The sequence below is a fragment of the Lepidochelys olivacea genome, assembly GCF_965140295.1.
Source record: "Lepidochelys olivacea isolate rLepOli2 genome assembly, chromosome: 2".
NCBI classification, from domain to species: Eukaryota; Metazoa; Chordata; order Testudines; family Cheloniidae; genus Lepidochelys; species Lepidochelys olivacea.
The window spans coordinates 204,843,174-205,131,531 of NC_140412.1; the positions used below are offsets into that span (position 1 = coordinate 204,843,174).

A 288,358-nucleotide genomic window follows, 5' to 3' on the forward strand; every position below is an offset into this window, starting at 1 on the left:
TCGGGGGAAGTCCCAGACAACTGGAAAAAGGCTAATGTAGTGCCCATCTTTTAAAAAGGGAAGAAGGAGGATCCTGGGAACTACAGGCCAGTCAGCCTCATCTCAGTCCCTGGAAAAATCATGAATCAGGTCCTCAAGGAATCAATTCTGAAGCACTTAGAGGAGAGGAATGTGATCAGGAACAATCAGCATGGATTCACCAAGGGCAAGTCATGCCTGACTAATCTAATTGCCTTCTATGATGAGATAACTGGCTCTGTGGATGAGGGGAAAGCAGTAGATATGTTGTTCCTTGACTTTAGCAAAGCTTTTGGCACAATCTCCCACAGGATTCTTGCCAGCAAGTTAAAGAAGTATGGGCTGGATGAATGGACTATAAGGTGGATAGAAAGTTGGCTAGATTGTCGGGCTCAACGGCTAGTGATGAATGGCTCCATGTCTAGTTGGCAGCCGGTATCAAGTGGAGTGCCCCAAGCATCAGTCCTCGGGCCGGTTGTTCAATATCTTCATAAATGATCTCGAGGATGGTGTGGATTGCACCCTCAGCAAGTTTGCAGATGACACTAAACTGGGAGGAGAGGTAGATACGCTGGAGGGGAGGGATAGGATACAGAGGGACCTAGACAAATTGGAGGATTGGGCCAAAAGAAATCTGATGAGGTTCAACAAGGACAAGTGCAGAGTCCTGCACTTAGGACGGAAGAATCCCATGCACCGCTACAGACTAGGGACCAAATGGCTCGGTAGCAGTTCTATAGAAAAGGACCTAGGGGTTACAGTGGACGAGAAGCTGGATATGAGTCAACAGTGTGCCCTTGTTGCCAAGAAGTCCAATGGCATTTTGGGCTGTATATGTAGGGGCATTGCCAGCAGATGGAGGGACGTGATCATTCCCCTCTATTCGACATTGGTGAGGCCTCATCTGGAGTACTGTGTCCAGTTTTGGGCCCCACACTACAAGAAGGATGTGGAAAAATTGGAAAGAGTCCAGTAGAGGACAACAAAAATGATTAGGAGACTGGAACACATGACCTATGAGGAGAGGCTGAGGGAACTGGGATTGTTTAGTCTGCGGAAGAGAAGAATGAGGGGGGATTTGATAGCTGCTTTCACCTACCTGAAAGGGGGTTCCAAAGAGAATGGAGCTAGACTGTTCTCAGTGGTAGCTGATGACAGAACAAGGAGTAATGGTCTCAAGTTGCAGTGAGGGAGATTTATGCTGGATATTAGGAAAATCTTTTTCACTAGGAGGGTGGTGAAACACTGGAATGCGTTACCTAGGGAGGTGGTAGAATCTCCTTCCTTAGATATTTTTAAGATCAGGCTTGACAAAGCCCTGGCTGGGATGATTTAATTGGGGATTGGCCCTGTTTTGGGCAGGGGGTTGGACTAGATGACCTCCTGAGGTCCCTTCCATCCCTGATATTCTATGATTCTATGAATGTAAATAAACATAATATTGACCAAAGCTGACTAAGGCTCTGGAGAATGGGAATCATTTAATAGGTTTGATGAAGACATTAGAAGTGAACTAAAGCTAAACTTCACATTTTCTGGCAATAAGTACCATCCTGCATGGGATTTGTTCATTAACACAAGGTGAGTCTTGATCTGTATTTGGTCTTCTTCAGATGATTAACCTGAGATACACACTGAAAACAATGGAATGTCAGTTGTTTTCGCTTCTGTTTAATGTGGTGGTCTTGTTTCAGGCTATATCTACACTACAGTTTTGTCGACAAAATTTATGTCGACAACCAAAAAGCACTATAATTACATCGCTATTGCATGTTCACACTGCGCTCCCTCTGTCAGCAGAGCGCATCCACACTTGGTGCTCTAGCAGCGACAGTAAGAGCAATGCACTGTGAGTATCTATCCCACACTGCTACTCACCACCTTATGCCGCAATGACTTCTGGGTTGGCAGAATAGATTGCAGCACATCATGGGTGCAGGCTCAACATCCCATGATGCATTGGTTTTTGTTCCAGCATTCCATGGTCTTCTGGCTTCGGTTTGCGTCATTTTTCAATGGCCCTTGTTCGCTGCCCACCCACCATCTGTATGTGAAAGAATGGATCCCACACTGCTCTCCAATGCTCTTCTGTCATTAATACATCACAAATGGAAGACTTGCCTGACCTGCTGGGTGACATGGATAGGAGTAACACACAATTACTTTTGGCGTTCACGGATCAGCTGCACATGGTGATCTGTTGCTTTTGGGCTCAGGAAACAAGAACTGAGTGGTGGGATCGCATCATTATGCAGGCCTGGGCTGACAAGCAGTGGCTACAGAATTTTCAGATGAGGAAAGCCACCTTGGAACTGTGTGTGGCTCTCGCCCCAGCACTGCCATGCAAGTACACCAAAATGAGAGCTGCCCTCTTGGTGGAGAAGTGCATGGCGGGTGCAGTGTGGAAGGCAGCGACTTGCTCCTGGTCGGTCACTAATCGCCTTGGAGTGGGGAAGTCAACTGTTAGGGCCTCGTTAATGCAAGTGTGCAGGGCCATTAATCGCATCCTGCTGCGAAGGACCATGACTCTTGGCAATCTGTGGGAAATAGTGTATGGCTTTGTGCAAATGGGTTTCCCTAACTGCAGAGAGGCAATAGATGGCCCATGTTTCCCGATTTTGGCACCAGCCCACCTTGCGATGGAACACATCAATAGAAAGGGGGACTTCTTCATGGTGTTGCACTGACATAAATGTTGGCTGCTCCGGGAAGGTGCATGATGCACATATTTCAGGAACACCAGCGTGAACAGAAAGCTGAAGATGGGGACTTTCTTTCCAAACTAGAAGATTCCGATGAAGGACATTGATCCCATAGTGATCCTGGGAGACCCAGTGTACTCTCATGGCTTATGAAGCTGTACACGGGAAACCTGGATAGCAGTAAGAAGCGCTTCAGCAATAAGCTCAGTAGATGCAGGATGACCGTGGAATGTGCGTTTGGCGGATTAAAGGTGCAATGACAAATGCCTTTGTGGCAGGTTAGACCTCAATGAGGAGAATATTCCCATGGTCATAGCTGCCTATGTGGCATATATGTATGTATGTGGCATAGTATTTGTGAAGCTAATGGTGAAAGATTTGTTCAGGGGTGGACTGCTGAGGCACAGTGCCTGGCAGCTGATTTTGAGCAGCCTGATAGCAGGGCTATTAGAGGGGCACAATGGGGGGCAATTCGAATAGAGGGAAGCCTTGAGGCAACACTTTGAGAATGAGAACCAGTAATGTGTATTTCTAGTCTGCAAACTGCAATACTTCATTAAATCGAACTTTCCTAGGAAGCATTTGTGATGATTCATGGTCTTGGATTTCAATAAGCAAAAGATTAAACTGCTTGTGTATGTCTTCCTGCTGCCTGCTCTTTCATTTTGTAGGGCATAAATAAAGATCAATTATCTTTCAGATTCTCTTTTTTTTATTAAACAAGCAATCAGCACACACACAAACGCTTGGTGGGACAAGAATGAAGCAGGGGCAGACTGTCAGAGCTGGGCATAGGTCCAGCTATCATTTTGAAAGCTGTCTGAGGGGATGGAGTGAACGGGGAACCAAGAATTTCTGGAAAGTGTCAGGGAATGTATGGCTAGGAGGTAGAGGGGGGCCTTGAAAACAGTTCTGAATTTGTTGCAGGGGAAGGTGGGCATGCATCTGTTCTGACTGCAGCGTTATGAGGAACTTGAGCATCTCTGCTGCGCCATTACTTTTATCATTTCCTCGGTGGCATCCTTAATGAAGTCCTGATTTTCTTTTCTGTCCCACCTTTCAATTTCTCTCCACTCCCTGTGTTCCCTTTTTTCTGCATCAAAGTATTCTTGGACCTCCCAGAACATGTCCTCCTTGCTCTGTCTTGGCCACTTTCTTATCTGGCAGGGGTGTGTGTGTAGGCGGTTCCCCTGAAGGCCATGTCTGCAGAAGCACAGGAAACAACAAATAGAAGTATGATTGTTAGTTCATGTATAGCCTTGAATTGTTACAGTTTAGCACACTTCTTGTAAGATACCAAGCACTTTCCCAGAGTCTCTTGGCAAGCACACATCTCAGCAAACACCCTAGGCATGGTGAGTTTAGCGCAGGGGGCAAAGGGGCTTGTACCTGGGGTAAACAGCAGTGGTGTTTATGAAAGGGTGGCGGTGCAGGCGACTAGGGACAAAGTTGTAAATTCTTGAACCCTTTTCCACAGGTGAGTGTCATTGAAGCAGATATCTCACTCCTGAGGGTAACCAGGGAAGCAAGGTTGCATTTGCTGATTGCAGAAAGGTGCAGGAAAGCTTAATTCAATGCGGGAAGGAACAAAGCAGCTCTGCCAAGGAACCTCTGGCAGAGGATTGCCGAGTACCTCCAGGAATGTTTCCTAGAGACCTCTCTGAAGGATTCCCATGAAATCTCATTGTGCATCAACACACTCTTCCGCTGTACTGCTTCGCTGCACATGGAAATGTCCAACACACAGAAACACAGCCAGCCTTGTCTATTTCTATCCCATCTCCCATCATGTAACCAGGCACCATCGACTCAAAAAAAAACTCCAACAGCACTTACCGGGATCTCCTCTCCTGCTTCGTGTTTGCCGGAGTGGGAGTGCTGGGACTGGCTAGACCATTCCGGAGTGGAAGACAGTTCTTGACTGGCCTGACAACCGGGCGGAACCCACAGCAGGCTCCACAACATCCTCTAACTCCACCTCCTCATCCACAATCTCGTCTTCTGGGTTAGGCCCACCTTCCACCACCTCAAGCCATGCTGAAGTGTGGAGGTGGAGGAGGTGTTGCCGCCAAACATAGTGACCAACTCCTTATAGAACTGGCCGGCTTTCGGCGCAGCATGGGAGCGACAGTTTACCTCCCTTGCTTTCTAGTACACCTGCCTCAGCTCCTTTATCTTCACTTGGCACTGCACTGTGTCTCGATTGTACCTCTTTTCACACAGGCTGCGAGAAATCTGCCCGTATGTATCAAAATTCCGATGGGCGGCGCGCAGCTGGGACTGTACAGCCTCCGCTCCCCATAGACTCAGCAGATCCAACTGCTCCACAGTGGTCCAAGTGGGAGAGCATTTGCTGCATGGAGCTGCCATGGTCAGCTGGGAAGAAGTGATGTGAGCTCTCCATGGCAAGCAACCAGGAAGTGGAATTTCAAAAATTCATGGGGCTTTAAAGCGGGAGGGGCGGAAAGTTGTTAATCTGGCTACGGGGCAGTGGAGTTCAAACTGCTGATCAGAGCCATCAGGATGGGTATTGTGGGACCTCCTGGAGGCCATTTACAGCAGCAAAACCAAGCACGGTGTATACACTGGTATTTTTCCGCTAAAACTTTGGTGCAAAAAACCCTATGTCTCTGATCGAGGTGGTTTTATTTTGTCGCCAAAACAGGGCAGTTTTATGACCAAAAGTGGCATTGCAGTGTGTACATCTCCACTGTTTTGCTGCCCAAAGCTGCCTTTTGCTGACAAAACTCTGTAGTGTAGACAGGGCCTTAGTGTCACTTCAGCTTAGCACTTTCAGGTAAGATGCTGATGCCCCAAAGAGCATGGACAGTTGGATGCATCTTTCCAGGCAAGAATATTAAAAGAATTGACCACGAAGCTCTCTGAACCATTACTGTTGATTTTTACCATGATCTTGGGACACTGGGGAAGTTCTAGAAGACCGGGAAAAAAGTAATCTGCAAATATTTAAAAGGAACATTGGGATGACCTGCAGCATTACAGACCAGTTAGCCTGAAATTGATCCTGGGCAAAAGCATAGTAAATGCATATGGGATGCAATCAGCCACATGGCCCCACTCCAACACTCCAGCCAGGGAGCAAGATCAGGGCCGCTCCACACAGCTCCCAGAAGCAGTGGGATGGTCTCCCTTCGTCTCCTATGCCCACCAATGGCCCCACTCCAATGGCCCCCGCCAGCGCACCAATGGGAGCTTCAGGGGCGGTGCCTGTGGACGGGGCAGCATGCAAAGCCACCTGGACACTCCTCTGCATAGGAGCCAGAGAGGGACATGCCACTGCTTCCCGGAGCCTGCACCCCTGAGCCTCTTTCCATGCCCAAACCCTCTACCCCAGCCCTGATCCCCCTCCCGCCCCCTCCTGCACCCCAAACTCCTCATCCCCAGCCCCACCCCAGAGCCCACACCTCCAGCTGGAGCCTGCACCCCAATCCCCTGCCCCACCCTGATCACACTCCTTCCCTCCGAACCCCTTGGTCCCAGCACCCTCCTACACCCCAAACTCCTCATCCCCAGCCCCATCTCAGAGCCCGCATCCCCCAGCCGGAGCTTTCACTCCCCCGCCCCAGCCTGGAGCCCCCTCCCACACCCTGAACTGGTCATTTCTGGCCCCACCCTGGAGCCCACACCCCCAACCAGAGCCCTCACCCCCTCTCACACCTCAACCCCAATTTTGTGAGCGTTCATGCCCCGCTATACAATTTCCATTCCCATATGTGGCCCTAAGCCAAAGAGTTTGCCCACGCCTGGTCTATGACCTGTGTCATGCAGGCGGCCAGATTAGGTTATCATAACTGGTCCCTTCTGGCCTTAAAAACCGTACATGCTGCTCTCTGTCAGGTGTCCAGGGGAAGCAGAAGAGATGCAAGTTGCTAGTAACTTGCAGTAGACTGGATAAAACTTAAATGTTGTTCCTACACAGTGACAATTCCCATGCCAAAGAAAAGGTTTGACTGGAGTTTCCTTTGTTTTTTTCCTTAGCTTCAGACTAAATAGGAGCTACAAGGATTGAAAATTGGGCTGTATGCCCCAAGTTTCACATCGGAAAAGGTAGGAGCAGCTGCAACATAACACACAGGCCCCCACCGTGGTGGTGGTGGTTGGTTCAGAGCCAGGCCTATTGTGGGTCCCCAAGACAGAGCTTTCTGGGACCAGTGGCGAAGTGTTCTTAGCAATAATAAAAACAACGAGGAGTCCTTGTGGCACCTGAGAGACGAACAAGTTTATTTGTGAATTAGTTTATTGAGTTCTAGCCCACGAAAACTTATGCCCAAATAAATGTGTTCGTCTCTAAGGTGCCCCAAGGACTCCTCGTTGTTTTTGCTGATACAGACTAACACGGCTGCTACTCTGAAACCTGTCACCATGCAAGGTAGTAATAATAGTAATCGATGCAATGTTTTGACATTGATGCAGTGTTTCAGAATGAAAAATCAAACATTCAGATGAGGAAACTTTGAGTTAACGTTTCTGCCACAGTTAACCCACTGTAGCCTAGAATTGTGTATTTTATGGTGCAGATGAACTACTTAAGAAGGAAATGATTATAGAAAACACTATGAGCCAGATTGACCCTGGCACCATCCCAAGGGTAACGGGCATATGGAACCTTATTCCCAACTCCAGCACACCATCACTACACCCTCAGCCCGGCACATCACACCTTCCCTTAGCCCAGGCTGACGGTCATGCAGTCAACTGGGCTCTGAAAGCAGGAGGGTAGTAGCTATACTTAATCCTCGTGGTGGCCAGGGGTTGCTGAGATACCTGCTGAACAAGTAGCCAGTTCCAACTCTGAAAGGGAAGAAGGCAGTGGCTGGCGAGTGCGACAGGCAGGGGATGTGGTGGGCTAAGGTGGGGATAGGTGGGAGAAGTACGGAGGGAACAGATGCTTTTGAGAGGACATGAACTGTTGGGGAATCAGGACCTGTTGTGGGGGTCAGGAGCTAATGGGGAGAGCAGTTTCTGATGTTAAGCAGATAGGCAGTGTGCAGGGGTTGGACAGCGTGGAAGTGACTCCAAACTCTCCTTCCCCTTCAATCCCCACCCAACCTAGCTCATGGGAGGAGAATATAACTTCCCCTAATGGCATAGTCCCATCCCAGCTGCTGGGACACTGCCTGACTGCACCCCATTGCTCTTTGTAGGAGTCCTCGAGATATTTTCCAATCAGGAAGTCAAAGTTGATTGTAGGAATTGGGAAATACAATGTCCAGATTAAAGGTGAGCTGCAGAAAACAAAGTGTGTGTCCTTTAATCACAGACTGAAAGTTAGTTAGGTTTTTAAAAAAGATTTTTATTTTAATGTTTTTTGAACAATCACACCCTGAGTTCCTGCTTTTTAATGGAGTACTTTAGGAAGAACTTTGGAGCATCTGGAGGGAGACATCACAGGTTGATTGAAACCTGTTCTGCTCTGCAAGCCTTTTAACTGCGGGGGAGAGGAGCGAGTGGCCTGTTACCAAATAAGCCCTCCAGCATAAAGGAGGAAGTAAGAATCTGATGTTGCAAATATAAACTATAAAGCAGAAACATTTTAAAGAAAAAACACCCCTTTGTCAGCACAGGGAACAAATACAGCTTTTTATTTTGCAATGTGTTTTTTAGAGCTTAGACAAAAATAAACAAAAGAATGATGTTTTACAATAGAAACCCCCTTCAGATGTTAAATGTCTTGGATAACTGACCTTTAAAGTTCACTTTCTTGTGGCTTGAAGCTGATTCTCTGCCTACAGTAGGCTGGATATGGAATGAGCAAGTGCTGCGAAGTAAGTTCTAGAAACTATGGTACGTGTTAAATAGCAAGTGTCAAGACGATATATATTATTACATACACAAATAAAAATAGTTTCCTTGTCTGTATTACTAAAAATACTCTACATTATCAACATGGGAAAAGTTTGAAGCATCAAACATTTTTTTCAGCATTTCTGCTGTTTACTCTGTTTCACCTCGAGTGGGCAGTGAAACGAAGCTGTTTAATTTATGGCCAGTTTCACTTGCTGTTTGTTGTCACTGCCGCTTTCTGATGCTCACCCTCAAGCCCAGTGCTGTTATCTTTGGACTTTCAGCATTGCAGGGAACTAGGTTTTTGTTCATGGTGGTGGTTGTTACAATTTCTTGAAACCACGCCTGTTTGTCCCACGTTTCAGTTTACACAGCCTAGACGTTGTGCCTAAAACCAGTTGTTACTGTTAAGCTTTTGAGAACTGTATCAAAACAGATTGTACAGAATGTGGTAATCTCTCTTTTTGTGGGACACTAGTCTAGTGTTACAGTGTCTCTCTTGAAACTTCCAGTTGAGGTTGAATTAAACCTAGTTTACCACAGCCCCTCCCACCACCTCTTAGTTCCTGATAAGATTCATATCAGTAGAAACCACTGGAAATGTCTCAGCTTTCAGCTAGTGTTTACAGCCTCGCTGTGCAACATCATTTACATCAGAAAGAACTGGCAACGCAGCCAATGGCCTCTAATCATTCTGCCACTTCTCTGTTTCTTCTGCCTCAGTGTTCAAGGGACAGTGCGAGGGAACAAAATCCCACAGCAAGCCATTAAAATCTCACACCACCAGCTAAAATGAGGATTAAAGAGAGAGAGAGAGGTGGAGTTGATTGGCAAATGATATGCAGTTAATAGCCCTTTGCATGCGTTGGCTTTGCACAATGTTTCTATGTAGTTTTAAATGGCTTCTAAGTGTATAAATTCCATGCAAATGTAACCTTTATTATGAGAGCATAAGTAATAGGAAAATCTAATTAAAGGGTAAAAGGCTCGCTAGAAATGGAAGCTTCTTTTCATATGGAATCAGTAATGAATGAAATGACATCCGTCAAGGATATTATTGGAGATGACTACTGACAAGTACAAAGAAAAGCCTGCCTATCGCAACATGATTTAATTAATGGCTTTCCCCCTTGCACACACCCATCCCCTCCAGTCCCTATCCTCAGTGGCTCGCAAACTTTTTTTTTACTGGTGACCCTTTTGACATAGCAAGTGTCTGAGTGCGACCCCCTCCCAATATAAATTAAAAGCACTTCTTTATATATTTAACACCATTATAAATGCTGCAGGCAAAGCAGGGTTTGGGGTGGAGGTTGACAGCTCACGACCCAACCATGTAATAACCTCGTGACCCCCTGAGGGGGTCCGAAACCCCAGTTTGAGAACCCTTGCCCTATGTGGTCCTGGGTGAATTATTATTCCATGTGCCTGCATCAGAATAGATGAAAACAGCATCGGGACTGTCAAAAGCCTCTCCATTTTGCTTAACCCAAATCATTAACATCAGGACACTTGCCACATTGCCACAGTCTATTACACCCAAGACCACGGCTGATGAATTACATCTCTGTCAGTTGACCTGTCTAGCAAATTACCAGCATATGAAGAGGAACCCAATATCATTATCAGCATTACTGACCGCGATGGACAAAGTAATAGCAGGCTATGTTTCACTTGTTCGGTGCTTCCCCACTGAAACCAGACCATGGTGTCCTTCAAGCCATAATGAGAAACACTATTGAGAAGATTGTCAATCCAAATAACAGAAGAAATGAGGCGTGACAGTTCAGAAAATTGGGGATAAGTACAGCAACAGAACCAATTACTGGCAAAGGGGTTCTTTTTCTCCATGTTCAGTCTAAAATGACTAGAATGACCCAGTCAAGGCTGTTATCTAATTTTCACGTGTATCATGATTTTTCCTTTGTCTGCTTCTATATGCCTGCTGAGGCTGGGAGTTCTTTGAACACCTACAGTTTCATTTAGAGCCGCTTTCTTTCCTTAAATATATATGAGTCCAAGCCATGAAAAGGAATGTGTGGACATGACATATTGCCCTGTAAATGGATAGTAAGAATAGTCCTATTCCCTGTCTGTCTCCTATATTATATGCATATAGATGGGTTGTGAGCATTCTTTAAGCTTTTCCACTTACTTGCTCACTTCATTTTTCTTCCATAACAACATTAAAAGTGTGTGCTATTAAATCTTCTGCCAAACTATTTAAGGATATGATCCCTTACAGGCCATTTGACTTACACTGCACTCTACTATGAGAGCACCAGGGAGAATTCATTCTCTAGAAAACAATGTACAAAATAAAGATGTGAAAGTTAAATAAGAGAGCAAGAATTTTAGGGCTATGAGAATCTTGTAAGTGGGAAAAGTCCTTCAGAATTTACCTATGCCGTAGAGCTGGGGAAATAATGAATTTTTCAGTTCTGTGGCAATTTTGAAAAGTTGAAAAAATTATCTTGGATTGGAGCGAAAATGAACATTTTTTTGAAAATTTTGGTGAATTAAAAACTAAAAAGGAAAAAATTTGTTTCAAGTCAACCAAAGGTTTTGATTTCAAGCGTTTTTAGACATTTTGAAATGTTTAAAAATAAAATGAAAAAATGTCAAAATTAAATGTTTCTGATTTTTGAAAAAAAAATAGGGTTTATTTTTAAACAAACAATTTAGTGAAATGAACATGAAGTTGTGAAACAGTCTGGTGTAATTAAATCTGCATTTTTTTTTTGGGCTGAAAAAATAGTTTCTGTTGAAAAATTTCACCAAGCTCTACTATCTAGTGCTTCCGTCAAATCCTGGCTGTAAAAGACCTCCCCCTCCCGCCCACCCCCACTTAAAAGTGATCAAATGGTCCAGAGCACAGGGGCAAGTCCCTTGGGAGCTCTCGTCAGATGCTAAAATATTTCCATACTTTTTAATGTCTCCTTCCCTATTGGAGGCAAGGACTTCCCTACTCTGAAAGTGTGTCCGACCCCATTAGCACTTTGCTAATTAGAGTAAACTTTTTTACAGACGTGTTGAGAGCATTCTACACAGGATATGATAACTGATGGGTGATCCCTGGAGTTTGCTTCAGTCTTGTTCACAACCAGTTTCTCCCATTGTTTGCCCAGTTCTCAGGAAAAGGAAAGGAGTAGCCACAACCTTAACTGTCTACAAATTGAGCACATTGTATCAGTTCCTGCTGGTCTGGAGACGACTTGAAAGAAACCTCTCCAATGGGTTCCATCTCATCCTGGATTTGAAGCATTTAAACAAGAAAGTTGTGTCAGAACAGGGCATTGAGAGTAGGAGGATAAATAAGAGAAATAGAGGGAACTTGTACTCTTGGCATGAAATCCTTGTCCTCTTGGGGACAGGATTTCAGCTGTAGAACTCAATCCTGAACTTCATTTTGGACCCTTTGTGAAACGGGGGTGGCAAGAAAGAACTTAAAATTGAGAGTTTTCCCCCAGGTAAATCTTCCATTTGTTAGGGGATTTCTAGGATGGTGTGAAGTTGAACTAGTTTGCTCCTATACCAGCCCAGCATCTGGAGGAGAGGGCATGGCCAGAGCATACTGTACACCAGGGAAACGTGAGGCTGCTTTAAACTATGCTGGAATGACTGAAATGGCCCGGGGAAGGCTCCAGGATCAGGCGGCCACCCATGTCCTCCTCACCTGCACTCAGTGCTTTCTGAGTGCAACTGAAGTTGGAAGTTCCAGTTTAGATTGGTACCTTTCCTGGGCAGGGACTGTTCCATCCTTTGTCTTGTGTACAGAGCAGAGCACAGGGTCAATAGTTAAATGACAAATAATTCATATGTGAATTTTTTCCTCCGTGCAGCAGCATTTTCTTTCAAATGGCACTCTGCTCTCTGTCAGTATCTTAACATTGACTATTTCTTACCAAAGGCAAAAAAAGGCAATTTGATGAAAAACCATATCCATTTTTGGGGAACATTTATCACAATTCAAACGTGTACAGAATGTATAAGGAAAATCAATGAAAACAAAGGATATAAAGTTAAAACCAGCCGTGGTTGGTTTTGTTTTGAATGGAATACCTAGAAAACAACCAGCAAACGTCTTCATTTATAACCTGAAAATAAACTGTTAAAAATGGAGTAGCAAATAAAATAAGTTGCATTAAGGATACAAGGACTCCTTATTAAGGAAACATAATTGAAGAAACCTCATTGACAACTTTGGTCCTGAATTTACAATGCCTGAATTACCACAAGCATCATTTCAAGTGTAAACACTTAGTTCTTCTAAAGTGCAAGATGCATACGCCTTCTGGATATCCAAGTCCATCTCATTGTTGATGTGTCTTATAAGCTCATTTTAAGACATATTAGATACAGCTCTGGGCCATGCACGAATGGTTTCCATTCAAAGCAACTGAAAGCAATACTAGAATGTAAAATGTTGCTGTTTTGGGTGGTGGGGTTTTTTTAGGTTGAATGAATACATTTTATTTTTAGTTGTGCTTTTCTGCATTACCTAAGCACATGATTTAAGCATGCACGTGATAAAGGCATCACAATGGAATCATTTTTGGAAATACTAGTTTTCTTTGTGTTGGGTAACTGTACATTTAGTAAGGATGGAGTCATGATTAGTTGCAGTCCCATGTACTTTTGGTTTCAAAGTTTAATCCCTAATTTAAAATTACTCATAGGTCATATGTAAGTCGTGCAGTATACTGCCTTTTTTTTTCCTTTCTCTTTTAGTTTGCTTGCCTTTTGAACAATAAAACAAATAATATCTTAGGCAAATCTTAATCCCTGAGCTGCTTCAAGGAGATGTGCCTTAAAGAAACGTGTAAATGGAATGAGTACCTGAGATGGCAGAATTCTGATTATGTGTAGTTAAAGAAACAGTCTCATTTATGGTGTGTTATAATGGGCCATACTGTGGGTGGTGCAAAGTGATGCTGGCCAGGATTCCTATTGGAGCTTTGTTGACTTGTGGTCATATTTAAGGGTGATACACATTATAGTGATGTTTCCTAAAGCTACTAGCTTTCTGCTTGAATCAAAAGTTGTCAGTAAACACGCACTGCAAGTAGGTTATTGAAGTTTCTGCTAAATATTTGTTTACAGTGAAATTGCCCTTGTACATTTGTAGCCCAGTTCATTCCTCATTCCCACTTAGTTTGTGAAAAATACATCAGGGATGCATTTGGCCCATGCAGACTAATTTGGTATTAACTACAACTAAGAACTGGAATCAGAGATCTCACAGTTGACAGCCTTGGGAAAGATCACTTAAAGAGCAATGAGGACTATGGGCCATATTCTTACATCTTTATATGGCAGTCAATGGAAGTTTTGCCTAAGTAGGAGCACAATATTTTGGGCTTGCAGTATATGATCTGCTCACTGGGAGTTGAGTGAGCAGCAATCAGCGTCTAATCTGTACAGAATGTCATTTAGAAAAGCAACTTCAAAGGGTACTACATGGAGTGCATTCAACTTTTTTAATTACTAAAGATTATCGTGTAATCAGATCCAGGCAGGCGAATTGCTATCTGTAGGGAGAGCTCCATTAAAGTCAACAAGATTCTGTGTAAATGCAGAGGTCCACTCACACAGCTTTCATTGCAGAATCAGGGCCTTGGTTTGGTATAAGTGAAACCTCAGTGTGGTGTAAAGTGCCACTCAAGGATTCAATAAAATCCCCCCTGCTGAACAGAAACTGCATTTTAATCTTATTTTTCTTTGAAAATAGTGCACTGTGTGATGATACACTGCACTTTATTGTTAAATCAGAAGCCCAAATAGATGACTCTAATGTACTCATAAAATTGTTAGACAAACCTAGTTACTGTACCTTTATCTAAAATAAATAACAGAAACAGGTTTCTGACAAACCTCATAACTGAGATATCACCTACTATGTATAGAAGAAAATATTTTTAAACTGAAAAATAAAGTTAAAGTTTAGTTAAAAGCTTTACTTGCATGGGAGTGATATCACAAAACTTGCTTTTAATGTGAACACTTCACTTCACAGAATGAAAAATTATTTACAACACTTTACTTGCAGTTTGGTCACTTCTACATTAGCTATACACATTTGCTGAAGTTCATAGGTATGTATCTTCTTCAGACCTAGGCTATATCAGACTGATTGCACATTTTCCTTTCACACAATGGCTGTCCTATAGTGCACTGAAGAGTCAGTGAGCACTGTCTAGTTACATTCTCCTTTTTATTTATGGCTCAACAAGAAAAAAAAATTCCCCTTCAAACCCAAATACCCTCAAGTGTCTAAAATAAAATCCACATTTTTTAGGGAATGTGTAATTCATTTTATTGACCTGATTTTCATAAGTTAGGTGCACAATTGCATACCTATGTATTACAAACAATTACTGAATTTTGCACAAAAATCAAGGAATTGCACACCTAATTATTTTGAAAATCAAGCACAGTCACAGTCTAACCTAGGAATCCACCTCCCCTTTTCAGCACACGTTACTGAATTATGATATATTTTACAAATATACATTTTGGCCAGCAAGATAATTTCCATGTTAAACAATCTCATTGCCGTCACACGCAGAATTGCAACGTACATTCACAGTTTTAATAGATTGTAATTAGCTTTTCCAGTTGTGCTTTAAAAACTCCAAATATAGTTTTCAATATTAAGTGCAAAGCAAATGTCCTGTGCAGCTACAATTGGTTGCAGAGTTATAAACTCCAGAATTATGAGCAGAAAGTTCCCTCATTCTCCAGTTTCATCACTTGACTTTTCAGGTATGGCCTCCAGGCTTCGACGGGGCTTTGAGACATCTGCATTTTCAGTGCCTGGTTTATTGAGTCCACATGAAAGAGCGGCATAATGGATTTGTTTCAGATTCTCCAATGTCTCATTTTTAGCATATTTTAGAAGATCAGCTTGTCCCTGTAAGAACAAATACAATTAGAACACACAATCAATAATAGGATTCTTTTCAGATTTATTGTACAGTTGCCCTGCTCATGAAGATCAAAACCAGATTACTGTGCGTTAGTAAGAAGCCATGCTGCTTGCTTTCTCTGGAGCCAACTGGATGTATAAACAAAAGAACAGAAACCCTCGCTACCCAACAGCTTTCAGTAACGGAATCTGCTACAGTTTTAACACAGGCTGTTTATTAATGCAGACAGATGTGAAGATTCATTTGTACACCTCACAGGGCAATTACGTGCTTTTGTTTTTTGTTTACCAGCAACTCTCTTCACTCAACATTACCCTGGTGATAAACCTAAATAAGGGCTAGCGTCAGAGAAAGCCCTTGTGAGAGGGGCAGAGAGGACTGAAAACTCAGCGGGGTTACATCTATGATGCTTCCAAGGAATTGTATTTCTCCTGCTGTACTAGGAGGAGCTTAAGGAGCTGCTCAGAGAAAGGGCAGGCCTAGAACTTCGACAGCAGGACCTGTCCTACAGAAATTGCTATGCCTCCCTTCCCTTGGTGGAGTTATGCGATCATTATCTAGGCTCTCCCTACTTGCAGCTGTGCTCAGGAAGAGCCAAAGAGGTGAACCACCATGAGTCAATGCTGCTACAAACAGCAACTCCTCCATATGCTATTTACATGCAGGAATCCATGGGCTGACCATGCTACAGAGAACAGCCTCTTCCCTGAGTCACCACTGCACATAGAAGACTTCACAGTACCCATGTAGAGAGACTCTTGGGGCAAAGGAGACTACATTTGCACTCTCTGGAGGGCCGCCCTTTGCTCGCAGAAGTAAAACAGGATAAGCCAGGTCTGAATAAGCATATGAGATCGGTATAGAACTTGCTAAAGAATGTTACGGTACTGACACCTACAACTGATGAAAAATATTTTCATATGGAATCAGAATGTACCAAATTATTTCTGTTCGAGCCACACAAATGCAAAACATTGCTGTATACAACAAATAAATAAATAAACAAACAAAAATCCTCCTTGGAATTGCAATTGGCAATGCATGTTCCACCTATGGGGAGACAAGTAACAGAAAGTTCAGCTACTGGTTTCAATAACGTTTTGATTCTTTCATCTGTTAAAGGAAACCAGGACTTTTTTTTCCCCCCCTAAACATGACAACCAAGAAAGTTAATTTAAAACATTCCGGTCGAATAAGTGAGTCATAGCGAGAATGCATCTGTCTCTAGCACAAGTTGTTATGTGGATTAGTTAGAATGCACTTTTAGAACTTTACAGAACTTTAACCAGGCTGTTTATTATAGGTTGTGCTGGTAGCTCGGCCTACAATTAAGCTTGCCTGACACTCCCCATTATGAGACTTTGCTGCTTACAACTATGTGAACCTTTAACTGTTTGCGCTGAAATTTTCCAAACTGCGTGTCAGCCTCAAGCTGATTTTTCTTCTGAAAAATTTCAGCCAAACAGTTCAGCCATTTCCAAGAACAAGATTACAGAAAAATGTGGGGTTTTTTGTCCATGTTAAAAAATTCTTGAGACCTTTTCTTTGAATGGCTCTCATGTTCAATATTTTAAAGCAAGGACTTGTAATTTGGCAGGGGGGTGGCCTTTGTATCAGGGATGTGCCTTTTGCTGTGAAAATATGCTCAAGTTTGGCCAAGTTATGAGCCTTTGAAAACTGAAGTTTGCCCATACTCAGTAGAGATTTCAGCAGCTAAATTTCCAAAGAGTCTGTCATAGAATCATAGAATCATAGAATCTCAGGGTTGGAAGGGACCCCAGAAGGTCATCTAGTCCAACCCCCTGCTCAAAGCAGGACCAATTCCCAGTTAGATCATCCCAGCCAGGGCTTTGTCAAGCCTGACCTTAAAAACCTCTAAGGAAGGAGATTCTACCACCTCCCTAGGTAACGCATTCCAGTGTTTCACCACCCTCTTAGTGAAAAAGTTTTTCCTAATATCCAATCTAAACCTCCCCCACTGCAACTTGAGACCATTACTCCTCGTTCTGTCATCTGCTACCATTGAGAACAGTCTAGAGCCATCCTCTTTGGAACCCCCTTTCAGGAAGGTGAAAGCAGCAATCAAATCCCCCCTCATTCTTCTCTTCTGCAGGCTAAACAATCCCAGCTCCCTCAGCCTCTCCTCATAACTCATGTGTTCCAGACCCCTAATCATTTTTGTTGCCCTTCGCTGGACTCTCTCCAATTTATCCACATCCTTCTTGAAGTGTGGGGCCCAAAACTGGACACAGTACTCCAGATGAGGCCTCACCAATATCGAATAGAGGGGAACGATCACGTCCCTCGATCTGCTCGCTATGCCCCTACTTATACATCCCGAAATGCCATTGGCCTTCTTGGCAACAAGGGCACACTGCTGACTCATATCCAGCTTCTCGTCCACTGTCACCCCTAGGTCCTTTTCCGCAGAACTGCTGCCTAGCCATTCGGTCCCTAGTCTGTAGCGGTGCATTGGGTTCTTCCGTCCTAAGTGCAGGACCCTGCACTTATCCTTATTGAACCTCATCAGATTTCTTTTGGCCCAATCCTCCAATTTGTCTAGGTCCTTCTGTATCCTATCCCTCCCCTCCAGCATATCTACCACTCCTCCCAGTTTAGTATCATCCGCAAATTTGCTGAGAGTGCAATCCACACCATCCTCCAGATCATTTATGAAGATATTGAACAAAACCGGCCCCAGGATCGACCCTTGGGGCACTCCACTTGATACCGGCTGCCAACTAGACATGGAGCCATTGATCACTACCCGTTGAGCCGGACAATCTAGCCAGCTTTCTACCCACCTTATAGTGCATTCATCCAGCCCATACTTCCTTAACTTGCTGACAAGAATACTGTGGGAGACCGTGTCAAAAGCTTTGCTAAAGTCAAGAAACAATACATCCACTGCTTTCCCTTCATCCACAGAACCATCCACCTGTCCTCAGGGAGCATGCGCCTGCATATGGCTGTGCATGTTCTATCCAGCCCAGGGCTACAAGTGTGAAGCATGACTTTCTCTGTAATGGCTGCTCCCAGTTACTCTGGGCAGGGGTGGGGTGGGCCCTAGAACTACGAGCAGGGAGATGGTCTCTCCTGTGCTATTGTAAGCAGAGACAGGGTGGGCTCCACCCTGACATCTGGTGGTGAGGTGTGGCAAGTTGTGGAAAAGAACTTCAGGGGCTGATCTCATTTGCATAGGCACACCCACCCTGCCTAGAATGAGGCCATAACTGCCCAAATTGTCACTTTGGCTGCTGTGGGATCCCCAGTGTCTCTGTTATTGGGGCGGGAAGAATAAATTGTTAGTACCCTGATTATGGGAACTGTGCTTGGAACTGTACTTGGCCTTTTTGTTATGATGGAGGACTCACCATCAACTGAGTAGCACTCACTAGGCAAGGGACATGGGTTCCAAAACTCTGTGAATTGAGAGAGACTTGAGACAGGTATTAGTGCCTGGTGGTGTAGGCCCCTTTTGTGAGGGCCTGAAGCACCAATTGCACCTCTGTCTCTCTCCACTGTGGAATGTCAGAGCTAATTTTGGGTCTATTAAGAGTTTTGTTACAGGTATTGTGCTGAATTCACTTCAGCCTTATAGTGCACCAGCACTAAGGCTCCCACTACTATGAGCTGAAATCACTGAGAGCTGAAATCACTGAGCACTGTGTCAAGTAGGGGGGAGCCGGAAGTTCTAGTGTGCAGTGGAGCCGGTCGTGAGACAGCAGTGTGTTCGTGAGACGGCGAGCTGAGCGGAGCCGGTCGTGAGACAGCGGTGTGTTCGTGAGACGGCGAGCTGTCCGGAGCCAGTCGTGAGACAGCGGTGTGTTCGTGAGACGGCGAGCTGTCTGGAGCCGGTCGTGAGACAGCGGTGTGTTCGTGAGACGGCGAGCTGAGCGGAGCCGGTCGTGAGACGGTGAGCTGTGCAGAGCGGAGCCGGTCGTGGTGGAGCGGAGCAGAGCCCTGTGGGGCAGTCAGCTTCAGGACACGTAAGGTGCCCCTTACCTCTTTCCCCCACACCCAGGCACATTTTAGCCAGATTGGGGAGTAACACTCTGCAGGTGAACTTTTGAACTCCGGGGCTGGACTTTTTTTGGACTTTGGGCGATTAGTGGATTGCTGGACTCAAGAGACGTTTGGGTTCTGGGACTCAAGAGCCTGAGGGAAAGGATGTGGCCCAAATTTTCTGGGGTGGGTCAGTGTTCATGGTTTGGTTAATGAACACTAGTTGTGGTGTTTCCCCAATTTAATGCTGATGTTGTTTGCCTCATGTTATTAAAGATTCTCTACTACACCAAGACTCTGTGCTTGCGAGAGGGGAAGTATTGCCTCCTTGAGGCGCCCAGGGGGTGTGTAAGATTTTCCCAGGTCACTGGGTGGGGGCTCGAGCCAGTTTTGCATTTGCTTTAATGAGAGGGAACCCCTGTGTATTGAACCCGGCCCTTGCTGCTATCAACTTGGCCTGGCAGAAGGGTTACATTTGTGGGGGCTCGTCCGGGATCGAGACTGGGTCAGTACCCCTCGCAAGCACATCTTAGGTGAGTCATTAAATTGGGAGAACCCAGAATCTGGTTGTTGTTGTTTTGATCTGTTATATTTGGGAAAGAAATTACAGTTTGTATAATGGCCCTACATTTGCTAGAGGATTGGTGCAAGGGGATGAATATTAACCCTAGGAACTGTGTCCTGGTGACCGGGGTGCCGGAGGCATTCGATGAAGGCTCAATAGAGCCTACCTTAAGGGCATCCACTGAGTACCTGAGTAAGTGTAAAATGCGTGGGCGCATATTTGTGAGGGAGGATGGAGATTTTGCTGTACTGTGTGAGCTGCCGTCGGCTGTGGACCCTCTACAGGTTCCAGGCACGATAGCAGTGGAAGATGGTGAGTGGAAGGTAATAACTACTGGGAGCCAGCCCTCACCGGCTCCTGCATCTGAAGTGGAGTTTTTAAAGAAAATGTCAGCCTTTTTGGGGAGAGAGGGGAAGACCTTGGCTGATATGCCGGGTCTGTTGGGCCTTGACCCAGGAGTCCCAACCCGGGAGGCTGCTCCATCACCTGATGAGTGGGTGAAGGCTTTGGGGCAAGCATTAGAGAAGGTCGTGCCACCCCACCCTGAGTTAAGCCCCTATCGTAAACTGAGGCTGTTTTCTGGGGGTCCCACCCCAATACCCGGGGAGGAAGCATTTGAACCCTGGCTGGAACACACCACTGAAATGCTGCAGGAGTGGGCAGTACCTGATGCTGAAAAGAGAAGGCGACTAGTAGAGTGCCTCAGGGGGCCAGCCCTAGATGTGATTCGCACCCTGAAGCTCAGTAACCCTGGGGTCAAGGTAAAGGACTGCCTAGAGGCCCTTGATCATGCCTTCGGGAGAACCGAGGGCTCAGAGGATGTTTATTGCAAGTTCCTCAATGCCAGGCAACAAAAGGGAGAGAAAGTTTCTGCCTACATACAGAGGTTGGAGAAATTATTACAGAGAGCCATCATGAGGGGAGCAGTAGCGGTTGAGCAAATGGACCGGACTAGATTGGCTCAGATTGTGAGGGGAATTCAATATCAGAACCCAATCCTTCTCCACCTTCGATTAAGGGAGCGCCAAGACAATCCACCGGGTTACTCTCGACTGATAAAAGAGGTCCGAGAGGAGGAAGAGAGGCAGGCAGCTGGTGAGGTTTGGGAGGTTCAGCCACCCCAGGCAACTGCCACAACATCCATACGAGCGCCCAAGGCGCTGATGGTGAATCCTCAAGAGGAACTTACCCAACGAGTGCAGGTCCTGACACAGAAAGTGGCTGAACTAGAGAATACCATCGATTCAGCAAAGACTTCAGCGTACAAGGAACCCCCTGTTACCACGGTCCAGAAGACTACATTTAGAACCTCTGCCCCACCCCGGCAACACGGGAAAGGGCAATCCTTCTTCTGCTACCGGTGTGGCCAGGATGGGCACATTGCTGCCAGGTGTCAGAATGCAGAGAATCCCCCGCTAGTATACCAAAAGCTGAGGACCACCTGGGGAAAGTCGGGAAACGGCCCCAGGGCCTGGGAAGGGAGCCGCCTAGGCCTGCAGGGTTTGGAGGCTCCCCTGCGAAGAACCATGCCACCCGAATCCCACCAGGATTGATAGGACCTCGAGCTGAGGTCACTGTAAAGGTTGAAGGGACAGAATGTAGAGCAGTGCTTGACACGGGATCCCAAGTGACTATCATATTCCAGTCTTTCTACCAGCAGATGCTTATGCATCTGCCTATACAGCCCTTGACAGGGCTTGGCCTGTGTGGTCTCAGCATGGATGAATACCCGTATCAGGGGTATGTCATTGTACACCTGGAATTCCCAGAAGAGATCGCTGGGGTAAGACAGGAGGTGGACACTGCAGCTTTAATATGCCCTGACCCTAAAGGTGTCTCTGATGTGTCCGTGCTGATAGGGACCAACTCCAGCCTCTTTAAGGTACTTGCAGATTACTGCAGACAGCGAGCAGGGGACCAATACCTGAATACCTTGGTGATACACACACATTGTGCTGCAGCCTACAGAAAAATTGAGGACGCAAAAAGAGTGATGCCTGATTTGCCGGTGGGAGCACTGAGGTACGCAGGCCCGGTCCCCTTAGTGGTGCCTGCAATGACAGAAAAGGAGGTGATTGTCATGAGTACCTGCCTGAAAGGCAATAAGAGAACATTAGCAGTGGTGGAGCAGCCAACTGAGGGAGGGCTCCCTGAAGGAGTGCTGGTTCTTAGTGGAGTCATAACCCTACCTGCTGAAGCCCAGGAAGAGGTGACTATACTGATTGCTAATGGGACAAGTCGTGATATTTTTGTGAGGCGAGGACAAAAGATAGCAGACCTCTTTGAACCCGAGTCAATTGTAACCCCCCAGTGTGAAACGCAAGTTCCGACGATAGACCCAGCAAAGTTTGACTTTGGAGATTCACCAGTGTCCGAGGAGTGGAAAGATCGCCTGAGGAAGAAACTTTGTGAAAGATCCAAGGTGTTCTCACTGCATGAGTGGGATGTGGGATGTGCAAAAGGAGTAGAACACAATATCAGACTACATGACTCTCGACCTTTTAGGGAGAGATCTAGGAAGATTGCTCTCTCTGAGATGGAAGATGTGCGACATCATCTTCAGGAGCTGGCTGCGAATGGCATCATTACAGAGTCCCGCAGCCCATACGCCTCGCCCATTGTGGTAGTCCGTAAAAAGAATGGGAAAATCCGGATGTGTATTGACTACCGCACCCTAAACAGCCGTACTGTGGTCGACCAGTACACTATGCCTCGAGTGCAAGATGCCTTAGACTGTCTGCTGGGAAGCCAGTGGTTCTCTGTGTTGGATCTTCGAAGTGGGTACTACCAGATCCCTCTGGGAGAAGAAGATAAGGAGAAGACCGCCTTCATCTGCCCATTAGGGTTTTATCAGTTCGAACGCATGCCCCAAGGGATTTCTGGAGCACCTGCCACCTTTCAACGTCTCATGGAGAGAGTTGTGGGAGACATGAATTTACTGCAAGTGTTAGTTTATTTGGATGACCTGATTGTGTTTGGAAGAACCTTAGAGGAGCATGAAGAAAGACTTCTTAAAGTGCTTGATAGGTTGGAGGATTATGGTCTGAAGCTTTCAATTGACAAATGCCAGTTCTGCAGAACCTCAGTGAAGTATGTGGGTCACATCGTATCCCAAGAGGGTGTGAGTACTGATCCTGATAAAATAGAAGCACTCACTACATGGCCACGTCCAAGTAACTATAGAGAACTCAAGACCTTTCTTGGATTTAGTGGCTACTACCGCAGGTTTGTGAAAAACTATGCTACGATTGTAAAGCCTCTGAATGATCTTACCAGGGGACATCAGTCCAGCAAGAACAAATCTAAGACCAGGAATAAGGGGAGGTTCCCAAAGCCTCCTGTGCAGAGAAACTATGGCCCCTTTGCACCATTTGGGCCACGGTGGGATGAGAGATGTGAAAGGGCTTTTCGAGAACTCATTACTTGCCTAACTCATGCTCCAGTCCTAGTTTTTGCTGACCCAAGCAAACCATTTATCCTGCATACTGATGCCAGTTTGGAGGGTCTGGGAGCAGTCCTGTACCAGGAAGTGGAAGGCAAACATAAACCTGTAGCCTTTGCCAGCCGAGGATTGTCTGATAGTGAAACTCGTTATCCCACCCACAAGCTGGAATTCTTGGCCTTGAAATGGGCCATCACTGAGAAATTTCGAGACTACTTGTATGGTGCTCAGTTCCAGGTGTGGACAGACAACAATCCACTGACTTATGTGTTAACAAGTGCTAAGCTGGATGCTACAGGGCAGAGATGGGTGGCCGCCTTGGCTAGCTATGAGTTTAGCATTCAGTACCGATCAGGGAGAAGCAATGTAGATGCAGATGCATTGTCCAGGCGTCCGCAGGCTCCAGAAGTTGCTGTGATACCTACAGATGGAGTGAGAGCTATTTGCAGTGTGAGTCGTCGAGAGCCAGAGGCCTGTGAGAGCCTTCAGGGATGTATTGCAGAAGCTTTGGGCCTGCCCCCTGAATGCATGCCTTCTGCCTCAGTGAACTATATTGCATTGGACCAATCTCCTTTGCCCATGCTCAATGCGGCTGACTGGCAAGAAGCCCAGCGGCAAGATATTGACATTCGTGATACACTACTTGCCAAAAGGGAGGGGCGAAGCCCAGCTGCAGTTGTCCCACCTAACCCGGAGGGTAAACTACTATTGAGAGAATGGACCAAATTAAAACTGATTCAGGGAGTGCTACACCGAATGACCACCGACTCTTTACAAAAGCAACGAGCACAACTAGTACTGCCAAAAAGGTACAGAGCCCTGGCCATGAGGGCCCTGCATGATGACTTTGGGCATTTAGGGATGGAGAGGACTCTGGAACTTATTCGTAGTAGGTTCTATTGGCCCCGAATGGCTGAAGATGTTCGCAGGAAATGTGAGACTTGTGCTCGATGTGTTCAAAGGAAAACTCTGCCCACGAGGGCTGCATATCTGAAGAACATCACCAGCAACAAACCTTTGGAGTTGGTATGCATTGATTTCTTGTCTGTAGAGGTAGACAAGAGGAATGTTGGGAACATTCTAGTAGTGACTGACCATTTTACACGGTATGCACAGGCATATCCCACACGTGATCAGAGGGCCACCACCGTCGCTCGAGTATTGTGGGACAAATATTTCTCAGTCTATGGATTCCCGGCTCGGATACACTCTGATCAGGGGCGGGATTTTGAGAGTCACCTTCTGAAGGAGGTGCTGAAGATAGCAGGAATTAAAAAGTCTAGGACAACGCCTTATCACCCCCAAGGTGATCCCCAGCCAGAGAGGTTCAACCGAACCCTATTAGATATGTTGGGAACTTTGCGACCAGAGCAGAAGGCAACCTGGAGCCAGCATGTCGCATTTCTGGTGCGCATGCCTACAATGCCACAAAGAACGATGCTACGGGAGTCACCCCATATCTTTTGATGTTTGGGCGAGAACCAAGATTACCCATAGACTTGTGCTTTGGTGTATCAGAGGATGGAGATAGCTATGAAACTCATCAGCAATACGTATCCCGACTAAGAGAGAGGCTGCAGGATGCTTATCGCTTGGCTACCGCTGCGGCTCGGAAGAACGCAGACCGCAACAAACATCGATATGATGCTAGAGTGCGTTCGCAGGAGCTCCAGCCGGGGGACAGAGTCCTGCTGCGAAATTTGGGTATCGCTGGCAAACACAAGATAGCTGACAGATGGAAGGCAATACCTTACCTGGTGATGGAAAAGCTGGGAGATCTGCCGGTCTACAAGATCAAACCTGAAGACAGTCCAGGGCAAATAAAGATGGTGCATAGAAACCTTTTGCTCCCTGTGGGGGAATTGGTAAGCACCCCTTATGAGATGGACCATGACAGGGCAGCCGGGCAGAACAGAAGTGCTAGACCAAAGCTGCCATCCAACACAGACAGTGAGCCTCCTGCAGCTAACTTACCCCTATTCTGCACATCTGAGAGTGAGTCTGAGGAGGAAGACACAACCCTGGTGTATCCTGGGATGGAGACAAGATTTCAGTCTCGACCAGCTGAACCGAATGAGAGTTCTCCCTTTTCCACCCTAAACCCTATGGCGGAATTATTTAGGCCCCTTTCTGACACCCCTGTGCCGCTGATGAGACCCCCGTGTGATGACACACACAGGTTATTGGCCAGTGAAGACACTCAGGTAGAGGATGTCCTGGGCACCTTGGACCCTCCCGCGTTAGAACTAGGAGTGCAGGGGCCTACGCCAGTAGCCAAGAGACCCTCAAAGGAAGCCTCTCCATCCATCAATCAAGAGGACGTTCCCCTTACCTCAGCAACAGAGATTCTCAATAGACGAGACAGGGTGATAAGACCAGTAAAACGGTTAACTTATGATGCACCTGGGGTGACTAGTGAGGAGCCAATACATTTAGCACACAGGATTGTGGAAGCCAAAGTGGGCTTTCTGAGGCCTTTTGGAGGAAATCAATGAGTTGGTATAAAGGGAGTATGATTTGTCGGGACGCCAAATTCTCGGCTGGGGGGAGGATGTAAGCAGAGACAGGGTGGGCTCCACCCTGACATCTGGTGGTGAGGTGTGGCAAGTTGTGGAAAAGAACTTCAGGGGCTGATCTCATTTGCATAGGCACACCCACCCTGCCTAGAATGAGGCCATAACTGCCCAAATCGTCACTTTGGCTGCTGTGGGATCCCCAGTGTCTCTGTTATTGGGGCGGGAAGAATAAATTGTTAGTACCCTGATTATGGGAACTGTGCTTGGAACTGTACTTGGCCTTTTTGTTATGATGGAGGACTCACCATCAACTGAGTAGCACTCACTAGGCAAGGGACATGGGTTCCAAAACTCTGTGAATTGAGAGAGACTTGAGACAGGTATTAGTGCCTGGTGGTGTAGGCCCCTTTTGTGAGGGCCTGAAGCACCAATTGCACCTCTGTCTCTCTCCACTGTGGAATGTCAGAGCTAATTTTGGGTCTATTAAGAGTTTTGTTACAGGTATTGTGCTGAATTCACTTCAGCCTTATAGTGCACCAGCACTAAGGCTCCCACTACTATGAGCTGAAATCACTGAGAGCTGAAATCACTGAGCACTGTGTCAAGTAGGGGGGAGCCGGAAGTTCTAGTGTGCAGTGGAGCCGGTCGTGAGACAGCAGTGTGTTCGTGAGACGGCGAGCTGAGCGGAGCCGGTCGTGAGACAGCGGTGTGTTCGTGAGACGGCGAGCTGTCCGGAGCCGGTCGTGAGACAGCGGTGTGTTCGTGAGACGGCGAGCTGTCTGGAGCCGGTCGTGAGACAGCGGTGTGTTCGTGAGACGGCGAGCTGAGCGGAGCCGGTCGTGAGACGGTGAGCTGTGCAGAGCGGAGCCGGTCGTGGTGGAGCGGAGCAGAGCCCTGTGGGGCAGTCAGCTTCAGGACACGTAAGGTGCCCCTTACCTCTTTCCCCCACACCCAGGCACATTTTAGCCAGATTGGGGAGTAACACTCTGCAGGTGAACTTTTGAACTCCGGGGCTGGACTTTTTTTGGACTTTGGGCGATTAGTGGATTGCTGGACTCAAGAGACGTTTGGGTTCTGGGACTCAAGAGCCTGAGGGAAAGGATGTGGCCCAAATTTTCTGGGGTGGGTCAGTGTTCATGGTTTGGTTAATGAACACTAGTTGTGGTGTTTCCCCAATTTAATGCTGATGTTGTTTGCCTCATGTTATTAAAGATTCTCTACTACACCAAGACTCTGTGCTTGCGAGAGGGGAAGTATTGCCTCCTTGAGGCGCCCAGGGGGTGTGTAAGATTTTCCCAGGTCACTGGGTGGGGGCTCGAGCCAGTTTTGCATTTGCTTTAATGAGAGGGAACCCCTGTGTATTGAACCCGGCCCTTGCTGCTATCAACTTGGCCTGGCAGAAGGGTTACACTATTAATTACCATGCTTCTGCCCATGCCTCGTGGAGAAGGAAGCTGTCTGATTCAAATGTAGAGGGGACAAGAGCTGGACCAGGGGGAGAAAAGGAGTGGATTGGGACAAGGAGGCTGGCAGTGGGGGAAAGAGAATCTGGGACTGGGAGCCGGTGTGGTTGGGCAAGGAGACTGGGTGGGACTCTTTGGGAGAGGACACTGGGAGATGATGGAAGAAATGCAGTGGGGCTGGGAGATAGTTGGCTTATGGGGTGAACATTGAAATCAGACAAGGGGCTGGGGAGCAGAGGGACAACTGGGACTGACTGGACATAAAAACCAGGACTAAGACCTACTGGGGAGAGCTGAGAAAGCTGGGGTGCTGGGAGAGAGCAGGGGCTGGCTGGGAAAGAAGACTGGGGGCTGGGGTGGACAGGGTGACTGAGACAGGATGACAAGCCTGCAGAAGACGACTAGAACTGGGAGCGAGTGAGTGGGGTAGATGGGATGAGGACTCAAGAGAAGAGACCTGGGAGTGGCTGGGCAAGAAGCCTGGGACTGGAAGTGATGGGGGAGAAGAGGAGAGATTGGGGTCTCAGACAGCGAGCCTGGCCAGGGAGATTAGCAGTGGTTAGGCAAGGAGACTGGGCCGGTAAGTTAAGAAGAACAGTACTGGGGCAGGGAACCAGGGATGGGGAAGAGACAGGACTGGGACAAGTTGAAGGGAATGGTGCAGAATGGGTCAAGTTATTGGGGGGGGGGAGCAGTGGAATAGGCAGAAGAGTCTCTGCCCACTAGAGCACACTCCCATCCAGAGCCTGAAATGGAACCCAAGATTGCTGAGTCTCACTATTCCTTTGCTGTCAGCAAATATCTATGAAACCCATTGGGAAAAGCGTGCCTCTCTCCCTGCACCCCACTGCTAGTCCACACAGAGAATGACACCCTGCTATTGCTATCTGTTACTCCATTAACTCAAGTGGGAAAGGTCAATGCAGTGGATCTAAAGATTCTATCCCTGCTGATGAACCATGTGGTTGTCAATATGATGCCACAGGATGGAATTCCCCCCCCACCCAGTTTGCTTGTTTAAAAACCTAGGAAATTACACACAAACTCTGTTAAAAGTCCACTACTGAGATTAAAAAGTAAAGCACTTAAATGTTAAGAAATGCCAGAATTAGGATTAATTCTGCACCCTTAATTTCCCCACTGGTGCACAGGCAGTGTGACACAGTCTTTAATTACATGATCACTTACTGTTTTTCCACAGGACCAATTTTCAAAGCTTCATAATTCTTTCAAACGAATTCACCCCAGAACAATACAAGGCAATGTTCCTTGGTAAGGGCTATTACAATGACATATTTCCTTTCTTTGAGCCCTTCCATTTTGGCTTTGGGGATATTCAAGAAAAGGAAGCAAGACTTTTAAAAAAAATTCATAGATTAATTGATTCCAAAGCCAGAGAAGACCATTGTGACCATCTAATCTGACTTCTTGTAATAACACAGGGCTCCATTGAACTCCTTCCGTCCCCCCAAAAATGTTTGATAGTTGGCAAGTCCAAATAAGCCAAATAATAGCCTTTTCTGACAAATAAATCTAGCCTCTTCAGCTTCTTTTCCTTTAGCACTGCTCTCTTCTGTCTTGCCTTCTTGTTGGCCACCATGATAACCAGAGTGGTTGTAAAATATTCCATATCTCCAGATGGAACTTGATATTTTCTGTCCACCTTCCTGGATGTGGCAGCAATTGTAGCTGGGGTCTGCTATAGTGATTGGGCTGAATCCATTATTGCTTCATTTATAGGCCAGGATGCCATCCCAGAGCAGTAGATTGCAAAATATTCACTAGTTTGTGGGTGGGCTCCTGCACCTCCTCCAATGGTAGCTGGAGTGCCGTTGTTGTTTTTTCCCAGAGGTCTTGGAACTCCTTAAAGTCATCTAATTGTGGGGCCCTGTGGAGAAACACTGCTTCACCCAGAGATGGTAAAGCAACTGGTCTTGAGGAATCTATTGAGGAAGGGCTTGTTTCCTCTTGTTCCTCCTTATGACTACAAGAGACTTGAGTTGGTGGAGGTTCGGGTGCTGCTTGAGTTACTAAAAAAAATGAATGAAGGAGCTGTAAGCACTTATGGTTGCTCTGAGTAGTCTTGCTTCTCGTGAGATGACCAAGGTGCCCAACAGGGCCACAGGGGCATAGAAGTACAGTCCTTGAGGTCCTGGGGTGAGGAACCAGGTTCCTGGGAGTGTTGAGGGCCCCTGGAACTCCTAAGGTAAAGGGTGGTGGTGATGCTCTCACTGAGTACACATGGCTGTTCATGCTTGTGATCATCACCTGAGGTAACTGAGGATGCTGAGGAGAATGAATACTCTAGATCCATCACAGATGCTGTGGATCTGGGTGTTGCTGGCAATCGCACTGAAGTACTTGATGCCATATTCAAGAGTCTCAGCACAGTCAGGGTGAGTTAGGTTGAAAGGAGTGAAAGTTCTTGTGGGATTGGAAGGTCTCGATAAATCTGGCTGGTGCTGGTACATGCATCCCAGGGTGGCTGGTCTAATCAGTGCTGGAGTTCAACCCTTGACCATGCCTAGCCTCATGACAGCGCTGACTTTGCTACCAGTGCTTGGGTAAAGTGTATTTTTCCGCACTGGTATTTCATTCATATAGGCCAGGGGCTCTCAAACTTTTTTTGCTGGGCCCCCCTTTGAAAATATTTGTGACAACACCCCCCCCCACATACACACAAAAAAGGTGATAGCAAATTACTGTACATAATCATAGGAGCATACGTGTGGTACTGCCACCCTTACTTCTGAGCTACTGCTGGCGTTGGTGCTGCCTTCAGACCTGGGTGGCCGGAGTGCGGTACTGCTCTACCCACCCCTACCTCTCACAACCCCCTGACAATAGCCTTGCAACCTCCTTTTGGATTGAGATCCCCAGTTTGAGAAACACTGATATAGACAGAACTATTCCGAAAACTTTCCGAACAATCTGTAATCAGGAAGTGGCAAAGCTTCAAAAAATGTCTCCCAAAAGGTAGAAGTTTCAAAAAATTCTTAATGACTGGAAGATAGGGGAGTAGTGTGACAGAATGGAAAGAGTCATGCAATCTCACCTACAACACTTACTGAAGTAACAGCAAAACGCAGTAATAAGGACCTTAATAAAATTAAACTAAAAAGCTCCTTTGTATGGATTCAAAGATTTGTCTTCTCAATCTAGAACTCAACAGTTGGCCTAATACAGTAATTCATTTGTTACAGGTTAAATGTCTCAACGACTAGACAAAAGCCCAATCCTATAAGCCCTCTAAGTGAGGAACTACTAGGAAATGCAGGACTGATCCTCCACTCCTTATATGTTGTTACAGAAGACCCCAATTTCTTAACACACTATTTGATCCTGATTCACAAAGTGAAGTACTATTATATACAATTGATTGCCAGCTAGAATATATGTATGCTCTGAAAATCTATGCTGCAAAACCAAGATGGATGCAAAACCCATGCATTCCAAAATTAATGCAAACCTAACCGATGGCTCAAACAAGAATGAGATGCACACACCATAATCCAGAATGAGTTAAAGGAAAACAACATTCAAGGAAACAAAGCAATCAGCTACGCCAACAGTAACCTGATCTTTAAAGGCAACTCAATCCTGGAGCCTGAAGCAATTCCAAAACTAAACCCAGATGCTGTTTGTTGGCTGTATGGTGATGTCAGTTCTACCAGCCTTTCACCTCTGAAGAGTTGCCTTCAAATCTGGGTTAGGTCAAAACTAAATGAGCTTAATTCTCTGAATCTACTCTCCACTGGAAAACTGTCCACATAACCAAGATTTACTACCACCAAATCTGACATGATTGGGAACCAGTCTGGGGATGGGAACAGTAATGGGTTTGCATGTCACAATTAAGGCGAATTGCGAGGAAGCTGCCATCCTGGACTGTAACCACTGCTGTCCACTAAAGAAAGGAACAACAGAATAAAGCACAGTATTCTATTTCATATGCAGAATACTGCTGCTAATCCAAAACCCTGTTATCTGAACCTCCACATTATCAAAAAGGAGTACTAGTGGCACCTTAGAGACTAACACATTTATTTGAGCATAAGCTTTCGTGAGCTACAGCTCTCCTCATCGGATGCTTACGCTCAAATAAATGTGTTAGTCTCTAAGGTGCCACTAGTACTCCTTTTCTTTTTTGCAAATACAGACTAACACAACTGCTACTCTGAATCCACATTATCAGAATCCCTTAGCATGAGATAGATGAGATATCTGCCTCTACAGCATGTATCTCATGCTGGGGAACAAGGAAGAGATTTGGATAATGCAGAGATTTGGTTAAAAGAGCAACCTGCCCAACCCAGCTAGGACAGTGAGGAGGAGGAGCCCTTGGCCAGGGGGAGGTCACCCTGATGCTGAATGGGTCCTGTGGCAGTGCAGGGAGTCCTTTTGCAGGCCACACTGTCAAAGGGAGTAAGTGCGTGGGGCTGTGACAGAGGAGCTGCAGAGGGCTCCCTGCACTTCTGCAGGGCTGTGGACACTCAATCCCTGCAGACGCTAGCCGGGGGTCTCTGCTCTGCCTTGTCAGGACCGCAACCTCACCCTCGCACCATGTACCTGCAGGCATTGGCTGTCACCTGCTCTGCGGCAGCACATGGAGCCCTTTGCAGCTCTGCTGTCACAGGAGTGAGTGAGAAGGGACAGCAAAGATCCCCAACCAGGACTGTGAGGAGGACAATGACGAACTCCCAGCTGTTGGTGAAGCCACTCCCAATTATCCGAATAAAATGCATGTTACGAGCATAACTGGGAGTATATTGTACAGTAGACATTCATTCGTAGCAACATATCGGTGCCCTTTCGCTATGTTGCTCCTATGTGGCTGTAGCTGTTACGGGGCATGTCGACAATTCACAGTAGGGACAGTGTTCCTGTAGGAAATGTAAGAGCAACCACGACTTATGAGCAACAAGGTGTTGCTGCAAACGAGCATCTACTGTATTAACATTTGTTCATATGTCACAAAATGAATTTAGTACAGTATTGCTTTGTGGCCCATCATGTAGTACTTGCTTTAAAGGACATCAAACTCCAACAATGATATTCATTTATAAACTGTTAAAAAAAGAGGACATGAGTTAATATGCAATATCAATTACATTTCTTTAACGAATTTAAATTCTCATTTGCCTGTATTCTACCCTAGAAGAGCAACTTCATCAGCATGGAAAAGCTTGTGCTTTGCTTTGATATTTTCAGGTATGAGCTGTAATGTCAGATCTGAATAGAAACTGAAAGGTAATTAAAAAAGAAAAGGGTTTTGCGTTTATCATCTCCCTACATCTGTGAAATGAGATGTTGGCTTTGATCCAATGTGACAACAACAAGTAGAATGTCTCAACAGTTTTACATTTGCTTTACTCTGTATCTTCTCCTGAAGCTTGACTTTTTTTGTCACAGATTCTACAGTACCACGTGACTGTCACTATTATTACTGTATATTTTACTTTTAAAATGACTTGTTGGCCAGAAACTAAAAAGGAAGCAGGAATGTAAAGAAATGGAAGGGCAGACACCACAATGTGGAACAGCACTGAGCCACCAGACTGGCTGGCTCAATAGGGGTGCTCCGATGTATGTAGTCTGTCTAAAGGGCAGCAGTATTTGAATAAGAAAAGGGTTGGCACTGGCATCTTGATAAAATGCAGTTCATCTTGACTTGTGTGTGTGTATATGCATTGGTTACATTGTGCATCTTTTCTCTAGTGCAGGTATTTGTGCTGCTTCTAGTACATGGTTGTGCAGGTTCTTACACGTCCTCCTTTCCAACAGAACAGTAAATTTTAGGCCACTTAGGGGCCATCTCCAAATAATCACCATTGTTGATTGTAGGTTGGGATGATTATGAGGTGTAGGGCATGGAATTGATGGTAAACTCCACAGTTTTTGGCCATCTGAGAGAAAAAGCATCAAATCATCAGTCACCTGTGCTGATGTGACTTAGTCTGAGGACAGCCCCTTCCTCTGAATGAGAAATGGTTGGTGTAGGTGCCACAAGGTAGGTCTTGGAACTGGTGCTACCACGTATTCTGTCTTTGACCATCTGGGGGAGACCAGCTATGTGTCCTTTTTCCAGGTCAAAGAGTTCAGAAGGAGTGGTCATCACGAGCAATTCTTGTGTTTAGGTACGTTTTGTTGCATCATATTTTAAAACGTTGCAGTCTTGGAGCCATTTTGAATAAACAAGGAGTTCATGCTGGCATTTGGGTGGGGTCTCAACAATTGACAAAGGGTAATTTTGTAAGTATATTTATAAATAGTATTTAGGTACAGTACCTGCCTTATTGTTTCATTGATTACAAATGCTTTGCACTGTATGGTCTCACATTCATTAAGTGAAATTTGTACCCATTGTGCTCAAATTAGCAATAATGAAGAGAAGCACTCTTCACCACACACACATACTCCAGGATTGTCTGCACCACAAAAAAACTGCAAGTTTGAACACAGTTTGTCAATACCTGGGAGCTAACCCACGTTCAGTACCAGTTAAACTACTCCTAGTGCTGCTGCTCATTGTCAAGATTTTTTTTTGTAGTGTAGACAAGCTCCATGTGAAGAACATCTGAGATATATTTGACAAACAGAAACTCTAAATTTATGGGTGAAATCATTCTGTGGTTTAGAAAATTGTTGACATTCTGTGATAATGGGTTGTGAACCCAAGTAATGGTGACTGAAACCAGTTTCCATCCTACTTGTACTTTAACAGTAGCTTAACATCAGAAGAACTTTCGTGTTTAATATTTTAAAAGGATGTTTAATATTGACATTACAAAGTTCTTCTGGTTATTAAATTTTCATGTTTAATCCCTTTAAGGCTTTCCTGGACTTTGACTGGGGACTATTTATGAAACCATCTGGGACAACCTTTAAATACATCCAGACTTTCCATTTTGTGCCTCAGTAAAGCCAAAGAACACTTGCCAAGGCCATGCGAGCAGTCTGCAGGAGCTGAGGGCTGTGGAAGCAATGTTCTGAGCTGGACAAGAACGAGTCCACTTCTATCAGTAACTCCTTGGTATACCATGGATGAATTTGGCCATATAATTACAGATTAGGAAGCCTTGGGTATAGTGGTTATAATATGTATTCAATTCAAAGGCTGACTGTTTAATAGAGAAATTATCAATTTATTTTATTATTTTATCCAATTTTCCACTATGTCAGCTGGAGTTCAATTGTACCAATTAAAGAGAATCAATATCTATAACTTGAGGGTGAAATACAGCTTAATTTGTTTAAAAATTACATCAGCTGTGTCCTACGGTCCTGATCTTTCCCTATGAAGGAGCTAAGATTGACGCTTGGTTTTCAGCATGAGGATATTTTTGTAGAGTTGTTCAGATTAACTTGACTTTGCTTTATTATAAGAGGTTATGCTTTTTGCTTAAAAGAAGCAGGCTGATTTCGAATAGCCATGGGGAAATACAGAGCAAATAAAATGAACCTGTATTGTTTATTTTTCCTTCCTGATGCATAAAGATAGCCTCAAAAGGTATGTCAATACTTCAGGGGCTGGAGGGACAGTCCACAGCAACGGTTCTTAATATATAAAAAGTGCTTTCCCCACAGGGTAATGATCATACCTGTCATAAATATAAAGGGAAGGGTAAACACCTTTAAAATCCCTCCTGGCCAGAGGAAAAACCCTTTCACCTGTAAAGGGTTAAAAAGCTAGGAAAACCTCGCTGGCACCTGACCAAAATGACCAATGAGGAGACAAGATACTTTCAAAAGCTGGGGGGAGGGAGAAACAAAGGGTCTTGGTCTCTGTCTGTCTGATGCTTTTGCCGGGGACAGAACAGGAATGGAGTCTTAGAATTTAAGTAATCTAGCTAGATATGCGTTAGATTATGATTTCTTTAAATGGCTGAGAAAATAAGCTGTGCTGAAAGGAATGGATATTCCTGTCTTTGTGTGTTTTTGTAACTTAAGGTTTTGCCTAGATGGATTCTCTGTGTTTTGACTCTAATTACCCTGTAAGGTATTTACCATCCTGATTTTACAGAGGTGATTCTTTTTGCTTCTATTAAAATTCTTCTTTTCAGAAACTGAATGCTTTTTCATTGTTCTTAAGATCCAAGGGTTTGGGTCTGTGGTCACCTATGCAAATTGGTGAGGATTTTTACCAAACCTTCCCCAGGAAGTGGGGTGCAAGGGTTAGGAGGATTTTTGGGGGGGAAAGACGTTTCCAAACAACTGTTTCCCAGTAACCGGTTAAACGTTTGGTGGTGGCAGCGAAAGTCCAAGGGCAAAGGGTAAAATAGTTTGTACCTTGGGGAAGTTTTAACCTAAGCTGGTAAAAGTAAGCTTAGGAGGTTTTCATGCAGGTCCCCACATCTGTACCCTAGAGTTCAGAGTGGGGAAGGAACCTTGACATACCACACACACATTATGGGGTATGGACACTGCAATTAGTGGGTGTACTGAAAGGAACTCCCTGCATCCTCTCCAGTATCAGTTGTTCCTATTGGACCCTAAATTTATGATTTAGTACTTTGACCATTACACTCAAAACCTTGAACTACATGTAGTTCCTTCCTAATATAAAGTCACAATATACACCTTCATGACCACAGCTCACACTACATGCACTACAGTCATTATTGAACCTCCATTTAGTATGGAATTAGAGCACTTCTAAGAGTGAATTAAAATCATATTACCTAATTGATCCTGCCCTTAGAGGTGAAGAAAACAATATCAAACTTCAGTGGCATTAAACTAGTTAAAATATCTACATTATAAATATAATATACAAATAGAAAGGTCAATCTTTTTTTTTCCAAAAAAGAGACACCTCACAGAAAGATTGTAAGTGTAAAGTAATAATGGCAAAGAACTTTAATATCCTCTGATAAAAGGTGGTTTATACACATGATTATTATTATTGTATATGAAGTTTCTGAAGTTAGTAAGAATATCTATTGGTTTTAAAGTTCATAAGAATGTCACTTGTTTTTCAAACTTCTCATTAGGATGAATAATTAGAAAATGCCCTTTTTAGTATATGGTAGTGGTGGAAGGGGCAGATTTTGCAATGTTCCTGTGAGTACACAATAAATATAAATGAAACTAGAAACCAACCCATCACTGAAGGAGAAAGAAACCCACACAAACGTTTGCTTGCCAGCAATATGCAAAACAAGAATAGTAGATTTAAAATTAATTATGAGGTCAATGCCGATCTTAGAGTAACTTTAGAATTAACTGCTAGTGTCCAAAACAAAGTATCTGGACCTTTATTATTTGCAGGTCACTTTTACGAACGTGAACTTGTCTTTTCCTTTACCACCATATGAAAACCAAAGACATACTATACAGTGTCTTGCTGCACCTCCACAGTCAGTGAGCACCTGGGTCTCTTCACCTTTAAAGATGTACAGTGGATTTTTCACAAAGATACCCACATGCATTATTTTTAAATTATTTTGAGGAGCTCCACAATATTGTACCCTTCACAACACAAGCTCATTACGCTCATATAACAAAAATATATTTAGAGGAAGAAATAATTACCCACAGTCTATCCCGTTTTCCAGTTTTGGCAAAAGAATTGACATTTGTACCTGACATGTCTAGAGAGTTAGAAAAGAAAACGCTAATATCTGAACTGTGATGGTTCTTAAAAGTTTTTCTTTGGAGCGGGGTGGGAGCAGGTTGAAGCTAGTAAACAGTGAATGCACTCAGAAGTTTAAAATCTCTAACTTCCTTTTTTTTTTTTTTGCTTTTTAATTTAAACACCAAAACTTTTCAAATAATAAAAATATATAACCACATTTCACAAGACTGCCTCGAGATTTAGAATACTAATTATTTCACTGTTCTTCAATTAAGTATTATAGATAGATCTATATCAAATTCCAAGCAGCTCTGTTCTCACCACAAAACTGTAATTCATGGATCAATGGGAAAAGGAGCTGAATGAATATGTACATGCTGGAGGCCTGGGAATCAGTTGTGCTAGAAGCCAAAAATGCTTCCCTGTGTCATTAACAGAAGTGCAATACAAACTACCTATCAGGATATATTTTACACCAGCATGAATAATCCCTATATATCCCAGTACACCAGATTTATACTGGATAAACTGTGCACAAAATGGGCTAGTATTCTAAAAGAATGAGTTTTTCAAGGAAATGCATGCACATAAATCCAAATCCTGCATCCGATGTGACACCCAAGTAATTAAATGCTGTCCCCAGTAAGTCAATGGAAACTTTGCCATTGACTTTAATTGGGTCAGGATGACACCCAGCACACTTAATGCAAAGGAAACTGGCTGGGCTGAATCCTTGTGTGAAGTTGAATCAACAGATCATAATTGCTGGAACCTTGGAAAAATGACCCCGGTTTCTGGCTGCTCAGACAACCAGTCTGGTTGTGCCTGAACGTGCTGTATCTCAGCCCCACAACTTTTTTAGGCAGAACAAACACACTTTATATCGTTTTTGTTCAGCTATTCAAAATTTGGCATGTGCTGACCAAATCCTAGCTGTAAATGTGCCTAACAATTTAGGTCTAATTTTTCAGAAGTGTCTAGAGATTCTGGGTGTTCATTTTGAAACAATTTAAATTTAACTATGTTCTGAGCACCTCTCTGAAAATTAAACCCCTACCTCTAAAATGTTTCCACCTGGGCACCCAAAAATGGAATCACTAGTCACTTTTGACAGTCTTGGCCCTGGTTCGCACTGTTGTGAGGTGTACAACTTGCAACTAAAATAACCAAGACCTAGAATAACAGTTGTCTACACTGCTATTAGCTTAGAGACTCCTCATCCTTTTGATGGAGACAGGTGAAAAGGACTAATCTATGTACGGAAAACACTGAGGTCACTAAATTAGTCTGTTCCTAAACAGATGAAGTATTTAAATTTGAAAAATCCTAGAACTTTCTTTAATATTATGAAAACACTATAAACAGTTGTAGTCAGCCACATGTTGGCCATATCTGGGTCCCCAGCATACTGAGCCCTACTTATCTGTATCTTTTTACTCTAGTATTTTTCTATTTTGATATTTCTCTTCTGATCACTGTAATATTGAATGATGTGCTGGACTCCTCTGCTATAAGGTAAAGTATTTTCATTTATTTCTGTAACCAACGGTGTTTCTGTGATTTGAGAGCTATTTTTTCGTCTTTTATTTTTTGTTCTCTTCTCTGTAGAAGCCTCCTATTTATGTGTAGAGACACCAACAGATCTTTTGGGTAAGAGAAGTCTGGAATGAGGGCAATATCTTGACTTCCATGAGAATTAACTCAATGACATATTAATATATTTTCTATCTCTAACTACTAGGAACTGATAGCACTTTGCTATTGTTTGAAAAGATGTACTCACTAAAAATGAGCAAATCAGAGTTCCCATATAAATACAGACTATAATCCAAGGTATCACTTAAGCTTTCTTCTGTTATGGCCTATTATTGGATTGGATTTAACATATACGTTTATTTCTTTTTTTCTGAATAAAAATGTGCTGCTGAATAAAAGAAAATGCTGCGTAAATTTAATTTTACTTTGCATGTGTGCTCTCATCTAAGCCTCTCTATTCAGAGAACAACAACAACCTGGGTTGAAACAACCTCTACTATTTAAGATGTTATGTACTTCAGTCAATTGACCTATTGATCATAGTTTTTCCAAGCCATATAAAGTTGGCTTTAATTTTTAAGCCTCTCTCATAGAGCACCCTCTCAAGTGGCATGGTACTGTATCATGACAGTACCACATTTAGGGGCATCAGATTTTTTTTACGCCTTACTCTGAAGTATCTGAGACTGGTTCAAGTGTATGACTGAGACCTGGATTACCAGAGTGCAAGATGAGAAAGACCTATCTGTCTTTCATCTTCCCCATCTGCAAAATGGGGAGGGATAATAATAATTAAAGGGCTGCTGTGATTGTCTAATATTTGTAAAGCACTTTTCAATAATGTTTTACATCTTCAGTGTGGTATATCTCCATCATCATTTGCCACACACAGAGACAAGATATTGACGGGATGGCTCATTGGTCTGTTTTGCCATAGCATTTTCTATGGCACAAGTGGTACCCTTCTGCAGATGGGAGTTCAGTGTGGGAGGAACATTAAAGAGTTTTGTCCCCTGAGAAGGAAGAGCCTGCCACCTCCCAACCTTGTTGGTCCCAAGGGAATGGCATGTGAGGGTGACAGGCCTTCAGTACCGTGAGTGGTCAGGTCTACCATACTGCTCCTCTGCCTCCCACCCCCAACCCTAACATCATGGCTCCTGCGGACATTGGGATGCCATTGACCAGACGCTGCAATTACAGAAAACTCCCTATACTCTGAATAGGATGCAGACATGAAGTCTAAGTTATTGTTGCTTCAGGCAGTATTAAATTAGGTAGGAATTGCTAGCTGATCTCTGATGCTCAGGAAAGAAAAGTGCAGCAAATAACAACTCCTTCCCCTCATGCCCCCCACAATGTTGGACCATGATCCCCCAATGCATCCAGAGTCCTAAGACATAGGGGAATGATGCTTCAGTTCCTCCTTCACCCAAGATCCACCAGATCTAGCAGAAGCTGCAGGACAATCTGGCCTCTTTAGCTTTAAACAGAACTTGGAATCTTACCGACAGAATTTATTAGCTGTGAATGCTCTAATGAATCTAACCTATTTTTGTTTCTCCCTAGAGTTGGGCTCAAAGAGGACTTTTGCCATCTTAAATACTCTGAAAAGCACAGCCCAGCATCTGTCAGCTGAAATGGATAGCAAGTGTGGGAGAACAACCTGTTGGTGATGGTTTTGTATGTAATGTTTTTTCTATAATGGGTATAACAACATGAGTGTGGGGAGAAGAACTAAGCTGAGAAGGGGGTAGAAGGAAAATTTATTTTCAACAATTAAGAGGGTTTAAAAACTATGCATTAGAGGGAGAAAGAAATGAAACAATTTTTGTAATTAAAATAGATTTTACAGTTTAATGTAGGGATGAGGTACTCAGCTGGACAGGGGACTGGGAATCTATTAAATTTAAATAGAAAACTATTTAAATTGAGGCTGGAAGGACTGAATTGGAGAAATTAAGGGAGACAGCTGTGATAACTATCAAACTATTTTACTCTACTGTGCAGAAAGATTGTAGATGACAAATATGAAAACCATTCTGCATTTTAACTATTTGAGGTGTCCATTTGAAAACTGTTTATACTATATCACTTCATGTTCAGTCAAAATTTAAGCAATAGGTGCGTAAGAAAAAGCAGAGGGAATTTCTAAATCAAACATACTCAGTTACTCAAATCAGAAGTATTAATACATTTATGTATACATCATTAAGCACTATTCATTATAGATTATGAAAGATCAACACTTGTATTTACTTCCTTTCTTGATCTGCATTTATCTCGATACTGCTTCTCCTTTTCAAATCATTGAATAGATTTTAAACAACTGCATAGCCTCTTCAGAGCCCTATTTATTCCATAGAAATCAATAATCATTGTCCTATATGGATATTCAGGACCACAGGGGACCCTGTTAACATTAAAAGGTTTTACAAAGAACATATCAAAAACTAAACCAAACAAAAAACCCCAAAGAAATTACAATGGTAAAATTCAGTGTATTTGTCTAAATTCATGTTGACAGCCTGCTACTCTTTCAGGATACTTGAGCTAATTTATAATGATAGTAAAAAATGAAATCACATCACACAGTGACCACTAATTAGCTACACAAGACAATATAGTTATAAGACCAAGTGTGAATGGAATAAATAACATAATTGCCAGCACCAGAGACATTACCTTTAAAATTGTAATATTCCAGGTAAAACTCTCTACTGCTTTTTGTAGTTTCCTTTCTTTTAAGCCTTCCTTTGCTCCTATATTGTGCAGGTTTTCATGGAACTCCATTGCTGTGGAGGGTGAAAAAGATGAATTTAATATCTTTGTATTTACTCTGAATTTTCATGATGGTAGAGTTAGATTTCTAGAAACATTTCATATAAATAGCTTCCTGGAACTGCTGTCAAAAGCTTTGATAAATCTGAACTGGAATAAGGCAAAGATGAGAGACTGAAAAGAAAGTCATAATGAAAAAACAAATTGAAGGACGAGTGAAAAATCTGCACATTTTTATTCTATACTGGCAAATGTTCATGTTTTGAGTCATACAGACGTAACCAACATGTCAATGTACATTTATTCTCTAAGAAAAAGGTAGCATGTTGTAAGTTATTATTAGGTTATATAAAAACATTACCATCTTTACTATACAAAAAGCCACAGTACCTGCAATCAAATTCATTGTACTATATACAAAGGTCTTTTTGTGAGTTGCTGTAATATGGAAACAGTAACGTCATGAAATGTTATCCTCTGACAAATGTACTTTGCACCTTGGTCTTTTTTGTATTAAATCTAGATAATGGATAATTTGACAAAACCACAGCATTGTTTATACCAATGGACAGATGGAACTTTGCTTTAAGAAACGTAACTTACGTCCTACATCGCTGTTGTTTCAAGTCATATATGGTAAATTTAGAATAAAAACACTGATACCTTCTTCATACAAGGACAGAATTGACTCCCTCATGTGCCCAGGCAGTGCAGCTAGTATGGTTCTGCTGCACAAAGGAAGGCAGGATGCAGGGTGGCACTCCATCTATGGCTATGTCTACACCATGAGCTAGGGTTTGATTCCTCTGCTTGTGTACACATACTTGCACTAGTTTGATGTCAAGTAATTGTCTCATTGCCACACTGTAGCCCTAGGTTGGGGATTGAGGTCCATACCTCTAAATTCCCTGACTCAGAAGATGTGGTCCATAATGTACAATACTGTAGTAATGTCTTGCAATAACATACAGATATGAACAAGACACACATTTTTCCTTAATCCCATACCCCCTCGTGTCTCTACATGTCAGATTTATGGTTTTTGTGTTTAGATTTCTTTTTCTGTCTTGGGAAAACTAAGCATTTTACCTGTTCATAACAGTCACATGTCAAACCCAGGTACATTAAAAAAGTTGAATCCCAAAGCCAACATCTTTTTTTAAATTTTTTTTAAAAGCTTCACAAATTGATTAAAAATATAATAAATGCAAAAATGACCACTTTGTCATTTGAAACTGACTGCAAGGAAAACTGAAATAGTGAATTCCTTACCTGAATTAAACTAATGTATCATTTTTATTTAAAAACATTAACTTCCTCATAACTCCTACTCAGTCTCTAGAGTGCAGCCTCAATTAAACCATTCATTACACATTTGCCCAGCACAGATTATCAACCAGGTGAAAAATTAAAATTCATTCATCCATAGTATTTATTTCCTGTCCAAATAATCAGTTTAACAATATGACTAGGGATAGATTTGTAGACCCACAGCTACAATGTCCAAGTCCTACTACAGCCATGAAAATATAACTTTTCTTATGTGCAGTTGGAGACCTCTGAATATATTTTCCCAGATCCACAGTTTTTGATACACAGTGCTGCATTCAGCATCTTAGCAGGAACGCAGGCCAATTCTACAGGAGATAGGTATACAGGCCCTGCCCCTTCATTTCATAACCATCTTCCCACCGGTAATAAATTCAAAGACAAGCAGGGAGGAAGGAATGCAAGTGCGGATGCAATACATTCAGGATGATGGGGTTCAGAGCATACACAAGTTTACTCAAGGTTGGATTGATGTTTGGGGATCAGGAAGGTAGCTTTAGGGCCAATTCTGCACTATGACTGAGGTGTGCTTGGATGTTTTGACCAGTGGCTGCTGCAGGGAACTGGTTGCAGGTCTCTAATCCTCAGCTGCCCACCCCACAATGGACTCTGTGGCAGTGGAGAGTCATGCATAGTGAGGCTCTGATTCGTCCTTCTCTCCCCACCATGTGTGCATGCTCACACCCAGAAAATCTTCGACAAGTACCCTCATTCCCCTACTCTTGGGATGGGAGTGGGCTGACCTAGGAGATGGCAGAGCCAGTGGAAAATTTCCCCAGGGAATTCTCCACTAATTATTTTCAGCTATTTTAATTGGCATTTTGTGTCATGTCAGCTTTGCAAAGTGGCTTCAGCAGCACAGAGACTATGGCCTTGAATTTTTACAATAAATTTGATTATAAACAAAGTTTGCTTTCCACTAGCTCAGGAAAAGACATGTTAGCTGCCAAGTAAACCTAGATTAAGACCAGGTGATGTGTCTCACCTTCATGAGCACCACCCTCCCCCCAAAACATTTTCAGAGGCAAAACAAAAATACCCAATCTTAAACCACTAATCTTAATTGAAATAGGATAACAAGTTTTAAAATAATTTAGTAAAATTAAATAATTTAATTTTCAATTAATTACTGGCAACTCTTTCTTTTAACATGTGTAGTCTTTGAGAAGCTCTAACACACTAGGAAAGGAGTATGGTGTAACTAATCTCACACTGTGACAATCAGTCCTCTGTATTGCTTTCATCCTATTACAGGATCAACAAGAACTAACATTAGCATTATTTTTATATCTTCAAACCATGGCTTTATCTGTTACAGCTTCATTTTGGTTCAGGTCTGAATCAGTCCTTGAAACTTTTGCAAAAATGTTTTGCTCTTGGGAAAAATGTATATTTCAAAATGTTAGGAACTTTGCAACAAACAGATATTTCTGACTGAACGTACATAATAGATGCTGGTTTTTCCACAGGATTAATTGTGGCAGAATATTTTAAGGTCATTTACATAAAATCTGCTGTAACTCACACTGGATTATCAGCAGTACTACTCTGTTATATTAGTATTGAAAGTACTGGGCACTGACATTGCTATTGCCTGGAACACACTTTACCATTTGTATGGCCTCAAGCTGTTTGAAGGGAGAAAGATGAGTCCATGAATTGCCTCCATTTCCAGTTCTGTTGTTGTATAGTGAGGGGTGTGAAAGATGGTGTGGTGTTGCCTCTCCCTCCAGTCCCACAGCTGGAGAGAGAACTAAACTCAGTATAGGCATGGTTTTGCAAGGTACTAAGCATTATGGCCCAGATTCAGCAAACCATAGTCTCGTTGAGGTCAGTGTGCCTCTTCAAATGTTTAAAGTTGAGAGTGTGGTCAAGTACTTTTCTGGATCAAGACCAGAGAGTTCAGCACCTGGCCAGACTGAGCTCTATGTGAGTTGCAGAAGCCCCTAGTAAACAGGGCACCAAATGGCTGCTTGTTTTGCTTGTGCTTCTGTCTGGCCATTTCTTGCATTACTACTAGCTAACAACTGATAACAAAAAGAGTAACAGATAAATGACTTTAAATTGATGTGGGGAAGACAGAGAAGGGAACTAAGGAGAAAAGAGATGGTTTCTCATCAAGAATTAAATGAAATGGGAAACATATTTGCACAAAATCATGTAAAAATCCCTTAAACTAATATATACTTGTAGTGAAAACTTATCTATAAAATTAAATACAGAATATATTAATTGGAGACACAGAAAACATTGTTTTTGCAGGATATAATTTCTTATTTTTTTACAAGTGCACGTTCAATTTTAGCTCTCATTAAGATGTATGAAATGAATCTAGTACTCAAGCAAGTTTAATTACTTTATTATTCTAAGATCATTAATATTTTGGACTGTCTGATTGATAACAGACACTAGACTACATTAAACCTGAATTATTAGATTTTTTCAGAGCTGTATTCCTGTATATACCATCTGTCTAATCCACAAAGCACAAGTTACCCATCTTTTCTAGCTTTGCTGACAGCTGTCAAAAATGGACAACAAGCTAATGTTTCTGAGAGATTATGAGGATTACATATGATACCCAAGAATGCTAAGGCAACTTTCAGCTGTTAATGATTCACTATGTTTGTGCAAGGAAAACCCCCAGCAAAATCTATAAACACACTGTTACTCTCAGAGAGTAAGAATATCTGGTTTTCTTCTTTGCTAGGACCAAACTTTTAGCTATGAGAAAATGCCACACTTAATTCAAGCTATACTACTTCTAAGAAGGAGGTTTTTTTTTCTTGATTTAGGCTATAACTCATTCCACGCTACAACTCTAATTCAGCACGATCAATGTAATTAGGGTCAAACTGAAACATTTAGACACTGGCCTGAATAGGAATAGGGAATAATGTGGAGCAAAACTGTCACACATGGAGCGATGATGTTTCAGCGTAGTACAATTTCACCCTGAGCAGCCAAGTGCATTTGGAATGATGCAATCTGCTTCGTTCAGTGCAGCTGGCTCATTGTGCGTGCTGGTAGGCCACTGCATCATTGCCTCCCTTGAGTCAATGGGCACCTCTGGAGGCACACATAAATAAGCAGTAAAACCATGACAGGCCTTTGCGTGGGCCATCCAAGGTTGGGTGAGAGGCTCCTTGCATTCCCCCCAATATCTTCAGCTGGGTTTGTGACGATTTATCTCTGAATGACTTTTTATAAACCTATTGTCATAGTATCTGGGCTTAACTGGTAAATTAAACACCACAATCCATTAATTAAAATGACTCACAATACAGTATAACACTTCCCAGAATGAAAGATAGCTATCATTATTAATAATTAAAAACAGCAATATAGCACTTCTGCAGAGCCAATCAGGTGCTGGACCAAGTGATATCTTAATTAAATACTTGACTGAAATGATGCATCTGAAGGTGCAAACTCTGGCTCCGGCAGACCACCAGAGGGAACTAGCACTCCAGGGATCCCAGTCATTACGATAGCACATAAAACGACATACAGGCCATAAAACAGCTAGATCCCAAACCATAGCAAACCTCATAAATTAAAACCAGAGGAGGTGAGAAACCAGGGCAGTTCCTGGAGCAGAGATGTAATATGCTCACATGGACCCACTACATTATTAGTGAACTTACTGCATTCAGTGATAACTGAAAGCTCTTTAGTGGTTCCTTATTATATTAACTATTTTAACAGCACCAAGAATAAACAGACTAATTTGAGCATGTTCAAACTTTTCTCGAAAGAGAATTATTTATCAAAAGAAATTATTATGAAAATGAGATCCTGCTGAACAGAATAGGTAGGGCCCTACCAAATTCACGGTCCATTTTGGTCAATTTTGCAGTCATAGGATTTTAAAAATTGTAAATTTCATTATTTCAGCTATTTAAATCTGAAATGTCAGGTTTTGTAATTGTAGGGGTCCTGACCCTAAGAGGAGTTGTAGGTGGGTAGCAAGGCTATTGTAGGGGGGGCTGTTACCCTTACTTCTGTGCAGCTGTTGGTGGCGCTGCCTTCAGAGCTGGGCAGCTGGAGAGCAGCGGCTGCTGGCCAGGAGCTCAGCTCTGAAGCCAGAGCTGCTGTCAGCAGTTGTGCGGAAGTAAGAATGGCATGGTATAGAATTGCCACCCTTACTTCTGCGCTGCTGCTGGTGGGGCGTAGCCTGCAAAGGTGGGTGGCCACCAGCTTCTGCTCTCCGGCCACCCAGCCCTGAAGGCAGTGCAGAAGTAAGGGTGGCAATACTGCGATCCCCCTAAAATAACCTTGCGGCCCCCCCCCGCAACTCTCTTTTGGGTCAGGACCCCCAATTTGAGAAATGCTGGTCTCCCCTGTGAAACCTGTATAGTCTAGGGTAAAAGCACACAAAAGACCAGATTTCATGGTGGGAGACCAGATTTCACGGTCCGTGACGCATTTTTCATAGCTGTGAATTTGATAAGGCCCTAAGAATAGGTAATCTGAGGGTTTAAAAATATAACTTCTGATTCTCTTCTGGATTTTTGCTTGAAGAACCATGGCTATGGGTCTTCCGTGGCAGAAAGTCAGTCTGTGGGAGCTGCAGTAGTTTAAGTATCAGATAACCCCCTATTCCATCAAGGAATTAAGGGCTGGCCAACACAGCCCAAAAATGGTGACAGGTTTCAGAGTGGTAGCTGTGTTAGTCTGTATCAGCACAAAGAACAAGGAGTACTTGTGGCACCTTAGAGACTAACAAATGTATTTGGGCATAAGCTTTTGTGGGCTGAAACCCACTTCATCGGATGCATTCAGTAGAAAATACAGTAGGAAAATATATATACACAGAGAACATGAAAAAATGGGTGTTGCCATACCAACTGTAACAAGATCAATCAATTAAGGTGGGTGATCATCAGCAGGAGAAAAAAAACTTTTGTAGTGATAATCAGGATGGCCCATTTCCAACAGTTAACAAGAAGGTATGAGTAACAGTAGGGGAAAAAAATTAGCATGGGGAAATAGTTTTTACTTTGTTTAATGACCCATCCACTCCCAGTCTTATTCAAGCCTAATTTAATGGTGCCCAGTTTGCAAATTAATTCCAATTCCAAAACTGTATTTTTAAATGATAAAACATAAAAGGCAAACTGAATGATACAACTGGCTGGTAGGAATTTTGAGCCATCAGTTGTCAGAATAATTCATGGTTTAGAATTTAGGTTCACTTTCTGAAGTCTAAGCTGTAATAATTACAGTAACGGCTAACAATTCTCATCAGCTAGAAACAACTTATCAGGCAGGCAGATATAGAAGCCTGTAGAGTTATTAATTTGCAAATGAGACACCACACATTATTTATCATTATGCTGTTGCTTAATGTACCTAGAGCAGCAGACAAAATAAATTTCTTGTGCTGTCCAGTATATTAGGTATGTCAGCTGTGAAGTGCCAGTGTTCCATCCTCAGAATAACCAGTTCCATTTTGGGATATTTGTACCAGGCATAATAATTTACACCAGTGATGAGCATCAACTGAGGGTGCGTGTGCTGCCCCAATGGGTATCACTAAGGGAAAAATTTCCAGTGAATACGTGCCAGGCACGTGCACACAAAGAGCAGGCTTCACATGTGCAATCATCCAGAGAAGAAGTTTGGCTAGTATTTGATTTTAGACATGACAAATTTAACACTACAAACATTTAGACTGAGATTTTTCAAAGCTGCCTAAGAGATTTGGATACCCAATTTCCACTGAAAATAATAGGAACTGAGCATCAAAATCCTTTCAGTGGGGGCTTTGAAAGTTTCAGCCTTAAAGTTTAATGCAGCAGTACAGCATTGTTTGCAGTGAATTAAAATAATAATAATTGTATGAAATAAAACTTACAGTTCTCAGTCTTACTTACATGGAAAGCAAAACTCAAAGTTGGCAGTGAATCAAATAAAAAAATTATGTTTGGAATGATGGCTTTCTTTTCCACTTCAGAATCAACAGTATTGATTAATATAGTGATAGAGTTTTCTGCTCCAGTTGGTGATTCATGACCTTTTCTCTCTCCTCAAATCTCTAGCATGAACACAGCAAAACTCTTCCTCTAAACAGATTATTTTGTATGGTCAAAAGAACTTGAAACTGGATTTTCTTTAAGCAACCAACTCCAGCAAAATGCCAAGCACCAGTAATAGAGACGGCTAAGTGAAATTTTTATTCATGTGACAAACAACTTGGAGGGATTCTACTGGAAAAAGCATCACTTATTTATAGAAGAGGCTTTTCAGATTACATCATTCCCATCACTGTAAACTCACTTCTCATAGTTTAAAAGCTTTTTCCACGGGTATGTGAACTAAATAGGAAGCTATCAAATCACCTATAGTTTTATAAATTAAAAAATTAGTTTGATCATCATTAATTTTAAAAATTGTCTAAATCACATAACTAATAGGATGAAATTTTAAAAGCAAATGAATGTTAACTGGCCCACAAACTGCTTCAGATAAAACTGCACTCTAATGAAATGTACAACATAAAGATTAAAGTCATAAAGGTACAAAAAATTAATTGCCTCAGGGCTTCCTGTTTCTCACAACAGACAGATGGATGCCTAGAGATCAAACACCACAAGACTTTATTAAAATGTCATACTTTATTAATAACAAATATTATTCATTAATGATACAGAGAAGGCAGAAATGCTCAATAAATCTCTCTTCTTTGCATTTGGAAAGAAGCTGGATAATGTAGTCACATCTTACAGTGGCAGTGAAATATTCCTATTCCAACAGTAGCTAAGGAGGATGTTAAACATCAACTAAACATTAAACAGGAACTAAAATTAAATATTTTTAATCTGCAGAATCAGATAACCTGCACCCAAGAATTTTTAAAAGAATTGCAAAGGAGCTCTCTAAATCATTGATGTTGCTATTTAACAAATCTTCAGACTCTAAGGAGGTTCCAGAGGATTGGAAGAAAGCTAATGATGTGCCAATATTTTTAAAAGTTAAATGGGACACTCTGGGTAACTGCAGGCTGGATAGGTGACATTGATCCAGGCCAAAATAATGGAAAAACTGATACAGGAAGAAATCAATAATGAAGTAACAGACATTGGCATAATTAATGCCAATCAATATAGTTTTATGGAAAACAGGTCTTGTCAAACAAACTTGACACATTTTTTTAATGAGATTACCAGTTTGGTTGATAAAGGTAACTGTGTTGCCATAACATCCTTAGATTTCTGTAACACACTGGATTTAGCACCACAAAACATTCACATTAAAAAATAAGCACTCTATATAAAATCAATGTAGCAGAAATTAAATAGAATAAAAACTGATAGATCTCAAAAAGTAATATTAAATGGGGAATCATCATCCATTAGGGGTTTTTCTAATATGGTACCACAGGTATTTGTTTTTAGCTCAGTGCTATTCAATATCTTTATCAATCATCGAGAAGAAAATATAAAATCACTGTTGGTAAAGTATGCAGGTGACACAAAAGTTGGTGAAGTGGTAAATAACGATATGGACACATGTGTTATACAGATCTTAAGTGATTTTAAGCGGGGATCATTTCAACAACATGTATTTTAATACAGCCAAATATATGATCATACATCTAGAAACTAAGAACACAAGTCATACATAATTGTGGGCTGTGTCCTGGAAAACTGACTCTAAAAAGGACTTAGAGGTCAGGCGGATAACCATTTGAACATGAGCTTCCAGTGTGATGTTAAGGCTAATGGAATGCTTGGATGTATAAGGAAAGGAATATTGAGTAGGTGCAAGGAAGTGGAATTAATTTGGCATACAGCATTAATGACATCATCATTGGAATACTATGCCCAGCTCTAATGTCCATACTTCAAAAAGGGTTTTGAGAAATTGGCAAGGGTTCAGAAAGAGCTACAAGAATGATCCAAGCTCAGGAAAACCTCCCTTATGGTGAGACGCTTATGAAGCTCAATCTGTTAAATTTATCCAAGAACAGGTTAGGTGGTGATGTGATCACCATCTGGAAGTACCTACAAGGCAGGAACGTTTCTGAGAATAGAGGTTCGTTAATTTAGCAGACAAGGCCATAAAAAGTTCCAACAGCTGGAAGCTGAGCTTGACAAATTACCACTAGAAAAAACAGGAGTACTTGTGGCACCTTAGAGACTAACAAATTTATTTGAGCACAAGCTTTCGTGGGCGAAAACCCACTTTATCCGATGAAGTGGGTTTTAGCCCACGAAAGCTTGTGCTCAAATAAATTTGTGAGGTTTAGCCCATGAAAGTTTATGCTCAAATAAATTTGTTAATCTCTAAGGTGCCACAAGTACTCCTGTTCTTTTTGCGGATACAGATTAATATGGCCGCGACTCTGAAATCTGTCACTAGAACTAAGCAACACATTTTTCAAAATGAGGATAATCAATCACTGGAACAATTTACCTGCATCACTTTAAGACTTTAAATCAAGATTAAATATCTTTCTAAAATATTTGCTATAGCTCAAACTGAAGTTATGGGTGTCATAAATATAAAGGGAAGGGTAAACCCCTTTGAAATCCCTCCTGGCCAGGGGAAAGCTCCTCTCACCTGTAAAGGATTAAGAAGCTAAAGGTAACCTCGCTGGCACCTGACCAAAATGACCAATGAGGAGACAAGATACTTTCAAAAGCTGGGAGGAGGGAGAGAAACAAAGGGTCTGTGTCTGTCTGTAGTCGTCTTGGCCAGGGATAGACCAGGAATGGAGTCTTAGAACTTTTAGTAAGTAATCTAGCTAGGTATGTGTTAGATTATGATTTCTTTAAATGGCTGAGAAAAGAATTGTGCTGAATAGAATAACTATTTCTGTCTGTGTATCTTTTTTGTAACTTAAGGTTTTGCCTAGAGGGGTTCTCTATGTTTTTGAATCTAATTACCCTGTAAGATATCTACCATCCTGATTTTACAGGGGGGATTTCTTTATTTCTATTTACTTCTATTTTTTATTAAAAGTCTTCTTGTAAAAAACTGAATGCTTTTTCATTGTTCTCAGATCCAAGGGTTTGGGTCTGTGGTCACCTATGCAAATTGGTGAGGCTTTTTATCCAACATTTCCCAGGAAAGGGGAGGGTGCAAGTGTTGGGAGGATTGTTCATTGTTCTTAAGATCCAAGGGTCTGGGTCTGTAGTCACCTAGGCAAATTGGTGAGGCTTTTTACCAAACCTTGTCCAGGAAGTGGGGTGCAAGGTTTTGGGAAGTATTTTGGGGGGGAAGGACGCGTCCAAATAGCTCTTCCCCAGTAACCAGTATTAGTTTGGTGGTGGTAGCGGCCAGTCCAAGGACAACGGGTGTAATATTTTGTACCTTGGGGAAGTTTTGACCTAAGCTGGTAAAGATAAGCTTAGGAGGTTTTTCATGCAGGTCCCCACATCTGTACCCTAGAGTTCAGAGTGGGGGAGGAACCTTGACAATGGGCTTGATGCAGGAATTATTGGAGAGGTTCTATGGCCTATGTTAAGTAGGAGATTAAACTAAATAATCAATAATGGGTCTATTTTGGTATTAAAATCTATGGGTGAGCTCCAGCCTCTGTATGCCAGATGAACAGAGCCGGAGCTGTGTAAATAAGCTCTAAAAGCCTGAGTTCTGGCTGGGAGAAAATTCTGCTGTTTCAGCCTGTCTTTGGAGGACCCCTTTCCTACCCCTGAAATAGGGATATCGGGGGTTGGGAGAAGCATGTAGGGGCAGAGCCACAGCACATGGTACTGTGGAGACTGTGGGTGCTACTGCAGTCCATATGGAAGATCCAGGAGGTTACTGTAAATTGGACAAACATCGGGCGGCCTGTCTAAATCACGCTTGGTCCCTATTCAGCCACAACATGGATTGGGAGGGTGCAAAAGTGGCTTAAAGTCACTTTAGCCCATCTTACCCCGTGCTACAATTTTTACAGGTGCAGCACAGAATCTCACCCTATGAAACTACAAAATGTAAGGATCAATCCTGCACTATCAGGGAGATGAATAAAATGAATTAACTAGTTTTTAAACCTTTTTTCACCTCTGCAAGTTGAAACTTAACAACCGAATAACAGAAAATAAATGTAAACCCTTTTGTGGTACAAGACCATCCATGATTCACATTACTTCATACTCCACCTGAAAGGTAGTGTGTGGTACATAAAAATCTTGTTTACCCTATCTCACTGTGAGCAATCCCCTAGTAAATCTGGTGTTGGCACGCAACACCAATCTGTGCTAAAATAAGCAAGGAGGCACATTTTGATACTAGTGTGCTGGGAAAGATCCATGGACTGGGCAAGAGGGTAGCAGAAAACTGAAGAAACTACATGCCCCTTTCCGGCTCTTATAACTGCACCTCCTTATTTAAATTACAGACTTGAGAGCTATGCCTGGTGGGACTGCTGTGGAAACTAGATTTACACTATTCCTCTCTAACAAGCCTGATGGACAATCAACAATTTCACCTTTAAGCATCTTTAAGGTGTTTTTTCAATCTGTCTTCACTATAGATACACGCGCGCGCACATCCACAAATCAATTTGAATCTTCTAAACTTGGGAAGCTGGAGTAAACAAATACCTCAAAATCAAAAGTATTCTCTCAATTAGTCAAAACCTGTATCATTTAATTGAATTCTAAAATCTAAATAAAAAGAGTTATCTAGTTACCCTTTCTCTTCCACAAAGATTATCTCAAAGTTTTTATGTATAAGCGATCTATATAAATGCTGCATATTATATCATTGGAAATGAATATATAAAAACTGATTAGGGGTGAGATCCTCAGTGGCTGTAAGTCAGTATAGCTCTGCCAAAGTAAATGGATCTGTGCTGATTTAAAGTAGCTGACGATCTGTGTCAAGAATTTTAAACTTTCAAAGAATAATAAAAGATAATGGATATGGAATGGGAACCAAAGCAATATTGCCTTACAGTATAACCTCAGGGTTACAAGCATCTTGGGGATGGAGATTGTTTGTAACTCTGAAATGTTCGTAACACTGAATCAAAACAATATGGTGGTTCTTTCAAAAGTTTCCAACTGAACATTGACTTAATACAGTTTTGAAACTTTACTATGCAGAAGAAAAATGCTGCTATTCCTTTTTTTTTTAAAGCAGTTTACATTTAACACAGTGCTGTACTGTAGTTGTCTTTTTTTTTTTTTTGGTGCCTCTGCTGCTGCCTTATTGTGTACTTCTGCTTTCAAATGAGGTGTGTGGTTGACTGGTCAGTTTGTAACTCTGATGTTTGTAACTCTGAGGTTCTACTGTACTATATGTCTTCATTACTTAGCACAGATAAAATTCCTAAAAAAAGAAAAGGAGTACTTGTGGCACCTTAGAGACTAACAAATTTATTTGAGCATAAGCTTTCGTGAGCTACATAAAATTCCTGTAATGATGCAGATATTTTATTCAGAAAAATACAACTATGTTCAGCTGAAAGCAATGTGTTGACTTTTAGAAAACCAACAGAGCCATCTGGATTTTGTTGAAACTTGAAAATAATAAGGAAAACATCCAGCTTACCAAAAAGTTTATACCTTTCAATTTTTGCTTTCATAAAGTATAAGACAGGTACAAAAACACCACTATGGGATAAATTAGACCAAGAGCAAAACTCTAGCTTACTCAATGCATTGTTAACCAAAATGAGTGAAATTATTGTACTTACTTCAGAATTAGTTTTGAATTTTAAGAGATACACAAGAATCTTATTACTGACTTAAACCAGGAATTGGTTTAATTAAGAGAACAAGTCCAGTTAAAAGATTTTCCTACTGAGCTTGTTAATGACAATATAAATTTACTGTATGTTCGCAGCTTGTGAGGATGAGGATTTATTCTTATTTTAGCAACTCTCTTCTTGTTCTTCAAGCCATAGAACAAAAGAGCATAGCATGATAATAGTGCAATTTCCTTTTACTTATAAAGACACTAATTATAAAAGTGTATAAGCTTTTACTCAGAGTTAATATGCTATTCCATGAAGCAATTCATTCTCAACAAAAATCCAAAAAGCTGACAGCTCCAGAATCCAGAAAATGGGAAAAAACCCTGATGCAACAAGCATCTGCTGAAACAAGGAAATTAATACAGTTGTAGACAAAATCTTTGGACATCCCCACTATGTAAAGATTTGGATCAGCTCATCTATTTTAAGACGTACGTCAGTGGGACTCTGCAGGGGTGAAGCTGTCCAAGATAGCAGATCCTATTTCCTAATCAGGAATTAAGCCTATTGTGTTGTACTGTAGGATACTTATTTAAATAACACCAAAGTCTCACTTCAATATTTATAGAATCATAGAAATGTAGGGCTGGAAGAGACTTTGAGAGGTCATCAAGTCCAGCCCCTTGCGCTGTAAATCAAGACCATCTTTGACAGGTATTTGTCCAACTTGTTCTTAAAAAGTCCAAAAATGGGGATTCTACAGTTTCCCTTGGATGCCTATTCCAGTTCTTCACTAGCTGTATAGTTAGGAAGTTTTTCTTAATATCTCATCTAAATCTCCCTTGCTGCCGATTAAGCCCATTACTACTTCTCCTACCATCAGTGGACACTGAGAACAACCGATCACCATTCTCTTTATAACAGCCTTTAACATATTTGCAATTGTTATCAGGTCCTCCTCAGACTTCCTTTCTCAAGACTAAATGTGCAGTTTTTTTAATCTTTCCTCATAGGTCTGGTTTTCTAAATATTTTATCATTTTTGTTGCTCTTCTCTGGACGCTCTCCAATTTGTCCACACCTTTCTGGCTATGTCTATGCTACACACCGGCAGCAGTGTATGTGGGTATGTGTAGCTACAGGTCACAGTGAAAAGCAGGCTGTGTCCACACTGCCGTGCGTAGCAATGTCGGTGAAAGGCTTGGCAGTGGGGAGGCAGCGAGGAAAGAACTGACAGCCGGGAGCTGCCACAGACTGTCCCCATTGCTTCCCTGCCAGAGTCTTTCACTGTGGTGGGGAAAAGCTCTGGCAGCTCCCAGCTGTCAAGCCTTTCCTCACTGCCAAGCTGGGAGCTGCTGGAGCCTTGCCCCACTGCTGGAGCCTTTCGCTGTGGCGAGGAAAGATCTCAGCAATGGGGAAGCAGTGGGACACTACGCTGCTAAAAAGGCACTGCTTGGGTTAGTAGAGAGCTGTGTACGGTACATACCCCCAGGGCTCAGGCACGTCCTTGCTCTACTCGCCTCTAAGCATTGCCTTACAGTCTCCCCTTCTATTTATACCTATGCTACGGAAGCATGTAATGTACTCTACACATCGACGAAAGCAGTGTACAGTGTAGTCATACTCAAAGTGTTGCACCCAGAACTGGGGACAGTACTCCAGCTGAGGCCTTACCAGTGCCAAGTACAGCAGGACAATTACCGCCTGTGTTTTATTTATGACTCCTGTTAATACACCCCAGAATATTAGTCTTTTTTACAACTGCAGTGCACTGTTGACTCATGTTCGATTTGTGATCCACTATGACCCCCAGATCTCTTTCAACACTACGCCAGTTATTCCCCATTTTGTAGTTGTACATTTGATTTTTCCTTCCTATATGAAGTACTTTGCACTTGTTTTTATTGAATTTCATCTTGTTGCTTTTAGATTTTTCTAATCTGTCAAGGTTGTTTTGAATTCTAATCCTGTCTTCCTAAATGCTTGCAACCTCTCCCTGTTTGGTGTCATCCACAAATTTTATAAGCACACTCTCCACTCCACTATCCAAGTCATTACTGAAAATACTGAATAGTTCTGTACCCAGGATTGCTTCTTTTCAGGATCCACTGTATATGTCCTCAGTTTGACAGCAAACCATTGGTAACCACTCTTTGAGTAGGGTCTTTCAACCAGTTGTGCACCCACCTTATAGTAATTTCATCAAGACTACATTTTACTAGTTTGCTTATGAGAATGCATGTGGGACTGTATCAAGAGTGTTACTAAAAACAAGATATATCATGACTACTGCTTCCCCCATCCACTAGACCAGGGGTTCTCAAACTTCACTGCACTGCGACCCCCTCCTGAAAACACAAATTACTACAGGACCCCAGGAGGGAGACCAAAGCCTAAGCCTGCCCAAGCCCCGCCACCCCGGGTGCAGGGAGGCCAAAGCCAAAGTCCGAGTCCCTCCACCCCAGGCAGGAGGGGGCCAAAGCTGACACCCAATAGCTTCAGCCCCAGTCAAGGGGCCTGTAACCTGAGCCCTGGTGTCCAGGGCGGAAGCCCTTGGGCTGTGGATTCAGTCCTGGGCCCCAACAAGTCTAAGGCAGCACCGGTGACCCCATTAAAATGGGGTTGCGACCCACTTTGGGGTCCTGACCCACAGTTTGAGAACTGCTGCACTAGACCGTTAAGCCTGTCAAAGAAGGAAATTCAGGAGGTTTGGTATGATTTGTTCTTGACAAATCCATGCTAGCTATTCCTTACAACCTTATTATCCTCTAGGTGTTTACAAATGAATCGTCTAATAATTGTTCCAGTATCTTTCCAGGTATCAAAGTTGGGCTGACTGATCTACAATTTCTTGGGTCCTTTTTGTTCCCCTTTTAAAAGTGGGTATGTTTGACCTTCTCCAATCCTCTGGGACCTCAACCATCCTCTATCAGGTCTCAAAGATAATTGCTAATGTTTCCTCGATTGCTTCACCTAGTTCCTTAACACCCTAAAATGAATTTCATTAGGTCCTGATGACTTGAAGACAGCTAACTCATAAAAATAATCTTTAACCTATTCTTTCCTTATTTTGGCTTGTGTTCCTTCCCCCTTGTTATTAATATTAATTGTGTTGAGTATCTGGTCACCCTTAACCAATTTAATGCCTCAGATTACTGCGATTCCTCAGCAACAAGGGAGTCTTGGACCTAATTAAATTTTATGAATAGTTGCCTGTTTTATTGAGGATGGCTAGATACAGATTGATCTGTAGGGCAATTACTCTAACAATGTGGTCAGTAGTGAACTATTTAGTTACATGAACCTTGTTTCAAGCTGCTAAAAGACAGCTAAAATGCATTAAATACTTTCCTAAGAAACTGCTGTAGTTATCACAGACATACTATTGGATCACCAAGGGAATGGGAAGTCATGGGTACATGAGATGATAAATGGGAGGGGAGGTAGTATACAAGGAATTCTCTCTGTTAAGATGTGGTCCATGCTTTGCAATGGTTTGGGAACGCCCACTGTAGGGAAATGAATGGGTTTCTCACATAGAGAAACACAAGAATATGCTTTTGCAATAATTATAGTTTTAAAAAATAAAATACATGATTATTCCCAAATTGAAGACTTCCATCCTGAATTACTTTTCTGCTCATTAAAAAGGCTTTTCCATAGGACAGCACTTTTTCTATAGGAGTGTCACTTTTTTTCCCTGCTAAACTGCCAGGTATAGCTAATAGAAAATCCTGTATCTTCTGAAATGATGTCTCTGTTAAGTGATTACTAAAAGGAAGAAAGAAAATGATCCATCTGTTCTGAAGGCATAGTGAATCCTCTTTGCACACTATTTCTTTGTACCTATTAAATAAAAATATTTAGATTATTTAGTCAGTTAGGTTGCAAAATTTAGTGTATTTACTACCAGCTCAACTTTTTAATAAAGAGTTATTTCACCTTTTTCCATCTAAAGAAAAAGTTGCCCACAGAGGCACATGTTAATTATTGCTTGTAATAAAATACTGCTGCATTTTGGTTTCCCAGTTTTCCCCATCCAGAGGAGAAATGAATCGGAGAGGTGCAAGGTTCCTCTCAAAGTTTCCAGTGCTTGTTCAAAACATCTTGCCCCACACAGAACCAGCAGGAGGTTCAGTTCCTGCAGCCTAATACCCATGGAAACTGAGGGATCCACTGTAGGCCACATCCCATGTAGAGGCTCTGAAGGGGGGTACCTGGCATGAGTAGGCTCTACTGCAAAATTAGTGCCTTAAATCATGTACTTAAAGTACATCTTTGTGCCCAGTAACTCTAGAAAAATATACAGCCTATGTGAAATCATCAGTCTACTGCTCCCAAGTCTGTTCCTCTGACTTTGATATTTTAGGGTAAATAGTGCACATTAATTTTATCAAAAAGTGTTTTTTAAAAATAATAATTAAAAGTGACGGGGCAAACAGCATATTATCTCATGGGGTCATAGGACTACTCCTTCAGACAACATACACCATGTGTTCCAATGTGATAAAGCAGAAAATATTTCTTCTGTACAAAGCATACAAGATCAATGACCACCATTTTTTGAATACTGGGACCCTTGGCGAGTCAAAGATCCTTGTAGTACATTTTGTATTTTTACATCACATAAGTAGTTTGAGTCCTGGTGACTGGTATGCAGGACTTAATTCCCAAGAGTTTACTTTCCGTATCACTGGCTTCTTCAGAGGATGGAGAGAAATAATCACTCCTTTTCAGAACAAAGTGTGGAAACAGAAAAACTGCAGTAAGCCAGTCATCTGCAGAAAAGTTAATACATTACTTAATAAATGTGTATATTGATTGTTTATACAGTATTAGGACAGATTATAGTAAATCTACAGTCAGGGTGAGCAGTAAATTTGTAAGATATGAAAAATGCCTGTTTCACGAAAATTTGAAATTCCAAGATTTTAACTATGTGCACATCTGATACCATAAGAATTTTAGTATTAACTTACTTTATTTAAAAAAAGAGTAAATCACGAGGTTTTCTATAAAACTCTTGGCTCAACTATTATTAAAGTCTGAAAACAGGTCTGGGCATAATTAACATGAATTTAAAAACATACATGGACTGTGCATGGCATCTATTTTTATTTACCAAGAGAGTCCTATACGTTCACAGAAAACAGCAATTCCATTGGGAAAAAACACTACATCCTTATATAAATGCCAAAGATTGACTACTGTAGTTGTATGCTTTTTGAAATGCTCAGCATTAACAATCTTACACTACGGCAGCACAATCACACCTGCAGTTAACAGCCTGTCAGTATTCTCTTACTAAACTCAGTGAATGAAGTAACAATGTATTATGACCAAGGCACTGAACCAATGGGTTTGTTATCTCCTCCTGCACTCATTGTGCACTTATTTCCACAGGGAAGTATTAGGGACGCTTTGATTAAAAAGATAAAAGGAAACTTCCCCAATTCTTCTCTTTTTTACAATTAAAAATCCCCCAAACAACCGAACACCAGATTCCTCCTGTAATTTGGAGTCAGGACTATATTTTGTGTGTACAATATAGATTGTCTTATGGAATCTATATTGTATACCTAGTTATACAGACTAATCCCCATTTGTATTTGATAACTTACCTCTAACAACCACAGCAAATAATTACACAGAAGAGTAATATTAAGACAGCATGTATTTTTTAGCAACTTTTAATGGAGTTTAGTAACTGGAAACACGCCGGAGAGCTGCACCTAGTGATCCACCACCTTTCTGTGAACCACCCCTGGTCCACAGACCATAATTTGAGAACCTGTGCAGGAGCTTCAGCAAAAAGTATATAATACTTTTAGTGCCTGTCATCATTGTTTTGGATCATGCAAGGCCATTGTTTTCCCCAAATAAGCGATACTAATGTGGGTAACACTGTTTAAGATTTCCATTTTACTGTTCTTAAAAGTTCTGAAGGAATAAGTAAACCAAAACTGAAAAAAATGTGAATTGTAAAAGATGCTAGCAGAATGGATAATGAAAAATACAGCTTACCCATAGATGCTACAACAGAAGAAACTGCTAAGCTTGTATAATGAATTGATTATACTGAACCTAAAAATAATCTTCCTCTTGCTGAATTCAGAGACTAATATTGTTACATTTGACTTTGGAGGATTATAGCTCTATGGCAAGAAACACTATTATCTTTTGTAAGGAAAAAAATGCTTATGTCCTTTTGGTCATACTTAGAGGGGTTTTATAGTGCTCCATCTTGCCTACAGATGCAGTCAATGGGAAGTATTCAATAATTTGCACTTCCTTGACTAATTTTTCTTATGCTAACTGTAAATATAAAACACAAAAGATAAAGACACTTGACCCTTAGTACTTGGATAAGTTGGAAAGGCTGCATAGGAATGTGACACTACTTATGGAATGGGAAGACTGTCTTTACAGGCATCTGTAACAGGTGCTTATACTTTGGGTAGTATGAACTCCATTGACTACGCTGTCATTCTAAAGCAAATAAACTATTCTGATACCTATGACAGTTTCTGAAAAAAATCAGTGGGACAGATTCTGTGTTTTACCTCATGGGTGGCTTCAAACCACCTTTATACTGCCCAGATCCTGGGTCAGGTGGCAGCTGGTGTAGTACTAGCATAAATTAGATCAAGCCCTTTGACCCCCTTCTTTGCAGGCCACAATTTCATAGTTTTCATCAGTACAGAGATTCCCCCTCCCAGCCCTGGCCCTACTCTCTATGCCAGGGATTGCAAGGGAATAAGCATAGGGAATTCTCCCCCACCTAGTTGCAGCACCTTCATGGACGCTATATGGTGCCAGAGTAGCATATGAGGGCAGGGGCCAGGATTATTTTAAGTAGGATTAATTAAGCATAAAATGCATAGTAACAGTATCAGTGGAAAAGAACATTATTGGAAGTATGTCTTTTGCTTGTACATAACGCCAAGGTGAAGTTAAGATACATGCAAAGCAGGAGAAATTCCATTTTTTTTTGTTAGTACAGATTGGAGTAAATTATTTCTTCTATTGATGAATTCTGGTGTTGATTGATCATTCTTGAAATAGAGACGATACAGCTTGTGTTCTACAGCCAGAGATCTGCTTATCCACTGAGCTTTGGCACCCGCTGATCCAGGAAGGCCTGAACAGTTCTCATTTTCTTTACTTCATGTTTAGTAAGCAATCCACCAAATCACAGGTGACTGGTAACTGCTGATAGTAGGGGGACACAGTGGTAGTCCCCATCCCTGCCACCACAGCAACAGTCAACTTCCTCGTGACTGTCAAGGCACGCTGCAGCAACATCCTCTTGGCCCCCCACCCACAGTGCCCTGGCTGGCTTTAGAAAAAACGGGGCCTTAGGCAAACTTGTATTTTGGCATCCTGTCCTCCCCGCATCCCTTCCCATTGGCCCTGGGCCCCACTGCCTCCCCAGGCTCTCCACCCATCCCCTCAGGCCCCTGCTTCCTCTCCCAGCCCACCACAGATCCCCGCCATTACCTGCTGCCTCTCTGCTGCCCCCAATCCCTTCAGGCCCCTGTTGCCTCCCCTGGCCCCCATATCCCCTGTTGCCTCCCCCACCCATCCCCCCAGGCCCCTACTGCCTCCCCCAAACCCTCACTGCTTTCCCCCACACCCCCATCCATTGCCCCAGGCCCACACTGACTCCTTGGGCTCCCCACCCCACCTGTAGCACCCCCAGTACCCACTGTCCCCCCACCCATTGCCCCGACTCCCCAAGCTCCCTTCTGCATACCCCAGGCAGGCTAGTCCAGATATGTACTCGAGCAGGTAACTGTGGTGGCCGGCAAAGAAGGGATGGGACTCAACAGGCTTCCCCGCGCCCCCTCTGGCAGACAGCTGTGCTGCCAGCCTGGTCTCGCTTCCCTGCTCTGGGTGCCTTTCCCAGGCATGTCCCTTCAGCTGCGCTCAGCCCAACTCCCACCCTGGCAGAAATCTCGGAGGGCATGTAACCCTGCATCACCTATGCATCAACCTTCTCAACAAAGCTTATTTCAAGGCATCATCACCACTGGCAAAGCTGCCTACGTCCCTAACCTTCTTCTCCTTCTTCTCAATTTCCCAGCAATTTACTTTGGAACAAATTGTGGTTGATCCTGTAAACATATGGAATATGGTGGGAGGGAGAAGACGAAACAAGGAGCATTCCCCAGGCCTGTGATTTTGCACAGTGGCCAACTATGCTGTGTCTCAGAGTAAAGCCACTATTCCATATTAGTCCTGTCAGCAGCACTAGCTTCCTCACCAGGTGTGAGGTGAAGGTGGGGCAATGGTCCTGACCCTGCCCTGTCTCCTGCACTCATCAGCAGAGGTAGTTAGGTGCAGAAAAGAGTACACACTGTACCTCTCCAAAGCGTAGTGCTGATGCAGGGCATTATTCTCTTTAATGTTCAGCTTTCCCATTAATGTGTCTGTTTTTCCTCCCTTTTTAACTAACATTTAAGGGACTGACTTTGAAAAGATTTTCTTCAGGATCTCCCTCATTTTATTTTCTCTAGATAGATTTACACTACATACTACTGGCAGTGGTGCAGAGTGTACGAATAGCTACAATCCGTAGCAAAAAGCAGGCTGAGTCCACACTGCTGTGCGTAGTTACAGGTGAAATGCTCTGGCAGAAGTGAGGCAGTAGGGAAAGGCATCAGCAGCTTCCCACTCTAGCTTGCTATGCTTTAACTCACCACATAGACCAGGCCTAAGTTCTCTCCAGCTGTTCTTCATATCAAACAATCGCAGGGCTTATTTACACTGGACACGATCATATCAACTTTTCAGACCAGCCATTTGCTACATTTACATGAACTGTCACACTAATACAGTACAGTACATGATTCAAACATCAAGGATTTTTTCTTTATTTAGTACTTCTACCTCTTCTGTCAATACAGATTCATCACATTAGTGCAACAGCACAACATAATTTCCATAGATATGCCCTACACATGTATACCCAGGTGTATGTACCCCAGACTTCCCAGATGACATGACTGTTAAAAATATTAACATTTCTGGAAGGTAAGTATTATTATTCTCAGTTTGCAGATGTGGAAACTGTCCAAGGTCACTGAGGAAATAACTGTCAGATCTGGGATTGGAATTAAAGCTTCTTACCATGTGGTCCTAAGCGGAACATAGAACCTCCTCCTATTACCAATACAAATGTAATGCTTTCAAACTGTCAAGGACCAGCTATGGCATAATTCCAACAACAGCAAAATACAGAGCACACTGGAGCAATTTGTCTATTTGGAAGTAAAATAAAAGATGGAAACAATGCAATGAGAATATATAACCTGCAGTTTATGTGATTATATATATGTAAAATTTAAAACTCCATTAAACTTTCATTTTCTAGTGGAATCTATTCACTTTAATTCTTTACTCAGTCAACATATTCTAGGTGTTTCTTTTCAGAAGGATGCAGGATGCTAACTGATCAAATGACCAGAAGCCAAGAGAGCCTGGGTTCTTATCCCAGCTAAACTAATTTATGGCATTTTGTGGCAATTCACTTGATGTTCCTGGGCTTCATCTAACCCAAATGAACCATATGATATCTGAGTAACACTGCAAATTGAAAATGATGAGACATGAATCCCTGATACAGGTTTTATTGTAAAAAATATGCCTCCCTAATCTCTCATATATCCTCAACACACAAAAGTCTAGTGATGCATATTTTATATTTTCCACAGTCTAATGAACAATTAAGAAAACACAATGTTTTAACCACTTTGGCATTAAAGTACGTTCTAGAAAGTAGCATCTGTTTAGACCCACAGTGTGCACATTGTGCCCTGCCCCTACATCAGCATGTTGAGCAATACCTCTGGCATAGACTTAAAAAGCATGGCCTTGAATGTGTAATAATACATAGGAATAGCGCAGTATCTCTCATTCATAAATATATCAACGTGTATTTTCTAAACTTTATCTTTGCTTTATTAAAATAGAATATGTCCAATCATAAAATTTAAAAGGATTAAAAAGAATGATTTCCAAAATTCAGTTGGAACGCCACAGACCCCACTGTCCATTATGAAATCAATATTAGGAAGGTCCATTTTTACTGCTTTCGTGCCTGCATGAATTCAAATAATTTTGTTTTGTGCATTCGTAGAATAAATGAACCCAATCCAAGTTTTGTAAAAAAATGAAAATATAGGAGAAATGCCTTACTGTATTTTAATTTTTCAAAAAGAGAGCCTGCACTTACCAGCCTTCTGACACTGTACTATCTTCTCATATACACTATTTGCATTTTCAATCAGAGTCTTGATGGTCTGAATCATCTGCAGAGAAAATATCAGATTAAACTGTTCAAACATATATTTATAAAATTGTCTTAAAATATTAATAATTATTGGTACAGCTGTATCTTTGAAAGATATGTGCTTAAACTCTGGACTATTTAGTTTTGAAGCCACAAATATTATTTCAACATCTATTATTAGTTTTTGCACATCTTTGTTTTCCTTGTTGGTACAAGGCAGAGGGATGCTCCAAATTTAACATGAAGGAAGGAGGAATGTGGTGCTGGTGGTTTGGGATTTGTGAAGAGGTTAACAAAACACATTGTGGTTTACCATTAGCCCACTGTTTGTCAAAGGAAAGGGGAAATATATTCCTATTTACCAGCTAATTCACATTCTATAGTTTGGTCAAGACAACGTGGATGCTGTTTCCTCCTCCTCACCCAGACATTCAGGATGACAATCAATCACCATCCCATATTTTCTGTTCTCTGTGTACTCTCCCTCTGCTTTTCCAGATTGGTTCCTTATAATTACCTTTTTGTGGTTTGATCTGTAGAGAGTAAACATCCTATAGAGGAAGAACAAGAGACTCAAGGCCAAACTAGAAGAGGGAGTTGGAACGTGAAGGAGCAGAAAGAAAGGAAACCACTGACTTCTTCACCAGCTCGTTCCAGACAGAGTTTCTTATGGAAGCCCTGCTCTAAGCAATCAGGGCCAGATTTGTAAAGGTATGTAAGCGCCTAACTCCCACAGAAATCAATGGGAGTTAGGCACCTAAATACTTTAACAAATTTGGTGCTCTGTAATCAGGGGTGCATCCATAGTTGCCTGCACTTCGAATCAATAGTGCCTGGTGAAGGGTATAAGGAATGCTAGGCAGCAGCTTTGCGGCAAAGCTTGTTCACTGCTGTCTCTGCCAGATAGAAATTGTTTTAGTGATTCAGGTTCTACATTTTACCTGCTGCTAATGCATATTTAGATGGAATTTTCTTTTTCCTGAGAGAACGTGTTCCCTGTGCTCAACAGGCATCTGCATGAGCTCTACAGCAAAAAAAAAAAAAAACCTTAAGGTAACCCACCCGGGAGAGAGTTACTTCAACAGGCACAATTGAGGAGGGGTTCCTTCACCCATTTTTATTTTAAAGTGTTCTCAGTTTGAGAGAAGCTGAGGCCTCCTTTTGCATGTTGCTTTGAGCAAGGGATGAATCAAACTGGAGAAAAAGAGGAGAAAGCCTTAGATTCTGGGTCACAACAGGTGATCTTCTTGCCTTTCACAGTGAGTGAGGAGGAAGAACCTGATGTCCGCATTGACATAGACCATACCACAGAAATTTAACTGTAACTTTTACTTCCAGCGAAACAGAAAGCTGGGCTAGACAAACTAAAGATTATTATTTGAAAGTAATTCTGGCCCTTCTTCTAGGACTACAAGGTTATAAGGTACATATGTTAAAATACAAAGAAATATGCAGCAGCTCAGATCTCATGTTTAAGGCAGAACTAAACAGAACATGAACCACAACCGTAGAGTTCTGTTCTAGAGTCTGGAACCCATTATTTCAGACTGTGTTATTCATTTTATACAACTAATTCTTCCATTCCTCTACTTAATTTTGAAAAATCAAATTGTCTTGATTTCTGATTAGATTCCAGAAGTCCATATCACAACACTAAATAAGGATGAAAAAATTCACATCTACCTTAACTAAGCTGCATTTGAAATATTAGTGCTGATCTATTCCCCTGTTGGACTATTTATTGCACATAAACTTACATTTGGCACCCATGGAGGCAAAAGTTGCTGGATAAATAAAATTAAACTGATTACTAGATAATTAAGTACTGTATACTGAAGATGCTAACATTTTAAAGAGAGAGTCATACTTTAACTAAGAGAAAGCTGTAACACCCCAAATATTGTATGTCATCCCAAACAGCCTTTCTGAGAATCACTGCAAGCTGTTTATTCCCAATTTGTCCTGAGAAAGCTGTGAGAGTATTTTGTTTCATGGTGTTCATCACTAGTGATATGTTTTCAGCAACAGTTAGAAATTACAATTTATCTGCTCTATAGATGTCCTTGAAAGACAAGGAATTTGCCAGTTGTTTCAACATGCATGTCATGAAGTGTGTGTTTGTTTGCTTCTGTAATGGGCTTGAACACTAGGAACCAAGACAGAGCTGATTTAAATCACAAATAGCCTTGCAATACCAGAACATGTTATTTTACTAACTAGCTGAAACAAGACTGCACCGCTCCCTATGAGGAGAATCCTGTCGATTTGAAAAATGAAAATTACCTTGGAAATGATTCCCTGAGAATGTGTGGATACTGTTTTAATCAGAATGCCAATATACAACAACAAGTGACAATCTAATTTACAGCTGTACAGTCCAATTAAAAGCACATATGGGGTTTTTCCTAAAGAGCATTTTAATGTGAACGGAATAGGGCAAGTGTTCTGTTAGGAGCAGTTTGAGTTAATAAGATGATTACTCATAAAAACCTACCAGTTGCCTTAGATAATGGTTTAAATAACTTACATACATATTTACTGAATTCCAGGTATTCTGTGTAGTATGTAAGAGGAAGTAAAAGGGAATACTGCAGATACGAAAGTAACCATATATACTTATGTAAGGCAAAATTGGTAAGTTTTTAAGTTTAAGTTTTTAAGACAAGAGATGTCATGTAACTAAAAATCCATTCATCTCTTTGAAAATCTACCTCAATGTAAGACAAGCAACATCTTAGTTTTGTACCAACAACAAATCCTACATTCTAAACTTCTCAGCCATCAGTGTTCAGTATCAAATGGTTTTTAACTCCTCATTATGGTCATAAGTTCATTTCCTCCTCATTTCCCATCTTTATCAATGTACGCCACCCAAATGCCCATATGACTCCCGCTCCAGACATTACAAAACTCACCCACTAATGACTATCTTCTTTGCTTAATTTTTTATCCATGTCACCCTGTCTTTGAATCCCGACACTATCTCCCACTGCATCAAGGTCAAGTTTCTTGTCACTGTCTTCTATATAACTCCATAACGCTACCCTTATTTTGTTCCCCTTTCCTCCCTCTATACAACGTTTGTCTGCTTCTCCCACAACTGTCTCTATACTGTCTTCATACCAGATCCAATGCAGAGAACCCCTTCCTGAGCTCATCAGCAACACCACTACCTTGCAATGTTCAAATCCCTCTGAAGAGACACGTCTGCCCTGATGCTTATAGGAAACTTGTTGACTGGCAACAACAAGCTTAAGGAGAAAAACAGCATCATTTTAATGTAGCATTGTATTACCAAGACATGGCCAATCACTATCTCATCACTCTACTTTGATATGGCACCTTTTGTCTATTTTTAGACTGAGTGTCTTTGGAACAAGGATTGAGCCCAATTTTGCTCCCATTTATTTTAGTAGGCGTTATGGCCCCCAATACTGTTCTCACTGATAACAATGGAAAATGCCAAAGCTCGCTGTGGGTAATAACTAGTAAAAAGATTCCTTCTTAACAAATTAAAAAGAAAAATCAATCTACAATTGTATCTGTTGCTGCCTATAATACTGGTACAGCAAAGATAGCTAAAATGTGGACTTGTCTTGCATGGATGGCTTTCAAACTTTTAAGCTCTCTCTCCTGTTATCAACAATTCTTTCACTCTAGAATCCCTTCTGTGACAGAGCTCAAACATGCAACAGACTGTAATTATGTCACAACAGAGAGAAATTGTGTTGCCCATTCAAAATGTTTTGTTCTGGAACAGCTTTGAGAAATATTGGTGTTATAATATATTAGCTTACTGCCATATGTTTATATTTAAGCAACATTACTCTCATAATACCTACATCATTTTAATTCTGGCCCAAACTCAGCTATGTCTTACACTCAGAAAATCTGTCTGTGTTCTGCTTCCCTTCAAGAACAAATTTATATATGCAGATCAGACTCACTAATATTTAGAAACAGCTTAATAATCTCTTTCAAGAGAACTGGGGAACAAGCCTCAGAAGCATGATAAAACTGCTCCTTAGACTTTGAGGCAATGCAATGATGTCAAGGAGTCAAAGAAAGGAGGCAAGTCAAAGATAAATAGAAATTCTTAAATCAATATGCTCTTTTTATTTATATACTGTATCAGCAAAGTAGATGAGGTAAATTAGTTTAATTTCATAGCTGGAAAGGAATTTAACAAAATAGTTGCATAAGTACTCATGTAACACGGAGAGGTAAAAGTTGCAATCAGATTCTACTACAAAGCCCTATTTAAAGTACTTAGTAACTTTGACTTGAAAAATTAGATTGGCCTGAAAACTGCCAGATCTTTCAGTAAATGTATTCACAAAGCGTGAAGAAAACTTGTGAAACTGCTTTTGTAGGTCATTAAAAATTATTCTGATATGAAACTGACTTTAGTCAAAAATATCTCCTTCGAGGGCGATAATGGCTTGTTTCTAGTCTTCAGCCTTCTTTGAAAACACATGCACTGGCTATATTTAAAGAAAACCTAATGTAATTAAGCAAAGTTGTTAATTTTTGCTATGGATAGGTTAAGGGTCAATTCTGCTCCCATTTATTTCAGTGGGAGTTATAGGACCAATCCTGCTCTCACTGACATCAACAGAAGTTTTTAACTGAGCTCAGTGGGGGCAGGTTCAGGCACAAAATTGTGTGCAAATATGTTGCTCCCTTTTATTTGCCTACATTTTAGAAAGAACATAGGTTCAGTTCACTAGGTGAGTTCAGACAACAGCTAATTTAATGAGCTGAGGACCAACAATACCGTCTCTTGCTTGAGCAGACAGAAGTGGAAAAAGTGGGTAGATGTAGAAATGACACATGAGCTACAGTCTGGCCAACCGTTTCATATTGGAAGGTTGAGTCTGCTATGAGACTCAGACATTCCAAAACAACAATTTTTTTGTAGCTTCTGTTCTGAGTCAAACCTTGGTCATAACATTCTCTAACAATTGTTTGACTGACTGGTTCTGGTTAACATGCTACAGAAGTAGCAAAGGTAATACATGTCTAGGAGAAAACCTGGGTATACCAAAACTAACAATTATTTCCAAACGTTGCTAGGGTACAAGACGGGAAGCAAGCACTGAGGCACAGAGGCAGTCTTCCTTCCCGCCCCAAACAGAGAGCTGAACATTCCAATCATTTTCCACTCCTACCATCTTCTTCCATCAGAGTATATTGCAACAGAAATCTCACATAGACAAAAATTAGATAGAACATTTTTCAGAATGAATAAGCACTGCATCACAGGATCATTATGAAAGGGACATTACTGCAAAGTTCTTGCACACATCAAGTTTCACTCAGTGTTCCCAGAAGATGCTGGATCTTAATGTGATAGGTCCAGTCTGAGAAGCAATTATGGGATGGTTGTGTGGCAGTGCTGACATTCTCAACATGGATTTCAGCTGCTATGAAACAATGGCCACATAGATATGTTAACAGAATAAAAATATAGGGGCCAGTCCTTCAACCTTCAATAGGAGTAGGATCAAGCCCCTAACAAGGATTTTGGGAATAGTACATAACACTTCCAGAATAAGATATCTTAAGAAAGGCTCATGTCATCTTTTTTTTTACTTACTACTCCCCTGCACTCCTCAGAGTATACACACTCATCCCTTCAGTAAAATGCAGTACATGTATATGGTTGCTGAACTGTTCATCTTCCAGACTGATCTGATGTACCAAATTCTTTTGTATCCAAGCCAAAATGATGACTTCATGAAAATATAAGGTCAGGACTGCGCAATATTATTTATCTCAAGTAAGTTTTAACGAAGAATGTCACAGACCTCCCTATGCAAGGTGGATAAAAATAAATGATTTTACAGGGAGAAATGCTGATTTTTTATTTAAATAGATTGTTTTATTTTGTTCTTTAAATTACAAGAAGTTTTTCTTTTTAAAAATAGACCAGTTTAAAATGAAATCCAATTTTAATACAAACTATGTTAAGGGATGGCCCTAAACTTATCACAATCTCTTAAGCAGTTAAATAAAACAAATATGTTGAAGACTGCTTTTCTATATAAAGAAAGTTAAAGGCTGCTTTTCTACATGAAGAAAGAATAAGGAGAAAAACATGTAACTTTTGAGATCAAGCATAATAGGTCACGTACTGTATTAAGGGCTTATCATGTGGGGGAACCAGGGGCTGTGCTACTAGGTGCAAAAGTCATCAAAGGCGTTGAGATTTCGCCTCTGACTCCAGGAGACATTATCATTTATCATTAGGATCATCCACTGAGCCCACCTGGGTGATCTCATACTCCTATTTTATAGGTTCTCCCGACCTGAACTCTGATTAGTTCAGTTCTCAAATTATTAATATTTATGACTCCATCCACAAGGAAAAACTCTCTAGCTCATACAAAAACACTGATAGGCCCAGTAACTATCAGCCCTTGCTTCTGGGTGATTCTGGGCACTTCATGAATGGCCTTGCTCAGTCTCCTTGCATGTTTACACAGACTGAGATACAAACAAACAGAAATCCATTAGTTTCTCCAATACCTCCCTCTCTCTCTCTAAACAAATAAAAGACTGCAGTGCAAAGGTACATGAGTTACAAAAGCAAAAGTCTTGGATTGTTGTTAGTTCTTTTGTTTTTCTGGGGGTAGGGTGGGGATGGGGCAGAGGAGTTATGTAACAAGGGAGAAGGACCTGTGTGTGCAACCAGCAAGGAGCAACACTGATGTCCAAGCAGCACACTCTGGGAAGAAGGGGGAATATTCTTCAGAGTGCAGCCTCTAGTATTCTCAACGACTGGGAACTGGAGGAAATAACTGCCTTAGGTGCAGGTCACAAATACCACCCTATCTGGGAATATTTTCAAGAAAGTCCTGTACTTCTAGGTAAAAAAGAAACGTGCACCAAATGTGAAGAATGGAACAAATGTGAATAATAAAGAGATACAAGGCCTGGCTATCAGAATGAAACAACATTATGAAAAATGCTTATCAGAAAGCAATGACTTTGAAGATGACAACATGGACATTTCTGAATTATCTGGGTCAACCAGTTAGTAAATGTATTATGAACCAATCTTAAGGACTGCTTACCATGTATTGCCATGCTAGTAAATGATAACTTCAATTATTGTCATAAATTTGTGTTTGGGGTGGATTACTCCTACTTATGAATTTCAAAATATTTCTGTTCAAAATATAATTGGTATGTTAGTTTGTTGTGGGAGGCTTTATGAATTAATTTTTTTTCTGTTACTTCTGGATTTCTGAAATGATTTTTTAATTGCTCAATATAATCAAAATATCTTAAGTGAAGATTTCCTGTTTAAAGAAATTTAATTTGGCATTTATGAATTTTAACATAAAAAAATCAAACTCTTTACCATGTTGTTAGAGATAAGGATTTAAAAAGATTTAGATAATTCTAATAATAATAATCTTCCCTATAAAACTGGGTTTGAAATAAATTACCAGTATATCATTTTGTAACTCTCCTCACTCAGGCGATGGTCGGGAAGTGTGACTTAGTGGTTAGGGCTATGGCCCATGACTGTCAGGGAGGTGTTGGTAGAGGAGCCTGGGTGCTCCCACTCCACCAGGCTCCAACCCACGGCCCTTTGGGGCTACCAGTGATCTGGAAACCAAGGCTGTCCTCCCTGGCCCACTTCCTATTTTTCTCCCGGCCCTGCGCCAGCTCAGTCCAAGGCTTTCCCGGGCTGGCATAGTCCATACCAAGAAAGTAAAAAGGGATTACCAATGTCCAAGGTCCATATGAGGGGGAGAGGGGAATGCTCCTCTCTCTAATTGTTTCTGGGGTGGGTTCTCCCTTTCTCTCAGGGAGGGCCCTTTGGGGCAGTTATCCTAGAGATTTCGGCCTTCCCTCTGCTCTGTGCTGCTGGAGCCACAGGTTTCAAGTCTGCTCTCTTCCAGATCTGCTACCTAATGAGCTATTTCTGTGTCTTTTAATTCCTCTACCAGAAGGAGCATTTGTTGCAGATGTGGTGGGGCGGTGCTGGCTGGGCCCAAAATAATTCTTTAACCCCTTGTTGCCCCGTATGTACACCCTATCACACACACTCCCCCTCAAAATGGAGCCAGGGGACCTGAGGCCATCAGATTGTTCCACCCATTCTGGTGGGCTTTGCTCGTCTGATGCTGAATTTGGAATGCACAGGGATGGAGGGACAGATACCAACACATAAGTCAGAGGTTTGTGTTCTTCATGGTATTTAACCATCCTAAAGGTGTATAGTCAGTGATAAGCTTGAATGGGTTTCCCAGGAGATAATATTGGAGTGACTCCATGGCTCATTTTACTGCCAGGTCCTCCTTCTCTATGACAGAGTTGGCCCATTCTCGTGGAAACAGTCCATGGCTCAAATAGAGCTCGGTGTGTTCCTCCCCCTTTATTTCTTGAGATAAGACGGTGCTCAGTCCCACATCCCACATCGACTTTCTGGTCTGCAAAATGAATTATTTGGAGAAGTTCGGACTGAATAGGACCAGTTCTTTACGTAGGAGTTCTTTCAATTCTTGAAAGGTATTTTCACAGGCCTCGTTCCAGTGTATCTTTTGGAACTGTTGTTTATGACCAGATCTGTGAGAGGTGTGCTATTACTGAAAACCTCGAAACAAACTGGCTGTAGTAGTAGTAGTAGTAGTCGTCCCAAAAAATTCCAAATCTGTTTCTTTGTGGCTGTTTGGGAGGCTGCTTTGATGGCCTGGACTTTATCTATAAAAGTCCAGACCTGGCCTTTCCTAAAAGGGTATCCGAGGTAGGTGGCTTCTTTCCCTATCTTACACTTTTCGGGGTTCGCTGTTAGTTGAGCCTGTCATAGAGACCGAAGCATGGTAGCAATTTGTGCCAGATATTCTTCCCAGGTTCAGCTGTAGAAGATGACATCATCTAAATAGGCTGCTGCATACAAGTTATGTGGCTGCAGAACCTGGTATGTGAGGTGTTGGAATGTCACGGGTGCCCCGTGGAATCCGAAGGGCATAGTTCATAGAATCATAGAATCATAGAATATCAGGGTTGGAAGGGACCCCAGGTCATCTAGTCCAACCCCCTGCTCGAAGCAGGACCAATTCCCAGTTAAATCATCCCAGCCAGGGCTTTGTCAAGCCTGACCTTAAAAACCTCTAAGGAAAGAGATTCTACCACCTCCCTAGGTAACGCATTCCAGTGTTTCACCACCCTCTTAGTGAAAAAGTTTTTCCTAATATCCAATCTAAACCTCCCCCACTGCAACTTGAGACCATTACTCCTCGTTCTGTCATCTGCTACCATTGAGAACAGTCTAGAGCCATCCTCTTTGGAACCCCCTTTCAGGTAGTTGAAAGCAGCTATCAAATCCCCCCTCATTCTTCTCTTCTGCAGGCTAAACAATCCCAGCTCCCTCAGCCTCTCCTCATAACTCATGTGTTCCAGTCCCCTAATCATTTTTGTTGCCCTTCGCTGGACTCTCTGAAATTTATCCACATCCTTCTTGAAGTGTGGGGCCCAAAACTGGACACAGTACTCCAGATGAGGCCTCACCAATGTCGAATAGAGGGTAACGATCACGTCCCTCGATCTGCTCGCTATGCCCCTACTTATACATCCCAAAATGCCATTGGCCTTCTTGGCAACAAGGGCACACTGCTGACTCATATCCAGCTTCTCGTCCACTGTCACCCCTAGGTCCTTTTCCGCAGAACTGCTGCCTAGCCATTCGGTCCCTAGTCTGTAGTTGTGCATTGGGTTCTTCCGTCCTAAGTGCAGGACCCTGCACTTATCCTTATTGAACCTCATCAGATTTCTTTTGGCCCAATCCTCCAATTTGTCTAGGTCCTTCTGTATCCTATCCCTCCCCTCCAGCGTATCTACCACTCCTCCCAGTTTAGTATCATCCGCAAATTTGCTGAGAGTGCAATCCACACCATCCTCCAGATCATTTATGAAGATATTGAACAAAACCGGCCCCAGGACCGACCCTTGGGGCACTCCACTTGATACCGGCTGCCAACTAGACATGGAGCCATTGATCACTACCCGTTGAGCCCGACAATCTAGCCAGCTTTCTACCCACCTTATAGTGCATTCATCCAGCCCATACTTCCTTAACTTGCTGACAAGAATACTGTGGGAGACCGTGTCAAAAGCTTTGCTAAAGTCTAGAAACAATACATCCACTGCTTTACCTTCATCCACAGAACCAGTAATCTCATCATAAAAGGCGATTAGATTAGTCAGGCATGACCTTCCCTTGGTGAATCCATGCTGGCTGTTCCTGATCACTTTCCTCTCATGCAAGTGCTTCAGGATTGATTCTTTGAGGACCTGCTCCATGATTTTTCCAGGGACTGAGGTGAGGCTGACTGGCCTGTAGTTCCCAGGATCCTCCTTCTTCCCTTTTTTAAAGATTGGCACTACATTAGCCTTTTTCCAGTCATCCGGGATTTCCCCGGTTCGCCACGAGTTTTCAAAGATAATGGCCAATGGCTCTGCAATCACAGCCGCCAATTCCTTCAGCACTCTCGGATGCAACTCGTCCGGCCCCATGGACTTGTGCACGTCCAGCTTTTCTAAATAGTCCCTAACCACCTCTATCTCCACAGAGGGCTGGCCATCTCTTCCCCATTTTGTGATGCCCAGCGCAGTAGTCTGGGAGCTGACCTTTTTAGTGAAAACAGAGGCAAAAAAAGCATTGAGTACATTAGCTTTTTCCACATCCTCTGTCACTAGGTTGCCTCCCTCATTCAGTAAGGGGCCCACACATTCCTTGGCTTTCTTCTTGTTGCCAACATACCATTCAGAATTGATAGAGGCCAAAGCGAGTGGCAAAGGTGTTTTTTTCTCATGAGTAAGGAGTGAGTGGGATTTGTCAGTACCCCTTCGTTAAGTCTAATGTGGTGATATACTGAGACTCGCATAGTCTACTAGTTTATCCATGTGGGATGTGGGGTAAGTGTCCTATCTGGAGATAGCATTGAAGTCGATGCAAAACCAGACAGTGCCATCCAGCTTTGGGACTAAAATGATGGGGCTTCGCCACTTGCTTCGGGATTCTTCAATGACCCCAATCTCCAAAATGGTCTGGATTTCTTCACATATATGTTCCTGGGAAGTGGCCGGGGATTCTCCCAGAGGAATAGTCCTGGTTCTGTCTGGATGTGGCGGTACGTGTGATAGGTCCTTCTGGGTTGGGAGTAGAACACTGTCGGGAACGCTTTCATGAGGCTTGTAACACGGTGCACTCATTTCTCGTGAGCACCCCCTTGGCCTAGGGCATGCACCTGCACACTCTCTCTCAGATGTCGCTGCTCTGGCATAAAGCAGGTGCCCCAGGGCTCCCTCCCTGGAGACAATGTCTTCGCCCTCTTGAGACTTCCTGGCTACAGATCTCCAGTTGTGCCACTATAGTTCAGTTCCCCCTTTGGGGTGCTTCAATGTCCAGGCCACTTCCCCCAGGTGGCTAATAGAGGGTGGGGGGAACCTGGGCCCACCTACTACTCCGGGTTCCAGCCCAAAGACCCTGTAGATCGCAGCTGTCTGCTGTGTCCCTTTAACTATGTCACACATCTTCTCTAATTCCCTGGGCCACTTCCCTGTGGCCCCGCTCCATTTTCACCCTTACCTTGGGGCCTTGTCCTAATGGAGTACCAGCAACCAGCTCGGGGCTCCTTCTCACTTTGCTCAGCTTCTGGCAGCACTGCCCTGTCCAGGGTTCTGTGGCTCTGCCAGCCAGCACATACCACCCACACTCCTTCACCTCCAGCAAGGAACTGAAATCCCTCTGGCCCTGCAGCTCTTCTTAATCTAGTCTGCTAGGCCCTGATTGGCTGTGTCCCACAGCCAAGCTAGGCAGCTTGGAGGACCCTCTCCACTGCCCCTTTTTCGTGTGGGGTGTGGCAGTGCCATGAGGTCTCCAGCAGGGGGCAAACTGATGCACAAGAATGAGTTCAGTCACCTCACCTCTACTCCGGTCCCAGTTTCTGGCTTTAGCCACCTCCAACACAGGTCTCAGTTTCTGGGCGAGGACATGGAGTCAGGCTCCCAGAGGGTACCTCTTCCCTTGGAACCTCTGGCAGGTCTCCACCATGATGTCAAAGTAGTCTCAGATGGCTGCTCTCACCTGGGTGTAGTCCTGGGCAGACTCAGCATCCAAGCCCCGATATGTGGCCTGCACCAGCACCATTAGATATGGTGCCAGTAGGTATGGCCCATTGTTGCTGTTCCTGTTGTTGGGCGCCTAAATCTTGAACCAGCTACTGCTGCTGAGTAGCCATTTGTTGCAGAAGCTGTTGCTGCTGCTGGTTCTCCATTACCCATTTCAGCAAACATTCTAAATCCAACATGGCCAACCTACCAATCCACGTTGTTTTAAATAGGGGCAACCAAGGCTGCCCTCCCTGGGTCACTTCTTATCTTCCTCCCGGCCCTGGGGGGAATGACTTTTTTACCATTTTGTTTCAGGGTCCATCATGAGAGGTCCATTATCTGCAATGTCTACAACTTCAGAGTTATCTGCTGATACTGCCAGTAGTGCTGGAACTTAACGTATGTCCGACAGTAAATTACCTGTATCAACCCCCCTCCCCGCCTCAAAAAAACGACTTTCTTCATCATCCAGTAAAACCAAGGATGAGTTCAAAATCAGAACCAGCAAATTCCAGCAACACTCCAGAGATTAAAAGATTCCTCAGTTTATTTAGGCAACAAATTCTCCCTTTCGTCTTGTTCAGAACAAACATCACATTGACATGGTTCAATTGTTACGACCAGGCTACATTGCACCTGGCAAAGCAGACTTTTCTGGAAGTTTGCTGAACATAGTGTCTGAGAAGAAAGCTGAACAGTATACAACAAACACTGACAGGAAATTTGTTAATCTGAGTCTTGACAGATGGAGTGATGTGCACAATCCAGTAACGCGTGCTGGTGTGACGACAGAAGCTGGGCTTGTTTATTTTACAGAAACTATTAACACATCAGGAAGTGCCCACACAGCAGCATACTTGTAGCAGCAGTAAAAGCTCTAACTGAACAAAATTGAAGTGTCAAGTGCACAGCTCTGACACAGAAATGTTGCAAATGTAGTAAAGATGAGAAGAAATCTAGAAGAAGTTAATTAAAGGAACCTGAAACTTATAACATGTGGATGCAGTTCTGATTTCATGCATCTTTTAGCCAAAGACTTAAGTACAACTCAGGAATAAAGGAAAAATATTGTTGAAATTGCCAGAAACTTCAGCTTCACTGAATCAAGCAGGAGGATCCACACCATTCTCCAAGATGTATGACAGAATTTCTTGGTTGACTCTTTTGAGCTATTTATTAAGAACTAGCCTATTCTGAGGACAATTTATGAAAAAAATTGTGACTGTGACAGAATGCTGGGAATCAAGAGCTGAGCCAGCACTCTGATCACTTAAACACCAATTAAGTCCCCCAATGTGGCCCTGACTGTGCTTAATTAGTGGATTAGAATGGGCTGGGGAGGACTAACAGCTTAGTCCATTAATGCAGAGGGTGGAAGGCAGCACAGGAAGGAAGTTCTGGGGGAGAAAGGCAGGTTAGTAGAGCCAGAACCAAGAAGAATCTCTGGGTGGAGAGATCTCATCCCTTTCCTCTTCATTCCTTTCGTCAGAGGAACTGACTTTGTAAGTGGTGTGGTATATGGATCAATAAAGACTGGTGGAAAGACCAATGCAAATAAACTACATGTTGGTGATTAACAACTGAAGCTCTGCTAATAGGCTGTGTAGACTGAGGAGAAGATAGGAGTGGGACCCCACCCTGCACAGTGACAAAAATCGATGGAACTATCACAGACAAACTAGTCAACATCGGACTAAAGAGAAATGCAGAAGATAAGCTGAATATACTGAAACTTATTTCCATAGCCCTGGACAAATTGCAGAAAGATTGCTGCTGTATTGCTTGATGCTGCTGATATTTGGAAAGAACTTCAAGAGACACTACTGGCACTGATAGAGTACACAATGCAAGAGCAACAGTGGGAGAATTTCAGAAAATCCTTAGTTTAGTAAGGCAATGGAGGTGAGCAGCCAAGAACCATAGGTTTGCAACCAGTGGTATAAGAGCTTTGAGCTCCTCATCATACAGCTGGGAGATGGAACACCCACCTCTGCCAAGTTCAAGTATTGTGCTCTTCTGCCACTTTCCTTAAATAGCAAGGTTTTATAACATCTGCAAGTTAGACACTCCAGTTTTCAGCTGACAAATATATCGGAAATACAATTGCAAAAGAGACTTAGCTAGTGAACCAGTAAACAGCTTTCACCAGGAGTAAAGTTTTCCAAAGACTACTCCTGGATTAGCTATCAGAGAGGAAAAATATCAGTCAGGAGCAAGTCTCCAGTAAAGCATAATTACAGTAGCTTTCTTCCCCTCTCCCCCCGCTTTTTACTTTTCTTCTTCTATCCCTTTAATTTCATATGAAATTTTTCAATATTCTTTGGCACTGGTTATGCTGACAAAACAATATTTATTCTAATTCTAGACAGCTATTTCAGATAATTAGCTGAGAGACTGCACACCTGACCCAACTGTCTTTGGGTCATTCTTTTGGCATTAATGGGTAATATATATAAATAATTATCAACATATAAATAACTGAGTAATATATATCAATAATTTTATCAAACTCAGCTACATGCATGTAAATAAAAATGTATTTTTACTATGGCTACTGTGGTTGGTGCAATAAACACCTCCAATTAAAAAAAGCTTTTAATGTCAAGCTTTGTGGCAGCACATTGATAAAAGAAACTGCAAACAAGACAGCAATCAATAATAACCTCATAATAGATCAGCTGGGATTTGGCCCAGACAGTCAAAGTTGATTTATAATGAAGTGTAATTGATCTTTCTACTGCTGCAAGTGCTGTCCCAAACTGCCAGTGTAAGAAACAAAGCTTCTGCATGTTCCTTATGTGTACAACAAGTACTTGTCACCAATACTTCTTCTTGGAAAAGACAAAGATCAGACTAAATTTGTCTGATGCCAGTGATTCATTCGGAAAGCTTGTTTTCAGTATCTCACTAAAAAGAGTAAAGAGTAGAAACCATACTTACAAGCCAGGAAAAATTCCTATTCTCCCCAGAAAACAAGTTTACATTAAACATTCTGTGCCCCATAGTGCCTCTGAGGTACCACCCTGCAGTGGGAGTGGTGCAGAGGGTATCTTCAGAAGAAAATTCCTTACTGAACTCAGTAGCATACTATGGAACACATCTGCTGCTACACCACACTGGTGTTTGCAGCATACTCCTTCTGTGTGAGGGAAACAAGGCCATGACCCCTCCTTCTCGATGTCTCTTCTTACCCCTGTTGGGGGGGATGTCTTATTCCAAAGGAGAGTTATGAAAGGAGCATACCCTTCTTTCTGAGGAGTAGGGGGGGACTTCAGTTGTGCCCCCGTGCTGTGAAGGAGCATAAAGGAATTGGCCTCTTTGCACTGATTCACCCTTAAACCCGATGGAGAAATAGGACACGATATGGTCCTATATGTGCAGTGTCGCAAAAATGAAAGAAGAAAAAAGTAAAAACAATCAGTAGTACCAGATAATAATAATCCACAAATTCTCCACTAACAAGTTTGCGCATCTCTCAGTTCATTATGAACAGAACATTTAGGAAAGACTAAGGATGGAAAACGGAGCCAAGCAGATGCTGATTCCACATCTCAAACCAGACATTCTCTACATACAAAGACATTAAACTCCTTTTAAAACTCGATACCCATTTCTCCTTACTTCACAAATTCCTTCACTGACACCAAACACTTGGCTTCTCAGGGAAAGCATGATAAATGAACACCAGCCTATTCTATGATATCATATTGTGAGTTGAAGTTGATGGAAGAAAACTGTGGAGTAAAAGGTAGCGATTAAAGAAGCGGGACATAAACTGGGGGATGGGAAGGAAAATATCCCAGGTCTACACACAGAAGCAGAGAGAATGGCCTTTCTTAGAAAAAATTAATAGGCCCATCACAGTGTCACCTTTCAGGCTGATGATGACAGACAGCAGTGCAAGTAGGCCAGTATGCCGTACCTATTTATGGCTATTTATAGCCATTACGGCATACCGGAGGAGAGGGGTGAGGGGCGAGGCTGGGAGTTCTACTCCTTTCCCTACTGGGAGGGGTGGCAGGGAAAGGAGCAGAACACCAGTGGCTGTACCGCCTGCCCCTAGCCTCACTCCCCTCCCCCCCGCACCAGCCCTGTCTCTGGTGCAACAGGAGGACAGAGCCCCCACCCAGGTAACATGGGATGGATATGGGGAGGGAACAGGGAGAGCATGGGGGCCCTGGCCTGGGTGGTGAGGAGTCACATGGAGGGTCACGTGGGGAAGTCACATGCTCCCCTGAGCTGGTGCCCTTCCCCCCTCCTACCCCACTACCGATAAGACATGGATTTTACTTGCACCACTGATGACAGAGCAGGTTCAAGTTAACCATTTGATTCAACCATCAGCTGTAAATCGGACTAATGGAAGGAAGAGAGGAGAACCCTGTGATGTACATTCAAGGGCATAAAAAAGGGGAGAAACTCTGACTTCACAGAAGTCACCGCAGAGTTCCCATTCAGGACAGAGCAACTTGCACTCTGCATCATTTGACACTGAACATTAAACAACGTGCAAGCCTTTGAACCTGCCCCTGGTAGACAAAGTCCTCCCATGAACCAGGTGCCCCTTGTGACTGCAGGTTTGGCAGAAAAACCTGAACCTGCCTTGGATGACAATTTGACTGAAATGCTACAAATCTAGTGGGGAGTGACACCTGATGAAAATTTAAATCTTCCTCAAGGAGCTGTCCACTGTAGTTTCCATAAATATTCTGATCTTATTTCTCTTGCTATAACAGATTATTTAACTACTTTTTAAAACCAAAATGTGTAGGTATTAAATAAAAATGGTATAAAACGATGCCAGGGCTATTTATAATACTAAATTACAGTTAGTGATCTGAGTTTTCCCTTAAATCTTCACCACTGAAGTGTATCCAGTTATTATCTGAATAAAGATGGTTCTAAGTCCACATAGAATTGATAGTGAAAATGAACATACTGTACACAAAGCCAGAGGAGGGGAAACCCTACAATTCCTATTTTTAATTTAAATACTGCACACTATACATGGAAAATTCTGTACCTTAAAACATGTTATTTTGCCTGATCAGCTTGATATTGTAAATGAAATCTAAAGGAAAAATGGAAGATATAAAATGGCAAAACCCTTGAATTTTCATACAGTGGCATAAAATTTAGTCAAACAGGTCCTACTAAAATCAGTGAGAACTGTGTGGCGAAAAACGGTGTGCAATGCTGTTAAAATTTAAGGAAATGTGTGATTTCTATCAAAGTTTATTTCAGATTTAGATTTTTTATTTTTATTTTTATTATCTACCTCTCAAATATGACCCACTGAAAAATATATTGTGCGTGTATCGAAACTTTTAAAGGAGATTGTTCATATAATATTTTCCAACAGAAGGGAAAATTATCCTTAAAGCTAAAAGGCAAAAATGCCTGTCTATAATTTTTCTTTCGAGCATAGGTGTAGTGCAATTGATACTATCAAAGTCAGCGGACAGAGCTAAAAATAGTCCATGGACACCTGATCCACATCCACTCCTAAGAAAGACTGTCTACCAAAGCCAGTCACAGGCACTGGTTTCCTCCGGGCCCTGGGGGTGCTCAACCACTCCTCTGCCCCAGGCCCCGCCCCCACCTGACCCCTTCCCCTAAACCCCTACCCCCGCCTCTTCCCGCCCTTGCTCTGCCCCAGGCCCTGTCCCCACCCCATCCCTTCTCCCAAGCAGCCACCCCTGCTCCACCCCTGTCCCGTCTCTTTGTGGCCAGTTCCGCACCCTCCCCTGAGCATGCCCCATCCCTGCTCCTCCCCCTAGCCCCCCCAGCACCTCCTGCATGCTGCAGAACAGCTGATTGTGTTAACAATGATTGTCTTAACAATGGTGTTGCCACAGAGTTCCCAGGGTAAAGTAAACTGGTTTTCTCAGTAGGACTCCAGAGGATCTGGGACTTTAACCATCTGGCTGAAGTTGATCAGTTGGTCACATGACAGAGGGGACACAAAACATATTTAAGACCAGGATCTATCCAGGCTCTTCCTCTTTCTCACTGACCAAACACTGACAGACAACAGAAGGGCTCTAGTTGCCTGACATACAGAGTGAACCTAAAGACTCACAAGAAAAGGTGAGCACACACTTCGGAGAGAGCATGTAGATTTTTGGAGTTTTACCTAAAGAGCTTCCATAATGCTTTTATGCTTTGAGAGTAAAAGTTACTGTGGTTTTAGAAACTCCTGTGCAAATCTCATGTTCTTTACATTACCTGCCCTGTGGCTCTGAAGAGTTAAACTATAAACCAGAGCACCCATAACAAAGTAGGACTCTGGAAGAGAGCATGCATAAGCAAAAAACAGTTACCTACCTTTCATATTTGTTGTTCTTTGAGATGTATTGCTTATGTCCATTCCATTCTTGGTGTACACGCATCCACGTGTGTGGCCGTTGGGAGATTTTTGCCTTCGCAGTATCTCTAGGGCCGGCTGTGGCACCCTCAAGAGTGCCGTGCTCATGTCGCAGTACATCAGGTGCCACCAGCCCTACGCCTTCTCTGTTCTTTTTTGCCGACAGCTCCGACAGAGGGGCAGGACGGCAGGTAATGGAATGGACATGTGCAACATATCTCGAAGAACAACAGTTATGAAAGGAAGGTAACCGTTTTTCCTTCTTCAAGTGCTTACTCATGTCAATTTTATTCTAGGTGACTTACAAGCAGAATCAATGGAGGTGGGCTTAGAGTTCACAGTCTTGCAGCTTGCAGCACCGCTCTGCCAAAGCCAGCATCGTCTCAAGCCTGTTGGGTCAGCATGTAGTGTGACGCGAACGTGTGGATGGACAACTAGGTTGCAGCTCGACAGATCTCCTGGATCAGTACCTGCACCAGGAAGGCTGCTGATGACACCTACCCCCTAGTCGAATGAGCCGTCATGATCGCCAGCGGGGTCACCTTTGCCAGCTCATAACGAAAGCAGATGCAGGCCGTCATCCAAGACGAGATTCTCTGGGCTGACATTGGGCAACCTCTTATCCTGTCAGCGACAGCAACGAAGAAATGGTTTGACTTACGGAACAGCTTTGTTCTATCAATGTAGAAGACCAGCACCCATCTGACGTCCAGGGTATGCAGCCAGTGCTCCTCATCCGTCGCATGAGGCTTTGGACAAAGGAGTGGTAAGTAAATGTCTTGACCAGTATGGAACTGGGAGATGACCTCGGGCAGAAAGGCTGGGTGCAGACGCAGCTGGACCATGTCTTTATAGAAGACCATATAGGGCGGCTTCATGGGGGTCATAGGCCTGCTGCAGTCTGAGCAGGGCTTAAACCCGGGAGACAGGGGCATCAGTCCTAACGGGACCCTACCTACTAACTAACTAACACTTAATAATTACTTAACAACTACTTAACACTATCAAATGCAAACCATGTACAACAGTCCTAAGAGGCGAAGTTCAGAATGGTAGAAACCACTAGCTTGTGCTCAGTAAGAAAGGCACTTTGACTGACCACCACGGGTGGTAAGAAGGAACTGAGAGGGCGTAGAGCTGGCGGCACCTGATAGACAACAGCATGAGCGTGGCACTCCGGAGAGCCCCACAGCCGGCCCTACGGGTACTACTAAGGCAAAAATCTCCAACAGCTGCGCACGTGGGCGCACACACACACCTAGAATGGAATTGACATGAGCAAGCACTCAAAGAAGAACTGGGGAGATCAGGGCATTCCATTCAGGACCCAGGGCAGTTGGACTGCAAAGTCCACATCTACAGGAAGGTGCCAGACAGGGAACGTCTACACTGCACACTAAAACTGGGCTCTGACTACGCCCCCCTTCTGTCCACGCACAAATCAGTCAGCAAGCACTGAGGTGCCAGGTTCTAGGACCCTGCTGGGGGGATGGGTCAAAGACCAAGTCCTGCTGTGACTCGGGTCCAAGCCTCACCATTTTGTAGTTTGGACGCTCAAGCTGCAGATCCAACTCAGAAGGTCTGCATAGTTCCATGCGGATGTTCGCCTGACTATGAGACCAGGGTCCAGCATCTGTAAACCCAGCTTTACAATGCAGTGTGGACACTCAAGTGTGGGCTTGGAAACAATGAATCCACAGACACAGGTTTACAATGCAATGTACACATACTCACTGAGGCCCAGAATTAGAAAACAGTGACAGGACACTGCCCTGCCCCAGCAGGCTTTGAAGCACATGGAATACAAAACTGGGTCCAATTACAAACAAATTGGTGACCACCCATAAGGGGTAGTTAGACTTGTCCTTAACAATTTTAATCAGAAACTGAAGATTTGATACTAGATATTAACCTGATTTTCAATGTCATGGGTTGCTCTCTAGAATGGAAGTCGCATAAAAGCTTCCTTATGGAACACCTGCACTATGCCCTTTGTAAGTGAGACACTGATAATCACCAACAATGGACCCAGTTCTTCCCTCTCTAGCTTTCATCAGCCAGGAAAGGCATGGGCCCAAAGAATAATTTGTGGGACAAAGAGTTCCCAATAGCTCTAGTAACTCTAATGAACCTTCGTGGCCTAAACTCAAGCAGAGAAGTCTTAACCTTTGTACCCTCAAGACGCCACTCTGTCTGTACAGAAGCAGACAGCTCAGTTTGAATCTGCTCTATTTTAACCACAATGTAATCAGAATCAGAGACTCAAATCAGCCAGCAAGAAAATCAAATCAGTGTATGTCTATACTTCAAGACAGAGGTGAAAATTCCAACTTGAAGAGACATAGCAATGCTAGCCCTGACTGAGCTAGAGTACTAAAAATGGAGTGTAGCTATGGCCCTGCAAGCACCAGGCGAGACTAGCTGCCATTATTCATTAGGGTGGATGGTCATAACAACATAAGAATGGCCATACAACTCTGGGGGTGAATGCCATCTGGTCTTGGTGACTTATTACTGTTTAATTTATCAAAACCTCCTCTATTGACACCTCAGTCTGGGTCCTCAGATTTGTCACCTAAAAAGAATGGCTCAGGTGTGTGAATCTCCCTCAGATCCTTTGCAGTGAAGACTAATGTAAGAATTAATTTAGCTTCTCTGCAATGGTCTTGTTTTCCTTGAATGTAACTAGAACTAATGGTCCATCTGGCCCAGTATGCTATCTTCTGACAGTGACCAATGCCAGAGGGAATGAACAGAACATGGCAACTGAGTAATTCTCTGTCTTCCAACCCAGTGTGACATAGGGCCAGAAAGGGTTAGGCAACTTGCAGGCTAATTGATCTAAATTCAACCTTTAAAGACACATTAGAGAAGTATATAAATTGTAATTAGGGCTATTCCTTATAAATAGCTAATATAGCCATGTAAGATAGACTAGAGCTTTGAAATGCAAATTTGTATTGTTAAAGAATTAGAGGTAATGTTAATTGTATGTGTTTACTTGTATCTTGGTAGATGTTAACCATGTAAACAGATAGTTCCTGTCTGTTACTATATCTGTTAATTCAAAGATCAAACGGGAACGTTAACATTTAGATGAAACTTGGGTGTGAACTCACTGTCTATATTTCACTTTGAAGTTCCTAGTAAACGGTCTTTGGACTGCTTAATGAATAAGGCTGCGTATCTATCACAAGGTCATGGATTCAGTGACTTTCCTTGACCTCCATGACTTCTGCAGTGGCCCGTGTGGCTAGCTCCAGGGCTGCCCAAGCAGATCAGGCAGCCCCTGGGCCAGCAGCACCAGCTGGTGCTGGGGCAATTTGGGTGATTACGTCACATGATGAAATCTCCAGGAATTCGTCCAACCAAAGTTGGCAATCCTATCTTTGACTTGGCTGTCTGGGAGGACGCCCATAGGCTGGGTTGTTTTAAGGAAACTGTGTTTTGGCTTCTGTGTAACCAGTAAGGTATTGTAAAAGCTGTTTTGTTGCTGGCTTGGTGAATGTAAGTATTAGAATACCCACCAGTTTTGGGGATCATCTATCCCATTCTTTGTCATTTGTCCTAACTGAGCATCTCACTGTGGCCCCCTGGAGCCCCAGTAACAACCAGTTTCTGGCAGTCAGAGGTTTAGGGACACCCAAGCATGGGGTTGCATCTCTGATCATCTTGGCCAATAGCCACTGATGGACCTATCCTCCATGAACTTATCTAATTCTTTTTTTGAACCCACTTATACTTTTCATCTTCGCAACATCCCATTAACAAATTCCACAGGTTGAATTTGTAATACAGGTGTTAGTCTGTATTCGCAAAAAGAAAAGGAGTACTTGTGGCACCTTAGAGACTAACCAATTTATTTGAGCATGAGCTTTTGTGAGCTACAGCTCACTTCATCGGATGCATACTGTGGAAACTGCAGCAGATATTATATACACACAGAGATCATGAAACAATACCTCCTCCCACCCAACTGTCCTGCTGGTAATAGCTTATCTAAAGTGATCATCAAGTTGGGCCATTTCCAGCACAAATCCAGGTTTTCTCACCCTCCACCACCCTCCACACAAACTCACTCTCCTGCTGGTAATAGCCCATCCAAAGTGACAACTCTCTTCACAATGTGCATGATAATCAAGGTGGGCCATTTCCAGCACAAATCCAGGCTCTCTCACCCGCCCCCTTCCCCCCCCCCCGGGACACACACACACACACACAAACTCACTCTCCTGCTGGCAATAGCTCATCCAAACTGACCACTCTCCAAGTTTAAATCCAAGTTTAACCAGAACGTCTGGGGGGGGGGTAGGAAAAAACAAGGGGAAATAGGCCTATTTCCCCTTGTTTTTTCCTACCCCCCCCCCCCCAGACGTTCTGGTTAAACTTGGATTTAAACTTGGAGAGTGGTCAGTTTGGATGAGCTATTGCCAGCAGGAGAGTGTGTGTGTCCGTCCCCCGGGGGGGGGGGGGGGAGGGGGCGGGTGAGAAAGTCTGGATTTGTGCTGGACATGGCCCACCTTGATTACCATGCACATTGTAGGGAGAGTGGTCACTTTGGATGAGCTATTACCAGCAGGAGAGTGAGTTTGTGTGTGTATGGGGGTGAGAGAACCTGGATTTGTGCAGGAAATGGCCCACCTTGATTATCATGCACATTGTGAAATGAGTTGTCACTTTGGATGGGCTATTACCAGCAGGAGAGTGAGTTTGTGTGTAGGGGGGTGGAGGGTGAGAAAACCTGGATTTGTGCTGGAAATGGCCCAACTTGATGATCACTTTAGATAAGCTATTACCAGCAGGACAGTGGGGTGGGAGGAGGTATTGTTTCATAATCTCTGTGTGTATATAATATCTGCTGCAGTTTCCACGGTATGCATCCGATGAAGTGAGCTGTAGCTCACGAAAGCTCATGCTCAAATAAATTGGTTAGTCTCTAAGGTGCCACAAGTACTCCTTTTCTTTTTGCACAGGTTGAATGTTCGTTGTGTGAAGAAATACTTCCTTATGATAACTGGTTCTGTGGATGAAGGGAAGGCAGTGGACGTGTTGTTCCTTCACTTTAGCAAAGCTTTTGACACAGTCTCCCACAGGATTCTTGCCAGCAAGTTAAAGAAGTATGGGCTGGATGAATGCACTATAAAGTGGATTGAAAGCGGGCTAGATTGTCGGGCTCAACGGGTAGTGATCAATGGCTCTGTGTCTAGTTGGCAGCTGGTATCAAGTAGAGTGCCCCAAGGGTCGGTCCTGGGGCCGGTTTTGTTCAATACCTTCATAAATGATCTGGAGGATGGTGTGGATTGCACCCTCAGCAAGTTTGCAGATGACACTAAACTGGGAGGAGAGGTAGATACGCTGGAGGGTAGGGATAGGATACAGAGGAACCTAGACAAATTGGAGGATTGGGCCAAAAGAAATCTGATGAGGTTCAACAAGGACAAGTGCAGAGTCCTGCACTTAGGACAGAAGAATCCAATGCACCGCTACAGACTAGGGACTGAATGGCTCGGCAGCAGTTCTGCAGAAAAGGACCTAGGGGTTACAGTGGACGAGAAGCTGAATATGAGTCAACAGTGTGCCCTTGTTGCCAAGAAGGCCAATAGCATTTTGGGATGTATAAGAAGGGGCCAGCAGATCGAGGGACGTGATCGTTCCCCTCTACTCAACACTGGTGAGGCCTCATCTGGAGTACTGTGTCCAGTTTTGGGCCCCACACTACAAGAAGGATGTGGAGAAATTGGAAAGAGTCCAGCGGAGGGCAACAAAGATGATTAGGGGACTGGAACACATGACTTATGAGGAGAGGCTGAGGGAACTGGGGATGTTTAGTCTATGGAAGAGAAGAATGAGGGGGGATTTGATAGCTGCTTTCAACTACCTGAAAGGGGGTTCCAAAGACGATGACTCTAGCCTGTTCTCAGTGGTAGCAGATGACAGAACAAGGAGTAATGGTCTCAAGTTGCAGGGGAGGAGATTTAAGTTGGATATTAGGAAAAACTTTTTTACTAGGAGGGTGGTGAAACACTGGAATGAGTTACCTAGGGGGGTGGTGGAATCTCCTTCCTTAGAAGTTTTTAACGTCAGGCTTGACAAAGCCCTGGGTGGATGATTTAATTGGGGATCGGTCCTGCTTTGAGCAGGGGGTTGGACTAGATGACCTCCTGAGGTCCCTTCCAACCCTGATATTCTATGATTCTATGATCCTTTTAAACCTGCTGCCTATTAATTTCTGGTTCTTGTGTTATGTGAAGGGGTAAATAACACTTCTTTATTTACTTTTTCCACACCATTCATGATTTTATCGACCTCTAAATCATATTCTCCATTAGTTGTCTCTTCTCTAAGCTGAACAGTCCCAGTCTTTTGAATCTCTCCTCATATGGAAGCTATTCCATACGCCTAACATTTTTGTTGCCCTTCTTTGTACTTTTTCCATTTCTAATAACGCTTTTTTCAGATGAGGTGACCAGAACTGCCAGCATTCAAGGTGTGGACGTACCATGGATTTATATAGTGTCATTATTATATTTACTGTCTTATTATCTGTCCCTTTACTAATGGTTCCTTAAATTCTGTTAGCTTCTTTGACTGCCATTGAACATTGAGTGGATGTTTTCAGAGAAATATCCATGATGACTTCAAGATCTCTTTCTTGAGAAACAGCTAGTTTAGACTCCATCATTTTGTAGGTATCGCAGGAATTGTTTTCTCCAATGTGCATTACTTCGCATTTATCAACACTGAACTTCATCTGCCATTTTGTTGCCTGGTCAGCTAGTTTTGTGAGATCTGTTTGTAACTCTTTACAATTAGCTTTGGACTTCACTATCTTGAGTAATTTTGTATCACCTGCAAACTTCGCCACCTCACTCTTTACCCTTTCTCAAGATCATTTGTGAATATGTTTAACAGCACTGCTCCCAGTACAGATCACTATGGGACACTGCTATTTACCATCCTCTACATTCTGAAAACTGACCATTTAGTCCTAACCTTTGTTTCCTGTCTTTTCACCAGTTACTGATCTATGAGAGGACTTTCCCTCTTATCCTTTGACAGGCCAAAAGCTTTCTGAAATTCCAAGTACACTATATCCACTGGATCAACTTTGTCCACATTTACTGACACCATCAAAGAATTCTAATAGACTGGTGAAGCATGATTTCCCTTTAGAAAAGCCATGTCGCCGCTTCCCCAACAATTGTGTTCATCGATGTGTCTGATAATTCTGTTCTTTACTATAGTTTCAATCAATTTGCCTGGTACTGAAGTTAGGCTTACTGACGTGTAATTTCCAGGATTGCCTCTGCAGCGTTTTTTAAAAATTGGCATCATGTTATTCCCCAGTCATCCAGTAGAAAAGCTGATTTAAGTGACAGGTTACATAACACAGCTTGTAGTTCTGAAATTTCATATTTGATTTCCTTCAGAACTCTTGGGATGAATGCCATCTGGTCTTGGTGACTTATTACTGTTTAATTTATCAAAACCTCCTCTATTGATACCTCAGTCTGGGTCCTCAGATTTGTCACCTAAAAAGAATGGCCCAGGTGTGTGAATCTCCCTCACATCCTTTGCAGTGAAGAAGACCAATGAAAGAATTAATTTAGCTTCTCTGCAATGGTCTTGTTTTCCTTGAATTTAACTAGCTCCCTCATTTCTGCCTACCTCCCCTTTTTGAAGTTAAATGCTACTGTGGTGGGCTTCTTTGTTGTTCCCCCCTGAAAAGGTTACTAAACGTAATTACATTATAGTCATTACTACTGACTCAAGGTCAAACACTTGATCAAGTATGTGACCAGCTACATGAACTGAGCTTTGATAACCCCATAGTCACCCTGGTAGCCATAAAGCCCTGAACTGATGCTAAGGATTCATCATCCACATGTTTCAGAGTAACAGCCGTGTTAGTCTGTATTCGCAAAAAGAAAAGGAGTACTTGTGGCACCTTAGAGACTAACCAATTTATTAGAGCATAAGCTTTCGTGAGCTACAGCTCACTTCCTCAGATGCATATCGTGGAAACTGCAGCAGGCTTTATATATACACACAGAATATGAAACAATACCTATTCCCACCCCACTGTCCTGCTGGTAATAGCTTATCTAAAGTGATCATCAGGTGGGCCATTTCCAGCACAAATCCAGGTTTTCTCACCCTCCACCCCCCCACACAAATTCACTCTCCTGCTGGTGATAGCCCATCCAAAGTGACAACTCTTTACACAATGTGCATGACAATCAAGTTGGGCTATTTCCTGCACAAATCCAGGTTTTCTCACATGCCCCCCACCCCCATACACACACAAACTCACTCTCCTGCTGGTAATAGCTCATCCAAACTGACCACTCTTCAAGTTAAAATCCAAGTTAAACCAGAACATCTGGGGGGGGAAGGGGGGTAGGAAAAAACAAGAAGAAACAGGCTACCTTGCATAATGACTTAGCCACTCCAAGTCTCTATTTAAGCCTAAATTAATAGTATCCAATTTGCAAATGAATTCCAATTCAGCAGTTTCTCGCTGGAGTCTGGATTTGAAGTTTTTTTGTTTTAAGATAGCGACCTTCATGTCTGTGATCGCGTGACCAGAGAGATTGAAGTGTTCTCCGACTGGTTTATGAATGTTATAATTCTTGACATCTGATTTGTGTCCATTTATTCTTTTACGTAGAGACTGTCCAGTTTGACCAATGTACATGGCAGAGGGGCATTGCTGGCACATGATGGCATATATCACATTGGTGGATGTGCAGGTGAACGAGCCTCTGATAGTGTGGCTGATGTTATTAGGCCCTGTGATGGTGTCCCCTGAATAGATATGTGGGCACAATTGGCAACGGGCTTTGTTGCAAGGATAAGTTCCTGGGTTAGTGGTTCTGTTGTGTGGTATGTGGTTGTTGGTGAGTATTTGCTTCAGGTTGCGGGGCTGTCTGTAGGCAAGGACTGGCCTGTCTCCCAAGATTTGTGAGAGTGTTGGGTCATCCTTTAGGATAGGTTGTAGATCCTTAATAATGCGTTGGAGGGGTTTTAGTTGGGGGCTGAAGGTGACGGCTAGTGGCGTTCTGTTATTTTCTTTGTTAGGCCTGTCCTGTAGTAGGTAACTTCTGGGAACTCTTCTGGCTCTATCAATCTGTTTCTTTACTTCTGCAGGTGGGTATTGTAGTTGTAAGAAAGCTTGACAGAGATCTTGTAGGTGTTTGTCTCTGTCTGAGGGGTTGGAGCAAATGCGGTTGTATCGCAGAGCTTGGCTGTAGACGATGGATCGTGTGGTGTGGTCAGGGTGAAAGCTGGAGGCATGCAGGTAGGAATAGCGGTCAGTAGGTTTCCGGTATAGGGTGGTGTTTATGTGACCATTGTTTATTAGCACGTAAAAGAATAAATGGACACAAATCAGATGTCAAGAATTATAACATTCATAAACCAGTCGGAGAACACTTCAATCTCTCTGGTCACGCGATCACAGACATGAAGGTCGCTATCTTAAAACAAAAAAACTTCAAATCCAGACTCCAGCGAGAAACTGCTGAATTGGAATTCATTTGCAAATTGGATACTATTAATTTAGGCTTAAATAGAGACTTGGAGTGGCTAAGTCATTATGCAAGGTAGCCTGTTTCCTCTTGTTTTTTCCTACCCGCCTTCCCCCCTCAGATGTTCTGGTTTAACTTGGATTTTAACTTGAAGAGTGGTCAGTTTGGATGAGCTATTACCAGCAGGAGAGTGAGTTTGTGTGTGTATGGGGGTGGGGGGCATGTGAGAAAACCTGGATTTGTGCAGGAAATAGCCCAACTTGATTGTCATGCACATTGTGTAAAGAGTTGTCACTTTGGATGGGCTATCACCAGCAGGAGAGTGAATTTGTGTGGGGGGGTGGAGGGTGAGAAAACCTGGATTTGTGCTGGAAATGGCCCACCTGATGATCACTTTAGATAAGCTATTACCAGCAGGACAGTGGGGTGGGAATAGGTATTGTTTCATATTCTGTGTGTATATATAAAGCCTGCTGCAGTTTCCACGATATGCATCTGAGGAAGTGAGCTGTAGCTCACGAAAGCTTATGCTCTAATAAATTGGTTAGTCTCTAAGGTGCCACAAGTACTCCTTTTCATCATCCACATGGATGCTGAAGTCACTGAGCACCATCAGTTATAGTGTCTTCAACACCTTTTCTCTAATGTCAACTGACAAAGATTTGGGTTTGGAGAAAGATAATTAATAAACCAAGACTAGCCCAGCTTGACCCTACCCTAGGACTCTCATACAAAATGAATAAACTATGGTTACATCTATACATGAAGCTGGGTGTATGATTCCCAGCTCGAGTAGACATACTTATGTGAGGTTTTATTGAGGTCACATCCTAAAAATAATAGTGTGGCTGCAGTAGCACAGGCAGTAGCAAGCAGTAGCATGGGCTAGCCATCCCAACTACAAAGTTGCCCAGACTCTCTGGATACATATCCAGGGCAGCTAGCCTATACTGCCGCTCGCAGCAGCACGTGGGCATCAGCCCATGCTACTATGGCTACATTTCTATTTTCTGTGAGCTATCTGGGTGACAGCTAGCATGCATATGTCTACTTGATCTGGAACTCACACCCCCAGCTCCAACTGATCCAGTTTTAGGCTAGGAGACCACCTACATGGTACAGAAACACCACCCCTTCTCCAATCCCCTTAGGCTCATACTGTACCAAAAACTTGACTGATACCAACTGTGTCAAAACAGGTCAAGCATATTATCTAACCAGGTTTCAGTAATACTTGTTAGATTAGGGTCTTCATCCAGACAGACAGGTTCTCTGTAATAGGTGGCTTCCTTTGTATGATGCCCCAGCATGCACTTTGCTGATATCATCGCTCTCATCACATTGCTGCAGACTGGGGACAAAATCAGTATTCTTTTCCTTGCCATTGCACAGTTTTAAATTTTTTTCACTATTCCTATTGTTTATCCTGTAGGGTATATGATATTAAGAAAAAAATGCAATGGTGTGGAAGAACCACTTGCCGTATCTCCAGGCTTCAGTCTGCAACACTGTTCAGTGATGGGTGTGATGACACCAGCCGAGTGCATGATGAAGTATCACATAGAGGAAGCTGCACTTCATGAACCTGAGGGGGAAAAAAACCCCACATTGTTAAATGGTGAAAAAATACTATGAAATGTCCCCTTTACCAGTCCCTAACCAAAATATCCTGATGCTTTTATAAAGTGTACAGATTACAATCAGGAGTCTTTCGCAGAGTCATCAACCTAGGAAAATAAGCATCTCAGTATTCTGGGAAACAGACTTAGGTTATTCTCATTACTTTTTAAATTAATATTCTGAAAACATGCCCTGACTCACTATAGTGTAGACAAATATGGAACATCCTCCTTTTTAAAATTCCTGGGTAAAATTCTGGTCCCAATGAAGTCAATGGCAAAATCTCCACTGTCTTCTATGGAACCAGTATTTTAGCTCCTGTGTTTATCATTTCTATTTCCTTACTAAATGTCCACTTTACCCACAATACACATTAAGCATCCAATTCAACTACCACTAAAGATAACAGATGTCTTTCCACTGACTTCAAATGCCTAGTAAAACATACCCAAAATTTCAATGACACTGTAGTGAATGCTGACTGACTAGAATAAGCTTTTTTATGCATTGTATCTTTTTGTTAAGAATATGTATAATAACAAGGGTCCTGGGATGTTCTAATTAAGTCATGCTTACTTGACGGTGTTTCTTTAATAACTATACTGTTCCTGTATTGTACTAAAGACTTTTCACCAGTTTTATCCCTGTAGTACTGTACTCTTTAGTAATTACTTTATTGCAGACTAACTCTTTCATTGAAGAAGACTTGCATCCTATCATAGTTTATTGAGCAAATATACAGAGCCCTCTAGTCACTCACTGTGCAAACAAATTCTACTGAATAACTGTTGGTCACTTTGCTAGGGTAAATGTTTACTGTAGTTTTTACAGCCGAGAAAATATTTCTGTCAAAGAACTATTAAATATTAAATTACTGTATCTATCTGAGATAGACTGACCCTGAAACAGTGGGTGCTTTGAAATTTCCATATTAACCACATGCCACTTCCAGAATGAAAAAACAATGTAAACCAAAGATAGCCTATGCACTTACCATGGTAACCAAGGTTTGTTTGAAAAACATTCACAAGGTAATATTTGCTATCATCCTGATTTCACATTGATAGTAAATGACAAATTGGAGCAACTCTGTTAATACATAATTCTGAACAGACTGTGAGGCACATGCTAGCACAAAGTAAAAAAAGTAAGAAATTATTATTATGGAGAGTGATAGTCTCTCTCTAAGTTAAGACTGAATTTGTCTTCGCATTATATACCTAATTTTCACAACTACCTCCTAACTTAACAGTTTTCAGAGTAACAGCCGTGTTAGTCTGTATTCGCAAAAAGAAAAGGAGTACTTGTGGCACCTTAGAGACTAACCAATTTATTGGTTAAATAAATAAATAAATTGGTTAGTCTCTAAGGTGCCACAAGTACTCCTTTTCTTAACTTAACAGTAGCAGGCCAAAAAACAAAAAAAAGAATGTCCTTGGAATTTGTGAACAGAAAGTGTCCTTGCCTGAGCATCTTAATTTCAACTTGCCCCAAAATGTAAGAAAATGTATCTAGTGTCAAAGTCAGTTTCAGACTCTCCTCTGAGGTGTCCACCCCATTAAATAATTATAAAGCACAGGCTGGATCCCCTTCATGTCTCTCCTCCATCTAGTGAAAAGGCTAATGTTTATATAGTCCCCTTTATTTCCCATTACACCCTGCCAGAAACTAGGATACTAATATGGCTGCCAACAAAAATGGTTACCCACCTTTTTATAACTGTTGTTCTTCAAGATGGGTTGTTCGTGTCAATTCTATTCTAGGTGTGCACACGCTCACGTGCGCAGTCATTGGAGATGTTTGACTTAGCGGTATCCCTAGGGCCAGCTGTGTTGCCCCGTTGAGTGTCACGCTCATGCCCTGGTATATCAGGCGCTGCCGGCCCTACGCCCTCTCAGTTCCCTCTTGCTGACAACTCCAACAGAGGGGCAGGAAGGCAGGTAATGAAATGGGCATGAACAACACATCTCGAAGAACAAGAGTTACGAAAAGGTGGGTAACCGTTTTTAATTCTTCAAATGCTTGCTCATGTACCATTGTAGGTGACTCCCAAGCAGAATCCTTGGAGGTGGGCTCAGAGTTCAAGGCATTGCAGATTGTAGCACTGCTCTGCTGAAGCCAGCATCTTCTCGAACTAGCTGGGACATGACCTTGATCAGAAATGCCAGGTGCGGGCACAGCTGACCTTTGTCCTTGAAGACAGTATAGGACAGTTCTAAAGTGAGCCCTGATCTCCGACACCTTATGGGTCAATGTTATAGCGACCAAGAAAGAAACCCTCCAGGAGAGAAGCAGGAGGGACCAGGAAGCCCAGGGTTCGAAGAGATGACCCGTGAGCCTGGACAGCACAAGATTCAGGTCCCAAGGGGGGACCAGTTCCTGGACGTGTGGGTAGAAACGCTCCAGCTCTTTCAAGAATCACGCTGTCATGGGATGGGCAAAGAGAAACCTGTCCTGGACCAGGGGATATAGCAAAGAGATAGCCACCAGGTGGACTTTGATGGAAGAGAGGGACAACTGTTGAAGCTTCGGATGCAGCATTTAATCCAGGATGTCCTGAAGCGAGGCCAGTGAGGCCCAAAGGCGCTGCTCCCAGGCCCAATATTGGAATCTTTTCCATTTTGTCAGGTAAGTTGTCCTGGTTGAAGGATTTCCTACTGTCGAGTAAAACTTACTGAACATGGGCCAAACATGCCCTTTTGTCCATGCTCAGCCAAGCTGTCAGGTGCAGTGCCGCCAGGTTCAGATGCAGCAGGTTGTCGGGGTACTGCAACAACAGATCTGGTTAAAGAAACAGCTGAAGAGGGGCGGCTGTCGACACGTACAACAGCATGCTGAACCAGTACTGATGGGGTCACAGGGATGATTCTTGCTCTGTCCTGCTTGACTTTCACTAGGACCCTGTGGATCAATGGCACCGGCAGAAAGGCATACATGAGCGCCCCTGACCAAAGGATGAGGTCCGAAAGGGAACCTTTGTCCAGACCCTGGATGGAGCAAAACTGGTGTCTCTTCCTGCTCTGCCTGGACATGAACGGGTTCACCTGGGGAGTTCCCCACCTTTGGAAGATTACATTGACCACCTCCAGATGGAGAGACCACTCCTGGCGAGACGAGAAGGTCTTGTTGAGGTGATCTGCTAGGACATTCTTGGAGCTGGGTAAATGGGCGGTGATTAGACGAATGGCATGCTGCACACAGAAGTCCCAAAGGCTGAGCGCCTCCTGACAAAGGGCCCCCTCCTGCCTGTTGATGTAATACATCGTGGCGGTATTGTCTGTCAGGACCTGCACTGCCTTGCCTTTCAGGTGAGGCAAAAACACCTGGCAGGCCAGGCATTGATAAGGAGGGCTAGATTGTCCCATAGCCAACAGCCCTGAGTGCTGAGCTCACCCAGCTGGGTTCCCCAGCCCGGATTCAAGGCGTTGGAGACCAGGGTAAGCAATGGGGACGGTATTGCAAAGGGAACCCCCTGCAGCACCAACTAGCCACCAATTCAGGGACAAAATGACATGGCTCATCACCATAACCATTTGGTCCAGGGAGTGCCTATTGGGGATATAGACAGAGTCCAGGCACACCTGCAGAGGCCGCAGATGGAGTTGAGCATGGCTGACACGTACGTGCATGTGGCCATGTGCCCCATCAGATGTAGGCAGGTGTGGGCTGTAGTGAGCAGGTGGTTCCTTAAATGGCAGATTAGATCCACCATGACCCAAAAACATTCTTCTGGAAGGAAGGCCCTGGCCCGCGTGGAATCAAGAATGTCCCAGATGACCTCTATGCATTGGACTGGTGTTAATGTGGACTTTTCTGTGTTTATCAACAGTCCCAGGTCACAGCAAGTGGAGTGCACCAGGTCGAGGCTCCTCTGCACCTGATCCAGAGACTTGCCCTTGATTAGCTAGTTGTTGAGGTACGGAAACAGGTGGACCCCCCCGGATGTCTGAGGTGCACTTTGTGAACATCCTCAGAGCCAAAGAGAGTGCCGTGAACTGGAAATGGTGTCCTCCCACCATAAAATGGAGTAAGCACCTGTGGCCTGGGAATATAGAAATACGGAAGTAAGCGTCTTTCAAGTTGAGAGCGATGTACCCGTGTTCCGTATCCAGGGATGGGATGATGGCGGTCAGGGAGACCATGAGAAACTTCAACTTCTTGAGAGACTTGTTGAGGTGATGCAGGTCCATGATGGCTCTGAGGCCCCCTTTTGCTTTCGGGATTAGGAAATAGTAGGAGTAGAACCCCTTTCCTTTCATGCCCCTCCATGGCCCCCAAATGCAGCAGGTTCTTGACCTCCTAAATGAGGAGTTGCTTGTGAGAAGGGTCCCTGAAGAGGGACGAGGAAGTGGGGAGGGGGGGGCTAAAAATTGCAGGGTATAGACACGAGCTATTATGACCAGGACCCCATGGCCTGATGTAACCCACAACCAGGCAGAGTGATGGGGAAAAGGTGGTTGAGGAAATGTAGCAGTGGATCTGGGGAATTAGCTGGAGTGTCACTCTCAAACATGCCATCAAAACAAATGCTTCTGCCCTGCAGAATGGTTGGCCTGGGCAGGCTGCACAGTGGGAGACAGAAGGGCAGTGACAACTAAATGCAGTGTCCCTGTCCCTTCTTCTAGCAAGCCCAGAACAAGGCTGCTATGACCTTGGTGGTGGGGGTGGCCAGAAATGCTTACGTGCTGACTGTGGCGTGTGAATGCCCAGTGAACAGAGGTTGGCTTTGGTGTCCTTCATTCCATGAAGCCTTGCATCCATATGATCACAGAACAGACTGTTCCAATCGAAAGGGAGGTCTTGAATGGAGTTCTGCATCTCCGGGGAGAGTCCAGTGGTTTGAAGCCAGAAGCTCATCGCCATCGTGGACACCACCATCCTGGCTGCCAAGACTGCCATATCCACGCCATCTGAAGGGCACACCAGGTTGCCATGGTACCCTCCTGCACCAGAGTGACAAATTCTTGGACCCAGTCTTGTGGGAGGGACTCCTCAAACTTATGGAGAGTGTCCCATAAATTGAAGTTATAATGGCCCAAGAGGTTCGCCACCCGAAACTGTAGACTTAGAGTGGAATAAATTTTTCTTCTAAACAAGTCCAGTCGCCTGGTCTCCTTATTTCTTGAGGTGGAACTAGAGTGCCCCTGTCTCTCCTTTTCATTGGCTGTGGAGATCACCAACAAGCTGGGAGGAAGCTGGGTATAATAATACTCAAAATTTTGGCTGGGACAAAGTACTTTTTCTCAGCATGGTTTGAGGTGGGAGGGATGGAGGAGGGCATCTGCCAAATGGCCCTGGCAATTTTGAAGACCCTTTCATGCCGGTAGTGCGACATGGGTAGGGGTCGAGGCTGACAGGACGTTGAACAGGGTGTCCTCCTGTTCAGCCATCAACTCCACTTCCAGGCCCAAGTTTTCAGACAATCACTGAAATAAGGCCTGGTGGTTTTTAACATCATCAGGCAGGCCGGCTCTGGAGCATCCCACGATCGCCTTGTAGGAGGACTGCAACGGTGGACGGGGAGACTGGTCTTCCTCCTCCGCTGGGGAGGATAGCTTGGGGGTAGGCACAGCCTCCTGAGACTCAGCCACCGGGTGTGCTTCTGGTACTGGGCCTGCTGCCGATGGCTGCTGTTCCGTGGCAGTGGCCAACGAGTGGACCGAAGGGGGCATCACCATGAGCAGAACCCCCCAGGCATTCCAACATGGCCACTGCGCTGGCCACTTGCCTGGCTGCCATTGTCCCGGTATCACCAATGTTGGCTTGGACATCCAATCTTGTCACTGGGTATGAGGCGATGGGCTGAAGCGGCCCTGAGATCCAGAGGAGTCCCCTTCTGGAGACCATGGAGGGACCGTAGAGGCCACTGACACCAGGGACTGGTGCCCCGCCTGAGGGGACTGGTACCGACGGTGCGGTGACCGGGGACAGTGCCGAGGAGCTTGGAGGCGGGAAGGAGATGGGATTAGTGATAGGACAACTTCCAGGATGGTGACCGGCACCAGTAATAGGGGGATTGATGCCTCTCTCTCGGCAAGCCGCGTTGAGATGACGGCGACCATGACTGTGGGGACGGTGACCGACGGTGAGTCTGTGCCAATCTCGACAATGGCACTGGTGTCAAGCAGTGCAAAGGTGAAGAGCACGCCATCGTCTCAAGGGATCGGCGGTGCTCCACCACTCCCTGGGGAGCTACATCGGCTGGCTTGCCCTCTTGGGGAGCCTTAGCCAAAGCCTGCAGCACTAGATTCACTGGCAGCACAGGCGGCTTCTGCTCTTTCATTGCCTGAGCTCTCAAAGGCATTGGTGCCAGTGGGGAAGTTGGTCCAGTCTCAACTTGCAGGAATTGGAGGAGGACCTTTTACTGCGCTAACGGTCCCAACTAGAGAGGGCCGACTGCAGGGCTCTGGGGTGGACAGGTGATCTGGGGCAGGTTCTTTGCTTACTGTCAACTGGCCCTTCTCTGACGGCGGTGGGGAGCTGTGCTTCTTTGCCCTCTTCTTTGGTACCAGCGACATAAAGTGGTGCCGGGTGGGCCCCGGTGGCGTACTTCATACCGATGCTGAGCAGACTCCATAAGGAAAGCTCTGAGCCGGATGTCCCACTCCTTCTGCGTGCGAGGCTGAAAGTTTTTACAAATCCAGCACCTCTCTTTAATGTGCACTTCCCTCTAGCACTTGAGACAGCTGCCATGGGGTCGCTAACAGGCATAGACCAGTTACAGGATTTGCAGGGCTTAAAACCCGAAGACCGGGACATGCCCCATCGGAGTCAGAATCCCCACTGGGACCTAACTACTAACAAACTACTACAATAAACAGGTACTTAACACAAATAATAACTATATACAAAGCCTTAAGGCACACAGTTTGAGATAAGAAAAACCGCTAGCCCTTGATGAGCAAGCAAAGGCACTCTGACTGACCACCACGGGCGGTGAAAATGAACTGAGAGGGTGTAGGGCCGGCAGCACCTGATCTATGAGTGCATGAGTGCAGCACTCAAGGGGGTGACACAGCTGGCCCTACGGAGACTGCTAAGGCAAAAACCCCCGACGACTGTGCTCATGGGCGTGCGCACACCGACAACGGAATCAACATGAGCAAGCACTCGAAGAAGGAGGAATCTGCTTATGAACCTTAAAAGGGCCTGTGTATCCCATGACATCCATTAGAATCAAATGTAACCATGTGAAATTTTACCATTAGTTCTCAGCCCACAATAAAAAATTTTCTGAAATGTTTCTGTCAAATTAGACAAGGGATTTCCAAGATAAAGAGGTTCCAAAAAATGAAGTGTATCTCATTTTTTATCATATCTTCAAAATCGCTTTGCTCTAGAAATTCCACTTTTTTCCCTGCTGATCCTGGCATGTGTTGTTGCCTTTATCTTTTTTTGGGGAAGGAGATGATTTGTGTGTACAACTTTGCAGATATGATCGCCTTTTATATGTACATAATGAATTCTTTATTTCTGCTGGTTTTCTATAAAGCATGCATCAAGTCAAAGCACACTTTATATTCCAACAATGCACAGACTAAAAGAGGAAAGGAAAAGCCACATGAAAGACAAAGCCTCATGGTAAGAGGAATATGAGAAAGAAAGAAAGTGGAGGTATGAAACTCTCTGGGAAGGAAAGGTCTATCTTGGTGCAACTTGCAAAGTTTTCTGGGAGTTTTGTCACTGAGAAATCCTTTTTTTTTTTTTTTTTTGGAACAGTTGAAATGCCCAGGCAAATAATTTCACCACCCTGGAGTTAAGGTTGAATAGACATAACAATGACCCTTTTTTGAAAATTCTTTAAGAGAATTACCATTTAAAAAAATCCTAATTCTAAAAATCCAGATATTCCAAATTTATGGATAGTATAGAAATGCCCAGAAAGGAGCAACTGTGCTCCCATTGTCACCAACCTCAGAACAACCAGACATTTAGACACATTTTCCATGGACAACAACAGAGGTTCATTTTATCTGTAATCCCAACAATTAAGAACACTTTGTACTATAATATCCTAATCTTACAGTAATTACACAGTATGGTATCGTTTAAACCAAACTGCACCTGTGTTTACATCACTGAGCCGTGCACCGATCCCATAGTTCTACCTGAACTCCTAGTTAACTAATTTTTCTTTCTACAAACAGTAATACCATGTGAGCTCCTGTAAGTATGAAGGGTCTGGTATGGTTACTATTCCAAAGCTATTTGTGCCAGGAAATTAGCTCTAAAATGTAACTCCATATACATATTTTCAGATCCTAGGTTAATGGTTTTATTTTCTAATTTTTTTAAAAAGGGAAACAGTTGCGCTGTTTTGTTTGAAAACACAACACTAATAGAAAAATCCTGGAAGAGAATATCTACATATCATCATATTCCAATTTTAGAGGAGTTCATTTAAAAAAATCAAAAGCTCTAACCCTATGTGACAGATTGTCTCTTCCCCATGTCATATTTCTGCAACTGAAATCAGGTGGAGGTTTTAAACTGTTGGATTTTCCTCCTTATATATACATAATGTAAACTACATAATTCATCACTCTGCTACAGCATTCATATCCTTTAGTCTTTTTTTACACAGTTCTTTCTTTCCCCATGCAGTATACTTTTGATATTTTTATGTATTTCTGAATATTTCTAGTTTCTAAAGACACCATCTACAGATTTGCTAAAGTTTAGAACAGCTAAAGTGAAAATTAGAGCTGATTATAGAATGTACAACTGCCAAAATAAATGAGACGTACAGGACAGATGCAACATATATATATATATGAAAAAAAATGAGGATTTCAACAGTATCACGCTGCTCATAAAATCACAGTTCCTAAAAACATTAACATTTTCTACTCTTTGAATCAACGGTGAAAAGAACTACAGCTCTATAAATTCAAAAATGTAATGTAACAAATCACTATGCACCCGTGAAAAAGCTATCAATATGCAAAAAGTTACAAGTTAATGCGTAAACAGTTAAATTTCATATTTACATACACTAATACAAAGTCTTGTGAATTTGCATGAGGTGAGAGGTATTAATTTTTACATTCACCGCACATAAAAACAGTGTCAGATGCTGAATGTTCATGGGAATAAATTTTCAAGCACAAGTAATGAAGTATGAAATAGGAAGTCATAGATTAGAATGACCTTTCAAAACAGGCATGGTACAGTATATTATAAAAAGAAAGTCTTTCAAGCAGCATACATAAACCACAAAGGACTACTCACTATGTCATACGCAGTTACAATCTTTTTCAAGACCTCTGGAACAGTCCCTTGTATCTCCATAGTGGGATACTGATCACTGAGATTCAGTAGTACCAGTGGTGTACTCTCAGGTCCAACCAAGCGGGTAGACACTGCCAGAATACACTGCATAAGATTTGCTACAGGAGAAAGGCCACATAATTCTTTGAATGAAACGACTGCATTCTGTTAAAAAGAAAATAAAGAAGTTACTTTACAGTTAAACATGCTTTTTAATCTCTCATTCATTCAGTTTAATAGACTTATATTTCATTGGATAATAGTTATAACCCAGCGATGGTGTAGAATTATCAATGGTTTCGTCCTGGAAAAATTGCAGTTTTCCAAAGTACCATAGATATTTGCAATATTTTATTTATCAGAGATATTAAAAATTCAAATAGACTTAAAATCCTGCTACAGAAAATAAATGTTACTTAGAATAAAGAGGTTGTAATATGCTACTATTAACTTCAATTTGTCAATAAATATAAAAACAATGAACTACTAATCCATGTTGATTGAACAAGCTTTTGAAAAGTTTCAGAAAGTATTTAAAATGTTTTTAAATCCAACTGCTTAAATGTTATGTGCTGAATGTCTCAAATAAACTTAGTAAGGTGGAGGGGGCAAGTCAGTCCATTTGTAACTTTAAACATACCTATTGTATGTCAGCATTCTCCAGACATGCTGAGGATCTGCTGGCTCCCACTTGGTGTGATGCCAGAACGCTGCACTCCACTAGTGATGTCACACTATCACTTAGATGACCTTCTAAGAGTACTTGTTAAACCCAATATTGTACATATTCCAAGAGTTTATAGTATTTTTATTTTGTATTTTGTAGGCTAGAATATAAAATATATATGTTTAAACTTAAGAAACATTGAAATATTGTAAACATCAGCCATTTATCTTAATCCTATAAAATGATTCCAGCCTCCTGTCAACTCCCATGATGGGAGTGCTCTCCACCATAGTGAATTTAGGGTTGTTGCACCAAGTGGGAGGTGGCGATCTGTGGCAAGTCTGGAGTTTGTGGACCTGTAAGAGAAAAATAAGTAAGTTTAAGTATCAAATGTTCCAAGTGCTCCTCTTATCTTGGTCATTTGGGATATTCTGCACATATTTTAAAGCATATGACATATAGCATATAGGTCTTGAGTGACATTTTTACTTTCTGAAAGACCCTTTATACTGCCAGAAGGGTGTAAAGTTTTAGTGTAAATGGGAATCAGGGCTTAAATACGTAGGCCACTTTTAACAGACAATCCACATCAAGTTGACCTCAACCTATTTTTAAAAAGAACCTATTATGTATGAATTTGTATACATAAGTTATTTCCAGTGCAGTGACTGGTACATCACACAACTATTAACATCAATTTTTAATTGTGATAGTAATTAGCCATTGGAACAATTTAACCTAGGGGTTGTGATCGATTATCCAATACTGACAATTTTTAACTCAAGATTGGATATTTTTCTAAGAAAATATGTTCTAGGAATTATTTTGTGGAAGTTCTATGGCCTGTGTTACACAGGAGGTCAAACTAGATGATCACAATGGTTCCTTCTGGCCTTGGAATCTATTAATTTTGCCTTTCAAATAATTTGTTTTCACTGTTTAGTAAACCAAGGCTATTTGTAATAATTAGATTGGAATTTAATAAAACAACAGGACATCTGAAAAGACAGGCCTTATACTGATCTTCATTCATAGATCTCAAACTTTACAAATGTGGATAAACATTACAAACAGCAATTTTACAGAAAAGAAAACTAAGACCCAGAGAAGTTAAGTGGCTTGTCTAAGGGTACATAGCAAGTCAGTGGCAGGACAGTGAGCAGAATTCAGGTCTTCTGGCTCCCAGTTTGATGTCTTACCCACTAGGCCATGCTGACTTTCATGATTTTCTGCACTGCCAAGCAAAGTGGATGTTCTATACCCTATCCAGTATAATCACTGACATCATACACTCAGCTGTGATAGTGATACAAGCTTTTGTATTACTAACACGATGCATATTGCTGACTACAGAAAAAAGGCCTAGTATGGATAAAAGGATTCTAATGATTACTCAAACAAAATCTTGGTGTAGTTCACTATACTCCTATGTGTACTTTATTCCATGAAATACTTTTCTATTTCATATTTAGAATTCCTAGATACCCGAAGTTGTCTGTCTTTCTAGTTGCTATATCATGGCAATTATAGTAGTAAATGAATATGTAATTAAGAAATTAAACTATTTCAAATTCCCTGACATACATTTTGCAATTGTCTGTATTTTAATGGGATTTTTTCATTTATTTTTAGGACAGTTTATACAGGTGTAGTATAAACACCTGTGTAGCAGAGATTATATTTATATTACAATTTAAATTTTTATAGACACATTATGCAAATCTGTCAGTTAAAATAATCAAAATTAGCATTCTATCATTCACCTAAACTATATCCCTCTTGGGGACATTTCCAGGTATGCTACTGATAAATTGGGAAGATGTAAGTACATCTTTCAAAGTAACAGAATGAAATGCATACAAGGAAATTCCTTCCCATGCACTGACCCTAAAAAACCCTACTAAATTACGTTTTTCAAAAACACACCAATCTGAAAAATAAAATAGCATACTAGTTACGAGCACACCTTCTTATTGTACATTCAAGTCTTAGGATCCAGGTTTCTCCTTAAGGCACTTTAAAAAAATCTCCTAGCCTATACACAAAATGGAATTAGAGCCTCTCGTTAATTACAGATTAAATTCATATCTAGTCTGCAATCTGAATCTCATTTACCAGTCATAATCATTCCTCCACATTTTGCTAATAATCTTTGCTTATGGAATGGAATGGGGAAGGTGTAGGAGACTGGACACAATTCATAAGAACAAGTGTGCAACACATCATGCAAATCTGTCAGCTCAAATAATCAAAATTATTCTATCATCCACCTAAACTATATTTGTCTTGGGGACATTTCCAGCTATGCTAGTAATAAGATGGGAAGATGTAAGTGCATCTTTCAAAGTAACAGAATGAAATGCATAAAAGAAAACTCCTTCCCTAGCACTCCTAAAAACCCTAATAAAATTACATTTTTCAAAAACACACCAATTCTGAAAAATAAAATAGCATGCTAGTTACGAGCACACCTTCTTTTTGTATATTCAAGTCTTAGATCCAGGCTATCCTTGATTAAGACACCTTAAAAGAAATCTCCTAGACAGTACACAACGGAATAACAGACCTTCCTTAATTACAGATTAGATTCACATCCAGTCTGCAACCTGAATCTCATTTACCAGTCATAATCATGCCTCCAAATTTTGTTTGTGATCTTTGCATATAATAATGTCTTTGGCATAAATCATACTGAATGGAATGGGGAAGCTGCTGGATACAATTCAGAAGAACAAGTATAATCTTTAAAGTTTGCAATACTGTTAAAATCTTTCATTTATTACAACTTTCAACATAACTTTATTCATAAACAAAAGTTATCTGCACTGATATACAGTACAAACACACACCCTTTTAAAATCTGGAATTGAGCCTCAAGCACGTTTCTCTGAACGAGTTTTTCCTTAAAGTCATATAAAATAAGAAGATTTAATAGGTAACTTTTTTGATACGGTTATACTTAATTTTATTTTTTAGTGCTAGGACTTTTACTGTAGTTTTTATATAGTTAAAAGCTTCATCAAACAGAATATTAATCTTTACATTTTTCTCTACTTCTGTCCTAGATCAGTTCTTGTACCAGGAATCTTTATCAACACCCAAAAGATGCAATCCAACAGTGGGATCCATAACCCAGCATCTTAGCCTACACTACTTCCTATCATTCTGTGATACTGAATTTATTTGATATTGCAGTCTTTGAAACACGCCCTTTAGGGGAGAAGGAGTAACTCCATCCCCATTTAAAGTGTTTGTAAAATACTAGTTCTCTTTTGGATCCTGGGAAGGGAAAGATCTCTTTGAAAGATCTGCTAGTGATGTGAGGAAAATTTTCACCTCATAAAGAGATGAGGAAGCCATTATGCTATGTTCCATTTACAGGGTCCTTGAGAATTCTTTCAGATATGAGGGGTCTTTGAATATACAGTAAACTGTTCACAAGTTTTGTTATTGTTAGTAATGTTTTCTCCCTGCACTTCTTTTTTACTTAAGTTCTTGAAGCTGAAAAGTAGCCTCTACCTTTTTCTCCAGTATATTCCTTCTCAAGAAATAGGGCCAATTAATAGGCTTGAATTGTAGCACAAACCATGTGTTTGTACCAGGAGTTATCTTAATATCATCCAGCTGCTGTTCAAATAGAGTCTGTTTTTAAATTCGTTCAGCATAAAAACGTGATAAATCAATACTATTATAAAATGCAGTTAACATTTACATATCTATGTAACACACACTGCAGACACACCATAATGCAAAAGTACAACTGTGGCAAAAACATTGATAATTTCATCGTAAAAACTGTACCTGCATATTTTCTCTCAAATCCGTAGCATCCCGTATAGGCTGGAGAGCATTCTTGAATACTTCATCTATGGTCTTAATCCATAATGTTCTCATAGAGGCATATTCCCTGGATTTCTTTCCTTTCCTCACTGAGAGGCCCCGTTTATGAGGTTTTCCACCACCCCTTCGATTAGTAATGGCAACATGTACAAACAAGAAAGCATGTGCTAAAATTTCTCCAGTTAAAGATTGCAGTGGAACATGCCTATAGCCTGTCTGTAAACACTCAAAGGGAATAGTGTACTGCCCAATAAATTCATCCCCAATGTAATCATCATCTAGTACTACAAAACGCATGACGGCTAGTTCAGGAAGATTAATTTGAAATTCAAAACTTTCATCAAAAATTGGATTGTCTCCATTCTGATGCACAGTTTTTGTCCTTTTTTCTGCACAGTCTGCTGGGATTCCATGAATTTCTACATATACATAAGGATCTACAACATCACCTTTGGCACCTGACCCTTTGGGTTTAGGAAAGTTTTGCCCACTAATAATTTTAACATGAAGAAGTTGAGGTGAAACTCCAGGCACAGTATCTTTTGTATTTGCACTGAAGAAGGATACTTCCTCTCGCATGATGGCAGGACGAAGGACATAGCCACAATTCCCGTTTTGTCGAAACCAACCAATGTTAAGGTCCATCATTAGGCCAGGTGTCTGAAAGTTCATGGCTACTATCTGACAGCCACACTTCCAAAAATCCTGGGGATTCATATTACTAGAGTCAATCCTCATAGGACTAGGAAAAACCCTGGCAAGAAAACGTTTGTTGTAATTTACAAAATCTCCTGGATATTCATTGGCATATTTGCTAGCAAGCACTTCATTAAATGAACAAACTTCCCAGTATTTCTGAAGCTGAAATGAGACTTGAAACTCTTTGAACTGAACTGATTTACATATGCTTACCAATTCGGAAAGCTCTTTGCAAAGCTGAAATCGTTTCACTATCACAGTGTTCTGTTGTTCTGCTCCCTCTTTCCCTACTCTTTGTGACATTTCTGCTCCTTCATCTTCATCTGTAACATCTCCCTCTTGCCCAGAGCAATTAGAGGAAAGCTTCTTTGCTTTAATTAGTATTTTCCCTTTAAGTGAGTCAGGTGAGGGAAGATAAGACTCTTCTATGCTTGGAGACTGTGTGTGTAGCTTGTCCCCCAAAATTTTCATGTGTTGAACCATTACTTTCTGCTGCTTAATAGAACAATGATTTTCTAAACACAGAATAAGAGGGTATTCTGAAGCAAAAAATGCGTACTTGTTAATAATGTCAATTACACTGCGGAAGACTATCTGTGATGTCATTGTATGTCCTGTATAAATTACAGGCTCATTATCTGGACCATCCCATACATCCAATTCAACACTTCGGCAACCCATTTTAAGAGCACGAATATATCCTGTGATATCAGATGGACCTCGGAACTGGTCCTCTATCAAGTATGTATTGTGAGATGAGTTTATGAAATAATGGGATAAAGGTTGTTTCATATCCTGACAAACTTTTTTATGCTCTGGATCAAATATATGACAGTCAGGTGAAGTAAGATAATTAGTAAAACCATCTATAGAGAGCCAGCCCTTTTCCTGGCCCTCATTTGATGGTTCATATTTGTGAATAATTTCAAGGCTTATTTCTTCTGTGACATGTGCCATTCCCTGTTCTGCTTCTAAAAACATCATAAGGTCCTTGGTATCTAGGAATTCTTTATTGCTGGAAAACTGAACCAATAAGAAGTAGATCTCAGGTCGGGTACAAAGCTCATGGAAAACTTCAATAAATTCTTCCTTTGTGATTTCAGTACCAGTTTTGTCCTTGGATCGATGTAACTCTTTGAACTTCAGCTCAATTTTACTTGTTTTTAAACCCGGATTTAATTTTTTTATAAACTGCACAGCTTTATACAGGGCTATATGTCCAAAATTATCTGCATCAGTTTCACTGAACATTTGTGAAACCCATGAAGTCCGCATATTATCTTGGCTACTTTCTATCATATCTAGTGTATGTTTTCCATAAGAAATTAGGTATCTTAGCCCAGTAACCCAAATGTTTGCAACATCTGCTGAGTTAGCAACGAGATCTAGAGACTCATAATTATCTCCATAAATAATGGAAAATGCACAGTCTTCTGATATCTGGTCATAAATTCCATTGCTGCGGAATATATCTGTATTTTTTCCTGTTCTCACTTCTTTGATTGATTTAATATCAATCTTTGCTTTTTCTGAATCCTTCTTTGAAGGTTCCCAACGCAGGGACTGCATATCTGCATCTAAAAGAAAGTACCGGTGATATACTCTAGAGTTGGACCGAAACTTTTTGAGCTCAGAGCCTTCAACCATTGCATTAATACAGTCACTTGCACTACTGATCTTCTTCTCAGTCGGCATGCTGCTAAATGACACAGTCTTCTTCCGTTCTCTCTTTTGTTTTGTACCATCCTGTGGATAAAAAAAAAAAGTCAATATGAGCTTGTTTATATGACATGCAAGATCTTTATGATCAAAGTTCAAAAATTAATTGAGGAAAATCTAAAGAAGGTATGTTGGACAACAAATCTTTTGTTCTGACACCACAAATGCAAAATCTGACATATTAACAACTGCTAATAATTGTGTTTGCATACCTATGTATCTGGCATTTTTAAAAAATGTTTTTTTCTGTATCACAAAGCTTAGGTTTTGTATGCCTACAAAATTTTTGGTTTTAAAAGTAAAAAATGCATAGTATTTTGTTAGTAGCAGCATGATGAAGTAGGTATCTCACATTCTACTAACAAGATGGTGGGAAATAATCTGTTCCCCTGAGCCCTCATGCAGTCCTTGTAATTATTTGTAGATCCCTGACACCTTATTAAATAGAGTGCTTAGATATCATGGTGATAGGATCCTTAGAAATACCAGAGCCAGACTGATACACAATTAAAGAGACAGGTCACGTCCTCACAGAACTTACAATCTAAGTACTGACAGGCAAAACAACACACACATAGCTCTTCCTCGCTCCTTATCCTGCCCACTGACCATCCCCGATACACATTCTTCCCAACCTGAACTGGAGAAATTCTCCACTAGCCATATCTAGCTGCTTTACGGCAGCTTAATAATTTTAGCAGACAGGATAGTCTGATGGGGAATATTGGGATGTACAGTAGTGATTTGGGGGACAGTCTTTGCTGAGATTATTGGGATGTAGAAGGTGTCACATAAGAGTATCTTAAGGAAGAAGAATTTAAAGCCTCAACCTTAGAACAAAAAGAAAAGGAGTACTTGTGGCACCTTAGAGACTAACCAATTTATTTGAGCATAAGCTTTCGTGAGCTACAGCTCACTTCATCGGATGCATACTGTGGAAACTGCAGAAGACATTATAGACACAGAGACCATGAAACAATACCTCCTCCCACCCCACTCTCCTGCTCACTTTAGATAAGCTATTACCAGCAGGAGAGTGAGGTGGGAGGAGGTATTGTTTCATGGTCTCTGTGTCTATAATGTCTTCTGCAGTTTCCACAGTATGCATCCGATGAAGTGAGCTGTAGCTCACGAAAGCGTATGCTCAAATAAATTGGTTAGTCTCTAAGGAGCCACAAGTACTCCTTTTCTTTTTGCAAATACAGACTAACACGGCTGTTACTCTGAAACCTTAGAACAATGATTTACCCACCATTTCTGTTTTGTTTTGACCCTAAAGTTTCCTTATACATTAACTACTGCAAGAAATGACTTTTTAAAGATAAACAATACCACTTAGCCAGCTCCCCTCAACTTCATATCCAGTTTAAGGTCACCTGAATGACAATAACTAGCGCAATATATAATGAGTTTCAAAAGAGAAACAACTACATATGTTCATTATCTTGCACCATTCAGACAGAAATCAGCCTGAGAAAATTTCTAGGAGTGTTTGAAAAATGGCCATGTCTTGCAAAGGGACTCAACTTCTCACCCAATGAAGTGAGCTGTAGCTCACGAAAGCTTATGCTCAAATAAATTTGCTAGTCTCTAAGGTGCCACAAGTACTCCTTTTCTTTTGGCAAATACAGACTAATACGGCTGCTACTCTGAAACTTCTCATCTGTAAGGTCTAACACAATCGTTCCCATGGAAGAACCTCTTTGATATCAGATCTCAAGAACAGCAATTTTTCTATTTGTATCCTCCTGCAAGGTTCAAATAATTACTTTTCCAGATTTGTATAGAAAAGTTTTGGTGGGGTGTTTTGTTTTCTTTTGTTTCTGAGGGAGAATTTTCTCGCTAGTACTTTACCTCTGGAAATCTGTTTAATTTTCATTCCAGTGCTAGCAAAGATTGCTAATATGGGCAGCGGCAGGGGTACTTTTACTAGATTGTTGTAGGTCCATTCAAATAGAATATTTGATATACAGATACATTTCCACAGAATAAATTTCCTGAAACATTTTCACATGTAATCAAAGGACACTCATAAAAAATATGCATTTCACAACACTACTTATGTTGTACCCTTTATATAGCACCTAATCTAATAGAGAAAAGGCAAAATGCCTCTCCCATTATTGCATTTGGAAAATATTCATTTGGATGTGAAAATGGAGAATTCTGTTTTCATGATTTAATATGTGAAGCCACCTTGCCAAGTGTTTAATATTTGGTACTTGTAGTGCCACATAAAAATATAAATTTATCAGACATGAATATTGCATCTTTAACGACAGCAAAATCAGTTTTAAAAGACTAACCATGAGACCAGCAAAAACTGGTTGCCTTCTACATGTGTTTTTTAACTACAGATCAAACTAAACTGCACTGCAATCATTGGATTGCTTCTTGGAGTTGGTCCTTAATTATAAATTGTTCTTTAAGTATTTTTGATTTCCAGCAACAATTTGATTAGAGTTATTTTCTGAGTTTCAATAAAATTCAGTGACAAATTTGATTATTATTTACATGGAGCGGTCTTTTATTTTTATATTCTTGTAGTACTAGGATACCAATTCTTATTCTCCAACAGACAAGCTCAACAGCACACTTACATTGTCTCTCTCAAAACAAACATGTCTAGTAAGTGGATGGCATGGGAAATCTGAATTGTTTTGTGCATTTTTGAAAACTTTTTAAGACAGAACAAATAAAATACTACTTCAGATTAATACTAGGGTGGATAAAAATCAATGATTAAAAAAATAATAAAAAATCAGATTTTTTTAATTTAAATCTTTTTTTTTAATAAAATGCTTTTTGAGGGAAAAACCTATCTCAAGATAGTTTTAATTAAGATACATTATAGCTCAAAGATATCTCATCATGAAATAGGGATTATAAATTCTAATTCTATAGTATGAGAATATATTCAAGTAATGTTTAAGAAAAGTTTTGTAAATGAGTTTTGCAGTTCTCAAACTGTGGATTTGTGTCTCCAGAGATAACATGCTTGTTAACGGAAAAAATGTTTTAAAAGAAATAAATAATATATAGAGGTGAGAAATAACAGACCTCAACCCTATTGTCCCTCTGCAAATTTGTGTACACAGAGTCAATCCCTGACCACTCTCTAAAAGTGCAAAGTTTCAAAAAGTTCAATGAATAGAAGATTGTTGCGGGTGGAATAGATCTGGACAAGTAGAAGACGTCTGGAGATTTATGCGAGAAGGGGGGGACAGGCAGTAGAAACAAAAGTGAAACTGTTTGAGCAGCATATTCCAGACGTTTTGAGGTCTTTCTGAGTGTATCTTCATTGATTTGAGATCTGCCATACCATTCTCTCACTTGAAGGGAAAACCTATAATGGCAGCAGGCCATAAAAGAGACCCAGTGTGGGACTATTTCCCCTACCTGTGGATATGACAGGTATGCATGCAAAATGCAAACAGTGCAACAAAGAAATGCAAGGCCTGGTTGGCCAAATGAAACAACATCATGAGAAGCGTTCCTTCTCAGGAGGAAGCTGCGTTGAAGATGATGAAAGGAACATGTCTGAACACGCAGGATCTTCAGGTTGGTAAACTTTTTTATTTCATACTTCTTTCTTAAGGACTGCCTGTCTTCCTTCTGGACTATTCTTGAATTCTCATATTTGAGCAAAAAATATAGCTGTTACTCTATGGTACTATCACTTTAGATGCAGTTGTGATAAAAAATAAATAGCTGAAATAGACAGATCTTCCTTTTACAATTTCACCTTTAAAGTAGTACTGAGTGTCAGTGAATACAATGAGTAATACTAAATGAGAAGGATAGTAATAATAATTAAATAACGGCATTGACTTATTTTGTTTAGGAGAATCCATCCTCAACATACTGGATTCTGAAGACTATCCACTTTCAAGGTCACCGTCATTTTCTATAGTTTTAGAGTTATCTGCCAATGATAGTGTTTCAGTCACATCATGTATGTCACATTGCCACAGTATATCATCTGTAGCAAAAAGAAAAAAAAATCTCCATCATCCAGAAACAACCATAGATAACTTTGTGATAAGAACCAGCAGCTTACAAAAAGAGGTAATTGATGAAAAAATTACCTGGTGGGTCAGTCCACCCAGCAGAGCACATGTCGCAGGCTAATTACTGGATAAAGTGTATGAAAGAGAAACTGAGCAGTGTGCGAAAGGTCTAGAGCGTGAAATTGTTAACCTGAGTCTTGATGGGTGGAGCAATGTCCACAGGTATCCTGTTGTATGTGCTTGTGTGACAACAGAAGAAGGGAATGTCTTCCTTACAGAAACAATTGATACATCAGGAAATACACACACAGCAGAATACTTACAAGAAATAGCAGTAAAAGCTATAACAAACTGTGAAAAAAATTCAAATGTCTAGTATGCAGCTTGGTCACAGACAATGCTGCAAATGAATCCAAGATGAGAAGAAATTATTTAGAAGCGAGTGAAGAGAGTCCCAAGCTAATAACATATGGTTGCAGTGCTCATTTGATGCACCTCCTAGCCAAAGACTTCTAATAAAGGCTAATGTTGTTGAAATTGGAAAATACTTCCATAACAACCACTCAGCAGTAGCTGCTCTGAAAAAAAATGGGAGGAACCAAGCTAACTCTCCCACAAGACGTGCGATGAAACTCAGTAGTGAACAGTTTTGAGCACTATACCAAGAACTTGCCTAATCTGATGATAGTTTGTGAACAAAATCGTGAAAAAATAGATGGCACTGTCACAACCAAAGTTCTCAACATTGGGCTTATGAGAAATGTTGAACTCATGCTGAGTACCCTGAAGCCTATTTCTGTAGCCTTGAACAAAATGCAGGGAAATAAATAGCTGTTTTATTGCTGACGCTGCTGAAATTTGGAAGGAACTGAGTGAGATCTTAAAAAGAGAAATATGCAATGACAGAGTTAAATTACAAGCATTAAAAAAAGGAATGGGACAAGCACTATCTCCAGCTCATTTTCTTGCAAATATTCTCAATACTTGGTACCAGGGTCAAACCTTAACTGCTGAAGAAGAGGAGTTGACTATGACATGGACATCCAGCAATCATCCCTCCATAATGGCAAATATAATAAAGTTCAGAGCTAAGGGTGAACCATTCAAGAAATATATGTTTGCTGATGATGGTTTATAGAAAGTCACACAAGTGAACTGGTGGAAGTCACTTAAGCACTTGGATTCAGAGACTGTTGAAGTGATAATCTCACTTTTAACAGCAGTAGCTTCTTCAGCCGGTGTAGAAAGAATATTTTCTTCCTTTGGACTAATTCATTCCAAATTGAGAAACTGCTTGGAACCTGAAAAAGCAGGAAAGCTTGTTTTTCTTTTTCAGATTATGAACAAAAAGGAAAATGAAGGTGAAAACAACTGAGTTAGCTGCAGAAGCCAATATTTTAAGTTTCTCATGTTGACTTGGCTGACACAGTCAATTTAATTTTTGTTTTTTTAAAAACATATTTCATTTAACTGTTTTAATTAAAAACAATTTTAACAAAAACAAACCTGATTTTAAAAAACTTGAATGTTTAACTAAATTCAAAAATTCATATGCTTGTTTTGTTAAAATATTATATGTTTGCTGTTGAAGAAAGAAATCCAGAATAAATAACATTGCTGTTTTAGTTAAATAAAAAAATGTAAATGTCTGTTTGGTGATGTTCTCCTCCTAATACAGTTGGCAAGAAAATCCTCTACATATTAATTATTAACCTGTTGAATTGGAGATAGTTCACCTCCCAATGACTTCATATATACCTGCCTCAATTACCTTTGGTAAATGAAATAACCAAACAATCATTCATTTTCTATATAGCTGTAATACTAATCTGAAAAGTTTTTAAAATAAATCACTTTAAAAATGTATAGTGTGTACCTTCTAAAAATGAAACCTACATCTATCGCTGAGTTGTGAAGAATATGTATGTGACATTGCACTCCGCAGGCTTTATAAAAATATGTTTATAAATGTGAATATGATGTAACTGGAATATGCTTTATGCAAAGGGTCTCTTGTAAGGTATCATTACAAAGCCTATGATCTACAGAGTGTGTTCATCCCATATGTTTGCATGTATTATTTCTATGTCTGGAGTTAGGAGATTCAGATAAAAACTTGTACTACTGATGTAAACATGTTAAGTGGAAGCCATTAGGGGTGCTTCACAACCAATGACCTGTAAATGGCTGTTTACTTGCAAACCTTCCGGGGTACTTGCCGGCCAGCCTTGGAAGAATGTAGGCTAGGGTTCTCACAGGACATGTGACCATGTCACATGATACTGAAATCCATCTTAAACCTGGTGCTTTTCCATTTAGAAGGGGGGGTGGGAACACAGAGAAAGACAAAGGATTCCCGCCTTGTGCCAAAGCTATAAAAAGGGGTGGAACAGAACAAAGGGGCGGCCAGTCATGAGAAATCCCTAAGTTACCACCTGAGCTGGAACTAACAAGGTCTGTACCAGGGGAAAGGATTGGGTCCAGACTAGGAAGGAGTCTAGTCTATGAAAGAAGCTTATTGGAACATCTCAGAGATTGAGATTTACCTGTATTCAGTTTCTTAACGTATTAGGCTTAGACTTGCGTGTTTTGTTTTATTTTGCTTGGTAACTTACTTTGTTCTGTCTGTTATTACTTGAAACCACTTAAATCCTACTTTTTATACATAATAAAATCACTTTTGTTTATTAATCAAGCCAGAGTAAGTGATTAATACCTGAAGGAGCAAACAGTTGTGCATATCTCTCTATCAGTGTTATAGAGAGCGGACAATTTATGAGTTTATCCTGTATACGCTTTATACAGAGTAAAACAGGATTTATTTGGGGTTTGTATCCCATTGGAAACTGGGTGTCTGGGTGCTGGAGACAGGAGTACTTGATGAGCCATTTTCAGTTAAGTCTGCAACTTTGGGGGTGTGGTTCAGACCCAGGGTCTGTATTGCAGCAGGCTAGCATGTCTGGCTCAACAAGACACGGTTCTGGAGTCCGAAGCTGGCAAAGGAAATGGGCTCAGAGGTAGTTTCAGCACATCAGGTGACAGTCCCAAGGGGATCTCTGTGACCGAACCCGTCACAATGTATTGAAGTTATAACAACCAACAAGAATACACTTTTATGTACGTATTGAAATCCATGATTAAATCGAGTCTTCCTGACTAGTGATTTAAATCAAATCCATCCTGCTGCCCTACATCCTCCCCGTCCGTTCTGGGATAGATAATGCTCCTAGCAGTGCTAGCTCTATGCAGTCCTCGGTACTTACACTCATCTGAACATAAGGATTGTGATTGTGATGGAAAGGTGCACAAAGAGGTTAGGCTTTTTGCATCGTCAATCCATTCCTAGTGTCTTTAACGTGTTTCTTTTAGTGCACTACTTAGCAATTTTATCAGCTTCTCAAAAATATATAGGTTCTTCCTCTTCTTTACATGTAATGTTTTGTGTTGTTAACAAGTGACATGCTATAAAAGTAAATATGTACATAGTTGAGATATAAACTCTAAAATACCTTTCAAAACTCTGTAAAAATAACTTACCATTGAAGGTTCTCTCATACAAATACAGAAGTACCATCCTGGGTCATTAACTCTTAGTACCACCTACTACAACAACAACAAAAAGGATAATTTTTGGAGGTTTTGAGCTTCCCCAGCTCCCATTGAAATAAATGGGAACTATGAGTGCTTGGCACCTTTGAATATCAGCCTGCTTATATAGGTGTCTATTGTTAGGCACCCAGGTTTGAAACTGTTGGCTTAAGAGACTTACCCAAGTCAGTAGCAGAGCCAGAAATAGGACCTAAGTCTCCTAGTCCTGTGCCCTATGAATCAAAAGAGACCAGAACATCTTGCCTAAATATTAAAGCAGCCTGAGAGAAGAACTGCACACATCATTAACTTTGAAATGAAATGAAATGAAATGAAAGACTATTAGCTACTAAGTTAACTGATATGCTTGCTCCCCTCACACAACAGGAATCACATATCTCCCAAGAGCCTGAGAATACTGTTTTCACATTCTTCTAAAAGTTACAGATGGAAACAACACTGAACTCCAGGACAAACCTCTGTCTAGACTGCATACCTTGCAAAACCTACTTTCACTTAAGGGTCTAGCTCTGAAAAATCTTGCAGCAACAGAGTTTCTAAGAGCAATGACCCAAATGGTCTTTTCTACTTTCACTGATGTTATTCATTTAAAAGAGCAGTCTCAGTTGGCAGTGACGTAGGAAGGGGAAAGCCAAACATGAGTTAATAATAAGCAGCAACATTGGATCTTATTTCTTCCCATACTTTTCCTACCCAGAAGACATTATTCATAGCTTGGCACTATGTCCGTCTGCCATTAGAGCATCTAATGAGCACTTAATAGTCTGACAACTTTCTCCTGTTGATAGATCCATTCTGACTAGCTCCTGATCTGAAACATAAACATAATTGTTCATTCTCTGGATGATGCTCTCATTTTAAAAGTCAAGCTAATAAGGCTGAATATAAAGGAGCCGATCATCAGTTAGTATGTTATGACAATTAACACCAGATGAGGATCTGACCCAAATAATCTTAGCCAACAGGACCACCCGGAACCCTGGGAATATCTCAAGTCAGAATGGTGTAAACGATAGGTCCAAAAATGAAGACTCTCATCTCCCCATGGGTAAACTTTAAATCTTACCTGTCACGGACAAAAAAGTGTGGTTTTGCAGGTTTTTACTTCTTTGCAATGTATAATATTTGTGGGTTTTTTGTTCTTTTAGAGGATTTTTTTCCAACTTATTTTTACTTTATGACTATCAGGCTTTGTCCACTTTGTTTGCTGGAGGACTCCTTGGACTATTTGAGAACTCATGGGATTAGGATATCATAAGAGACTGAAAATGACCACTCGGTGTCAGGGATTTTTAATCAGACTATTCAAAATTCTTGGTTTTGTTTGTTTTTGTTAACACACATGCAAGAAAAGTTCTCTGTTAATGATTCCAACACTCTTGTCCCTCCCTTTGCTGATCTCCAGTCTTCCTTAGAACCATTCTACCAAAATATAGTAGTTAAAATCTGATATTCCTAATGTAAAAGGAAGTAAAGAAATAAAACTTCAAAAACAAATAAAATTCAGTTCTGGCTATGAAAGAATAACATATTGAATACAAAATAAATTTGGTTCATCTGATGACCTATACAAACGTTATGTTAATTACTAAGACAATGAGGAGTTCTTTCATGATTTTGGTATAGTTCTGGGTGCTCAAATTGAAACATCCTAAAAGGGCCTGATTTTCAGAGGTTGACAGCTCAGTATTAGTTCAGTTCAATATGTCAGCCATGTTCTAGATGGTTAGCAGATGGTTGTCCACCCTAAGCAATTAAAAACCATGAGTCAGGTTGCAAAAATCATGATATTGTCTTAAAAATCAAGAGTTTTTTAAATAATAAATTTTGCATTATTTTTATTTGCCTTCTGATTTTTGAGTGTTTAGGACATTGGTTTTCAACTTTTTTTTTAATTTGGGGATCCTAAAACATTTCAAATGAAATTGTGGACCCCTTTGGAAATCTTAGACATTGTCTGCGGACCCCCAGCGGTCCACAGACCACAGGTTCAAAACCCATGTTTTATGGTATTGACAACATTTCATGGACCCCCACATTAGACATAGTCTGCAACCAGAGGTTGAAAACACTGCTAGAAAATGTGTATAAATATTAATAATATATATTTCAAAAACAAATGAACAAACCCCCCAAAGACCGCATTCTACATGCATCTTTGTGAGGAAGGACTACAGTTTTCAATATGCGTTGAAATAAACTTCTCATTTAGGGGCAAAAATATACTCCTTTCTCCCCAGTAAATACTGAACAGCACACTTCACACGTGCATCTTCTCACAAATTACTGGAATGATTCTGTAGCAACGAAGCATTAACAGTTGCCATAAGTTAATACGGACCAATATATATAAGAGGTCCAGTAAACAACAAAAATAGAGTTTTTCATATCAAGAGCAATATAAAGATTGGCAGGTTGAGATATAATAGACATATGTATCGATCTGAACAATTATAATGCATTGACAAGCAGCTGGGAGTTGCAGCCCAAAGCCTCTATTTACAGCCACTTTCCAGCCCACATGTTCAAAATTTTGGAGACTTCTGCCACGGGATCTCATAGCTGCCCTTCTTGAGACATGCATCATATGTCCTTGTAGACCGAAGTATTGTGGGAAAAATCAAGCACTGAGCTTTAACCTTTCAGAAAAAATATGCAACATCTGTATTTTGAGTTAATATTGCTTTGTGTATTATCAACTCAGCATATAAAAGTATAATTATTTCCCAAGAAAGAAAGCAGTAAAACCACTTAATGCTAGTCTGAAGCCAAATTGCAGTCCATCAGAAAAGCTTTGACGAACTTTAAATCTATTTGATTGCAATCTTTTAAAACATAAAACTGTGAAACCTTATGATTTGAGTAACCAATGCATGCAGTTAGCTTAAAATACTAATAATGCTAATGTACTTTTAAAGCCTCAAAACAAGACCTAAAGGTAAAGTTCTCAACTAAGCAAGCTGACAAAACTCAGCAAAATAAAAGGTGGTGTTCATATTCAAACTGCAAAGCTGGCAATGTTTATGTGGACATTCTCCATGTCTCAAAAATTTATGTAATATACTTGTAACTGGCTACTGTAAGTGTTCTCGAACACATACACTGAAAAGATACATACATGTAAAGCTTAAAGGAGATTTACATGAGTTACTTTTTAAATACCTGAACTGGAAAGTGTTGAAATTAAACAACAGAATTTCAATTTCTTTGCTGTTGCAAGGGACGTTAAAATAATTAATTTTTAGGTCTCTTGCTGTTCTCATATTTTTAAAATTAATTTAGAACTGGGGACAATGAAGTGCAACCTGGACACTGTATGCAGCCCTCCACAGTCTGTAAGTCTGCAACTGAAGTTTATACGTGACCCTTTTGCCAGCAGCTAAACCACAGCATAACAGAAAAAGCATGCAATCAGCTACTTCCGTTTGCTCTTATTGTTATCATGAATTAACAAAGATAAAGGCAGGAGATATGCCTACCAGAACAGGAAATAAAGGAATATGGAAAATGGCAGAGGAGCAACACTGGCTAGGCAAGTGGATTCATCAGCAACTGGCTTCAGGGAGCATGATGCGTTGACAAGTGAGAGGAGCTGATTTGGAACAGTTGCAGCCCAGAGCCTCCATCTGTAATCATGATGCAACCCACATGTCAAAACAGTTTAGTAAGCTGTTTTTAAGGGCGTATATTCTATGGTAAAAGGTGCACTTGATCATTTACCCTTCTAAAAAAGGGTACACATTTCACTACACATTTGTAACAACCAAGACTACACTAGTCCACTAAATGTGTTTTTCTAAAATAGAAAATTAACTAGTTTGAAATACATTACAGTATATACTGCTTGCACTACTGATACAAAAGGTGTTGCACCCACTTCCACCATGTCTGAATTCGACCCTTGATATTTCTAAAATTTGAAAACTAACTACAGCAGTGGTCCCCAACCTTTCTTGTGGGAATAGCATATTCCCTTCTTGGCAGCATTTCGGCAGCGGGGTGTCCTGCGGGCGCACAAAAATGTCCTGGTGATCGCCATGGCACCCGCGGGCACCGCGTTGGGAACCCCTGAACTACAGTAACCAGCCTTTCTGTATTCTGTGGTTTGATGAAGAAATCTGAAGTAACGCTAAGAGTCATCTGTGGCAAGAGTTATTGTAACCGATAGAAATGTGGCTATGTTTATTTAGCAATAATGCAGGAGTAGTGAACTTGATAATAGTATCCAATAATAAAAGGATGGTGACAATAATTAAATAGTCAAGCACACTTAAAAACAATCTTTAAAAAAAACCAAGGAGTTAAAGGTGGTCAGCACCTCATGGGATGGGGCCTTTTGTGTCTTCACTGAAAAAATTAAGTAAGTAGTATCTCAGGCAACTGCTTATACTGCCGTAGATTATTGCAAATGCAATGAGTGAGTGAAGTACAGATTAGAAGTCTAAACTCTGAATTTTCTTTAGTTGATTACAATTCATCCTTCAGGGAAGAACTTCTAAAGGATCCTAAGCAAATTAGGTGCCCAGACCCCATCAAAATTCAATAGGAGTTGGGGGCCTAACTCACTTGGGCCCTTTTGAAAATCCCAGATCCAGTAATTAACCTTTTAAAAAATTCATATAGTTATATTGCAATAATGATTTGTGTAAAGCTAGTAAACAGGAAATAGCACAAAACTTTCCATACTAAATTGTGATATTCAGAATACATGGTGATTAAAAGTAGTCAAAATAAAAACTGCCTGGAGCTGAAAGGTTATCAACCCCATATGGATACTTGAAGGATATGTCAGTCTCCCTAAATTCTTATCTACTGTGAAATGAAAAGATTTATGGCCACAGAAGTGGCACAGATTACTCCTAAAACATACAAGAATCTGACTTTATAGCTTCTTTCTAATGTATATTGATCTTTACTATTTGGCTCAAAACTTAGCTAAAAAAAGGGTCCTTGTCATTTCCATAGGCGATTATAATACTGTGACAGGAGTACAATATGCATATTGAACTTCTAACATTAGTACTCACTATATATTCATTACATTTTTGCACGATGCATTACATGCCAAAAATTTAAAGTAAACACACAAAAAAGATTCACTTACATCAACACAATCAAAGAGAAGTCAACAACAGTTATACAAATCAGAACAGAGACCTGCAATGAGCTGGAATAACTTTCTCCATATAAAATAAAATCTTGGATCGCAGAACAAAAATCTAAATTGATTTATTAGGTAATCATTTCAGAAAATGACATTTTATTTATTTGTTTGAACATTATAAAAATTCTTGCACTCGTACTAGTAAAAATTATATAAGTGTAAGTGAAATCTGGCTTTGGTCAAGTAGTACATATATTAACTTGTTCAATCAAGCAATCACTTCAGTATAATCTAGAATGGCCTGAAATATGTAGAATTACCACTTTTCCAAATCTATGACATTAATAGATCATTACATAGTAGGTCCAAAAAGGGCATACAAACACATAAAATTATTTCTATTACTAAAAAGGGTAAATACAAAATTAAGCGAATTAGTTATTCAGTTAACTGAATGCTATTAAAAATCAATAACTAAACTAGGATTAAACCTTGTTGAGCTGCCTGTTTTCTTTCCCCAAAATAACTTCATCACTAGAGCCCTACTTGAATTGTGGGATGATTGTAAAAAAATGCGGCAGAGTTGCGGACAAGCGATGAAAAATTGCAGAAAAGTAATAATGGACTTTATTATTTGCAATAATAAAGTCCATTATTATTTTTCCACAATTTTCTGCTGTTGGCAACCTGAGATTGAGAGCAGGGGCCCGGGGCTGAGAGCAGGGGCTCCAGCTGTCGGCTGCCTGGCGCTGAGAGCAGAGGCCCAGGGCTGACAGGATAGAGCTCCCACTGTCAGCTCCACAGCTCCCGTTGTCAAAACTATGGTGGAAGCCAAAAATTGCGGAATCCGCAATTTCTGCAATATCGCAAGTTAAGTAGGGCTTATTCCTCACCTAAATGAAGTAGCATTCCGAGAGACAGAGAGAGAGAATTAACTAGGAACACCCTGAGATCTGTTACCATAACTAATTAAGAGATAAAGAAAATGCCAGGTTCTGATACAGGGGACAAAATAGTGAAATCTGGCAACAAGATGAAACAGGGGTAAGGGTCACATGGACAGGTCTATTGAGAGAAAGAGAAGACATTTATCTTCCAAACTCATAATTCAAAGAATAGTCCAAGTAAAATGGGACTACTCAAATGCATAAGTGTATGCAGCACAATAAAAAAATCATACACAGCATACCATGCAACATACAGAATATGCAAAAAGCTGTGCCAGTGTTCCTTATGGAATAGTAATTTTTGTATTTTCTGGCCTTTTAGTTGTAAACTTTATTAGTGCCTTAACACATTTTTTCTTTTTGCATTTCAAATATACAAATTATTTTGCATAATATTGCAATTTTTGTAATATTACTAATATGCAGAATTGAGATTTATTACCAATATTATTTTTCAGCAATAATTAAAATAGGAATAAAAGTTAGGCCAGCTTTTAACTTCAATTAAAGTCAATAAATAAAACTGATACTACGGAGTATGTGTCATTCCATGGCTAACTGGGTGTGTATTTTTATCTTCTCTGGTATCAGTTTTAGAAACAAAGTACTGAGGACAGCACAACTTTCTGTTTTCTCGTCTGTTGACCTTCATAGCATATAGTTACAGTACAAGTGCAATACAAGTTAATAGATCTGCCTTTTGAGTAGCACTCAAATGTATAGGACCAATAAAGAAATTAACAAAAAATATCTCAAAAGAAAATTTTCCATGCAGGCAAGTGATCCCCAACCAATCACAAAGGGTTGAAGTTTAGGAAAATGTTTTTTAAGGTGAAATGTCCTAAGGCAACCTGGACCTCAAACAAATGTATGGTAAGAAAATACAAATTGTCTCAATTTTTTTGAGAGCCAATATTGTGGGAATTTAAAAAATAAGCTATTGTTTATTTATTTTACTTTATATTTATGAGTATATCGCACGCAGCATTTGGATATATTTTTATTGCTTAGTTCAATTTAGTCAAGTTATTGTCTTGTCCCTTATTCCATGTCACTTTCCATGACATAATTAACCTTGTATTACTCTTCCTGAAGCACAAATGCATAGGCAACAACTACGTGGGTGCTCCAGGGCTCAAGCACCCACAGAAAAAAAAAATAGGAGGTGCTCAGCACTCTCAAAATGTGACCTCGCCTGCACTCCACCCCAAGGTCCTGCCCTCACTCAGCCTCTTCCCCCATAGCCCGCCCATGCTGCGCCTTCTCCCACCCCCATTCTGCTGCTTCCCCTGAGGCCTCTGCCACTCACTCCTCTCCACCCCCTCCCTGTCACACACCCTTAAGGCAGGAGGGGGCAAAAAGGAGCGAGTGGCAGGCAGGAGGCACTCAGGGAGGGGGCAGAGAGGAGTGAGCGGTGGGCGGGGGAGGGTTGGGGAGGGAGTAGAGAGGAGCAGACAGCAGGTGCTTGGGGGAGGGGCAGAGAGGAACGAGCGGTGGGAGCCTCAGGAAGGGGACAGAGAGGAGCAAACAGGAGGTGCCTGGGGGAAAGGGTGGAGAGGAGCGAGCGGCGGTTGGGCAGGGAGGCCTCAGGGCAGGAGATGGAGAGTGGGGGGAGGAGAGCCTCAGGGGAGAGGATTGAGCAGCGGGTGGGGGGGCCTTGGAAAGAAGTGAGTAGTGCGCAGGGGAAGGGGTGGAGAGGAGTAAGTGGCGGGCAGAGGGACCTCGGGGGAAGAGGCGGAGCAGGGGCGGGAAGAGGCAGAGCAGGGGCCGGGCTTCAGGGGAAGATGCAAAGTGGGAGCGTGGCCTTGGAGTGGAGCAGTGGCGGAGCACCCACCAGCAAAAACAAAAAAGTCAGCACCTGTAAACAAATGAATGAGTGGAACCAAATGATGAATTTAGCAAACCAGTGGGCTGAACACTTATTCTGTTATTAAGTGTTGATTATAAGGAAACCAAGGTAAAACCATAGGCATGGGAAGTAGGGAGGCAGGGGGTGCTACAGCACCCCCAGGTTTTATGCCGGCTGCGCACCCGGAGTCCCAGGTGCCGGCCCCGCTCTGGGCTGTGGGTGGAGTCCCGGCTGCTGGCCCCGGGGCTGGCTGTGCATGCGGGGGTCCTGGCTGCTGGTCCTGTGTCCGTACTCAACTTGGGGGGAATGGGGGGACATGAGCTAAAAAGTTTGGGGATAGTTTTTGCTGGCTTTCAGCACCCCCACTATAAAAAGCGTTCCAGCAGCACTGGGTAAAAGTAAGTGTTCATTTTCAGCCTCAAATGGAAAATGCTGGTCAATCAATACACCCAGGATTTTTAAATGCAAACTAGCAGCTTCTACAGCTGGCTGCAAGTAATTAAATTTCACTTACTGTGCTGGCCAGCTGGACATCAGGATTTTTCTTACCCTAGCGGGATGGCAAAACTATGTAAGATGCATTTTATTCCTTATGGTCAAGTCATTGAGGATTTGGAGAGACTTTTAAGGCTTCAAATGAAAATTTCTGTTTGGCATAACAAGATGTAGAAAACTCTGTGGCTGAAGAAGGTTCTGAGTGTTTGCTTTCATCCTTCAAAATAGAACAAAAGCCTCACTTTTGCACACACAAAACCAAAATTCAAGCATCTCAATATCCATCCCCATCTTCCCCTCAGAATAGTGCAATTACTTCATTATCATCACAGATTGTTTAATTTAACCCTGTTAACCAGTCCCTGTGTCTTTAACATTATTCCAATCCAGAGCAATAATAACAGAGAGGTCTACAATGGTCTCCAGGTCTTAGTCCGAAGAAGAGACGACTGAGAGGGGACATAATAACAGTTTTCAAGTACATAAAAAGGGTGTTACAAGGAGGAGGGAGGAAAATTATTTTCATTATTAATTATTATTATTTCAAATTATTTACATTAGGAAAATCTTCCCAACTGTCAGAGTGGTTAAGCCCTGGAATAAATTGCTTACGGAGGTGGCAGAATCTCCATCATTGGGAATTTTTAAGAGCAGGTTGGACAAACACCTGTCAGGGATGGTCTAGATAATACTTAGTCCTGCCTTGAGTGCAGGGAACTGGACTAGATGACCTCTTGAGGTCCCTTCCAGTTCTATGATTCTATGAATGAGCAAATGGAGAGGAAACGTGCTCCTTGGGAACCTGCAGTTCATGCTGAAACAGTGCTTGTGACATGTTATTTCCATTCACAGTATTTAGCATTTTCATTTCCACTTCAATAGCATCAAAACGGTTTTCAAAAATGAATTAGTATTGCAGTTAAACAAGACACCTTTTCTTCTGAAAACCGTAATCAACACATATCAATGAGACTTATTATTCAGAATGTTGAAATACATAAGCAGAAGTTGCAAAGAGGAAATTTTTAAAATACTTTTTAAAGTATTCATAGATGTAACCTGGATTTCAGTGATAGAGAGCATGGAATTATCTCGTTTCTTGTTTCTTATGTAAACAACAATTTGTCTAAATTGGTGAAATATCTTCCATAATACAGCTGTGTGCCTTCAAAGTTTAAAACAAAAATGTGGAGAGATGACCTACAAAGATAACTAGATAATTATGGTTGAACGTTGCAATATAGAAAGTGTTTTGTGAAGCTTCGAAGAGATTCTGCATTATTTCTAATACATCTTAGATCTTTAACAACTCTAAGTAAATGTACATTATTTACAAATGGAAAATGCTTTCTGTTGAACAAGGACAAATGTTAATATATCAAGACAAAGAGGCAAGATACTATAGCACTACTGATATTGTAACAGCTAGTGCACACAGCCAGAAGTTGGATAACCTAGGTTCTATTCCTGGCTCTAACACTGATTCACAGTGAAGCCAATGGGCAAGACCCTAAACCTGTGTGTGTGTTAGGCCCAGATCCTGCAAGAAGATATGAATGTGCTTAACTTTACTACTGTGAGTAGTCACATTGAATTCAGTAAAGTTAAGTACTTGCATAGATGCCTGAAGGTTTGGAGCCTTAGTATAGAGGACTGGGGCTTTAATTTCCTCATCTGTAAAATGAGATAATATTTCTTTATCTTTGTAAACCATTTTGAAGTCTTCAGGCAAAATGATATTTTTCTTAAAACAAAACAAATTAAGTCTCCTTAATTGTTTGTAGATATATTGTACGCCAGTAAACAAAACAAAACCTTTAAAACTGTTTCGGGAGAACAGGACTGCCAAGTGTCATGCACTGCACCTGACACACACATCTGGCAGCCCTGACTGCATTCCTACAGTCCAGCTGTGGCACAGGCTCAGTGGGCAGCCACTTTGCCTCCTCTCTTACTGCTCCCCGGGCTAGATCCAAGAAGGGAAGGAGCAGCCAGCAACGGTGACAACAGCAGCTGCAGAGACAGAGGATTAGAGAGTGTAGTGCCAGCCCTGTCCCCAACTTCCCCGCTAAACCTCTTCTCAAGCTTCCCCTTCGACCATCCCCAACAGTTCCATGCTTTCCTCAGATACCCTCTGCCAACCCTCCTATCCCAGCACCCACAGACACCTTGACCTTGGGGAATCATCTCAAGAAAGTAGTTCAGTCTTCACACTCATTCTGTCCTTCTCTTACTGCAGAGAGGACAAATACCACAATGCACAGGTGCCTTCAAAACAAAGATAAAAGCATTGATTACTAATATATAGTCTTGCAAAATTTTACTCACCCACAGGGAGCAGTAACTTTTCTGGGACAAGTATAACCAACATCAACAATTTCTGCAGAATCTAAGCTTTTATTGTTTAAAAAAAATTGTGTGTGTGTGTTTCTGTATTATATACACAAATTTGTAATTTAGTAAGTTGAAATACCAGAAATCTTGAGAAACATAAAAAGTTAATCACTTACGATGAGATTTCAGAGGCACAAAGTGGAGTTATTTTTCATTCAGAGTGGCTACCTAACTCCCATTTACAAATTTAAAAATCTTCCCTTTTACTTCTAAAGATGTAGTGAACATTCTTCAGTTTCCACCATACACTAAATTATAGTGAAAACAAATCAAGGGGAAAATACCAGCTGCACAGAACAAATTACTTTATATGATTTCTTTAATACGATCCATTTTCTGGATAGGAAACAGTAAGAATGATTTATTTGTTTACTTTAGGCAGAGGAAAAATCATAGAATCATCTGAGCGATTGGCTGGACAAGAAGTAGGACTGAGAGAACTGGTAGGCTCTAAAGTTTTAAATTATTTCATTTTTGAGTGCAGTTATTTTTTTTTACATAATTCCACATTTATCTCTAAGTTCAACTTTCATGATAAAGAGATTGTACTACAGTACTTGTATTAGGTGAACTGAAAAATATTATTACTTTTGTTTTTAGCGCTAATATTTGTAATAAAAAATAAATATAAAGTAAGCACTGTACACTTTGCATTCTGTGTTGTAACTGAAATCAATATATTTGAAAATGTAGAAAATATCCTAAACTATTTAAATAAATGGTATTCTATTATTGTTTAACAGTGCGATTAATCACAATTAATTATTTTAAATCACTTGACAACCCTACAAAAAACTTACATAACCACAAAGCAGGAAAGGAGCCTTTCCACTTCGATGGCCTGCGTAAACAGAATGGAAATGCCTTCATTCAGGTGAACTGCAGGGCCTTCTACAAAGGGATGAGGAGCAGTCAGTACAGCTGACTCACCAACACACTAGTCAGTGGAGCCGACCGTCCATGCAGAGACCGTCCATGTGTTTTCCTTTTGATCCAAGTGGCTAGTCAAATTTTAGGGCCCTGGAGATGTTCTAGTTGGAAGCAGAAACTGATAGAGTCTGGCATTTTCTTTGATGCAATTTTGTTTATGTACAAAGACTGTACAATTTCCTGTGTCTATGAATGCAGAAGGAACCAAGAACAAAAAGGAGCAATTTCTTAGCTTACAGCCCCAAGCTATTTTATCCAACAGACCCAAAAGCTCACTCTCTAACTTTTTTGCAGGGCCACACTGTCTTCACAGGCTACTACACCTAGGCTTTCTTGTATTTTTCTCCCTTTGTTTCTCTCTCTGTGTTCTTGACTGTGTCCATTTTTGTGTGTTTTCTCTCACACTTACCAAAACAATACTCAGCCCAAAAGCTCCTGGGTAGATTCACGCACACATTTTGTCTTAAGTGATATTTATCTTTACATTTATGTTAACTGCAAGGTGAGTTCACATCCAGCCTCAATAGGTTTTTAACCCAACTCATAACAAGCTTTCTCCTTTAAAGGGCTGTAACATTTCGCGTGTCCCCCTGCAGGAGCCCTCAGCACAAGGCTATTGCTAAATGCTACAATCTAGCCCTTTGAGTATGTCTACACTGAGATAAAAGAGCCATGGAATTTCAGAATCCAGGTCAGCAGACTTGGGCTTGCAGGACTTGGGCTGTGGGGCTAAAAATAGCCATGTAGATGTTCAGGCTCAGGCTGCCGCCTGGGCTCTGAGCTCCTTCTCTCTTATGGTGTCTCAAAGCCTGGGCTCCAGCCCAAGACAGAAGTCTATATTGCACTTTTATAGCCCCACAGCCTGAGCCCTGCAACCCCCAGTCAGTTGACCCTGATCAGTTGTGGCCATGCTGAAGGTCTTTGATGGCAGTGGTTTGGCAAAACTTTCAACTGTGGCTTCACTGCCAGGAGTACTTCATCTGTGACACTAATACATACATGGTAACTTTCCAGAAAGGGCTCAATTATTCATACCGCTACTACTATACTGATTTTGTTGCATTAATAAATTTAGCACCCTGCGTCAGGCCACTTTTAGGTTAAAGTAAGTAAACACAAACACATACACACACACTAAATAGGCTGAATTAATAACACCTCCTATTAAGGTTACCTAACACTCCCCCCCACCCCCCACCGTTCCTCAGACGTTCTTGTCAACTGCTGGAATTGGCTCACCTTGATTATCACTACAAAAGGTCCCCGTCCGTTCCGCTCCCCCCCCCCGTTCTCCTGCTGGTAATAGCTCACCTTTAGTGATCACTCTGGTTACAGTGTGTATGGTAACACCCATTGTTTCATGTTCTCTATGTATATAAATCTCCCCACTGTATTTTCCACTGAATGCATCCAATGAAGTGAGCTCACGAAAGCTTATGCTCAAATAAATTTGTAAGTCTCTAAGGTGCCACAAGTACTCCTTTTCTTTTTGCGAATACAGACTAACACGGCTGCTACTCTGAAACCTTTATAAGATTCTGTTTTGATTTGATAATAAATTTGTGAGATTTCAACCATTTGGGCCGAACTTTTCCATGTTGGGTATCTGACTCAGGCTGAATTCTCTTTGGAAAATTTCAATCAAAATCATTCAACTGTTTCTGACAACAAGACCCGGGGGTGGGGGGGCGGAGGGGGGAGAGGAGGAGGAGGAGGAGATGTTTTGCACTACTTAAAAAAAATTCTTGAGACCTTTTCTTTGAGTAGCTCTACAGTCCCCAGGCTTTTGAACAGGGATTTGTAATTTGGAAGTGGTGTGGCCTTTGTTTCAGGACAGTTCCTTTTGCTGTCCCTGTGAAAATCTGCCCAAATTTGTCCAGGTTATAAACCTTTGAAAAATCATAAGTTCATACATGCCCAGTAGAGACTTTTTAGAATTTAGCAGCTAAAATTGCTAAATTGTCCTCACTGAACATGCTCAAATCTCTCACAGTTCCTAGTATTGACCAGACTCTGCATACACCATCTCCTCACAGAGTAACAGAGCACGGTCCATCCCTTCGCAGCTCCTAGGTATGACCAATTGTGTATGTGCCAGTCCCAGAGAGCAATTAGGGAAGCATTAATGCAATTTTACAAGCAACTGTAAGACCCTATCTGGAATACTGTGTATAATATTGGCCACCCATGTTCAAGAAAGTTTAATTCAAATTGGAACAGAAATAGAGAAGGGCTACTAGGATGATTATTAAAAGAGATTGGCTACTTTAGCCTACCAAAATGAAGGCTGAAAGGGGATATGATTATTCTCTGTAAATACATCAGAGGATAAACACTAGGGAGTGAGAAGAGCTATTTAAGTGAAAGGACAATCTAGCACAAGAACAAATGGGTACAAATTGACCATGAATAAAGTTAGATTGAAGGTAAAAAGAAGATTTCTCACCATCAGAGTAGTAAGATTCTAGAAGAGCCTTCCACTAGCAGTATTGGGCACAGGCGCTGACTTTTGTTTTTGCCAGTGGGTGCTTTTGAAGAGGCGTGTGTGTTTAGGGGGAGGGAGTCTGCCAGTTTTGGGGGGAAGGAGACCAAACAGGCAAAGTTAGGAAATTCCAGAATAAAGGTTGCCTGTGCAACTTCAATTTGGCCCTCTTGTGCATATGTATTAGGATATTGTTTTTAATTACATAATCTTGAACTATTATTTTTCCTTTTCTATATTTTGAAGGGAATTTTCTTTTACATAAAAATGAGGTTGAAGATAAGTTTGTCAGCTATTCAGCTTTTGATCAAATAGCTTATGTTTGGATACTGTCCCACTCTTGATAGCATGTAATGCCACCTATACAATACCATTTAAAACACTACTTAGATATATCACTAAACCATCCATACCTCTGGACTGCCCTATGCATCCTGCCTTCTATTATTATTTATATTATAGTAGTGCCTGGATACCCACAGAGACAGCCTTGTGGTAGGCACTGTATAAACCAATGATTAGAGACAGTCTATGCCTCAAAGTGTTTAACACCAGATGCAACAATTGGGTAAAGCAAACAAGTAGGAGAGTGAAGGAGAGGATGGGCAGGGAAACAGTAATATGAATGTGGTTAGCAAAGAGGCTTAAAGAAGTTCTCTCTGACACACTATACAAAACTTAAAACTTTGAAACACGTACAACTTCAATGCCATACAGAAAAGAGAAAACTTGTCTCATAACTTCTTGTATAAGAAATAACTCTAGCCTAAGGCCAGGTGTACCCTAAAAAGTTAGGTCAACCCAGTTATGTCACTCAGGGGTGTGAAAAATCCACAGTCCTGAAGGCATTTCTACACTTACCTCCGGAGCGATCAATCCAGCAGGGGTAAATCGACCGCTGAGCACTGAGTGAAGGCACCGCGGTAAGTAGATCTAAGTACGTCGACTTCAGCTACCTGAATAACATAGCTGAAGTTGCGTAACTTAGATCAATTCCCCCCTTCCCCCCGCAGTGTAGACCAGGCCTGAGAGATGTAGTTAAGCCAACCTAACCCCCAGTGTAGACAGCACTCTGCTACCTCTTGGGGAGGTGGATTAATTACAGCAACAGGAAAACCCCTCCCATTACTGTAGTGAGTGTCTATACTGAAGTGCTACAGGTGTGCAACCACAGCTTTTCTAGTGAAGACCTAGCGTCACACTACCTAGATCTCTTGATAGTCTATTACTTGTAATATTTACAACTATGACAGAAACAATATAATCTTCTGTTTTTGAAAGGGAGAGGATCTTTACAGATATTTATTTTCCTGATTCATAGGGTCACCATCCAATCAGTCATGTAGATAGAAAATATATTCCCCCTGCCCAAAATGTAATAAACCAGTTTTCAAAGAAAAACAAGTAACAACCTAAGATATCACTATTTTTGACATTCATTCCTTGTTGGTATTTAGAAAATGCATTTAATTTATGCTTAAAACATAATCACAGGGAAAGAAGTTAATTGCTCATTCTGAACACTGTATCAAATGTACTTTTGTTCTTTAATTCTGTTCACTAATTATTTACTGTAGTGAGAAATGGTTAAAAAGGAACTGTGGTCTATGAATATTTAATAGAGGAGACCTGTAAAAACAGAGGTTAAAGAGACATGAAAGAAGCTAGAAAATCAGATATCGTAAAGGACTTGCTCACCTTCTGTGAGCCCACAAATACTGTATATCCTACTGGAAAACATATTTTAAAAGTAAATCACAATCTAAACAAGTATATCTTTATATCAAAATATCTTTATCAAGCACAGACACACTAGATAATGCATGTTTTACCAGCCAATTACAAATCAATAGACAAAACAATTACTAATATATTTCCAAACAATATTTTCCCAAGTTCCTTTTACTACTTTTATAAGCTTTCTTTTGCATGCCTTGCCACAGCAATTTTAATTAGCTTTGATGCTTGTCCTGAAAAGATCACTGGCAAACCATCACTTAATACAATCCGAATCCAAGCAGTTAATGGGTATCAGAGTTAAAGTGAAAAGAAAAGGAGTACTTGTGGCACCTTAGAGACTAACTAATTTATTTGAGCATAAGCTTTCGTGAACTACAGCTCACTTCATCGGATGCAAAGCTCACTTCATCGGATGCAACTAAAGTGCATTAAAGTGATTAGCACTACATATGGAGAAAAAGCTCATGTGAAAATACACAACACAACATCAAAGCCAATGATTCTTGACATCATGTCTGCAGAAGTACAGTGTTACCTACTCTTGCAGTTTTATCTCAAATATCGGGATAAATCCATTTCCTTAAATCCATTTTTTTCAGCTGCTGCAGTCAGGTGAATATGTAAGAATCTCAATCTTTATGTAAAAAACTTTGCTAGCCCTCATGGTTCTATAAAAAAGTATAAAGATGTGAACTCTGTAAACCCAAAGCTTAAAAAACCAAAATGCAAGTAAATAGAACCCAAAATGTAATTTTAACATTTCATGATTTTTTTAATGTTTGGGACAGACAATGATGGAATTATACTAATGTAATAGCTGTGTCTTGAAAGAAAAGATAACTAGTGAAAAAATAAGTATTAGATATGATAACTATATACCAATTTTTAATGGATAAGGAGTGTTAGGACTATGCCACCTGTCTTCCATAAAAATATCCACTGGTTTAAGAGCTGAAATATTTTAAATGCATAAACTTGCTTCAAACAATCTGTACTGAAAATTCTGCACCTCTGTCACAAGCAGTAAAAAGTGTCAGATTATGGAGCACAAAATCATTCCACTGATACTTGAATATTGAAACAAACAATCCAAACAAAACAGTTTTTCCAGTGATTGAAACTTTGCCTTATTGTTTTTAGGTTGTTCCAAATTAAATTAATGTGTCTGCCCCAAAGACCCTCACTGACATGCCAAGTACAGGGAAGGAGGTTCTTGACATGTGAAAATAGGTCAGCATGTCTTCCAGTGATGACACAATGGCCAAAACCAGCAGAAGTAAGAGATGAGCAGGTCCAGATGGGAAAAAAGTGGAGGACAGGGGAAAAAAATATCACACAATAGTTACATTCATTTTCCTCACCCCAACCTTAAAACCACAAGATGCCCTCCAAAACTGATTATTTAGTGATGATGTCTAGCAGTTTGGTCTATCAAATGGGCCTAACATACAGAATGTAGGATTCTCTCCATTCCAATAATGACCCTTTTGCTATAAATTACTTGCCGACTGTAAATCAATTGGCTATATTTCTACTCTGATGTAAGTACTGAAGGAATGCTGTCTTGTAATATTTGACAGGGACCTTCTCTAAGCATTTATCTTCACTATTGTCTGTTCACAACACAGATTTAAAATGCTTTCACTATTTTCTTGATCCTACTTCTTCACTGCTGGGAGGTGAAAACTATTAATCAGAATAAATTACAGAATTTACTTGAGATTCAAAAGGGATATTCAGGCCCACTGTACATAAATCACTGTGCTGTGCAAGACATATTTAAGAGTACTCCCCCGGACTTAATTCCCTCAAGTATCACCCTTAAAAAGGAAGCCAGCCTGGAAGTAAAAAACAAGCACTTGAGCTTGATAATAAAAAGTCTCAAGAACTGTACATGTACCTATCAACTCTCCAAATACTTTAATTAACATACAAACTAAAATTTAAAAATTAGAGCCTTCTCATTTCTCACAAACCTGAACAGATTATTAGACAGTAATTCCAATATATGCATTCAAAGAGAACTTCTTTAAGCCTCTTGCCTTCCAGTTTAAAAGTACAGGGTATGTTTAAGAAAATTCTCTTATTACACATTAGATGTGGCCCCTAAGAAAGATATAATGAAAAAATAATCAATTCCTTAAACAATCTCTATGCATTTCTGTATTTTTACACCACAGTATGTCTTGCCTAAGGCTAAAGAAAACTGGAAACATTCTCTTAATAGTCTAAGGACTAGAAAAAAATTAAAAGGTGCTAGTAAACTATGCCGGGGCTGGAGGAGGGACACTGATAAAACAGGGGAGAATGCTGAGATGCCACTGGTTTGGTGCTTTAGAAATACAAGATTTACATATTAGAAACAGTAATCCATATCCGATTAGATAGACGATGCCTATGGGGAAATGGTATGCTGAATTTGATCCCATACTTTTATTAATAACTTTGTTAACTTTTCAATGAAGTGTTTAAATACTTGATCTTAAATAAATGTTTTCCTTTACTCTTTATTTTAATCTTGGAAGAAAAAACATGAACAGTCAAAAACTACCATTGTCAACAGTTTCATGTTTTACATATTTTATTGTCACCCTGACATGGAAAATGCAATTCCAAATCCAAAACCGTATCCCACCTACTCAAAGGTCTTCCCAGCATGGCTGTTCGATTCTTGCTACATAGGCTTTGTCAGTTACAGAAATTAAGTATCAATATTAGAAAAACATTCTAAATCAAAAAGATCTGGATGCTGAAGAAATATTATATCAAATAGGAATGTTTCTATAAAATCCCAGATATGGTTCAAATTTGGTTAAATTTTTACAAAATATATCAAGTATACTTGGTTTCAATTAGAACCTAGGTGTCAACAAATGATCTGCTTTCTCTCCTTTTCAGCATTAACATGGAAGAAGATGAATTATCCCTTTATTATTTGCATTAACTATAGAACTTATTGTAGCAAATATTAGACAACTGCTTGATATTATATTTCACATCCATGACTCAATGAAAAATCTCCCTTCACACTGCTTATATCTTACTTCGTAATGATACAAAAAAATCTCCAAGGATTTTAATTAAAAAATTTCATGCAGTAAGTTAATTTACTATAAATCATCAATCCTTTGCGGTCTGAAATGTAAACACAATTGAGAAAAGAATTCTTGTTAAACTATCAGGTGCCAATTTTTGGTACCTATGTATCTTGGTGTTTATTGCAACATTTACATGGTCTGAAACAAAGTCTGTATACATGATACAACCAGAACTGATAGAGTAACTACAGACAATATGGGAATATTCCCACACTGTTCCAAGTTTAAAACAAAATGAACCAATTCCACACAAAGATAAGCAAAGATTTTCAGTGTATTCTGATTAGACACAACCCATTTTTCTTAACTGTCATAATGATCTAAGTTCTAGCAATAGCTCAAATTTACATCTCCCATTTATCCACAAATGGCATTTTTATGGCTTTCCCAAACAAAATTTTAATAAATATTTACAAGTAGGGGGGAGGGATAGCTCAGTGGTTTGAGCATTGGCCTGCTAAACACAGGGTTGTGAGTTCAATCCTTGAGGGGGCCATTTAGGGACCCGGGGCAAAAATTGGGGATTGGCCCTGCTTTGAGCAGGGGGTTGGACTAGATCACAGAATCATAGAATATCAGGGTTGGAAGGGACCTCAGGAGGTCATTTAGTCCAACCCCCTGCTCAACGCAGGACCAATCCCCAACTAAATCATCCTCCTGCCCCTTCCAACCCTGATATTCTATCATCTTAATTATTAGATTATAAAATAGGTTAACTAGATCCTGGCATTGCTCTCTGTACTAGACTACATATTGGGTTTCTCAAAAAGAAAATAAAAAATGTCAGATTTATTTTTTCTTTACTCAGAAAGCTCCAGATCCGCATATGTGTTCAAACATTAAAATGGCTTTATAATTAAAGAAAAGGAAAACCAGAAACTCCCGCATTTCCAGACGTTTTAAGCACTTCTGCGTACAGCTTGTAATACACAGCCTTCACTAAATGCTACCAAGTAGGATACATGGAAGTTACTATATATGACTGATGAAAACAGTGCTGCAGATACAAATTATCCCCAGGTAATTTACAGAATGATACTGGGATTGTCCTTTGCCAGCCATCTGGTATCCTGTAAACTAGGCATATCACAAAGTCTCAGCTATTAAAAAGCGTCTTCCTCTGGATGCAACTTTTCTTGCCTTTCGACTGGAAATTTTCAATATTTTTACAGATATATTTTGTAAGTCAATATTGAAGTCAAGAATGTTTCTTTTTTTAAAAGAAACCAATTTGTTGGTGCCCATCAAATCTGGAATATAGAAAGCTAGTCTCTTAAACTTCTCAAAAGCCAATATAATATTGTATGGTGCTTTAATATGAGGTGGTTTTGGAAATACGAAGCCTCTAGTGATATTATATGAGGGCTCTTAATTATGCCGATTGTCTTACTAGCCAGACTGTTATTTATATATAAATACAGTACATAAGAGTTGTCCGAGCAAAAGAACATGGAGGCCCTGGGTCAAATCATCTTACTCTCCTCATTCACTCATTTGTATTGTACCACTATATCTGGCACTAATTCTTGAATTAATTTAAACTTCATATTTCCTGCACTATTACAGAACAATTGGGCAAAATGAAGATAACATGAAAGCCTCAACTCTGAAGTTCCTTGCTTTCTTAAAGTTAATCAGCATTTGGAAATCCTTTTAACAATTTTCATGAGAAAAATATATATAGGGGAGAAAGAACAGATGGGGCAATTTAAAAAGCACAATAAAGACAAACATGCAACTATAAAAACCTCAGATCTCCTGTCATATCTCACACGCTAAACAGTGTCAGTCCAGGCTGTGTTAGATCAGGAAACCTCACTTCTTACTTTTCATAAGACCAGGGGTATCAGCCCTGTTAACCAACAAATTAAAGTAAAGGTATTCTGCTTCCTTAAATATTGAGTGAATTTTCCATTGGTATTCTTAGAATCATAGAATATCAGGGTTGGAAGAGACCTCAGGAGGTCATCTAGTCCAACCCCCTGCTCAAAGCAGGACCAATCCCCAACTAAATCATCCCCAGACAGAGCTTTGTCAAGCCTGACCTTACCCATGGGTAATTCTAACATATTCATTGTTGTTTCCTCCCTTTTTGTTTCACAAACCTTGTGAAAAGTTCCTGGTAAGTGTAATTTGTTTTCTTACATATGTGTTAAAAAGTTCTTTCCTTTTAAGCTTAACCACCTTTGAGAAATTTAATATAGAAATTATACACAAAACAGCTCTCATTTATGCTCCTTTTAGCACTATATTGCTACTAACTTTAGGAGTCACAATGCCTGAGTAGTTTCAAGATTTTTCCGAAAAGAGAATGGCAATTACTTTCATTTTCAATTCCTTTCTTATTGTTTTAATCTCAAAATGTGTTCCTTCTTTTTAGCTGTTATGTACTTAAAAGAAATGGAAACAAAACTTTGAACTAATTCTACAATGGCAAAGCAAAGTGCGCAATTTTAAGAATGTGAAAATCAATAACAAATATGTTACACCAACCTGAGCACATTATTTACTTGGGCATTTGAAAAGTGATACTTGTAGTTTACTTTTAAGTGAAAAATGGCTAAAGATTAGTTATTGAGGTGAATAACAAACAGGTTTTCATCTCCTGTAGGACCCATGCAGCAAAATATTATTTCCAGAATTTCAAGTAACATAAGTTTCAAAAGTCTCTATACCAGGGAAAGGTTAGTCTGCCATGAAAGACTATACAAAAATGACTCCTCAGGAGCAAACTGGAGAACAATTGAGGAGATGGTGGCAGGGAACAGGGAGGAGGGAATCATGGAGAGTAACTTTCATGAGAACCCGTGTGGGTGAGGAGGGAGAAAAATGCCTTCTGAGTGACCAGTAATCCATATATTCTATTTTTGTAACTCACTCCAGAGAAGAGAGAGGTGCCCTGCTATCTTCCTCCCTGGGGTTAGTATTTTCCTCTTAAAAATCAGGGAAACGTTAACCAACACTTCCCCCTCACTTTTTCCACCTCTCATGGCTAAAAGAAATAGATTCAATCAGTCAGAGACAGTCCTATACATCTGGACTACTCCCTCCTTAAAACGTTTTCCCAGCTGATAAACACATCCGATCATAGAATCATAGAATATCAGGGTTGGAAGGGATCTCAGGAGGTCATCTAGTCCAACCCCCTGCTCAAAGCAGGACCAATCCCCAGCTAAATCATCCCAGCCAGGGATTTGTCAAGCCTGACCTTAAAAACCTCTAAGGAAGGAGATTCCACCACCTCCCTAGGTAACACATTCCAGTGCTTCACCACCCTCCTAGTGAAAAAGTTTTTCCTAATATCCAACCTAAACCTCCCCCACTGCAATTTGACACCATTGCTCCTCGTTCTGTCATCTGCTACGACTGAGAACAGTCTAGATCCATCCACTTTGGAACCCCCTTTCAGGTAGTTGAAAGCAGATATCAAATCCCCCCTTCTCTTTACACTGAGGATACTGTAGTTTATGCCTAGGGACAAAAAATCCCCCGGTCAGCCCCAGGATCCACCCCAGCAGGATCAGGGATAGAACAGTGTCATAAAACTGCTTTCTCTCTCCACTCCCAACCTCAATTAGGGAAAGCACTGCTTTGGCTCGCCTGAGATTTGAGCCCTTGGATTTCAGGAGCAAGTTATTCTTTATTAATATGTGAACACAACACAGGATAGTCCTTCCTAATCTATATTTTATTCAGAGATTACCAAATGTTTTCTTAGTATGGACCACATCTTGAGAGAAAGAGTAGGACACTTCCCCTCCAACTAACAATCACACCAACTGTCTGCCTTTTCATTCCCAAACAAATATCATGCCTATACTTAGGAAAACACTGATTGTATTTTAACAGAGTTTAACACATGAACACTGGGAGGGGAGCTGCAACATTTGGCTAGGTAACTCTTTGTAACTTCTCCTGAAACATACTAAAAAACACTTGTTAGGAACATGATGGTTAAGAAGTTAATAACAGGCCAACTTCAGGAACACCTAATTGCTTTCAGTATTTTCAGATCCTATCCACTAAGGTTTCAGCACAGAAATGGTGCTCACACTTCAGAACAAAGGACAGAAATCAATTAGCCACACTAACACTGCTAGATTACTGACTGCCTTCAACACCCTTAACAATGAAGTAATGCCAACCTGCTATATGGAATCACGCTCAACTGGTTCCACTCACTCCTCCTGGATAGGTCCCCAAAGGATGGAAATCAGCACCTGGTCCTCTTCTACCAGGTCCTCACCTAAAGAGACCATCAGGCTCAGTCCTGTCCTCTCTATCCAATTCAACAATCCAGCCACTGAAAGAGACTTAGATACTGTGGACTCCAATATCTTCAATATGCAGAAGATACTCAATCTTTACTTCTCCATAAAAAATGAAGACCTTTCCTTAAGAACTCAAATGCCTGACAGGGAAACTGGATGAATAGCAAAAGGCTCAAACGAGCCCAGATATAAAACAATCCAGATGCAGCTGATCTTTACCACTTTAAACTATACTAATCTTCAGTGCCCAGCCTTTGATTCTTGTTTATATTATGCTTGTCTGCTTTTAAGAGGATTCGTTCCCAACTTTGTCTTCACTTTTTCCTGCTATAAATCAAATATGCTCAGTGAAATGGAAAAAAATGATCTGTGAAGGCAATTATTTCTAACAGACTAATGAGGGACCATAATCCGTAATGCTTCATGTTAGCTCTAATCGAATCTGTAATATTTTCCCTTTGTATTAGCCTGTGTGTGTGTGTGCTCCTCTCATACTATTTAGACCAAAAATCTCTATTTCCAATGCCTTAATTGTTGTCACATTTTTTATGAAGCTGACTCAGATTCTCCCCACAATGCACCAATACTTCATAAGTAATAAGGCAACAATTTCTAATACATCCTACTCTCCACATAAAACACAACAAATCTAGTAGCGTGAATGTGAACTTGAATCACAGAAATTAGAGGCAGAAATCTATTAGAATATCAAGTCCATACACTTGCTAGTGGAAAAGGCAATGCTGATTAATAAAATCAGTATTTGAAAAACTATCTACATGGTATTATATATATTGTGGCATATTCATTAAGCTATATTATTAGTGATTCTTTACTTTTTGAAAACAGTGTAATAAAACTCTTTTGTGAATATGTCTACAATATAAACATGAAGTTCAAGAAGTCCATGGATATAGTAATCACACTGGCCCAAATTTTCTAACATGTCTAATGATTTGCGGTGCTTCAAAATTTTAGGTGCCTAATTCAAGACAGTTGAAGTGACCTGATTTCTGGAAATTGCTGAGCATCCACCCCCTGAAAATCAAACTCCTTTAAAAAGTGGAGCAAGATGGGCACTCAAAAATTGAGCCACCCAAAATCACTAGTAAATTTTCAAAATGTTCTTGAATTCATGGCTGTCCTTCGGATACTAAATACTTGTCTTCAAAAAGAAAAGGAGTACTTGTGGCACCTTAGAGATGAACAAATTTATTTGAGCATAAGCTTTCATGAGCTACAGCTCACTTCATCGGATGCATGTAGTGGAAAATACAGTGGGGAGAATTTATATACACAGAGAACATGAAACAATGGGTGTTATCATACACATTGTAACAAGAGTGATCAGGTAAGGTGAGCGATTACCAGCAGGAGAGCGGGGGGGGTTCGGGGGGCGGCGGCGGGTGGAACCTTTCCTAGTGATAATCTAGGTGGGCCATTTCCAGCAGTTGACAAGAACGTGTGAGGAACAGTGGGGGGCAGGGGGAATAAACATGGGGAAATAGTTTTACTTTGTGTAATGACACATCCACTCCCAGTCTTTATTCAAGCCTAAGTTAATTGTATCCAGTTTGCAAATTAATTCCAATTCAGCAGTCTCTCGTTGGAGTCTGGTTTTGAATTCTTTTTGTCCTTGAGGAATTCCACCATGATTTCAACAATTTCCACCCCACCATCAACCTCAGCCTGGACCAGTCCACACAAAAGATCCACTGGACACTACAGTGCTAATAAGCGATGGTCACATAAACACCACCCTATACCGGAAAACTACTGACCGCTATGCCTCCAGCTTTCATCCAGACCACACCACACGATCCATTGTCTACAGCCAAGCTCTACGATACAACCGCATTTGCTCCAACCCCTCAGACAGAGACAAACACCTACAAGATCTCTATCAAGCGTTCTTACAACTACAATACCCACCTGCTGAAGTGAAGAAACAGATTGACAGAACCAGAAGAGTACCCAGAAGTTACCTACTACCGGACAGGCCCAACAAAGAAAATAACAGAATGCTAGTAGCCATCACCTTCAGCCCCCAACTAAAACCTCTCCAACGCATCATCAAGGATCTATAGCCTATCCTGAAGGATGACCCAACACTCTCGCAGATCTTGGGAGACAGCCCAGTCCTTGCTTACAGACAGCCCCCGAACCTGAAGCAAATACTCACCAGCAACCACACACCACACAACAAAAACACTAACCCAGGAACCCTATCCTTGCAACAAAGCCCGTTGCCAACTGTGTCCACATGTCTATTCAGGGGACACCATCATAGGGCCTAATCACATCAGCCACACTATCAGAGGCTCGTTCACCTGCACATCTACCAATGCGATATATGCCATCGTGTGCCAGCAATGCCCCTCTGCCATATATATTGGCCAAACTGGACAGTCTCTATGTAAAAGAATAAATGGACACAAATCAGATGTCACGAATCATAGCATTCAAAAGCCAGTCGGCGAACACTTCAATCTCTTTGGTCACTCGATTACAGACCTAAAAGTGACAATTCTTCAACAAAAAAACTTCAAAAACAGACTCCAAAGAGAGACTGCTGAATTGGAATTAATTTGCAAACTGGATACAATTAACTTAGGCTTGAATAAAGACTGGGAGTGGATGTTTCATTACACAAAGTAAAACTATTTCCCCATGTTTATTCCCCCACCCCCGCACTGTTCCTCACATGTTCTTATCAACCGCTGGAAATTTTCACTGAACTGTGCACAGTGATGTCTGCATCTGTAACTTTCACTCCATGGATCTGAAGAAGTGAGGTTTTTACCCACGAAAGCTTATGCTCAAATAAAGCCATTAGTCTTTATGGTGCCACCGTACTCCTTGTTGTTTTTGTGGATACAGACTAACATGGCTACGCCCTGGTATTTATCAGGATAGTGGGAGAAGGCACGTGGGCAGGAGTTTAGTAGGCAGTAACAACTGCTAGGTTTCGGAGTTACTATCAGGGTCAGCAATCAGGCCCACGGTCAGACTGAAGGGCAAAGCCGGAGAGAGGCTGGGGATCAGGCCAAGTGTCAATACCAGGTATCAGGGTCTGGGTGGATGTTCCAGGGTTCGAGAAGGAATTCAAGGTCCATCTCAGAGGCAAGGTCAATACCAGGAATTCAGCAACAGAGAAATCATGGTGGTCATGACAGTTAGCTAATATTCCACACTGTTGCTTAGGCACTTCCTGGAACATCCCTGGGGTTTATGTAGGGCGGGGAGCCAATCAGGCTGCATGAGACTGCTGTCTGTTGAACCCCTTGAAGGGAGACTTCCTGTTATCTGAGACCCAGCAGATCACATGTAGGGAAGCGCAAGCTAGTTATAACTACCATGTAGTAGTAGTATGCAGGTATGCACTACCTGGCAACTCTGCATCCATCTTTACAAGCAAGCTACTGCAGACAGCTAAGAAAAACAGAGAAGAGTCTAGAACAAACAAACCCAAAATAAACCTCCCCAAAACTTCAACATGGATTGGTGAGAGGAAGTTAACTAAGACATTGCCAAGAGATTACATTTAAACTCTCATAATGATTTTATTGGGATAAGGGAATGGTGTTGCAACTTAAAATATTATCAGTTTCTCCTGTTAATCACCAAGTAGTTAAGACCGTGTATTCCTGGAGAGGCGACAGGGACTAAATTCTGGTAAAGAGAGAGAGAGTGGGATTAAATTCATTTAAGATTCTTAATATTGGTTAACTGACCTGTCTCAAGACAGCTGCTTAAATGGCTTCTTCTAAGCAACTGATTTAAAAATTGTCTTCAACTTCATAGGACATAGTTAAGAGTGCTTACTTTGCCCAGTCATAAGAAAGCTGGCTATTTACCAACACACAACAGATCCACCTGCCCTGAAACAAAATTATTTTGCCCATCTATAAACGTTCTTATTTATTTAAGGATATACTAAAGAATAGATTTAAAATAATTTGAGTAATTTTGATCTGATGTAAAGTAGAGCTGCCATCAGACTCTTCTAATTTATGCTGGAGACTCACCCACTGAGTCAAACTACCCCAGTACAAAGATGGCTTGAAGCCAACTTTGCATTGCACACCCGTACAAACACACCATTGAGCTACAGTAAGCATACCTCAACCACAGCCCTTGTGGATCAACAGGAACCAAAACACGTTTGCAAAACTGCCAGCGAGAAAATAGCAATCACAATTCAGAGCACTGTTGTACAATCAAAACAGGATCTTCTTTGTGGTACTCTGATCTGACTTTTATGAATCCTAAACTGGAATCTCTGGACTTCATACTGATCTCAAAGGGTATGTCTACGCTGGGATAAAAGACCAGCGGCACAGCCTCAACTGGCCCTGGTCAGCTGATTCAGGCTCTCAGGGCTTGAGCTCTCAGGTCTAAACATTGCTTGGGGTCCCAGAAGTCAGGCTTCAGTACAAGCCCAAATGTCTACACGGCAATTTTATAGGCTTGCAGCCCCAGGCCAGTCATGGGTGTTTAACTGGTGTGCAGACATACCCAAATTAATCACTTGGTCAAGTTCCTCATTTATTCCAGAATGATTTTTCTTTTCAGTATAAGTCTGGAGATATGAGTTCCTACCCACTTTCCAGATCCCAAAAACATTACAGAGAAAAATCTATTATCTTGATTACAAGAGGCCCCTAAGACTTTACTTGAAACACATCCTAGAATCTTGGAAATGTAATGAATTAACTTATTTTGTTTGAGAGTTCCAGAAATGTCCACGAGGACAATTTCCCATTGACTGCATAAAAGCACATGACATGATAAGAGAATCCTACATAGGTGAGGAAAAGTCACCCATGCTCTGAGTGAAAGGAGTAAGCAGAAGAAGGATGTTTCTTACCTGCCAAGTACCTACCAAATAGAAAAGGAGTACTTGTGGCACCTTAGAGACTAACCAATTTGAGCATAAGCTTTCGTGAGCTACAGCTCACTTCATCGGATGCATACTGTGGAAAATACAAAAGATGTTTGTTTTTATACACACACATCATGAAAAAATGGGTGTTTATCACTACAAAAGGTTTTCTCTCCCCCCACCCCACTCTCCTGCTGGTAATAGCTATTAGTGATAAACACCCATTTTTTCATGATGTGTGTGTATAAAAACAAACCTCTTCTGTATTTTCCACAGTATGCATCCGATGAAGTGAGCTGTAGCTCACGAAAGCTTATGCTCAAATAAATTGGCTCTAAGGTGCCACAAGTACTCCTTTTCTTTTTGCAAATACAGACTAACACGGCTGTTACTCTGAAATCTACCAAATAAAGTTCTTTAAATACACCTATATCGCTGCACACTGTCCCACAGTTTGTTCATTCCTATGTCACTACAGTTAATGATAGTCTATTAAACTGGAGCATAGCAGCCAGCAGGTCACTAAGAATGGAAGCCCTGGATGTGGGCTGTCACTACCTGCTAGAACACAGGTAGAAAACCCATTATCTAAGCTGCCAAAAAAATACATTAGGAAACCCAATTAACAAGAAAGCATAGTCATTTTTCTCAGCCTTTAAGAGATTAACTTGCACTAATTTTCCTACTAGAGTCATCCTTTTATTTCAATCAATTGTGTTTATTGGAATTAATGTTAAAATATGCAGAATTTTTTAAAAATTGTTTTTATTTCAGACTCAGAATGTTTTCTTGTTGATGCTTTCTAGCAGTTAAGATGCTACATTTTTATACTGCCTTCATTTATTCCTGTGTCTCTCCATTATTTGCCCATCTAATTGCCTATAAAATTCAAGATTAAGTTTTAAAGTGTATTCTTCGTGTTGAAGCATCTTTGGATTATTGCTTTTAGCTATAGGAAGTGATCCATATTTATGTTCACCCTATCTTAAAGCTATAGTCATTATTTGTTAATGATTTCTTCTTTTGCATTTTCTAGATAATCAGACCTTCACCTACTTGATATCTTTATTGTAAAAGTCTTGACCACAGAGTACTTTGGAAGATTTTGATTGTTATTTTAAAAATAAGATGAAGACTTATTTAATCATGCATTAAATTCTCCTTAGTTATTATTACTTTAATTATACATTAGGCTAATGTTTACCTTTTGAAAAGCACTGTGATAAATTAATAAATAATGACACTATCTGCATTGCAATCAAAGAATTCAGAAACAAATCATTTAGTTTTAATACAAATGTTCATGTTTTGCCTCAGTACAGTTTCAAACATCTGCACTACAGCCTCCAGTATATAACCCTTTTATTTGAGCCACTATAACCCAATTCATATAATATAACTTGGTCCTGCTTTGAGCAGGGGGTTGGACTAGATGACCTTCTGGGGTCCCTTCCAACCCTGATATTCTATGAACTTACATACAACTGACATGCAGGAACATATGTATGATTGAGGCCTTAAATGATATAATGATTTTATTTAACAGAATTATGTTTTTAAAAAATAAATATATATAAATAGGTAACATCTTCAATAATTTATGCCCCAAATACTTGACTCATTGCCTATTGCTTTATGTTCAACAAAAGCATCTGACACTGGCAGAGCTCATCTTCCTTTTTGCCTCAAGAATCCAGTGTGACAGGGCTGAAGTCCAAGCCTTCCTAATTCAGAAATCCCATCTGTAGAACTCCCTCCCTAAGGATTCTGGTACAATCTAACTGGGTTGCTCTTAGAGCCTCTGTGATAAATATTCAAGTCAGCACATTCTTGACCATTTTAGCCTCTCCTCTTCAGGAGAGCTTCCTAGAGGTAACGTTTCCTTTTTACCTACTTAGTGCTGATTGTAAGAATGTCATGTATCTCTGGGGATTTTAGACTGAAATTATTTTGTTTGCATATTACAATCAGATATTTTGATAATGGGAATTTAAAAATTGAAATAAAAATAAACCATGCTTAAGATCTGCTTACATGTACAGTAACTCCTCACTTAAAGTGGTCCTGGTTAACGTTGTTTTGTTGTTACGTTGCTGATCAATTAGGAAACATGCTCGTTTAAAGTTGTGCAATGCTCCCTTATAACGTCGTTTGGCAGCCGCCTGCTTCGTCCATTGCTTGCAGAAAGAGCAGCCCATTGCAGCTAGCTGGTGGGGGCTTGGAACCAGGGTGGACTGGCAGCCCTCCCATCAGCTCCCCATTCCCCTAAGTTCCCTGTGCGGCAGCCACCCAGCAGGCTATCAATAGCCAGCAGTTCAGCTGTCTCTCCCCCCACTGCCATGTGCTGCTCCTGCCCTTTGCTTTGGAGCTGCTCTCCAGAGCCTCCTGCTTGCTGTGTGTGTGGGGGGGGACGCCGACAAAGGGGGGGCTAATTTCAAGGTGTCCCCCTCCCTCCTGCACCCCACTTACCCCATCTTCCATAGAGCAGGGGGGGGTCACACGACAGGACTCAGGTCGGAGGGAGCTTCCTAGCAGCAGCTGTCTCAGCTTGCTGATTAACTTAAAAAGGCAGTGTATATAAGAGTGGGGTCAGCGTACTAAAGGAGCAATGCGCTTCTTTCTCTCTCACACACGCTGTGTGTCTCTGTCTGCCATGCTGTCTCCCCTCCCTCCATTTGTGCTGCCTTGTAGAGTGTGACACTACCTTAACAACGAGTTAACCCTTGAGGGCTCAGCCAATTGCTAGTTCATCATTTAGCAGTAAGGCATCCTCTGAGAAATATCCCACCCTCTGACTGCACCCACCTCAACCAAGCTTCACACTCAGCATTGCTGTGTAACAGTATTAAATTGTTTGTTTAAAACTTATACTCTGTGTGTGTGTATATACACACACACACACACGCTATATATATAGTCTTTTGTCCGATGAAAAAAATTTCCCTGGACTCTAACCCCCCCCACACCCTATTTACATTAATACTTATGGGGAAATTAGATTCTCTTAACATCATTTCGCTTAAAGTCACATTTTTCAGGAACATAACTACAACGTCAAGTGAGGAGTTACTGTATGTAATTAAACACCAGTGTTCAAGGGCAGTACGGAGCTTTTTCTAATCTATTAGATTATATGACAGTTTTAGTATTCTTTTGCAGCTTTAGACCTTCCAGCTCTCAAATGTCCCATCCACCAAGACACAAGATGGGCGAGGTAATATCTTTTATTGGACCAGCTTCCGTTGGCGGAAAGTACAAGCTTTCAAGCTACCGGAGATCTTCAGCTGTGGGGAAGATAACCAGAGTGTCTAAGATAAATACAAGTTGGGATAGATTGTTAAGCATAAGGTTCACACTTGCTGCAGGAAACCATCTAAAATGAAGTCGGCATTTAAGGGTTAGCAGGCAATAGGATGTGTTGCAAATTGTTCTCATGAGCCATAAAACCAGTGTCTCTGTTGAGTCCCTGGTTCTTAATGTCTAGCAGGGTTATGAATTTAAGTTCCCAGATTCACCTTTTAAAGGTTTTGTGCAGGTTTCCTTTGAGGACAAATACAGAGTCAACACTTCGTGAAAAGTGTTTGCCCATTGGTGATGTGGTGTTTTTGTCCTTTATCATTTTTCTGTGTGAGTTCATTTGTGAGTGTCGTGACTGTCTGGCTTTCACGCACATAGTAGTTGTTGGGGCATTTGATGCACTGGATAAGGTACAACACATGCTTGTAACAGGACCCATGAATTTTGAATGGTGCATTCTGGGGCATATTGATCATCGTGGCAATGGGGATACGTTTGCAAGTTTTGCATCTCTTGTTCTGGCAGGATCTAGTGCCACTTTGAATTGGTGTGTCCTGGCCTGTGGGGAGCTTGCTTCTGATGATGAGCTTGGAGAGGTTGGGGAGGGTTGTTTGAAGGCCAGAAGAGGGGATAAAAAACAACATAACTCATGGACAAACATTTTTCTCAAAGCGATCACTCCATATTTGACCTCTCAGTCCTCATCCTCAGAGCAAATTCCCAAAACACCTTCAAAAGGCAAGCTTGGGAACTTAAATTCAAAACTCTGCCAAATAGTATGGACTCAACACAGATACTGGTTTTATGACTACTTACAATAATTTGCAACACACCCCATTGCCTTCTCACCTTACTTTAAGTGGTTTCCTATAGCATGTGTGAAGCTCTTATAACTAGGGCCCTACCAAATTCACAGTCCATTTTGGTCAATTTCACAGTTATAGGATTTTTAAAATACTCAATTTCATGGTTTCAGATGTTTACATCTGAAATTTCAGGGTGTTGTAGCTGGGGGCGGGGGGTAGGGGGGTCCCAACCTAAAAGGGGGTCATGTGGGGTCATGGGATTGCCACCCTTATTTCTGCATTGCTGCTGGCAGGGGCGCTGCCTTCAGAGCTGGGCAGCAGGAAAGCAGCAGCTGCTGGCTGGGTGCCCATCTCTAAAACCAGTGCCGCCTCCAGCAGCAGCGCAGAAGTGAGGGTCTCAGGACATGGAGGAGTACATTTTGGGTTAGGGTTACGGGTGGGCAACCACCCCCCCGACCCAGCCCAATTCCTCTTTAACCCCTAAGCACTGGATCTGAAGCCAGGGAGGGGCAGAGATGGGGGTGCCCCAGCCAGAGGCTCCTACCATGCACCGGGCTCCAGTTGCTAGTGCCAGCAGGGCTGGGGAGGGATGGAACTTCCTCTTCCCCTGCAGGGGCCAATCCCATAGCTGGATCAGTCTCACCTCCAGGAACTTCCCCCAGCTGCAGAAAGCTCTGTAGCTGTGCTGCCTTCAGAGCCCAGTGTGCCACCCTGACTTCTGTGCTGCCTTCAGAGGTGGGCTCCCAGCAAGCAGCTGCAGAGCTTCTTGCAGCCAGGGGAGTTTCCCAGAGGTGAGTCTCACCCTCGGAGCAGCCCCTGCCAGGGAAGAGGAAGTCCTGTCCCTCACCAGCCCATGGTAGGAGCCGCCCTCCCATACAATAGCTGGATTTCACAGTCCATGACATGTTTTTCATACCTGTGAATTTGGTAGGGCCCTGCTTATAACTTAACAATCTATCCCAACTTGTGTTTATCTTAGACAATCTGGTTATCTTTCCCAGACCTGAAGAAAAGCTGTGTAAAGCTTGCACATTCCAACAACAAAAGTTAGTCTAATAAAAGATATTACCTCGCCTCCTTATCTCTCGTATACCTTGAGACCAACACAGCTACAACAATACTGCAACCATCTACCAAGAGCCAAGGAGGAAATCATAGCCTGAGAATCTAATATTTACTTCTGGCCCACTGGTATGAACATTCCCTGCCTTTGCTAGCAACAGAGCATGGGGGGAGGTGAGAAACAATCACTTGGAATTTAGCTTACATGCAGTGGTTCAGCACCACCACTTTATCAGGAAATGTTTGGACAGGGGTAATATTGTACTGGTATGGCATGAACTTCACAGCTGTCTTGGAATTAGTGTTCAGTGAAGTATTCAAGACCCATGCCTTTAACTTCATTCTTATTTTAAAAAGTGAGGAAAGGAGTTTTTCCACCCCTTTCCTTGCCAAATAATTTGGTGTACCCATACAGCATTTGAAAGGGTGCAAGTTGCTGGTCTGTTTTTCCAGCCTAGGAAGTACTCACTGCCATGCCCAAGTCTCTTTCAGGTCACAATTTTATTCTTCAACATAAAACTTAAGCAAAAACAAAAACAAATCAAAACTGTGACCTACAACTCTCAGAGGCTTTTCCCTCTTGTCTCTCTCACTGCTGAAAGGAGAGCATGTCCTTCTCTTTAATCTCCTGGCTTCAGGGCCTACTGCAGTAGCCTATCTCCCAGATGAAGCTCCTTCTGAGCAGAGCCACTTGCTAGCTTTTATAATCACTTTCTCCCTTCCCAGCTGGGTCTGATAATCAGAGTTGCCTGGCTCAGGCCTCTGGCCCAGTTACAAATGTATACAAACAAACACACACCAGCCCAGTATACAAACACACACACACCAGCCCAGTGCACAGTACAACAAGACCCAGATCTTCAAAAGCTATTTAGGCACTTAACTCACATTGAGCTCAATGGGAGGTAGGCACCTAAATATCTTTGAGAATCCAGACCTTACTGCATAGGCCAGTGAATATTCTGCAAGACATCTGCCAACACAATCAACATACTGGTCTCTTAATACACATTGTATGTTAGCCCTCCAGGGATTATTTTATGAAATGAGACAATACAGAAGTTAGAGACCCCAGAAATTTTCTTAATGATGAAGGACTCAAGAGAGCATGAGAGCAAAGTATCCCATTGCATAGGAAAGATAGGAAGCATGGCAAGAGACTACCCAGGCTTAACCAGGAGATCTTCAATCATCTGAAACTCAAAAAGAGTCCTACAAAAAGTGGAAACTAGGTCAAATTACAAAGGATTAATATAAACAAATAAGTATGTAGGGACAAAATTTGAAAACTCAAGACAAAAAATGAGATTAAACTAACTAGCGATGTAAAGACTAACAAGAAAACATTTCACAAATACATTAGAAGCAAGAGGAAGTCCAAGGACAGGGTAGGCCTGTTACTCAATGACTGGGGGGGAGAAGGGGGAAGACAGTAACAGAAAATGTGGAAATGACAGAAGTGTTAAATGACTTTTTGTTTCAGTTTTCATTTAAAAGGTTAGCAGTGATTGAACGTTTAACATAGTTAATGCCAATGAAAATGAGGTAGGATCAGAGGCTAAAACAGGGAAAGAACAAGTTAAAATTACTTAGACAAGTTAGAGGTCTTCAAGTCACCAGGGCCTGATTAAATAAATCCTAGAATACTCAAGGAGCCGATTGAGGAGGTATCTGAGCTATTAACAATTATCTTCGAAAAGTCACAGAAGATGGGAGAGATTCCAGAGTACTAAAAAAGGGCAAATATAGGGGCAATCTATAAAAAGAAAAATAAGAATAACCCAGCGAATTACAGACCAGTCATTTTAACTTCACTACCCAGAAAGATAATGGAGCAAATAGTTAAGCAATCAGTTTGCAAACACCTAGAAGATAACAAGGTGATAAGTTAACAGCATGCATTTGTCAAGAACAAATTGTGTCAAACCAACTTAATAGCTTTCTTTGACAGGGTAGCAAGCCTTGTGGATGGGGGGAAGTGGTAGATATGATATATCTTGACATTAGTAAGGCTTTTGATGCTGTCTCACATGACCTTCTTGTAAACAAACTAGAGAAATATAACCTAGTTATGCACCCACCTTGAATTACTATAAAATGGGCGCATAACTGATTGGAAAACTGTTCCCGGAGAGTAGTTATCAGTGGTTCACAGTCAAGCTGGAAGGGTATATTGAATGGTGTCCTGCAGGGATCGGTTCTGTGTCTGGTTCTGTTCAATATCTTCATTCATGATTTAGATAAAAGGCATAGAGAGTACACTTATAAAGTTTGCAAACGATACCAATCTGGGAGGGGTTGCAAGTGTTTTGGAGGATAGGATTAAAATTCAAAATGATCTGGACAAACTGGAGAAATGGTCTGAAGTAAGTAGGATGAAATTTAATAAGGACAAATACAAAGTACTCCACTTAGGAAGGAACAATCAGTTGCATACATACAAAATGGGAAATGACTGCCTAGGAAGGAGTACTGCGGAAAGGGACCTGGGGGTCATAGGAGGTCACAAGCTAAATATACGTCAACAGTGTAACACTGTTGCCAAAAAAGCAAACAGCATTCTGGAATGTATTAGCAGAAGTGTTACAGCCAAGACACAAAAAAGTAATTTTTCTGCTCTACTCCACGCTGTTTAGGCCTCAACTGGAGTATTGTATCCAGTTCTGGGAGCCACATTTCAGAAAAGATGTGGACAAATTAGACAAAGTCCAGAGAAGAGCAACAAAAATTATTAAAAATCTAAAAAACATGACCTATGAGGGAAGACTGAAAAAAATTGGGTTTGTTTATTCTGAAGAAGACAAGATTGAGAGGGGACATGATAACAGTTTTCAAGTATATAAAAGATTGCTATACGGAGGAGGGAAATAAATTATTCTCATTAACATCTGAGAACAGGACAAGAATCAATGGACTTGCAATTTTATGTCATGAAACAACATATAGAGTCATTAAACTAACAGACCAATAACATGTTTGTATCATTGTTTATCCTCATTTATATGGTAATAGTACCACTTGACCGGTCCACATCACACTTCATCCTAAAGTAGACATAATAAACTTTCAAATGACGTGTGATGGGCACACATGTAAAGAGGATACATTTAGTCAACAAAATGTGTGGTGTCTTCTGCCCACCTACAAGGGTATATAGCAAAACACTGTATTACTTGTCCAAATTATATCAGAAATGAGAAGACAAGATTATCAGTCTCTTTCCTTGAAGAAATTTCCTACGCCATTTTATTAGTGGCTACAGTACATATTCAGTAGACAGTTTCAAGCACTTCCCACAACATAGTATGGGCACAGATTACTTGCAAAAAGCATTTTCCCCTTTTAAATTTATGCACAAATTATGTGCATTTGGTCTTATTTCAAACCTCTCTCTTCACCAAAAAGCTTTAATTTAAAATATGACACATTAATCGAGAGAAATGATACTAACTCTAGATCATAGCCACATGTAGCCACTAGGGGCTTTTCGTGCAGCCATAGCCTCCTGGGCAGTGATAAGGGGGCAAAGCATAAACAAACATACAAATACCACATTTCAGAGAAACAGACTTACTAGCTAGCAAGTCAAAAAAAAAGAAAAGCAACCAAAAAACCAACAACAAAAAAAACAATATTTGTTTTATTCAGGCTGTCAAGCGATTAAAAAGATTAATCACGATTAATCGCACTGTTAAACAATAACAGAATACCATTTATTTAAATATTTTTGGATGTTTTCTACATTTTCAAATACATTGATTTCAATTACAAAACAGAAATGTGAAATGTACAGTGCTCACTTTATATTTATTTGCTATTACACAAGTATTTGCACTGTAAAAAAACCGAAAGAAATAGTATTTTTCAATTCACCTAATATAAGTACTGTAGTGCAATCTCTTTATCATGAAAGTTGAACTTACAAATGTAGAATTACGTACAAGAGAACTGCATTCAAAAATAAAACAATGTAAAACTTCAGAGCCTACAAGTCCACTCAGTTCTACTTCTTGTTCAGACAGACAAGTTTGTTTACATTTGCAAGAGATAACGCTGCCCGCTTCTTCTTTACAATGTCACCTGAAAGTGAGAATATGCATTCTCATAGCACTGTTGTAGCTGGCGTAGCAAAATATTTACATGCCAGATGTGCTAAAGATTCATATTCCCTTCATGCATCAACCACCATTCCAGCGGACGTGTCCATGCTGATGACAGGTTCTGCTCGATAACAACCAAAGCACTGCGAACCAACCCATGTTCATTTTCATCCTCTGAGTCAGATGCCACCAGCAGAAGGTTGATTTTCTTTTTTGGTGGTTCAGGTTCTGTAGTTTCTGTATTGGAGTGTTGCTCTTTTAAGACTTCTGAAAGCATGCTTCCCACCCCGTCCCTTTCAGATTTTGGAAGGCATTTCAGATTCTTAAACCTTGGGTCAAGTGCCATAGCTATCTTTAGAAATCTCACATTGGTACCTTCTTTGTGTTTTGTGAAATCTGCAGTGAAAGTATTCTTAAAATGAACAACATGTGCCGGGTCATCATCCGAGACTGCTATAACATGAAATATAGGCAGAATGCAGGTAAAACAGAGCAAGAGACATACAATTCTCCCCCAAGGAGTTCAGTCACAAATTTAATTAACACATTATTTTTTTATGGACCGTCATCAGCATGGAAGCATGTCTTCTGGAATGGTGGCCAAAGCATGAAGAGGCATACAAATGTTTACCAGTGCTTTGGTTGTTATCGAGCAGAACCTGTCATCAGCATGGACACGTCCGCTGGAATGGTGGTTGATGCATGAAGGGAATATGAATCTTTAGCACATCTGGCATGTAAATACACTGCAATGCCAGCTATAAAAGTGCCATGCAAATGCCTGTTCTCACTTTCTGGTGACATTGTTAATAAGAAGAGGGCAGAATTATCTCCTGTAAATGTAAACAAACTTGTTTGTCTGACTGACTGGCTGAACAAGAAGTAGGACTCAGTGGACTTGTAGGCTCTGAAGTTTTACATTGTCTTGTTTTTGAGTGTAAATACGTAACGAAAAAATCTACATTTGTAAGTTGTACTTTCACAACAAAGAGATTGCACTATAGTACTTGTATGAGGCGAATTGAAAACTACTGTTTCTTTTATCATTTTTACAGTGCAAATATTTGTAATAAAAAATAATATCCACTTTGATTTCAGTTTCAACACAGAATACAATATATATGAAAATGCAGAAAAATATCCAAAATATTAAATAAATTTCAATTGGTATTCTATTGTTTAACAGAGCAATTAAAACTGCGATTAATTTTTTTAACTTTATCGCGTGAGTTAACTGTGATTAATCAACAGCCCTATTTTATTCTGTTTAGGGCCAGTAAATAATAGAGACAACTTTACATTATTTTTATTATTGAGTCTGCAATAAAAACTACATAAATAAATTAAAATGATTTGAACATGTATATGTGCATATTTTTTGTTTTTCCTAAGTTAATTAAGTATTTTAAGAAAAATTATCAAAGTGGCCACCAGCAAGAGTTGGTGGCCGCACTCTGAGGCCACCAAAATTTTTCTTGTGAGACTCCCTGCGTCTAGATAACATTGGGCAGTGTTCTGTTGGCAGCTTCTTCCCTTTCCTATAAGACATGCCTCAACCTGAGTTTGTTTTTAATAAAGTTCCTTTTTGTACCAAAGATAAGCATCTTCTTTGGGCTTCAGAACAGCAGTATCACCTGTTTATTAGTTCTACTCATGTTTGTTGGAAGAGAATACAGGTCAGTCAAAGCTGTACACTGAAGAAAAAGATTATTTGTAGCTAAAGTTCGGTCAGTTTAATAAATCAATCTACTATAGCTCTTTTATTTATAGCAACTTTGATCAAAACCTACAATCGGTAAGTCTTGTTCCATAGGTCTCAGACTTCATATATGCAGACAGAAGAAACCACAATTTTAGAGCCAGTTAAACAAATTTAAACACGGCTGTTTTCATTTCTGGCTCAGCACTATGGTAGAAGAGGAAAAGCTATTGTTATACTCTGCACAACTCTTATGTATAGAATCATAGGACTGGAAGGGACCTCAAGAGGTCATCTTGTCCAGTCTCCTACACTCATGGCAGGACTAAGTATTATCTAGAGCATCCCTGACAGGTATCTGTCTAACTTGCTCTTAAAAATCTCCAAGGATGGAGATTCCACAACATCCCTAGGCAATTTATTACAGTGCTTAACCACCTTGACAGATAGGAAGTTTTTCCTAATGTCCAACCTAAACTGCCCTTGCTGCAATTTAAGCCCATTGCTTCTTGTCCTGTCCTCAGACACTAAGGAGAACAATTTATCTCCCTCCTCCTTGTAACAACCTTTTATGTACTTAAAACTGTTACCATGTCCCCTCTCAGTCTTCTCTTCTCCAGACTATACAAACCCAATCTTTCCTCATAGTCATGTTTTCTACACCTTTAAACATTTTTTTTTCTGTTCTCTCGATTTTCCCCACATCTTTCCTGAAGTGTGGCTGGACAGAATATTCCAGTTGAGATCTAATCAGCACGGAGTAGCAGAAGAATTACTTTGTGTGCCTTTGATACTTATACTTTGAAACTGAGCATTCCTCTCTGTCTTGGTGTTCTTCCACCTATGTAAGAAAAGCAGTCTGTCTTTTTAAAAAGTGAAATAAAGATGGAATATTATGGTTTTCTTAATTGCAATATATGGAATGAATACCTGTTTTCAACATGAGTATTATTCACACCATATATTTTGTTGCCATTTCAAAACATTTCTACATAAAAGGAAGTTCATGCTCCTGATCGGGAAAAGGATCTCTTCTTACACTGTGGGTAAGCAGGAGTCTTCTACAAGGCGAACATCATGTTTTGCACTAGATGATAGAAGAACACAGTGAAGAAGTAAATGGCTCAGTGTGGGGGAGGAGAAAAGCTAGTTGTTCCTTTGTATATGCATGCAAACAGACACAAGCATACTGATTGTGTCCTCATGGGTGAGTGCAAAAGAGGCAGGAAGGAGCTATCTCCCTTCCTCTCACAAAAACATCCATCTTCAGAGAAGCAGGGAATCGCATCCTGGCAGAGATCTCTACCATTATAAGCCTCCCATACTATGTATTTTGCACTAGCTACCATTAATAATATGGCTATGGTCACACCAGAATTTTACTGTAGGTTTGTTTGCAACTATCCCAAGTCTCACTGGACTGTCCCACTATGACTGACAAACCCCCCTATTCTGGTTGCAACACCTCCTGTTCTATGTGCTGGCTGGGCTCGGAGCTATGCTCCAAGCACTGTTACCTGGCCCCTGGCAGAAAGGGTCACAGCATCACTCAGGACTGGTCCAGGCCTTTTCCCCAGCACCGCCTGACAGAGGCGCAGCTTGGCCAAATTTTAGTGAGTGGTGATGTAATCTTGTGTGCCAAGTCACAATGCTACTCACTCAAATTTGGCTTAGTTGCCCCACATCAAGGGGGGCCAGGCCAAACCTGAGTGGCATTGGAACTCGACCCCATGAGCCAGAGCCAGGTCACAACACCTGGAGGGGGAGCCACGCCCAGCCAGCCCCACAGTACAGGAGCTGTAGGAGCACCCTGCTGGAGGGTGAATGCACGGCAGTCCCGCTCTGCAACTGCCCCACTGAGCCTCCCATTCCCTGGGGACAGCATCCGACCCATCCCCGCTTGGTAGCAGGATCAGACCTGTTTTAGCCACTTAAAATGGTAGGAGATATACAATCGGTCCTATTTGTTAGCATTTTGCTGCGACGGCAACAGACCCTATTAAAGTTAATAATCAAAATATGCAGCTTTGTGCCTTGAATATAGGCAGAATAGCCTGGACCTGAAGAATATGGAGTTCGTTTTGGTTATAGACTTTGGTGCTGGATTCAGTACAACAACATCTGCATGGAAAACAAAAAATTGTTCCTTGGCTGACAGAGCATCCAAGTCAAAAATTTTCCTTGAAAACCTGATAAAGAACACTATATTTAAGGATATGAGAAACTGGCTCAAAGGATCACTTTAAATTATTGTAACCTAGTTCAAATTTCACTGCAGAGATTCTGCAGATCTCGTGGCTTCAGTGAAGGACTGGGAGTTGAGATCTGGGCTGAATAACTGGTTCTGCCACAGACTTGCTGCGTGACCTTGGACAACAATCTCTGATGAAATATTATCCCTACAGAGAGGGCATACACCCAAACCTATAGCACATAAGTCTCATTTCAGACATACATTGAAAGATTAGATGGAACATACATGGTGCACACATTTTGTGCATACCCTTTACGTAGGAATAAATTTCAACCTCTGTGCATCAGTATCCCCATTTGGAAAATGAGGATAAATAGCCTCATTTAAATTTATTTAAAAATTATTTCAGATAAATTTTCTGCAGCAACTATTGAGACAGGTAGATACACGTCTGCTGGAACTACTGTTGTTCTCCCAGAGAAACAAATGGTCAAACTGATTTCACTGTTTGTCTAGGGCAACGGTTCTCAAACTGGGTTGGGACCCCGTTTTAATGGAGTCACCAGGGCTGGCTTAGACTGCGGCTGAAGCAGCTTCTCCAATCAACCACAAAAATAGCAGCTTCTCCAATAGTAAGATTTAACAAGTATAATTTTGATAGCTGATGATTTTTACCCTGCAGTATGTCTGAGGAATTATTGCTTATCCATCAATATTACTAGAGAGTCTAGAGTCAGGTGAGAGTCAAAAGTATGCAAAAATCTGTCTGAGGGACTTGATATACATGGCTAATCCACCCAAAATAGGAGGAATTAAAACAGGGATTAGCCAGAAGTGTTTTACCAGCTCCAGAATACCTTCATTTATAGGAATAGCATATATCCTGTTTGCCTAGGGTGAAGATAAGAATAAATCAACGTCAGTGGGCTTTCTCTGGACTACAAAAAGATAAATATCTAGAAAGCCCAACAAGATACAGTGATTTAAATAGTTTGGGCTGATTTTTCCAATAACTGATTCCAATCAGGTTTTATAAAACCTCTGCATAATGTAAAAGTCCATGCTATCAGAATCTTAGATTAGAATTTGTAATCAAATAAATATTTTTAAAATTGACTTATTTCAGTGCCACTAATGATAGGTTTCAGAGTAGCAGCCGTGTTAGTCTGTATTCGCAAAAAGAAAAGGAGTACTTGTGGCACCTTAGAGACTAACCAATTTATTTGAGCATATGCTTTTGTGAGCTACAGCTCACTTCATTGGATGCATCAATGATAGGGTCTCTTATCTGAATCTTGCAAAACTACTATAGGCTAAACAAAAATATTGAAAACTAAAGCCCCGACCTGTCTTGCAGTTCAATTAATTCCAGCTTAAACTACTTCTACATATTCAAGTGTCTCAACCAAGATAACAGGAAGTCTATGGCTGAACCAGGTATTGAACCCATCACTCTTGAGTCATAACCACAAGATCATTCTTCCTCTTCTTGTAGGCAGAGAACATTCAATTAACTTAGAATCACAGGGTTTGAAGGGACTGCAAGGGTCATCTAATCTGACCCCCCTGCCAAGATGCAGAATTTAGTGGTGAACAAGAGAAGGCAGATGGCATTGTAGTTGGTCAGGCAGATGGATTCAAGCTTTTTTTAGTTTAGGACGTTTTTACTGTGAGGGGAAGGAACTAGAGAAAAATTATAAATAAAAAGAAAGGTGAAGGTTAGACAGTGTTACAGGAGGAGATGGGGTTCACTGAGACAGGGAAGTGATTAGAGAATGAAAAACCCAGCACAGGCAACCTGGAAGGAGGAGACAGAGTGATGGGGGATTGGGCAGAATGAGGAAGGTCATGATGATCTTATTTTCTGTTTGAAAAAAGTCTGCAAGCTTATGTGAAGGGAGGAAAAATAAAGCAGGTGTAGGGAAAGGGTGTTAGGAGAGAGTCAAAGGTGGCAAATAAGCAGCTGGGATGTAGATATGTGATTCAATGAGGATGGAGAAGTAGTGCTGTTCGATTAGGAAGATGGCAGAACTGAAGGAGAAGTGGACAAATTTATACTGGAGAAAGTCCTCCCCCAGAGGCACTCAGCAACATAAGAGCATAAGCAAAGGAAGTGGAAATTGTGGCAACCAAGGGCTTAGGGTTATTGGGGCATATTTAGTAGTGGGAATGATGAAGCTGAGGGTGGAAGAGAGCATGACTGAGTGGAAAGGAAGGGAGCCAGAGATACATAATGGCCACTGATGGATGGGAGATAACAGGAACTCTGGAGGAAAGGACTTGAGGAAGGAGGCAGATGGATGAAGTTCAAGACAAGGAGCTGGTGAATAGACAGAGTGAACTCTGATAGAAAGGTCAGAGAGGAAACCATAGTTAATGAAGACAAGGTTCAATGAGTAGCTGTTTTTCTGAGTGGAAGAGCTGATCCAGATTGAAGATCAAACAAGGAGGCAAAGGAAAGAAGAACTAAGAGCAGTTTTGTACTTTGGTTTGAAAGAGTCCCTAACATTAACCTCTAGGAAGTTAGACATAGGACCAGGATTTAAGAGAGAGAGAGAGAGAGTTACATTCAATTCTCAATTCTACCCGACTTCATATGCAACCCTAGACAAGTCATGTTGTGCCTTATCTTTGCCTGTGACAGAAGAGCATTCAGCATAGCTTGAAGGAGGCAAAGGACATTTGTACATCCCTAAGCCTGAGCCATGTAGTGCTGGTGCAATTTAAAGCATATATTCCAGCAGAGACCTGATAAACCATAAGAATAAACTCACTGCCGGGGAGAGGGGACCTGGAATCTTCCAGTAGCTGGCTAAGCCAGCTTTAGAAACACTTTACACTTGTGACGCAGCCCTAACACAACCAAAGAATGAGAACTTGATTTCTGAGTATTACCTCACAGAATTGAGGTGAGAGAAATTTATTAAAATTAAAGAGGTGCTCAGATGCTATGGAAACTATGTAAGCACTTGTATCAAATCTCTCTCTCTCTGAAGTAAATACCCAGTTATTGGTCGTCTTGAACATTACTTTGAATGCCTGCCATCTTAGAAGAATAGTTTTGTAATTGGAAGATCTTTATTTTTTTTAAAGATCCATTTATCTGATTACAAAGAACTGACAATACCTGGGTACACAGTGAACAGGAGTGGGTCAGCTGCCTCCTTCTATGCTCTGCATAGAAACCTTTAGGTCTGATATTTTTTAAAAAGAGCCTACATAAATCTTAATATGTTCATTCTTCCTGTGTCATTCTGACCTCTTGCTCTTGTGAAGAACTTCAAAGGATTACTTACTTTTTCTACTCAAGCATACAAGTGTTTTTACTGTTAGTAGAATTTTTTTTATCATACTTAATTTGATGGGTAATGTTTATCTAAAATTTTAAGAGAATTTATAATAAAATAAAAAAGGAGGTTGCTCACTATTCTTTCTTGATATCAACTGACTTAAAATTATGCAGAGTGAATAGTTTCAAGAGACTATTTTTGTGTTTGCTCACTGACTTTGTAGTTCATAATGCAGCACAATTTTCTGTGAAAAAAGAGGCCTGATACTTATGTTTACAAGCTTTTTACTTCTTCTGACCTCAGTTTTAGACAAAACCTGGACCAAAAGATTGTCCACAAAAAATAAAAGCTTCTCTTGTAAACAGACAAATAGAAGAAGAAACAATTCAACAGGGATGTACCTACGGAGGTAATGTGAACAAAGTAATGCTGTAGTGCACTAAAGAAATACTTTCATAAATAAAACCTTTGTAAACTATATTTAGAATGTGCAAAAAATATTTTGTTCATGTTACAGTCTTAATTTGACAATTACACATGCAAACTCTCTCTCTTTCTCTCTCTCTCTATATACACACACACACACACACAACTGATGCTAATTTTCTGCTCTTATCTGACTGACCCTTGCACTATTGTGTATATAACACAAAGCTACAACAGGTGCTGGTTTTTATTGTATTAGTAAGTGCAAAGTGCAATGCTGATACAACTTTACTGACTTAGCTTTTTTCTTTTAACTGTGAACAAAAAAAACAAAAAACTTGGCTTGTCCTGATGGCTCTTTACCACTTTACAAATCACTCCCTCACAATTAGTTTATAAAATACATTTCTATGCCACATATATTTTCTTATTCTTAATGTTAAAACATATTAATGTAATTTCTATTATTTTACATTTTGAAAGACCAGAACACATAGCAATAGCTACAGACAAAAGATTAAGTCATGCAAAAAACTAGTAGAAATATTACTAAATTTCCTGAAAGTACTTTATTTCTACCCTTTAAAAAGATACATAATAGTTTGAAAACCACATAAATGATCTTGACATATTCTCCTTAAAAGTTTGCTATAATTTCATATATAAAACTTGTCAGTGAAGGAATGTAAGAAGATAAGAAAAATCAAGGGGCAAGGGAAAAAAAAACAGAAATTTTATAATTAAAAATACTGGTTCTTGCAGTAACACACATATCTCCAAAGTTAAAACAGAGCAATAAAACTACACTGAAATATTTAATATTTTTCACTGTGTAGAAGCCTCACTATTCTGTAGTGCTATCCAAGACAATTTTATATTCAGCCCATTACTCCTGTTTGGAGAAGACAGATTTATAAAGCCTTTTACAGCTGTAAATACATAAAGACAAGTATCTGGCTCTTTAGTCAGTGTCTACCAAAACGTTTTTTATTATCAATATTTGCACTGTAATCCCTTCTCTCCAATTGCTGCCTGGTCTGAATGAAAAGTAAAATGTGTTAGTTGCAGTTTTCTCTTCTACAGTACTATAGTTAGAAAGAAATCTGGTATAAAAGACAGTACATAAATTCTATACAACCTTGGCCCTGCCTCTTCCTGCTTGTGGTATTAACTACTTGTTCTAACCTCTTCTCCATAAATGTGTGGGTATATTTGGCAGCTGCTAACTCAGATGCCAAGCTCAGGGATGTATTTTTCCATCAGTAACCATGTCTGTGGCTGCCTTCCCAGCTGGTCATTTCTCAAGCCTCTGACCGGCTTGCTTGTTACGCTGTTCAGATATTGTATGCAAAGCCAGTACATTCAACCTTGCACATTGGTTTAATTTCTTTTGTGGTCAAAAGGCTTTCTTCCTAATGCCTGCATTTGTTTGCTGCAGAAAACCACAACATGGCCCTAGAGAAGCCAAATACACAATCTACTTGCATACTGAGTTTTCTGGCCAATGAGAAATAAAATTGGCACTGCCTTCTACTTTGTCAAATAGAGAAACACTTCTTCCCCAATCCCTTAATCACTGATGGAATGTTGGAGTGTACAGTATATGTTCACAAATTGCCTCAGCTGGCAACATCATGAAGGTTACAATATCATGATGGTAGCATTAAATGTTTGCCAATTTAGCTCTTGTATATCTTCAATTGAATTTAAAACTGTTCAACAATCAAATTGAACCTATTTGTGTCAACATAACTAGTCATAGGAGAACTAGTTCAAGTTGGCCTGAAATTTTCTGCTAACCTATAGTATTTTAAATAAAAATACACTTAACACCCGGAGTAGTTGTCCTCTACTTCAAAAATAAGATTTGTTTCTTCACAGCTGATAAACTTCTACTTTATACCTATGAGCTACGTAAGTCAACCTCTCATACTAAAGGCATTTTAAATAAAGAATTAAGGCTTTTCAGGAGCACTCAACTTTGGCTTAGCTCTGTTTCTGCAGAAAGAGTTTTACCATTGACTTCAATGGGAGGAAAAATAGGTCAATACTGAGCACTTTCGAAAATTCCACCTCAAATGTTTATACGAAAGGGAGACAAAATGAAATACAACTGTTAACAAACCTAGGACCCAAATTTGAGGGGCAGGGTGGGAAGAAACTTACGCATGTACTTAAATAACATAAATGAGACTACTCACCGGCTATCTGGAGACCCTAGTCATGCCTCCATAGTTAATGTTACATTGACATTTGCATTTAAAGCAGATTCAAGTACCGTATATACTCGTTCACTAGCCCCTTCGTTTATAAGCCAACCCCACAAGATGGATAGGTAAAAATAGCAAAAATTGTATGACCCTTTCATAAGCCGATCCTATAAAGTCTTTCGTATAAAGTGGTGCCACTTCCTGTAGCTCCCATTGGCTGAGAATGGCAAACCGTGGCCACTGGGATGTGAGGAGCTCTGTGCCTGCAGACGCTCCAAGTAAACAAAACATCCCGACCTGCCGGCGGCTTACCCTGACGGGCCGGGAGCCCAAGTTTTCCAACCCCTGCTATATTTTAACTGTTGGTGTCACAAGAAACACTCAAAAGTTTTGCTAGAATTATTTTAATGTAATCTAACAAAAAACCTGTTGTTGTTATAATTGAACACGTGTATTCACCTTCAAAATTACAGTCAATATTTAAAATCAGTAAATGGATATTTAAAACAAGTACCTTAGAACAATATGAGACTTTAAAATCCTTCCAGGTCTGAATCAGTCTCTGATTCACCAAACAGTTCACTAAACTCAGCTTCAACCACAGCTGCACCTGCATTGTCATTGTAGATGTCAGCAGTCTCGTCTTCAGACTCAGATTCCTTCTCATCATCAGCCTCTGTTGTGTCATCATCAAATATGGCATCATCTTCTGACCCGTAGAGTGCACTGCTGATACAGTATTTCCAGAATGATTTTTCTATCATTTCCAAGGAAATAGACACCCACGGAGTCCTTGAGCCAATGGGCTACCAGATTGATTTCAGGCTTCATAAGATTCCCACCTTTTGTCAACTTTGCCATGCTTGAGCACATCCATTCAGACCACATTTTGCATAGCCTGTCTTTAAAGGGTTTGTTCAAGCAGACATCAAGCAGTTGTAAAGCTTAAAACTGCTTCATTCAATAGTCCCTCTTTCATCCACCCATCCCTTTTTGTGTGCACGTACGATGACACCAGCAGCAAATTTCATGTTTTTAGGCAAGGTTTTTCTTTTAAAAACAACAACAACAGGAGGGAGCTTTGATCCATTTGCCAAACATGATAAAACCACCATAAAATGGATTTAATTAAAACTGTTTTTTCACCAACACCAATTACCATTCTGTTGCTCCGGAGATCAAATGCCATCAGTGTTTTGTCCATATTTCCTATTTGTGACAGTTCAAATGCATATTCCTTTTGATATTTTGTAATAAACCTTTGGAGAGATTCGATTGTTTCTTCCAGATCTCTCGGCAGCTTTGCGCTATCTTTGTTTGCTGACGAAGACAGAGATCATGACGGTTCATGACACGAGTACACCAACCCCCAATGCAACAAATACTGACGGCTTTACTGACTTGTGTCTTCTTTCGACATTTGCAGAGCACGCAGATGAATTCCAGTTCTAGTGACAATGCACCCATTTTGTTGACATTCAACAACCCAATTATTGAGATCTTTCTCCAGCTCAGGAAATTAAGTGCACCTTGTTGGACATTTTTTCTTGCTTCTTGGCATGTCTTTCAGTGTTGTTTTATTTTTTCACCATTCTCTTACTTGCTTCTCATTGATACAGAATTCACCAGCAGCAGCGCAATTATTGTTTGCTTCTGCATATTCAACAACTTTAAGTTTGAATGCTGCGTGATAAGCAAACCGGTTTCTTTTGATTTCACCGTTGTTCATTTTAAATACTACCATGAAAAAGATTATTATTAAACTTATAGATTTTGTAGGACTTTATATAGGAATGTCACCTGCTTTATCACTGTCAAATTATTATCGTTCTTTGTTTATTTCAAAGCAGCTCTGTAGATTGGCATATCTGTGGTGATAACAGGCTATTTAAATTTTATTAGAGATTCCATCAATTCTACACATTATATTTTCATGTCGGCTCAAGACTTAAGAGGTCCACTGGTAGAAATGCATGAAGAGATCAAATTACACAGTAGCAGACTGACACCAGTACTATAGTACTATCATTCATTGTATTTTTCTGATTGGCTTGTAAGGTGTAGCATTTTGTGAAATGCATGGGTCATATGTCATGCAGATCTGCAGCACTGCTCTTTTAGTATTCGTTTCAAGCCAATCTAGTCCACTAAACAAAGCCTTTCCAACTTAAAAGGCTACAGTATTGACATCAATAAATGGGTCGGCAAAAAGGGTAAGCCGCTAGCAGGTCGGGACATTTTGTTTACCTGGAGCGTCTGCAGGCATGGAGCCCCTAGGCTCCCTGTGGCCACTGTTCGCCGTTCCCAGCCAATGGCGGCCACCACTTCTCGCAGCTCCCATTGTCTGGGAACAGTGAACCACGGCCAAAGGGAGCTGAGGGGATCCATGCCTGCGGACACTCCAGGTAAACAAAACGACAATGTATTAGATATTCAATTCAATAATTCCAAAGAGTTTAAAATCATCAAATTTTGGTGTAGACCCGTTTATAAGCCGACCCCCGCTCTGTCATGCTTCACTTTTTTACCAAAAATATTCAGCTTATGAATGAGTATAAACGGTACTTTCTTACGTATGAAGAATTCAGTATATCCTCTCCAAAATTAGAGTGTGTCTTCTTTAAAGCCAAAATGAATTTTCGGACAGTTGGCAAATAGATTTATTAATTTATGAATAAATATACATTTTAAAATGAGTCCTCCAAAAAAAGTAGCACCTCGTAGCAGATTTTTTTTGTCCTAAATGACAGGCAATATCTGTATAGATAGAAACTGGCAGAGAGCAGAACCTTGAATTCTGGTGCAATGGGTAGATTTGGGGGAGAAAATTAGAATTAATCAATCTTTTTTCACCAATATTTGTCATAAAGTTTATTCTTTAGGAGATGATGAAGAATTTAACCCACCCTCAGAGAAACTCATGAAGAATTACCCTAGTCCAAAATGGCCACCACTGCCCATTGTTCTCAATGGGTCTGAGGACATATGCTGCCCTTAGCAAAGGGGGCCGCTGCTTCCCATTGTTCCCAATGGGAGTGAAGCAGAATGTAGGGGGTGCAGAAGGGAGAGGAAACTGATGTGTGAGCGCATGCAGGGAAATGTGGCGAGCAGGACAGAACAGCTGTAAATCTCCCTTAACTAGCCAATATGCTCTGCCTGCTTTGAAGTGGCATTAAGCAGACAAATCATACCAGTGAATATTGCCCTCAATGTTAAATTAAATGATTTAAGGTTGATGTTAAATATTGTCAAATCTCAAAGCTAAGAATGTTTGTATGTCTGTGTCAGGGCCCTAGGCTGTCTTTGTTAACATTTAACAATTCTATCTTTTGAAAAAGCCTTCTGATAATGATTCCTTAGCTACAATACACTTACTAGCCACATTATCAGCAATCTACAGTCAATTTTTAACATAGTTTTAGAGCACCAAAAGAATCAACTTGAGGCATTTCTACCGAAAAATAAATATGTAAGACTGGAAGATCTAACTAGTTAAAGAAAAAGGAAATTACCATGTGAGCATCTCTCGTCTTTGGTCACAACTGAATGCATTAATCTTGCTAATAGGACTGCATAAGCAATGAAGTCCAAAAAAGGGCTAACATTTGAAAAAAAAATTATGCCCAGAAGACAACACTGAAAAGGTCTTTCTGGAAACCTAAAAAAAGTACTGATTACTTGCCAGTGTCAACTCCAGAAGATAGTGCCTCCATTACCCCAGTATTCCGAACAAATCAGACTTTTCCCCTGTGAGAGGGTTGGGGTGCAGGGTTAGCCACTAAGTAAACATTTTTAAAAATTGCTAGAATTGTGTGTCATAGCCCCTTTGGATAACTTCTGATACCTCACATGTCCAAAGGTATATGTGCCTCAAGAGTCAGAGAAGCATGTTACCAACCTTTTGTGGCCTTATCCCAGCATCCTTGCTGTATCCAGAGGACTGACTAGCAAATATGGAGAAATAGCAGCCAAGAAAATACAGTTTATAGCAAAAGCGCCAGTGATAAAATGGATAATGTGTCTGACTAACTAACAGAAGCTTGTAAGTTCAACTCCTGCAGGGACTGTATTTTAATTGCTTTGATAGTAAGATGATGCTTTGATATTTAATTGCTTTGAGATTAAGATGATAACTTAGTAGGCATAAGCCTTAGAGGTAGAGCATCATCTCTATTTTTCAGATGGCCCAGACAGGTGCCTTGCCAAGAGGATCAATACATAACTTATCCACTTTTCATGTTGTTAGCCACAGATGTATTTTGGCTACAGTAGTGGAAGTGCTGTAAAGTGGACAGTCTAGGGGAAATCTTCTGCGAGATGAACAAATTTCAGTGTTTTCTTTGGAAAAAAGGGAATTCAGTAAGGAGGCTGTTCTTGCCAGGACTGCTCTAAACATGTTGACGATAATACAGAGGCTCCAAGCAATGCCAAGGATTATAATTCCTTCCAAGTCAGGATTCAATTCTTCAGTTTCTGGGTTCACTGGGAAAGAGAATCTCTCCTTCTGAGCCATCAGGTTCAGGGGTTGAAAGGTCACCCCTTTTTATTGGCAATGAGCTGGCCCTAAATGAAACTTTTTGTTTTTTTAATGCTTTTTCTATTATCACTGCTTGTCTAACTTGGTCTTCCAAGGCAAAAAGGAGTGGGATGAATGGGAACAGTTTGCATCTTATTTTGTCTTCACCAGTACTAATGCTTCAGAATTGATGGAGCCTAAGTCTTATTCAGAAGAGGTGAGAAAAGTCTTTTTTTCTGCGAGTTTAGCTTTTGGAAGAGTGGTGGATGGAGAAAAGTGTTTTTCATTTGTCTTCTACTTAGGCTGAAGCTCTCTAGTTATGAATCATTCAGATGGGTCTCTACAATACTTTCAAATTCAGACTGATCTCTTTAGTCCCACATTCTTACCTTGTTGCGGAGAGTCACTGAGAACAATCTTTTAGTTTCATTTTAAGATCACTTGTTTTTCTTTTTTTCCAATGCACACAAAAGCATAGCTTGAGCGGTTTTCCACATATACCCAAAATTTAATCTTGAGTCCCAATAACTGATTTAGCCCAGCAAGAAATTTCTCCCTGGAGTAACAGAGGTCAGCTTGAACTCCTTAATGAAGGATATCAAGTAAGAGGAGAAGAGATAGGGGTCACAGCATACAGCCATTTTAAGAACTCAGAGGGAACCATCCCTTCTAGCTGTGGATGGAGACCCCTGAAAGTGAAGAAAGAGGTGAATGGTGATGCGGGGGAAAAACAGCACTTACATTATTCTAAAGAGGCTCCTTTTGGGCAAAGGCAACTGCAGGGACCAGAAGTTCTTGAACTGAGGAGAGCCAAGATGTTGGAGAAGCAGCAGAATGCTTACATGGCAGCAGAACACAGGAAAACAGCTGAAGAGAGAAGTGCTATTCTGACCAGAAATGGCTTTGATATGTACTACTGCAGTTTCCCACTATTCCAGCAAGAGCAAGGTTTTGAAGTTCTCACATCTGCTCTAGCTGCTATTCACTGCTCCATTGGCATAAAGCAGCTCTTAAGCCAGTTTAAACAGCTCCCCAACAATTCACCTTGTACCATTGCTCTATGATACCCCTCTTCTGGTCCTCAGAATAGGAAACGTGGCCAGAATAGTTATGAAAGGTAACTAACACTGTAAAGTTCCTTTCAGATAAAGTATTAAGCATTATAAGTGTATTGCATTTACAAGTCTATATCAGATATTTTAAATACAAAATAAAATTCTATATTCCGTTCCATGTTACACCAAACACATGTGGTAATTGTGCCAAAGCTATCAATCAGCAGCAGGTGCTATGAAATCCATAGTTTTGGGTTAGAAATAGAGCCATATTAAACAGTTTTATTTTACTTGTAATTTGTCTTCTCACAGAATGTACTTCCACCAATTTAGAAAGTCTATTCAGTTAGTCTTGTCCAATATACTAATGGAAGAAGCATATGCTGCTATTTTCTTGTGCCAAATTTTCCTTCTATAAATAACCTGATGCCAGTAATGATCGGAGAAAGTTCCAAACCTGGAATCATGCAGCAATCTACATTAAGAACATACTGGGGGCAGAAAGGAGAAATAAACACTCCAAAAATAAAAAAAGGGGGGAAGAATAAAACCCCATGAATATTTTGGTTATTTTTTTTAAAATCAGAATTTTTCAAAATTTAAATCAGAGTTTTTGATTGTTATTTAAATTATGTTTTTCTTTTTTAAAAATTAACTTGCTTTAAATTCAGATTTCATTTTATACAAAATATATTAAGGTCTAAATTTATAATCTCTTAAAACATTTAAATAAAAAATAAATATGCTGAATACATGAGCCTCTATCAAAAACTTTGAGTTAAAAGCTGCTTTTCTATATAAAAGTGTCACCCTCCTGCCCTGGCCAGGCCCAGTAGTTTTTATAGCATGTTGAGGGGGGCCTCAGCAAGAAAAAGGTTGAGAACCTCTGGTCTACACTACTATTTTTAGTGCCATAGCACATGCCCGAGTCTGTAGGCCCAGGCTCTGAGACTCACTGCCACAGAGCTTGTTTTGCAGCATAGATGTACCTACACTCTCCTGCCCATGAAAAGACTATGATCTTCCCAGTAACTACCAGCCCTTACTTCTTGATGGTTCTGGGCACTTCAAGTAAATGGTTCTGCTCTGTCTCTCCGCACGTGTACAGACAGACAGACATACAAACAGAAATCCATTAATTTCTCAACTGCACCTCCTTCTCTAAACAAATAAAATACTGCAATGAAAAGGTATGTGGGTTACGTGAGCAAAAGTCTTGGATTGTTAGGTCTTTTGTTTTTGGGGGGTTATGGTAGCGGGCTGGGCAGGGGAGTTAAGTAACAAGGGAGAAGGAGCAGAGTGTGCAACCAGAAAAGAGAAACACTGATGTCAAAGCAGCACACTCTGGAAAGAAGGGACAACATTCTTCAGAGTGCAGCCTCTAGTGTTGATTTCAACCCCTGGGAACTCTGGGTGGGAGGAGAACCTATCTCAGCTGCAGCTCATTAAAAAAAAGGAAAGACTATTTGGGAATATTTTCAATAAAGTCCTGTACTTCTGGATAAAAAAGAAACACAACACATGTGAATAATACAACAAAAGAGATGCAAGGCCTGGTTGTCAGAATGAAACACTATAAAAAATGTTCTCAGAAGGCAATGACTTTGAAGATGATGGTGCACATGTCTGACCAATCTGGATCAACTGGTTAGTAAATTTATGTTTGTACCATGCTTATGGATTGCCTACCATGTCTTAGTACACTAGTAAATTATACCAGATTATTGGCATAAATTTGTGTTTGCGGTGCATTACTTTTACTTATGAATTTGAAAATGTTTGTGTTCAAAGTATAAATTGGTATTTTAGTTTTTTGAGAGAGTATTTGTCAATTACATTTTTTACTGTTACTGATGGGACATCTGAAAATATTTTTTCAAGATGACTGGTATGTTGCTAGAGATAAGGGTTTAAATAGATTTAGATAATCCTTATAAATTATCAATTCTTTTCTCTATAAACTGGGTTTAGAATAAATTATATAATTTAAACAGTGGTACAAACAGCTGCAGTTGGAGGAATCTTTCATTTACAGTCTTTTTTTTTTTTTTTTTTAAAAAAGCAATGCACTGAGCAAGTGTGACCTTTTCACTATTTTGTTTCAGGGTCCTTCTTAGATATAAGGAGTTATGAACATCCATCATCTGCAATGTCTACAACTTCAAAGTTATCTATGCAAAGTTATCTACCTGCAGTGGTGCAACTACACATACATCAGACGTAAATTACCTGTATAAAAAAATAAATAAAAAAAAAATCGCATTCATCACCAGTAAAACCACAGATGACTTCATAATCAGGACCATCAAATTCCGGCAAGACGCCATAGATTAAAAGATTGCTCAATTTATTTATGCAACAAATTCTCCCCTTTGTTTTGTTCAGAAGAAACATTTCATTGACTTACTTAAATCATTACAACTTGGCTACCTTCCGCCCGGCAAAGTAGCCTTTGCTGGAAAATTGCTGAATACAGTGTATTAGAAGGAAATTGAACAATGTTCTAAAAACGTTGTCAGGAATTTTTTTAATCTGAGTCTTGATGGGTGGAGCAATGTACACAATGATTCAATAATATGTGCTACTGTGTCTATTTTACAGAAACAAGTGATACATCAGGAAATGCTCATATGGCAAAATACCTAAAAAGAAGTAGCAGTAAAAGCTATAAAAAAAACCTGAACAAAAATTCAAGTGTAAGCACAATGGTTCTCAAACTTCTGTATTGGTGATCCCTTTCACACAGCAAGCCTCTGAGTGTGGTCCCGCCCCCTTATAAATTAAAAACACTTTTTTACATTTAACACTGTTATAAATGCTGGAAGTGAAATGGGGTTTGGGGGGTGGAGGCTGACAGCTCATGATCCCTCATCTAATAATCTTGCAACCCTCTGAGGGGTCATGACCCCCAGTTTGAGAACCCCTGGTCAAGCACATTGCTTTGTCACAGACAATGGTGCAAATGTAGCAAAGATTGAAACAAATCTGGAAGTTAATGAAGGGAACCTGAAATTTATAACATATGAGTGCAGTGCTTATTTGACATATCTTTTACCCAAAAAGATTTAAGGACAACTCCAGGAATAAAGAAAAAAGTTGTTTGCAATTTCAACTACGTCAAGAACAACCACTTTGCTTCAGGTTCACTGAAGAGAGCAGGAGGATCCAAACTAATTCTCCCCCAAGACGTGCAATGGTATACTGGCTATTTTGAGCTATTTAGTAAGAATTGGCCTATTCTGATAACAATTTGTGGAGAAAATCATGACAAAATAGATGAACCTATCACAGCCAAAGGAATCTACATTGGGCTACAGAGAAATATAGACGATACGCTGAATATACTAAAACCTATTTCCATAGCCTTGGACAAACTTCAGAAAGATTGCTACTGTATTGTTGGTGCTGCTGAAATTTGGAAAGAACTTCAAGAGATATTGAAGAAAGACAGAAAGAAAGAAATACTCAACAACAAAGTTAAACTTATCTGCATATGTTCTTATGTTCAGTGCAGAAGCAGATGGATCAAGTATTTACTCCAGCTCATTTTCTTGCCAACATTCTCAACTCAAAGTAGCATGATAGTTGCCTAACTGCTGAAGAAAATGATGCTACTATGACACGGGTATCTAATAATCACTCATCAATCATGCCAACCAGAATACATTTCAAGGCTAGAGGTGAACCATTCAAGCAGTATGTTTTCTGATGATGTTTTAAAGAAACTCACACGACTGAACTGGGGGAAGTCACTCTCTAAGCACCCAGAACCAGAGTTTCTTGAAGTGCTAAACCTGCTTTTGACAGCAGTAGCCTTGTTTGCAGGCAAAGACTGAATATTTTCTTCAGTTGGACTAATTCATGCAAAATTGAGATATCGACGGGAGTTGAAAAAGCAGGAAAATTTCTCTCTTTCTTCTACCATATGAACAAAAACAAGGTGGGAGGTGATGAGATCTACTAGTTTTCAAAGTCTGAAGGACAAACAAGTAACTTACGAGACTACTGTCTCATTTTCAAGAGACTTAGGCAAGTAAGAACTTAAGCACCAGTCACTTTCACTTAGGCATAGTTGAACATTTTCCCATGCTGACCTGAAAAAATCAATTTAATTCTGTGAAGAGGTGGACTAGGTCCAGGGGCCCCCTGTTAGAGGCCTCACAGCCCTGCCTCACTATGCCCCAGAAAGAACAGAGGAAAAGTCCTCTAGGCAGCATAGAGTGGCTGCAGGGGAGCAGCCAGAGTGGCTGCTGGAGCAACCAATTGGGGCCAGAAGGGCTATATAAAAGGAAGCACCAGATGCAGAGCAGTCAGCTGCTGCCTAGAGCTTGAAGAGGAAGAACCGGGTGCCTTGCTGGCTGGAAGCACAGCAGGACCATGGACAGGTCAGTGGGGCAGGCTAAGCCCAGGGGACTGAGCCCAGAACCTAGCCAGACCAGGAAATGATACAATGATGGTCCCTGCTGGTCAGGCTGAAGACTGAGCCCAGGGAGGGCTGCCCAAAGAACACCAACTGAGGGTACCGAGATGGGCTCCTGTTGGGTTGTTAAAGAAGGCAGTGTCTCTGGGGAGGAACCCTTGGGACTATGGCCCCATACCAGGGTAGTGAGAAAGAACTAGAGACTGTATACCCCAGAAGCAGGGGGTCGGGGGGGTGGGGGAGTGCATGAGTCACTGAAGACTTTCTGAAAGAACATCAGCCATGGGTTCGGGGCACTCGCACGAAATGCCACTCAGTTGTAAAAACTCAAAGATAAGCAGGGTCCCACCCAACCAGAAAGGGGGCACTCACAAGAGACAGGTGCTGACCCTGTTACAAATTCACTGACTACTTAATCCCTCCATTACTTTAATAAATCATGTAGTTGTAAATGTGAAACATGTTTTGAGACATTTAAAGGCTGTTTTGTTTCATGAAAATAAATTTGCTATGTTGTTTTGTGTGTTTAATTACATTCCTTTTACCATCCTAATGCAGACTGACACAAGTCGTGGGTAAAAAGTTAATCTAGTAAATAAGCAACATATCATTCACCATTTTTAACATACTAAAAATGTATATTAATAAGCATTTGAAATTTTTAAGCTACATAATTGCTTAAATATATATAGTTACAGTGTACCCTCCGAGGTAGCAAAACGATATACCAAATCTAGTGTAAAAGCTGTTTAGTTATAAATGAACATTCTAATGGTTTTATCAACCAATGAGAAAGCACCTTTCTTTAGAAAAATAACTGAAGTACAAATGACAGGTTGATTAAAAATCGATGATTTAAATCGTGGCTTTCCACTTGGTGATTTCAGTTGCCTTGATTTAAATCAATCCACCCTGTTATATGCATAGCCACAAATCTAGATCAATAATCGGGACTTAACAAGCAGCAAAGAGAAGAATAAAACTAGTAAAAACACTAAAAAAGTTAAAACTGCCTATAGGATCCAACACTAAAATGTGGGAGAAGACAAAAATGTCCATCTAATTTAGCATGGAGTTAAAAGATGCTCACTTATAGCCTACATATTTCATGAGATGCCCTATTTTTCTATACTCAACAAACTGCTATGGATTCCTGCTGGAGAAATATACTTCCTGAATTGCTCACCTAAGTAAAATGGAAACTGTGACTTTTGACACTTTGGTTCCTCCTTTATGCAATAAGATGTGCATTTGATTTCGTAAGGTAGAACTCAAAAGGCTTACTTGACATTAGGAAGTCCAAAAAGATTTATCTTCACTGAAAAGGTTTGCAACCAGATTTATAAGAAAAGATGAACATAGAGGCGATTTCTGAAGAAAATCTCAAAACAACTATGTCAACAAAGAACTAGTTCCTTGTGGATAGAGGTCTAAGTTCATCAACTTCGTGTTTAGGTGATAGCTATACTAAAAAGGCAAATTTAAAGGTTCAGAAATAAGAAACTTTAGCAGTGGTCTCTACAGAAGTTTTACAATAGGATTTATAACTAAACTGAGGTTCCAGTGGGAGGATTTATAACTAAACTGAGGTTTCAGTGGGAATCCTGTTGTCTCAATTGGTTTGTCAGTGTTAAAAGGAAATGTGTGATGTTGGATAAGATGACCAGTTCTCCAGCCAGCAGTTTTGTTTTCAATATCCCCTACAGCATTGGTAGATTAGCATTTTTCTTAGAATTAGCCTTTCACGTTGTTCATCCTGGGCGTTTCAATAACACCTTGAAGAACAAGACTAGCAATGTAGACTGTTATAGCCACAATGACCAGTTTTGTGGAGATTTCCAAGGGTCTGAAGCGTCTTCCAATAAGACTGAATAGGCCACATTTTTTCCTCCTTATAGGAATTCTATTGACATCATCCTCCCATGTCAGATGATCATGCAGACCAAGCAGCACAAAACGGAAAATTTAGGCAGGAGCTAGTAATTGAAAAGTCAGAGACACAAGTCTCAATAGTAGATAAAACAGAGGTCAAGGACAGTTAGCATGATCAGCACTCCAGCTATCAGAGTACACTTATTTATAGAAAGGCATCTTGGCATCAAGAAAAGAAAATTATATGCTGCTCTTCAGAGGGTAGCTGGACCTCTGAGTGGTCAGGGACTCAGCCTACCGCCAATAGGCTCCACAAGGGGAGAATAAGGCAACTCAGATTCACCTGGGACTAATTAAGTCAGTAACTAACTAGGAAGCAGTTAATTAGGCAAGGAAGTACCAAGACATGATAAAAGGAAGCTACTCTCAGTGGGAGCTAGAGAATAGAGGCTTCTAGGGTGAGGAACAGTCCCCAAAATACAGAAAAAGAAAGCTCCCAAGGGGAGGGCTTCTCAGGAGGAACCTGGTGAAGGGGCTCACCAAGAAAGGAAGCTAAGGGAGAATGTTCCTAGGTGACAGATGCTCTGAAATGGAGAAGCTATTAATGCCACGTCTCAGCAGAAACTGGCCCCATGGCAGGATTTTACCAGGTAGCAACAGAAATCAAAGAAATTATAAACCGTTCCAAGAAAGGGTCATCATAGTTTGACCACTGTGGGGACCTTGAGCCAAGAGGAGAGACCTTTCCCCAGCTGAAGACAAGAAGAACTGATCCACAAGGGGGTTCTGGGTCAAGACATCCTCACTGGTAAGGGACCGGGACATAAGGGAAGGTTGATGGACTTCATTAAGGTTAACTCAGCCCCTCCCCTTCAGCTAGAGACTCTTCAGTGGAGGCCTATTTGTATAATGCTCCACCTTGAGTTAAACTATCCCCCTGAAGGGGCACTGTTGAATATACGTAAGCCAACACTGGACTTGTTGAAGCCCACAAGGGGAAACTGAAGCTGAGACATAATGGTGATGCTGCATCAGGCCACCGGGGGCATTCCGAGGCACAGTGGGTATGACTAACAGCAAATGCTCCAGATTGGTGAATGTACATTTGCATGAGAAACCTTTTAATAGTAATTTATTTCTGTTTTATTATCTCAAAACTATAGTATTTAATGAAAAAATTCACACTGTAACAAGCTAAATTATGTTACAACAAATATTTTGTTAAGGAATAAAAGTCCTTGCTTTTCATAGATTATTTTAAAAATTAATTTGCCCAGGTACACAATTAACAAGATAGATATGGGAGGGTTCCATGCTGCAGAATTTCTGCCTCAGGTTATGCCAAATGCATTGAGAATTTAATGTGGCAGGTGACCATCAACAGTATCTACACAACAGAACTTAGGTGCACAAGGAATTACCAACCCACATGAAAGTAAAATACTTTTAAGTAAACGTATTAAAATTCTAAACCCCAACACAAATTTAAAATACAGAAAACAAAAGATACTCCAATCTGTAAAGTGTTGCCTCTTCCTTTCAGACTGTTCAGCAGGTGCAGAACAGCAGTTCCTTCTGTTCTTCCACTGGGAGTTTGGAGAGGAATGTGGCCTTCTCTCTGGGATGTCATCTCTAGCAAACATTGCGGTTCTCAAAAGCAGGATGGAGATAAAAGAGGGTGAAAACAAAATTTTGATCCAAGTATGTCAGACACATCTATTGTAAAATGTTGGATATAAGCAACAGACTTTTGTTAGTCTGGGAACTACCATAAAAGGAACTGTATTTCAGGAGAAAAAAGTGAAAAAATGATACATCAGTATCATTTAAATTATGAACACTTTTTTAAAAAAGGTTCCAATTCAACTATTCTAACATTCCACCACTTTAATTAACTGCTCTGAGATACAGGTAAGTGTCTGTGTTTTACAGCAATTAAAGAGAATCAACACCACTCTGAACTCCTTGACACATCGGAGAACATAACTGGAAATTAAAGAGAGGGAGAAGAGAGACTGTCTGGCAGAATCGCTAATCAAAATGCAATTGTACTTCACAAAATTCTATGCAGTGTCAAATACTGTATTTCCTTGTGATATCCACAGTACTTAGACTAAAATAATCCTGTGCTTCTTTATCAGTTTCAAAGATTGTTAGTTTTGCTTGAGCAGTTAAATAGTAATAATATATAAAAGTGTATGAGAGATGGATAGCACTGATAGAACCACATCACAATAATTCAAAATTTTATCACTATGTGAGGAGTTAAAACATGAGAACCAGAAACCTAACTATAGTAACTGGCATACCATAAATGCTGCAGTAAAAGCTGTGACCTTTTCTCATGACACATTAGTTAGGTACTGAATTACACATTCTGATGTCTCTCAATGATAGCTGCATCTTTATTCCTTCTAGGAAGGGGCCATAAAGTCCTCAAAACACACCACCTGAATATGCCAACAGACCAAAGATACTAAATATGAAGAAAAGATAAAAGACTGTGACCCACCTTTTCATAACTGTTGTTCTTAGAGATGTGGTGTTCACATCCATTCCAATTAGGTGTGCGCGCGCCACATGTATGGACGTCAGAAACTTTTTCCCTTAGCAGCTCCCATCAGGACGGCAGAGGAACCCCCTAGAGTAGTGCCCTCATGGGGGTGTATATATTACCCTGCCAGCCCGACAGAGGGGAAGGGGGGGTGGGTATTGTAGTGGACGTGAACAACGCATCTCGTAGAACAACAGTTACGAAAAGGTACGTAACAGTCTTTTCTTCTTCGAGTGATTGTTCACATCCATTCCAATTAGGTGACTTCCAAGCTTACCATAGGAGGAGGGTAGGAGTCATGGAACGATTGATTGGAGAACAGCTCTGCCGACTGACGTATCATCTCTGGCCTGTTGATTGACAGCATAGTGGGCTGTAAACGTATGCACTGAAGACAAGGTGGCTGCTTTACAGATCTCATGGATAGGGAGCTGAGCCAGAAAGGCTGTCAAAGAGGCCTGCGCTCTGGTTGAATGGGCCATAATTGCTGGGGCTGGAACCTCGGCCAACTCATAGCATGTACGAATGCAGTCTGCGATCCAGGACTATATGCATTGCGCAGAGACAGGAAGACCCTTCATTCTGTCAGCTGTGGCGACAAACAATTGGGTCGACTTGTAGAAAGGTTTTGTTCGCTCTATGTAGAACGCCAGGGATCTCTGGACATCCAGGGTGTGTAGGCTGCGGTGTCTTGGGCTCATGTGGAGTTTTGGAAAGAACACCAGTAAGCAAATGTCCTGACCCATGTGGAATTGGGAGACCATCTTGGGGAGAAATTTAGGGTGTGGTCTAAACTGCACCTTGTCCTTATGAAACACTGTGTAAGGCAGTTCAGAGGTGAGGGCTCTCAGCTCGGACACCCCCCTTGCCAAAGTAATGGCCACCAAGAACGCCACCTTCCGAGAAAGGTAGAGGAGGGAGCAAGTGGCCAGGGGCCCAAATGGTGGGCTCATGAGTTTGGAGAGGACCATGTTTAAGTTCTAGGTTGGGACAGGTGGGCAAGAATACGGGAACACCCTTTCCAGAACTTAGTGTTTTCTAATCCCGTAGTGGGATGATCCTCAGAGTGCCCAGACTCCCCTGGATGGAAAGCTGAAATGGCTGCCAGGTGTACCCTGATGGAGGAAGGGGATAGACCTTGATGCTTAAGGTGCAGGAGGTATTCTAGAATAACTGGGACAGAAGCCTGGAGCAGTTGAAGGCGCTTGGGTTCACACCAACAGGAAAACCTTTTCCATTTCGCCAAGTAGGTAGCCCTAGTGGAAGGTTTCCTACTGCCGAGGAGAATCTGTCTCACCAACTGAGAGCACGGTCTCTCCATGGAATTTAGCCATGGAGTTTCCACGCCATGAGATGCAGAGATTGCAGGTTCAGGTGAAGGAGGCACCCATGGTCCTGCGTGATCAGGTCTCGATGGAGGAGCAGGGCAATTGGGGCGTCCACGGACAGCTCTATAAGGGTTGTATATCAATGTTGTCTGGGCCAAGACGGGGCGATCATGATTACCGTCGTCCTGGCTCTGCGAATTTTGAGGAGGACCCAGTGGACAAGCAGGATAGGAGGGAAGGCATACTTCAGACCCCCACCCCATGGTAGTAAGAACACATCGGCGACCGAGCCCGGTCTGTGGTTTTGAGCAGAACTGAGGGCACTGACTGTTGCTCTTGGTGGCAAAGAGGTCTACTTGGGGATAACCCCACTTCTGGAAGACTAACTGTATGATGTCCAACCTGACTGTCCACTCATGCATGCTGTAAGCCCTGCTGAGGCGATCCGCAAGCACGTTCCGCACTCCTGGGAGGTAGGATGCTTCGAGCTGAATGGATCAGGCTATACAGAAGTCCCAGAGAAGGAGATCCTTGCAGCAGAGAGGTGAGGAGTGGGCTCCGCCTCGTTTGTTTATATAGAACATGGCGGTGGTGTTATCTGTCAGGACTGTCATGCTGTGACCTTGTAATGTAGCGTGAAAGGTTTGGCAGGCCAGACGAACCACCCTGAGCTCCTTCAGGTTGATATGGAGAGGTATCTCGTCCCTCGACCACAAGCCTTGAGTCCTCAGGTCCCCTAATTGTGCCTCCCTTGTCCTTGATGGGTGCCTGTGTGGCTACCTGGAATGGTGTCGCATAGATTGTCCGGACCTAGAGGCTCTAGAGAAGATGCCCTGTTGCTAGTGGTAGGCCCATGGGGTCCAGAAGGGCCACTGACCCGGAGGGCCCCATTGCAGCTGCCAGGGTGGTTGGGATTCTCTGCTTGCTATTGTTCTATGTCTACTATAGCTAGAGAAACTGAAGTCTGCCTCAGATCCCGAGGATGCTGACTGAGCGGACCACAGTGGTGCCAAACGTTGAGAGGTCGCAGGGTGCCGGGGAGCACTGCCTGGCTGACCGGGACCGCGAATGGTACTGGGAGTCTTAGGACCAGGATCGATGTCTCGCACTTGGTGCCGGTGACATCGGTGCCATACTACTCCGGTGCTGGGCAACCAATAGCGTCGGGGACCGGCATGCAGTCATCGCGGGCACTGCTGGCTGGCTTGCCTACAGTGCCGTAACCTCATGCTGGGTCGTGGGCGCCGGGGAATAATAGGCCGTCGAACTCGACCGGGAGCAGTGCCAAGATAGTGACCTCGAGCGGCGCACCATTGCCGGCTTCCCTTCTAGGTGATGCCGGAGGCTTCTCCCTGCACGGGAGGGGGCTTGATACTGACAACTCAATGAGGTCTTTTGCTGCCTCGAAAAGGTCGGGTATGGAGGGGTGTTCGAGAACCTCCTCCAGCCCTTCATTGGCACTAAATTCACCACGTACCGGACTCAACGGGGCCTGTGACACCAGAGTTGAAGATGCCGGTTCTTGGCTTGGGCCCGCAATGTGTCTTTGTATGCCGGGAGCATCTTTGAGAGGCTGTGTGGAGAGCACCCTCTTTCGCCTTGCTTGTGCCGCTTAGTTGGTGCTGGAGAAGTCGACCAATGCTGAAGTTTGTTGTCTCGTCTCGGTGCCAATGATGTATGGTGCCTGGGCGGTGCCAGGTCGCGCACGGATGCCGGGACACTTTGCACCGAGGACACCGGGGCCGGTCAGTTGGAGGCCAGAGGTTGTAACGTGGCATCCATGAGCAACTACTTAAGGTAAAAGTCTCTTTCTTTCTTGGTGAGCAGCTTAAAGGCCTTGCAGATCTTGCAGCGCTCTGCCTGATGAGACTCTCCCAGATACCAGAGACAGGAGTCATGGGGGTCGCTGTTGGACATAGACTTGCAGCATGTGGCACAAGCTTTAAAACCCTGGGCTTGCAGCATGCCCCGCAGCCCAAGGCTGGTGCTGGAAGTAGCTTCCAGACACCTAAGACAATGGATTTCAAACTAACTGATAACTACATATGAAAGGCTAAGGGATCACTCGCGAGAGAGAGAGAGAGAGAACGTTCCAACACCGCTACGGACGGTAAGAAGGAACTGAAGGGGGGTCGGGCCAGCAGGGTAATAAATACACCTCCATGAGGGCGCTACTCTAGGGGGCTCCCCTGCCATTCCGACGGGAGCTACTAAGGAAAAAAGTTTCCGATGTCCGTGCACGCAGCGCGCGCACACCTAATTGAAATGGAAGTCAACAATCACTCGAAGAAGAACTGGGTGTTTGTCTGAGTATTTCAAATACTAGCGTAACACTGACAGACCCCGGTTGTCAGAGGGCGGGATTGAACTTTGGACCTCTGGAGCTTAGTGCATGAGCCTCTACTGCATGAGCTAAAAGCCAACTGCCTGTTAGCTAAGGCTATACAGCAGACTCAATCTCTTTTTCTCTAAGTGGTCTCAGTGCCACTAGATGGGACAGAACACCACACCCCAGAAGTGTGCGGGTTATATATACTTCCCCTAGCTGAGGAAGCACATCCCAAGCTTCAGAGACTTCCCAGTTGAAATCCCGGACGAACCCCCACTTGTAATGCTGAGAAACCCCAGTCATCAGTGGGTGGGATCAAACCTGAGACCACTGGAACCTAGTGCATGGGCCTCTACCGCATGAGCTAAAAGCCAACTAGCTGTTAGCTAAGGCTGTAGAGGGGACTCATTAACATACATAGATATAGATATCTCCCTCTTCCTCTCCCCTGCAGCTGCTAAGTAATCTCCCTTCAGAAAGAGGACTCAAGTAGATTTCCAGTAAGAAAACTGGGTTCCCAGTGTTACCTATCAGCTCTGTGTTCTCGGGGAACCAGGGCGCAGTACCCAGCCTGTCTAACTCATGAAAGACCTTCCCTCCCTTCACCTCGCCCGCCTCTGCTTGAACCAAAACCAACCAGAAGAAAGACTTACAAAAAACAATGAAAAGGCAGTGAGAGATACACCTGAACCCCTGGGATAAGGGTGACAGGATTAAGGAAACTCCCCTAGCCTCATTTGCATCAAAGATGGGACAAGGAGGCACCTCCATTAGCATACAGAATGGAGAACAGAGATTCCAAGGCAAGAACCTCATGAAACTCTGGGACCAGAAAAGCAGGGAAGCACTGCATGATGGGGGAATCTCTCCTCCAGATGTTAATGAACCCACGCCTGCACACACCCAGCTCAGCAGTTATCAGACGAATTTAGTAATAAATCCTTTACTGGTATCCAAAATAGTGAAGCTCCCTAATTGCATTGTGAGCTCCCTCCAAGGAACACTGCCCATAGCCAGGGATGACCAGCTCCTATTGTCTAGCCTGAACAAAACAACTTTGGTATAGTCCCTTGAGCCATCAGTTTACACACAAACAAATCTAGTTTTCTCCCTTGAACCACTGTTCTTTCCCTACAAAAACACTTACCCATGCTCAAGTAAGTGTTCTGATGCCTGTCTCCAAAATCTGCAGCAGTTCATCTTCTCCTGACTGATCGTGCTGGGGGCTCTGCTGTCTCCAGCACTCTGGACCCTCAGCTACCACCACCACGTGGGACCCCCGATCAATTCAAGCTTCACTGAGTGGTGAGAACCCAGAATACAGAATTCAGCTCCTCAGTGTAAGATCAGGAGAAGTATTGGCTGTTGGGCTGGGTCTCAACACCTGTAACATTTTGGATACATGCTACAGATTTCCTATCTGACCACATATTGAGAAGAGCAAGTCACCTATTAACCAAAGGACTAAATGCTGCCAGCTAGAAGGAATCATTATTTATTGACAAAACAAAAGCATTTGGATTTTGTGCCGAGGCCTGCGGTTTCCTTTTTCAAGATCCGAAGACATCCAGGTGATACACACACTACACCTTAGGTCACACTATAGACTGAGAAATCACTTTTGAAAGGAAATCAGAGGGGCAAGAATTTGTTTCTGTGGGCTCAAGTGTAAAATTTTATGCAGAAAGCTTTATATTGTAATACAAATGATAAAAACCAAACTTTAATTCCATGCGCATTTATAACAACAGCAACAGTTTGTGAAAGATGGCCTAGCAAGAAACACTAGCAGATTTACTACCTACAGTTTGTTTTAGAAATTAAGAAATATTTCAAATACTCTTATCAAATTGTGTATTAAATATAAATGTTTGTTTACTAAGCAACTGTGTGGTACTCACTCTTTGAAACTTACTGGAAGTTATTACTAACACCTATATTCAGGATTTTGAATACAATGGCCCTGGGATTTGACTCTACATATTCTCTTTCTTCTTCAATTCCCATCTACCAGCTCAGCAGCAACAATGGACCCAAATTAAGACTTTCTACCATATTCTGTCCTGTATCAAATTCATGGCCTTGTTCATAACTAAACCTTTTTGCTCTATGTAATTCTTCACCAAGTCTAACCAACGCATCTTTGGTCTTCCTCTATTTCTAGTTCCCTTGCACTGTGGTACGTATTGCCAGGTATGACATCCTTTCTGAGTTGTTCTTAACACATATCCAAACCACAGTCATCTTTCTTGAATCTTCTGTAACAGTGTTATTTCCTGCCCTAGCTGTTTTCTTATCACTTCATTTTCTGAAATCTCAACTCACTCCGCATTCCCCTCAGCCAGTTCATTTTAATAGTCAGTATCTCAAGTCTGTTGACTTTCTTCATACTCCAACATTCTGAGATGTACAGTAGTATCAGCACAACAACTGTCTCATACGCTTACTTTCATTTTTATCAGAATATCTTTAGCCTTCTATATCATTCAGAGTTTTCCAAATGCAGTAGCGGCTAGTCCAATACTTCCTTGTGTGTCGTATTCACAATTTTCATTCTTCGATACTATTCCTCCAAGATACACAAATTTTTCCACTTTTTCTGGTTGTCTCCAACTTTGATCTTTACTTCTTCCTCTTCTCTTCCAACTGCCATAGTTTTAGTCTTCTCTGTGCTGATCGTCACTCCAAATTTTCTGCTTTCCCAGTCTATCTTGTCCGCTATTCTCATAAATCCTACTTGGTCAATGCTATTAGGTCAATATAATCTGTCAATTTAAATTTATTCACTGTCCTCCAACATAACATAACTCCTCTTTTCATCTCTCAGTGCTGTACCCATTACTGCTTCCAGTACCAAGCTGAACAAATCTGGCAACAGTGTGCATCCTTCTCTCACTCCTACCGTCATCCTGAACCATTCCATCAACTTCTAGTCCACTCTCACCACACTCAGTGAGCTGCTATAGTTTTTTGGGTTCTTGGTTTTTTTTAAATCAGCTTGATAAATTTCTTCTGGATGCCACACATTCTCAAGACTTGCCATAACCCTTCCTGTTAAATGTTATCAAAAGCCTGTTGAAGTCTATAAAGTTCTTGTAACGTGGTTAAGAGTTGTGTTCTATCTATTTCTCCAATAAGCAGTCTTATCACAAATAGCTGATCTATTGTATTTCAGCCTGATCTAAATCCAGCCTGTTCCTCTGCAAGCACCACTTCCATATACCACTTCATTCCCCTCTGCAATTCTAGTGAATATTTTTCCCAGCACAATCAATAAGCTGATTCCTCTGTAGTTCTTGCACTTACTATTTTCACCCTTTCTATAGATTGGTACTATTATCACTTTCCCCCACTTGCTCAGCACTTGTTCTTGCTTGTAAACCTTGTTGAATAGATTGTGCATTGTCTTTACGATGTGTTTCTTGCCTGCTTGCAACAGCTCTGTGGTTATGTTGTCACTTCCTAGCACCTTTTCCTTTTTCAAAACTTTCTATTGAGATTTTTACTTCCTCTAAGCTTTCCAGCATCTGCTGTGTTCTGTATGTTTTGCAGCTCTAAATATTCTTTCCATCACTTATTCTTTATTTGTTCATCCTCAATTATTTGTCCATTCTTGCCTTTCACCACCACCATCTTCAATTCACATCTCCCAGTTCTTCTATTACAATACAACCCCATGCTGCATTCTTGCTGCATATTCTTCTGCTTCTTTACACTGTTCACTTATCCAGCTGTTTGTCTCTCTTCACTTTGCTTTATCTCTTTAGTCAATGTATTGTACTAAGCCTCTTACATTTGCGTCTTCCCTTTTATTCTCCTTTAGCTACTTACACTTGTCACTCAACTGCAGCACTTCATCAGTTATCCACATTTGTTTCTTTGCTCAACGTTTGTTCAGTGACTCGTGATCCCATTTTTATACTATTCCATCTCTCTTCAACATTCCTTATTTCTTTCACCATGCTCTCAATCTGATTAATGCCTACACTAAATTATCTGAGTCCATATATGATCTGCATAACACACTTGATTTCCACCTGCAATTCACAAATACAAAAAGTCTATCATGTTCTTTGTTTGCCCATCTGGGGATAGTCAGTGGTTCCTCTGAAGCATTCCTTGTTGAATTAGTGTGTTTGTTATCACCAAGTTATTACTTAGGGTACTGAATTTCTGCCCCTCTGCTCTTTCACATTTTCTTCAACAAGTCCAAATCTGCCTACTGCTACAGTCCAGGAATTCCAGTCCAATCCTACTTTTGCATTAAAATTTCCCATAATTAATACATACATATATTTTTGGAAAAGTCCTCAATAGACATAACTCACTCTTTGCTGACATGCCGGTCAAACTGAGATTCAAGGAAATGGGAGCAATACTTGTACAATATTTGTCCCCATCCCCTTCTAAACACATTCCAGGCCACTGAACTGGGAGTCAAGGGAGTGAGATTCTGTTCCATAGTCTGCCAGTGATGTGTTGTGTGACTTTGGCCAAATTATTTCACCTTCTTGTATCTATCTCCCCTACTACCCAGTCTTATCGATTTCCATATAAGTGTTTTTACATGTATTTTGCATTCCCCCTACCCCTTTTTTTGAACGTTCTTATTGAAGTTATTTGTTTTTTCCCCTGCACTTGTAAAGTTTTGCCTTTTTTTGAAATATTAATTTTATTTAAATATTTGAGACTGGGCTCATATAACAGGAATTTCACTAATAACCAAGGGTATGTCTACACTATGAAATTAGGTCAAATTTATAGAAGTCAATTTTTAGGAAGCGATTTTATACAGTCGATTGTGTGTGTCCACACTAAGCGCATTAAGTCCGCGGAGTGCATCACAGTACTGTGGCTAGCGTTGACTTTCAGAGCATTGCACTGTGGATAGCTATCTCACAGTTTCCACAGTCTCCGCCATTCATTAAAATTCTGGGTTAAGCTCCCAATGCCTGTTGGGGCAAAAATATTGTCGCTGGTGGTTTGGGGTACATGCCGTCAGTTGCCCCTCCCTCCATGAAAGCAACGGCAGACAATTGTTTCGTGCCTTTTTTCCATGCAGACGCCATACTGCTATCAGCAGATGGTGCAGTAGGACTGCTAACCGTCGTCGTCATCCACCGCTTCCGCTGCAACTCTGCTCTCCTGCTGCCATGAATCCACCTTGCAGGTCCACTCATTGTTCTCTATAAATATCTATTCTCGTGGCATCCGTCGTCATCCACCACTTCTGCTGCAACTCTGCTCCCCTGCAGACGACGTACCATGGCAAGCATGGAGCCTGCTCAGCTCACCACTGCTGTTGTGAGCATTGTAAACACTTCGCGCATTACCCTACAGTATGTGCAGAACCTGCAAAAGCAGGCGAGGAGGCGACAACAGCACGATCACAATAGCGATGAGGACAAGGAAACAGACTTCTCTCAAAGCACGGGCCCTGACAATTTGGACATCATGCTGGTAATGGGGCACATTCATGCCGTGGAACGGCAATTCTGGGCCCGGGAAACAATCACAGACTGGAGGGACCGCATAGTGTTGCAGGTCTGGGATGATTCCCAGTGGCTGCGAAACTTTCGCATGCGTACGGGCACTTGCATGGAACTTTGTGACTTGCTTTCCCCTGCCCTGAAGCACAAGAATATCAAGATGAGAGCAGCCCTCACAGCTGAGAAGTGAATGGCGATGGCCCTCTGGAAGCTTGCAACGCCAGACAACTATCAGTCAGTAGGGAATCAATTTGGTGTGGGCAAATCTACTGTGGGGGCTGCTGTGATCCAAGTAGCCAACGCAATCACTGAGCTGCTGCTATCAAGGGTAGTGACTCTGGGAAACGTGCAGGTCATAGTGAATGGCTTTGCTGCAATGGAGTTCCCTAACTGTGGTGGGGAGATAGACGGAACGCATATCCTTGGGACCAGACCACCTTGGCAGCCAGTACGTAAACCGCAAGGGGTACTTTTCCATGGTGCTGCAAGCACTGGTGGATCACAAGGGACATTTCACAGACATCAATGTGGGATGTCCGGGAAAGGTGCATGACGCTCGCATCTTCAGGAACTCTGGTCTGTTTGAACAGCTGCAGGAAGGAACTTACTTCACAGACCAGAAAATTACTGTTGGGGATGTTGAAATGCCTATAGTTATCCTTGGGGACCCAGGCTACTCCTTAATGCCATGGCTCATGAAGCCATACAAGGGCACCCTGGACAGTAGTAAGGAGCAGTTCAACTATAGGCTGAGCAAGTGCAGAACGATAGTAGAATCTGCATTTGGACATTTAAAAGCTCGCTGGCGCAGTTTAGTGACTCGGTTAGACCTCAGCAAAACCAATATTCCCATTGTTATTGCTGATTGCTGTGTGCTCCAAAATATCTGTGAGAGTAAGGGGGAGACGTTTATGGTGGGGTGGGAGGTTGAGGCAAATTGCCTGACGGCTGATTACGCACAGCCAGACAACAAGGCAATTAGAAGAACACAGCTGGGTGCCCTGCGCATCAGAGAAGCTTTGAAAACCAGTCTCATGACTGGCCAGGCTATAGTGTGACAGTTCTGTTTGTTTCTCCTTGATGAAAACCCACCCCCTTGATTGACTACTTCCCTGTAAGCCATCCGACCTCCCCCCTTCAATCACCGCTTTCAGGGGAAATAAAGTCATTATTGTTTCAAAATCATGCATTCTTTATTAATTCATCACACAAATAGGGGGAAAACTCGCAAGACAGCCCGGGAGGGGTGGGTGAGGAGGGAAGCACCAGGTGGGGTGGTGGATGAGGGGAGGAGGGAAGGACAAGGCCACACTGCACTTCAAAACTTATTGAATGCCAGCTTTCTGTTGCTTGGGCAATCCTCTGGGGTGAAGTGGCTGGGTGCCCATAGCCTCCCCCCAGCGTTCTTGGTCGTCTGGGTGAGGAGGACATGGAACTTGGGGAGGAGGGCAGGCAGTTACACAGGGGCTGCAGCAGCGGTCTGTGCTACTGCTGCCTTTCCTGCAGCTCCACCAGACACCTGAGCATGTCACTTTGCTCCACCATTAGCCTCAGCATTGCATCCTGCCTCCTTTCAGCATGCTCCTCCCTCCTCTCATTGCATTCATTTAATGCTTTCCTGGACTCTGCCATTGTTTGCCTCCACGCATTCTGCTGAGCTCTTTCAGTGCAGAAGAACTGCATGAGCTCTGAGAACATGTCATCGTGAGCGTGTTTTTTTTCGCCTTCTAATCTGCGCTAGCCTTTGGGAAGGAGATGATAGGGGGAGCGTAGAAACATTTGCAGCTGCAGGAGGAAAAAAAGGGAGAGCAGTATTTAAAAAGATGCATTTTAGAGAACAAAGGGAAGACTATTTCACACCGAATCAAGCGATTCACATTACATGCTTCACCCTGCCCCACCCACCGATGTTAGAATTAGGGAAGATCCCTCTCAGCCAAATGCGAACAGCTCAGCACCAACGGGCCTCCCCCAACCACGTGGCAAATGCTTTTAGAGTACCTCCAGGAGAGCTTCATGGAGATGTCCCTGGAGGATTTCCGCTCCATCCTCAGACACGTTAACAGACTTTTCCAGTAGCTATACTGGCTACAAATGCATCCCAAGTCTCCAGGGCAAATTAATCATTAACACGCTTGCTTTTAAACCCTGTATTATATTTACAAAGGTACACTTACCAGAGATGTCTTTTCCAGCTTCATGGTCCGGGAGCCCGCCTTGGGAGGGTATTGGCTCCAGGGTGATGAACAGTTCCTGGCTTCTGGGGAGAGGGGATTCTCCGCTTGCCTGCTGTGTGCTATCCTCAACCTGCTCCTCATCATCATCTTCCTCATCCCTGTTGCGTGAGACTCCCCCTTTGCAGGTGTCCACGAACAGTGGTGGGGTAGTGGAAGGGGCCCCCCCTAGAATTGCATGCAGCTCATCATAGAAGCGGCATGTATGGGGCTCTGACCCGGAGTGACCGTTTGCATCCTTTGTTTTTTGGTAGGCTTGCCTCAGCTCCTTAACTTTCAAGCAGCACTGCTGTGTGTCCCTGTTGTAGCCTCTGTTCATCATGCCCTTGGAGATTTTGGCAAATATATTGGCATTTCGTCTTTTGGAACGGAGATCTGCCTGCACGGATTCTTCTCCCAATACAGCGATCAGATCCAGTACCTCCCGTTCGATCCATGCTGGAGCTCTTTTGCGATTCTGGGACTCCATGGTCACCTGTGCTGATGAGCTCGCCGCACTGGCCAAACAGGAAATGAAATTCAAATGTTCCCGGGGCTTTTCCTGTCTACCTGACCAGTACATCTGAGTTGAGAGTGCTGTCCAGAGCAGTCACAATGGAGCACTCTCGGATAGCTCCCGGAGGTCAATACCGTCAAATTGCATCTACACTACCCCAAATTCGGCCAAGTGAGGTCGATTTTAGCGCTAAATCCCTCGCCAGGGAGGAGTACAGAAATCGATTTTAAGTGCCTTTTAAGTCTACATAACAGTCTTCGTCGTGTGGATGGGTGCAGGGTTAAATCGACCTAACGCTGCTAAATTCAACCTAAACTCGTAGTGTAGACCAGGGCTATGAGACCCATTGCATATGACTGAATTTGGTACACTTGAAGTAACTGTAATAGTCAATTAAAAAAAAGGATACTATATCACAAAATAGACTTATTTGGACACCTGACAGTTTGTTTTAGTTTTTAATTATTTGATAGTATTTCAAAATATATGTACTGCAGTATACTTTATAAAAGTAATACATTATTAGTACACTGCAGTGTGCCTGAAATCAAATATTTCTTGAGAAGTGTGGATACTCTATTTTTGGGGTTGTTTTTGCCTTTTTTTTTTTTAAAAAAAAAAAGATTATAAATTGTTCAGATTAGCAAGATTCTAGTTTATGGAAGGACGTGTTATCTGTTGTATGTTTCTCAGACTATAAGACTGTATTCCTATAAACTTTATGCACTATTACCAGCTAAAAAAACACTTGAGCCATAAGCACTTTTGTGGGGGGATGGGAAGTTTTGATTTGTTGTAGGGAAATTTAGGGGGGGGGTCCCCTAGGTTAGATTGTATGCAGGCCCCGTTTAGTCTTAATTCACCATTGTAGAGACATTTAATATATACATTGGATGCCATTAAAATCTTTAGTGGTTGTTCTGACAGACAAGAAATGTATTGGCTTAATCTCAGGATTATTGACTTTGTTTTTAAGAGGCAAGAAGTGTATATGCTGTGGTCTAAAACATCCTCACTACACCTTTAAAATGTAAATGATATCCTTTCACTGAGACTAATTATGACCATAAGCATTAGAGAAATTAGTGATACTAGATAAGAAGTTTGAACCACTCTGGGCCAAGCAGAAAGCAATAACTAAATTTTGTAACTCTAGATTTCTAGTCTGCATATACAAACACAGATTTTCATTTCACAGTGTTTTTTACATACAATATCTTTTAATATATTAGTGACCTGTATTGCATTATAACTGAATACACCATAAACTTTGAATTTCCAAATCATATTAAATCATAAGTACTAAAGCATACAGTAACTACTTTAACAGCTTCTGAAATATTATGTATATTCTAAATTGATCCTATTCCAATGCAGATTAGCGAAAAACAGAGGTTATTTAAAAAAACCACAAGTTTATATTATTTCCATGCAAAAGAAAATATGCGTTTAGTCATGGTCAGATCAGGCAGTGGAGTACTGTAAAATGTCTTTATTTAAGTTGATATCTAATTTCTTTAGCACACAAGAGGCAATGAAACTGGAAAGGCTTGAAATAAACTCAGCAACTAATTATTCATTTTACAATATTTCCAACAAATATCGATAGTTTGCAAATTATACAGTAAAAACTGAATGTAAGGATATAATTTTAACCAGAGTTTATATCAATTCAAGACCCTTAGATTTGAGACAACTGATAAACTCTCAGAAAACAAACTTTAGAGGCTTGGGTCCATCAGGAGTATTTTAATTAACTTTTTTTGCATCTCTTTGCAGTTTGCTGCTATCTAGGCAGGTAGTGAGATTATATATGCTAAAATCTCACCCTCCAGAGCTTCCAAAAGCAGGATTGTAGTAAATTTCACATGCCTACCCACGCAAAGAAAAGAACGGCAGGGAAACTGAAAGAATAGATAACACGGGACATTGGGTTAGATGTGGCATATGTGGCAGATGTGTGAGTATGGCACACGTGATGCAGTTGAAGGCACTAAACTTGTATGTTGTATTAATCACAAGTCACTAGTAGTGATAAACAGCAAAAAACATCACTCACCATGATATGTGGGAAGTTTTCCCTACAAGCGTAGGGGCCTAAACTCAGAATTTCTGCAGTTAAAGTTCAAGCTTAAAGCTTTGGAAGGGGGAGGGAGAAGTCTCCAGTCCTTATGAGCAAGCAGATAATCTTCCAAATGTGAATTCAGTGCAAATCCATGTGGTGTTATCTTCTTAAGTCTGCGGACAAACCGTTTCAGTGCCTCTGCTTGAGCGCATAAATTTTACTGCTACTTAGAAAAACAACAAGTCCCTGGTCAATTTCACAGCTACTCTTCTTTGAGTAGCCTGTAGGGCAGCTGTAAAACTGTCAAAAATCACAATGTCATGTTGACAATACTTGGCAGAGCTTTTATGACTATGTCTACACTACTACTGGGAGCATGTCTCTCAGCCTAGATAGGCAGACACTAGCTCAGCTCCAGCTAGCATGCTAAAAACAACAGTGTGGACATCGCGGCAAGCGCAGTGGCTTCCCGAACTCTGACCCAGGGTATCAGGCAGGCTTGCACTCTGGTAGGTAGCCCACGTCACCCATCTATTTTTAGCACACTCACAAGCACTTAATCACTAGGGTGAACAACACAAACTATGGAGACTGGGGAGGGACAGAAGAGCAGTTCTCTTTGGCTACTTCCATATAGCAGGGGAGGACTATTAGGCTGAGCAGTAGAGACTGGTCCCTTTCATGGCAGCAGAGTCTGGGGAGAATGTTTTTTATTTTGAAGCTAATGGTTAGAGGCAGATACAACAGGAGAAGCCCCCAAATAATACAGGGACTGCACCCTGGTAGATATCCCATACCCTCCGCTTTTCCAGCAGTTAAGATGCGAGACTGGGCTTCTCTCCAAGACATCAACCTTGAACCTTTTGTTGGAAATTTGTCTAGCTACTTCTCATTTGTATATTTTAGTCTCCCTTATAGAAACTATTTGGTAAATTTTTCAGGCCCCAATTTGGTTCTTCTCACAGGCGAAAATTTTTGATGCTTTCTCTTTGCTGATACAGACTACTATATCAGAGAGTCGTCGGACCTCGAGATCACTTTCTCTAGTATGAATTTCCAGCAGACTAGAAATGCCCTCCTTTCTTCCCTGGACCAGGGGACTAGCAGCTCAGAAAAGCCTAAAAAACTGTAAAGCAGTGGTTAAGATGACCCCGGTTGAAATCCTGTCCCCACTACAGTACATCACAAGACTTCTATTCACTTTAATGAAGCCAGGATTTCACCCACAGTCTCATACAAGTACATACAAAGCTGATCCTATTTTGATTTTCAGATAGAGAAATATAAAAAACTGGTATAATTAGTAGGGAAATATATTTAATACCAAAGGCAGCAAAAGGTACACAAGAACATCTAGCCAATTATCTTATATTCATTTCCCCCATACACCCCCCATCTTTCTTTTAAAAAAAAATATTTAAAAGAGAGATGAGAGCTAGTGATACTGATAAGAACAAGCTTAAAAATCTTGAGGGAAACCAAGAACAAGCAAGAAACAGCCAAAAGACTGAGTAGCTGCAGCTTTTCATAGAAACAACCAAAAGGAATTCCTCAACAGGCAGAGGCAAAAGGAACATACAGATGAGGGCCCCAGTAGGCTGCGCCACTCATTATTTCAAGGTCAGAATGCTCCAACCTCCAGCCTTCTAGAAATGTTTTGCTTTGGGAGTTCCAGACATTCTTGCACAGGAGACTTGAGGATCAGGAATTGGGATCTGAAGGGAGGGAAGATATCTTTAAAGAAAGGAAATTCTCCTGGCATTGAGGCTTGCCATTTTTCAAATACCAAGACACAACATCTGGCGTCACAATGTGTGTACTTTGAGGCCATATAATAAAGAAGCTAACTCCGTGGAGCACCTTGGACTTCCCTTTCATATAGGAAGCCAGTTGACTTTTCTACTTGCAATTCAGTAAGTGTTCCAGCTTTGTATAGGGAGCCCACTTCAATGCCAAGATGTTGAGTGGAGAGCCCAGCTTGCCATTAATAATAAAACGACCTTTCATGAACTCTATTCATCTATTTTTTTTAATCAAAAAGGGAGTGACATTTTCCTGTAGAATAATGCTGGGCAACTGCTGAATCAATCAATCTCAAGGGCATTATCAGAATTTCTCTTTTTCAGCTGACATTTTATATAGCTAAGGGATGGAAGAAAATAATGCAAACCATATCACAAATATTACTGAATTTATTCATACTTCATAAGCTTTTTCTTCCTCTATTATCAAAAGGACTCTTTAGGGCCTTGTCTAGACCAAGTAGAAAGTGTTTAGTTGTTGTTGTTTTTTTTGTTCTGTTTTTTAATAGCTAAAACTTGTTATCTACCTAGTTAAGTGCTCCAACACATTTATTTAATTTTCCAAATCTAGATAAAGCTTAGCAGTAATTCTGGGACTGAAAAAAAAAAAAAAAAGACCCAAAATATTTATATACGGAAGAGAGATTCCCCAAGACAAGATGGCAGAAGAGGACCAATCTTTTCCTCTGTTTCTGTGAGCTTCATTTCTTCTTTCTCAACCTCTGCAGAGTTTTAACTATGCTTAAGTTGGGTCTTGCTAGATCAGTTTCTCCCATTAAACTACTAGAGAAGTCATTTTTATCTTCAGTTTCTACCCCACATGATCCTGGGAGTGCAGGTGCCCATAATTCTGAATGTATTTGCTGTGGTAGCTGAGGGACGACTATGTGCACTTACATAAGCTAGAGTAATTTAAAAAAACTACTGAAGTCAGGGAGGAAAGAATAGGGTGACTCCCCCAGCACACACACACACAGTCACTTCCCTCAGATCTATAGAAAAAAAAACAAAGAGGTTCCTTCCACAGACATTTGAGGAGTTTCTGGTTTGTTCCTTCTGTAGAAAGAGAATCGCCTTGGACATCAGTGCTCCAAGGCCAAATCTCCAGTTTGCTACTGTTGGAAACAAGACAAGCTGTAGTTTAAGCTGGTCAACCAGCTTAAAACACACGTTAAAACTATAACTTGCCTTGTCTACTCTAGTAACAACCAACATGTTAATTAACTTTTTTTTAGTGGAGACAAAGCCCAAAAAAACAGCCCCAATACTACATGATGTACACAGGCTATCCCTTTGTGGTTCTGAGTTTAAGTGGTAAAGTTAGGGCACTTATATTCGTTTTCTTTGTTTAAGCAGTGCTCAAAAAATTAAGTTTTTCCCAGACATCAGACACTGACCTCTAGCTAGTTAAGATGGCGATTCTCTAATGAGAGCCAAGCAGGCAGTACCTTGCGGAAGACCTAGGATGGTCCTCTCATCATCTGGTAGAAGACTGGTACTCTAAGCTTCCCACTAGGACACAGCTCCTAGACACTGCTACCTTCCCCATCTTTCAGATCAGCTTTGGCTAATAAGAAGCTCAAAGTCCGATAAGCATGAAGCCTTTTTCCCCAAGTGCTGGGACCCAAAGGAAACTTCACTGCACTCTCCTCCTCCACAAGGAGTGAAAGGGGGAAAAGCGGAAAGGCAATGACAGGGACAATAGCATCACTGTTGGTTCAAAACACCCCCTTTCTCCAAAGAGAGTTTTAGTGGTTCTTTCCCCTATGATCTATTAGAAAACATGCTCGTTTAAAGTTGAGCAATGCTCCCTTATAACGCTGTTTGGCAGGAAGAGCAGCCCGTTGGAGCTAGCTGGTGGGGGCTTGGAACCAGGGTGGGCCAGCAGGCCCCCTATCAGCTCCCCTAAGCTCCCCGTGCAGCAGCTGCCCAGCAGGCTATCAATTGCCAGGCAGTTCAGGTGTTCCTCCCCCTCACTACCCTGTGCTGCTCCTGCCCTCTGCCTTGGAGCTGCTCCCGGGAGCCTCCTGCTTGCTGTGTGTGGGGAAAGAGGGTGCTGATGTCCGGGAGTCCCCCTCCCCCCAGCTCCTGTACCCCATCTCCACAGAGCAGGGGGGAACACAACAGGGTTCAGGATGGAGGGAGCTTGCTGGCAGCAGCTGCTGTCTCAACTTGCTGATCTACTTAAAAAGGTAGTGTACTTAGAGTGTGGTCATCATACTTTAAGGGGCAATGTGCATCTCTCTCTCTCCCTCACTCACTTACACACACTCTGTGTGTGTGTGTGAGAGAGAGAGAGAGAGTCTCTGTCTCACACATACATGCACACACCCCTGGCACTTTGGAAAGTGAAGGAAGTGGTGCGCTCCAGTGGGATAGTGTGGGTTCATCATCACATTCAGTTTTGCAGGGAATGTTTGCAGCCACTGCCATGCATCTGTTGTGTCTCCTCCCTCCATTTGTGCTGTCTTGTAGAGATTGAGGCTACATTAACAACAATCTGTTAACCCTTGAGGGCTCAGCTGAGTGCTAGTTCATCATTTAGCAGCAAGGCATTCCCTGGGAAATATCCCACCCTCTGACTCCACCACCTCAACCAACCTTCACAATTGTCATTGATGTGTACAGTATTAAATTGTTTGTTTATATTTATTTATTTCCCTGGAACCTAACCCCCCTATTTACATTAATTCTTATGGGGAAATTGGATTCACTTTAACATCGTTTCACTTAAAGTAGCATTCTTCAGGAATATAACTACAATGTTAAGCGAGGAGTTACTGTATTTCAATGGTGCCTGTTAGGATATAGATATTCAGGCCTGTCTGCACAGGCCTGTACTCTAAGAATTTAGGTGTATTCTTATCACTTGGCTAGTGATAGAGGTATAAAAAGAATCAAAATCACTGTCTGCTGGTGTAAGGGCCTTCTCTTACTGTGACAGTCTGAGGCCCTGTTCTTAGGCTAAGGCCTTTGGCTAAGCAGCAGAGGCAGCCATAAGCTGGGAAGCGAACGGTCACATCCTCACATTCCAAACTAGTCACATTGAAATAAGGTGCAATTGGGCTGTTAGGCACTATCAGGACAGGATTGTATTCCTATCACCTCCAGAGAAAGGGAAGTGCCTAGAAAATGTAAAAGGAAACTTAGTTTGATAGCATCCTGTCTGGCAAGAACTCACTTATCAATAGCTGGGATGTGAAATCCTCACTTCTGTATTGTTTTGTCATTATAGTTCCCACTTTGCTGTTGTTTGTCTGTATAATCTCTGTCTGGTTCTGTGATTGTTCCTGTCTGCTGTATAATTAATTTTGCTGGGTGTAAACTAATTGAGGTGGTGGGATATAATTGGTTACATAATCATGTTACAATATGTTAGGATTGGTTAGTTAAATTTCAGGAAAATGATTGGTTAAGGTATAGCTAAGCAGAACTCAAATTTTACTATATAATCTGTAGTCAATGAGGAAGTGACTGGGGTGGGGGTGTGGGTGGGGGTGGGCATGTGGGTGTGTGAGATGGGAACATGGAATGGGGGTAAGAAAATTGGAATCATGTTTTGCTAAAGGGGGAGATGGGAACAGGGAATGGGGGTAAGAAAATTGGAATCATGTTTTGCTAAAGGGGGAAATGGGAACAGGGAATGGGAGTAAGGAAGTTGGAATCATGTTTGACTAAGGGTAGGAATGGGAACAGGGACACAGGTGTAAGGCTCTGTGGTGTCAGAGCTGGGAAGGAGGATACTAAGGAAGGAAACTGGAATCATGCTTGCTGGAAGTTCACCCCAATAAACATCGAATTGTTTGCACCTTTGGACTTCGGGTATTGTTGCTCTCTGTTCATGCGAGAAGGACCAGGGAAGTAAGTGGGTGAAGGAATAAGCCCCCTAACAGTGCCTAAGGATGACAGTGTAAATACTTAGTATTTATACACATATCTATACAGCTTTTCATATCCAAAGTACTTTTCAAACAAATTAATTCTCATGTCAACCCCATGAGATACGCCGGTCCTTTTTATCATTATTTTATAGGTGGGAAAACAGAGGCAGGAGTTCAGAAGACTTGCCGAAAACTGGGATTTGAACTCAAGACACCCTAATTCCCAGTCAAAAAAAACACCTTTCAATACTGTTAACTGTTTCACTGCTGATCCCTTCTGGGCAGGGGACAGTAATAATTTTATTTTTCAATCTTAGATCCACGTACATGTAGTCTCCAGCCTCAATTTTTTAGTTCATTCTACTGGAGCCACTGTCTGCTACTTTCATGATATAAATTACAATCTATCAGTCTGAGGTGGGAGACCCGAAAATATAGGAAAAAAAGCACAGAATTTCATTTCTCGCACATACACAATAACTGGCTAGCAAGAGGCACTGTATAAAAAAGGGAGCCCCCATCACCTACAGAGGAGCGTGTCCCTTCCTGAACATGTAGAGCACCCCAGAATTTGCTCCAAAGGACTTGTCTCCTGTACGGTAGCTATTATAAATTACACCACTAGCAAGTCCAAAATCCTCTCAAAATAAAGGATATTTTATTTACACACACATTCTATCTTTCATTTAGAAGCCTATTCTGAGATGCTACACTTTTTTTAACCTTACTCTGCAGCCTTACATAATGTAATTTTTTCTACTCTATTCTGCTGATATGCAAATAAATGTATTCAACCATAGCTAGAAGCTAAATGTATTAAATCAACACGGTTTCATATCACTAGCCTGTAAGAGAAACATATTTATAGTATGTTACAAACCATTTCAAATGAAGCTTCCAGATCCCAGCAAACACAGTAATGCCAAGCAAAAATAAAAATAAAAACCAATCAGAGCACATGTTTCTTCAAGGAGAAGAGTTTAAAAGTATTATTTGAAAGGCATTCACAGCATTCTCTCATAGCCAATATCTTAAATAGCACCTATGATGGTGTCCCTGGCCTCTGTTTGCCAGAAGCTGGGAATGAGTAATGGGGAATGGATCACTTGATGATTACCTCTTGTGTTCATACCCTCTGGGACACTTGGCATTAGCCACTGTTGGAAGATGGACCCCCAGTATGGCCATTCTTATGTTCACCCCAGTGACTTACTGATGGTATAATGCAATCTACCACCCTAAATTCTAAAGCAAACTCTGGCCTTTTGCTGCTGAAGCAACAAGCATGCAATACACATCACTTTAGATTAAGTAAACTCAAAAAGGCGCAAGCAGATTTAGAAACTACCTACCCTCCCCAAGCAATAGCTGTGGAGTGTAATGATGTATCTACGACAATAGGAGGAGGGAAAGGAGAGGTGGGGAAACCACGAGGGAAAAAGTAACAAGATACAATTATAAGAGAATCTCAGAAAGACAAGAGACAAGAAATTACCAGTAATTAATCTAGCAGTCATCTGAGAAACACTCTCAGCTCAGTTCTCAATGTCTGCAGTCTTTGAGGCCACACAGAGCCTTAGAAAGCCATAGATACTGGCTACACAGCAATCCAAGGATATGTTTGATGAGATCTTATAGAAAAAAGGAAATTCAAGCTCTCATGGTATTTTTGTAGGCATTTAGGACAGCCTATATCTCTCTCTCTCTTTGGCCAAATACTACCCACTGGCCATTGTTTCAGAGTAGCAGCCGTGTTAGTCTGTATCCGTAAAAAGAAAAGGAGTACTTGTGGCACCTTAGAGACTAACAAATTTACTGGAGCATAATTCCTGCATACTGGTTGTCTGCATGCTCCCTCCACCCCTGAAAAAGGTTGCTTTTCAATGGTGTTGCACATACTGTAAAACGTTTTGAGGATTCTTTGGGAAGTGGCAATATGTGAACACAAGTTATTTAAGGTAATGGTCTGCCTCTTTCCACTACATGGTAGTAATGTTCAATGAATAACCACATTCTCATCTCCTGCATTTCATGAGTTTATACTTAAAATCCTAGGTTTCCACTGGATACATCTCTTAAAACACTCCAGTGTGGGTGCATAACAAAAATGAGTTTAGAAGTTGCTCCTTATGAATGACAAAATAATTTCTCTTGATCCAAGGTATTTCCTGAAGTGAATATTATACAGCATTCTTACTGCCTTATGTTACATAAAATGCATTGTATTTAGCATGCATAGATACAGAACTAGTTTCAGTGGCTTTAAATGTTATTTCAGCAACACAGAAGTTGAACTCCTGGGACCAACATGGCTAAAACAAACAAACAAACAAGTCAAATACACATTTAAATGTTGTGTTTTGTTTTTTTACAATAACTGGCAAAGCACAGTATGTTGGATCCCACCTCCAACTTTATTTTCCTCCAACAGATTTTTTAAGCTTCCATAATTTTGGAAACAAACAATCTTTTATTTTTTTCTGTTTACTGAGTGTCAGTTAACTCATGTAAACAAGTGCCTTTACTGAAAATAGCAAAAGCAACTAGTAGGCAGAGACGAGTCTAAACAAAGATTCTGGCAGTCAACTGAAAGAATTCCTGTCATTTGTTATAACAATATACTTTTATACAGACTAAACAATGAATGTTAAAACAATGATTAATTTTAAAAAGCTCTCTTCCCATAATTTTGTTTAAGTACTGTTAAAACATTGCTACCTTGAAGACTGGCAAACAAAGCATGATGGCTACACAGCGGGCCTGCACTTTCCTTATTATGATCCTGTCAAGCACTAGGTAAAAGAATTTTACAAAGTGTCCAGAAATGTTCCACCACTTTTTGGAAAAAAAGTCTCCTCTGCTTTTGAATCAGACAACTTCCTACTCCTTGCTGCCTGGGCACCAGCGGGAGGGTCACTGAGAGCACAGGAGAGAGAAGCTCCCTGCTCTCAATTCCAGTTCCCAGCTGGGTGCAGCTAGTATAGGTAAAGTCCTGTAATTCTAGGTTGGCTGGAACATGCTCAATCTTTGTTCTGGTGCTCTGCAGGGATGCCACATTCCAGTCATATGTAGAAGCTGTGGAGAAGCCTGGGCATGCTCAGTGAGGACAGGAGATGTTAGCTGTTAAAATTGAAGATGTTTCTACTGAGCATGTGTGAACTTCAAAAGACACATTCCTGAAACAAAAGTCACCCCCTTTGCCAAATTACAAGGTCCTTCTCCGAAGCATGTGGGTGTAAGAGCTGTTTAACAATATCGTCACCTATTTTTTTTAAACTTGGGCAAAGTAACGTATTTTCCCCAGCCTTTGTTTTCAGAAATGGCTGAATCAGTTTGGCTAAAATTTTCGAAAAATAATTCAGCCTGAGGCAGACACCTGGCATGGAAAATTTCAGCCCAAAGTGTTAAAACTTGGTAAATTACAAGCAACTGTAAACAGGGTCTTATGATAGGAAGTGTTGGGTAATCTTAAAAATAGGTGGCACTACCAGCCCTGCCTATAATTACATGCAATTTCACACCTATTGATTGACTAAACTCCAATGCAATGCATTAATTTTCAAAAGTTTACAGATCAACTCCTGAGACTAGCTTCCAAATTTCAGAAGTTAAACTTTTGGCATAAATAAGTCAAGATGTGTCTGAAGATTCATTTGATGTCTTGTTTTGAAATTTCAGTTGTCTGGGAAGAACAACAGGTTGAATTTTTTCTTCATTGTTTTAAGAAAAGTATGTGTCAGACAACATAACAATCTATTGTCCTCTATTATAGAGAGGATAGCTCCTAAATGTCCCCTCCTGCTGGTCTCTTGTGTCACACTGATATACTGATTCTCTGTATCAAATGAAACTATTAGAGAGGAGGTCAGAGTACAGGTGGCAGAAATCATATTCCAAACTAGATCGATCATAGCATAAATTTTAAAGTCCTATACTGAAGATGTGATTGAAACAAAGAAGGTTCTCTTTTCCTCCACCACAGCATCTGCATCATCATAGTAAATGAAATTGCTCCAGGTAGCAGACAGTTTAATGAATTTGGCTGCTTCTGTTCAGACACTGTCCAGTATCTATTGCTTGAGGAATTTTCAATTTACCTCAAAGAAAAGAATGATTTAATCTGGACTGGAATGGCTGTGTCCATGGGCTAAATTCTATGTCAGGGAAGAGAAGGAGAAGTGGCCAGTTTCTTTCCTTGAGTTTCAGCCAATTACGCTCATTGAGGCTCCAGAACTACTTGAAGAATTTTGGGCTATCACCTACATTAGTTGTAAAATCTAACAGAGAGACAGAGTCCATTACTGGGGGGGAGGGGGAGTCAACACCTATTACAGGCTGCCAACAATAGCTCATTAAAAAGATGCTAGGCCAGGGGTGGGCAAACTTTTTGCCCTGCGGACCACAACAGCGTTGCAAAACTGTATGGAGGGCTGGGTAGGGAAGGCTGTGCCTCCCCAAACAGATGGCCCCGTCCCCCTATCTGCCCCCTCCCACTTCCTGCCTCCTGACTACCACCCTCTGAACCTCTGACCCATCCAGCCCACCCTGCCCCTTGTCCCCTGACCATCCCCTCCCGAGACCCCACCCCCCAAACCCAGGACCCCACCCCCTATCCAACCGTCCTCTGCTCCCTGTCCCCTGACTGCCCCTGGGATCCCCTGCCCCTTATCCAATCCCCTTCTCACTCCCCGTCCCCTTACCATGCCGCTCAGAGCAGCAGGAGCACACAGCCCCGCCAGAGACAGCCCCGCTGCCCGCATTGCCCAACAGCAGCGGCAGGAGTGCTGCCCACGCGGCGGCATAGCTGCAGGGGAGGGAGGACAGCAGGGGAGGAGCCAGGGGCTAGCCACGCTGACTGGGAGCTCAGAGGCCGGGCAGAACAGTCCCACAGGCTAGATGTGGCCCACGGGCCATAGTCTGCCCACCTCTGTGGTAGGCCCTTAGTCAGGAAATTACAATCTTGCCTTATCTCAAGCCTTCATTTCTGGAAAAGGTTATTGTGAACTATCAGAGGCTCATTCACTTCCACATCTACTAATGTGATATATGCCATCATGTACCAGCAATGCCCCTCTGCCATGTACACTGGCCAAACCGGACAGCCTCTACATAAAAGAATAAATGGACACAAATCAGACATCAGGAATGGTAACATACAAAAGCCAGTAGAACACTTTCAAACTCCCTCGACATTCTATAACAGATTTAAAAGTAGCCATACTTCAACAAAAAATCCCTTCAAAAACAGACTTCAAAGAGAAACTGCAGAGCAACAATTCATTTGTAAATTTAATATCATTAATTTGGGCTTGAATAGGGACTGGCAGTGGCTGGCTTACTACAAAAGCAATTTGCCCTCTCTTGATACTGACACCTCCTCATCAAATATTGGGAGTGGACCACACCCACCCTGATTGAATTGGCCCTGTCAACACTGGTTCTCCACTTGTAGTGTAACTCCTTTCTCTTCATGTGTCAGTATATTTATGCCTGCATCTGTAATTTTCACTCCTTGCATCTGAAGAAGTGTTTTTTTCCCACGAAAGCTTATGCCCAAATAAATCTGTTAGTTTTTCAGGTGCCACCGGACTCCTCATTGATATTATGAATTTATACAATACATTAAGTCCTCAAATTTCCTGGGGGGGAATTCTAGTCTCATTTTAGACCTAGCTATGGTACAAAAATAACTGTGTACTTGTTGGACCTTCTCCTCATTCTGGCAGTTGAGAAAAAAGTATCCATGCTGATTCTTTTAAATCCATCAACAGACTGATGCCACTCAGCACACTATTTTGTTAATATGTTTAGAGACCCTGGCAGAGATACACAGAGCTTCTCTTTAACTGCTGTCTTGCTAGCTTTGTGCCAATTAGTAAAGCTGTTTGTTTTTTAAAATATTGCACGTCTCAATGTTCTGATTAAGTACTTCTTATAGATTGAAACAAGTTAAAAATAAATAAATGTTTAACAAATTATGAGAGGAAGTTAAATCATTTTGTAGTATGTATCTCAGGAAAGAAGCAAGGCATGTCTTGTCAATTGAGAGGCACAACACAAATTAACAATGATGTTGAGGTGTCCTGGTCACTTCATTGCTAGCAAGTAGTGACATGCCTTTCACATCACTGACATATGCAACATGTTGAAACTCCTGTGGGCTATAAATACAACTTCATGGAGAGTCTAACAAAAAAGTTATATGCTCGTTGCCACTTTTATAATTTAGTGATAGGAATTATGCCCTATCATTGAACTGAAGGGGAAGAGAAGGCACATGAACAGAAATAATACTCCTGCTGTTCATCCTTTCCCATAGCTTACTGGGTTTACTGGAAATAAGAGTACAGACAGACAGACCCACATAGGGAACCTCAGAAAATTATGAAGCAGCTTCTAGGTCTTCAGGCGAGAGATTTACTTGTATTATCTGACAATCCTGATCGATGAGACACCATATACTGGCTAGGAGAAAGGCAGAAACCTGAAAAAGTCTGGCCCAGGAGCAGCTTGATTGAGGGAGCTACATTCCAACTGCCTAGTTACAAGCCTATTGAGCTATAAAAATTAGCCAGCTGTAGATTAAAGTAATGAAAGGGAAAAGATCATAGAGCAAGGGCAACTTCACCTGCAACAGGAATAGGAATTTTATACTGTACTAAGGAATTCTTATATTAAAGGCAATTATATAGGAAACCTTAGCTAGTAGTAATACCAAGCTGAGTATTCTGGAATATTGCTAACATTTTTCATTCTCCCATCATGCACTAGTAAACCACTGAAGTTCAGGAGTTGGATATCTAAACTACAGGACACTCCTGCAAGACACACAAACAAGGTACAGTGACATTTCCTGGAATAATCTCTAGTATAACATTTCCCACATCCTGGGAGGATGGCACGGTACAGAGGAAAGGAACAGTAGAGGAGAGAATAGCTTCATGAACACCAATCCACTCAAGGCCCATATCTGCTCCAATATATGCAAGTAAAGCAGCACACTTCACTGAACACAATCCATCTTTACTTGTTCCCGCACCATCCTTTAATACACTTGGCCATGGGTACCACTCCCATGCTCAGGGCTGGAAGCTCAAGCAGCAGCCCTCACTTCAAGGTCATCTTCTGTTTTTCTGTAAACGTTAGCTCAGCCACTTGAGCACATCAAGCTTCTATGAATACTTCAGACCCAAGAAGCAAACAGCTATCCCATGAGGGAGAAAGAAGAGCCAACAGTGAAACGGGTACAAAAAGAAAAACCAAGAGCAAAAAATTATTAAATACAGAAAGGTGGAAAAACACAAAACAAACGGGAAAGATGGAAGATAAGAAAATGCAAAAACAGTTCAGAGATATGGGATTAATGGAAGTGGGGTGCACTTGTGTGCCTACCTATTACCAATGAAGGTTCAAAGAAAGGATTGTAAATCACTACCATGCAGTCTTTTGGAGTAAAATATTTTTTGGGATCCTGATTTTCCTATACACGTGCACTTCCAAAGAATATAATATTAACTGAGACTATTGTTTTAATATAAATTTGCTGTTGTCTCTCTCATATTCTGGGACCAACACAGCTACAACAACACTGCAAACAATTTGTTGTTTATAACTCAGGAGCCCAGACAATATTTAGCATGCAAAACAAGGTGTCTTGAAACACTGACCAGGTGTTACATCAGTTTACATCTAATTACTACTACCATTCTTAGGGTATGTCTTCACTACCCGCCAGATCCACTAACATAGTTCCGTGATTCAAACAGATTGTAAAGGGTAAGAAAACTGCACTTCTTGTAGCACACAGGAGTTTCGATGAGATTTCATATTAACACCCATTTTCATTGGAAAGGGTAGAGTTTAGCCCATCATATAAAAATAAACCACTTAAATTCCAAAAAAAAGTTTTATAAACTAGATTCTGACAGTGAAAAGACGTGTATCTTGATTTATGCTATGTAGTACTAGGTGCACAAGTGTCAGATGTGGAATGTTAAGATAAAACTAAATATTGCTACTTAAATTGTCAGACTGGTCCTAAAGGTAAGCATCTACAGGATTTTCAAAGCACCTTTGAATTCTATAGAAGTCAATGGGAGGAAGGGCACTCAGCAACTCCGGAAGTCAAGCCATTTTCAGTTAGGTACCTAATTTAAGGTACCCAAGTCTAAAAGAAATATGGCCAAAATGATTTCAAAAATTATTGGTGTTCACTGGAATTTTTCATCCTACTTATCTAAACTACAAAGTAAAATATTAATCAGTACGAAGATAAAATACATCAGTGTTCAAATTTATAAAATTGAGAATTATTAATTAGCAACTTTCAGACATCATTGCTTAAGAAATTTCTAGAGAAATAGAAGACCTTTAGAGTTAAAGATGATGTGTGTGTTTAAGAGACAATACTACACGTGAAAAGATCACTTTAATATTTCCACATTTGTACTCTTTAGTTTTATTATATTGTACCTTGAAACTTTGTATACTTGTTTAGACCTTACAAACATATAAGCTTGCTGTATAGAAGAGGATACACTGAAAATTAATATCACAACCACGTGTTACATAGAGCACACAGCACTATCTTTTTTTGGACTACCAGAGAGGATGACAACAAGGGTAGAAATTAACACTGATCTTGTATCAAAAGATTTTTGGCAGGTCTACTGAATATTAAAGAGTAATATCTTATGGATATTAAATTATGAAAACACAATGTTCAACTGCCTCTTGTTTATTGTTCCACCACACCCAGCGTCATCACTCTGACAGGAAGGGTGGGTACGCTGCTGTCAGCCGCGTCCCACCACTGGCTGTCCTTGTCCTCTCCTTGGCTCTCAAACCAAGGTCCTGCAGTCTCATACAGCACAACTTGATACACACCACTGAGCTAACTTTTCCTGATATACCTCACTATTGTCCATCTAGCAAAAATACATATTCTCATTTCAGCACACACATTTTTTGGACACATGCAATAATGTAACAGGAAGACAAAAAAGAGTTATTTATTTCGGTCTGTGAAACTCACCTCTAATGTACTTTTAATTTAAAAAAACTTGCTTTCTTTTTGTAAGATTTTTTTAAAGCTCTTTAGGCCTATCTGCTGGAGCTATGAAAGATAATTAACCCAAGACAAATTGTCACCTCTTAAGGGCCTGGGGTTTAAGGAAAGGGAATATCTGTACCTACATAAATGGTTATTGTCAGAAATCTTGCATCCCTTCCTCCAATGAGTTACATAATGTAAAACCTGCCCTTGTCTGTTCATGTTAAACATTAGCAGCTGAAATCTACATACAGGTAACAGTAGCCAAAAGGTTGCTGCTAAGTAAAGTACAACATAATCTATTACTAGATGCACTGATCCCTTTAAGGAGGAAGCCTTCATATTTTGCCTTCTCCGACCCCCAGTCCAGTTAACACCTGATTTTCCCATCACCTATGTGTGTGTCTCCCTCTAACCTCCCCAATGGAGCCACAAAATTTTCTCTGCACAGGTGCACCCATCATCACAGATAATAAGCAGGGATCCTGTCATTCACGGCTTTCAGTGATGTTCATATTTGTTGCCTTGCTAGTAGCCAACCAGGCTCTGCCTTCCCTTCCACCTGCTCTGGGCTAGGAGCCCTCCAAGATCAATAATACCCTGCGCATAAGGCTCCCCCGCCCCAATTGTCCACTATGTACAATGGCAGATCAAGTCACCCCCGCCAAATTCAACACATCCTTTCAGCGGAGACTGGACTATGTGACCCAGACAAACCCCCCCCCCCCCATCTCTTCCCGCCCAAGCAAGAAGAAATCCCTGCGGTGGGGCGGGGCAAGCCCTCTTACCTTGATGATACTGCTCCTCCGGGGGATGCCGGATTTGCTTTCCCTCTGTTGTATAGTGGAACATCCTCTCTTGCCGCCGGGCTGGGCTGATCCCGTCTCTTCTCCGACCAGAGCGCAGTCCCCATTGGAGACCCCGCCGCCTGCACTGTCAACATAGGATCTGCCGCCGCCGCCGCCGTCTCCTCCGCCTTCCCCATCTCCTGCCTTGAAAGCCACCTGCCCCTGGACAGGACCCGGGGACGAGGGAAGCCCCCCGCCCCTGGTGCTACCAGTAGCAGCACCCCTGCTGCCAAACTCCGCCATCAGCCTCGGCCACTATAGCTGCAACAATATTGCCGTTCCCCTCCACCCCCTTCCCCTGCTGCTGGCTCCTCTTCCGCTTTTTGTATATTTAAGATTGGGAGGGGGGGCGGTTGTGCGAAAGTCTCTCTCCTCCACAGATCTGGCAGCTGAAATTGTAACGCTCCTGTAGGGGTGAGGGGGAAATGTCCCCGAGCCTGCTGCTGGGAGCTGCTGCAGCCCTCCTTTTCAGCACCTGGGAAAGGAAAAAAATGAAACGTGACAGTCTCTCGCTTCACATGAGCCTAAAGGGGCGGGGGGGGGGGGGGAAGACAGATACAACACACCACACGCACTACAGGGAGAGGGAGGCTGCATGAGATCTGCCTGAAAGACAACACAACACACACAGCAATGGAGGGTGGAAAGGTGCCACACACCACAGGAGGTGCATGGGGACAAAAATCGATGCGAAGTACAGCTGGGGGACCGGGGGCGGGGGGGGGGGAATAAACCCTGCCTCTGCTATTACTCACTACTTAATATTTTTGGAGGAACTACAGCAGTCAGGCTGCTACATTACATGGGGGGGAAATCGGTGCTTCCACAAGGGGGACACACAAACTTACAGGGGGAAACTAAAAGCCAAAACAATATAGACCTGGCCGAGGGGCGGGCTTAGCAGTAAAGCGTGTCCCTCACACGACAAAAAAAGACCCGACACAAAGAGTGAGTCCAGATCAAAGCAGGAGCCAGAGGACCCCCCCCCCCCCACACACACACACACACACACTATTAAAGAAGAGCAGACCCGCCTCCTCTGCCCCCTGAACGTTTCACACGTTAGTCCGTGGCGCCCCAGCGCAGCCACCCTGGAACCGTTACCCTGCCCACCTCCCCGGGGGAGGGCGCCAACGGCCTCCCCTCTTCGCCCCCTGCCGATCCCAGCCACGCACCCCGCTCGTGTGCCCGGCCCCCAGCAGCCCCACACACACACCTCCACAGCCCGGGCGCAGGCGGCACCTCCCGCCGCTTCCCCTCCCTTCCCGCTCCCTCCGCGCTATGGTCGCCGCCTCTGCCCGAAGCCGGATACAGAGAGATTCGCGTGGCTGCTTCCCTCGCCCGCTGCCTCCCCAGCTCAGCGTGCCGTGCCGCGCCGGCCCCGGGAGCCGGTGACGAGCCGGTAACCCCGAGCGCCCTCACCCGGGGAAAATCTCCGGGGAGGGGGGGGCGGCCGCTCGCCCGGCCAAGCAACACTCGGCTCGGGAACCCCGCCGCCAGCGCCCCCATCCGGCGGATCAAAAGCTCTCCGCTGCGGGGGAGGATTACGTCCGTCAGTCAAATGTTACCCTCCCGGCCTGGGACTGGCGCCCTCCCCCTGCTGCTCCGCGGGACCCTCCCGAGCTGTAGCAACATGATCTGGGGGGAGGGAAAGAAGATGTTTGAGATCAAGAAATACCCCCACCCCTCCTCCGCCGGCACACCCTCCGGCCACCCACACTCTCCAAATTCAAAATGTTCAGCCTCCCTGCTCCAACCCTCCCAACAATTCCCCAGGCCCCAGGCATATGTCTGTCCCCATCTGCTCTCTTATGGTTTCCTGTGGTTTCCATTATCACTTGCTAAGTACATTACAGTGCAGCACTGTTCACCTTGAACCGCAGCTTTGACACAATGTATGTCCCTTCCCACCCTAGTCCCTCAGGACTCTCCCCAATTAATCTATAAGGATGTCTATATTAGATTAGAGCCAGGAAACCAGTTCATTCATGGACAATCAATCCTGTCCATTAACTGCATCCAAAGTGTAAATCAAAGTGGATAATACTGGTACATGCTGTACATGTATGATTAAGGGCTATTTCCAAAAAGAAAGGGAGGGTGGCAAGAGAAAAGAATGGCACATTATGGTACAGGTAGCCATCTGACCCTGTCTGATGCAGTGACTCACTTAGACACCTCCCCTTCTACAGTATTTCCACCTTCCCCCAAAGAAAGCAGGCCATTAAACACACACTATGATCATCACTAACACAGAGGTCTGAATAGCACCTTACATCACATGTTGCCCTGTTTGTTTCTTTTGGGCTACTTGCAGAGCAAGGTCTTACTCAACACAAATGAGTGTTTCAGAATCTGGCCAGTACAGTTAGAACAGTGTACTAATAAACAAAAAGTAGATAGAGTGATCAAGCAGTGGGTTAATCATAGTTTAATGAACAACATGATTTGCCAGTCACCCTGAGAAATATTGTCAACACAAAATTATACCATGTTGTACACCATGACAAATGTGACACATATTTGTCTATATCCAAAATGTGTATACAACACAAAAGCAAGTTAATGCACAAAGGCAATTATTGTAATACATTATTAATTTCTCCCATCTTCTGACCACAATGTATTTTTGCAACAGGTTATTTAGTCTTTTAGTCCCTGATCCTGCAAACACTCAAAGTTAGGAAGCAAAGTTAGTTGCTTCCTAACTTTAAACAAGTGAGTAGTCCAGGCTAGAGTCAGAGAGATTACTTGCTTGCTTAAAGTTAAACAAAAGCATAAGTGTTTTCAGGACTCGGACCTTACACTGTGAGGGTAAATACTATTAAACCTAAATTCTGGACTTGAAACAACCAAATTGAGTCTTGATGGTACAGGCATACAGTCATCTTTAATATTCTTCCTCAGCTTGGCATTTGGTACTGCCTGACCAATTATGTAAAAAACCCACAATCATTAAAAATTCAAAATGAACTTTGAGTAATATATCTTCAGGTATGCAAACCACTCCTACCTGAGTTTCCTCTCCCAGATTAGCATCGTAACCCTTTCTTCCAGAGGATAGGAGTTACAAGCCACAGGTACAAAATGTTATTAGAATCATTTGTTACACAGCCTTGCCAGTAAGCCAGTGAAAAGGAAGATTAATGTTTTCAGCCATTTTGCTGCTTAGGCTGCACATTAGAGAATCAGTCATCCAACCACTGATTTTCAGGCTTGTAACAAGATTTGAATGGTCCATCCACAGAAAAAAAATAAAGCCTCCCCTTCCCACCTCACCCTATTTGTCCACTCTATATGGAGAGAGGATAACTCTATTGAAAAACATTTGGCCCTTAAGTAAAACCTTGGCAGACCTGTAACTAATGATGCCAGGAGCAGCAAGCAGCCCCAGCCAAACTTTTTCATGTGAGCACTACAGATACATATCTCCAAACAGATTAATGTAGTAAAGAAAAACAAATTGTTCTGTTTTTGAGATTTCTTCTGTAACTCCTTATTCCCTGGTGTTCATTATTTCCTTGTTCTGGCTATTTTAGTAAAGGAACAATTACAGTTTTGTTACAAACCTAATTTTTTAGAGAATTATACCTCAACCATTTTATTCAGATATATACTTTAGTACATAACCCTTAAACTCTACTTCCCCATGCAAAATGAAAAATTGCTGATTCTTACAAGCCAAATGTTCAGAAGTACCCAGTAAAACTGGACCAAGTGAGGAGTCCTTACTCACCCTAGTGAACACTTATTTACTCATCCTATTGAAGTCAATGAGACTAGTGGTTTAAGTGCGCAGAAGCATGTAATGGATCCATAACTGGGGACATTTTAGCCTTGATTTACAGAGCTGAGTTCCTGCACTCCCAAAAATTTCAGTACTGAAAATCAAGTCCAATGTGTCCAAAGCACAACACTCAAAGTCAGCGGTCACTTTTGGAAATGGTGACCTTGGGGTTCAATCTTGTGAAATACCAAGTGCCATAGAAGTCAACAGAGCTTGAGGGTACTCAGCACATTGTACATATAGAACCTCAGAGCCTCATTTGCTCCTACTGAAGTCAATGATAGTTTTGCCTTTGACGTCAATGAGACTAGGATGAGAGCCTTAGGACCAGGTTTTCAAAGGTATTTAGTGCTTGAAAAAGTGCTAAAAGCACCTACATGCCAAACTGTGGGAGTTAGGCACATAGGCATTTTTAAAACTCCTATTAGGTGACTAAATGCATCTTCAGGCATCCAAGTACCTTTGTCTGGCCTAAGGTCTGGCCTTAGTCCTTAGTGCAGGTAGATAACTGACACTGCATGAAAAACAGCTAAATTACACTGATTTCTCTCTATTTTCGGAGAAAGTGTGGTCCAGTGGATAAGGCACTGCCCTATGACTCAGAAGAACTGAGTAATGTTCTCAGCTCTGTCACCAGCCTGTCATTTTACTTCTCTGTTCCTCAGTTTTCCGACTGGTAAAATGAGGATCATATTTATGTTCTTTGTAAAGTGCTTTGACATCTATGGCTGAAAAGACTTTTGCATTATTATTATTTTATAAGATATTCTTAGCAGCCAACCGTTTTAATTGTTATAATGAAATGAGGATTATTATAACGGGAGCCAGAGAAACTTCTATGAGGATATTTAACTGAAAAACAGCTGTTATGCATGCACAGCAATTTTCATAAAATCCTACTAAATATCAAAGTTCCATAGCTAAGCAAAAAGCACCTGTTGGACTATTCCAAGTCAAGTATTAACTTGCAAGCATTAAAAGCCTACAAAAAATGGGGCAATTACCCCCCTGACCCATAATTAAATGACCTGTGAAATGAAAGGCCAGATCATTAATATCCTAACCACTTTTATTCATTAACATTTAAAAAAATGTTATTAGCTATTATTTTGTGCAGATGAGGCTTTTCTGTAATCTCTGCTTAGAATTTTTTTTTCTCCATTATAAGATTCTTTACAACTCCAGTAATTATCTTGTATCTGATTTGATTCAATAACTAAGGTTCTGATCTTATAAATGTTTATGCACGTGAATAAAGCTATACATATGAGCAGTCAGTAATTGATCTAAAGGAGAGTTTAGTTATCAATAATGTATAATTACACATTTGTAGATTGTGAGTGTCTATATATGTGCGAGAGAGAGCATATGTTTGTGAGTGTGAGAATGTGACTGTGTCTAAGAGAGAGAGAGTGTGTTGGTGGGTGAACACAGCCAAATTAACAGATTTGTTTCTTGGAAAATATTTGTTATTTTTTTGCACTTGCAATTCATTATGTTTATATTTTTGGAAAGTTCATTGGACCAGCCGTTGCAAGATAATTGCTTCTTTTCTATATTCATTCATCCACACCAAATACTCTTAGCCCACTGACAACAGGGTGAAGAACTCTTTAGCATCTTTCCCACCCATTATGCCAAACAGTTTGAATAGAAATCCACTGAGCTTTGCAAATGAAGATTAACAACAGCTTGACCCTCAGTCTCACTCTTGGTCTGTCTCCCACCAACCTCAGTATTTGAATCTGCGAGGGATTATTGTCCAATCCAGCATCACTCAGAGGTTCTTCATTGGATTGACTGTTACTCACCTACCACAGTTTTTTGTCAGTTGGTTGCAACTGATGCAGCATCTTCATATTCTACGTCACATTATTTCTCAGCATTTCTGAAAAACAGGCCATTCCTTTAGGTTTTTAACAAAAGATCTAGGGCCAAGATTTTCAAAAGTGACTAGTGATTTTGGATGCTTCACTTTTTGGGTGCCCAACTTGACATATCATAAAGGGATTTTCAGAGGGTGTGTGTGCATCACTTTCTGATAATCAGGCCCCCCTTAAAATCTCAAATTGGGCATGTAAAAATGGTTCCCAAATTGCTAGTCACTTTTGAACATCTTGGCCTTGGTACCAGTTTTAGGCAGCCACATTCTGAAATCTTGGGTTATCTGAAATAGAAATAGGATTATATAATATTGTAGCCAGTTATTTATTTGCATTCCTAAAAATGCTGAAGATCTGAACTATTACCAGCAGGAGAGTGAGTTTGTGTGTGTGTGTTTTGGGCGGGGGGGGGGGGTAAGAAAACCTGGATTTGTGCTGGAAATGGCCCACCTTGATTTTCATACACATTGTAAGGAGAGTGGTCACTTTGGATAAGCTATTACCAGCAGGAGAGTGAGTTTGTGTGTGTGGTTTTTGGAAAAGGGTGGGGGGGTGAGAAAACCTGGATTTGTGCTGGAAATGGCCCACCTTGATTATCATACACATTGTAAAGAGAGTGGTCACTTTGGATGGGCTGTTACCAGCAGGAGAGTGAGTTTGTGGGGGGGGGGGGGCGGAGGGTGAGAAAACCTGGATTTGTGCTGGAAATGGCCCAACTTGATTATCATACACATTGTAAGGAGAGTGATCACCTTAGATAAGCTATTACTAGCAGGAGAGTGGGGTGGGAGGAGGTATTGTTTCATGATCTCTGCGTATATACTGTCTTCTGCAGTTTCCACAGTATGCATCCGATGAAGTGAGCTGTAGCTCACGAAAGCTTATGCTCAAATAAATTGGTTAGTCGCTAAGGTGCCACAAGTACTCCTTTTCTTTTTGCGAATACAGACTAACACAGCTGTTACTCTGAAACCTGAACTTTTCTTGATTTACTTTAATGTCATTAATTTCAGAAAAGCTTTAAAATCTCAGGCTACTAGTATTTGAGATTATTTTGGGTAAAAATTCCAGAAATCTTAAATGCTCTCACATATCTCAATCATTTATAGGGCAAAATGTCTATTTCCATCCCACATGAAAGGCAGATACAGTTGATAAGATTTGAGTCATGAGCCTTTAAATTGTAGCACATGTGTTTTACCAGAGCGACTGGAATAACAAATCTGTTCTTGAAGTATTTCTGATACATCTTTAAAGGAGCACACAAATACTGTTTGCAGCCTCCTTGTTAACATACTGAACTCTGACCTCTAAGGAAAGCAGGGAAATGGCAGAGTTATATAAAAGGGCTGAGAGCCAGAATTCTGCAGAAGAATGGATTTCATTTTGTTCTTGTTATATTTGTTAGTAACTATTGGAGATGTTTAGTAGTACTTAACTCATTGAACGTGAATGCATCTCAAGGGTCATGTACTCTGTAAGTACAGGAATCCGACTTTTCTACTACAAGAGCCTGCAAATCAAATAACTAAGTACCTGCAATAATATTTTGTGACTTCATACAACCTAGACTTTGTTCCTGCAAACTGAGTGAAATGTTTCCTTATCTATATCCTTCATTAGATTCTTATGTTGAAATGAAAATGTGTAGGCTTTAGTTGGCAACTTTGAGCTGATATTACCTTGCCAATTCTCTTAATAGTATTATACATTTCACTAGTTCAAGAAAGGGCCCCAGTCTCTCACATTATGGGAGATTAGGCTAAATTAAAGTGTCTCATTTCTGTCATCTGAATCTCATTTAATATATCCTTCATTTTGTCATCTCTGTGGTGGCAACCAATGGGTTTGTAGATGCTTAACAAGCATAGCGGTGGTTTTGTGCCTGTTTTTTGAAAGTTACAATACATAACTTTCTGCAGGTCAAAAGCTCTGTTTGTATTTCTTCCAATTTACTCTGCTAGCCAGAAAGCTGATGATACTACAAAAGAAGTTAGTGATATGAATAAAAGGGGAATTAGACTCCCAAAGTGAATGGCAAACAAAATTCAACATTTTCTACTTTGGCCTAATAACCTCTCAGTAATGCTGTGAGTATCACAGGACTCTAGTAAAAGTCTGCAGCCAAAGGTGGAAGCCAAACAGGAATTGATTAAGCCATGACTAACAAAGAGTTTGGAAAAGAGTCCATGAAAGCACAATCTCATCTTTACCCAGTCATTACAAACCATAACAAATATGATCTGTTGTAATAAGAGCTACTGCAATGAAGTGAGGCTCTTGCAGCATGATCAATATTCTGTTACAAATTAAGGTCAAGTACAGTCTCTTTCTATGGACCAAGCTAACATTTCGGGGAAAAATGACTGAGTGCTTTCCCTAGAAGAATGTATTTTAAAAGCATTCCATTTTATACTAATGTAACTAACTATTTTCTTTGATGTTCCAAAAACCAAATGAGTAAACAGCTATCTGCTTACTACTTGGATGAGGTAAAAGTGATTTTATTTTACAAACAGCCAGTGTAGCTCCTCACTGAGTACACGGATGGAAGGAGTCTGTAGGCAACTATATTCCTTGCAAAGGAAAGTTGTAACTTGTGTTGCCAAAATCTGGTACAGATATGCATTTTCAGGGTAAAATATTTGATGGACTTATGCACTGACGTAAAATGCCCCATTCTCCTCTAAGCTATGTCCCTTTGAGGCAATCACACAGTACAAATAATTTGAAAAGGAAAACAGCACTGAAACATGGTAGAATACAGCCCACTTGGGCTATTTGGCATGGAGACTGATGTCAGCTCAGCAAGCAGTGGATATTGTGTCTTTTACTGAAATATACACTGCTGTTCTTCAAACATGTGAGTAGTCTCACTAATTTCAGTGGGATGGCTCACAAGTTTAAAGTGAGCATTATCTCTTCCTTATGAGGGCAGGCAAGATTGAGCACGTTACGGTGTTCTACAGCCTCAAGTGAAGTCAACCTTACTTTTTAGTCTGTTAGTAATTTGTCTTTCGCCTCTTTGAAAACAAATTGATAGTTTAAATGATTGTTTCTTTTAAATAAGGCGCTTTTTGGAAATAAAATGTGATAAAATGTTACAGTATTTATAGCTTAGGATAGATATTCAAAACTTCTTGACTACAACACACATGTAGGCTTTATGGTTGAAACATCAAGAAAGAAGAATAGGATTATTTTGAACACTTATGTTGCTATTACAACAAACTAATAGCACAGCTATTTACTTTCACTGCAAATATTTGTATTGCAGATGAACAATGTTAGAGTAAGAGTCCTGACTGTGCTTAGGTAGTATATCTTTTTATTGTATTTGTCTCTCTTTTTCTATCATATAGACATTCATTACAAAATCTTAGTGCATCAGAGAGGTGCCAATACTAAAAGGAATACTATTTTACAACAAAATAGACTGAAGTCAATATACTGTGACAGGAGATAAAGTAGGGGGAGCTCAGCTCCTCTTTCTTTACCAAAAAGCAGATAGAGAGTTCTCTAGCTCCATCTTTCTAGCATGAGGGAGTTTGCTCCTCCAGATCACCGCCTCTGCTCTGGCTGGCATGGGGAAGATTCACTAGGAAGGGGAATCTGAAGTAGGAGAAGCCACAGGAACTGGTGCCTGCCTGAGGAGCTTCTGAGACTCCTAGCCTTTATGTCAGTAGGTAGACCAAGCCTTCATCTTGGAGAAGTCTAAATGATGGCTTTTATAGGAAAATGGCAGGGGCGCTTCAGATGTCCCCTTGTACAGTTTCATACACTGCACCATTGCACATATACACACTATTTTGCTTTGCTAATCACTGGTCTGGATTCCTTTCAGATATATTTCTTTTCTGGTCCCCATTCTCTTCCTCTTTCTGTGTCTCATCTTCACAAGGTGATGCAACACAATACCTCCAATTAACATCAAGACCTGTGAGAACACCCACTAAACTTGGCAAGCTCCCTCTTCAATTTTCATCTACTTTAACCAATGTAAATCAGGTGAGCTAATATACTCTGAGCTGATTCAAAGCTTCTGCATGTAGCAGGAGTAGCAATAGCACCAATAATTGTACAGAAGTGATCCTGCATATGTGCAATAGGTTGTAATGTGTATGAAAATGGAATTAATTTGATTTTAACTTCACTAGGTACCACTGTTTAATGTGATGCAGTGTAGACAATGAAGGACAGAGACTAATCTATGCAGGCTTTAACCTTCAAAGTCTCAAGGAGGCTCACTAATGATCTGGAAATATTGGTGTGTTTATGCCTGTCTGTTTGGAAAATTTATGCTCCTTTTTGCACAGACTATCTCAAAGGTTTAAGCACTGGTAACATTTTTTGCTAGCTCTGACTTTGGTACCAAAAAAAAAAATTTTGCTTCAACTGAGAAAACAGCTTTCCTTGGCTGGTTCCTTTAGTGTCTTGTTTGCTGAGTTATGAATAATACTGTGTTTCACATTTTAGACCTCTTTAGTTTCTGGATGGTGATTATGCATGCACACACATACACACACACACTTTGTAGCACTACCCTGATTGCTTCCTTCATTTACAAACTCCTTGTTGAGTTTCATACTATATTTTAAAAATTTTCAATAAAATACACATCAGTTCTCTCAAGAAAATAAATAAAGCTACAGAAAGTAGATGTAAAAGATGGTTCTAGCTAAGATATAGAAATGAGAGAAGTATAAGAACTCTACATAGAGTAGTGTCCTGGTAGCAATTATGGGGAATGCCTTGCGCAATATATATTACACTATTTGCAAATGGAAACAAGAATCCCCTCCCCTCAAAAAGAGAGATTTTATTGCCCAAGAGCCTGAAAAGCAGTAAGTTGCAGAGCTATCTACTTTAGTTCCTTTTATGGTTTGGAACATATTTAAGAATTTGAAAAATAAAAGCTTTGTTAATCCACTGGGAGCTCAAAATGAATTGCTAATGAAAGCACAGATTCCTTAAGCAGTTCTAAGAAATTGGGGTTGTTTTGTCTCACAGATCTCTTTCTGAAATATGTCTTCAATTTCCTAGTATGTTTTCCAACTCTAATAGGATCAATGTATGACACACATACAATACACAGTAGTTCTCTCTTCTTGTTGTATGTGAAGGGTTGACCTTCTAGCTCACTGACAACAGAGTCTCTTAAATATAGCATCTGTCAGGGAAGCAAGCCTTCCTGCTTGGATTTACCCTTTAATCTAATGCTTTGAATATTTTTAGAATATTTTTAAAACATATTAAAAATACCATTTTGCACATATAAATGTGTTTGGTTTTTTTTTTTTTACTAGTAGCTCAGATTCAGATGTACCCTTCCTTATGTAACCCTTCTGCCCATCAGAGTTGGCAGCAACAAGGGCTGGGTTCAATATCTAGGGGTTCCATTCCAATAACACAGTGCAAACCAGCTCGAGCCCCCACCCAGTGACCTGGGACAAATATATACCACCTCCGCTGGGTGCCTCCAAGAGGCAATACTTCCCCTCTCGCAAGCACATAGTCTGAGTATAGCAAAAAGCCTTTTAATAACAGAGAGAAATAATGTGGCATTATGTTGGGGAAACACCACCAACAGGATTCATAACACAACCCATGAGCAAAATTGGAGCATGCCCCTTTCCCTTTGGTTCTTGAGTCCAGCAACCCCAAATCACCCAAAGTCCCAAAAGTCCAATGACCCAAAAGTCTCTGTCCCTAGTCAGGGCAGCCCCAGAGTTCGAAAGTTTATCTGCGGAGCTTTACCTCCCAACCTGGGTGGAGATGGGACGGAGGTAAGAGGCACTTTACATGATCTGAAGCTGACTGCCCCACAGCTCCATAGGCCTTCGCTCCGCTCCGCCAGCCGCCCCATGAACCGCTCCGCAGCCCACCAGCAGCTCCCACCATCCTACAAACTGCTCCACCAGCCTGTCCACAAGGCACTCCAGCCGTCCCCCAAACTGCTCCACAATATATCTTCAGGCTCCCCCACTACTTAACACACGCTCAGCGATTTCAGCTCTTAGTCAGTTCAGCTCTTTGGTGAATTCAGCTTGTAGTAGGGGAGCCTCAGTGCTGGTGCACTATTAGCCCAAAGTGAGCTCAGCAACCTGTAAGTAGACTTCTAATGAAATCAAAATTAGCTCTGATATTCCACAGTGGAGAGAGGAGGAAGTGCAATTAGCATGTAAGGCCCTCACCAAGGGGCCCATGCCACCAAGTATTAATACTTGTCCCCAGCCTCTCTCAATTCACAGAGTTTTGGAACCCATGAGCCTTGCCTAGCGAGTGCTACTTAGTTGATGGTGAGTACCTCCATCATAACAAAAGGCCAAGTACAGTTCCAAGCACAGTTCCCATAATCAGGGTAATAACAATTTATTCTTCCTGCCCCAATAACAGAGACACTGGGGATCCCACAGCAGCCAAAGTGAACATTGGGGCAGCTATGGCCTCATTCTAGGCGGGGTGGGTGTGCCTATGCAAATGAGATCGGTCCCTGAAGTTCTTTTCCACAACTTGCCACACCTCACCCCCAGATGTCAGGGTGGAGCTCATCCTGACACTGCTTACACTTATGCCTTATCTTACTCAAGACACAGTGCTTCATTTCAAGGTGATGTGTGTGCTCCTTAGTCATCAGGCTGGCAGAAACTCCATATAATACAAGAAGGAGGACAGCTATTCCCTTTGGGAGCAAAAAGTGCTGGGTAACAGCTAGACATTAAATACTGTACACCCTGTGAGCTATGGCTGTAGTTAAAGAAGTTGCTTTACTGCGCAGGATTTGTGTTCTCCATATGTTGTGTCATCATCTTTGGTACATTTTGTCATTTTGTCCACTGTAACAAGGCTCAAATGTTGTTCTCCCCCCCCCCCCGCCAACCCCATAAAAAAGTAGCAATTTAGCACCTCAAAAGAAAAGGGATAGATCCTCAGCTGGAAGCTATGCTGATTTTCACCAGCTTTGGATCTGAACCCTAGTGCACACAATATATTGAGACTACTCTGGTCCACTTAGTTGTTAGTACCACACTTGGGCTCACAACATCACATTCACTTCAGCCTGTGTATAGAAGGGATCAAACACATCCAAATCTTTCTCTTTTCTATGCAGTAATGAGAAGTTGGATAGTTCCACTGCACATCTCTCCTGTTCAACCTTGCAGAAGATAGCCTCCATGGGGAGAGGAGAGGACAGAGTTAGGGAAGGAATGTCCTCCATCCTACAATCAAACTCTTACTGAAGCTACATTAGCTTTTGCATAATCCCACTCCCTCATACTTTGAAAGCGGTGCCTGGAGCAGCAGAAGGCAGAATTTTCATAAAACCATAAGAATGGCCATATTGGGTCAGACCAATGGTCCATCTAGCCCACTACCCTGCCTTCAAACAGTGGCCAGAGCCAGATGCTTCATAGAGAATAAACAGAACAGGGCAATTTATTGAGTGATCCATCCCCTGTCATCCAGTACCAGCTTTTGGCTGTCAGAGGTTTAGGGACACCCACAGAATGGGGTTGCATCCCTGACCATCTTGGCTAATAGTCATTGATGGACCTATCCCCCATGAACTTATCTAATTATTTTTTGAACCCACTTATACTTTTGGCCTTCACAACATCCCCTGGCAATGAATTCTACAGGTTGACTGTGCATTGTGTGAAGAAGTACTTCCTTTTGTTTGTTTTAAACCTGCTGTTGCCTATTAATTTCATTGGGTGACCCCTGGTTCATCTGTTATGTGAAGGGGTAAATAACATTTCCCTATTCACTTTCTCCACCCCATTCATGATTTTATAGACCTCTGTCATAGCCCCCCTTAGTCATCTCTTTTCTATACTGAAAAGTCAATCTCTTCTCATATGGAAGCTGTTCCATATTCCTAAGCATTTTTGTTGCCCTTCTCTGTACTTCTTCCAATTCTAATATATCTTTTTCGAGATGGGGCAACTAGAACTGCATGCAGTCTTTAAGGTGTGGATAACCCATGGATTTATAGTGGCATTATGATATTTTCTGTCTTATTATCTAGCCCTTTCCTAATGGTTCCTAACATTCTGTTAGCTTTTTTGACTGCCACTTCACATTGAGCAGATGTTTTCAGAGAACTATCCACGATGACTCCAAGATCTCTTTCTTGAGTGGTAACAGCTAATTTAGACGCCATCATTTTGTGTGTATAATTGGGATTATATTTTCCAGTGTGCATTACTTTGCACCTATCAACATTGAATTTCACCCGCCATTTTGTTGTCCAGTCATCCAGTTTTGTGAGATTCCTGTATAACTCTTCCCAGTCAGCTTTGTACTTAACTGTCTTGAGAATTTTGTATTGTCTGAAAACTTTGCCACTTCAGTTTACCCCTTTTTCCAGCTTATTTATGAATATGTTGAACAGCACTGGTCCCAGTACAGATCCTTAGAGCGCTCTGCTAGTTACCTCTCTCTACTGTGAAAATGGACCATTTATTCCTATGCTTTGTTTCCTATCTTTTAACCAGTTACTGATCCATGAGAGGATCTGCTCCCTTATTCCTGACTGCCACTTTGAACCTTGTCACATTTCTGAAAGTCCAAGTACACTGTATTGACTGGCTCATCCTTATCCACACGTTTGTTGACACCCTCTCTCAAAGAAGAGATTTTAACTAACAGATTGGTGAGACAATTTTCCTTTACAAAAGCTGTGTTGACTTTTCCCCTACATATCACATTCATCTATGTGTCTGATAATTCTGTTCTTTACTACAGTTTCAACCAATTTGCCTGGTATTGACGTTACGTGTACTGGCCTGTAATTTCCAGGATTACCTCTAGAACCTTTTTTTTAAAAATTGGCATTACATTCGTGATTTGCCAGTCAGCTGGTACAGAGGCTGATTTAAACAACAGGTTACATATCACAGTTAGTAGTTCTGCAATTTTATATTTGAGTTCCTTCAGAATTCTTGGGTGAATACCATGCGGTCCTGGTTTCTTATTACTGTTTAATTTACCAATTTGTTCCAAAACCTCCTCTCTTGACACCGCAATCTGGGACAGTTCTTCAGATTTGTCACCCAAACCAAATGGCTCAGATGTGGGAATCTCTTTCACATCCTCTGCAGCGAAAACAATGCAAGAATTGATTTAGCTTTTCTGCCATGGTCTTGTCTTCCCTGAGTGCTACTTTAGCACCTCGATTGTCCAGTGCACCACTGATTGTTTGGCAGGCTTTCTGCTTGTGGTGTACTTTAAAAAATGCTGTTCGTTTTTGTGCCTTTTGCTAGTTGCAATTCAAATTCTTTTTTGGCCGGCTTGATTTCATTTTTACATTTAATTTGTCAGAATTTATGCTCCTTTCTATTTTCTCAGTAGGATTTTACTTCCAGTTTTTAAAAGATGTCTTTTTGTCTCTAACTGTCTCTTTTACTCTGTTCTTTAACCTTGGTGGCAGTTTTTTGGTCCTTTTGCTGTTTTTTTTTTTTTTTCATTTTGCAGTATACCTATAGTTTGAGCCTCTATTATGGTGTTTTTAAAAGTTTCCATGCAGCTTGCAAGCATTTCAGTCTTGTTCCTTTTAATTTTTGTGTAACTAACTTCCTCATTTTTGTGTAGTTCCTCTTTTTCAAGTTAAATACTACTGTGGTGGGCTTCTTTGATATTCCTCCCCCCCCCACCGAAAGATATTAAATTTAATTACGCTATTGTTGCTATTATTGAGCTGTTCAGCTAGAATCACCTCTTATACCAGATTCTGTGCTCCACTTAGAACTAAATCTTAACTTGTCTTTCCCCTTATAGGTTCCAGAACTAGCTGCTCCAAGAAGCAGTCATTGATGGTGTCTAGAAATTTTATCTTTCCATCCCATACTAAGATGATATGTACAAAGTCGATATGGGATAGCTGAAATCCTCCATTATTATTGGGTTTTCTGTTTTTGTAGCCTCTCCCTCCCTGGGAATTTCACAGTCACCATCGCTGTCAAATTATTTTAAATATGCAAGTCTAGACTTGATAACTAATGATTGTCCAAATAATAGTCCATCTGTTTGAATGGAGGCCTAGGATTACCTCCAATTAACATCAGATATTTTTAATTCTTTGTTCTCTATCACTAAAGTGCCCTGGGTTGTTCAAAACCTAAAAAGTTCTGAAGGGCTCTTTCTTGTGTCTCAAGGCCTGCTCTATGGTACACGTGTGTGATAACCTGAGAAGAGAACATAGGGAGCCTTTGTAACCCCCATCCCACACAAAAGGGTTAAATCTGTGCCTCCAGAGCAGGGCCGGTTTCTGTGCTGCCCAGCACACCACAGCCTCAGGGAAGCATACTCTGACCCTATGGCATGTGGCCAGACCTCTAACAAACTAGAAACATGGGTTAGTAAGGGAGCATCAAGGTACACCTGGCAACACATTATAGCTAGCCTGCCATGAGTCATCTTACACTATGATGGCAGGATGCGTCTAGTGCTGGATGCATGGCTGACACAGGCCTACCCTCTCCCCTTCATGACCACATGTGAAGTATAGGACTTAGCTCTTACGTTTTGCAGTTACGTTTTAAGAGAAAATCCCTACCTTACTCCACATATATGCGTGGGATGGCTATCTGCCAGCGTTACTGGTACATTTCTGTTGTGTAAGGATCATATGCAGAGGCCCATAACTCTGCACGCTATAGAGTGCTTTCCATCCCAGCAGAGAGAAAGTTTTTTGGGTCCCTCCTTCCCACATGTAGCACAGAAGGTACTTAGGGTTATAGATTCATAGATCCAAGGCCAGAAGGGACCACTGTGGTCATCTAGTCTGATCTCTTGTATAACACAGGCCACAGAACTTCCCCAAAATAATTCCTTGGGGAGATCGTTTATAAAACATCCAGTCTTGATTTAAAAATTGTTGATGATTGAAAATCCATCACCACATTTGGTAAATAGTTCCAATGGTTAGTTACTCTCACTTTAAAGGTGTATGCCTTATTTTTAGTCTAAATTTTGTCTAGCTTCAACTTCTAGCCATTGGACAGCAGCCTTGAGGCCTGACAAGAAGGTTCAATCAACTCTGGCTCCTGTGTCCCACTCCTCCACAGCCTGTGTTTTCTGGCTGCATTGGGTCCAGGAATTGTCTCTAGGAGTTCACTGGGGGCCTTCAAGAGACTTCAACAAGTAACATGATTTTGGAGTCATAACAATGACTCCAGAGGTAATTAACACCTATTCCCCTATGAGCGCTAGTTTTGACCCTTCAAACTTTCTCTAAATAATTTCTCATGCTCTGAAAATTCCCCTGCTTAATGTGAGACTAGAGTTTTAATTTTGAAGATGTAGTTTATAAAAGTTATCCTGTATAACTATCTACATAGGTAAATGAAAAATATTATTCATTAAGATTCTTAACTGGGTATTTCTGTATGTTTGTGTATTTACATCTTTAAGTGTAATGCCATTTCAAAATTATTTTTGGAAGTGGGAATAATTTTGCAATCATAATGAAAGGTAAAGTTTCTCTGAGACTATTACATTAGCTTGACTGAATGATCATCTGCATGCATAGCTTCATATTGTAAATTAACTCTTTGCCGTCACTTGAACTCCAGGGAGCACTGTTACAAAGCAATGATTTTTCCAATACGTAATAATCACTGAAATGATCAGCATCTAAATCTGTGCATTACCCCCTATATACCTTACTGATTAGCCTCAGTTAAAACAGTTAATTGCTTAAACTGACTGTTTATATAGCATCAGTATCATTTTAATTAGTTGATGGGGGTGGAATCTAAATTTAATTCAGTTCAAGTCAGATAAGCCCATAAAAGTTTGGAGACTGATTCAAATTGCATCTGAACTATATGAACCTTACCATTCCTCAAAACTGTGTTGTAAGTCTTGCAATAACAGACTCTCTAGCAAGAGTACGAGGCTTCCTGCTTCTGTCTGAGTCAGAAAGTCCACGCAAAAAGACTTTCTGTTTCTGATCTCTGCCAGAATCAGGAAGTGTAAAGCTGCAAGAGAATAAAAGTTAACCAAACCTTTTCAAACCTCAACAGCAGTTCATTTCAGTTTGATCAAAGGTCACATTGGTTCAACATTTATATAAACCAATTCACCCCTCCACTTAATTTTAATTTGATGTTCTGTTGCACATAAAATGGGAAGTTATGCACATACTGCAATCCTAGTACTATATGTTTCTATATTCCTGATAGTATAATTCTTTCCTTTTGTAAGAGTGTTTGGCTTTTTTGACTCAGCAAATGTCTTGTTCCTTAACTTCTTTATCACAAAGCAAAGTAGTCCTGCTACTCAACAGCTAACAGTTTGCCTAAGAAAACATGAGCTTTGCTGATCTTGAAGAGCTGTTATGTTTCAAGAGTACCAAGCCTAAAGTTTACTTTTCCTGGGAGATCTGTCTGTAGATTATCACTATATTTCTACTTTGTTCTTACTCTAAGATGAACACAGTCCCTCATCACATTTAAGAATGTATACTAAGAAATATTAACTTTTCTATTTCTGAAAAAGGCAAGTTTTTAAACATGATTTGATAGAGTAAGCTCGATTGTAGAATGTAAGCACTTCTCTAAATCAGTCTGGTTTACTGTCCACAAAAAAAAAATTAACAAATTGGGCCAACACTTCTGTACTTAGGGAGCTCAAACCCACCTGAAACACCTGCCAAATTGCCAGTATTTCCGCATAAGTAGTGTGTGCTGCCCAGCTTTCTCTTTCTTTCTTCCTCTGTATCTAAAAGGTTCCTCCCTCCCGCTTGTTGCCAGGCAACAGAATGATACTCTGTGCATGCACATCCAGCAATCACTGACATTGAATTTTAATGTTGCACAGTTTCTTAAAGAAGGAAAATAAAAATATCCCGGAATACACTGTCTGATGAACATCTAACATCCCAAGAAGTTTTCTAGGCTTTACAATGTTGTTCTCTCTCTCTTTCTCATGCACTCACAAACACGCACAGATTGTGAAACCTCTCAGAGCAACTCCCATAAAAGTGTGAACGCTATAACACTAACATATACTATAATATTGCTGAATACAGAAAAACCTCTGCTGATACTCACACCTTCTTGTCAACCTTGATTGCATTGGCCTCGTTAGCACTACAAAAGTAATTTTTCCTCTGTTGCTATTCACCCCTTCTTGTCAACTGTTGAGAATAGGCCACTTCCACCTTAATTGAATTGGCCTTGTTAGCACTGACCCACCACTTGGTAAGGCAACTCCCATCTTTTCATGTGCTGTAATATATATACTGCTTACTGTATTTTTCACTCCATGCACCTGATGAAGTGGGTTTTAGCCCACTAAAGCTTATGCCCAAATAAATTTGTTAGTCTCTAAGATGCCACAAGGACTCCTCGTTGTTTTTGCTGATACAGACTAACATGGCTACATTAGTTTTGTTACTCCACATAGTTAATAATTAAAAATACAAACCTGCAACATCTACATACACTTACATAAATCTATGTCATAATCCGTGCAGGGTTAAGGCAGTGAGAAATGTTCATAACTCTGAACAAAAGGTTACACTTGTTCTTTCAAAAGTTTACAACTGAACATAGACTAAATACAGCTTTGAAACTTTACTATGCAGAAGAAAAATGCTGCTTTTAACCATCTTAATATAAATGAAACAAGCACCAAAACACTTTCCTTACCTTGTCAAATCTTTTTTTTAAACATTCCCTTTATTTTTTTAGTAGTTTAAGTTCAACACAGTACTGTACTGTGTTGCTTATTCCCCCCTCCCCCTTTTTTTTTGTCTCTGCTGTTGCCTGACTGCATACTTCCGGTTCCAAATGAGGTGTGTGGTTGACCGGTCAGTTCGTAACTCTGGTTTTCATAACTCTGAGGTTCCATTGTGTCTGATAAGGCTGGGTTTTTTCTGTTTTGTTTTTCAGTTTGGTGCAAATCAATCACGAACATTTAGTATTTTGCTTTTACTTTTGATGCTAGCTATTAGAGATGGATCCAAATCCAAATTAACAAAACTCCTTGTCTTATCCCAAAATGGTATTTTTGTCTGAAAGGGTGGCTTGTGGCTTTAGGCCTGGGTTTGGATCTGGATCCAAATTTCGTCTTAGAAAGATATGAGTCCACCTCCTAATAACACTCTGACCTTTCAGGTAGTCTGGATTCAGACCCAAATTTCACACTTCAGGTCAAACTAATTTTTATGTAGCTTCAAAGGAACTCAAAGTTGAAGGCTTTACTACAGTCTATCTATTTCATGTCTCCAAAATCAGGAAAATATTCAACTGTAAACCAGCGTTCTAGAATCTAGATAATCCCACTGGTCTGTACAAGGCCAGTGAAGTGAATTATTAATGATTGTGAAAGTATGTGTCCCCAGCTCCAAAGACATATTGCATGAATCTAAACTAGTAGACCTCACAAGTATATTTAAACCAATTTATTTTAAACAGTTCCAAAAGAGGAGTTGAATCTATAGAATAATAGATGGTGTGATTTCTCATTATGCTGTGGGTGAATTGCCTTTTCAACAGTTTTATAAGCAGTTCATTTAATAATTAAGAAAGGCAGAGTCATTCATCTATGTTGAATTTTATATGCCTAAATTTTTCTAGATATAAAACTCTGTGATTAAAGTTTTCAATGTGGATAAAACCCTGCTATTAGCAGGGTTTGATCCCTGGACCTTCAGATTCCACGAAAATACATCTACCAACTAGAGTAGGTCACCTCTTCACCCTGATAGTCCACACACTTTGCCAGTAGATTACACAGCTATTTGCTAGACAGCAGTAGAAAATTGGGAACCAAGATTTCTAGGTTTTATTTCTGGCTTTTGGAGGAAAGTATGGGGTCGAGTGGTTACAGTAGTAGTTAGAAACAGCATAGCCAAGTACACAGAGTTGGCATATTATTAATTCCAAAAGGCAGTGTGGATGAGACTTGAATCAGCTATATTAGATACCTGGGTTCTATTTCCAGCCCTGACTGGAATGACTTTGTGTAACCTCTCAGTTAACTTATTTGTCAAATGGGAAGGATGATCTGTGATTGCTTTCTAGGGTAGGGATATGAGGCCTTGCTCAATAATAAAGGCTGTAAAGAGCACAAAAATATAAACAGCTGTCATTAGAACACGTGTTGGTGAGATATTTTCTTTTCTCCTCTTATAGTCTGCATCTACCTGTGAGATTACAACACAGGGGCTCATGGCTCTGAGCCTAGGGTCCTTTCTCCCATGCTAAAGAGCATTTTAGAAGGGAGCCTTTCCCCATCTCTTCTCCAAACACAGCATGACCTAGCAGAACAGGAAGCACCATTCAGCTGAAATATGGTATGTCCTGCAAAGTGCAGTGCACCTGCGAGCTCAAGGCAACTGAAGCTGCTCCTTACTGAACAACATATAAACTACTGTAGCTAGATCCCTTAACTGTTCATTTACAGACCTAGTAACATTTGGGGTTTTTTCCCCAGAGGTACAGAATTTTTGTGAAGACCATGTAAATTTTTTTTTCCCCAGGGGTTGCGGGGAAGTGTACAGGGTAGTAGGGTGGGTTTGGTTAAAATTCTAAATAGGGGCCAACAAACCAAGCAAAACAAATTATATTAACCTTTCTTAAGTACCACATTGAGTCTTCATTTTATACACACACACTTGACATTCAGTTGTTTTAAGTGGGGCCATGTGACAAAGTAGATTGTGCAATAGAGTGACTATTGACTGGTTTTTAGGCTAACAGTCAATAGTCTCAAAACTATTGACTGCTCATGTAACAACCCATATTTTCCATTCCGTGTTAAACAGTTGTAGGAAAACATTTGCCAGATGTCCACTCTGCAACAAAACATTCCAACTTCTATGGTTTCCTCCTATAACCCTGCATGACCCGATGCTTCCTCTACACAGCATTCTCTATTTCCCTCAATACCTTCAATGTGCTAGTGTTGCAGTATTCTACTAAAATGTACTTGCCAATGATTTGAATGTTGGGGTGAGAGTAATGAGATGAGATATTCATTTTCATCTCTTATTGGTCCGCACCCAACTGTAAGAATCAGACCAAAATGCTTTTATCAAATAAAGCTGCCCTTTCCCCTACCCCGGTGAGCACATCTTTATTCAATAAAGGTGTGCTTACCGGGGTAGGGGAAAGGGCAGCTGATCTCTCCATACAGACAGTTCACTTCCCATTCCACGTGTCCTGTAACAGGGTTACTTGTCAATATGTAACACAGACACAGCATGCTTCTCTTGTCTGCAATATATTTAGTTATCTGTGTTGAGACTCTGATTCTGGAGGCATACTGATAAAACAGCTCTAAATTGCACCCTCTAATATCCTTTTTAATGCCTTAAAGCAGATCAGTGGTTTTCAACCTGTGCTCTGCAGACCCCTTGGAGTCCACAGACTAAGTCTAAGAGGTCTGCAAACAGTGACTCTGAAAATAAAGTGTCAGATCCCAGAGAAGGCATTCCATTTTTCTGATCTATCAAAAGTATGTGAATACCCCCATCTACAGGTCAAAACCCAGAAGAGTTGTTGTTACCATAGAAGCCCACAGTTTAGCACCAAATGTGTCACATCACCCTGTGTCAAATGCTGTGCCGAGCATGTTCATCATTTATAGCTGAATGCTGTTCAGTCACTTTTCAATCTAAGGCTTCTATAGTAGGGGTCCACAGACCACAGGTTGAATTTCCAAAGGAGTCCGCACCTCCATGTGAAATTTTTTAAAGGTCCACAAATGAGAAAAGGTTGAAAACCACTGAAACTAGAAGGATAAGTGACAGATTCAAAATATCACTCTTCCTATCACTTTAAAAAAAATTGACAATATTTTCCTAGTAGTGGGCAGAGGGAAGAGAACAAAAGAAAACTAGCAAGCCCCTTCCAAAGAAAGCTAGTGTGACATTATTACCATCAAAAACAGTGTTTGCATGCGCAGTTTGTTCAGACCATAGGTGTTTACATGACACAATTGTATGTGGCACAGATGTTCACATGATGTGAGCTCCTACACTTTGTGCTTTCCATCCACTCTCCCTGTGGGAGCACATTAGGTTCCATTTGTCTGACCTAGCAATGGCATGAGATTGCCAACAGTTTTACTCTCTTCAGAGCCTGGGTAATGAAAATCTGGGATTTTAAACTGTCACAGTTGTCAGTTTGGAGGAGTGGATAAATTTGGTGCTGTCAGTGCTTTTTAAAAAATATGTAATTTTTAGAAAGGGTCAGAACTGAGGGGTGTCAGCACTGACAAAGATTCTTTAAAATCCCAGCAATAAGCGAGGAAGAAATTGGAGTGGTGTCATCCTTCAGTTGCCAAATCCTTTACACACCATATGCTGCCCCAGAAGATAGATCCTAGAGGTGTCACTGACAAACTTGTGACAGAGACAGGGACCTAGACTTGCTGCTACCATTTCCCCTTCCGCTACTGAATGTGCTCTTTCTTGCAGCGAAGTGTGATATAGATGCTGCACAAGACAGTGGAGCCAGTTTTGACATGAGAAAAATAGGGACATTTTTCTTCCCATTTTTATATGGTTTATCTTTACATTTTAGTTTATCTTTTAAGCATTACATTCTTTTCTCAGTCATGCTGGGCAGATTTCTAAACTGAATCAAAAAGGCTCTTACTACATTTGCAGAATTCTTTGATGCTAACATGATTCTGCACAGAACAGCTTTGAAAGGTCTGACACTCAGTTCAGATTTAGCTGTGAATATGTCGTTTCTTCAGCCATTCTAAAAGAATTCAATGGAAGCAATATGGGCTAAGGCCCAGGTCTACAAAGGTACTTAGGCATCTAACTCTCAAGTTTAGGTGTTTAAGTCCCAGTTTTGGCTCCACTGCGATCCACACAACTTTTGCCCAACCCAGTAGGTGCCTAAATTCATTCGACGCCTAAGTTTTCAGGGTAAAAGTTCTCTACACACCTATGTTTCTGCCCCTGGGCATGCACACTGCTGTCTTCATCTAGGTATTTGGATGCCTAAGTCCCAGAGCAATTAATGATTGGGGGGAAGATAGGCATTCATCCACCTAAATTGTGAGCGGGGCCAAATCTGGTAGGTATGCGCAGAGGCCACCTGCCTGATCGAGTCCCATTCAAGTCTCCACCTTATAACTTTTCAGCCAGTGGTTAGAGCACTTGCCTGGGATGTGGGAGACCCAGGTTCAGTTGCCCTAACTCTGTCAGAGGGGGAGAAAGGCTTTGAACGGGGTGGGGGTCCCTCCCATCTGTCAGAAGAATGCTGTAACCACTGAGTTATGGATATTTTAATGTGGGGCTTCCTCACTGTCTTCTGTTGAAGCTGATGCTCTGTGGCTAAATAATGAAAGTGACTGGAGCAGGGGGACTGGACCCGCAGTCTCCCACTTTAGTGCTCTAACCCATGGAATAGAGTCCTACTTTTACCTCTGTCTGGTCCAATGACTGTTTTTGTATTTATCTACAATGGAACAAACACTGGGAAAGGAAACACACACACACTGTAATCCAGTGGTTAGGGTATCCAGCTGGGAGGTGTGAGAACATGGGTCCAGTCCCTCTGCCTCTCCCAGCACCATAACAGAATTGGGCAAATTGAACTTAGGTCTCACCCAGCCCTGGCGAGTGTGCTAACCACTGGGCTAAAAATAGTTAGGTGAGTTGCACCTCCTCCTCCTCCAATGTTTGGTGTGGAGTGAGGGAGACGTCCAACTCATTCCCACAAGAAATACCTAAGATGCCTGATTCTAGGAGTCGGGTTCCCATTTGTGGGAAGCACAGATAGGAACCTCCCTGCAGGCCAGACGTAAGCCTTTATCTCTGAGAGGGGTGGGCCATACCCATCACCAGCATCTCCCATTGGCTAGCTCAGGCAGCTCCCCATCTACTCCACTGGCTTTTGCGGATCCCATTCTAAAGAGCCTATTTCTCTCCAAGCATTGTGTAGGGCGTCCCGGTGCCTAACTTGGCTTTGTGGATCACACTGTTGTTCTTGTGATTTTCTAGACTCCTAGAAGTTAGGCGCTGTGACGCTCAGTGTTGCAACACATAAGCCCCTTCATGAATCCCACCCTAAGTTCTGATTGTGCTTGAAACTGGTATTTCCATTGAACAAGACTGACCCACAATCCTCTGTGGGAAATTAGTGACCTTATGTTCCCCTTACTCACACGGGTATAAAAGTTATACAAAACACATATTATTTTACTTTTACTGAAGTCAGTGAAGTTACGCTGGTGTAAATGAAAGCATGGTAAGGCCCTATGGTTTTTCACAAGGTTTCTGTAGTTTATAAAAAGCTTTGGATTAATAACCGAAGTATATTTTTAAAATATGGTCAGTGACTGTATTGTTCAACATAACTGCAAAGATTAAAATTAATGGGCTAAATTCTATCCTCTTTTACAATTTCAATTAAGTGATCTGGGTTACAAATAAATAACTGAGGATAGAAAGCCCAAGGTCACATTTCTCTTCAATATCTGCCAACGTTGTGTGACAAAGAAGATTTTAGTTTGCATAAAATTACACAAATTGGCAGATAAAGTACTGCTTGGTGCTACAAAGTTTCTCCCTAAATAATTAATTAATTCCATGCCCTACAAGTTCCACATAAAATAATTATGCATGCTTAACACTCCAGCTTCAACTAGTTATGCTCCTCTAAGCCCCATATCAACTAATTCTGGTCCTATCAGATTTACAACAGTTATGTTTGTGTGCCTAGCCCACACTAACACTGGGCACACCGAGCCCCAAACCAATTCATTTTGTGCTCCCTCCACATTTGCCCCAGCCCCACATCTTGCCCCACAGGACACCTCTGCTCCTCCTGCAGCTGTGGAAGTTTTTCACTCATCTCTCAGGCCTGGGGAAGCAGATTCTGAGGGTTATTCATCTCACCTCCCAGCCATGAAGGGGGACAGCTCCAGTACTTCATTAGTCCGCCACCAAACCAGGAGTTGCAGGGAGGAGCCATCTTATGGCTTACAGGAGGGAGTGGAGTTTCCCAGAGCTGCTGTTGTGCTCTTTAGCTTCCCCTTTCCCCCTCCCTTCTTATAAATATGGTATCAGCTGTCCCTTTCCCCACCCAAAAAAACCTGACTATCTCATGATCAGTGGAACTGGAGTCAGAAAGCCCACGTTCCCTATAGGGACTGCTATTGACAGGACAACAGTGGAGCAGGGAATGGATGGAGTTAAGTCTGGAAGCACCTTAGCCACATGGACAGAGCAGTCCACACGGTTTAATAAAGCTCCATTTGCTCAACTTTATCTGCATTCAGTTTCACTCTTTGCGAATGAAACATGGTCGCACATTGGAGCAGTGAGTAATATTCAGTACAGCAGCTGGCAGCATGAGCCCTGGAATTTGGTCTGAGCTCTCCCAGAGGCCTGGATCTTGCAGACACAAACCTAAGTCAGAGATGGATGAAATGGAAGGAGGAGTTGGCACTAGATATAGACCTGGCCATGCAACAGCAAGAAAGAAATACTGTTCCTTATTGGGAAATAAGGCAGAGAGAGATGTACCACTCTGAAGCTCACCACTGCCTCAAACCTCACAGCAGTCCCAGGAGCCCTGGGGAACTATTCCTCCCAAACCAGAATGAAACAGTGGAGTGATATAGGTTTTTCATTAGAAACCAATCTAAAGAGGAGGGGATAGTTCCCAGTGTTACATCCTTAAGCATGCTGGCTGCTACCTGCAGTTTTGGGTACTTGACAGATTATGGACAGGATAGTCTGTGGCATTGAGAACACCAGCTGTGGGAGTGGCTGGCGATCTCACATTAGACAGATGCTTAGACACAGGGAGTGTAAAGAAGCCTCAAAAGAAAGGATGAAAGTCCCAAGAGGCACAAACACCCTCAGAAGTACATGTAGTAAGACAATAACAAAGGACAGCAGGTGACCAGAGTTCCATACTCCTTGTGAGATGCATTTACTGTGGGAAATAGCGTGAGAGGGGAAAAGACAAGTGCTCTAGGACAGTATTGCAAGCCCTTGGGGCTACACTTCTCTTGAAGTGTTCCCTCCGCTCACAGATGTAACACTGCCCTGCTCGGACTACTGGCCTGGCCCTCAGACCTGGCTTCTTGCCCCAGGCTCTCTGGCCCCTGATCACCTCCTGGAAGGTCTTGAGCAAATAATGCTGCTTTTCCACTAACTGCCTCAGGCATTCCTGCAGGTATCTCTGTGCCTCCCACTGTTGTCGCTGGATCCCCAGGATCTGCCTCACCAAGGCCTGAATCCCCCTTGATTGCTCTTCAATCTCCTTCAGTGAGAGCAGCAGCTCTGAATTCTAGCCTGGAAGGTACACCAGGCAAGATACACTTCCGCTAAAAAGGCCTCCTTTCACAGTAGCTCCATAGTCCCTTTACCCCCAAGTGTCCTTTAAATAGTCTTTCCAACTCCCCTTGTATCCGGGACGGCTGTCAAACAGTCTCTGAGTCCCCTCACCTCAGGAGTGACTGAATGCCCACATTCTTCATCACATGTGATGGGGTTCACTCCACGCTGAGGCGCCTTCTGCTGGCTGTCCCAGGGATTAGCTCTGCTAGCCAGTGCACCCCCTTCTAGTGGTGTCTTGCTGTCATCACTTCTGCTCCAGGACCCACAACACTTCCAGGTCTGCAGCATCCTCTTCATGACACAGCCCTCCAGCTGTGTCATGCTCTGTTCTCCCCATTCTGAGGGAACTGCAGTCTGCTGTACAGCCACTTCCCTCAGAGGCAAGTGCAGTCAATTGTCCGGCCATTTCCTCAGTAACAATTGGGGGGACCTGGGCCCACCCACTACTCTGAGTCTCAGCCCAGGGACCCTGTAGATGGCTTCCATTTGCTGTGTCCCCTCCAACTCCTCAGTTCATTTTCCTGTGCCATTTCCCTGCAGCCACAGCACCCTCTTTGCCCTTGCCTCAGGGCCTCAGCCTGCGAAACTCTGCAGTCAAACAAGAGCCAGCTTTAGCTCTCCACCGTCATCCCCAGGTCACTGCTAACAGCACTGCTCTGCATAAGCGCCGACACCGTGGGTGTTCCAGGGCTAGAGCACCCATGGGAAAAAAAATGGTGGATGCTGAGCACACACCGGCAGCCCTCCTACCAAAACCTCCCCTTCTCCCAGCACCTCCTGCCCGCTGGTGGGCCCCGCCGGTCAGCGCCTGCCCCTCCATCCCAGCGCCTACCACCTGCTGCAGATCAGCTGTTTCGCAGCATCAGGAGGCACTGGGGGGTAGGGGGGAAGGACCGAGGAGCAGTGTGCTCAGGGGAGGGGATGGAACTGAGCAGGGAAGAGGTGGGGCAGGAGTGGAGCAGGGGTGGGGCCTTGGGGGAAGAGGTGGAGTGGGTGCGAGGCCTGGGCAGAGCAAGGGAGGAGCAGCCCCCAGCAGATTAGAAACTCAGCACCTATGCCGCTCTGTCTAGAATGCTAGTTCCCTTCTGCCTGGCCAGGAACCTGATCTTCCCTCATCAAGCTTCAGTCAGCTACTGAGCTTGCTCTGTCCTGCAGCTCTTCTTATATGGGCCTGCCTGGCCCTGTTTGGCTGCTCCTCACAGCTCCTTTCCTATTGGCTGCTTTTTGTGCAGCTGCTCTAGGGCTCTATTAACCACTAACAAGCCAGTGTTGGGCAGGCCCCCATCATAGCCCCTAATCCTCAAACCTCTGCCTCCTTCTCCACCCCAGGAGTATCCACCCTAACCCCAACCTCTGCATTCTTTCCTCCAATGCAGCTCCCAAATATCTGCCTCCTTCCCACCCATTTTCCCTTTTCCCTAATACTAGGAACCCATCCCATTCACTGATCTCTGCCTCCTGCCCTTTGTTCCTGGCACCCCAACATTATCACTTCAGTCTCTCTATCTTTCCTTCCAATCGTCCCCAAGAATCACCACCTTCTTTATGTATTTTTGACCCAATATCAAGTAGAGGCCACGGTTGTATCTTAAGCAATGCACTGTAGAGTCTCCTGTATGTTACCGGCATGTATTTATTCAATCTTTATTTGTAGGTTAGGTTTCAGTACAGAATATTGGGTGGGACTTACCAAAGTATCTATAGAAGTTGGGTGCCACCTAACTTTCTTAGGTGCTTTTGAAAATCCCATCCAACAATTTAGCACTGATGGAAAGCTGATATTGTTTGGCTTTTATGATTTTTAAAGTGGCAGCAGAGATTTTCATTAAATATATGTGGTCAGCTCAAAATGCCAAAAGAAGAAAATATAATTCTCTCTAAACAGTGTCATATTCCCTCCTCCAGCTTTCAGTGCTCATTTCTTCTTCTGAAGATCAGAGAAACTCTAGTGCGGTGATTCCCAAACTGTGAGTCATGGCTCTGTTGGGAAGCCATGAGTGTTTGGGGGAAAAAAATCAGTAATTTTGTTTTTTTTTTAATTAAGTGACAATTAAAAGTCCCCACAGCTGTATCTATGGGTCTGTCTCATGTTGCTACTGCTAGGTCTGTGAGCCTTTCTGGGTAAGTTTATGCTGCAGCTTGGGAACGTGCCCCCGGCTAAGGTGACCAGATAGTAAGTGTGAAAAATTGGGACACTTTTTTTTCGGGGGAAAGAGTGGGGGGCAGAGGAGGTATAGTTGTGTATATAAGACAAAACCCCAAATATCGGGATGTCTGATCATCCTACCCCTGGCCCAGCTGGACAGACTCACATTAGCTCGTCTCAAAAAGCCTTAGAAGCATCTTATGTTATGGCAATGCAATCTGCAAACCAGCACACACCATTGGTGAGACCCTTAGAAGAACTCAGTGCGTGGTGGGCTGACCACATGCACCAGGTCACAATTTCACTCCCTCAGATTTGGCCTGGACACACCCTCCCCTACATGATGGAGGGGCAGCCAGGGCAAACATAATCTGCACTGTGATCCCGTGCACCAGGTGGCAATACCCAGAGCTGGGCCGCAGGAACAGTCAGCATGGATTCACCAAGGGAAGGTCATGCCTGACTAATCTAATCGCCTTCTATGATGAGATTACTGGCTCTGTGGATGAAGGGAAAGCAGTGGATGTATTGTTTCTTGACTTTAGCAAAGCTTTTGACACGGTCTCCCACAGTATACTTGTCAGCAAGTTAAAGAAGTATGGGCTGGAAGAATGCACTATAAGGTGGGTAGAAAGTTGGCTAGATTGTCGGGCTCAACGGGTAGTGATCAATGGCTCCATGTCTAGTTGGCAGCCGGTGTCAAGTGGAGTGCCCCAGGGGTCGGTCCTGGGGCCGGTTTTGTTCAATATCTTCATAAATGATCTGGAGGATGGTGTGGATTGCACTCTCAGCAAATTTGCGGATGATACTAAACTGGGAGGAGTGGTAGATACGCTGGAGGGGAGGGATAGGATACAGAGGGACCTAGACAAATTGGAGGATTGGGCCAAAAGAAATCTGATGAGGTTCAATAAGGATAAGTGCAGGGTCCTGCACTTAGGACGGAAGAACCCAATGCACAGCTACAGACTAGGGACCGAATGGCTAGGCAGCAGTTCTGTGGAAAAGGACCTAGGGGTGACAGTGGACGAGAAGCTGGATATGAGTCAGCAGTGTGCCCTTGTAGCCAAGAAGACCAATGGCATTTTGGGATGTGTAAGTAGGGGCATAGCGAGCAGATCGAGGGACGTGATCGTCCCCCTCTATTCGACATTTGTGAGGCCTCATCTGGAGTACTGTGTCCAGTTTTGGGCCCCACACTACAAGAAGGATGCGGATAAATTGGAAAGAGTCCAGCGAACGGCAACAAAAATGATTAGGGGTCTGGAACATATGACTTATGAGGAGAGGCTGAGGGAACTGGGATTGTTTAGTTTGCAGAAGAGAAGAATGAGGCGGGATTTGATAGCTGCTTTCAACTACCTGAGAGGTGGTTCCAGAGAGGATGGTTCTAGACTATTCTCAGTAGTAGAAGAGGACAGGACAAGGAGTAATGGTCTCAAGTTGCAGTGGGGGAGGTTTAGGTTGGATATTAGGAAAAACTTTTTCACTAAGAGGGTGGTGAAACACTGGAATGCGTTACCTAGGGAGGTGGTAGAATCTCCTTCCTTAGAAGTTTTTAAGGTCAGGCTTGACAAAGCCCTGGCTGGGATGATTTAATTGGGGATTGATCCTGCTTTGAGCAGGGGGTTGGACTAGATGACCTCCTGAGGTCCCTTCCAACCCTGATATTCTATGATTCTATGATTCTGTGATAGCACAGGAGCTGCCACTGCAGGGTAAGTTTTTCATGTAATAGGTTTTTTTTCATTTTAGTGTTGTTTTGCATTTGCAGAAGACATGGGGGCTCTAACTATGGAAACCCAAATACTTTTAATGTTAAATTAAGCCAAGAGCTGAATGCAGCTTGTCCTGGCTTTTAGTTATCTCCTCCAATCTAGTATTCAAAGCAAGGCTCCACAAGGTCAACGCAATGACTTTTTAAAAAATCTCAGTTGTGTCAATCATCTGTCTCTCCACCCATTTAAACTGTGTTCTGACTCATGACTGGCAAACACAACGCAAATAAAAACCCATATGTAAAAAGAATAAATATATCAAAGCACATCCCAGGGCTTATGGATATGGCAAAGCATATCCATCCCATTCAACTGCCAGGAACTGCTCTCCAGTGAATGCAAATTTTACATTTTTTCCTCTACAATTTCTAAAAAAAAGAAAGATTGGAGATTTTACCCAAACTATCTTTATAATCTATGGGAGACATTAGTTCCCATTGCACTAATGTCTCTTTAAAATCATAAATTTGCCCATAACAATAACCAGACACGAATCCTCTCTTATTTTTCATTGCTGGCAAAGCATGGAATAGTTTGGAGTGGGATTTCATGGTTAGAATATTTTGTACTATTAAATCTGTTCCTTGTTTATATCCATGCTAGCCAGAATTTCCTGCTACTTACTGTGTTTAAAAAAACTAGTTCATTTTGGTGGTTCCCTCCCCCACCCCCTTTTGCTGAGAGTTATGCCAAGGCTGTCTTTTGTTCTTTTCTCTTTTGTTGTGTCAAGAGTACTGCTGCTAGATGTGAATGCACTGCGTAGATCTCTCTCTCTCTCTCTGGATACATCCACTGTATTAGTGTTGACCATAATGGACCAAATCCTGAGTTCCTAACTCCGTTTTTATCTTGTCCTTATTCAGGCAAATTCCCATGAAAGTCAATGCTCCCTAAAACACACTTCTCCATAAAAATCCAAGTTGTCCTCTCAGAGAAGTGCCAACCAACCAGACAGTGTAAAATCTCCACTAGTCCAAACACAAGTTGCAGAATCACTTGATGAATACTAAATGAAGCTGCTAGCTTCACCTTTCAAACACTGCCTTTCATTTCATCAAAACCTTTTCAGCCTTTATACATTTTCCCTTCAGATTGTTCTAAATTCATCAGGGCAGGGAATGTAGGCCAGATCCTAAGGTATAGGGATAGTAAAGGGTGCAGGTGAGGGCTGTCTATGCATGAGACTGAAGTCCTGATTTGTACTCCCACATTTCTAATGCTGCCTCTGTGTACAGCCAGTCCCCTTAAACCAAGTGAGAACAACACTCTAATTTATACCAGCTGCAACAGTCCCAAGGACTAGAACAAAAGCCAAGGATCAACATAGTACAGGGCTCTCATCTCCTCCCACCACATAACCGTTTCCTTGATATACCAGCAGCAAGGTAAGGGAAAGGGGTAAGTGTCCCTACATTAGCTCTGTGCCATGAGAGGATCACTCTTAAACTGAAGTGTTCCACCCTTTACCAGTTATTTTGTCACTAAGGTCAATTATTCTGTCACTATTGTGACATAAAGCTGCTGCACTGCCCTAAAAAATCTGGACCCTTGTTTTCAAAGGAACGCAGAACTGGAAGAGCCCTCCTGGGTCATAGAAGGTATGTGTACACAGCAAAGAAAACCCCACGACTAGCCCATGCCAGCTGACTCATGCTCCCCGGGCTCAGGCTATGGGGCTGTTTCACTGCTGTGTAGACTTTCAGGCTTGGGCTGGAGCTTGGGCTCTAGAACCCTGCGGGGTGGGAGGGTCCCAGAGCTCAGGCTGCAGCCCGAGTCCAGAAGTCTCCACAGCAATGAAACAGCCCCATAGCCTGAGCCCCGGGAGCTCAAGCCAGCTGGCATGGGCCAGCTGCGGGTTTTTCTTTGCCGTGTAGACATGTGCAGTGTCTACTCTCCTGCTGTAACAGGTGATCCAGTCACATAGGCTTGTTCATAAATTTATCACTGGTTAAATTGTTTGCCCCCACTACTGCTGTTGGGAAGCTGTTCCGGCACCTCACTCCTCTCATGCTTAGAAACCTTTTTCTAACTTCCTGCATAAATATATTCATGGCCAGTTTATATCCATTCATTCTTGGGCCAACATTGTCCTTTAGTTTAAATAGCTCTTCTCGCTCCCTGGTGTTTACCCCCTGATATATTTATCCACAGTAATTATATTTCCTCTCAGCTTTCATTTTGCTAGGCTAACCAAGCCAATCTCTTTTAGCCTCCTCTCATAAGATGGGCCCTCCATTCCCCCTGCACCTTTTTCAGTCTGAATTCATCTTTCTTGAACATAGGGCTGAAGAATGTATATGATTCTGGTCACCCATCTGTGTATCAACATGTCATTGGTAGTCTATAAGTTATAAATGTTAAATAATGTTTTTGATAGTGTTAGCAATGGCAAGAAGAATTTGCTCATCCTGGAAATAATTGCATCCCTGCCATCCATCTCCTGTCAAGGATTTCAACATTTATTGTTTAAAAATAAATCTAAAGTGCCCTTTTAATTCAAGACCAGTTTTACAGAAGGTACTCTGGTGACAAATTCCTTCTATAATTCTATTTTGAGGAATACAGCAATCTGAAACTCCAAAAGGGAGAACACCACAGATGCCATTAGAGTACTGAGAAGAAGCACTTCCCAGGGTTAAATGAGTCTACTGGTGGTCTTTTCAATAATTATTCTTTTGATATTTTCAGTGTTGTCTACGTGACTGGGGAGAGGATGGATTTGTGGTTATTTGCTGAGTATTTATTTTTCAATAAAACACTGCTTGTTCAAGTATGTTACACTTGGGGTACTGGTAGGGGAGTAAGACTATGGCTATGATTTGAACTTTTAAGATAAGGAGCTTGTGAATGGATTTTGACTTGAAAGGGCCAAATGTGTGTGAAGAAGAGTTATGGGAACTGGCCTGAGGTATTTGCCAGTGGGGAAGACAAAGGAAGACTGGGATGCTACAGTACCTAGGAGAAAAGAACAGAACTGCTTAATTTGTTTTGTCAAAAACCTATGTAAACCTGTTTTTCCCTAATGTGGCCCACTAGCAATCCGTCTGGTTTAAATAAGAAGAGAGTGCTATAGAAGTGAATGAAACTAAATTAAAGATGACAAAGGTAGAATGGCATCTACAAAAAATGTAGAATACGGTTCCAAGAGCAAAGCAAAAGCCTGGAGCTGGGTATTAGGAGTTACAATTCTTGTGGTCAAATTCTCATTTTGATCAGCCACGGGAATTACTCTGGTTTTACACCAATGTAATGACACAAGAATTTGACCCCAGTTCTATTTCTGGACTTGCTATCACTTGCTTATTACCTTTAGGTAAGTTATTTGGGGCTAGATCTTGCTTGGTCCTTGCACGCTGTGTAGAGAGGGAGGCAAAGGAGTTAGGAGTCCCCACCTCCCTCCTGTGGCCCATGTAAGGGCTGAGCAGAACTGGAGTATAGGGCTGCTCCTGAGATGCTCCTGAGGGGTGCACAATGCCACAGAAGTGGGATGGAGGAGTGGGGAATAGGCAGAACCATAGCTCTTCCGCCAATGGCTAGGGTGGGAGGGGGAGGAGAGAGTGAGATACATCCCTGGAGTGATGGATAAAAAGGATGATGATGAGTAATAAATGGAGGAGCACACTCACAGGAAAGGGGAGAGAAGAGAAAAAGCTGGGAGGAAGCTTACGTGCATAGCAGGGATGTAAATAGTGTTTAAAAAAGTAAACATTTTAACTATTAAAATTGTACTGGTTAAACGTTTAACTGTTAGACTCCACTGCCGCCCCGTGCACCCAGGATCCCAGCTCCCACCCTGCACGCCCAGGGCTCTGCTGCCTTGTGTGCCCAGAGTCCCAGCTTCCGCCCTGCACGCCCAGGGCTCTGCTGCCTTGTGTGCCCAGAGTCCCAGCTTCCGCCCTGCATGCCCAGGGCTCTGCTACCTTGTGTGCCCAGGATCCCAGCTTCCGCCCTGCACGCCCATGGCTCTGCTGCCACCCTGTGTGCCCAGGATCCCAGCTCCCGCCCTGCACGCCCAGGGCTCTGCTGCCTTGTGTGCCCATGATCCCAGCTTCCGCCCTGCATGCCCAGAGCTCTGCTGCCTTGTGTGCCCATGATCCCAGCTTCCGCCCTGCACGCCCAGGGCTCTGCTGCCTTGTGTGCCCAGGATCCCAGCTTCCGCCCTGCACGCCCAGGGCTCTGCTGCCTTCTGTGCCCATGATCCCAGCTTCCGCCCTGCACGCCCAGGGCTCTGCTGCCTTGTGTGCCCAGGATCCCAGCTTCCGCCCTGCACGCCCAGGGCTCTGCTGCCTTCTGTGCCCATGATCCCAGCTTCCGCCCTGCACGCCCAGGGCTCTGCTGCCTTGTGTGCTCAGGATCCCAGCTTCTGCCCTGCACGCCCAGGGCTCTGCTGCCTTGTGTGCCCAGGATCCCAGCTTCCGCCCTGCACGCCCAGGACTCTTCTGCCTTGTGTGCCCAGGATCCCAGCTTCTGCCCTGCACGCCCAGGGCTCTGCTACCTTGTGTGCCCAGGATCCCAGCTCCCGCCCTGCACGCCCATGGCTCTGCTGCCACCCCGTGTGCCCAGGATCCCAGCTCCCGCCCTGCACGCCCAGGGCTCTGCTGCCTTGTGTGCCCATGATCCCAGCTTCCGCCCTGCACACCCAGGGCTCTGCTGCCTTGTGTGCCCATGATCCCAGCTTCCGCCCTGCACGCCCAGGGCTCTGCTGCCTCATGTGCCCAGGATCCCAGCTCCCGCCCTGCACACCCAAGGCTCTGCTGCCGCCCCATGCCCAGGATCCGAGCTGCTGGCCCCATGTCAGGGACTCCACTGCCACCCCCGCACCAGGAGACAATGCTAGCTGCTGGCCCCCTGCCCAGAGCTCTGCTGTCACCCATGTGCCTGGAGACTCTGCTCGCTGCCAGCCCTGCCCCTGGGGTCCCAGCGGCTGCCACATGCCCAGGGCTCTGCTGCCGCCCCGCACAGACCCCTCCTTGGTGTGAGGCTGGCAGCCAGATCCCTGGGGGTGGGGCGGCAGCCAGGACCCATTGCACGGGGCAGCAGCCAGGATCCGTGGTGTGGGGCTGGCAGCGGAGTCCCTCAGCGGAGTTTAAACGTTAACCGGAATACCTTACGAATAAGACTGATGCTTATCGAATAACTGGTTAACATTTTACATCCCTAGTGCACAGCAGCAACTGTTGTTCTGCTCTGGAAGGTACTGAAGCCAAGCTAAGAAGGATCAAAGACATTGGAAAGAAAATGGACCAAACAGCAAATATTAGCATGATCCTTCAACAAGGCCAGAAGAAGGGATAGCAGAAGACTTTGAGCAGAAATTAAGAAGTGAAGGTATTTCCTTCTGGATGTGCCAAGTGATAGTATGAATAATGAATGATAACTTTTGATCACTTGTATTACCGGAGCACCTAGAGGCTCTGAGACTGGGTTCCTTTGTGCTAGAAATTATACAAACATATAAATACAAACAATTGTACTAACTCAAAGAACTTGCACTATAACTAAACAAGCGAGAAAGAAAGGCACAGAAAAATGAAGTGACTTACTCAAGGTCACACAGCAGGTCAGTAGCAGAACTCTGACTTCCAGTCCCATGCCAGATCCACTAGACTGCAATGCCTCCCTATTAGCTTAGTAGTAAAGAAGAAAGAATGTAATCTATAGTTTGCACAAAGAAAGTAGGATGGTGTGCTGCCTCTCTAGAGCATGGACAATTAACCCAACTAAGGTGGATGAAATCCTGGTGATGAACACTGTAAAGAATGCTTCTTCTGATCTCACTTATGCTGGTATAAATCAGGAGTATGTCCACTGAAGTCAATAGTTCTACCCCTATGTGAAAGCAGTGTAAGGGGGAAGAGACTCAGGCCCAGTATGTGAAAGCAGTGTATGGGAGAAGAGACTCAGGTCCAGTATGTTGCCTGCTGCCCCTCTCAGGAATAACAACAGAAAAGTAAAGAAGCAATATAGAAGATATCAGATTTCAGGGAGCAGAGGAGGCTGATAGCAAGATCTCTAGAAGTGGATTATAGCACCATTAATGGGAAGAGAAAGGAGCTGAAAGATCCTAGAGACAAAGTGTTGGTGCACAAAGGAAGGGTGGGGCTTTTCAGCACATTGACCCTTCTTTTTGTGAAGTGGAAGCTGTTTGAGGAGCTGGAGGCAGGGGGACATCATTTGAGCAGATTGCAAACCAGTCTTCTGGGTCCAAAGTAGCTGCTTTCTTTAGAGAACATTAATCTGGGAAGTAAAAGAGAAGAAGAATATACTAGCATATGCAGAACAACAGAGAATGGAAAACAATTTTTAAAGACAAAACAACAAAAATAAGGGGAGACAGGAATGAGTCCATTATAAGTCTATATACAAATGCTAGAAGCAAGGATAAGATGAACTGGGACCAATGGAGCTACATGGAGAAATTCATAACCTGACTGATCTACAGGAAAAAACAAAAAATCGGGGCGATGAAAAGAGGAGTATATGCTCAAATTCAAATGAAACAATTCAAATTGGCCATAAGAATGTAATTCTGAATATTTAAGCTTCCTTTCATGACTGATTTTTATAATACCTAAAGAAGACAATTTTTGTGGGCTACTAAAGTGAGAATCATGAGATTATGTATATTATTCCTGCAGTATTGTTGTAGCCATGTCAGTCCCAGAATATTAGAGAGACAAGGTAGGTGAACTAATATCTTTTATTGGGCCAACTTCCATTGGTGTGAAAGACAAGATTTTGAGCTTATACAGAGCTCTTCTTCATGTCTGAGAAACTTACTCCAGGCTTGTCTTCAGATACAGCATTACAACAGCACAGCTGCCCCGGTGCGGCTGCCCTGCTGTAGCGCGTTAGTGACGACGTCGGTGTAGTTAATCCACCTCCACAAGAGGCGGTAGCTAATGTTAGTGAGAGAAGCTCTCTCATTGACATAGTGCTATCTACACCAGGGGTTAGGTCAGTATAACTCTGTCACTCAGGGATGTGGATTTTTCACTCCCCTGAACAACATAGTTATACCAACATAGGTCTGTAGTGTAGACCTGGCCTAAGAGCGTCACAGCTAAATACAAGATGGAACAGATTGTTTAGCAAAAGTAGTTAACACGATTCAAGGTGAGGTGGCCCATTAAGTAGCCACCCAAATACCCCAAGAGAACATGGTTCAGTACAGAAATAAAACCCTCTCTGATCACACAGCCCTAATGGTCACTTACCACTCCATACTGGAACTCATATGGGTATCATCAAACAACTACAACCCGTACTCAATGGGGACCCCATCCTAAAAGAAATTTTTCCTGAACCCTCTCTTCTGGCCTTCAAACAACCCCCCAACCTCTCCAAGCTCATCGTCAGAAGCAAGCTCCCCACCAACAAGGCCATATCAACTCAAAGCAGCACCAGACGCTGTCAGAATGGATGCAAAACCTGCAGATATCACTTCACTGCTACAATGATCAACACAACCCACAACATATCTTTGAAGATCCATGGGTCCTACACATGCTTATCACAACATGTGGTACACATCATCCAGTAAGTGACCCAATAGCAATTATGTGGATGAAACCAGACAATCAGTATGCTCTTGAATGAACTCACGCAGGAAATGATAAGAGACTAAAACACCATATCACTGGTGGTAAACACTTTTCACAAAGTGATCACTCTGTATGTGACCTATCAGTCCTTACCCGCAAAGGAAACCTGCCAACTTTCAAAAGATGAGCCTGGGAGCTTAACTTTGCTAGACACTAAAAATCATGGACTGAATAGAGACACTGGAGTTAGGATTTATTACAGCAACCTATAACCAACTAAAACCCTCCCCACAGCTACTTCTCTCCCACAACTTTCCTTTCCTCCCTATGACTGGAGGGGTGTTAACGGGTCACTTCACCTTGAATGGTCCCTTGACATATGTGTTAACTACTTATGCTAAACAATCTGTTCCGTCTTGTATTTAACTATATTGTTCTGTCATTCTATTTTATTGTGCTGTAGCAAGGAAAAGAAAGAGACAATAAAAGAGATTCACCTCCAAAAGAACTTCATCAACTCATTACTGACTAGGCTACAGCCATGTTTTCAAGAGCAACATCTCAAAATAATTCTCAAGACTCAGAGCACTTGATTCATCAGGACGCGTTGCCAGTATGTAGAAGAGCCATGACAGAGACAGAAGAACAACAAAGGACAGTTTTCAGTGGGCAGAGACCCTGGATGAAGTGTAAAAATGCAAGCAATTGCACATTTAGATACTTCAGATGAATGCAGAATTGCATGACTACATATTCTCACATAAATAGTGTGACATTTCACTCCATATTCTTTATGAAAACATGCTTATGATATGAATACTACATAACAGAAATTTACTTTACGCAAGATGGCACATGTAAGATATCATTGGAAAGGTAATGATTTACTGAATGTGATCATTCAATTTGTATGCCTGTATCATTTCTGTATCTGAAGTTAGGAATATTGACTATGTATCTGTATTTCAAATGTGTTACTTTGGGTGTCACTCCCAACTAGCCCTTCAGGTACAACAATGGAAAAGCCAGACAGGGCTAATGGGCCATTAGCAGTGACAATGGACTGTGAAAGAGCTTAGTCTTCCTGTGGACCCTCCAGACAGCCTAGGAGTAATGGCTGCCACAGCCCTGCAGAAACATGGGTCTGAGTCACCTGGTACCGGACCCACCCCTTGGAATGCCAGTGTTCTCCCACTGGGAGACAAAAGGTTCCCGCCATACACAAAAGCTATATAAGGCTGAGGAGTGACATCACTGAGGTTCTCTCCCCTGCCTCCCCACACAAAGAGACACTGAAAAACACCTAGAAGCAAGAACTGAACTGGGGGGAGAAGGGTTGACCCCAAGCTGGAAGGGTGTCCAGCTTGTGACTAATAATACTTGAGGTCTCAAGCTGGAGACCAGTTCAGCTGCCTTTTCAAGACTGTCTGTAATCTGCATGCAACAATATCTATGGTGAGAAATTACTATTTGTAACCAATTACTTTAGTTAAACAAGCTTAATTTGGTTTTATTTGGTTAGTAATCTGCTTCGTTCTGTTTGCTATCGCTTTAACCACTTAAAATCCACCTTTTGTAGTTAATAAACTTATTTCTTGTTTATAATATAACCCAGTTTATGTAATTTCTAATGGGGGGTGGGGGAGCAAGCAAGAAGTTGTGCACATCTCTCTTCACATTGAGGAAGAGGGCGGATTTTTATGAGCTTGCATTGTGCAGATTTTTCTATACAGCGCAATACGGTATTGTTTTGGGTTTATCTCCCAAAAGGGGTGAGCACATGAGTGCTGGGGGAGTCATCTCACACAGAGCTGACTTCAGTCTGTGTCTGCAGCGGGGTGTGGCCCTACCTGTGTGTGTGTGTGTGTGTGCTGCAAGAGACCAGAGAGCTTAATTTAGCAAAGCAGGGAGAGGGAACCCAGGCTCGTTGAGCAGGAGAGGCTCAGTGAAATCCCAGCACATCAGGTGGCATCCCAGAAAGGGAGGGTCCAACTCATCACAAATACTATAAATGAATGCATAATAAACATGAAAGTGTATACTAGTGGGTGCTTATACATTTACATGCCTCTTTGCACATGCAATTACCCTAATAGTATATACAAAGTTAGACAAGCAATTCCTTTCACGTTTGCACATAGACAAAAGCCTCTACTTTCTGGAAAATTGTCTCTCAACACCAACATCCACAATAACTAAGAAAGACTTGTTTGATGTTATTGAGGTGTCCGATCAAAAAAAAAAAAAATCATCCAGCATACAGGTCCTAGCACAAGGCCTTCTATGCCATTTAAACCTACCCACTTCATCCTTTCTTCATTAGGAAGGATTTCACCTCAAGGACACTTGCTCTGATGCTACTGAAATATTTAACTTCATTAATTCATAGAATATTTTCTAACAGTAGTCAGAGTAGCAGCCATGTTAGTCTGTATTCGCAAAAAGAAAAGGAGTATTTGTGGCACCTTAGAGACTAACAAATTTATTTGAGCATAAGCTTTCGTGAGCTACAGCTCACTTCACTGAATGCATCCAATGAAGTGAGCTGTCGCTCACGAAAGCTTATGCTCAAATAAATTTGTTAGTCTCTAAGGTGCCACAAATACTCCTTTTCTTTTTCCTCACAGTAGTGTGAGCCTCATCTCTCAGCCCTTTATAAATTAAGGTTTGGCCAAAACTCTTATAGTAATTACAAATGTTCCCACAATTTAAAAGTCAGGTTTTCTTCTCAATAAGGATTTTTTGGTCTGTAAAGCCAAAAAGGTCTTTAGTTACTTTAGCTGGTAGTGCAAGAGTCCTTGTACTTTGTACTTGACTATACTTTAATTAAGAAGCTAGTACTGTGTGACTGAATGTACCACTGTATTCACATTCTACACATCATTGTAATAATCTTCGTATAAAATATGCCTTGTGAGGTATCACTTGAAAACCAATAACTTGCTGGTCAATAATATCATGGTAAAATGTATGTAGCAACATTATATGTAAAGTTATGAGTATGTGTTTACCAGGCAAGTGTGGGGTTGGGGTAAACCTGTTCCTTAAAGATAAAGGACAAGCTAGCGCCTCTCGCGAGGTGACATCAACACTGATTGGCAATCACCAGTCAAGTGGCCATTCTTTGGCAATGGAGGGAAGCAGGAATAGATGGATCTACATTTTAACAACAACATGGAATTTCTTTCACCATGAGACTTCATGTCTCTGTCCTCACAGTAGGAAGGAACTTTTCCTGAGGGTTACTCCTAGATAAATGCATTTCAAAGGGTGACTGGATTATAAAAGTGATTTATAACTGATTTTTTGCACTGTGAGCTGAATACATCCTAAGCATAGGTTTGTAGAGTTAGATGGCTTTACAAAAATCAAGCACAGAACTAGACACATCAGTATACTAAATGGAAATGTTCTCATATCTCTAATACATGAGGATTTTATTGACTATTTTATTTCAGGTTTAGAAATCTGAAACATTACCTTTATTTTTAACCCAATCTATTCCTAGATTGTAAACCCCCTGGGTTAGGGACCATCCTTTTGCTCTGTGTTTGTACAGCTCCTAGCACAATGGATCCTAGTCCATGACAAGGGTTTCTAGGTGCTATCGTAAGACAAATAATAAATAATAACTAGTATATATGTCACCTGCCTAATATAGCTGGTGTCATTCCATTGCATCAAGTTGTGGCTAGCTGGCTTGGGGGCATGCCCAAGCTCTTGTTCACCTGCTGACTTCAGGAGGCAGGTGCTGGGAAAGTGCACAATACATCTTTCTGCAGCCACAACAAGTAATGCTGTTCTGTGTGCAGCCTCCTGCCTCCCCAGAATCTGTGCCAACAGAATAGCTAAGAGAATCTCCTTACAAGGAAAGTGGTATTGACCCCTCTACTTATGTTCCCTAACACTTTCTACCATAAAAGTCTTGCAACCTTTTCTGTGATAAGCTTTCACATCTCCATTGTTTACAGCAGGCCTTTGATATTCTGCAAGGGAATAGTCCTCATGTTAGAGAAGTGTCTTTTCTTTGTCCCATGAAATTCTGTTCAGTTTTTGCTGAGATATAAACTGTTAAAAATTACTATTTCCCATCTCATAGGTTCCTCAGGAATAGTTCTGCAGTCTGCCAAAATAATAACTAAGAAAGCCCTGCACTGTAGGATGATCTCGCACTGCCACCAAAGAAGCAGCAGCACACCTTGTCCTAGGAACACTTAGGACAAGGGTGGGCAAACTTTTTGGCCTGAGGGCCTCATTGGGTGTCTGAAATTGTATGGAGGGCCGGTTAGGGGAGGCTGTGCCTCCCCAGACAGCCAGGCATGGCCCAGCCCTCACCCCCTATCCAACCCCCTCTGCTTCTCGCCCCCTGACAGCCCCCCGGGGACCCCTACCCCATCCACCCCCCCTGCTCTCAGTCCCCTGACCGCCCCCAGACTCCCTGCCCCATCCAACCTCCCCTCTCCTTCCTGACAGCCCCCGGACCCACTGCCCCGAACTGCTTCCCCACCACATCCAACCCCCCTTTCCTTCCTGACTGCCCCCCGCCCAGGACTCCTACCCCATCCAACCACCCCTTCTCCCTGACCGCCCCCGGGACACCCTGCCCCTAACTGCCCCCCACCACCCCATCCAACCCCCCGCTTCCTAACTTCCCCCCGAGGACCCCTGCCCCGTCCACACACCCCCTGCTCCCTGTCCCCTGACCACCCCCAGAACCCCTGCCCCTGACTGCCCCCCACCACCCCATCCAACCTCTCCTCTCCTTCCTGACTGCCCCCCCGGGACCTCTGCTCCCATTCAACCCCCCTGTTCCCCACCCTCTGACCGCCCCGACCCCTATCCACACCCCTGGCCCCTGACCACCCCCCGAACTCCCCTGCCCTCCATCCAATCACCCCCCACACCCGCTCCCTGCCCCCTTACTGCGCTGCCTGGAGCACTGGTGACTGGCGACGCGGCTGTACTGGGACAGGCAGCCGCGCTGGGCAGCACAGAGCCGGCGCAGTGAGCTGAGGCTGCAGGGGAGGGGGAAGAGCAGGGGAGGGGCTCCCAGGCCAGGAGCTCAGGGGCTGGGCAGGATGGTCCCACAGGATGGATGCGGCCTGCGGGCCGTAGTTTGTCCACCTCTGACTTAGCAGCTGAGTGGAGCTGGGCTTCCCCCTAGAACTCAGTCAGTATACAGCCTGTGCCTCCTTCTGGGACACTGCATGGGCAGGAGCTCCCCCAATTTCTTGAGGAGAGTAAGAAAGAAAGTAAGCATGTAAGAGAGCTGAGAATTCTCCTCCCCCACTCCCAACTTTCCTAAGCCAAGCAGTCCATCCCCCTCTGAGATTATAGCCTTTTCTTTCTACCGGCCTATGGAGTTAGTCCTGTAGCTCAAGTGGAAGCAATCTGTCCAGCAATGATGAAGTCCAAATCCCACTGATGGTGCATGATGAGAAAGTTGTTTGAGTTGCACATAATAGATTTTTTTTCATCTTTTCTTTTTAAAAAGAAAACTCGGAAATTCTATTTAAAAAACCTACATTAAAAGAATGTTATCTAGGTTGCAGAGTCAAACACTCCAAAGTTAGGAAATACCAGACTTATAGCTGACTGTGCAACCTAGATTGATGCCCATTGTGCATATATACTACGATAAAGTCTTTAATAACATGATCACATACTTTTTTTCTACATAACCCCGGTCTCATTCATTGTACAGGAGAGACACACAAAAGGACAGAATTAAGGTTGTGCAGGCAACCCTAAATCTGGCATTTCCTAACTTGGTATGCTTGACATTGCAACTTAAATAATTATTTGTATGTATTTTACCCCATATAATGGGAGGCAACATTCAAATGAACACATTTCACACCAAAATAAACATAATGAAACAGAATTCTTTTTTTTTTTTCCTTTTCAACTTGTCTATTAAAATAAGAGAAAAAATAACGGAAAAAATGTTAATGCAGTGTTACAAATCAGAATTCATATACACTAATGTCAGGAAATTAAAAGCTTTATTTCCCACAGCAACTGTAACAGCCACATTGCACAGATATAGTGAGTCACACATGTAGCATATAGAATACTTCATTTTCACAAAGGGGGCTGACTTATGGTTGCCTTGGGAACCCTGAACTTCCTGACATGGGTACACACAGTCCTACTGCCTATCTATGATGTTGCATTATCTTTGAGGAGGAAGAAGAGTTAGCACTGAATATCTAAATACTCTCCTTCCATACTCATCATCATGCTGTGAGAAATCTTGTTTTCAAGCCATAAAAACTCTTCCTGTTTTGCCTCTAGCTCACTATTTGCGTCCCTTAAATCTCTTATCTTCTCTCCTACTTTCCTGTTTTCTTCCTCTTCCACTTGCCTTCCATTTCAGGATCACACGCACATGGGATCCATGAGCGAGAAATGAGGATACTCTAAGATTAAGTGTAAATAAAACTCCTAAGTGAAGTTATTATATTCGATTAATAAAAATGTATTTAAAACTGTCCCTTGACTTTGAAGCTGCAGTGGCAGCTGCTGCTGTCAGTAATCTTCACTTTTGCTGTGTTGCATTGGCTCTCCCAATAAGTACTGCCATATCTATCAAATGCATAAATCTGGCATGCTCTGATTAAATGAAGAAAATAAATTTGTCTGAACTCTATCCTTTAACCTGATATGCTACCTGATTTACATTTTGCTGCCAATATTCTGAATTTTAGAAAGTCTCTTACCTAAGGTCTATCTATGAAAATTATACTGGTACATTTATGAAGAAACTGAGGATGGATTTTATTTAAATGTCCTTGAACAAATTCAAACACCTTAAACAGCATCTGCAGGTTGTTTTCTAACATTCTATGGATTTTTGTAGAGGGAGCATAGCTAAGTGGTTAGAACACAGAAATGGAAATTGGGATTTATTGATTCTAGTCCTCATTCTGTCCCTGACTCTGTGTGAAAATGGACTCTTCATCTCAGTTTCCCTCATCTGTAATAGCAGGTATAATCTGCAGATGTGTTCCTTGTAAAAAGGGAAGTCTGCATACACAGTGCCTTAAATTATGTACAAATGTATATGAAATAGCAATAGTAAGACGTGTGGGCATAAAAGTCATGGCTTTGAAGCTGGTCATTTAGGACTCCCAAAAGCTGAGCTTTATTCTTAGAACTTGCCCTACCATAATCCCTTCTGTGATCGGTGTCATGTCTGCTTTTTTGTTTTGAATGTAAGATAATCAGCGGAAGACACAGGCTATTGCTTTTCAAACCATACAACATATGTACCTGGAGGTCCCTCTCATTCAAAAATACTTTAAGAAACCTTTGAACTGTTTGTGTTCTCTCTTGCTGTGGGAAATATTGCTACATATATCTCAAGTGTGCTTCCAGCTGCTAGAGAGATTTGATACACAGCATACTATTCCTTCATGGTTTATGTACAGACTGAGGTGAAGGGACATATTGATCAACAGAGTAGTCAGAAGCATTGTGTTTTCTAAGTGTCTAAGGAAAAATAAGAGCTTGTCTACACACAAACATTTTACCACTTTAACTAATACAGTTAAAGCAGTACAACCCTGCTACTGTGGATACAGTTAGTTATACCGGTACAAAAGGTGCTTATACTGGCATAGCTTATTCCATATGGGATGGGAAATAAACTATACTGGTATAAGGCCACCTTTATACCACATAACTGCCCACATGAATGGTTATACCAATATAATTATAGCCATAAAAAAAATCACCCCTAACCATCAGAGTTATACCAATATAAAAGCTATATGTAGAGCAGATCTTAGCGTAGGTAGCAATCATCATGAGTGAGATGTTTTCACTGAAGGTTATAGAAAGAGGCACAGGTTGGTCAGGAAAAAATATAATGAAAAAAGTGGTGAAAATTGTGAGCAGCAGGACCAAAATCTTAATAGCAAATACAAAAATGCCCACCAGTACATCAAGAGCAGGCAGAATGAAGGTGTACAGTACCAAGGCTTTCATAGAATGCTGCTCTCTAGCTTGGGCATGCTTGTGAATGACTACGAAGATTGCAGTGTTCATTTTTTGTTATGGTCTAGTGGCTGAAAATGATGAGATGCATGACACCATTGAACCCGAAGGTTCATTTCAGGCTAATGTGCAAGCAGAGTTGGAACAGCTATGGGCCCCATTATCCGATAAAGGTAACCATGGAATTCACATCCAGCTTATGCAATGTGCTTTTCTAGAAAATGGCCTTATGGGAGAATAAGCCCAGATGGTATTTGTTCTATAATACTGATCTTATTAATTCAAATTTTAACCCCAACTATAAACAATTCCATTTGTTAAAAAGACACACTTATAGAAGTTACTAAGAAAGGAAATAAAATATTTCATTTATCATGATATAGAACCCTTAATAGAATCTATGGAATATAAGATTTGTCATTGAAGATGTGCTTATATGATCATTCTGTACTCCTAAGGATACATTTACAGTGAAGAAGATATACTGATGAAGACAAGTAAATATCATTTGCTTATTTCTTAATTATTTTTATTTATTAACTTTTCTGTTATAGAGTAAGAGAACCATACAAATAGCAACAAGAATTATTTTGCAAACATCCACAGTAGTACAGTAGACATCAAGGCAGATTCTATTGGGTCAGAATCTGTTCTCAGTTACACCCAGACACCCCCACTTACCTCAATGGGATTGTTCAATTGTCACAGAGCAGAATCTGGCTACAGTCTCCCAAACCCCAGAGAGTTCAAAGGTAGCACCACATCTAATAGCAGATGCCTTTCATATAGCAGACAAAGGCATAACAAAATCCAGTGTCTAGAAATTGAAGTTAGAAAAATTCAAATCAGAAATCAGACACACATTTTAACAGTGACAATAATAAACCATTGGATTTGGTAAATTCTCTATCACTGAATCTTTAAATCAAGACTGGATGCCTTTCTGAAATACACATGGTCTAGTTCAACCACACATTATTGAGCTTGATGCAGGAATTTCTGAGTGAAATTTCATGGCCTGTGTTACACAGATCAGACTAGATGATTGTATTAGTCTCATCTGACCTAAAATATAATCTACCTATCTATGAGCATTGTCCATTTGTAGAATTACAGTGCAAATGGCAGGCGCTTCCCTCAAAAAGCAGTGCCCTGGGTTTATGGATTTAAGACACAGGGTTCTCATAGATTAAAGCAAATGAAATCTAAACACACACCACCATAACTGTCTTGAAAACAAATTCATTATTAGCCATATGTAAAATAACATTTGCTATTTAGTATCTTGGGGTAGCTGTGTTAGTCTGTATCCACAAAAAAACCCAGGGAGTTCAGTGGCACCTTAAAAACAGATTTATCTATTAGTCTTTAAGGTGCCACCGGACTCCTTGTTATTTGCTATTTAAGTCTCACAAATAGGCTGAACACACTCCTGTGAGTCCAGAGAAATTTGAATCACTATTCAAAGAGCAAACTGGTTTGTGCAATAAATCTGAAGGGAACAGAGAGATAAGAATGAAAGTATCTCTGATTAAAACAGTAATTTCTTAAAACATCAGACTAATCAAAATACCAGCTTGTGCAGTGAGGAATAAAATGAAGCATCGTAAGCAATAAAAACTACTTGGTACAACATAGGAAACAGCTATACAGTCTCATAAACCTACAGACTTCTAACAGCACCTCATATTCTGTATAACAATTCAGTTTTACTAATGAACAATTTATATTACACTAGCAATGAATATTCAAGTCAGCCACTGATTTCAGTACTGTTATCCTCTGCTCTTTTAATTTTTTCCACCAGTCTAAACTTATCGAGGGTAAGAAAAAAATTGTTTTTAGTGGTGCATTCTACTTTGCCAGCCAAAGCAGAGTTATAGACCTATTTTTTTAAAAAAGCCATTTCTCTGCTATCAAAAGCTTTCACTTTGGCTGGCTTGGTGGTTAGCACTTCAACAGTTGCCAGAAAAGATTAGGATTTTATTATAGCCTTCAAATATCAATTCTTTTTCTGAATAACCCAGAGTGTGTGAGCCTTTTCTATAGGTCTGCTAGTGTCGGAGTGAAGACAGTGCCTGAATAATATTTTATTGAAGGGTTTCTTTTCTGGCTGCAGTATGCTACTTCCATGTAGGAAGGGTCTTCCACGATATCAAAGTCTAAACTTTGGAAACAAAATCTCTAATTAAACCAGAGGCAAACCAGTCCCCAAACTAGTGAGAATAGTAACCCATTTTGTGTTTGATTCCAGTTTCCCCCCAGGGTAATCTGTCTTTCCTTCATAATGGACATATTTTTCATGTACACAACACCTATGTAACCATAAGTATAACTCAGAGCTTGTCTACAGTAGAGCACTCAATTATTTATGCTTCCGTATGTGAAATTGCACCAACTGATGCACCATTCATCCACTACAGCCACACAAACCAACTTCAGTTGGCATCAGGTTTCCCTTTGCCTCCACACTTGGGTCTGTCTTACTCTGAAAGAGGAAGATGAAGGGCTGTGAGAAGCTACCAGCCCAACTACTAACTCCTGTTGTAGATCCATCTATGAGAAACCATCTATGGTTCATCAGAGAAAAAGCATATGATAATGAAATATCAGTGGTTCACCAGCTGAGAAGTTACAGAGCGGAAGCCAGAAGGAATTAATGGTGATAATAAAAGTCATATAAAGAAGGAGGTCAGATGCATCATCAGCTGGCAAGCCATAGCTGATCACAGGTCTTAATGTAAATGAGAATTAGGCTCCTTGGGCAACATTTTCAAAACCATTGATGTGATTTAGGAGCCTACGGCTAATTTTCAAATGTGATGTAGGCCCAGATCCCCAATTTAATTTTTAATTTAAATGGGAGATAGGCACCTAAATACCTTTGAGGGTCTGGATCTAGGTTTCTTCTGAAAATGGGACTGTAATGGGGTGTACCAGGCCCTTTGAGGCTCCCTGCTGAAGGCCTCATGTTCCTACCACACCCCACCTCAGGAAAGGAGCCGTGAAGGTGGGTCCTCCAGGCCTGCCTAATCAGGGGACAGCAGGCTCAGATAAAAGGAGCTGCAGGGGCTGAACAGGTCAATTCCTGGATGGAATTAGAGGAGTAAGAAAGGGAGCTCTGTGTTGGAGCTCAAGAGAGAAACAGAAGATGGGTTCTGGTGGCATTCGATAAGGAAGGAGAGGAGTAGAGAACTTCAGCCCTGAGGTAAGGGTGAAGAGGAAGGGGCTATGTGGGAAGCAGCCCAAGGAATAGCAAGAGCAGCAGCAACTATTAAAGGATGCAGCACATGGCTGTCATTTGTAGGGTCCCCAGACTGGGATTGAGAGTAGTGAGCAGACCCAGGTCCACATACTGACCTGGGGGGGAAGCAGCCTAAGCCTGAAGAAGGGGATAAGACGCAGTACTAAAGGCCCCCAAAAGGGGCTATATTTAAACAGGACACCAGAGAACTCTTGAGGACAAAGAGTCTCCAGAGAGAAAGCCCTGGGGGCACTGTTCTATAGCAGGGCAGGTATGGTCTTAAAACTAGCCTAAAAGGGGCTGAGTACTGAGCCCAGAGGTAGGGCTAAAGCCATTAACAAGGGCTCAGGGACTGGCCTTGTTGGACATTTTACCCCTGAAGGGGTTCATCCATCCTTTTACCTATTAATTGACTTACATAGTCAGAAGGCTGACCCACTGAAGACCTGCCTGATAAGAGCGACAGCAGACAGGGGACACCATAAGCAGAGAGAGTGCAGGTTTGCACCCAGCTGGCAGGAGGCACTCATGAGAGGTGAGTGTACCCCATGACAATGACTTAGGCTCCTAAATCACATACATATTTTAGAATATTTGTTGCCCCTTATCACAACTATAATTTATACCAATAAATGTACATTTGATAACTTTTTTACATTAATGTAACAGTGGTAATCTTACTTGACATCCTAATCTGTCAGATTTTAAACATGATTATTATTTTCCCAGGTGGTGTTTCCCAGTTATATTTCTGATTATATATGTTAAAATTATAACATGGATATGGTTCCATGGAATTAACAATACCAATGAGCCAACATATCCTGTACTTGATTACATGGAAGTATACTAAACTGTTCTACATATAATAATGAAAACTCAAGGTGTGCAAGCAAGAATTTATTTGCAACAGATATGAGTATTAGAAAGAAATTGTTCTCTGAGAATTGAAAAGCAGAGAAACTCATGATTGACCAGAGGGATGGGAAGAACAGAAGTATTTTCTAAGGGTCTATCTACAGTACAGCTGATAGATCAGTGACACCGCAGCTATCCTGCTGTAGCGTAGCTGCTTCCTACATCGACAGTAGGGAGGTTGCCTACCAACGTAGCTAATCCACTTCCAAGAGGTGGCAGCTAGGTCAATGGAAGAATTCTTCGGTTGACCTAGCCATGTCTACAGTGGGAGTTTTGTTGACCTAACTATGGCACTCAAGGCCTGAAACTTTTCACAGCCTTGAGCGACATAACTAGGTTGATCTAATTTTTCAGAGCAGACCAAGCCTAAGTGAGACTATCATTCTGATGCACATTAGTGCAAGACACTAAGTAAATGGGGTTGAATAGGTCAGTGTTATTCATTCCAGAATTCAGTGAAGGGCTGCCATATCTGATTATATGCAGGAAGTTTGCTGTTTTGTCTGTGTGAAATGTTCTCACCTTTAGCAGCTTCCATTAGAATCATCCGATAATGAAGTTGCTGCAGCCTTCCATGTCAGAAGGATTTTTTTTTTGTTTAGTTAGCTACAAAAACCCACAAGAAGCTGAGTGTGTTTTTTCTTCTTTGTCTCCTTCTTCTTCTTCTGGATTTGCTTAATTTAAAAAAGCCCTGCTATTAAGAAGAGTTTGTTTTCACTTAGATTTTGTCTCTGCTTTGCAATTCATAGTGTTTCACTGCCATCTTGCTTGGACTACCGCAATGCATTTATTTTCCAGTCTGCTTTTGGCTGCAGGTAATTAGAAGATCCAATCCCTGTCTCTCCATCTGTTGTGTCAAATTAAAGCAATTCCTTCCTGCATGTGATTATTTACACCATATAAACAGGGCACAGACACCAGTGCACAGAAATCCTAACTCTAATTTAGAAGGGGAAAAACAAGGCTAAGATTATGGGGCGGGCAGCGTTTATTTACTGAATTTATGATATGAATAAACATATTTAAAGTTAGTGTTTTTATTAACTATTTCAGTGCTGCCTAACATATTATGAACGAAGATCTAGTTAGCTAGTTTATCACCCTTAAAACTGAGTCTGGTAGCATAGACATCATCTAAGAAACACATTAGTTAAATAATTTTCACTGAGTGATCGTAGCAGGTTTCTGCAAGCTCCCTGCTGTGAAGATGGAGTGAACATGTTGTACCATTCTGTCAGATGCTGTCAACTGGAAAGATTATGGTTATGGGCAAGATGATTTCATAGCACTTTTCTTTTTTAAAAAATGCCTAGGACTTTATTAAACATCTGTGAGCAGTGAAAGAAGTCACTATATTGACATAAAAATGAGTACACCAAACACTTTCACAATTCCTATGTCCTTCATTGCTACAGCATGTATCTTTTTCAACTGGAAGAGGGTTAATGTGGGCCAGGTGTGAAACCATGTAGATATATTTTATCACGTTCTGGTTCATCAGTTTTTTACAGCATCTTAAACTGGTATAAGGAAAGCTGATTATCCCATTGGTGCCAGATCCTGATGGTAGCAGGAAGATAAAGTGATCCCATGATTTATCCCATGATAAATCCCATGATCCTATGATTGCAAAATTTTCGAACAAATCCACTGCAGAGTTGTGCTTTAGAATCTAAGCTTTCATTTAAAAATAAGAGTTATGATTCTATTCCGGGGGGTTATGAAGAAAACTTTAAACATGAACCAAGTGTAATTTAATATAATTTTGTCTTCCTGAGCCTGCTGAGAGCCTAGGGTTGCCAACTTTCTAATTGCTGAAAGGTGAACTCCCTTGCTCCGCCTCCTTCCCTGCCTCTTCCTCTGAGGCCCCATCCCTCCTCACTCCTCTCCCCACTCCCTCCATTGCTCATTTTCCACCCGCTCCTCACTCATTACCCCCTCTCCCGAGACTCCCCTGCTGCCTGCAGAGCCAGGCTGGGAGAAGTTGATATGGAGCCTGCCTGACTGCCTAAGCGGGGCACAGCGAGGGTCGGTCCCTGACGCAAGGAGTGGCTGGTCCTTGTAGTGAGGAGCCAGGGCCAGGGCAATCAGGGCACGGTCCCCGGAGCAAACGGCAGGGACGGGGAGGGGTTGGACTCAGTCCCCGTAGTTAGGGGTCAGGACAATCTGGGTACGGCGGGGTAGAAGCAGGGGTGGACAGGATCCCTCCCCCAGGCAGTGGCACCTACCTCTTGGATCCCAGTCTGGAAGCCAGCCACTGCTCTCTGTCAGAGAAGAGCTACTCCATGTGGCTCCAGCTACAGCTGCTGCTCTTCCCACCCCTTGGTGGTAGAGGCTGGTTACTGTGGCCAACCGGACTTTAAGCTGACTGGACACTGCCAGGTTCCATTTTCGACTGGACATTCCAGTCAAAAACTGGACACCTGGCAATCCTATGACAGCCTGAGGAAAAATGCTCTGATTGGTGGTAACTGCCCCATCATTTCAATAAGGTGTCGATTCTGAAACCTAGAGATGAAAATCTAAATACCCTCATTAACTATTTCACTGCTGTTCATTTTAGCAGAAGGAATCACCTCTCAAGCCCGTACTGTCCTCTCCTTAGCCATCAAACTCTCCATCTTTGCCTGACAACTTCTGCAATGCAGCTGTATGTCATCAATGCAAAGATCTGCAGCAAACTCAAAACTAAAAAGGTGGGGCCAATTTAAAGTAAAAATTGAATGTAATAGAAATACCCTTGCATGCTATTGTCTTATTGTATTATTTATTTTAATGTATAGTTCAATAAAAATCTATTTTTAAAAATTTAAAGTTGTTACAATATTTTTGCAGAGTTTTGCAGAAACCAGATGCCTTGCAGTATAATTTAGTAGCCCAGCTTGTCACAGAACACATGGGCCTTTGTGTATAATGTACCTATTTTTGTCTCATAGACTCAGGTCAGAAGGGACCATCATGATAATCTAGTCTGACCTCCTGCACAATGCAAGCCACAGAACCTCACCCATCCACTCCTGTAATCGATCTCTGGCTGAGTTACTGATGTCCTCAAATCATGGTTTAGAGACTTCAAGTTACAGAGACTCCACCATTTACGCTAGTTTAAACATAGAATCATAGAATATCAGGATTGGAAGGTGTGACGAAGTGGGACTGTTCTTAATGTTTCCTCTGAATACTGTAGGGGTGCCTCAGTTTCCCCTATGCATTACTTAAGTCTCTAAGTGGTGGGATAAAGGAGTGTAATTGTTGCAGAGCAAAGGGCCAGTGTACATAAATGGCCAACATTCTGTCTCCTGGCAATTGATGGCCTGGGCCCTTCCCCCTGTAAGGTGACAGCTAAAGGGTTGGAGAACGAAGAAATCAGGTGACCTCCTGGCCCGGGAAAGGGACAAAGCGCAGAGGAGGAGGGGCTGGAGGGGGAGTCTGGGAGCTGGCTAGGGACGAGGAGTGAAGTGCAGATGTGGTTGTCTGGCTCACTGTCCCGCAAAATGGACCCAGCTGAGGGGTCCTGTTCTCTGTACCTACAAGCTCTATTTTAGACCGTGTTCCTGTCATCTAATAAACCTCTGTTTTACTGGCTAGCTAAGAGTCACGTCTGACTGCAAAGTTGGGGTGCAGGACCCTCTGGCTTCCCCAGGACCCTGCCTGGGCGGGCTCGCTGTGGGAAGCGCATGAAGGGGCAGAGGATGCTGAATGCTCTGAGGTCAGACGCAGGAAGGTGGAAGCTGCGTGAGCTTTTTGCCTAGAAGACAGTCTGCTCACAGAGAGGAGACTTCACCAGAGTCCTGACTGGCTTCATAGGGAGCAGTTCCAGAACATCGCCTGGGGACTCCATGACAGAAGGGACCTCAGGAGGTCATCTAGTCCAACCCCCTGCTCAAAGCAGGACCAATCCCCAACTAAATCATCCCAGCCAGGGCTTTGCAAGCCTGACCTTGAAAACCTCTAAGGAAGGAGATTCCATCACCTCCTGGATAACCCATTCCAGTGCTTCAACACCCTCCTAGTGAAAAAGTTTTTCCTAACATCCAACCTAAACCTCCCCCACTGCAACTTGAGACAATTACTCCTTGTTCTGTCATCTGGTACCACTGAGAACAGTCTAGATCTATCCTCTTTGGAACCCCCTTTCAGGTAATTGAAAGCAGCTATCAAATCCTCCCTCATTCTTCTCTTCCGCAGACTAAACAATCCCAGTTCCCTCACCCGCTCCTCATAAGTCATGTACTTCAGCCCCCTCATCATTTTTGTTGCCCTCTGCTGGACTCTTTCCAATTTTTCCACATCCTTCTTGTAGTGTGGGGCCCAAAACTGGACACAGTACTGCAGATGAGACCTCACCAATGTCGAATAGAGGGGAATGATCATGTCCCTCGATCTGCTGACAATGCCCCTACCTATATATCCCAAAATGCCATTAGCCTTCTTGGCAACAAGGGCACACTGTTGACTCATATCCAGCTTCTCGTCCACTGTATCCCCTGGGTCGTTTTCTGAAGAACTGCTGCCGAGCCATTCGGTCCCTATTTTGTAGCAGTGCATGGGATTCTTCCATCCTAAGTGAAGGACTCTGCACTTGTCCTTGTTGAACCTCATCAGATTTCTTTTGGCCCAATCCTCTAATTTGTCTAGGGCCCTCTGTATCCTATCCCTACCCTCCAGCGTATCCACCACTCCTCCCAGTTTAGTGTCATCTGCAAACTTGCTGAGGGTGCAGTCCACGCCATCCTCCAGATCATTAATGAAGATATTGAACAAAACCAGCCCCAGGACCGACCCTTGGGGCACTCCGCTTGATACCGGCTGCCAACTAGACATGGAACATTTGATCACTACCCGTTGAGCCCAACGATCTAGCCAGCTTTCTATCCACCTTATAGTCCATTCATCCAGCCCATACTTCTTTAACTTGCTGGCAAGTATACTGTGGGAGACCGTATCAAAAGCTTTACTAAAGTCAAGGAATAACACATCCACTGCTTTCCCTTCATCCACAGAGCCAGTTATCTCATCATAGAAAGCATTTAGATTAGTCAGGCATGACTTGCCCTTGGTAAATCCATGCTGACTGTTCCTGATCACTTTCTTCTCCTCTAAGTGCTTCAGAATTGATTCCTTGAGGACCTGCTTCATGATTTTTCCAGGGGTGAGGCTGAGGTGAGGCTGAGGTGAGGCTGACTGGCCTGTAGTTCCTAGGATCCTCCTCCTTCTTTTTTTTAAAGATGGGCACTACATTAGCCTTTTTCCAGTCTTCCGGGACCTCCCCTGATCGCCATGAGTTTTCAAAGATAATAGCCAATGGTTCTGCAATCACATCTGCCAACTCCTTTAGCACCCTCGGATGTCCAATGGACTTGTGCTCGTCCAGCTTTTCTAAATAGTCCCGAACCACTTCTTTCTCCACAGAGGGCTGATCACCTCCTCCTTATGCTATGCTGCCCAGTGCAGCAGTCTGGGAGCTGACCTTGTTCATGAAGACAGAGGCAAAAAAAGCATTGAGTACATTAGCTTTTTCCACATCCTGTGTCACTAGGTTCCATCCCTCATTCAGTAAGGGGCCCACACTTTCCTTGACTTTCTTCTTGTTGCTAACATACCTGAAGAAACCCTTCTTGTTACTCTTAACATCTCTTGCTAGCTGCAACTCCAAGTGTGATTTGGCATTCCTGATTTAATTCCTGCATGCCTGAGCAATATTTTTATACTCCTCCCTGGTCATTTGTCCAATCATCCACTTCTTGTAAGCTTCTTTTTTGTGTAAGTGTAAACATGTAAGTGACCCGTGCCCCAGGCTGTAGACGAAGGCAATACAACCCCAGGGTCTCTGCCAATCTGATCCAGGGGAAAATTCCTTCTTGACCCTAAAATGCTTGTCCTCCGGGCATTCAAGGGTATGGTAAATGGTACAGTATGAACAGCTGTAGGTTATTATGAATATAGAAGCTAACTTCAATAAAAAAAATCTGTTTATAAACTGACTTCATATTCTTCTCCATTTTATTATAACTTTTGAATTGGGTATATGCGCTGAGCCATAAGTAGCAATGCATATTCTTTACCTCTTGAGTTTCTATAGATTGGGTACTCCTCTATATTGTTGTATTTCAATATTCCTGTCAATTTGCCCCCCCAGAATAAATAAAGGACCAGCTCCAATGCCATCCAATGGGGAAAAATACCCTTTGACATCAATGGGTGCTCTTAATAGTCAGTATCTCAGAGATCAAAATACACATACTATTTGCCACCCCTCTTCCCAGTAGTAAATCCTCTGGGACCTATTCAAAACACTAAGGGAAAAGATATCTGATACTTCCTTGTTCTACAATGGAAATTAAAAAAAAAATCACCTTCTCTGTGGCGGTGAAGAGATTTCCAGCATACTCCTAAGGGAGTAGAAGGTGCTTTAGATATTGTTTCATCAACTCCACAAATTCCCCTAATTGTCAAGCTACCTTAGAATCGATTTACACAGAACCAAGTAGTGCAAGAGAGGCTGACTGAAGATATTTACTACACTGAAGAATAGCGCTACACCATTTCTTCAGGCAAGTGCAGCATTCTAACTACTAAGTACTTCTACCTACAGCACTGACAGTACAAGTTACTTCCCACAGACATCATCATTGTGCTTCTTGTAAATCCCAGCAACCTACATGTCATCTTCAACTTACATGACAACACAATATCCCTGAAGTGATGCAGCACACTTGAAGATACACATCTAAAGGCAGCATTGGCTGAATAATGCATTTTTTCTCTGTAGTTTGTTTCTCTCTGAGAATTTAATTCATGAAGGAAAATGTCATGCCCTTTGACCTGACATAAGGGTAAAGTGTATCAGGAAAAAGTAGATAGATTTTATTGTACAAAATAGTCCTGTTTTCCTGAAAAATTATCTACTGCTGGGCAAAAGTGTCACATTATTGTACATCTTCACAATAGCATATATAACCATTCAGCAATATATTAATATTTTAGAGGGAATTTGTCAATGACAGAAGTGTAAGCTCTTTGGGCCAAGGACTGCCATGGTAGTCTGAGGTCATGAGGTCATGGTGAATGACTGGGACTCCTCGGCACTACGGCAGCAACACTAATAATAAATGGGAGTTAAGTGCCCAACTAACCTTGATTTTCAATGGGATGTAAGTGCCTAACTGTTCTTTCTGCCTTTGAAAATCTCCCCCATAAATTCTGTTTTATTCTTTATAGGAATAAAGACTGTTGCAACCCCTTCCCTCCTCTCCACATACTCTCATCCCTGTTTTTAAAGAAAACTCATCTGAAGAAATTAAGAATCTAGGAGCTCTTTTTAATGCCGAATTAATTTTACAAACACCACCTTACACATGATATCAGTATGTTCACACTAGAATTGAAAACAGAATTACTACATTTCTTAAATTTATCATTTTTCAAGGATTAGAAACATCTATAAAGGGGTGATTGGTTCAGATTTATGATGGCCGCCAGAATCACCCACTGAAAAATTGAGCTGCTCAAGCACCAGTGTTTTTGCTTTACGTAGAAGCTACAATTAGGTAGGTAAGTATTGGTATCCCACTTCAAAGACAGGGAAAGAGGCACAGAGAGATTAAATAAATAGATTTTACTCCTAGTCCTGTACCTAAACCATTGAATCCTTCTTCTTTCCAGTATAAAAACTATGTTTTCACTCCCCTCACACAGACATCATTTACCAGCACCATCATCACATCACTACTGCCACCCTAGGCAGTTTCATTGCTGCCGGTGGGCACTACTCCAGCAGGCCTTCTGCTCGTGGTGCCACCTACTGATCCTCATTAGTGACACCTCCTTGGTACTGCTGACATCCTCTCTCTGGAACTCATAGATTCCAAGGAACCATTGTGATAATCTAATCCAGGGGTCGGCAACCTTTCAGAAGTGGTGTGCTGAGTCTTCATTTATTCACTTTAATTTAAGGTTTCGCGTGCCAGCAATACATTTTAACGTTTTTAGACAGTCTCTCTCTATAAGTCTATATATTATATATTTAAACTATTGTCGTATGTAAAGTAAACAAGGTTTTCAAAATGTTTTAAGAAGCTTCATTTAAAATTAAATTAAAATGCTGATCTTATGCCGCCAGCCAGAACCCCAGACTGGCAGCGGTCTGAGCGGGGCCGGCGGCCGGGACCCCAGACCAGCAGTGGGCTGAGCGGCTCAGCCCGCTGCCACACAACCCGCTGCCGGTCTGGGGTTCCGTCCTCCGGCTTCTGCCAGCCAGGGTCCCGGCTGCTGGCCCTGCTCAGCCTGCTGCCAGTCTGGGATCCCAGCCCTGCCCACATAGAGTGGATACCTACCTTCTCCCTGGTTCTAGCCCATTCTCTTCCTCTCTCTCTGCACTGAGCTGAGGGTGGGAGTGCGCTGAGAACAGGGCTGGGGGTGAAGGAGCAGGCTGGGGATTGGGGTGTTGGGTCTGGCCAGGAGCTAGAATGAGGGAGGGAGCTCAGGGTTGGGGCAGGAGGTTTGGGTGTGGAGTGCTTACCTGGGCAGCTCCCATTTGGTGTGAGGGGTGCAGGTAGGAATGTGGGGGGGGGTGCAGGAGCTCCCATTTGGTGCTCAGGGTGGGGGTGAGAAGGTGGGGGGTTTAAAAGACAGGGCATGGGGTGTGGGGGTGTGTGAGGAGGGTGCAGGAGTCAGGGCATGGAGTGTGGGGGGCTGGGTATGTGGGGGGGCTGGAGTCAAGGCTGGGGTCTTGGGGGGTGCAGGGATCAGGGCAGGAGGCTGGGGTGTGAGGGGGGTGCAGGAGTCAGGGCTGGGGTTGTGGGGGGATGCAGGGGTCAGGGCAGAGAGCTGGGGGTGTGGGCTAGGGTCCTGGGGGTGGTCCCAGACCCCTGCCCAGAGTGGCTCACGGCAGGGGGCTGGAGGGGATAAACCCTGATTCCAATCCCCTTCCCCATGGCTTCATCCCCACCTCTTCTCTGCCTCCTCCCCAGAGCAGCAAGCCTGGTGAGGCTCCACTTCTCCCCCTCCCTTGCAAGGGCCATCAGCTGATCAGCGGCAGGGAGAGAGAGGAGGAGGGGCAGGAAGCCAGCACGGTGGGGGAGGGGGAGCTTGCCTGCCCTGCAACAGCAGCCGGCAGAACCGAGCTTCTTCACCCTGCCCCCAGGGGGAGCAGAAAAGAGCGGGCCGGGGCAGGCAGGATTTTTAATGGCACGCTGCTGCATGCTGGGGTCCTGGCCGGGTTCGGCAGCAGGCTGAGTGGGGCCGGCAGCTGGGACCCGGCAGGCAGCAGCGTTCCATTAAAAATCAGCTCTCATGCCGTCTTTGGCACCCCTGATCTAGTCTGACCTCTATAACACAGGTCATAGAACTTCCCCAGAATAATTCCTAGTGAACCATTGTTACAGCTGCTCTTCCTGAGGGGTGGGGAGAATGGCTTCCCAGCATCTGCAGCAGAGCCCTCTGCTGGGAAGATGTTCACATTTGTGAGAGAGACTACTGAAAAACAAGACTGTCCTTGAAAATGGGATGTCAGGTCACTAAATGCATAAGATACCCCAAGCTAATACTTCTTTAGGTAGCAGCACTATTAACAAACACCCCTTCTTCCCCAATTTACAGTGACAAATATCTCAATTATGTGAACTGAAAGACAGTTATATAAATTATTTTACAGTTACACATTTCAAAACTTGCATCCGTCAGTCACTCCAAAATACCTGTTTGCATTTAGGCGCTTTCACCTCATCAGATAGTTGTCAAGGCTATGAGCATGCACTAGGAAACACAAGAGGCGTCCAACAATGTACACAGTCTGACTGCCTGTGTAACTACACACAACTGACCTTTGTTCCTGTGTTACCAGTTACGGGTAGTAATTGTAAACACAAGATTAACAGCCCATGCAGGAAGGACATATGTTTCGCATAAACAGATAGTATGTCATAATTGTAATAGACATGTTTGTGGACTGTAATATATGAAAGGGGCCATTTTCATATTAGTTTACATATAAATCAGTCTCTCACTCAAGATCTCAGTATGGCCAGTATGTAAAACATATGCTACTTATATAGCTTTAACGCATATTATTGCATGTATTATATATTTGAGTGTTACTTAAAAAATCCAATCAACTTCAGGTTTACTCCAATGTAACAGAGCAGGATATGGCACACTGTGCATATTACATCCAAAAAAAACATTAAAATAAGATAACCTGTGCAACCTTAATTCAGCCTCATTACGATACTGTCTTTAGTTACAAAAGCACACAATGCTTTTTCCACTAGACCCATGCCTCATTCAGTGCACAGGGGGACAGACCTGCTCTAGGGATGAATCAGGGTTGTGTAGTGAAGGAAACTGTTGTGCATAGGACCCCCGCCTCATTTGTTGCAACAGTTGGAAGGTGTGCATGAGTGAGTCAGGGGATTTCAGGAAGTGAAAGGAAGTTCTCATCGTTACAGCAGTTGAATGCTACCCTGAAGAATTGTATTCTATCCCTGTCTCTCTCACAACATTATTATGTGATGCTAGACAAGTCACGTTAACCAAACCCTTCACAGGTGGTCAGTAACTGTGTGTTCTCCGTTTTCTTTAGTTTGAGATCCTGGGGGGTCATTTTCAGGACTGCTGATCACTCATAGCTGCAACTGGGGTCAATGGGAGCTGTGCTTTGAACACTTTAAGTGCAACGTACTCTGAAAATTCAAAGCCCTAGGTTTCTCAAACTGGGCATTCAAAATTAGTGGATACTTTTGATAATGTTGGTTTTAATCTCCATGCTTCAGTTCTCCATGTGTAAGACCTGTGGCCACATATAGTAGTCCATTCAGTGTCTAGCCCTGGTAGCTGAAAAATGAGGATAAAAATATGTATTTAACAGCTGCCTCATTTACTAAGCCTCATCCATATTGTGCGCTGATTGAGGCAGGGATACTGCTGGAAAAACAGCGTGTGTTCAACAGCAGCTGGAACTGTCCTGTGTGTCTGATATGTTTAATCACAGGAGATGATGCAACAATGCCATGATGTCAGCACTTCATGCCCAGCTGCCTTCTGGCAGCCCCATAACAGTCTGACCTCAGATAGCAGCACCAGCAGACGAACTTGGGACAAGATGGCATAGACTAGAGTCATTCAAGAACTGGATTGGGATTCACAGGGGCAGGCATGGGAAGAGAGAAGAAAGGGACAGCAGAGAGAGACGTAAAGGCATGTGCCACAAAGAGCTGCACAGAGGAAGAATCATGAGCTGGAGAAGGGACCCTGAGGGATCACGTGGAAATGGAAGAGAGTGGTGAAGGATCATGTAGAAGAGAAAGAGGAACTACGAGGGGTTGCACAGAGAAGGAGGGATGGGAACAAAAATAGATGCATAAGGGACACGTTACAAAGGAGGAATGACAAGGCAGAGGAGAAAAAGGCTACATAGGTGTGATGCGTCACTCAGAGGAACCATGTAGGAGTATGTGAAACTTCATTCCCATATGTCTAATGCCCCCTCAAGAAGGAGCGGTTAATAAAATTCCCGTGTGTATTCATGGGGCTTTATTTCTCAATTCTGGGGTTGCGTTGGGTGGGTGGGCTTCCCTGCTGTTTTATTTCTGAAACAGGCAGCCCTAAAAACTCCCATTTTGCACATGGCTCTGTGGGTGACTCTGTGGATGAGTTACATTGAAGGATTTGGTTGCCGGCGGGTGACATTCATTTCACACATACAAAGTCAGAGGCTCTGTGCTGGTGACAAGCATGGGGGCTGGAAAATAAAATCCACCCCCAACCACAGGTAGGGTGCAGGCCTGCAGCACAACCCCAGCAGCTGCTACTGCAGCCTATGGGCAGGAATTGTACTTCCCCCAGCACTGTTTCGGTGGCCTCATTGCCCATAATTATGGAAGCCATTGCCCCATCTGTATCCTGCCCTCTGCAGCACCCAGTGGGGCAAATGCCTCCCTGTGCAGCCCCACTCCACAACATAAGTGATAGCGGGTGCCTTTGCACAAGCCTGGGGCACCAGGGTGAATTTCATTACATGTGTCTTGTATTATAGGCAGCACACATAGCAACACCTCTCAAAGTGGTAGCCGTGTTAGTCTGTATCAGCAAAAACGAGGAGTCCTTGTGGCACCTTAAAGACGAACAAATTTATTTGGGCATAATATTTCTAGCCCACAAAAGCTTATGCCCAAATAAATTTTAGTCTCTAAGGTGCCACAAGGACACCTTGCTGTTATAGCAACACTCGTACATCAGGCTTCTCACTATAAGCCCCTGTTTTCAGTTGCTTATAACTTTTCCAAACTTTAACTCTTCAGGCTGAAGTTTTCCATGTTGGGTGTCTGCCTCAGGATGAATATTTTTTGACTGTTTCAGCTAAAATGGTCCATTTCTGAGAATGAGGTTTCACTGAAACACTCTAGCATCTCCATGCTTTAGAGCCAGCGACTGAAATTTTGCAGAAGGGTTGTCCTGAGGTCAAGAATGTACCTTTTATTATGTCTGTGAAAATTCACCTAAATTTGGCCATGTTATAAAAAAATCTCAGTTCATACATGCTCAGTAGAGATGGATTTGACAGCAAAATTGTCTGAAGATTCTGTCTGCCCTGAGTGTGTTTCATCCCCTCACAGCTATTATGCGCTGACCACCTCATGTACCATCCCAACAGAGCACCTGAGCATGCCCTATCCCAGAGCTGAGCAGGCTGTTTCCTGCAATTTCTACTCCCAGCTGCCAAGAGCCGTTTTGGCACCAGGCTCTAGAACTGACTGCAGAGTGTCTCTCTCTCTTGTATTCTCAATACTCACCCTGCTGGTGCCCAAGCAACCTGAAGGGGAAGGAGGAAGTTGCTTAAGGGGAATGCAGAAGGGTGATGAATGGGAAGGGAGGAGGAAGACATGGATAGTGTGAGAAGGGCAGGAACAGAAAGCATAGGGGAAGGACAGGAACAAGTGTTAACAGGCAGGCGTCAGGAGGATGTGCAAGAAATAGGAATAGCAGGGTGGAGGGATGGGGCAGAAGCTGGGAAGGGAGAAGAAGGAGCAGAAAGGGACAAGGAGAGACTGAGGAGTAGGCAGGGGCAGAAGGGTCTGTAATCACTAGAACACCATCCTCTATATAACTGGGGACTGAACTCTATTCTTGAAACTCAGCATTCCTTTACTGTCTACCTAACAGTTGTGAAACCTACCAGCAAAGTGTAGCTCCATCACCCATGAATGGCAGGGCCACACGGAAAACAACTTGCTATTGCTATCAGTTATTCTGTTAGCTTACCAGTAAGGGCCTGTGCTATGGATCTAAAGATCCCACCCTACTGATGACCAAAGTGGGAAGTTAGCATGGTTCCATATGATGTATTTTTTATTTTTTCAATTTTAAAGTTTTTAAAAAATGAAGGAAATTACATTAAAAACAACTATATAAAAAGAAGGTTATAAAGTCACTCAAAGTTAGGAGAAGCCAGTATTAAGGTGGGTTGTGCATTCATTATAATAAATAATAATAATAATATTTATTATTAATTGTAATCTGTAGTTGTGTCTAGAGATCCCAACCAAGATTGGGACCTCACTGTGCTAGGCACTATGCAAACACACAGTGAGGGACAGTCCCTACTTTAAAGAGGCATACACTCTAAATAGACAAGATAATGCAGAGGGGAGGAGAAACAGAGGCCGAGTGACTTGGCCAAAGTCAGATGGCAGGTGAATAGCAGCACCAGGATTAGAACGCAGGTCTCCTGCTTCCTAGTTTATCCACTAGACCACATAGCATCTCAGAAGCTAATATGGCCATTTTTAATAGAGATAATAAATTCAGTAAATATTAGTAGAAATAAAGTGCAACATTAGACCTGTAATTTGTATAAATAAAACAGACAGGACAGACCCTGCAGTAGTGCTAACACATGCCTAATTTATAGTGGGACTAACTGCCTCCAGTGACACAAGCACTCTCCTGTGATTATAAAGGGACAGGTTCTGCTACCCTTATTTATACCAAGAACTCCTCCCATATCTGTATATGTATTTTCCTTCTTGTATTCTGACCCTTTTCCTTTGCTTTTTGTTTGTTTGTTTGTTTTGGGATTATTATTTTTTTGTCTCTCTTCCGCTGTCTGATTTTCCTTCCCCCCCAAAAATCACCAACGGAGGCAAAGATTTCCTCAGAGCTCCCAACTTGCCCTTTTCAGATTTTTCTAACTTCTAAGAAGTCCCAATTAAAAGATCTGCACATATCTGACTTGCTGCTGACAATATGGTTTATTAGGGCCATACATCCACCCCTGAATTTGGATAGCTATATAAAGCACTCAAATTTGTTTGCATGAAGTATCAAAGCTAGGATTCAAAGACTATTACTGACTTTGCAAATGGACTGCATTTTACTCCCATCACCTTAGTTTCTCCTAAGGTTACTCAGTAGCCAAGAGTATGAAAGAAAAGCTGTAGCTCTTTTATGTTTTAAAACCTGTCATGTACGTTAATCCCTGACGGATCCAGGAACAGGACATCAAAGCACACACACAGTGCTCTCCTTAATTTAACTTTTGAAACATTGTTACTTCATGTTTTGGTGTCAACAATAAATATTTTGTTTTTCTAGATCAAAGAGACTGTAAAATATGAGTCAGAGACGACTGCTGTCAACTGAGCATCAGGTACGCATGCTCTTTCAGGATTCTTTATACAGGTGCAACTGAAGATCATGTCACAGGGGTTTTGTTTCATACATTAATGTTTGTGAAACACTCAGATATTATGGTGATGAGCACCACAGAAAAGCCCATGAGGAAATTAATAATTTGTGTTCAGAGCAGGATTTTAATGGTGTGCAGTAATAAGGCCTGCAGCCATACCTTGAACAATGAGGATACAAAATATTAAACAGATGCTCATCATGTGAGCACTGTCCATTCTGTGCACTGAATGAGGCAGGGTCCCTGTAGAAAAAAATGTGATCATATAATTAAAGACTAAATCATAAGGCATATGCACAAAGGGACCATATTGACCGTAATTTTTGAATTTCCTAACTTTTGAGTACTTGATTTTGCAACCTTAAGACTGTTCTTTTAATGTAGTTTTTTGTGTGTAATCATATTTATATTTCATATTCTCAGATGAAAAGTGGTATAGAAGTACAACATATATAGAGAATTTTTAAGCATTTACTTATATTAATTAAGGCTCACCACTTTCCTATGAGGTAGCTATAGAACCACAGGGTAGCAATAGCCTAGCCCCCACCCGCCATGTTGAGGCAGGACCAAGTATATCTAGACCAGTGGTTTTCAACCTGGGGTCCACAGATCCCTGAAGGGTCCACAGACTAAGCCTAAGGGATCCACGAAATGTTGTCATTACCATAGAACACTACGTCTAAGATTTCCAAAGGGGTCCGCAGCTCCATTTGAAATTTTTTAGGGGTCCACAAATGAAAAAAAGGTTGAAAACCACTAATCTAGACCATCTCTGACAGGTGCTTGTCTAACCTGTTCTTAAAAACCTTCAGTGACAGGGATTCCACAGCTATTTCAATACTTAACTATCCTAAAAGTTATAAAAAAGAAAAGGAGTACTAGTGGCACCTTAGAGACTAACCAATTTATTTGAGCATAAGCTTTCGTGAGCTACAGCTCACTTCATCGGATGCATCTGTAGCTCATGAAAGCTCATGCTCAAATAAATTGGTTAGTCTCTAACGTGCCACTAGTACTCCTTTTCTTTTTGCAAATACAGACTAACATGGCTGCTACTCTGAAACCTAAAAGTTATAGTTTTCCCTAATATCTAACCTAAATCTACCTTGCTGCAGATTAAGCCAATTACTTCTTATCCTACCTTCAGTGGACATAGAGAACAATTGATCACCATCCCCTTTATAACAGCCCTTAACAAATTAAGACTTGTTATCAGGTCCCCCCTCAGTCTTCTTTTCTCAAGACTAAATGAGCCCAGTGATTTTAACTTTTCCTCATACTGTCATATTTTCTAAACCTTTTATCATATTTGTTGTTCTCCTCTGGACTCTCTCCAACTGAATTTCATCTTGTTGATTTCAGACCGATTCTCCAATTTATCAATGTCATTTTGAATTCTAATCCTGTCCTCCAAAGTGCTTGCAACCCCTCCCAGTTTGCTGTCATCCACACATGTTATAAGCATAGTCTCCACTCCATTATCCAAGTTAGTAATGAAAATATAGAATAGTGACAAATCCCTGTGGGACTGCAATAGGTACGTCCTCCCAGGTAGACAGCAAACCATTAATAACTATTCTGACTGTGTTCTTTCAATCAGTTGTGCATCCACCTGATAGTAATTTCATCAAGACCACATTTCACTAGTCTGCTTATGAGAATGCCATGTGTCAAAAGCCTTACTAAAATCAAGATATATCATATCTATTGCTTCCCCCCTCCCCACTACGCCAGTAACCCTGCCAGAGAAGGAAATTAAGTTGTCTGAGCATGATTTGTTCTTGACAAATCCATGGTGGCTATTTCTTATCACCCTATTATCCTCTAGGTGCTTACACACTGAGTGTTTAATAATTTGCTCCAGTATCTTTCCAAGCATCAAAATTCAGATGACTGATCTATAATTCACAAGATCCTCTTTGTTCCCCTTTTTAAAGATAGGTCCTCACCCGTCCTCCGTGAGTTCTTAAAGATAATTGCTAATGGCTCCAGGATTGCTTCAGTTAGTTCCTTAATTACAGAAGGGTGAATTTTGTTAGGCTCTACTGACTTGGATAAATCTAACTTTTCTAAATATTCCTTAACCTGTTCTTTCCCTATTCTGGCTTGTGTTCTTTCCCCGTGTAGTGAGGTGGTGTGGTCCCCTGCTGCCCCGGAGAGGGACGAGCCCTTCCAGACACCGGAGTGGGCGGAGCTAGGGAGCTCTGGGCCCGCCCCTCAGAGGGTCAGGCAGTGCCCCGGAAGTATAAAGGCTCGACCTCAGAGCTCACTGGAGAGCCAGCTGCTGGGGAGGCTAGCTGCCTCTGGCCTAGCCTGCAACTGGGAAACCCCTGTGGCCCAAGGTACATACAAGGACTGGCCCAACCTGTCCTGCGCCCTCTACCCAGAGGAATTGCCGGGCCTGCCCCGTGCCCGCTACCCAGAGGAGTTGCCGGGGCTGGCTCTTGCCACCTACCCCTAGGAACCCATGGTGCTGAACCCCCTGGAGAACACCACCGTGACCCAGGTACCACAAAGCAGGGAGTTAGGAAGTAGCCCGGGGGCAGCCGACCCTAGTTTGGCTGCAGCACTGCCAGAGACCATGTCAGTGTGTTATGGCCAAGATCCCCACTGACACAGCAGCGGGTCTTCTGCCACTGCTAGGGCCCCGGGCTGGGATGTAGTGGAGTGGGAGGGCCTGTGTCCCCCCTGCCACCCAACTCGTGGGTGGCAGTCTCCCCCTCTCCCAGGTCCTTTGGGGCCTGGGCTTATTGCTACTGTGTATATTACTACTGCTCAGCCCCTGCCTGAGGGCCTGAGCGCCAGACTCATTGTTACCTCACCCTGACCAAGGGCCCAGGCTTACTGTGCTTATTTCAGTTGCCGCAAGGGCTGCCGAGGAAGACTCCCTCAGCTGGACTAATCCCCCCTACCAAGACATCAACAGTGTATACTGAGGCGGCGTGGTCCCCCCCTGCCCTGGAGGGTGACAAGCCCCGGCTAACCTCCTTACACCCCCTTCTTTTTAATATTAAATTGTGTTAAGCATCTGGTTACAATTGACGTTTTTAGTGAAGATTAAAGCAAAATAGGCACTAAGACACCTCAGCCTTCCTGGTGCTGTTCATTATTAGCTCTCTTTCCCCACTTAGAGGACCAATACTTTCTTTCATCCTTCTCTTGCTCCTAATGTATTTACACAATCTCTTCTTATTGACTTTTATGACCTCGCTAAGTATAACTCATTTTGTGCCTTAATCTTTCTGATTTTGTCCCTACACGCTTGCACTATTCTTCTGTACTCATCTGTAACAATGTGCCCATATTTTTATTTCTTGTAAGATTCCTTTTTGAGTTTCAGATAATTAAACAGCATTGGGATAGTTTATTATTGTGTGCTTAATATTTGTCTCTTTCAGAAAATGACAACTCCAGTTGAGTTTAATTGGAGTTGTGACTATCACTACCTCTGAAAATCACATCATGTGTGGCTATTATTTGGTCCCCCAAAATGGCAACATTCAAAATTATTTACTTTTAAAAAAATTTGACTGGCTCAAGGCCCCAAAACAATTCATTTACAGAAGCAGGAACAAAACTTAGGACTCCTGACTCCCAGTCCCAAGTATTTAACAACATAGCCTACTTTGTAATGTATAGTGAAATCATCAAGTAATCTACAAAATAAACATAAAAAACAGGCAATCAAGACCTATGTCCTAGGACCCTGCTAGTGAGCTTGGTCAGAGCCTGACTCCCACTGTGACTTGGGTCCAAGCCCTGTAATTTCGCAGTGTGGATGTAGCTCAAGTCATAGTCCCAGAAGGTCTGTGTAGTTCAGCATTGACACGTTAGCATGGCCATGAGACCTGGTTTTAACTCAGTGTGGATGTTCAAGCATAAGCCAGGAAACATCAAGTCCACAAACTGTGTCTCACAGAGTCAGGTCTACAGTGCAGTGTAGACATACCCTTAGGGATTGGCTACACTTGCGAGTTACAGCACAATAAAGGAGCCCCGGGCACACTAGCTTACTACCCGTCCACACTGCAAGGCACGTAGAGCATTCTGACTCCGCGGCTACTGCACTGCTGGTACTCCAACTCAGCGAGTGGAATACCGTTTGCTGCGTCCTCGCTGGAGTGCCGCAGCACCAGTGTGAACAAGGTGTTGCTTTACTGCGCTCTGATCAGCCTCCGGGAAGGTCCCATAATCCCCTTAAGTCAAGTGGCCACTCTTGTCATTGTTTGGAATCAGCTGTAGGAATGCGGAAATGCCCTTTGAAAACTTGGTTTCTGACAGCTGGCTACTTATCTGCTCCAAGACAAAGCAATCATTAGTGTGGAATGGTGTGTGTGAGAGAGAGAGAGAGGTGGGGGAGTAAGGGGGGTCTGCTGCTGTCTGAACTTACAAGACAGCATGCTGACATGCTCTCAGCCCCCACAAACCCACTCTCTCTCCCCCAACATATACACAACACACTCCCTGTCACACTCCACCTCATCCCACCCCCATTTGAAAAACATGTTGCAGCCACTAGCATGCTGGGATAGCTGCCCATAATGCACTGCTCCCAATGTCACTGCAAGTGCTGCAAATGTGGCCACGCCAGTGCGCTTGAAGCTCTCAGTGTGGACAGACTGCAGCACTTTCCCTACTGCAGTCTACAAAGGCGGGTTTAACTCAAAACGCTCTACATCTACAAGTGTAGCCATGCCCTTAGAGACTCCAGTCCATGACCAAGTTCCATGAAGAACTCTAGCAGACTCCAATGAAATACTCCAAAGAGGAAACTTGTGCCTTCGTGAACAAACCCAGTGCACTGTCTCTGCACCTGAGTTTTGGTGTCCCTCTTCTGTGATGTCTGTGTGTTTAAGCTGGGCCCAGAGTGACAACTGCCTATCATCATCATCATCATAGTGTGTGAGCATGTTGGCATTGAGCGGATGGAGATTTGTCTGTGGGCAGAGCATGGGAGAGAACCACCACCTATTTTTCCAACTTGATCATTGCATATGGGTGTCTTAATACATAGGGTCTGGTTTTGTCTTAAGAGTTATCTTAGGCTGATATGACAACCTATATTAACTTTATTTTTGAGCTTTTCATTATCATAATTAATAATTATTTTTATTTCCTTAGCAGCTAGGACAGAACAGAAAGGCAGTCCCTGCTCATGGGTTCACAGGTCTACATTTTAGAAAGTTTTAAGCTGTTGACATACACCTCTGTGGGTATCAAAGAGGGGATTTTCCAAGCTCTTTGTAGGTTTTGGTGATAAAGTACTTCTTGTAGTTACACACCAACACCCATTTTGATCAGGCAAAATAACTTGTGCACAACCCTATTTTAGCTGTGCTCACTGGGATAAGTTTAGGTAAGATAAAGACTACATTTGCTACTTTGGAGGCCCTCTGTATTTTTAAAAAAGCTTTCTAGGCAAAGTCTCAGTATATCTGTTAAGAATTAACTACACTTGGGGGGGTTTCCAGGGTGGGTTCCATCATGTTTTCGAATTCCTGGATCAGAGATGTGTAGAGAGTGGAACTTTCATTTTCAGAACCATAAAGCTGTAAGAAATTGGAAATGTTTCATTAAAAGGGTGAGTACGCCTCTTAAAGCTACACTATTATGTGGTGTATTTGAAATAAATCAGAGACAGATGAAGTGAAACAAAATTACAGAGAACAGAAACCTCTGGTTAAATCAAGCTTGTATAGTAAAGTGTTCCATTGCCAGATTGGAAAAAAAATGGCAAGTTAGCTAGGGAAAGTGAATGAATTATCTTTGATCTGGGTACTGATGCTATGCTAATTGTACAAATTCTCAAGCCTTACTATGGGAGATTAATATAGTTATTTTTGCTTGCAAACATTCTACAGCTTGGCTGCATCTCCTCAAACATATTACCATACAGTATAGAAAACAAACAACTTGCAGATTTTTTTATGGAGGTGTGTAGTCTGTTGGGGGGAGTGGCTCCTCCTCCTCTGGGTCTGTGGGCGGCCAATCCACCCCACTACGTCTCCGGGGGTCGCCTGATGTGGGGAATCAGCGGGGCGACAGGAGACATGAGCTCGGGCATGTGGTCAGGGCCGAACAATAAACACAGTTACGGAGCCCCAGCCCCTGGTCAGGGTGGGGCAGCAAAGAGTCTAAGGGCTCAGGCTGCACTCAGGCTGAGCAGAAAACAGTCAATCAGCCCAGGCTCTGGTTCAGAGCAGGGTGGGAAACAAAGTGTCTCAGCTCCAACCTGTACTTGGATGGGACTGCAAACCAAAGTCATAGAATCATAGAATATCAGGGTAGGAAGGGACCTCAGGAGTCAAAGCAGGACCAATCCCCAACTAAATCATCCCAGCCAGGGCTTTGTCAAGCCTGACCTTAAAAATATCTAAGGAAGGAGATTCTACCACCTCCCTAGGTAACGCATTGCAGTGTTTCACCACCCTCCTAGTGAAAAAGTTTTTCCTAATATCCAACCTAAACCTCCCCCACTGCAACTTGAGACCATTACTCCTTGTTCTGTCATCTGCTACACTGAGAACAGTCTAGATCCATCCTCTTTGGAACCCCCTTTCAGGTAGTTGAAAGCAGCTATCAAATCCCCCCTCATTCTTCTCTTCCGCAGACTAAACAATCCCAGCTCCCTCAGCCTCTCCTCATAAGTCATGTGCTCCAGTCCCCTAATCATTTTTGTTGCCCTCTGCTGGACTCTTTCCAATTTTTCCACATCCTTCTTGTAGTGTGGGGCCCAAAACTGGACACAGTACTCCAGATGAGGCCTCACCAATGTTGAATAGAGGGGAACGATCACGTCCCTCGAACTGCTGGCAATGCCCCTACATATACATCCCAAAATGCCATTGGCCTTCTTGGCAACAAGGGCACACTGTTGACTCATATCCAGCTTCTCATCCACTGTAAGCCCTAGGTCCTTTTCTGCAGAACTGCTGCCGAGCCATTCAGTCCCTAGTCTGTAGCGGTGCATGGGATTCTCTCATCCTAAGTGCAGGACTCTGCACTTGTTGAACCTCATCAGATTTCTTTTGGCCCAATCCTCTAATTTGTCTAGGTCCCTCTGTATCCTATCCATACCCTCCAGCGTATCTACCTCTCCTCCCAGTTTAGTGTCATCTGCAAACTTGCTGAGTCAGTTGACTCAGGCTTTCCTTCAGCTAGCCTGAGGGAAGGGGAGACTGCCACCCACCGCTTGGGTGGTGGGGGGACGCAGGCCCTCCCACTCCACTGCATTCCGGTCCAGGGCCCTAAGGGTGGCAGACGGGTCTGCCAGCATGTCAGTGAGGATCCAAACCATTACACACTGACTCATCCTCTGCCAGCATTGCAACCAGAGAGGAGTCTACTATCCCTGGGCCACTTCCACACTCCCCCTCCCAGGGTACCTGCTGGTCCGATGAGATAAGGTGATCGGCAGGGGCCTCAGTTACCAGCAGAAGCTCTGCCGGAGTTGGAACAGCCAGCAGTCTGGGCCATCCGTCAGGTTGTCCAGGGGTCCGTACGGTCCGTGCCAGTCATCTGCTTCCCCCGAGGTCAGGTCAGTCCAGGGTCCAGGCGGTCTGTGCCCGTCATCTGCACTCTGCGGGCCTGCTGCCACCTCCCAGCACAAGTGCTCAGGGGACACTTCTGTCCCCTCCAGTGGCTGGGCCCCTACTGAGCTTCCAGGTCCCGCCTTTATACTTCTGGCCCCAACCCTTGGCTTCTGGGAGGCGGAGCTAGGGGATAGGGCTCCACCCACGAGGGGGTGGAGCCACCCTCTTCCTCTGTGTCTGGGGAGGGCCAGTCCACCTCACTGCAAGGTGTAAGAGGAATGGTTGGGTCTAATATAAACAGACCATTGGTAAAATATATTTACCAGAAAGTCACCTATTAAATGTTGTGTAAAAGGCAAATAGCTTAATCAGAACACAACAGCCACTCGTAACATGGCAGAGGTGATATAGGAGGTGCTGTTTTTGTTGAAAAGACAGGTAGGTCTATTTTTCTTTGTATTACTTAGTGGCCTGGTTGTTGGCCCTGATATTTTATTTTAAATTGTTTTTATAAATTATCTATGGAGATTAGGACAGATTCTTAGATTGCAAGTTCTCTGAAGGAGGGACTATCTTTTTGTTCTGTGTTGGTACAGTGCCTTGAGTATAATGGGGTCCTGGGCCATGCCTGGGGCTTATAGGCACTATGGTAATATAAATAATATGTGCCATGACAAATGTGGGGATTTTGGTAATATTTTTACGGTTTCTGTGTGCACCCCAGTTTCCTTCTTGGCTTTGTATTGCTATGCACTGAGTGTAAAGGGAAGGGACAAGGTGTTGGACTCAGGTAACCACATGACTGGAGAACAGTCATTAACGAACTGAATAAAAGCAAACATGGGAATGGAGGATCTAGAAGAGACAATGGACACCCCAGGGTCCAGGACATTCACATCTAACAGCCAGGAGGAAGGAGATTTCAACCCCCATTTCTGCAAGGAAGCACAGTGAAAGCTTTGAGCTGGAGAATAAGGCAAAGGAGGCAGGTGGCTGTGTTAAAAGCTGAGCTCACGGAGATAGTGTCACACCTGGGACTTAAAGGAAAAGGAATAGAGACCAAGAAAGGAAGCAGAGACGGTTCCTAGAGCAATCTGGCTCAAGGGAGCCCTGCCACTGGCCAATCTAAACTCTGTCTGAACTTTTGCTTCTCTATGCTAACCTAAGGGCTTTCTGATCCTGTATGGCAGATGACTAATAAACTGTTGCCTTTTGCGTAAAGGCTGCCTGGTGTTGCCGCAAATATTTATTGAGAGCATTGCACCCTGAAGGGGTAAAGAACAAGCCTCCGACAGGAATCTGGCATGGCAGGACTTGGTGTAGGGAGCCACAGAGACACAGATTGCTGGTGCTCAGAGGCCCAGTTTGAGAGTTGTGCAAGCCTCACATGGGCCTGCCCCTGGGGGACTGTGTGGATCTTTGGGGTCTGGCACAAAAACGGTCACTCCCAAGGGATTGGTTACAGGCTGGAGAATAGACCAGACCCTGGGAATCCATGACAGGTGCAGTAAACAAATCTAAATAAACAATTTTTGAATTCATTGAGTTTTAGTGTATGCTTTCTAAAGGTTAAAAAGGGTTTATGCTTTTTAAAAAAAATTTAAGGAATGCACAGTGCAGTGGCAATGGTAGAAGAGCAAGCCCAAAGAAAGTATAAGTGATAGGTGGGACTGACGAGCATCTCCCAGTGCTGTAACTAGTGTGGAGCTATACTGGTGCAAAGAAGAGAATAATTAGGCCCATAGGACCCATTTTGCCCTTGGCTTTATTAACTTTAACTCTCATAATACCCTTGTGAGGAGATAAATATCCCTATTTTACAGATTGAGGCAGAGGTTCAAGTGACTTGACCCAGACAACATAGCAAGTGCTACATAGTGGTGCTAGAATTCAGGAGTCACAGAACCTCAGAAGTGGCAAGCACTATGCAAAATATGTTCATGAAGATTCTGATCTATTTATATGTATGAATATTATCTACAGTAATTCAGAACCAATAACATTTTTCATCTCCTCTTGAGTCCTTGAATAAGGTTTGCTGCAGAAGCAGTTTGGTTTCATATTAACAAACAGATTAATTAAACCAGTTTATGACAGGCTCCCTCCACCCCCATAGGCTACACTATCAGTGTGTTAATGATACTTCAGGTGATAATTATGCACGGCATACTTTTAAACCCTTGTAGTGTGAAGTGCTTATTCTATTTTATTTCCTCTGGAACCAATTTCTAGACAAACCTTGTGTGAAGTAAAGAAAGGGTTAGTGCCATGAATGAATGGGAGAAGTTAGTTTGTTTAAGAGTATTTGCATCAGTGAGGACAGAAACACACTTAGCCAGTTTAAGTACCAATATCCACAGATTTAGAGAAGCCAGGGCTGGGGGGCCAATTGCCATATGAAGACAAGATAGGAAAAGCCATTAATAGCCACAAGAACAGAAGATTAGGGGACAGATCCTCAAAGTGCCTAACTCCCATTGGGCTTCCGGCTGTCTCTGAGTATATGAGCCAAAGAGAAAGCCAGTACAGAACTAGGAACAGAGACGAAGGATGCTAAGCAACGAGCCAGGTAGATCAGGGCTAGAGAAAGAAAGCTGAGAATCAAGGGATTCTTTGGACAAGCCACTCAAGGAGGAAAGGACAGAGAGGTGGTAAAAAAGATCACAGGGGTACTTGGCAAGGAAAAAGAAAACAAATTAAAATCCTTGTTATCTTATACATTTTCTAACTGTGCTCAAAATTCCCCAAGTAGCAGCAAAACTAATCTTATGTCAAAATGGAATGTGTGCTGTGTAAGGGTGTTGAGTCATGAGCACAACAGATATTAAGGGAGAATAAATAGTAAAGCAAGATCTTACTACTTGAAGCAGAAAGGCAACTAAGAGAACTGCACAAGATAATATCATGGTGATGGATGAATGCACATAAATTCTGTCCTAGTTTAGCATGCATTAGACTCTGTGATAAATAAGAGTTTTCAAAATGCTGCAAACATTGCAGTAAGAGGATTTTTACATATATCTTAAAAATGAACTGCAAATGCAACATTAAAATTTTGTTTACTTCATCCATATGCGCTGAATATCCTCACCCCAGGCAGGGTAAGAGAAGCATTTAGCACATTAGCTACTAAACATATTAATTTAAAAATTCAGCATAGGACCCACTAGGTGGCCCCACTCCACAGTCTCAGAATATATCATTCTGTGACATCCCAATTACCAAGGAAATGCTTTTGACACATGGATCTAGCCTACTGAGGGCAACTATGTGTAGATGATCAGCAAATGGCATATTTTCATATGCCTACTTAGGCAGATCTGTGTTCCCCACCATAGTAGGAGCATCGTCCAAATATTTAAACATAAAATAACCTCTCTTTTTCCCCGCCAGGAGGAGAAATAGGAGAGTGACTTTGTAGTGGGGGTAAACACAGAAGTTTACCGGCTATTATGTATTTACAGAGAGTCTTTTTAGGGGACTGGCTGAGTAGATCCAGCCAGCAGGACTGTGTGTGACATCAGAAAGAATGTTAAAAGGTTAATTTTTAGTTATTTATGTGCTAAATGCCCCACTTATCCTAGTTACTGAGTGCACTCATCAGACAGTGAAATAAATAGAATTTTTGCATTTGCAGTTTGCCTTTAAAGTATGTGAATTCTGCTTGGAACAAAGGGCTCTAACAAATGTTAAAATGTTCTCTTGCATGAATGACCAAGATTATAACATGAAAGCTTTGCTAAGTAGTCGCTTTAAGGACCACTTTTCCACTCTGGGACCTTTAACAGATTAACATCTCTCAAAGCTTCCCCAGCCTGCAATAATGTTAAAACCAACTCTGATAACAGGACCGTATCATGATTGCCCCTCTCCCAGCCAGGATGGAAATATTTTAATTTGTTTTTTTTATTCAATATGCAATTCTTACTATAATCTGTCAGTGGGCTGGCAACATTAGCAGGAGCTTCTGAAGAGGACAGTTAATAGGATGTAATAAAAGCATACCAAGATGATAAAAGTAATAACATATGGCCTTGCCATAACACAGAATGTAAAAGGGAGAGAGAGTTTCTTTCTTTCCATGGTCAAACAATAATGTGCTCTTTCATTTCCTTGGTAGGCCCTGCTACTTCTGTTGGACTGAGACATCTACAAAGGAGTTTTTGGGAGCAGACTCACAACCAGTGGAGATGGAAAAGGCTCAGAGATCATAGAATCATAGAAGATTAGGGTTGGAAGAGACCTCAGGAGGTCATCTAGTCCAACCCCCTGCTCAAAGCAGGATCAACCCCAACTAAATCATCCCCCCCAGGGCTTTGTCAAGCCAGGCCTTAATAACCTCTAAGGATGGAGATTCCACCACCTCCCTAGGTAACCCATTCCAGTGCTTCACCACCCTTCTGGTGAAATAGCGTTTCCTAATATCCAACCTAGACCTCCCCCAAGGCAACTTGAGACCATTGCCCCTTGTTCTGTCATCTGCCACCACTGAGAACAGCCCAGCTCCATCTTCTTTGGAACTCCCCTTCAGGTAGTTGAAGGCTGTTATCAAATCCCCTGTGATAAAGTTCTTCCTCTACCTTTGTGGGTCTTGCACTTATTGGCGGATTTGCTCACCTTGGAGCTTCATGGCAGCCCTCAGTTTGGCCGTTTTCGTGAACCCACAGTCCAGGTCAACTCCTCCTGTGTCTGACCAGGAGTTGCGAGGTTTGGGGGAACCTGGGCCCGCCCTCTACTCTGGGTTCCAGCCCGGGACCCTGCGGAATGCAGCTGTCTAGAGTACCTCGTGGAACAGCTGCGCGTCAGCTACAACTCCCTGGGCTACTTCCCCATGGCCTCCTCCCAAATCCTTCTTTATTCTCACCATCAGACCTTCCTCCTGGTGTCTGATAATGCTTGTACTCCTCAGTCCTCCAACAGTATGCATTCTCACTCTCAGCTCCTAGTACCTCTTTCTCCCAGCTCCTTACATGCGCACCACAAACTGAAGTGAGCTCCTTTTTAAACTCAGGTGCCCTGATTAGCCTGCTTTAATTGATTCTATCAGCTTCTTATTGGCTGCAGGTGTTCTAATCAGCCTATCTGTCTTAATTGGCTCCAGAAGGTTCCTGATTGTTCTGGAACCTTCCCTGTTACCTTACCCAGGGAAAAGGGACCTACTTAACCTGGGGCTAATATATCTGCCTTCTACTACTCTCCTGTAGCCATCTGACCCAACCCTGTCACATTCCCCCTCACTCTTCTCTTCTTCAGACTAAACAAGCCCAGTTCCCTCAGCCTCATAAGTCATGTGCTCCAGCCCCCTGATCATTTTTGTTCCCCTCCACTGGTCTCTCTCCAATTTGTTCACATCCTTTCTGTAGTGGGGGCCCCAAAACTGGATGCAATACTCCAGATGTGTCTTCACCAGTGCCAAATGGAGGGGAATAATCACTTCCCTAGATCTGCTGGCAGTGCTCCTACTAATGCAGCCCAATATGCCATTAGCCTTCTTGACAACAAGGGCACACTGCTGACTCATATCCAGCTTCTCATCCACTGTAATCCCCATGTATTTTTCTGCAAAACTGCTGCTTAGCCAATCGGTCCCTAGCCTGTAGCAGTGCATGGGATTCTTCTGTCCTAAGTGCAGGACTCTGCACTTGTCCTTGTTGAACCTCATCAGATTTCTTTTGGCCCAATCCTCCAATTTCTGTAGGTCACTCTGGACCCTATACCTACCCTCCAGCATATCTACCTCTTCCCCCAGCTTAGTGTCACCCGCAAACTTGCTGAGGGTGCAATCTATCCCATCGTTCAGATCATGAATAAAGATGTTGAACAAAGATGAACTGCTGTATGACATTATGTTCAAGTCAGATGACCAACAGGACTACCAGAGAGCAAAGGAGGAGTGGAAGGTGCAGAGGGAGACAACTGAGCAGGAGGAGAGAATGGTCATGTAGTTCCTTGAACAGGACTGGAGGTTGAGAATGGAGGACAGAGCATAGCAGAAGGACCTGTTTGAGAGGCCACTCACACTAGTGAGCTCCAGCCCCCCAGCACCACCCCTGACACCACCACAGGTTGCCACAGAGCCTCCTTCATTATACCATTTTCTGCAGCCAATGCAGCCACTAGACAGTTTTGGCATTGGCTGGGCTATGTACCATTCAATGAATTTGAATAGCCAGATGTACCCTGCTTAATCCACCCCTGTACAACTGCATACAACACA

General features: G+C 42.0%; 1 protein-coding gene across 4 annotated transcripts; it reads right to left on the minus strand.

Annotated features, from left to right (window-relative positions):
* Nucleotides 1–14,549: 14,549 nt before the first annotated feature.
* On the minus strand, nt 14,550–227,654 carry PLCL2 (phospholipase C like 2). 4 transcript variants are annotated; one of them, XM_084620024.1, is made up of 7 exons: nt 227,610–227,654; nt 209,235–209,769; nt 107,999–110,482; nt 103,492–103,695; nt 64,558–64,633; nt 41,241–41,350; nt 14,550–15,438 (listed from the first exon to the last, which is right to left on the minus strand). In XM_084620024.1, the coding sequence occupies exons 2-7, from the start codon at nt 209,535–209,537 to the stop codon at nt 15,259–15,261; spliced, it is 3,357 nt and encodes a 1,118-aa protein (XP_084476150.1). In that variant the 5' UTR covers nt 209,538–209,769; nt 227,610–227,654; the 3' UTR covers nt 14,550–15,258. The 4 variants fall into 4 exon arrangements, with proteins under 4 accessions (XP_084476150.1, XP_084476149.1, XP_084476152.1 ...); XM_084620023.1 differs by lacking the exon at nt 227,610–227,654 and adding an exon at nt 210,511–210,563; XM_084620026.1 differs by lacking the exons at nt 209,235–209,769; nt 227,610–227,654 and adding an exon at nt 165,868–165,906.
* Between the last annotated feature and the right edge of the window lie 60,704 nt (nt 227,655–288,358).

Coding starts and splice junctions, on each gene's coding strand:
- PLCL2 (XM_084620024.1), bottom strand. CDS start 209,537: ATGGCGGAGTTTGGCAGCAGGGGTGCTGCTACTGGTAGCACCAGGGGC. Junction 64,634..103,491: donor TTGTAACTGCGTATGACATA/GTGAGTAGTCCT, acceptor TTTTCTCTGCAG/ATGATTCAGACCATCAAGAC. Junction 15,439..41,240: donor GGAATATTACAATTTTAAAG/GTAATGTCTCTG, acceptor TTGTTCTTACAG/GGACAAGCTGATCTTCTAAA.